General features: G+C 40.6%; 1 non-coding gene across 1 annotated transcript; it reads right to left on the bottom strand.

Annotated features, from left to right (window-relative positions):
• Positions 1 to 123,701: 123,701 nt before the first annotated feature.
• Positions 123,702 to 123,778, bottom strand: Trnas-cga (transfer RNA serine (anticodon CGA)). Its single transcript has one exon. It is a non-coding gene; the product is annotated as a tRNA-Ser (tRNA).
• Between the last annotated feature and the right edge of the window lie 164,580 nt (positions 123,779 to 288,358).

Genomic DNA, 288,358 nt, shown 5'->3' with positions numbered 1-288,358 from the left:
TAGCTGCTGGCCTGCCGCCTGCTGCCATCTGTGTTTGTTTCCTGGCATCAATGCCTGGGGCACGTACTTTCAGCACTGTGCAGCCACCCGCCCCACCGCCCACGCCACAGCTACTCAAGTACCGCGTGCATACTGCCCTCAGCCGCCGCACTGCCACTGCCACCATCTCTTCATTACTGAGAGTGTTGATATGCTTTGATACCTTGTAGCCATTTATCCAGAGAAGAACCTAGAGAAAATGCTCTTCCATTGAACACGTGTACTGTCATAAATTTCTTAACTTTTTTTTATCTCTGTGGTCGTCTGGTACGTCATGCCTAGTTACCGTGATGAGAAGTTTTGTAACGTACATTTTTAAGAGATTGAAAGGATCCTGTAGCCACCTTTCATTACTCCGGTAGCCCATTTTCACTAGCATCTCTCTTTCTTTTCCTTGTTTCTGTTTTCTCATAACTCTCGTAGTGGTGTGATTGAATGAACGTGGTTGTGTGTCACGTTGCTAGACGGTGGCGTAGTCATCTGCAGAAAATCTGCGATAGTCATACAGATTCAGCAGCAGTTGTACAGAATAGCCAACTCTCGTAGTGGTCAAATAGGCAAAGAGGTTTGCGCTACTTGTGAGAAATCCACCTGCGTTAGGTTGGTGGCGGAAATGGCATCTTTGAGTTTTCCGAGCCACGCAGAGCGTGGCAGAGGCTGGAGAAGAAAAAGGGAGGCAGTCTGCCGCCGGTACGGAAAGCGTCCACAGCTGTGCTCCAGTCGAAGATGGGTGAGTTAGACTGACCGCGTGGAGCGTCGTTACTTGGCGAGAGGAGAGCTGTTACCTTTTGGTCTCGCTTATCAGCTCTGAAAGATTCCTTTGCCTTGTCGCAGCAAGGAATGCAAAACGTTGGCAGATTTTTCTTTTAGAAAATTTCTACAGAAGACTTGGATCCGCCGGAAGAGCGCCTCACAAGGCTGTCGATAAGAAGTGAGCAGTCGCTCCTGTATGAATGTGTGTTTGCCTTCAGCTGTGCCTGTATAAGCTTTTATTTTCCTAAAAATCTATAGCTTTGCCTTCTGGTAAATTCTCCTTGCTTTATGTATCTTTCGTCCGTGGGGAGCCAACCACGTGATTGAACATTAAAGTATGTTGGGCTACCGTCATCACCAACTGTCCGATCTCATGTTTGCTTTAAGGAGTGTTAACTGTTCATGATTTTGTGATGTGATATTGTTGCAACTTGGCCACAGTACCTAGAAATTGCGTCTCCACAAACCACGTGGTCACGCGGGTGTACTGCGAAACGTGTACCGTTTCACGAGTTATTGCGATCAGTTATCAGGCAACAGCAGTTGAATGAATGATTCACTGAAATGATTTTAGGTGTAGATTATAACGGTGAATGTATCGATGCTTTTCTTTAATGTTTTAGGAATTAATGTAATCAGGAAGTGTGTACATGCCTCACATCCATCTCTTAGGAATAAATGATTGTATGTACAATTTTCTCTTGTGTTCCGAGGTTACGTTTTTGCACCTAAGCCACTCACCTCGTAGCTTTCCCGTTAGCACATCCAACGCGTTTCCTTCCGCACAGGTCCAGTGATTAGTTTCCCCTTCTATTTTAAAACAAATGCTTTAGATTAAAGCTTATTTTCAGGTGTTTTGCTGGGACCTGATCTTATGCACAGAGTTCATGCATTTTCTATTTTATTTTAAATGTTTGATTCTCGTGAAGAGTGCACTGCCAGTACTATTAATTACATCGCATCCCCTATGAGCGACATCACAACGTACGTATTTTTACGAGTTTTTGGTCTGTGATCAGATTCATTTCTTTTCCGACTTGGCCAAACCTTTGATTAGTTGTATGGCTAGAGTCGGTGGCGACCAAAATCTTCACCTAATAACCCATAGAAACAGGTTAGTTACAAACTTTCAGTTAATCTCCAGGGATGTGCAGCTTGCACATTGTGTATGGAAACCACTGAGTCTCCCAGCCGTTCATGGCTGTTTCTTCCGTTTCGTTTTCTAGTCATAATCAACTCTTTTTTCTTTCATCTTTCCAACAAGCATTATTTCTCCACCCTATAATTAAAGTAGGATCCTTCTCCTTTCTCCACAGACGTGAGTGCTTTAAGGGCTCTTTAACGCCCTGTGCTGTCATGTCGCGTCTCCAATGGTTCCGAAATCGTTGGTGCATTAAATCTTTTTACCTTGATGGCCGGCCGCTGTGGCCGAGCGGTTCTAGGAGCTTCAGTACGGAACCGCGCTGCTGCTACGGTCGCATGTTCGAATCCTGCCTCGGGCATGGATTGTGTGTGATGCCCTTAGGTTAGTTAGGTTTAAGTAATTCTATGTCTAGGGGCTGATGACCTCAGATGTTAATTTCCATAGTGCTTAGAGCCATTTGAACCATTTTACCTTCATGGCAGTTTGTTTTTATTGCAAGACCAGGCACAGACTCGTAATGTGCTTTTAGGCCTTGTAATAAAAGCTACAAACCATTAGATTCTGACGTTCCTGGTGATGTCTGTTGTTTACTGCTGGTACTAGGCGACTTTAGGCCCAAAGCGCATACACAGTCGTAATGACACGATTAGCACTTGTGTTGCCAAAATCGATAGCACGTTGTGTGTCATGCCGGATTGCGGAAGGAAAAGAATGAACTTTTTCTTCCTTCTCCTTCTTTACTTTCTCGTCTCTCTTCATCGCCTTCAACGACCATTTATTCTTTTACTGTCCCTGCCTTCTGTCCTTCGTAAGTGGTAGTTTCTTGATTGGTTAACTCAATGCACCAAGTTACGCTGAAATAGAATTGATCTGTTCTACCCCTGTAAGTTTGCAAGAGAGGATATGACGACTTCCGGATGTTATCTCCCAGAGGCAGAGAAGTTTTATTGATATGAAGTAATGTATGATGTTGTTTTATTGAGGTTACTGGTGAGAAGGCGAAAGGTCCTGTGTGTGTTGTTTTAAGTGATGTTAAATGGTATGTTTTTTGCTGCCACCCCAGAAATCAGCGCAGAACTGTTAACCATGATTCACTTTACCATGCAGCGAGTTTCCAGTTGGGACAATGTTTTTTTAGCCGTCTAAATTGCGGCTTAAGCTCCCAGTGAATGCTTACTATAAGCAGAGACCGCATGGCGCAAGCACGTGGACAGGTATAGCTGTCGCGTTGCGATATGCCAGTCACGCCTCCGAACACTACCACTTCTCTCCCTCTTCTTTGTCTGGTCTATCATAAATTAAATATAATTTTCATTTGATTTATAAGTCATTTATTTAAAGTTTTGAGTGACAATGTACTGAGTGTTTTAAGTGTTTAAAGGTATCTCTCCCGACTACTGAATATGTATTTGTTATCTGATGATATTAAGCTGTCAGTACTATTCAGCTTTGTTGCCGAATTTCTGTATTGTACTGTATATCACTTTTAGATCTCCTCTATTGACCATGATTTTGTTTTGCCTGTCGAAAGAATGCATTATGTTTACCTTACAAAACTTTTTCTATAATGCTACTCCTTACAAGCGTACGTCGTTGAACGTTTCGTTTTGTTGTCATACCCAGAATGAAGAGCCCCTCCTTGCGGTGTCTATTCTATTTATCTTTCATTGTTCAATAGATGGTGATACTTCGTATTTTCATCTAACTTTAGTAACTTATGCTCCACAGTTACGCTGCTTTGCAGATGAGCTACGTCCATTTTCGGTTTAGAAGCCGCTATTTCCCCGCTTTCTTTCAAGCTGTCACTAAGATTAAAAATGATTGCGAGCTTTTCATTCTCATGCCCGCTACGATATGCGTTTTCGTGGAAATACTTCCTAAGTGAGAGACCCTCGCTTGTTTATTCAAACACATAGACCCATGACGTAATGAAGCACCCACTGAAATAACCACTAGATTGATGATGATTAGCAACCATGACGTACCGTCATCTCCGAGGCGCAGTAACGGGTTATATTGTTGAAAACTTAGTTCGCAAGAGAGCTCCACCCTAATGAATAAAATATTTTATTGTACAGTGACGCAGTAGTTCCCACCCCCTTTTTTTCGTAGCGCACCCTGTTACTTCATGGATTTTGGGAATTTTGTAGTAGTTAACCCCCACATGACGTAATCGCCATATGGAGACAGAACACAATTCCTATCTCGACCATGCATTACACTGGGTTACTACCATTGCTCTGAGTCGCTCGTCTGTTTGTTCCAACCTCAACCATTACTTTGTACCTCCCTCCTCCAGGGCCGTGTGCCTTACACGTTGCGGTGAGCGCCCGCAGAGTGCCCAACAGACCTGTTTATTCTTGCAGTTTTCACTTTCGTAAACTGATCGCCTACCTATCTCTTTCATCTATGCATCATCGCCTCCCTCCAGAGGGAGGTGGAAGGGAACCTTTTATATTCCAGTACGCCTACTACAATCGGAAACTCTCTGTTGTCGTCACATTCAGCCTGTGGCTGTGGTCCTCCAGCAGCATTCGTACTGCACCCTCCCTGCCCTTAGGCTATCCACCAATTCCTATCTGAGGTCGAATCAGTATCATGATACAACTGCAGCAACACGGCTCCCCCCCCCCCCCATTTTTCCTTGACGTGAGGGCTAAGCAAAACTGTTTTACAGCACTGCTTCCCTCTACTTTTCCCTGGCATAGGAGTTAAGCAGAGCTGTTTCTCAACAAACAACGCAAACATACATTCGCACACTAGTAAACCCGGGTATTTGACACTGTCCTCCCACTTCCCACTGTCGAGGCTATGCGACTTTCATAGTCCGGGCAACGAGATGCCCCACCTCCGAAACAGCTAGCACGTGGTTTGTGACAGATTTTACTGTATGGCTCACACGCCGCTCGAGAAGTTACCTGAACTTTTTCCCGATTACACCCAATTCCTTTTCCTTTAACGCGAGCACCCTTCCGGTTTGCCGCAGGTGGGCCGCTCGGCATAACTGGCCAGAATGTCGGGCTACCCTGACGTTGCGATTGCGGACGCCTGTCCACGATTATGCCCTGAAAAACTCTGCGTTAAACGCAACATGGTTTTTTCCCATTAGTCAAATCCCTTTTCCTCCTAAGCCACAACATCCATTACTAAAGCTTCAGATTCCGCAAATGACTTACAAAACCACTAAATCTCGCTGGTACATGCCACCAGCTGTGCTTCAAAAAACGTTTGCTTCGAGATTGCCTTAGCAATCACACGCCACCTCCACCCCCCCCCCCCCCCCCCCACTCACGAATTCCTCATCCCTTGTGCTTACTGGGAGGTAAGACGTGCGTTACACCACAGATGCTCCCCCCTCCATCACCCACTAGAGAGAAGCGGCATCAAGGCTTGTCGACGTCACACTTCCCCGCCGAACAAGCAACGTTCTCTTCCCCATGAGTCGAAACTTCTGTTGCACAGAACAGTATTCTAGCTGTGAATCTTTTCGTATTTTGTGAACTGATAATAAACTCACTGCATTCTTTCCCTTCCTTTATACGAAGTTTTATGAATAGGACGGGAATACTGTTAGCTGTTTCGTCACTGTGGCAACATATTTTAATTATCTTTTGTAGAGTTTTGCCTGTGTGGTCTCCATTCCTATAACTTTATTTTACAAGCTTAGTTTATGCCATATGACAGTCCCCTGATTTCAACCTTAATTCCAGTGTTTTGCTAGTATAAGAAAAGGTTTTGTACTTTGTATTTTAATATGGATTAATATAGATAAGGTTGGTATTACGTGTGTTTTATGGTACTCCATTTCTTCGACTTTGGACGTGAATACTCCACTTCACTGAATTGTGTTAATATTTGATAGCCTGAGCAACTTTGTGCAATTACTACCCTCAGAAACAGTCAAATGACATAGTAAGGTTTACTAAGGTTGAAATGTACTTAATTCAACTGTAACCAAGCCAGGTGTTAATGTTCTGCAGTAAGTCAATTTATTATGTTTTTTACCCAAATATTTTGATTGCCATAGAATTAAGTATTTTGTATAACAGCAGATTTTTCCCTCAAACTAACAGAAACAATGATAGTTCATTCCTATATTGTGAAGCATCATTTTAGCTTCTTTTGTCTTAAGGCTTGATTATATGGACAGTGATGATTTCAACTGTTACAGGAAATATTGTATTGTAATTTGAACAATTAAACTTTAATTATTTTCTTAATTCATAAAATTTGATTACCTTAAGGGCATTCAAGTCTCCTCCCACTTATATGCATTAAATGAAATGTTGTAATGATCCCTCCCATAGTATTAACGCCCCTACTAGAGCAAACGGTCTTTCCGTGTAGTGACTGACACCGTTTTGCAAACAATGTTTGTCACCACTCTTCTGGAAGGAGGAAGGAATATACATGGTGGCAGACAGTCAAGGAATATTTTAGGGAATTGGTTTAAAATATTTATTTCAAAGGCCTAGTCAAATCTTTACAAGTGTTCTCCCCGAGTACCTTACGCTGTGCCTGCGTGACACAAGTCACTAGCCTTTCAAAATGGTTCAAGTGGCACTAAGCACTACAAGACTTAACAACTGAGGCCATCAGTCCCCTTGACGTAGAACTACTTATACCTAAACCTAAGGACATCACACGCATCCATGCCTGAGGCAGGATTCCAACCTGAGACCGTAGCAGCAGCGCGGTTCCAGACTGAAGAGCCTAGAGCCGCTAGGCCACAACAACCGACTTGTCTTTCAAAACCGAGACACTTCTGTCCAGTTAAAGCTGCAGACGAGAGACTCGTAGAGCTCTCTGCTGAAACTGCTAGCGAATTCCCGCCATTGGTTTCAGCCAACAGCGTGGGCTGGATACTGATAACGTGCGTGAACACTGGAGTGTTATGCGATGCAGAGCACAGTTGCTTCTCTCTCTTGTAATCCAGAGCTTGAGCGGAACGGACGTTTTTCTGGAAGGCTGAGCCTCTGGCTCTGCTTTTCACGACTGCCCACCAACATAAGTTAACATGAACCGCTTCCCCTTCCGCTGCCCATTTCAATTACATGTTCAATCTCCTAGACTGGCATAAACCTGGTAACGTCGGACCCTAGGCGCGATCTTAAAATACATCCTCTTTACAGTACCTAATTTCCTGTTGTGTCATTTAACGGTAGCCCTGGATGCTTACCCTCTAATCCTGACCTCTTGACCTCCTGCACCCTGTCGTCATGAGGCACTGCAACAACCACCTTCCCCCTCGCCCTAACCCTGTATACATTTACAATTGGTGACCAGAAGTGGGATCATAGACGTTTACAGCAAGCAAGCGCTGCGCCACTATCTGCTCCCCTCAATGCATAGCCCGGAACGATCGTTGTCCCTATCGCCGGGGGTCACCAACCCCATTTAGAAGCGTTCCATTGTACTCGGACCGTGACGGCGCAACTCGCGTCTGCCCCTAAACTAATACGTTTCTACCCTCAGCTTTTATCACCTTTTGCTCATCGACATGGAGGATTTCCTTTTGGTGTGTTAATATTGTCGAATCTACTGTCATCCCTTTGCAGTGCATACTGTACATGTTGATAGGCAAATCGGCTCACTATCGCCAAAGTATGTCAGGTGATATATTCATCTACTTGTTACGACGTACAAAATCTCATGTAAGGTGCGAAATTGACATTCATTCAAGCTGCCACCTTACACGTTGTTCAAGCCGGGACCTTAAAACTATCAGCTTCTTCTTGCCACCCCCTTCCCAACATCATGTTTGGTTCCCCCACTGTCGTTGTGTGGAGCATCGCATTGAAATCGGTCATCAAGGCACTGTTCCGGGTCTAGCAGAAGCAGACGAACTGCTGGTCTTGGTAATAAACCCCAGATAAATAACGCACCTGCACTGAACTGCTCTGCAGTTTTTGTGCTTTTGGGGACAGTAACTTCCAATTCCAATTGACAACACCGATCTAAGGCCTCAGGACTTGGAAACGTTTCGCATTTGTCGAGCAGTGTTGAAAGCGAGGTTCACAGTGGACGTTAACACACAACAGTATCGTACCATCAGGTGCGAGGCTGTTATGAACTGTGAACTGTCACACCTCCACAAAGAAGGCAGTAATTCTGTAGAGAAAACATTTATAAAATATGGGGAATGCTGGCGAGCTAGCGAAAGGTACAGTAATTTCCAGGTGTCACATTGTTATACTTGGTAGTTTTGAGTGCCTAACTATGAAGATATATAGTATCAGTCTGCCCCTTTCTGGTTTATCATGTTATATTTCGAAATTTTTTGTGGATTTGCGTGAGCTAATTTCCAAATAAGAGGTTTTAAATGTTTTGGAGTTTTAAAGGTTTCTGGCTACCATCTGAAATAGTTTTATAGAAAAATTTGTAAAAATTGTGGAAAAGCCCTTCTAATTGTACATTTGTTGCAGCTACAAACACTACTGAACGTGATATACTTGGGATCTGCTTTTACACTCAGCACAGTGGTTGCTACAATCCAAAGAAGTCGGTTGTGATTTGGTCAGTTTCCATGAAAGAAGTGGTCTTAGGTATAGATGTGGATATCTGCTCTGTCAGGTCTTACTTTATTTACATCATACACGCTATGCTGAGAAAATTAAAGTGTACTGTTCTAACATATAATGTGTATTTTGGCTATTCATACTAGAACTGTCAGTATTTACCATGAGTCAGTACCTATGTACTATGTACCCACGCATTACATAATTTGGGTCCCATGTTTTAATGATCCTCTAATGTCGTTTATGTAAGAATGTCAATGGTTCTCCACTGTACGTCTGTTAGATGTTAAGTATAAATATGTGCACTCACGAATCACATGTAGGCCATTAATGAAACGACCCGCTCTGCTGTAGGCTGTGTGCCCATTTAGTTCTTCATCTTCCTTTGGCCACATGTGCACACTGTATTTTTTACACCCAGTCAAGGGAGATGTGAGGTTGTGAGATAATCGATGAAAGAAGGAAGTACAAAGATATTTAGCGAAATCTACTGGAATGCTGAAAATCAAGTCGCAACAAATAGGGAGTGCAAGGAAGCTAAGACGAAAGTGTTGCACGAAAAATGTGAGGAAATGGAAAAAGAAATGGTTCTCGGAAGAACAGGCTGAGCATATAGGAAAGTCAAAACAACCTTAGGAAAAATTAAAAAACCAAGGGTGGTAACATTAAGGGTGCAACGGGAATTCCACTATTAAATGCAGAGAACAAATTGGATAGGTGGCAAGAGTACATTGAAAGTCTTTATGACAGGTAATCTTTGTCTGATGTGACAGAAGATGAAATATGAGTCGATTTAGAAGCGATAGGGGATTCAGTATTAGAATCAGAATTTAAGAGAACATCACAGAGGATCAAACGAGGCAGAAAGGATAGATAACATTCCGTTAGAATTTCTAAAATGATTGGGGAAGTGGCAAAAAAACATCTATTCACGTTGCTGAGTAGAATGCATGAGTCTGGCGACATACCATCTAACTTTCGGAAAAGTATGATGCACACAATTCCGAAGACTGCAAGAGCTGACAAGCGAATTCTCGCACAATCAACTGCACACGCATACAAGTTGCTAACAAGTATGATTCATAGATGAATGGAAAAGGAAATTGAGGATGTGTTAGATGACGATCAGTTTGGCTTTAGGTAAGGTGAAGGCACCAGAAGCGCATTTTTGCCGGTGCTGCTGAAAATGGGAGCAAGACTAAAGAAAAATCAAGACACGTTTATAGGATTTTTCGACTTGGCAAAAGCGTTCGACAATGTCAAATGGTGCAAAATGTTTGATATTCTGAGATAAATAGGGTAAGCTATAGGGAGAGACGGGTAATACACAATATGTATAAAAGTCAAGAGGGAGTAATATTATAAGAGTAAATGACCGAGAACGAATTGCCCAGATTTAAAAGTGTGTAAATACAGATGTATTTCACCCCTACTGTTCAATCTGTATATCGAAGAGGCAATGATGGAAATAAGAGGAATGTGAAGGAGTAGAACTAAAATTCAAGGTGAAAAGATATCAATGATACCATTCGCTGATGATATTGCTGCCGTGAGTGAAAGTGGAGAAGAATTAGAAGATCTGCTGAATGAAATGAAAAGTCGGTAATCCTTCCGAAAATACAGTGGAAGAACAATGTCAAAGAAAGCACAGGTTTTGAACTGTGAACTGAGATTTCCGTTTACTGGCGGTACTATAGTGTGAGTAAATAGAAGAATGACGAAATAAATGAGAAGTGGAGGAAATAAGGGCAGCGGAAAATTTAACATCAGGACTGATGTTCACGAAGCGTATGAAGTTAAGGAATCCTCCTACATAGGTACCAAAATAACCAATGACGGAGCAAGGAGAACATCAAAAGCAGACTAGCACTGGCAAAAATGGCGTTCCTGGCCAAGAGAAGTTTATGAGTAACAAACATAGGCCTTAATTTGAGTAAGAAGATTCTAAGAAAGTACGTTTTTAACGTAGAATTGCGCGGTAGTGAAACATTGGACTGTGGGTTGGTTCAAATGACTCTGAGCATTATGGGACTCAACTGCTGTGGTCATAAGTCCCCTAGAACTTAGAACCACTTAAACCTAACTAACCTAAGGACATCACACACATCCATGCCCGAGGCAGGATTCGAACCTGCGACCGTAGCGGTCGGGCGGTTCCTGACTGTAGCGCGTTTAACCGCTCGGCCACTCCGGCCGGCTGGACTGTGGGAAAACCAGGACAGAATAGAATAGAGGCATTTGAGATGGGGTGCTACGGACGAATGTTGGAAATTAGGAGGACTGATAAGGAATGAGGAGGTTCTGCATGGAATCTGAGAGAAATGGAATATGTGGAAAAGGCTGACAGGGGTGGAAGGGACCGGATGATAGGACATTTGTTAAGACATCAGGGAATGACTTCCATGGTATTAGAGGGAGCTGTAGAGGGTAAGAACTGAAGAGGAAGACAGAGACTGGAATATATCCCGCAAATAATTGAGGACGTTTGTTGCAAGGGCTACTCTGAGATGAAGAGGTTGGCACAGGAGAGGAATTGGTGGCGGGCCACATCAAACCAGTTAGTAGGCTGGTGACTCAAAACCAAAACAAAAGGATGGAAATTTACCGGAGGGCTTAATTCTGTATGACGTTTCTGGCTTCGAGACACAATCCAACACATATTTTCATGTGTCATCGGTATTCCCCAACTATGAATACACTTCTAAAATTTAGTACAGCTGCCAGCTCACCGCCAATGTTTATTGTTTCAGACATTGTGAAAAATAAGTAAACAGAAACAATCGAATAGCAGGTACAAGAAATGTATTCACAGTATATTCACATTATAAACATTTCTGGAGGGAAACTATTCCCTCATACGGATCACTAGGTGGGGAGTGCTCTGGAGGTTTCATATTATCAGTATCAAAGAATAATCCAACAGGGGTTGGAATCGTTATGAGTAGACTGGTAAGTAACACAGCAGATATCTGTGATCCAACACAGCTCCAGATTTATTCATCCTCTTATCACATTTTTTTCTATTGCCTGAAACTAGGATATCAATACAACACTGGTGTGCGTTCTAAGTGAGTTACACTAGAATGATGTATTGAACGAAGAGTACAGAATTTTGAGAAAAGATTTATGAATAAAGAATGCAAGGACATATGTGATCTGTGATGATGACTATTGGAAAGGAGAATAATGACTTGTTTAACATAGGGACTGAAAATGGCAAAATGGTGAAGAAAGTAAAGAATTCTTGCTGGGAAGTATGATGAAGTGTGGAGATAACAGAAGTAAAATGCACAGGTGAAGAATGCTTTCCTCAGTGGCAATATTCCACTGTTATCTGATATGAGAAATATATCCAATCATGTTTCTTAGATAACAATCTCCTGCCTAGCACGATTTTAGTCCTGGTCATTAGCCACATACCACACTAATAACAGGAAGTTGTCACCACTGTTCTAAGGAGCTTCTTTACATCTTCTTTCTCCTTTGTGACTGCATATTCCGTATATCAGTCCTGACAGCCTCACAAGATGTTTCACTACCTTGGCATTTACTTACTGGTTGTAAGCTTTTACTAGCTTTGCACAGAATTTTCTAACATATTTCCTGATTCTTGCTTCTTCTTCTATAGGGTGCTTTTTAATCACTTCCATTTCATTCTTTCTGAAGATGAGTAACACAAGCACGTCTTGGCATTTTAGATCAGTTTGTAAAACGCCCGGGAGTACCGATGGGTGGGGGGAACTCTTATGCTGGTTGTCGGTTCGACCGTGCGCCCTGTCCACATCACGTACCGGATAATCCCGTGGCGGTCGTACTGTTCTGCTCCACACTGCTGCTGGCTTGCCTGAAATTGTGTCTCTAAATATGCAAGCGGGTTTAGGGGAGCCACTCAACATCAAGCACAACACTGTCCTACGTCTGGTATGAACATCTGTATTCTGATACAATAAGAAATCACAGGCTGCACTACTTACATTCTAATTCATAAGTGTTTATCCCAATTAATGGATGATTAACAGTCCACAATATCACTCAGACGAGCGTACGCGTAACCGACAAGACGCGGGTGATTGTTGATGAAGCAGAAGCCGAATGATCGCACGAAAGTTCTTACGCTCGTCACGCATACACAGATATTAGGTACCAGTGCTCCTTGACACTGGGAATGATATAGCACTGTTAGTAAAGTTTTTTTCCGTTCTCAGTTCTCACTTGTACGAGCATGCGCTTAACCGTCGTGGCGCGGCTGATTGTTGATAATGCGGAAACGCGATTATCGAACGCACGTTCTCACGCTCGCTACAAGACACTGGACTTGACTGCACTCTTTTATGATAACTAATTTTTTACTGATTCACGTCAGTTCATTCTGGGAGACCGAACACGGCGCGGATGATTAATACTGAACGGTACGACACGCAACGAGAGGATACACAAATACGTTATCAGCAGCACTGCTCATTTTTAAATTACTTCTTGACGCACTTTCCTCTGAATCATTTGCATATTTTATCACTTTACTGTAATGACACTTGTAGCAACACTTCAACTTCCATACTGACAATGCCTCTCACATACAGAGCTACACACAACGCAATATAACAGTTCCGTGTCCCGTGCTTGACTTTGCAGACGCGGCTGCCTGCAAAGATACTCCGCAAGCAATCCAGTGATATGGCAGTACGCTTACTAGTTTTTTTCACAGTTCTGATCGGTTCTTGTCAGGAAACATTATCGAATGCATTTTAGAAATCTAGAAATTCCACGTAGGTGAACTTATTTGCTGTATTTGTATTCAGATTTGAAGCTTTAGTGCCACAATGGTTTTCTGTGTTCCTGATCAGCTCCCGAATACCAGCTTATCTGCGTTCACCAAATCTTCCATCATGTGTCTCCTCGCCTTAGTGTGATCATAATGACAGTCTTAGATGCAAGTAATATGGGGTATAAGTTCTATATTGCTCTCATTATCTAACCTTCGCATGCTCAGGTATGGAACCAACCAAGGGAATGGTCCAATAATACATGTCGAAGCCTACCCTGAAAATTCTTACACAGCAAGAAGGCAACGAAAGAAATGGACTGTAAAAATTTTAGCTGCTAAGAAGCACTTCAAGAATTCTGCAAAAAATGTAGAAGTTACAAATTTTTGCCGGCCCAAGAACAGCTTTTAACAGCGATTCGTGGAACCCTGTCCGCCTAGCGCGCGACCCGGTGATTGATTCACTCACGCAGCGCCACGGACCGGAATTGTCCCGGATTTCACACACATCAATTTTAAGCACTTAAAGCCTGGTTTAGAATGGAGTGAACGCAAGCGAACACGTGCGAATTTGCAGAAAATTCACTGCCATTCACTTGTTTGTGGGTTGAATCATCAATAATAGAGGGAACAGAGGGGAACACGAGGCAGCGAACATTGCCTATGGAGGCTGTGTTATTAGTTTGTAGTTTTTGGAGCTAATATTCGGCATACAGATTACAACTCTGGCTTGTTAGAGCCACAATGTGAAACTTTTCTGTTCAGTGATGATTACTTTGCATGGCGAGCGCACTGTTCATGAGAGGGTATGCAAAATGGCACAGGGAAGGAACAATTTAAGTGTCTCAATTTCTATGGAGATCGTGCACTCTAGGTGGAATTGCATCTCTATCTCTCCTTAGCACTGGTCCAGAATTTTCGTTGTTTGTTGGCTGCTGTTTTTCCCTGGCTTCTCATTACCACCGAGAGGAAATTAATGACCAGAACACTACCAACGTCGAGCATCATCTCAAGCGGTGACAAAGCAAGCGTTTCCTCTAGGCGTGTAATGTCTAATGGTCACGTTCAATTTTTTTTTAAAAAAAGAAAAATGGTGTAATGGCAAAGCACGTGCTTCGTGATAGAGTGCGGGATCAAATCCTGTTCAGAACACAAATATTTCACTATGATTTTTAACCGAGTATTCACTTCTCACAGATGTTGGAATGGCCACGAAAGGTATGTGGTTCGGATTTCACTTTAAACTGCAGGTCCCCATTTTCCGAATAAGTTACAGGGGAAGGCTAGGGACACGAATGTAGCTGCAGTGGCGTCTATCTGAAAGACCTGCGAGGTGCCTACCGGTTACAACAGACCGAATTCTTTCGTGCTCGTGTTTGTTATCATGTCTGGTCCTGTGAAAACCTGGCTTAAACTATACAAACATTATATCGAATAACAACATATTGTCAGTTCAATTCCTGTACATGTAATTCTGATAAAAGTGGCTAGAAGACGAAGTAAAATCACGGTAGTATTTGATATCACAGACGACTTTCATCAATGAGAACTTACAATTTGTTGAAATGTGTTCTGCAGTACTGCACTTTATATCATTTCCTGTAGTTCATTGCTTATAATAACGTTTGAATGTTGTACATTTGACTATCAGCGAAACAGTTCCTTGTTTAATACCGTAGGCGTCATTAAAATGCGAAGTGTCAACTGATTGAAAAAATAAACTATTTCTAGCATCAGGCACACCAAAAAAAGAAAAAATTGACGCAGTCAGACACTTCGCAGTAACCATTACATGATTGGTTGTATTTAGACAGAAGTGGAATGGAGTCTGAAATGGCCCCGGTCATTGTTCTGCATACTGCGCTGCATACCAGACATACTTGATAAAATTCGTAAAGCTTGGCGAAGAAAACTAGTAATACACAAATTACTGGAGCTGACAAACCGGAAATGCGGGAGCCCTATCGGAAATTATGTTGTCTGACAATTTCCTGACAAATGCTCTCCACTGTCGAAAAAATTCTTTATCGAAGAATGAATGGCACTAGTTTTTAAAGGCGGAATCCACATTATATGTACAAATTGTTCGTCTTCCAACACAAAAAAGGAGGCGTCATTATGTCCAGGCCATGAATCTCACAAAAGTAATGAGTTAGTTTCTGCAATCAATTAGTTTCTGCAACTGGTAAAAATACGTTTCGAACGAAATGTTAAAAATTAACTTTCCCAATTTTCCAGATTTTGAAACGTCGATAACAAGATTTTAGCAGCTACAAAGTCCATTTTTTATTTTTGGCCCTGATTTGCCTTATGATTCTTGAAGCCAGATACACGGCTGTGAGCACAGTAAAGCACTCATACTTATCACTGGCATTATGGCATAATGTCATTGCAGTCATTGACTCGGCAACAGGCTCTGTCTTCTTTTCATCCCGAAATGATAAAGTGCGATGTGCACACAGTTCTTTCACGAAACCTAACTGATCAGCGTTATGAATAGCAGTTGTGGGGATAACAGCAAGTTTCACCTTCACGTCAGCTAAGAATTTCTATAACTGGCAGCCGCTCTACATGTTTACGTATGATTTCTTTAAACTGCGTAGCCAGGTCGACGAAGCCTGAAAATTAGCAATGTTCATGTCAAATGCAATTCGGAGGACCCAGTCTTGTAGATCTCCATCGGTAACGGTGCATTGCTTCTCACGAGCTGCTCTAAATCTTTCGAACAGTTTTTGATTCAGATGGTTTCGGGTTTCCCTTTCGCGCATATTCCCTACTTCAAGTAAATTCATTCTTCCATTAGCACAATTCAGGCTCCTATTTTACAGAGCGAAAACGCCTTTGCACACTACGTAACTTCAAGCGTTTTTTCCCTCCTTCCTTTAACCAATTTTTCACTGCCTTTTCTTAGTCGCTGAAAGCTGTAGCAGTACGTGTTTTTTTAGGCTTAGAAGGTAATCTTCTTCAGAACTGTTACTGCCACAACTGACGTGGTCCGAACCACAATTCATGTAATCGTAACAGTTATTTCCTATTTCTTCTAATGTATCCACAATTGCAAAATAAATGTCGAGAACATTCGAATGAATGTCAAGGAAAACAACTAACAAATGACGCATATGTACGTCCTCATTAGAAGTAAGTGATTTCGACTGGAAACAACTTTCTTCATATATCATCGTTGCTAAATTGAGAACGTTAATAGGATTCCACCCTAGTGCGAAACTAGAAGAAAAGAAATGGTAATACTAGCTGGCATGCCTTACGAAAACACAATAAATAATTCAGCTTTACATATATTGTCAATACTTACCAATACTGCAAAACGCTAATCATAATTTATAATAGATGTTACTTTACAGGCTAATTCGAGAGAATAGTTGATGCGTACTGTAGTGTCAGAGAAACTATCAACGAACGGTAACCTGAACCTTCCTTTACTAATTACAAATCTATCTTTTTAATACTTCCCGAGCCTCTTAGCAGCTAAAATTTTGACGGTCCATTCCTTTCTTTGGCTTCTTCTTGCGTAAAAAAATTCGGGGTAGGTTTCGATATGTCTCATTGGACCATTCCCCTGGTAATTTCCATACCTGAGAATGCGGAGGTTAGATAATGTGAGCAATATAGAACTTACGCATCGTATCACTTGCATCTAAGAATGTCATTATGACCACACTAAGGCGAGGAGACAAATGATGGAAGATTTGGTGAACGAAGAGAGGTGGTATTCGGGAGTTGGTCAGGAACACACAAAACCATTCTGTCACTAAAGCTTCAAATGAGAATACAAATACAGCAAATAAGTCTCGATATGCGGGTGGTATATCTGCAGTCACGAAGGAGAAAGATACTGTAAAGAAGCTCCTCAGTGCAGCGGTGACAACTTCATATTTTAGCGTGGTATATGGGTCTGAACGATGACTAAAGTCGTGCTAGGCGGGAGAATGTTATCTAAGAAACACAATCGGAAGAGAAGTATTAAATTATGTAGGAGAATAGAATTATTAGGAAGCAATGATAGCCATGATCTTAATATTTTTCATCTCCACTGCCTCCCATGAACTATGGACCTTGCCGTTGGTGGGGCGGCTTGCCTGCCAACGACACAGATAGCCGTACCGTAGGTGCAACCACAACGGAGGGGTGTCTGTTGAGAGTCCAGACAAACGTGTGGTTGCTGAAGAGGGGCAGCAGCCTTTTCAATAGTTGCAGGGGCAACAGTCTGGATTATTGACTGATCTGGCCTTGTAACACTAACCAAAACGGCCTTGCTCTGCTGGTACTGCGAACGGCTGAAAGCAAGGGGAAACTACAGCCGTAATTTTTCCCGAGGGCATGCAGCTTTACTGTATGATTAAATGACAATGGCGTCCTCTTGGGTAAAATATTCCGGAGGTAAAACAGTCCCCCATTCGGACCTCCGGGCAGCGACTACCCAGGAGGACGTCGTTATCAGGAGAAAGAAAACTGGCGTTCTACGGATCGAAGAGTGGAATGGCTAATCCCTTAATCGGGCAGGTAAGTTAGAAAATTTAAAAAAGGAATTGGATAGGTTAAAGTTAGATATAGTGGGAATTAGTGAAGATCGGTGGCAGGAGGAACAAGACTTTTGGTCAGGTGAATAAAGGGCTATAAATACAAAATCAAATAGGGGTAATGCAGGAGTAGGTTTAATAATAAATTTAAAAAAAAAATTGGAATGCGGGTAAGCTACTACAAACAGCATAGTGAACGCATTATTGTGGCCAAGATAAACACGAAGCCCACGCCTACTACAGTACTACAAGTTTATATGCCAACTAGCTCTGCAGATGATGAAGAAATTGATGAAATGTGTGATGAGATAAAAGAAATTATTCAGGTAGTGAAGGGAGACGAAAATTTAACAGTCATGGGTGACAGGAATTAGACAGTAGGAAAAGGAAGAGATGGAAACGTAGTAGGTGGAGAAGGTTGTATACCTGGAAGAACCCTGGAGATACTGTAAGGTTTCAGATAGATTATATAATGGTAAGACGGAGATTCCAGAACCAGGTTTTAAATTGTAAGACATTTCCAGTAGCAGATGTGGACTCTGACCACAATCTGTTGGTTATGAACTGTAGATTAAAACTGAAGAAACTGCAAAAAGTTGAGAATTTAAGGAGATGGGGCCTGGATAAGCTGAAAGAACCAGAGGTTGTACAGAGTTTCAGAGAGAGCATAAGGGAACAATTAACAGGAATGGGGGAAAGAAATACAGTGGAAGAAGAATGGGTAGCTCTGAGGAATGAAATAGGGATGGCAGCAGAGGATACAAATACGTAAAACGACCAGGGCTGGTAGAATTCCTTGGGTAGCAGAAGAGATACGGAATTTAATTGATGAAAGGAGAAAATACAGAAATGCAGTAAGTGAAGCAGGCAAAAAGGAATACAAACGTCTCAAAATGAGATCGACAGGAAGTGCAAAATGGCTAAGCAGGGGTGGCTAGAGGACCAATGTAACGATGTAGAGGCTTATCTCACAAGGGGAAGATAGATACTGCCTAAAGGAAAATTAAAGAGACTTTTGGATAAAAGAGAACCACTTGCATGAATATCAAGAGCTCAGATGGAAACCCATTTCTAAGCAAAGAAGGGAAAGCAGAAATGTGGAAGGAGTATATAGAGAGTCTATACAGAGGCGTTGTTCTTCAGGACAATGTCATGGAGGAGGATTTAGATGAAAATGAAATGGGAGATAAGATACTGCGTGAAGAGTTTGACAGAGCTCTGAAAGACCTGAGTCGATACAAGGTCCCAGGAGTAGACAACAATCTATTAGAACTACTGACGGCCTTGGGAGAGCCAGTCCTGAGAAAACTCTACCATCTGGTGAGCAAGATGTATGAGACAGGCGAAATACCCTCAGACTTCAAGAAGAATATATGAAGTCCAATCCCAAGGAAAGCGGGTGTTGACTGATGTGAAAATTACCGAACTATCAGTTTAATAAGTCACAGCTGGAAAATCCTAACGCGAATTCCTTACAGACGAATGGAAAAACTGGTAGAAGCCGACCTCGGAGAAGATCAGTTTGGATTCCGTAGAAATGTGGGAACACGTGAGGCAATACTGACTAGAGATGGGGGATCCGCTCCTGAACTAATTCATAGAGTTGAATCTTTCAAAGGAGTGAACAATCAGTGATTCAGAAAAAAAGAACGGTAGCTCCAAACGTTTCCCACAGCAGAGAGAGAGAGAGAGAGAGAGAGAGAGAGAGAGAGAGAGAGAGAGAGAGTGAGTCGGAGCAGGTCAGCGGGGCCTCTGCCGGTCAGAGCATACAGCACGCCACACAACACAGCAAGCCGGCGTCGGCCTCTGCCCTGCTTCTGCCTTGGCTGCCTGCATTGTGCAGTGCCCCATTGGATTTTGTGTTTCACATATGCCGTGCCCCCTCTGTGCTTCCTCTGCCGCGTGCGGTGTCTGGCGCACCTTAACTTCGCATAGCACTCCGTCGGCGATCGTTTCAGTCGCACGTCCTGCCCTCTGGGCGGTTGATGCGAGCAACAGGACAGAGAGCCTCCTAGCGGAGAACATAAGAACTACTTGCAACAACCTGCTCGCAAGAGAGCGGACGATTTGGCTCGGAGCGGGTGACTGGTGGCCGCTCACCGCTCCCCCCACCCTCGGAACTCGCCCGCTCAACGCTCACCCCACCATTCTCGACTCTAGCCAGAGCGTTGAGCAAAGCAACTCAGGTGTCACTCTGCTCTCTGCGGTCTTAGCTCACGCAGTAATACAGCTCGCGGCTCCACCTGCTTGACTCAGCGCCTCTGCATCGGAGTTCGTCTCTACTGGATATTGTTCTTCGTACTAATACCGCTATGTATATTACATAATTATGTTATGTATACATCATTTGTTTTTATTTTATTTTTATTTGTTTAAACTGATCAGATTAGGTTCCTGACGGCTCCTCTTACTATAGGATTTTTTATTATGGTCACTCGAATTTACACTTTAATTACGAGCGAACCGATAAACATATAGCAAAAGTGATACACCAATATTTTCCTTGTTTTATTCTGCGGAAGGCTATATGCAGCACTTTGGTCTTACAGTCAAATTTATATATTTTTTTCTTATTGTAGTACGGATTTTGCGATTTTAGGCGTCTTCGGAAGGAAACGTTCACTTTAAAAATATATGGCTTGCGATGTATTTGTACGAGGTTAATGAAATTTTAATACATTATAGCCAAATATATTGTTAATGTAAATCTCAAGTTACAACATTTTCTGATCACCCAAAAAACCACGATAGTGCAAAATAAATCAATAATCAAAAACTTTGTTATATCGTGGAAATTTCAATAAACAATACAAAATTCTTACTCATTATCTGTGTTACTTCAAAATAGGATCAAATAAGATCAAAATACAGGTATAGTACTGGAATAAACCAAGTTTAAAGGGCAAAGTGCCTTCCATTTATTTTCTGTTGTGAATGAGTGGTGAGTCATGAAAAAGAGCTAGTTCATTTCAGGGAGTGAACAGTTCTGATCCAATCTCTGAAAAGAACAGTTTTGCCCATCTCTAATACTGACCCTACGACTTATCTTAGAAGAAAGATTAAGGAAAGGCAAACCTACGTTTCTAGCATTTGTAGACTCAGAGAAAGCTTTTGACAATGTTGACTCGAATACTCTCTTTCAAATTCTGAAGGTGGCAGGGATACAATACAGGGAGCGAAAGGCTATTTACAATTTGTACAGAAACCAGATGGCAGTTATAAGAGTCGAGGGGCATGAAAGGGAAGCAGTGGTTGGGAAGGGAGTGAGACAGGGTTGTAGCCTCTCCCCGATCCTATTCAATCTGTATATTGACCAAGCAGTAAAGGAAACAAAATAAAAGTTCGGAGTAGGTATTAAAATCCATGGAGAAGAAATAAAAACTTTTAGGGTCGCTGATGACATTGTAATTCTGTCAAACACAGCAAAGGACTTGGAAGAGCAGTTGAACGGAATGGACAGTGTCTTGAAAAGAGGGTATAAGATGAATATCAACAAAAGCAAAACAAGGATAATGGAATGTGTTTGAATTAAGTCGGGTGATGCTGAGGGAATTAGATTAGGAAATGAGACACTTCAAGTAGTAAAGGAGTTTTGCTATTTGGGGAGCAAAATAAGTGATGATGGCCGAATTAGAGAGAATATAAAATGTAGACTGGCAATGGCAAGCAAAGCGTTTCTGAAGAAGAGACATTTGTTAACATCGAGTATTGATTTAAGTGTTAGGAAGTCGTTTCTGAAAGTATTTGTATGGAGTGTAGCCAAGTATGGAAGTCAAACGTGGACGATAAATAGTTTAAGCAAAGAGAGAATAGAAGCTGTCGAAATGTGGTGCTACAGAAGAATACTGAAGATTAGATTGGTAGTTCACATAACTAATGAAGAGGTATTGAATACAATTGGGGAGAAGAGGAGTCTGTCGCACAACTTGACTAGAAGAAGGGATCGGTTGGTAGGGCATGTTCTGAGGCATCAAAGGATCACCAATTTAGTACTGGAGGGCAGCGTGGAGGGTAAAAACTCCTAGAGGGAGACCAAGAGATGAGTACACTAAGCAGATTCAGAAGGATGTCGGCTGCAATTGCTACTGGAAGAAGAAGAAGCTTGCACAGGATAGATTAGCATGCAGAGCAGCATCAAACCAGTCTCAGGACTGAAGACCGCAACAAAAACAACAACAACAACACTGCCTACTACACTCAACAAACTTCACAAGCTGGTTTATATAATCTGCTCCACTTTACCTCTTAATTTTCTTCCATACAGCCTCTTCCCAAGCCAATAGCTTGCTTTTGTTTCTGCTAGAGGGCTTTTGCCACGTATTCCTCTTATTTTTTCACTTTGTATCATAACTAGCCACTTGATTTTTAATATTCTGTGATGTTGATAAATGACAAACGCTCCCTATGTCATCTCGTCTGTATTTCACAGTATTGTTCTTCATATGTGTACTTTAATTATTCTGTAAACCCGTAACAGGTAACAGTAGAATATGGCTACTGAAGAAAGCATTCTTCACCTTTGCGTTTAACCTCTGTTATTTCCGCGATTCAGCATACTTTCTAGCAATAATTCTTTCACTTTCTTCTCCATTTTGACTTGGAAGATGTATTCCTGGAAATTAGTTATAGTAGGGGTTTTTCATACTAGTCAGTTCACTTATTAAGGGTACGAAAATTAATAGACAGTGTGCCCATGAACCCACATTAGTTTCTTTTGTTTTATTCTAACGATCCCTGAGGGAGAATTTCACACAGTCTTCCAGTCTCAAAATTTAACAACCGGTTTTCAGTAGAACAACATCGCCTTCTTCCGAAAATTTCTAATGACATAACCCAGTATCTCTATTAAGCTTTCGTATCTCACTGTTGCGTCACTCAATTGATTTGTTGTCTGTCATAACTACGTAATGAACTCTCCAAACACTGAAGCAGTACTCCAGCATTATCCCCCACTTTGATATCGAGTGTGATTTACTTAGAAAATGCAATGTACTTTCCCATAAATTTTCAAAAGAATCGAAGACTTCCATTCCACTTCCTGAAACTGATTTAGGTGTTAGCCCCGCATTCATACTTGACTCCTAAGTCGCAAGTTCAGTCTTGAGAAAGGCTCATCTGAAAGTCAAGGATTTACATTACGAGAGGAAAAATATTAGCCGTTAATGACTCATGATGCGGACCAGTGGACGATAGAAATTAAGTGTCCGAGATGTGCAGGATCCAGCTTCTATAAGTTGTATGTAATACACTTCACAAAATGAACATCGTCGACAATCAAGAGATATTCAAAACCAATCATTAGCTTCCACCATGAACACCAAATGAGAAATGGCGCGCCACAGTGATCACAAAGGTACGCACCATAAAGATCGAAGGGAACGCTTTGGGAGTTACAAACCATACATGTTGTTCAGCCAGGTATTCACTCTTAAAGAATGCTTATAGAATCACATTGGTGTGACTGAGTGATGAAAAGTGATCAATCGTGATCGCATGCAATCAAATGTGAAACAGTCTGTCGTGGAGCTCATCGTGAAACTGGCCATCCTTGAAAGCGTAGCTGCAGATAGTGTGATAATATGTTTTATAGGCACGGAAAAAACGAACATCTAGAGGATGAATTTGTCCAGTAGTTCCAGGTCGTATTAATTGCAATGTCACATACTTTTCAGGACGGATAATTTGCCGTAAAAGAGTATGATTTTTATACACACGCCAGGTATCATACAAAAGCAAGTCATTTTGACCAGCTATAGGCCAAAAGCAGTGCTCATACCGAATTTGTAGTTATCTTACTCCAAATGTCCCACTCTTGCTTGCTGTGGTGTAAATATTTCCTGCTGCCCATGCAAGATCTCGCACACAAGGAATCCTGGTAGGTGGCAGAGCTCCCCCAACTACTCACAGCGCAATATATAAATTTCCAGCCAGTTTACTACCCAGTTTAATAATTGAGACAATCGTATACGAATACATTGAGGCATTGAGGTTAGTTTATCTTGATACAACTCTCTTCGTAACCCTAATTTCCAGAGTACCTTTCATACTCATTTCCTCTTCAGATCGATTCATCGGTGTTTAAACCAAATACATTACTAAACGATGGGATATGTTTGTTTATCATATCTGTAAACTTTCGGGACGATTCTGCAGTTTGCTATGTATCGTCAAGCTGAAGCTTTGTTTGAAATTTCGTTATCTTGCGTCTTACAATTTTGTGGCACTCTTTGAAGTTATGTGACCATTCACTGCTTCCCTGTCTCGCGCGCAATTTCATCTGCATAACGTAGTAGGTAATGATTATGCGCATTCTGTAAAATGTATCGAGCATCCCTGAATGGCGCAAACACTAGTTTTTGTAACAAGTGCGCCTTGTCCTACATTGAATAAATGTAGCTTTTCTCATGTGTTACACGGTCATATTGCTGCAGACTTATTCGAGATTCTCTTCCGAAATTTTTTCTTTTACTATGCTGAGGACTGTCTGCCATCTACGTAATTATTTTTAATACCCACTTCCTGGGAAACGATTATTCATTTCTACGTTTCACTGGAGACGGAATTTGTGGCTCCCTGCCGGCAATGAAGATGAAGTACATGACACGACATCTGTTCAATACCACTTTCAATTGCTAAGGACGTATCATCATCATCATTGTACTCTTGACGTACACTGTCCACACTGTCGAGCGTATTCGACGCCACACATTTCACCGACTGTCTTGAAGAAACGTTAATATTTCATCGATCACTTCCTTCTCATTCTTCTAAATTGCATGGATTCTTTTCTCACGCAATGTCAATATAGGCCACTGTTGTTGCAGATATAATGCCATGTTTTACTTGTTTGTAGTTACCATTGCTCTGCTTTGAATCAACACCACTAGCACTGTATCACTGTTGTGAGTTACTCATCGACTAAATATTTCAAATACGCTCCATAGTCTCACGCTGTGCTTACCATCAGATAGCTCTATTCCCGCTGCCGTGTTGTCTTTAGCAACCTATGTTGGGATTCAGTGACAGACAATAAATGGGGCGTCGAAGGCCTTAAATATCATCGGTCTTTTGCAATCTCGCTCTAAGACGATTCTTTTTCAGTATTATTCTTAAATGTTTCAACGATGAGATGTGCTCCAGATGTTCACTATTACACTTGTAATCGTATACTACTGTGCTTTTCTCTTTGTTGTAGGCGTTACACTGCATATATTTATGTTTAATGTACGTTGCTCCTTATTACACATATTTTGTCACAGAGTTCCTTCACATTTTCTTTTTCTTTTTAAGTGGGAAAACTGGGGGATCTTCTGACTGATTTGACAGGACCCATCATGAATTCGTCTACTGCGCCAAACTCTTCATATCATGACTGCCTCTCCGGTGCGTTTACCTTCATTAAAGCCAAACTAAACGTCATCTAACAACGCCTCAAATTTCTTCTTCCTGTTCTGGATATTATTCTCAGTTATTTCCTTATAATCGTCCAATGACAATACTTCCTTATAAACAATATCTAATATGTTCATCCACCTGATAGTGCGGCTGACAATATCTGATGAATTCTTTATATGTTGAGAACTATAGAGCTCCTATTACACTCTCGTCAGACCCGTCTGCTTTTAAGAAAGAAAGATGAGACAGTTTAAGTTTTCGTCGGTGACAGAGAGGCGAGAGCAGTCGCGGAGTGAGAATGAATGGGAAAAGAAATGGGTCGTGGCCCTTCAGGGAAGCCAACCTCGTACTTGCCTTAAGCGGTTTAGAGAAAGCACTGAAAATCTAAATCAGGTTGGCAAAACGGGTCCGAATTTTGTCTTACCACTGCCCAACCTCACTCAGTCTACACTCTGCATTACTTTTGTGTCATCTGAACATGCACTATTCTGGAACCTATTAGTCAAATTTCCATCGAGCGAAGCACACGTCGCGGAAGATAATCCATATGATAGTTTCTTGGTTATTTTTTGACAGTGAGCTACTACATCAGGAAATTCAAAGATAATCCACTAGTTACACATTTCGTTTTCAACCTTGTACGGATTATAATAGTGAATTATCCAAACCCTATTTCAGTTAGGAGAATTATTGAATGTAAATTAAATGTGCTGTGGGTGACCACCTTATATAGTAATAATTTTCTTGTTTCTGAGAAATGTCATGTGTTCAGTGGATTTTTTGCTACAGGTATGTAGTGAGGTGAAGTTTATATGGACAAACTATATTAAACTTTTAATCTCGGTTTACAGAGTGTACATACATCAACGAAAGGAAAACTGGGATGTAATTAAAAACGGACAACCAGCCTGTGGGTCTCGTCAAAGGGAAGTTAATCCTCCTAGTGTCACGAGAGTTAACACGTGTACGTAAGCACATTGAAACTATAAGAAAGTATATGACTTTATCGCTGACAGTCAGTTGTTTCCTTTGATGTTTTTTAACATTAGAATTCATTCATGAGTTTTGTGATTAGTACCATTAAGGGTAAATTTGACCCTAATTTAAATTCTTTCCTAAATATAACATTTATGAACATAGAATGCTGACTTACGCCTAACAGCCGTTATTCGATAATGGAAACATTATTTCTCACCTATATTTGCGCCCATTGTTAGGTTTTTTTGCCTGCGATGTTGTATCCTACTTAGTATCACTAGGGTCAATATGAACCCATAATCACATTGAGAACTTGGGATATATATTATATAATCAAAAAATTTGATTTCCTCTGCCAGAGACAATTGCATCCAATAATGTTATGTTCGGCTTGTGACGTCGGTGGCATTCGTTACGTCATATACAAAGAAATTACATATATATTTTATATATTTTTATCTTTAATTTATCAGCGTGATTCTTTCTCTCAGGGATATTGTCTTCTCTTATCACTTTTACTTACGTGCATAAGTAAGTATGAAACAGGTTCTTGAAGGGCCTCAGTTATTCATGTACCAACTTTAGATTTTGAACGTGATGACTAAAATATAGTTGCCGTTAACTGAATTGAATGTAATTTGGTTAATTTCTATTTATTGATTGCAAAGCAAGGCTTGAGAGAATTTCGATTGCCGTGCAACGGCCAAGATAAATCTTACTGAACTCATGGAATCAGTATAGTTTAAAAACATGAACTTTAACGTTAATTAATTATCTGTTGCAATTTAAAAAGGTTCTTATAACGAAATCTCTCGTATTTACATATACTGTTAACACTTTGAAAAATAAATTAATACTTCGGCGCGTAATGGCCGACCAGAGGTTGCATCGGAAGATGAGCTTCTCGCAGCGCAAATTACTGAAAAAAATGCTTATTAAAAATAGTTAGCCACTGCGAGCATTTGAAGTGACAACTATTAAAAAGAAAATAATATTTGTGATCATAATAATTTATTTATTTTAGTAGTATACAGAATAACTTACATGAAATATGTATAGCCGCTCAATGGCTGCCTTTCGTATAGCGAAACAAAACAAAACCATAAAATACGTCCTTCCTCCTCGGCCGTACAATCGCGTCTCTTTCGATCCTTTTTTATTTTCATAGACACTGAATAAAGATGCTACTCTTAAATTATCGCTGCATATCAGTTGTTTCAAGAACATTAACTATATCTTTTACACTAATTATATTCATAAAATACTTTTAACTGCGATTTACAAACGATAAAAATGTCAATATTTATGTGACGTACCGTCGCAGGTTTCATACTTGAAGCACAATAAAATTGCTTCATTGTTTCTTTGCACTCACTACTACTGTGGTCGACATCACCCCAACCTAGTTATCTTTTTGTTACTTGAATGTAACATTTATATATATGTAACAGTGACTGTTCCATTGAACAAGTGTAATTCCTTTTTATTTTAATTCATTAAAACAGACTCAGTATATCCCATGTCGATTACATGGGGTCTTTATAAGCCCAACAGTAACCCGTAAAACAAAGAAAGGGTTAAATATTTAGCATATGGCAAGCAAGGGACGCATTTTCAATTTTATTATGATTTCTGGGCTGACGTTTCTTTACGTGTACTCGACAAAGGACGCCAGTATCTCTTTCGTTGGTTCCCTCGATGGTGTCCCATTCCATGCAGGCAGTGTGCAACATGTTTATGACTCCCGAATAGCAAGCGTAGGCGTTCACTTCCCTGGTCCCTGGTGTTGCAGTGGATTCAGTCAATATTGGATTTATTCATGTGGTACAGTTCCACGTCACTAGTAGTACAGCTCTTTAATCTGTTCACATTTTTACCTCAATAGGTATGTATCTAAAATCCACTTCGAAAAAGTTGATGTGGCTGTAATTATCATGTTTTAATATTGCATGTTTCAATCGATTCCAGATAAATAATTTCGTAATGTTGTACTCAAAACTGGAAACAACCAAATTTATACAAGAAAATATGAAAGAAACATAATGTAATAGTAATATCCCATAAAAAGAATGAGTTTTTTCAGTTATTTTCAAATGGTTCTCTTCCACAAGTGCATATTACTTGCATGGCACTCAGCTCTGCAGTACTTGTATTGACGAAATGGGATGCATATAGATTTTCAGTCAGGACAGTGCACCTTCAAAATTGCAAGATCTGTATTTTCACATCGTACAACAGTCGAAAAAGGATATACCGTACTGTGCTTTTAGTTCACTGCAAGCCACTTCTAGTAGTGTGGATGTTACCGTACATGGCTGAATGCAGTTATTGTTAATAAAATCAATTTCAAATGGTTCAAAATGGCTCTGAGCACTATGGGACTTAACATCTATGGTCATCAGTCCCCTAGAACTTAGAACTACTTAAACCTAACTAACCTAAGGACATCACACACATCCATGCCCGAGGCAGGATTCGAACCTGCGACCGTAGCAGTTGCGCGGCTCCGGACTGAGCGCCTAGAACCGCTAGACCACCGCGGCCGGCAAAATCAATTTCAATTAAAATGATTTCAGTGATTTGCATTTGTGAAAATTATATTTAAAGCTGTGCTATTATTTCACCCTTCTCCTAAGCATATACTTTTACATTTGAAACTTTCTGTGAACTTAGTTTCGGTTACTATTCCCATGTCAGAGAAGCTATGACTGCAAGTAATAACTTTTTTGTGAATATATCTACATAAATTTGTTGCGTGTGTGACTACTTTCAGAACTTCGCAATCGGAAAAATCTTTTGATCGTTCGGTAACTCACTTCAGTTTTACGTTTGTTTATAAATGTCAATCGACTTCCTGTGGTGACTGTTGCACCATTATAGAAAATGACCGAATCTGTGTCTTAAGGATACATCTATCAACCCATAGTAGTAGATGAAGCTCTGACATTGCTCCTGTAAATGGTAATGCTAGTATAATTACAAAAGGTGCTTACTCACCGTGCAATTTATCGAGGTATCTACATCGAATCTCGCATTCCGATGAAACTAGTTACACCGTCGAGGTATTGCGAGGATAATTTTTAAATTTTTATTTTTGCTTCCCCCGCTTTCCACTTAATTCTTGCACAATTGGTTTAAAAGTTATCAAACAATTTCCAGATCAATATGCAGCATTCTGTCCTTAGTCTCACTTCGGACCATACATTGTACAGTGCATGTTACGGTGTAGCGTCTTAGTCATGTAGAGCTAATGTGGAAAAAGGGGAGCTGTTACATATATAAATACAAAACACGAGTTCAAAACCCTTGAGATAGTGTGTACTTGTGAATAACTACTGAAACATAGTTCACTTTCAATAGTAAGTTTATATAAATTTCTGCTCGTAAATTATGAACCGTTTATGAGGCGTATGGATTCCCTACTGTGCGATCTGCAAAACAGCACTAAGTAGTTAACGGTCTGTGGTGACCGTAGTGTACATTTTCTAAAAGAATCTGATAGAAAAAAATGATCTGGAAACCTTATTTGGACCCCAGAACTTGATGTCAGTAATTAATATTCCTTCAGAGATGGATAAAGGCAGTAGGATCATAGTTGATAATGTTTTCTTTGTTGAAGTTCATACAAGAAAGTAAATGTTTATACAGCAGTAAATGCTCTCTCTGATCGTGATGCCCAGTTAGTTTTATAAATAACATAGTGCCTTAGAGTATGGATACTACCCTCCGAGACAAATGTTTTGAAGAATAGTTCACAAGAATCTATAACGAACCAGATGCTAACACAACATTTAATATATTCCATGGCAAATTCTCATAATTATTTGAAAACAGCTTTCGGCAAAAGCTAGTCAGAAAGTACATTAAAAAACCATGAAAAAGGCAGTGGGTCACTAGAGAGATTACAGGATCTTGTGAAAGGGAAAGCTAAATATATCTATAGGCGGGAAAGAGTTCCTGCAGTAGTTGCACTCTAGAAAAACTACTGAAATTACTAAGAAATGTTATTAAAAATCAAGGAACATGCACATAATTTCAGAAATCATTAATTCTGACAAAAGACTTAAGGCTATATGGAACGAGAGACACGCAACCCGTCACAGAACAGGTTAACATTACCATTCTACTGAAGGGAAGAGCTGTAAATGATGAGCCGAAGGGAACGAACACATTTCATAATAATTTAGGGTCAACGGAAGCGTCCGATTCCACGAGTCTACTTTGCCCCATGACGTAAGGGTGTTGTGGTGTGGACGTCATTACGGCGATGAGTTTCAGTTGGTTGTGTTTCTAGATGTCGTCTTGTTGTGTTTGATGGCGCCCTGTGTGTGTGTGTGTGTGTGTGTGTGTGTGTGTGTGTGTGTGCTTTTAGGATAGCCGACCTGCTTTGCAGCGCGACGAAATTTGTTGGTGGTAAGTAACTGTTCTTTTTATCTTTTTTTCTCGAGTTCTAATGTTTTGTGTTCTTATTGTGTATTGAATGTGTTTTAATTTATGTACAGACGTTTGAGTTTTGAATTTTTGAGGTGTTGTCATTTTGGTTTTGGGTTTCGTCGTTTTAGGTGTTTTTTTTCGTATCAATTGTTATAGTTGACACTCATAGATCAAGGCAAACGACCGATTCCAATTCTCGTAGTTTTATAGGTAGGTATTGGTATTTCAGTTTTTGTCAGTTATGGTCAAGGGAAATGTCTAATTCCAGTTTACGTAGTTTTTCCTGTTGGCGCTCTTTTGTTATCGTCGGCTGCGGTTGACCTACGTAGGTCAAGGGAAGTGCTCGATTCCTGTCCATTTTGTAATTACTCTTTTCGTTCTTCATGTTGTGTGTTTTGGGCTCGTGGTGTGTTTTTTTAACTGTTTTATTTAGCTTGACCCCTCCCTAAAACTCCCAGTTTCCCGCGGTTGTCCCTTTACTTTGATTGTATTTTTGGAGGGAGATGTTATTGCCTTATTTATACGTATTTTCGTGTTTGTTGTCGTGTGTATGTAGTGATATCATAGGCGCTATATTGGAGACGCTTAGACTAGCTATTTCCGCCAAATTGATGATGTCATGGGTCAAAGCAGACGGGTGGAATCGGACACTTCCGTAATCCCATAATTTCTTAACAGAAATAGAAAGCACAGGGATAAACGATTCAAGAGTGAAATCATAGTAGTGTATCGAAAACGTAACTCTGATAAAATTCAATCATGTAGATGTACCACCAATTTCTCCTTCTGAAACTAAGACAATCATACATTCTCTCAAATATAAAGTCTCACCTGGTTTTGATGATATTTCAGAAAGGGTACTAAAGATTTGTTACCATATAATAAGAAAAGTCTTTTCTGAAAAATGTACTGCATCAGCAACTCAAAGCATTTTTCCAGAGAGACCGAAATACGCCGTCGAGAAACCGATCTTTAAGAAAACTGATAAATGTCAGTAACTATCGACCTGTTGCACTAATGACAACGTTTCCCGAAATTTTACAGAAGATGGTGTATTGAAGAATTGTTTGTCACCTTAGCAAATAAAGTGTCCGTTGCAAATAGCAGTTTGTGTTTCAGTCGCTCTACTGAGAATAGCACTGACAAGTCCGCTCACGAAATCTTACAAACATTAAATAGTAACATAGGGCCGGACTCTATTTTCTGAGGCCATCTAAGGCATTTGACAGTGTGAATAACAGTATTCTCTTAGATAAGTAGAAGCTTTATGCGGCTCATTGTATTGCCAACCAATGGATTTAGTCATATCCCACCAAAAGAATGCAGATGAATGTATTTAATAATTCAGCCAATACAGTCCAAGAATATAATTGTGACTGGGAAGAAGTCACGTATGAAGTTCTGCAAGATTCGCTCTTAGGTCTACTATTGTTCCTCATAAATGTTAACCTTCCTCAGATCGTTGTTTCATAATGTTGAAACTACAGATTACAATATATAAAAAAGCTTATGTGGCGAAGTACACTAACGAAAACTGTGAGTGTTACAATATGAAACACCATTCGGACAGTTAATAAACTTGGGGGAATCTTCACCATAGAAAATGGGTTTACATAATTTAACATTCATCGGCTTCGGAAACGATGTCCAAAGTCAATAGGGCGTGTGGTGGCTCGGACGGGCACAAATACCTGTTCATTGCTGCTTAGAACCAAACACGCTAGGACTTGAGAAATTTCTTGCCATGTCTCAAACATATTCTGTGCCTGTTTATGTAAACTGACAGCTTAAATCTTGTGATGGCTATACATCTACCCACTGTACACCAAAAATGCTTCATAGGTGGCAAGACAGGAGACCAGGTAAACCACTCAAAAATCGTCACACACTTCAAGCAGTGAGTGGTGTCATCTGCATTGTACCGACTTCATTGCACAAATGGAATAACATTTGATGCTCAGCAGCGTCCTCTGATCTCTCAGCAGGTGGGCTATGGACACTCTGGAGGTGATGTGAGTACCACAAAAATAAACGAGACACATGGCACAACTTTGTACAATGCGAATCAGTTGCTATGTCGACACTGGATAAACAACGTGCCTGCTGTCTTTGTTGTCTGTGTTGCACTCCCTATTTAACGTCCCTCTTATTCCCATACTGTTGTTTTCAGTCTAGTTTGACACAACTAGTTCTCCAGACATTGCACGACAATCTGCTGTCTATGGTCTGTCGTTAGAATGCTCCCATCTCCCTAACGACTCAACCATTCTCAAAGATTTCGATAAGCAGCACGTGTGCATCTTGTAAGCAGTCTGTGTTATTATCTCCACCTGATTAGCTAGACACGACCAAACAACCAATGTTACCACTCAACACGTTCAGCTGGTTCTGCCTTTACTAGGCACAGTAAACGAAGTGGAACACTGTACTTGTGTTGCTGCATTATGTAGGGGAGACCATGGCACATTTAACAGTAATTCCTCTCGGAAGTTTTAAGCATTTTTGTTAAATTTACCTTGTTTAACTGTATTTAGTCTCATAACGTGGCTACTAAAATATAATTTGTTTTAGATACTTCTAACACGCTCTTATATATAACAGTGCTAAATGATTTTCCTCAGGCTCAAGTCAAGTGCGCAACCGTGCCACGGATATAGTGCAAACTGAAGCACCTTTTGACGGACGTTCATACATATCATAAAGTACAACATCGAACGAGCAATATACTTTACTAATGTTTTATTGGCAGTAAACTAAATTACAGGCTTACTTACAGCAATTAAAACGGGAAAGTACACAAATGTTTCTAGCTGTATACAAATTTACTGGCGTTAATCCACCTACTAGCATAATATGGCCTACACAGAAGTCTGAATTTCAATTAAAAACATTTTCGTCACCAATATCCGACTTGCAGTTTACGCACATAAAAAATAATGCGTTTCCTGTGGCACAATCGTGGGCCCATCTTTTGCATCTAAGGCACTCGAGTCATCCTTCATTTTTTACTGACTGGTTGCATCGTTTCAAGCAGTAATTATACGGAGACAATTTCCGTCCTGTTCATCAGACTACTACTTGTTATATAAAAATGAAGGAGTGGACTAGACATTCGTTTAGACGTGAGCGCTTGTTACCTGACGCTCTGGAAGAACTAGTTTGTGAGAGGGGACTGAGAGGAAGGAGGAAGTGCAAGATTATAGACCACCTGAAAGGGACGGCAGAAGACAAGAGAGCGTAGAGAGTTACCATGTGAAAACCTTCCTTTGGACCGAACACCGGACGTGACACCAAACGAAAGTTAGACCAAAGCACATTTTCCATGAAACTTCCTAGCAGATAAAAATCGTGTGCCGGACCGAGACTCGAACTCAGGACCTTTGCCTTTTGCGGGCAAGTGCACTACCACTGAGCTACCCAAGCACGACTCACGAACCGTCTTCACAGCTTAACTTCTGCCAGTATCTCGCCTCCTACCTTCTAAACTTTACAGAAGCTCTCCTATCAGCGCACAATCCGCTGCAGGGTGAAAATCTCAGTCTGGAAACATCCCCCAGGCTGTGGCTAAGCCATGTCTCCGCAATATCCTTTCTTTCAGGAGTGATAGTTCTGCTAAAGTTTGGAAGGTAGGAGATGAGATACTGGCAGAAGTATGGCTGTGAGGATAGGGTTGCTCAGTTGGTAGAGCACTTGCCCGCGAAAAGTAAAGGTCCCGAGTTCGAGTCTCGGTCCAGCACACAGTTTTAATCTGCCAGGAAGTTTCATATCAGCGCACACTCCGCTGCAGAGTGAAAATCTCATTCTGGCACATTTTCCATAGTTTTTGCTTTTGGCAATTTATTGCCGTTATCAATCTCTGCACTCAATAATTTATTTTTTCTCGTTAACATTCACAAGGCACAAATAACTTTGTTAGCCATTTCTACCCTCCATTCTCCTGTGTTTTACTTCTTTATATCCCGATTCCGACTGCTGTTGCTGAAAGTTTCCTTGACTGGGATAACAGCTAGAATGGCAATGAAAATGATGAGCAAACTTTCCTCATCGCCATGTTTGATTTAATTTCAAAATTATATTACACTACTGGCCATTAAAATTGCTACACCACGAAACTGACGTGCTACAGACGCGAAATTTAACCGACAGGAAGAAGATACTGTGATATGCAAATGATTAGCTTTACAGAGCATTCACACAAGGGTGGCGCCGGTGGCGACACCTACAGCATGCTGACATGAGGAAAGTTTCCAATCGATTTCTCATACACAAACAGCAGTTGACCGGCGTTGCCTGATGAAACGTTGTTGTGATATCTCGTGTAAGGAGGAGAAATTCGTACCATCACGTTTCCGACTTTGATAAAGGTCAGATTGTAGCCTACCACGATTGCGGTTTATCGTATCGCGACATTGTTGCTCGCTTTGGTCGAGATCCAATGACTGTTACCAGTATATTGAATCGGTGGATTCAGGAGGGTAATACGGAACGCCATGCTGGATCCTATAGGCCTCGTATCACTAGAAGTCGAGATGTCGGGCACCTTATCCGCATGGCTGTAACGGATCGTGCAGCCACGTCTCGATCCCTGAGTCAAAAGATGGGGTCGTTTGCAAGACAAGAACCATCTGCACGAACAGTTCGACGACGTTTGCAGCAGCATGGACTATCAGCTCGGAGACCATGGCTGCGGTTACCCTTGACGCTGCATCACAGACAGGAGCGCTTGCGATGGTGTACTCAACGACGAACCTGGGTGTACGAATGGCAAAACGTCATTTTTTCGGATGAATCTAGGTTCTGTTTACAGCATCATGATGGACACATCCGTGTTTGGCGGCATTGCGGTGAACGCGCATTGGAAGCGTGTATTCGTCATCGCCATACTGGCGTATGACCCGGCGTGATGGTATGGGGTGCCATTGGTAACACGTCTCGGTCACCTCTTTTTCGCATTGACGGCACTTTGAACAGTGGACGTTACATTTCAGATGTGTTACGACCCGTAGCTCTACCCTTCATTCGATCCCTGCGAAACCCTACGTTTCAGCAGGATAATGCACGACCGCATGTTGCGGGTCCTGTACGGGCCTCTCTGGATATAGAAAATGTTCGACTGCTGCCCTGGCCAGCACATGCTCCAGATCTCTTACTAATTGAAAACGTCTGGTCAATGGTGACCGAGAAACTAGCTCGTCACAATACGCCAGTCGCTACTCTTGATGAACTGTGGTATCGTGTCCAAGCTGCTTGGGCAGCTGTACCTCTACACGCAATCCAAGCTCCGTTTGACTCAATGCCCAGGCGTATCAAGGCCGTTATTACGGCCAGAGGTGGTTGTTTTGGGTACTGATTTCTCAGGATCTATGCATCCAAATTGCATGAGAATGTAATCACATGTCAGTTCTGGTATAATAAATTTGTCCAATGAATACCCGATTATAATCTGCACTTCATCTTGGTGCAGCAATTTTAATGGCCAGTAGTGTGGTAACTTTGGGGCTTTCAGGTTATACGAATGTACCTTGTAAAGCGGAATAATCTCCTATAAACAAATATACATTTATTTAGTCTGTATTCAGAAAGGCATGCTTACTAGGACCTTCGATATCTGAATAACGAAACTCTTACCATGCACAAAAATACAAATACGCTCTTCATGACGTTCAGTGATTTAATGCCCTGAAGTTTGTGAGTGCCCTATGTAGATAGCGGGACTAATCTTCCACTGTTGGTAGTGCTCTAGGAGGAACTGTTCCCGAGCAAAGTACTCTTCGTAATCGTGCCCCTGTTTTCCCAAGGGTTTCAGCGTTTCGTAGGGTGGTTTCCAAGCACATTTGTGCCACCTTTTTTAGTATATTTACAAAGAATGTTGACGAATATTCCATGTGACAATGACGTATCATATATAAGTGCATGTTTGATGATTTTTTTTTTTTTTACTGATTTCTATACTGTTAAGCACAGATCACTTCACGATTCTTTAGCCGGTCTTGGTGTACTAAATGCACTTAAAGTGAAAGCTGTGGTGGTATTCTTAGCATTCATGTTAATCAGCTATGGGAGCATAATATGATCATGATTTGATACTACAGACATTGATACTTGGTTGTACCAGTTTGGATTCAGGCGTGATGATGATGTATGGTTTGTGGGGCCCTCAACTACGCCTGTCATCCGCGCCCGTACAAAGTCCCAATAGTTCACAGTCAGTTCTGGCCACTGTCACTAATGATGAGGATGATGATGAAATGATGAGGACAACACAAACATCCAGTCCCCGGGCAGAGAAAAATTCCCAACCCGACCGGGAATAGAATCCGGGACCGCGTGAGCCAGAGGTAGTAACGGTAGCCACTAGACCACGAGCTGCGGACTGATTCAGGCGTGGATTCAGGATGTCGATGGTGTAATATTTTTAATTTCTCTCAAAAGCAATGAGAAAAATAAAATTTGTAGCCACAAATACTGTCGTCCTATAGTTTTAAAGTTGCTTATAATAAACCTGTCACATTATTTGAAATAACAAGATTCAGCTAAATCAGTAAATATAGCCATTAAATATCACTCATTTGTAGAAAGATGCTTTTACGCACTCATATTCGCAGTTTTAATGCAGTCAGCTTTCCAGGTGGTCATTGTACACAATGGCCAAGTTTTCTCATTCGAGTACCTCAGATTCAGTCACAATAATAATCATTATATAATGAAGCTAACACTCCATTTGTTTTTAAGTGAGCGCTAGGAAATTATAGGCAAGGATATAAAATTGACGTATGGCCCAAATATTCGGTCTCCTTGCTCTGTCCACCGTGAAAAGAAGAAAGGGAAGTAAGGGAAGAGGCTGTGCTGAGGTATGGAGGATAGCGAGCAGTTTCCTTCCTAAGGGCCGCACAACTTGTTGTTAAAGGAGTTTGCGTGGGAGGTGAAGATTTCCAGGTCACGGCAAACTCACTTTCCGGCTTCTGCTTGAGGTAGTAGTCGGTGGAGCGTGGAAAATCGTTAACGGTCCACCGAGGTCACCGCTGATTATCTAACGTGGTTGTGTCTGAGTTCGTATGTTGCGTTACGTTGAAAGAGGGAAGGTGAGAACACAAGACCACATCATGGCTTTCTTCACATATTAAGCTGACATAAATGTTCTTTTCTGTTTTGGGTAGATACATTTATTATTCTGCAACATAGTTTCACGAATCTCCTATATATCATTGAGAAATTTTGTCAACACGTAACATATCATTTGACGTACCATTTGAATTTTTCCTATAATTTGGAAGAGTTACTTACAACTGACAAAAGAAGATCTGAAGAAAGTTCATGTGGAACCGAAACCTGTCATTTAAAACAATAAAAGCAATCTAAATCAATAAACCTCATTCCTAATTGTGGCACCCACCTGCGCACCACCGAATTTGAAGTATTAAATTTATATTTCCTTATTTTCCACTTCTCATTCCATGTCAGCGTGGGAAATCATAATCGATGTAGAACTCTGATTTATATCCAACCATATTCCTTAGTGAAGAAGGTTTTCTACTAGACAAATTTGGAAGGTATGAGGCCACTTCGAAGTGCCACAAGACTACAGAGGGATAATTAGTTTTAGTATCATACTTAAAATATTCACACGACGATTAAATCAACAAATACTTCATTGCAATTTTCAAAAGAATCATTTGAACGTTCCACACACATAACATCTTGTAATGTACTTATCAATAGCTGGTGCGAATGTTATCGAGATCTTGGCTGTAATACTTCGGTTAATACCAAAAATATGCGTATAGAATTCAAAATATATGTGGATCAAAAGGAACTGAAATGTGAGTAGTTTAAATTTAACTACCTATAAACAGCAAGATCATGATAACCGCAGTACACGTCTATCTGGACAAAATGGGAATTGAGTAGCTACTTCTAATGGGGAATCGCGCGCTAAAAGAATAAGCTGTTTGAGGAAACAGTGTAAAATCCGAATCATTACAGTCAATACAAAAACTGTTTGATTCAAACTGTTACTCAATTTGAGCCTGTGTCTAAACCACTTTTAAACAAGCTGTCAAAAATGATTGAAAATAATTTAATTTTTCTTTTTGAATATTTCATCTATGTCTCGTTTCCAGACATCGATAAATCTCTAGAGGTTCTACATGAATGGGAACCTACGATTTAGAAAAGAAATAAACCATTAAGTGTGTAATGCTTTAAAGATTAATAGTATTTATAACACGGCAGTTGTACTTTAAGTTCACACTGTTGATCACTACATTCAGCCACATGAGCATATATACATTTACTACCGTCTGCTTTCTAACAAATCCAAGCGACGTGTGTGTACAAAAAGTATGTCGGAAAACACTTCACTCGTTTCGGTTGGGCTGCAAGAAAAAAAAAGTGAACTGGGATTTTATAATTCGTATGCATGACTAATTAGAACTAACAGTTTCTGAGAATTTTTACACGGGAAACATGCCTTACACCATTCCACTAACTCATAGGAACATCCTTGTTTTTGTTCGTTTGGCAGTGGTAAGCAGTACAATTAATTCTTAAGCGCAAATTACACACATGGAAAAGTAATTGTGAATAACCACAGTTTACATTTCTACAATGAAGCCTTGTAACATAAAAATATTTCAGCTTTTGATATTTTTCGTACGTCGTTATGTTACATTTCATGTTGAACGTTTAAGCAACTGAATGTTACAAATACATTTTCATTCTTTGAATACATTATTTGATACATTGCTTTTCAGGTATTTTACGTTTAATTGCGTTAGGTATATTAATGATTTTTTATTCAAGTTTCTTTCTTTTTTCATAGGCTGTGTTAAGATAGGAAAATAGTGTTATCTGGATTGTATTTTATTCTCTTAGACTTTTATTTGAAGTTGGCTTATGAAAAGAAAGAAAAGATAGAAAGAAAAAGGAAAAGAATCGCAATCAGTCTTTGACCTCAACAGCATTTCATTGACAAAGATGTATTAAACTTCCTGGCAGATTGAAACTGTGTGCCGGACGGACATTAGAACTCGGGACATTATCCATTCGCAGGCAGAGTGAAAATTTCATTCTCGGAACATCCTCTAGGCTGCGGCTAACACGCAGTATCGTTGCTAGTTCTGCAAGGTCTGCAGGAGAGCGTCTCTGAACCGTGGAAGGTAGGACACGAGTTACTGGTGGAATTAAAGCTGTGGGGACGGGTTGGGAGTCGTGCTTTGGTAGCTGAGACGGTAGAGCACTTGCCCGCGAAAGGAAAAATCCCGAGCTAGAGTCTCGGTCAGTCACACAGTTTTAATCCCCCAGGAAGTGTGATATCAGCGCGCACTGCACTGCAGAGTGAAAATTTCATTCTAAAGATGTATAAGTATTCGCCATATTCCTCTTCTCGCGTCTATGTCATGGTAATAAATTAGTAAAAGTGTTACAACAGCGGTATATTTAGGCTACATAGTTCTTATTTGTCGGAGAATGTTTGTCTTCACAATTCAGTTAGATGTTCCATTGCTTCATGCATTTATATATTGCTTCCTCCAACTTATACTTCCCGAGGAGATCACGAATGTAAAATTAGAGAGATTAGAGAGCGCACGGAGGCTTTCAGACAGTCGTTATTCCCGCGAACCATACGCGACTGGAACAGGAAAGGGAGGTAATGACAGTGGCACGTAAAGTGCCCTCCGCCACACACCGTTGGGTGGCTTGCGGAGTATAAATGTAGATGTAGATGTATAATTTTAATGTAGTCGTTGAATAAGAGAGACACAGCTCAGTCCACAGAAAACACTCAGCACCCAACAACAAGTTAAATTATCGCGAAAGCTGTTACGATTAAGAAAATCAAGAATGATGGGTGTTGCAAAAAGTCATGTAGCAGTATGAAGGTTCTTTATTCTTAAATGCCGGTTTCACGTCAATATAGACAAATCTTCCAGTTTACCTGCAAGAACACAAATCACTGTGTGAAATTTTATGATATGGTAGAAATAAAATACAGAACCATATACATGTTGGCACAAAAGAAATACAGATACTCACGATGGTTTTATTTTAATAACGTTGATGGATAATTACGGAGTGCCAGCATTCGGGAAGTTATCCCAGTGAAAAGTCAAATCACCATGTTGTAACAATAAAGTTGAGTACATACAAAAAAATTTGTCAGAAGTGTACTAAGCGTGACTGCTGAATGCGACAAGCACAGAAAAAATCCGAAAAAAGGTAACAGCTGGGTCATAAATGTGAACGGGGGTAAAATGCCGTAAAATTAATATCTAGGAAAAGTACTACATATATGTGGGAAAATATCTTCCAGAAGTTAATACTATAATGTGGAAAAAATACGAAAAGCAGCTTACCGAATAGACCTCCTAAGATATATTGCAGGGTTTGGTAGACACCAGCTGTAAAAGAACGATATAAGTAAAACTGAAACTCCCGTATGATGTGTGTATAACCGATGTATTGCTAACAGGCCGATTTGGTATATCTAGGAAAAGTACTACATATATGTGGGAAAACATCTTCCAGAAATTAATACTATAATGTGGAAGTCAAGGAGGCTAGAAATGTACTGAGAGGGGAAGGCCACGGTGCCAAAAAGGAAAACAAAATAAACACCTGAACAGCTGGGAAAGAGAAAGTGGGAACTCATGTTGAGTAGTGATACAGACGCACTAGCGACTCAGATTTTGGGTGGCATTGGTAAAAGCGTACATTGCTACAAATTACATGGTGTATCTTGATAAATGAGGTTGCTGTAGACAAAGGAACGGAATAAGAGCTGTGGTAGTACGTGTCATTTAAGTGAAACCTCTAACCTTAAATTGCACTCCTCCTAAACGTTACAATATTTTCGCAATATATTAGTCAGATCATATCGCTGTTGTAAGGTTAAATATACGGGGTGATTCAAAAAGAATACCACAACTTTAAAAATGTGTATTTAATGAAAGAAACATAATATAACCTTCTGTTGTACATCATTACAAAGAGTATTTAAAAAACTTTGTTTTCACTCAAAAACAAGTTCAGAGATGTTCAATATGGCCCCCTCCAGACACTCGAGCAATATCAACCTGATACTCCAACTCGTTGCACACTCTCTGTAGCATATCAGGCGTAACAGTTTGGATTGCTGCTGTTATTTCTCGTTTCAAATCATCAATGGTGGCTGGGAGAGGTGGCCGAAACACCATATCCTTAACATACCCCCATAAGAAAAAATCGCGGGGGGTAAGATCAGGGCTTCTTGGAGGTCAGTGATGAAGTGCTCTGTCACGGGCTGCCTGGCGGCCGATCCATCGCCTCGGGTAGTTGACGTTCAGGTAGTTACGGACAGATAAGTGCCAATGTGGTGGCGCTCCATCCTGCTGAAATATGAATTGTTGTGCTTCTTCTTCGAGCTGAGGGAACAGCCAATTCTCTAACATCTCCAGATACTGTAGTCCAGTTACAGTAGCACCTTCGAAGAAAAAGGGACCAAAAACTTTATTGACTGAAATGGCACAGAAAACGTTCGCCTTAGGCGAGTCACGTTCATACTGAGTTATTTCCCGCGGATGCTCAATGCCCCATATACAGATATTGTGACGGTTGACTTTCCCGTTAGTGTGGAAAGTTGCTTCATCACTAAACACAATCTTTGAAACGAAAGATTCATCTGTTTCCATTTGAGCAAGGATAAAATCACAGAAATCGATTCGTTTAATCTTATCAGCTGCAGACAGTGCTTGAACCAATTTCAGACGATAAGGTTTCATAACTAACCTTTTTCGTAGGACTCTCCATACAGTTGATTGTGAAATTTGCAGCTCTCTGCTAGCTCTGCGAGTCGATTTTCCTGGGCTGCGAACAAATACTTGCTGGATGCGTGCTACGTTTTCATCACTCGTTCTCGGCCGTCCAGAACTTTTCTCTTTGCACAGACACCCATTCTCTGTAAACTGTTTATACCAACGTTTAATACACCACCTATCAGGAGGTTTAACACCATACTTCGTTCGAAATGCACGCTGAACAACTGTCGTCGATTCACTTCTGCCGTACTCAATAACACAAAAAGCTTTCTGTTGAGCGGTCGCCATCTTATAAGGGAACCTCCCCATCGCACCCCCCTCAGATTTAGTTATATGTTGGCACAGTGGATAGGCCTTGAAACACTGAACACAGATCAATCGAGAAAACAGGAAGAAGTTGTGTAGAACTATGAAAAAAATAAGCAAAATATACAAACTGAGTAGTCCATGCACAAGATAGGCGTTATCAGGAAGAGGGTGAGCTCAGAAGCTCCGCGGTCCCGTGGATAGCGTGAGCAACTGTGGTACGAGAGGTCTTTGGTTCAAATCTCCTCTCGAGTGAAATATTTTTCTTTCTTTATTTTCGCAAAGTTATGATTTGTCCGTTCGTTCATTGACGTCTCTGTTCACTGTAATGAGCTTAGTGCCTGTGTTTTGCGACCGCAACGCAAAACCGTGCGATTAGTAGACGAAAGGACGTGCCTCTCCAATGGGAACCGAAAACATTTGATCGCAAGGTCATAGGTCAACGATTCCTCCACAGGAAAACACGTCTGATATATTCTATACGACACTGGTGACGGCATGTGCGTCACATGACAGGATTATGTTGTCGACCCATCTAACTTGTACTCTTGGCGAATGGGTAAAAGATTCTTCTACCTTGCCCGATTTAGGTTTTCTTGTGGATGTGATAGTCACTCCCAAAAAAGTGATGAAAACATAAGAGTTTGTCACATAAACTGGAACAAATGAATGCAACAGTTTCACTGTCGCACAGTTTTCCCTGTGCTCTGTCAAAACATATGTTTTTAACGTTTTCAAATTTTTCCGCGCATAGACCGTAAAATCCTGCATATGTCCAAGCAAATCTGAACACGTCCTGGAATTTGGAGTGCGAAGTTGATTATGTGCGAGTGTCTGAACTTTGATGATTGTATGAAAATAAAAAAATTTCACTCGACGGAAGACTTGAACCAAGGACCTCTCCAACCGCAGTTGCTCACGCTAACCACGGGACCACGGCGCTCCAGCGCTCAGAATAGGCTGTTCTGTTGCCTATCTTGCACATGGACTACTCAGTTTGTATATTTTGCTTAGTTTTTTCATAGTTCTACAGAACTTCTTCCTGTTTTCTCGATTGATCTGTGTTCAGTTTTTCAAGGCCTATCCACTGTGCCAACTTAGATCTAAAACTGAGGGGGGTGCGATGGGGAGGTTCCCTTGTTAGCATCAACTGACGCTGACGCCTAGTCAACAGCGCCTCAAGCGAACAAATGTACAACTAAATGAAACTTTATAGCTCCCTTAATTCGCCGAGAGATAGTGCTTTGCTCTGCCTTTTGTCGTTGCAGAGTTTTAAATTCCTAAAGTTGTGGTATTCTTTTTGAATCACCCTGTATACTCTTAGCTATAGTTTGTTCAATCTGCTCATAAACACAGGGATAGAGAGCTAATTAAGTTTTCTGCAGACTTGTTCTGTTATTCTCACTGTTAATTATTTGTATTTGAAAAATGTCATAGCACTGCAGTCAGCTCCTGGTAAAATTCTTTACTTACATAACACGTTTCAGTCCTCTGACCATCATCAATTTCATAAAAGTATTCACAGCCCCTAGTTATGTAAAATATAAAACCATTATCTCCGGATGATAAAACCGTGAATTATACGCTGCTGTCACATCGTAATATGAATTACATCATCAAACCGTAAAAAGGATTAATTTACGAACCTGAGAATGGTCAGAGAACTGAAACTGTTTACACAAATAAATAATTTTACCAGCAGCTCAAGAAGGTAATACAAAAGTTCTCAAAAATGTAAGAGCTGTAAGGCACCATCTCCTGAATATTAGTTTAATTTTTAACTCATGGCGGTATCTGGCATGGTGAGTGTCACGTCTCAAGAAGTACAAGGACATCGGAAACAGCATTTCCAGCGGAAAGTTTGATCCTCGCATCGTTTCGAATGCAAAATCCATGCTTTGGAATACAGACAACCTGCAGACATCCGTCTACTCTTAGGGCATTCTATAGCAACACGTCCTAGATTTATTAGTAGGCAGCCCTGTGACATTACATTCTTGGATGTGGTGCCTATAGATCCCACATTATTGCAATTACTGGCACATAAACTGGATACCTGTAGACTTGTAATCAAAATGCCTTCGGAACCGGGTTTGAACGTACCCACTGATTATATTTTGCATAAGAGTCGGCAGCAATCCTGGCCAATGACCTTCGGCATAAGAACTCACACTCGTCTTGTCAAAGGGGCCGGAGGTCCAGTTGTTCAGGGCACACTCTTGCCATTGGGGTCGAAAAATTCCCGTAAAAGATGGAAGAACCAGCAGTGATAAATAGTATGTGGATGGAGAAGGCAAACGAAACAACCGCATCAATGAAAGATAATGTGTATCCATAGGATATGTGGCCTGTAATTAAAATATGTGTCACGACAGTTTCTCCATTGTAAAAGATTCCGGACTAGCCACCCATTCGCATCTACGGGAGGGGACTGCCACGTGGGACATGACAATGAGAAAAAGATTGAATAACCAACAAAAGGGTAGGAGTGGAATGGCAGAAGTCTGAACGTGATAGGGAAGCAGGAAAGTCTGAAAAGGGAAATGCAGGATCCCTGTCTAGATATAGTGGGGTTCAGTGACGTGAAATGGAAAAAAGACAAGGATTTTTGCTCAGATGAGTATAGGGTAATGTGAGCAGTAGCAGCAGGAAACGTTATAACGGGAATGGGATTCCTCATGAACAGGATGGTAGGGCAGAGAGTTCAGTGGTAGGATGCTTTTTCATTGGAACTATTAATGCACTATGGAAGGAAACATGAAAATCTAAATGCCATTAGGGATTTGAATGTGGTTGAAAGGGAGGGAATAGAAGAAAGAGCTACAGGAGAATATAGGCTTGGTATTAGTAACAAGTTGCTGGAAAAGTGGAACAGAAGAGAATAGAGTTCCCTAAGAGGTGATGCTACAGATGAATGTTGAAAACTAAGTGGACTGATAAGGTAGTTCATGCAGATTTTCTCCACAGAGTCAGCGAGGGAAGGAACTTATGGAATACAATGACAGTAGTAAGAAATAGGATGGTAAGATATTTGTTGACATCAGGGAATAGCGTCTGTGGTACTAGCGGGAGCTGTAGAGTATAAATATCTGTAAACGAAGACAGAGAGCCGGTAGCTGTGGCCGAGCGGTTCTAGGCGCTTCAGTCTGGAACCGCGCGACCGCTACGGTCGCAGGTTCGAATCCTGCCTCGGGCATGGATGTGTGTGATGTCCTTAGGTTAGGTAGGTTTCAGTAGTTCTAAGTTATATGGGACTGATGACCTTAGATGTCTGGTCTATTGTTCGTCTGTATGTGCCCCTTATTAGTTGGGTCTGATTCAAGACTTGAGAAGGTCCAAAGAAGAGCGGCAAGATTTGTGACTTGTACATTTAGCCACGGCGACAGCGTTACAAATCTCATAAAAAGTTTGAAGTGGGACACACTTGCCGATAGACGACGCACTAAACGAAAAGGGCTGCTCACTAAATTCCAAAATTCAATCTTCGCCGAGGATGTAGAGCATACAAGGTGTTACAAAAAGGTACGGCCAAAGTTTCAGGAAACATTCCTCACACACAAAGAAAGAAAATATGTTATGTGGACATGTGTCCGGAAACGCTTACTTTCCATGTTATTTTATTACTTCTCTTCAATTCACATTAATCATGGAATGGAAACACACAGCAACAGAACGTACCAGCGTGACTTCAAACACTTTGTTACAGGAAATGCTCAAAATGTCCTCCGTTAGCGAGGATACATGCATCCACCCCCCGTCACATGGAATCCCTGATGCGCTGATGCAGCCCAGGAGAATGACGTATTGTATCACAGCCGTCCACAATACGAGCACGAAGAGTCTCTACATTTGGTACCGGGGTTGCGTAGACAAGAGCTTTCAAATGTCCCCATAAATGAAAGTCAAGAGGGTTGAGGTCAGGAGAGCGCGGAGGCCATGGAATTGGTCCGCCTCTACCAATCCATCGGTCACCGAATCTGTTGTTGAGAAGCGTACGATCACTTCGACTGAAATGTGCAGGAGCTCCATCGTGCATGAACCACATGTTGTGTCGTACTTGTAAAGGCACATGTTCTAGCATCACAGGTAGAGTATCCCGTATGAAATCTTCGTAACGTGCTCCATTGAGCGTAGGAGGAAGAACATGGGGCTCAATCAAGACATCACCATCAATACCTGCCCAAACGTTCACAGAAAATCTGTGTTGATGACGTGATGGCACAATTGCGTGCGGATTCTCGTCAGCCCACACATGTTGATTGTGAAAATTTACAATTTGATCACGTTGGAATGAAGCCTCACCCGTAAAGAGAACTTTTGCACTGGAATGGGGATTGACACATTGTTGGATGAACCATTCGCAGTAGTGTACCCGTGGAGGCCAATCAGCTGCTGATAGTGCCTGCACACGCTATACATGGTACGGAAACAACTGGTTCTCCCGTAGCACTCTCCATACAGTGACGTGGTCGACGTTGCCTTGTGCAGCAGCAACTTCTCGGACACTGACATTAGGGTTATCGTCAACTGCACGAAGAATTGCCTCGTCCATTGGTGGTGTCCTCGTCGTTCTAGGTCTTCCCCAGTCGCGAGTCATAGGCTGGAATGTTCCGTGCTCCCTAAGACGCCGATCAATTGCTTCTAACGCCTTCCTGTCGGGACACCTTCGCTCTGGAAATCTGTCTCGATACAAACGTACCGCGCCACGGCTATTACCCGTGCTAATTCGTACATCAAATGGGCATCTGCCAACTCCGCATTTGTAAACATTGCACTGACTGCAAAACCTCGTTCGTGATGAACACTAACCTGTTGATGCTACGTACTGATGTGCCTGATGCTAGTACTGTAGAGCAATGAGTCGCATGTCAACACAAGCAACTAAGTCAACATTAACGTCCTTCAATTGGGCCAACTGGCGGTGAATCGAGGATGTACAGTACATACTGACGAAACTAAAATGAGCTCTAACATGGAAATTAAGCGTTTCCGGACACATGTCCACATAACATCTTTTATTTATTTGTGTGTGAGGAATGTTTCCTGAAAGTTCGGCCGTACCTTTTTGTAACACCCTGTATATCGGGGCAGAATGAGTTCGTGTTCAGTTTTCTGACTTCATTGTGGATGTTCTATTAAGTTCAGCCTCCTCATTTAAATTAAATTTGCTTCACTAGTTGGGGTGTGTCTTCCCCCTCAGGTAATCAGATCTCCCGTGGTTTTTGTTGACATTTCAGTAGCCAGCGCTGTAAATGTTGTTTTGGGGCTCCTGTTTACGATTAGCAGCCGAAATGTTGTTATTATACATGTACTGCAATAGCTGAATATTTTCTGTTGACCCTGTGCCTGAACAGTGGGCGGAGCTATTATGACTTCTGTTAGCTCTGATACGCTATTTCCGTTTGTGGTTGATTGATTTCCGTAATGATTTGCACTGGCTTTATCACCTCAGGCAAATCGAGAACTGCAATAAGTCCCTCCAGATTATTTCCCAACCTCTTATTAATATTTCACTGATTCTTAAAGGCAATTTATCCTTTTCTTTCCGAATAAGATACTGGTTCATCCCATCATCTCGTCTTGTGTATATATCTCTCAAAGTATTTTTTCAAATGTCCCCTCGGTCACAAATGTCATCCTGTGGCAGCATCTGTATACCGGCAAACAGACACTAGGGAAGGAAAGATGTTTCAAATTTATCCTATGAGTGGCACATTTCAGCTGGTTTAGATGCATCCTTTCAAAAAATTACTTTTTTGCACGGGAGACAAAAAGTGTCGTGGTATACAGTGGCAGGAATTTACAAACTCATTGGATGAATATATTTTTTGTCAAGCGTGAGTGTTCTAAATTGTCGATGTCTTATGCCTTGACTGTTTTCTTCTAGGAGTGCCATGGCAAAGTTCACCATGGCCCTGTGTCATTCAGCTACACATTTTGTGTGCGAGAACTAACAGTTAATTGAGAGAGGTGAAACAAGGTTCAGAATTCACCACAGATTCCGAATTGCAGTTGCCTACTGACGTATGTTAGCTGGTTTTGGAAATTTCTCTTTTTTATAATTATAACATCCTCAGTGTCATTTTTTCGTGGTAATCTTTTTCTGGAACTTACACTCCTGGAAATGGAAAAAAGAACACATTGACACCGGTGTGTCAGACCCACCATACTTGCTCCGGACACTGCGAGAGGGCTGTACAAGCAATGATCACACGCACGGCACAGCGGACACACCAGGAACCGCGGTGTTGGCCGTCGAATGGCGCTAGCTGCGCAGCATTTGTGCACCGCCGCCGTCAGTGTCAGCCAGTTTGCCGTGGCATACGGAGCTCCATCGCAGTCTTTAACACTGGTAGCATGCCGCGACAGCGTGGACGTGAACCGTATGTGCAGTTGACGGACTTTGAGCGAGGGCGTATAGTGGGCATGCGGGAGGCCGGGTGGACGTACCACCGAATTGCTCAACACGTGGGGCGTGAGGTCTCCACAGTACATCGATGTTGTCGCCAGTGGTCTGCGGAAGGTGCACGTGCCCGTCGACCTGGGACCGGACCGCAGCGACGCACGGATGCACGCCAAGACCGTAGGATCCTACGCAGTGCCGTAGGGGACCGCACCGCCACTTCCCAGCAAATTAGGGACACTGTTGCTCCTGGGGTATCGGCGAGGACCATTCGCAACCGTCTCCATGAAGCTGGGCTACGGTCCCGCACACCGTTAGGCCGTCTTCCGCTCACGCCCCAACATCGTGCAGCCCGCCTCCAGTGGTGTCGCGACAGGCGTGAATGGAGGGACGAATGGAGACGTGTCGTCTTCAGCGATGAGAGTCGCTTCTGCCTTGGTGCCAATGATGGTCGTATGCGTGTTTGGCGCCGTGCAGGTGAGCGCCACAATCAGGACTGCATACGACCGAGGCACACAGGGCCAACACCCGGCATCATGGTGTGGGGAGCGATCTCCTACACTGGCCATACACCACTGGTGATCGTCGAGGGGACACTGAATAGTGCACGGTACATCCAAACCGTCATCGAACCAATCGTTCTACCATTCCTAGACCGGCAAGGGAACTTGCTGTTCCAACAGGACAATGCACGTCCGCATGTATCCCGTGCCACCCAACGTGCTCTAGAAGGTGTAAGTCAACTACCCTGGCCAGCAAGATCTCCGGATCTGTCCCCCATTGAGCATGTTTGGGACTGGATGAAGCGTCGTCTCACGCGGTCTGCACGTCCAGCACGAACGCTGGTCCATCTGAGGCGCCAGGTGGAAATGGCATGGCAAGCCGTTCCACAGGACTACATCCAGCATCTCTACGATCGTCTCCATGGAAGAATAGCAGCCTGCATTGCTGCGAAAGGTGGATATACACTGTACTAGTGCCGAAATTGTGCATGCTCTGTTGCCTGTGTCTATGTGCCTGTGGTTCTGTCAGTGTGATCATGTGATGTATCTGACCCCAGGAATGTGTCAATAAAGTATCCCCTTCCTGGGACAATGAATTCACGGTGTTCTTATTTCAATTTCCAGGAGTGTATTTTATATTGCTGTAGTTATGTCTGAACATAGTTGGTAGAGAAACGTAAAACTTTCGCAATTATACTCACCTCTGAGCAAACTGATGACTTGGTATAAGAAGCAGTATTAAACGATTGCTCGTTACGGAAGCCGATGTTTAACTGAATATAGTATACACGAAAAAATTTCAGTCCAAGATGGATGAAACGATTTGGAAACACGAGACATAGACTACCTGAACTGAAAGTTCGCGTCTTGCGGGGGTTTGTGATATTAATTCAGTATCTACCAAATCAAGAGAAATTTGAAATGAACTTGTCAGCATGACGTTACACATCCTATAACCTGGAACCTCATCACATGCCCTAATTCGTTTTGAAAGGGTATCGCAAATCGGACGTATCATTTCATGAGGGAAACTGTCTCACAATTGTAACTGGTCCTTGATATCGTGGATACTGTCACTATAAAGCGTTGACAGCCGAGTTGATTCCACCTATGTTCTATCTGGTGCCGATTAGGAGATCTTCCTGGAGATAGGATTATCTCAATTCCACGCCGATAGTTTATAGAAACAAGTGCCACGTGTGGATGAGTATTGTCCCTTTAAAATATGGTTCCACGAAAGAGGTAATACGTAAGAACACGGATTGTCTGATGTATCGGTGTTCGAACCGAGTTCCCTCAATCACTATTAACATTAAGTCATACCCGAAGACTGCCCAAAGCATATAACCATAGCTGTGTGTCTCCAAAACCTTGCCGAAACAGTACCTTTTCCCACGGCACTGCTATACTGGCCGACCACGATTATCCGGGTGAGTGCAGAAACTCGACTCAACTTTGAACAGAATGCGACGTCTCTCATCTCTAGTTCCGGTCACTCAACCTCTCCTAATGCAGTCGTTTTATTGTGTAATTAACAGTATTCTACTCATGAGAAATTAACTATCATCTCTGGTTGCTGCTAGTTTTCAAACAACGGTGCACAATAACACATTATGGTGCAGACAGTCCACTGATGGTTCTCAGACGGTTGTCGCTGATGTGTAGGCGCTGCAGCGTGCTTGATGCGTAGCATCGTAAGTGGTGCTCAGACGTGGTCGGCCGCAGCCTTGACGACGAACGTGGCTGCCATCACATTCGCTGAGAGGACCACTTCTGTCAGTCATCACATCTGAGTGCCCCATAAATCTGGATACAGTCTGATTCGACAAGCTGGCTAAATGGAAATTCTGTCAGGCGCTGGTAACGCTGTCTTAAAGGTATGCGCCTAATCTTCGTGTCCTTCACAGTGATCGCTCAACATGAGACGTAGTTCACGCCCCCTACATACACTAACAGGCCTGATAACAACACTAAAGACGAGTAACGGTACAGCATTCTGCTGTGTTTTGTACATGTCACAGAGGGTTTCATCTATAGTCATGTAGGTACCCTCCAATGGTGTGTCCCCCTACGAAGTTACTTTGACATTCGACCAAATCTTAGCGTGCTTCAGTTTCTCGTCAAGTAGTATATAAAGTTTTCGATAATTCATACCAGCATAGTTGTCGTCTATTGGTTCCTTAAGTTATTGATGAACGGGCAAAAAAAAAAAAAATTAAAAACATAATACGATAAACACATTCCAGCTATAATGAAATTGATAAAGAGGACAGGAATCAGAATAGAAAACATGACGCTAAAGGTAAAGTCGGTCTTGAACTTTCCATAGATGAACATGCATTGGTGAATTCATCCTGGTGGGAACATGTGTCAACTTTTATGGAATACTGGAATGGCAACAGTCACGTCGTCCCGTAATTGAATATTGCTTTGGAAACAGTAATGTCGCCCTTAAATTCGCTCGTTATTCCGCAAACTGCCATTACTTTACGAACAAACAACGAATAACAACTGTTATAGTTTCCATTCAGACCATTTATGCACTCATAAATTATTCTCATTTTTAGCCGAGCGAAAGAAATATTAATTTTACATATTAATTTATTCAATGTTAATTCAAACGTCCATCGCTGAAATATAAATTCTCATACAACGGACACTAAATGCATTGATTAATAGCACACTGAAGTCCAACTAATAACAGCGTCCCGACCTATGAGCACGTTAACGTAGTACATAGCTAATCACATCAAATTGTATTAAAATAACCGAAGCATGTGACAGAACACTGCTAGTCCCTGTTTTTTCTTTTTTTCTTTTAAAATGTTCACTTGCATCTGACTACCAACAACGAAGTTGTAGGCTGAAATTTAGAAAAAAAAAATATCTGAAATATATAGGACCCTATCTTCTCGCGCTTAATTTCAGCAATGATATAGCCTCTACCTTGAGAAAAACTTTATTGCAAGCTCAAACAAAAAGCATGGAACACTTCGGCCAGCAAAGGGACTTAAATCGAATAATGGCAGAGACATGGAAAAGAAGTTACCGAAACTTCACATCAAGAGCACATTAATTCGTAGCCGTGGGATGTGGAGAATGGGGAGAGCGTGAAGAAATAACTTGAGCTATCTGAAAAGTGGAGAGTTACTATATAAGAGTTACTATATAAAGAGTTACTATATAAAATATACGGAAGAATCGTTTTACCACTGGTAAGAACATATATGACTGCTGTCAGGTGAAGAATTAAGCATGGATATGAACGACAAGGGAAAAAGAAATCGAAACTAAGAGAAAGATTAGAACAAAAAGACGAACAATATGACGCCGGGAAATGCTGAGGGTATGTTAAGATTGGCTGAAGTGCCGACAATTACAAAAACAAACGAACACTGGTGAATAAACAGTGGTGTCCAAAATTAATGCAACAGACCGCTATTTTCCCGTCCTTTGACGATATAATCATACAGATTGTCAACGAGGTATCACTACGATCCTGCTCTGCTCGGAAGATGGCAATCCGGTCAAAGGGCTACCAGCCAACGATGACGTCAGAGAACTTATGAAACGAGGTAATGTTCACCGGGCAGCCCAGCATTCACAATCACTGTGTACACAATCATAGACGGTGCAACGTGGCACAGAGAACCAGCCTCTCTGTGTTGGAGGGCCACGGAAAGAGAGGAAAGAGGACAGTAGCAAAATGATGTGGCCCGCTGGCTTCACGTGATTGGGTCTGTCGTTTCTCCGATGTTGTGGCAGTTTATACAAACAGAAACTGTTTACCGAAGTCAAGGGCGGGGCTGATCACTTGTGACACCACATGTGATTTGTCTGTAAGGGCACGACACGACCGCCTTAGTACTGGATGACAACTGGCATGTGAACTCACAGCATCCAGGGGACGTGTTGTAACGAGGCAAATAGTGTGGCCTTTACTGTCGGAGATCTGCTGTATGTCTAGCTCCGACGCGTGGTTCAAATAGTTCAAATGGCTCTAAGCACTATGGGACTTAACTTCTGAGGTCATCAGTCCCCTAGAACTTAGAACAACTTAAACCTAACTAACCGAAGGACATCACACAAATCCATGACCGAGGTAGGATTCGAACCTGCGACAGCAGCGGTCACGCGGTTCCAGACTGTAGCGCCTACAACCGCTCGGCCACCTCGGCCGGCCTCCGACTCGTCTTCACAGAACAGAACGTTAGGGTTGAGTCAACATGCCAGCTGGAAAGTCGAACAAAGGGTCAATATTGTTTTATTAAATGAGTACCGATTTAGTCTGGAAAGTGATTCTACATGGGTTCGCATCTGGAGGAAACGTGAAACCTGATTTCGGAATCCAAACATTGTTGAAAGAGACCGATGTGGAGGAGGATCCCTAATGGTGTGGGCAGGGATTATGTTTACCACTCGAAACCCTCTTCATGAAATTGTACAAGTGAATCGGCAAGATGTAACTGCGGTCTGGTACGGTGACGAGATCTTGGATCTCATCTACAGTTATTGCGAGGTGCTGTGGGACCAGACTTCGTACTGAAGGACGATAATGCTTGATCTAATAGAGCACGTGTTGTTGATTTTCTGTAGGAAACGGAAGATATTGCACACATGGCGTGGCCTGCTCGCTTCCCGATTTGAATCTCATAGAACATGTCTGAGATGCACTAGGGAGATGGATTGCGTCACGTCAGCATCTACCAACCACTCTCCAAGACTCCGAGCGGCTCTGCAGGAAGAATGAGCGTTACTGCCTCAACGTGAGGCTGATGACAGCATTAACAGAATGCCCCGTCTCTGTCGGTACTGTGTTTCTGCCAGAAGTCGCCACACCCCATACTGAGCACATTAATCAGTTGTGAGAATGTGTGTGTGCAAATTCGTTACTTTGGAAAAAACGAAGAACTTCTTGTCTACCGTTATGCATGTTACAGTAGTTTACGTTGTGTTTTCTTCACATTGTTTCTACTTTACTGTCAAATGTTTATAATGTTTTGTGGCAAAATAAACGCAATATTTCAAATTTCAATATATTGCTTTAATTTTGGACACGAGTGTATGTCTACTATTTTCACTGCTTCATGAAATTGCCATCAACACTTATTACTCGTATGCGCTTCGAATACAACGCGTAAGCGCTTGAAGAAACGGAATCTCAAACTAAAAACTGAAGGGGCTATAGAAGTCACATAAACTTCTAACGGGTTAACTGGGATGTCACAATTTGTTCACCACCTTCGAAGTTTAATGCGAGCATTGGGTGGTCTTTTTTAGAGTGAGTGCTACTAGGCTTATCGTTCGTGTTGAACACCATAGCTCTAAAGCTCTACTGATTTATTTTACCTTGTTGTTTTATTTAATGTTACATGGTTGAGTTTCTGTAAATGTTGTTGGATTGAATCGATACCATGAGAATGGTTATTCTTTTCTGCGTAAAAAAAAAAAAAAAGACTTTGATGTCATGGTTTGATTCAATGCAATGTAGTGTATCTAACATTTAAATTCTATGTCTCATTTGGAGGGAACAACACTTACTGTATATAATTGTAATTTCTGTATGAATAATTTTTGTATAGAAATATCAATATGTGCAAATGTTCTATTTTAATTAATATGTTTGGCTGTTGTTATGTAATTCCTGATCCTCACCTAGGGTTCTTAGTTATTTTGTACGTAGAAGGTGTTGTGGTTCCCCTCGGGATCGGAAGCATGCAGCGCGCGCAAATTGTGGTTGGCCTAGGTAGATAAGGTGGATTTCAGAGGCAGTCGGGGACGAGCTACCAAACTATCAACTGGTCATGTAAAATTTGTGTATTGTGCTGGTTCCGAGAGAGGCTTTTCCTGACGCTTTCCAAGGCCTTGGATGGATGGATAAACAGCTGGAGCTATTCTGGAATTGGTATCTATTATCACCACCAAGAAATGACAGGGTCCAGCATCTCCGCCTGCTAATCCACCCACCGACATGCACTCGCCACCACGTTGCGCAATCACTGAAAAAGGAAACAAGGAATTGTAAATATGTAATGTGAAGGATCAGCTCATTGGATGTTTTAGTGTGCGCAAATATAAGGTAACCTATACTCGAACTCTTATAAGTACCTTGATTTTTTATCCCTAGTCACACAACCACTTAGGGTCCTTCCTATGCCAAAAATGCTTACCGTGTGTCCATATTGTGAAAATAGGAAAGCCCATTGTTTTACTAATTAATACTACTTCAACATAGCATAAAGAAAGTTAAAGTTTGTGAAGCGGAACTGAGTAATAGAGTAAATGATACTTGTTGAAAATAATCTTTCTGTTAAAACTGTTTATCAGTATTTTGTTGCCAACTTCTAAAGTGAATGTTCTCAAAACTGTGGCTTATAGAATTTTGCAAATTAAGTTATCACAGTGCAGCCTGTTGAAAATCACCCATAGATGAGCCATTGTCTTATAACCACATCAAGTTGTGTTCTACTGCAGTAAAAGTTGAGAACGATTATTGTTCAAAGTTACATGTTCATGCTTGATAAGAGCTAGTTTCTCTAGGTATTGAAAGTGTGTTTATTTTGCTCTGCTACAGTGGTCAAGATTAAGGGGCCCCCTCCATTGAAAGTAGTTCAAATACACAAAGTTACTTAATTATAGAAAGTTTTAATTACTCTTGCTAATCAAGCGAAATTCCGTTCAATATTGTGCTCCTCTTGTGTATTAAAAGTGCATATTAATGGTGTAACAGATCAACAGTTTATCTATTGTGCTCATGCTAGATAACGGTTAATAGAAAGACCACTATCTATGAAAACAATAATTTTTTTATTCCAGAAGCTGTGAGAAGTAATCTGTTAGTGAATTCCATTTAATTTTCATTCTAAGTAGACAGGTGTTTAGTATTGAGTAACTTCATCTATGCACAATAACTAATTTTCCTGTGTACCATGTCCATAATTCATGTCAGATAGGAATATGTTTGAAAAGTAATATTGAACCTATATCTGCAGTGAATATTAATAGTAACATTATTGAGACCATTCAGTTTGACTAAGTCCTCAATGTAATAGTGTGTATCGTTATCTGTTATACTTATGCAAATAGTTTGTTCTGATCTGTTAGCTCCAACCTTATCGTGAACATACTGTATGCAGGTGCCAGAGTTCATTGCATTGGCATGTGGCGATGTATAGGTTGTGTTTGTCCGGTAAAGTTACTCATCCTTATTTTCTTGAACAAGAATGTCAATCATTATCATTCCTAATTAGGCTGGCGACCATTTTCTTTATTATCTGAACTGTGTAGATACGTAAAATATTGTTTATTACTGTTTAAATATTTACGTAATTCTGACTTTCACTTCCGATAAGCCACCTCCGTTATGTACAACACGGTCAACATAACAAAATTCCTATCCGAGGGTACCACTGCTCAGTTGCTTTATACCATAATTACTTTAACAAGATAGTTTTATTTCACGACCTGCCTCCAACTTTAAGGTTACGGTATAGCATTTGCACGCAGTAGTGTTATAGTGTGACATGTTGAATAAAATAGTCAAGCGTTCTTAACGTTGGCCATCCCATCCGTGCCTTCGAAATTTATACACCATTGTAACAGTAATATTTTATCAGTATAAACGTATTCGATATTCTGCAGGATAGCACCAAATAGTGTGTGAACAGACATAATATAACTAGCAAACATTTCGTGTCTCCTACATCAGTGAACTGGAAGGTATCACGAACGACAGGTATCAAAATGATCGATAAGAGACCTTCCAACAATCGTTACACCATTTTCAAGCTTTGAGAACAGATCAAACGATTATATTTCAAGGACTGCGGGAAAAAAAATCAACTTTTCCTCTGAGAGAAAGAGGAAGTGGTGCCCTATACCTTGACCCAATTGTTCAGTACTCACAGGCGGATTTTCACAGAAATACCTCTGATGCACGTTTTCCACACAAGATTCCAGATCGCAAGAGAAACGCAATTTCATCTACAATGAAACTAATTGTATTCAATAGCTCTGACTGAACTCGGGTAATGTGTCTCTCGTAATTCGAAAAGTCTCGTTGTTTGGCTCGTCTATCACTTCTTGATTGCCATCTGATCTGCAGTTCGCAGTCTATTCTGTGGAAATGCGGAAACTGAGGGGTGCCGCTCACCGCGTGGTAGCAGACAGAAGCAATTGTAAAACTCCGTTTATCATAAAACGTTGAAATACGTGGAAAATTCGATTCATCGTAAAATGTAAATGAGCAGGGCTACCCAACTCTTACAAACCGAAGGACTAATGGGTGTAACACGTTTATGGGCAGGCTTTATCAAAACACTCCATAATAAGTATCTAGAGGAAGAAGAGCTTAATTCGTAAGCTCGCCTCGCCACTAAGAGGACTTTGATATAATTTTTATTTTTAAAGCATAAATTTATAGCATAAATTTATAGCATAATCTGAGTAAAGTGAATGAAAATGTAAGCAATAATTCTTATATCTCCGAGTTACATAATGTAATGTAAAGTGAAGCTAAGGTTGAAAACGACTGCACGGGTTTTATAGAACCAAATATTTGTTCCGAAACATTTAGAGTGGCTGGTTACAGAGCTCTTCTTTATGATACAAGGGTTATATCACAAATATAGCGAGAAATCTCTACACATTATGTGTGAACCAACGTCTGAATCAATCATGTACCTGTACCTTGATTTCGACGAGCTGTGAAATCATCGGTAGCACGAAGAATATAGTGTCTGAGCCACAAAGTAGAATTTTACGACAGCATACGTGACCAGCAAGGAAGATTAATATCAGGTATATTCAGAAAGAAAAGAACTGGATAAATGGAAACTGCTGCAAGTGGCGTAATGCCATTGGTTGCAGAACAAGATGCGGTTTCTATAAGGGGACTGAGGTCCGAAATTCTTCGCCAGAGGGACGCGGGCGCCCACCTACGTAAACAAAGAGTGAGTATGTGCACCGTTCGTTAGTTCAATGCATTCAGTCTTGCTGACAACAGTGAAATAGAGGCTTGAAAAGAAGAGGAAATGGATTCAGTGTGTTTTTTTGTGACAGTGGATGGAGTATGACGAAAGAACATCCATCGAAGAGAAAGAGGTGCAAAGAGTATTTCATGTCAGTTGCTGGTACAAGAGATTCGGTAAAGGACAGATGTCGTTGGCCCAAGGTGCATGGACCGGAATGGAGATCTGCATGCCATTGTACAGCTGGAGGATGCTCTGATTATTGAAAACCATTGAGTTGTGGAAGCAGAAACAACCGCCGAAGTCGGATTGAGCGTCAGCAGTGTTCACGCCATCGTTACGGACAAATTGAAATTTCTCAAAGTGCGCAGCCATAGGAAGCCTCAAAGCCGTCAGTCAGCACGGGAAACATATCGAATTGTACTCTCTCGTGAACAACTGCAGTACTGTGCCAGGAAGGGAATGAGTTCCTGCAGTAATTGCCCACTGGAGACGAGACATGGTGTCCTCTTTTCGAAACCAAGCAATAACGACGATGTCTGCAGTCGAAGCATGCAGAATCACCACTACCTCTACATTCCAAGCCTATCCGCACAACTGCAGAAACGGTTGTGTTCCCCTCCATCTTTGAGCAAAATGACCGTCTTCCTATCGACTTTCCGCAGAGTGGGACAACGGTGAAATCGCAGTGATAGTAACAAACCTGGACTAAAATTCGCCATGCGATTAAATCGAAACGATCATGGCAGCTGACCAGCGGGGTCACTTTGCTCCACGACAGTACAAGGACCCATACAGCAAACGCAGTCATGGAGCTCTTGCAGACGTTCAGGTCTCAGGTACTCATTCACCCTCCGCACAGTCTGGACCTGTCTTCCTGCTATAATGCGATGTCCTTTTCGGTGAGCTAAAGAATGCTCTAAAAGGCAAAGATTCATTTCGGACGAGGACTTCAAGCAGTAAGTAGGGAACTGATTCACAATGCAGCACCAGGCAATTTACAAGACCTTCATTCACTGCTTTATGTCGCAGTGGAACAAACGGGCAAGTGCTTCTACGGTGCTGGTTCATACTTTTGAAATAATGGTACAAGTTTCTGTTTACAGGCCTCCGTCTTTGTTTTTTTATTATGCCCTTCACATTAAATAGTCAGATGGAATATTGAACACTTGAATGATGTATAAAATTAAAGAAAAGAAAGCCTTACTTTTGAAATAATGGTACAAGTTTCTGTTTACAGGCCTCCGTCTTTGTTTTTTTATTATGCCCCTCACATTAAATAGTCAGATGGAATATTGAACACTTGAATGATGTATAAAATTAAAGAAAAGAAAGCCTTATCAGTTATTCCTCAATTTATTCAGTGTGGTTTGGAGCATAATGATTCGTGCTCAGAAGATAAATAAAGGGGGGGGGGGAGGGATGTGTGCTTAAGGTTTTTCTATATTATATTACCTGAATTTCTGGAAAAAAACGAGATAAGTAAAACTACTTTCAATCCGAGTATTTAAAATTGAAGAATCCCTTCGAACAGACATAATTCATACAACGCTTCTAAGTATTTCTACGTACTCCATTGTTTTATTGTAGTTTTAGTATTCACGCAGACTCTTTATTACCAAGAAGTACGCTAGTGTGCGAGACCTAAGGAGGAGCATGTCAGTGTCAAGTGACATTGCTCTACTAAACTTGGGCCATACGTAGAAAGAAACGGTGCAGTAAACACATAAGGTAAATGAAAGAAATAGGCACTAAGAAGTACAGAAGTGACACTGTTATTCGAAGACAATAATTGCAAAGAAGTCACCGCGATTCCTGATCTTCCCCCAGATAGTACAAAGGCCAGGAAATGATTGTTGATATAGTGTGTGATCACCAAGGGTAGCAAATCAGTGTCGGAAACGTGCTCCCATACTGGCCACAAAGTTGGAAAGCAGTCCTAGTCGCAGGGCGCTGCATTCCTCCTCCAAGGAGGAATTTGATATTGATTTTCCTACTCGGGTGGTAAAGGATAGCAGCTCACTGATAGATAACTTCTTTATAGACCAAGATAAGTTTAACCAGATAAATGCTCAGCCTGTTGAGAATGGTCTTTCTGATCATGGTGCACAGCTAGTTACAATATATGACATAGCTCCATTCAGCAATACTAAACAGTCCTCCAAAGTAGTACGTTCAGTCAACAATTTAACAATTACAAATTTCAGGGAAAGCCTACAGCAGTTAGACTGGGATGAGGTGTACCGTGAACCTGATGCCAATTTAAAATATAATTTATTTCATGACATTTTTGTAAATGCATTTGAAAACTGCTTCCCCAAGAAAATAGTTAAATATACTCGTAAGAAACCTTGTAACAAACCATGGCTTACTAAGGGTATAAAAATATCTTGTAACCGGAAAAGGGAAATGTATCTGACAGCAAGAAAGAGTAGTGACCCAGAAACTATCCAAAATTATAAAAACTACTGTGTTATATTAAGAAAAGTTATTAAAAAATCCAGGAGTATGTGTATCATGTCTGAAATCAGCAACTCTAATAATAGAATTAAAACAATTTGGAATATTATTAAAAGAGAAACAGGTCAACCAAGAGCAGAGGAAGACAGTATTACCATCAAATTGAATGAAAACTTAACGAACAAAAAGTCAGAAGTTGAAAATATTTTTAATAATCATTTTCTAAATGTTGTGGATATAGTAGGATCCAGGTGTTCATTAGAAGATGCTAGGCTGTTAATGGAAGAGGCCATACCTATGCAATTTGATACAATTGAAATCTCACCCACTTCTCCCTCTGAAATTAGGAAAATAATAAACTTGCTTAAAAGTAAAAACTCACATGGAATTGATGGCATTTCCAGCAAAATACTAAAAGCTTGTTCTCAACAGATAAGTAAGATTCTCAGCCACCTGTGTAATAGCTCTCTGGAACAGGGCATTTTCCCTGATAGACTGAAATATGCTATTGTTATACCTTTGCATAAAAAGGGGGATAGATCTGATGTCAACAATTACCGTCCAATCTCCCTTCTAACAACTTTATCCAAAATTTTTGAGAAAGTAATGTATTCAAGAGTAGCTTCACATATCTGTAAAAATGAAGTACTAACAAAATGTCAGTTTGGTTTCCAGAAAGGTTTTTCAACAGAAAATGCCCTATATGCTTTCACCAGTCAAATTTTGAATGATCTGAATAACCGAACACCACCCATTGGGATTTTTTGTGATCTCTCAAAGGCTTTTGATTGTGTAAATCATGAAATTCTGCTAGAGAAGCTCAAGTATTGTGGCATGAGTGGGACAGTGCACAAATGGTTTAATTCGTACCTAACTGGAAGAGTGCAGAAAGTTAAAATAAGTAGTTCTCGTAACATGCAAAGATCAGCACATTCCTCAAACTGGGGAACTATCAAGAATGGGGTTCCACAAGGGTCAGTCTTGGGTCCTTTGTTGTTCTTATTATATATTAATGACTTGCCATTCTATATTCATGAAGAGGCAAAGTTAGTTCTCTTTGCTGATGATACAAGTATAGTAATCACACCTGAGAAACAAGAATTAACTGATGAAATTGTCAATACTGTCTTTCAGAAAATTACTAAGTGGTTCCTTGTAAACGGACTCTCACTGAATTTTGATAAGACACAGTACATACAGTTCCATACAGGGAATGGTATGACGCCATTAATAAATATAGACCTTAATCAGAAGCATATAGCTAAGGTAGAATATTCCAAATTTTTAGGTATGTCCATTGATGAGAGATTAAATTGGAAGAAACACATTGATGATCTGCTGAAACGTTTGAGTTCAGCTACTTATGCAATAAGGGTCATTGCAAATTTTGGTGATAAACATCTTAGTAAATTAGCTTACTACGCCTATTTTCACTCATTGCTTTCATATGGCATCATATTTTGGGGTAATTCATCACTGAGGAATAAAGTATTTATTGCACAAAAGCGTGTAATCAGAATAATAGCTGGAGTCCACCCAAGATCATCCTGCAGACATTTATTTAAGGATCTAGGGATATTCACAGTAGCTTCTCAGTATATATACTCTCTTATGAAATTTGTTATTAACAACCAAACCCAATTCAAAAGTAATAGCAGTGTGCATAACTACAATACTAGGAGAAAGGACGATCTTCACTATTCAAGATTAAATCTAACTTTGGCACAGAAAGGGGTGAATTATACTGGCACTAAAGTCTTTGGTCACTTACCAAATAGTATCAAAAGTCTGACAGATAACCAACAAGTATTTAAGAAGAAATTAAAAGAATTTCTGAATGACAACTCCTTCTACTCCATAGAGGAATTTTTAGATATAAATTAAGAAAAAAAGAAAAAAAACAAAAATATTAAAAAAATAAAAAAAATTAAAATAAAGAAAAACAAAGAAACACAAAAAAATAAAGTTGTTATATTAACTTAAGTATGTTGTTAAATTAACCTAATTATGTCATGTATTGGAAAATTCGACTCGTTCCACATCATTACGAAATATCGTATTCATGATCCATGGAACTAGTATTAATCTAATCTAATCTAACAAATGCCGTTGGCCGTTGGCGCAAGTGGACGTGTTGTAATGCGTCTCCTCAACACATCACAGTCCATTCCTTAATATCCACTCGTTCGACGAGCTGTTCTACTTGCACAGCTCGAAACGGTGGCGCATTGTCATCGATAAAACTGTTGTGAGCGCTGACTGCTTCCTGAACAGATGCCCATGTGCAAGGGTACAGTGTCACAATAACTTGGAACAGTGTTCAACGATGTGGAGGTAGATATGCATGTGCAACATTATGCCTCCCAACACTGTAATACCAAAACCACGATGTTCAACGATAATAGACGTACACAGTGAGAAGTGCAATCACATAATGACGTTAGGAGCATTGCCGAACAGGATAGTTTCGGTGGTCCAGCTATTGTGGAGTGTGAAGGCATAATATTTCATAGGGGTACTAACTTCCAAATCTTCAAATACGTTTCACTTGGTGGTTAACGTAGTTGTGACGTTGTAGGCCTTCCCCAAGTGCCTTATTTCAGCGGTGCGCTCAGCCCTGACTTCATTTTTATGGCGACCGTGCGCGACCGCATCATACTGCGGTGCTGTATGAGCTCTTGTATGTAAAGGATAATCGGCGAACGGACTGGCCTGCCTTTTCCATCGAGCACATGTAGGATGCGTTGTGGAGAGAGATAGCGGCCCTTCCACATGTACCAACGAACATTTGTCAACCATGCTGTTGCAGGAATGGAACACCCTACGAATATAACGCTTTCCCAAAGCAGTGTTAAGCGTAGGAGGACTTTACAGAGCCTGCAGTGCAGTCCGTGATGATTACTCAGCCTATTAACAACAATTACTTGCTTCCTGGAATGTGCTGGGACCGTGATAGAATTCGGTGACTTCAGTGTAATTATTGATTTTGAATAAAAGTGGCACTTCTGCTCGTCTCACTGCGTAATTATTTCAGTTAACTTCTGTACTGTTCTGTACTGTGCTGTAGTATTTCTTTCTACGTATGTTCAAAATTTTATAGAACTATATTATCTAACGACGACACACTATGGAAAAGTTATAGTCGTTCTTATATTTTGCACACCAGTGTAGATTCAAACGTTGAATGACTATAGGACCTGCAATAATGCTGGTTGCATGCTAAGAGCAGCCTCAGAGTTTTCTAAGTTCTATATTAGAGGCGCACACGCCACACAATGTTTTTGTACCTGTAGTTAACATATACATAATTGAAGATTAGAAGAGGAAAACGTTGTGAGTGACATACCTCACATTTGTCAAAGGAGTAAAAGCAAAACCGCATCATTTACGTTTTGCCTATATCTTATTTGTTTCCAAAAATTTTGGAAGATATTCTAAAACCAAAGAATTACATTGCCCACCCCATCACAGCAAAAAAACTGTGAGAAGAGTTAGAACATAAATACTTAAGTAGATCTGTTCGGAATGTAATGGACAACAGGACACCGCAAATAAAATCAAAATGCATTTTTGCAACCGTTTGCTACATATTCCCACTACTCTGCACAGTCGCCGCTCCGACTTAGACATCTGTCGTAGCGTTTGTCAACCTTCCAATACCATCGTCGTAGAAGGCAGCCGCCTGTGCTTTTCGCCACTTTCTTTGTTGGTCTTCAGTTAATGTTCTGCGCCAATATGCTGTCTTCATAGTTGGCACATCGCATGAGCAGAGATGAACATCACAGGGAGCCAGTTTGGGCTGTATGGTGGGTGGTCAAATACTTCTCATAAAACACGCTGCAGGCGAGTCCTCAGGGGCTGAGAATTGTCATGAAGAATGAAATACATGACAGGTACATTATGTGGGATTGCGTGAAATGGGGAGCTTCCTTTCACCGGGCATCCATACGTGGCGGGAGACAGTATTGTTGTAGGCGTCTATGCACTCAGAAATACAAATGACGTGATGTGATCAACAGGAGTTCAAGAGACACTGCCCAACACATCTGTGCAAAGCTTCATCGGATTTTCACCGTCGATTCCATTTTGCGGCCTATCGGACCGTATTAATAACGTTGACCGTATTAAGAACGTTGTAAGTGCGATACCATAACCCTGACAGGTTCTAAGCGTCAATAAGAATGTTTTTCTTCCAAGTGCCACTGATACAGAGTTATTACGTTTTGTTTATGGTAATTACTTTACAAAATGTGGCAGAATTATTTGAAATAGTGATCTGTAGTCGGAAAATATCGTAGCCCATTCCTTTAAACTTCTTCCTTACAAGAGGTAAACCAATTAAATTCAAGATGAGATCTCAGAGTATTATCTTCTGTTTCTTAAAAAATGGTTCAAATGGCTCTAAGCACTATGGGACTCAACTGCTGAGGTCATTAGTCCCCTAGAACTTAGAACTAGTTAAACCTAACTAACCTAAGGACATCACAAACATCCATGCCCGAGGCAGGATTCGAACCTGCGACCATAGCGGTCTTGCGGTTCCAGACTGCAGCGCCTTTAACCGCACGGCCACTTCGGCCGGCCTCTGTTTCTTACACAAACCAATTCTTTGGATAAGACGTAGCGAACTTGACTATAAAGCTCCTTGTGCTCCTGAGGATGATGTGGCATAAACATCAACAAATCAGTCTGTTTCGCAAGTGATTAACCTGGTTGAACTTGTAGATGAAGTACGGCATGGCATATATCTTCTACGATCTAACCTCTCTTCAATACATGAATGCTATTTATAGGTCTCAGAGTAAGAATTTTTAATAGATACTTGTGATGGATGAATATGAGGCACTTCAACATACTACATTTGATGATTTTAGACGCCTGCACCAAAAACAATATTTCAACAGCATCTTTAATGTCGGAAAAGTCAGTTGCTTGCTTTGAAATTACTTTAACTGACGAAAACTCTGAGAAATACACTGCTTGAAGAAGGACCATGTACCATTTTGGTAATGAATGATTGAAAAAATTCTCCATGATTCGACACTTGGGCCAAGTCAAATTTCATGCAACACAAGAACCAAATCAGATTGACATTGAAAACGTGTCTTCCATTACCATTTTCCACTCTCCATTTCAAGATGTATAGTGCTTACAGTTACGCAATCGCGTCTCATGTGGTCATCCTTCAACGAACAGGTTTTCTGGACTAGCGTCAGGAATCACTATTGCCTGCTTTCAGTGCAGCTGCTCGTGTACGATGACCTACGTCTCCTCAAACCCTGGAACACTGTCCCTGTTTGACCAGTAACACGAAGCGATATTTCCATCTACTGTGACGTGCTACAGACGCTAAGAATACGGGATACAAAGGAAACATTTTACTAGCAATTTTCCGCTAAGGTGTAGTGTGAGAGTGCACTCTCCAATTCCTTTCTGCACACGTTTAAGTTATATTTGAAATTGCCATAGTTAAGTCTCTATACAAACAAAGTACACTAAACAGCAAAAAAAAGAAAGAAATAAAAACCTGGCCCACTGGCCCATTGTGGGAAAAACGGCAGAAAATTCGAACCGCCGGGCATTAAGAGCAGAAAAACCGGACCAGAGCATGATGTCAGAGAGAGAAGGCTCGTCGCTGGTTAAAGACATGCGCGATATCCGACGCTCGATCTTTATTCCCATACGCTTCATGTGCTAAGGATTTCTTACGTTTCGACACAGGTTATGGACCTCATTGAATGTCCAAATCGCAGCGATAGCACCAGAATACCTACAGATATGAGGCCCAGAGACTACCAAACTTTTAATAATGTAATGATAAAGGCTCATTATCCACCGTTCAGGCTTAACTGAGGAAGTAAGACCTATTTCACTAAATTTTTCAAAAAAACTTATCTTCATATTTTGCGACTTGAAATTATAAATATGAGTACTTTAGAATGAAATTAAAGACTTAAATTTAGTTTAGAAATATGGGCTCATGTTTTCAAAAAGATAATTATTGATTTTGTTTCACGTGGCGTTATGATTACAAAAGTGAAGATGTAGTCTGGAGGAAAAGGAGTTTAAAGTATCATTTTATATTGCTTGTGCGAATTCGCTAGAAGGAGAAAGACGGTGATATTTCGGACAACCTTCCTGCAAACTATGAAATCTTATGTCAGAGTAATGAGACAGCTAACTGACCTTAATGCGTATCGGATTTACTGTAATTAAGAACAGCACCAGTTCAGAGCAAGAAATGATATAGATTTGTATAGCTACACCTTCTCCATCCTTAGATATTTTAGAGTAGTGATCGCATTTTCCCAATAGATTATGACAGAATACATTGACCAACAGCGTACTAATTAGCCGGTAACGCCGGCCGCTGTGACCGAGCGGTTCTACGCCCTTCAGTCTGGAACCGCGCGACTGCTACGGTCGCAGAATAGAATATTGTCACGGGCATGGATGTGTGTGATGTCCTTAGGTTAGTTAGGTTTAAGTAGTTCTACGTTCTATGGGACTGATGATCTCTGATATTAAGTCCCATAGTGCTCAGAGCAAATTGAACAATGTTGATAGCAGGTAACGAGTAATTTTGTGGCTACAAACAGCCATTCAAAATCATGAGTCATTAGTACCATCAAATTAATATCTTAACGTTGCTGGGTCACCTACCCATCAGAAAATATCACCCGTAATATACGAAGTCTCTTACAGACTTGTGACATTACAGCCTTTATCACTGCGATTTTTAATATGTAAAAGTTTTATTTTCTGTATTCGCGTCAGTATGTGCGAACTTTTAACATATACCAATGAATGTTGTAACCAGATATCTTTGCCGCGCTCCTGAAAAGCGCAGAATATCACGATAGCTATAAACTGTTATACGCTGCTATCGATCAGTAAAAAAAAAAAAAACGATGCACCTATGTTTCAAAATAACAATTGCCAGTTTTTACTTCTGCAGGGAGCCGCGCCGCTGTCTAGCTGTTCTGTGAATGTGTTGCGAGTCGGACGTAAAAGTATTGTGCTCCATACTGATATAATCATTTTATTGTAAAGTTAAGAGTTTAAGTGATTAAAAATATATGTAGCCACAAACAAGCGAGAATGTATATCGTGAAAAATTCGCTCCACCGCCACATTGGGTGGCCATGTTAATGTAAGTTTCCGTTTCATAATATAATACTTGAAGCCTTGAAGTTTATTTAATTTCAAAGAAAATCTCTCAACCTTATTTTCATTAATTATACTTGTGAGAATCTTTCCTGTTTAAAAGATTTATGCAGCTTATGATCCATCGTGTGTTCTGTCGGAACAGGAGGCTGTCGTGACGACATCGTTATAGTATTTATTCCAAGTTCTTTCAGTTCCGTTTGTATGTTCGTACAAATCCAATTAGTTGGTCCCTTAGGTTTCTTTCATGTAACTTCTGTCTGTTTTCTCCGCGCGATCTTCCTCCGAAAAAAAATTTCTGTTCATTTTTTAGTAATTTTCGATATCACGAATGAGAAAAGACAGCCGCCTCCTGATCCGAACGGAACACCACGATTTTTCTAACGTCGGAGAGTATCGCACGAATTTTCCGCTAAAAGGTAATAGAATTTCTTAAAGCTGGATCAATTACACATGTTGCTGCTGTTCTCCGACAAATCTAGTGTGATTAATAGTAATTTATTCTGTCACGACAAAAAGAACAATTTTATTTTTACCAAAGCAACAAAGCTTTCAATTAAATTACTAAAAATAATCGTACCAGATCTGGCGCCCGAACAGGGACTTGACTAAAATATTGAAAGTGTCACGGTACTAATATATGATTGTCTTATTTCATGTATCGCTCTTTGGAACCCAATGCTGCATAAAATTACGAATGAGCAATAAATATACGCAATATTGAAGGACGCGGTATTTACACAAATATCTTGGGATTTAATAAGACGCAGATTTGCAGTTTTGAAGACAACGTCGAGTGAGTACCAAATTTTCGTTTGCCATAGTTCTGTCTAAAGAGTAGCGCATTTGACCTTCAAATTCGACCTCACTCTATCCTTTCTGTAGCTTAACGTAAAAAAAAAAACACCTTTTTTTACGTAAATATTTGAACATTTTCTGTAACCTTTTGCTTGACTGTTTTATACTGTAGTTAGTATTCTCGTGTAAGTTCAAGATCGATGCCATTTCAGTCTTTTATGTGTAACAGCGTTGGCAATCAATTGTTTCAACGGCGTTGACTCCATCTTGTCTTTTTGCTACAGACGTGTGTCAGTTATTACCCACGTAACATTAGACATTTGACGAACGCGCCGCGACTTTAACTTGCGCGGCAAGAATAATTGACAGTCACAATTTCAGTTGGCAGTACCCATTTTAAGTTGGCAATAGTTGAATTTCATTATGGCGGACGGACAATCGAGCGCGAACTCTGCAGACGAAAGCGACGGCACTGTTAACAAACATTACCGACTCGGCTCACGCGGAACGACGGCCAGGACAGACGACAGACAAGAGGTAGTTAACGTGGACGGCAATCAGCAGGAAACACCCACCTCCCCGATAACGGTATCAATTGACATTGTCAAAATGTTACAGGAATTGATACTAGACAGACAGGAGAGGGAACAACGTGAGAAAGACAGAGACAAGTTTTTATCAGAGTTGAAAACGGATATGACAACACAGATTGACTCAGTTAGGAATGACGTAAATACCACCATTGATGCGAAAGTAGGCTCTCTCACAGCGAAAGTAGGCACCCTCACTATGCAAGTAGGCTCTCTCACAGCACAGATAGATTCGGTTAAGGGTGACGTCACGGCGCAAGTAACCACTTTGACAACAAAGATAAGCACTCTGTATAACAAAATTGATAACATTGGTCAGAATCTCACAACTCAAATCGAAGCGTGTCGCAAAGAAACCGATTCGGTAAAACTTGCGTATAAAACAGTTGCACGACAGGTAGACGAGTTAGCGACAGCGGTAGCCACTGTAGAATCAAAAGTAAGTGCAATGGCGAATGACATTTCGGACCGAACTATTGAGGAAAGAGTTAACAGTAGTGTTGCTTCGCACACTAAAGCATTTACCGAACATTACAAAGAATGGATTGATGTACAAGAGAAGCTTGTTGAGGAGAAGGTTACACGTGACTTGAAAGATGTTGTTAAATCCGCAACCTTAGGCATATTATCTGCACCCGGCAGTTCAGGAGACACTGTTTGTACTGAACTAGGCCAAATTAGACGAGTGTTTACCCGGGATTTGCTGGAATGGCGGAAGCAAGTAACAGATGAGATATCCGACCTGAAACAGCAAATTCAGACACTACAGTATGATAACCAGAGTGACGGGAAACACTCACTACTTTCTGAGCCAGATGAACATCAATACCAGACAACACAACAACACAACACACCACAGTACATTCCGCTACCGAAAAATGAATTTAACGATCCACACAACAACAACACTGAACAATTGACACTCACAACCCTCATGAAAGAGGAGAGTGTATTGAAAAACAGAGTTTTTCAACCATTCCAACCGGAAAAGCGAAATATTCATTCAGTCGTTTTCCTAAAGAACTTTTCAGGAGTCTTTCCAGCTGCCTGGAATGACAAACAGAGAATACAATTCATTACCGGATATATACAAGGAGAAAGTGCTATATGGGGAACCGAGATGGTTGATAAGTGCAAAACATTTAGCGAGTTTGAGAAGAACTTTTTAAGCAAATTTTGGAGCGCAGGTGTTCAGCAACGCCTACGCAAAGAGGTCTACAACGCCGAACCTTTCCATTCGAACAGTGGCGGACTTCGCCGGTACTTTGAAAAGTATTTGAGAAATATACAATATTGGGACACTCCCATAACAACAAAAGATGTTATTATGATTCTTAAGTCAAAACTACCCATTTTCATACGCGAAAAATTAGTGAACGTATCAGAGGAATATCAGGACGCATTTTTATCCGTCCTTGATTCGCTCGATCTTATACACGAAGACGCGCGTGCGAATGCTAACCGTAAGAACAACAACGCAGGCACGTATTCGAATGGAAACGGTAGTAATGGAAATGGTTCACACGAAACACAATACGGAAACAAACAGTACAATAACCGCAATAGAGGCCGAAACAATGGTTACCGTAATGGTAAACACCAAAACAAGCATTACGGCAACCAACGGTACAATTCAATATACAACACGCTACAACAGTATTACGGGAATGCCCCATACCAAACAAACAATAACGGTAGTAACTTCTACCAGAATGGGAACAAATACAAGGATAAACGTTGCAACAATCAAAATTGCGGAGGTCAGCTACCTCCACCACAACCCTATGGGCAGCCAAATCACCAGCAACAACAGCAATACACGCCTCAGCAACAACCATTCATGCAACAACAACAGTACACGCCACCACAACAGGACTTTAGATACAATAACAATAAACCAAGAAAACAATACAATCCACCGGTATATTTTACGCAGGCAAGTAATGTACCGATTTTTCAGCCTGGTAACCAAGTGCAGTACCAACAAGGGTTTGATACAAATCAACACACACAATGGGTAAAAAACCAGCGAGAATGGTCAAGTGATGTGACAGAAGAATCAAATCAGTCGCATCACAAGAAAGCGGAAAACTAAAGGCAACACCTTTTCGCCTCCTTGGGGATGCTGCGGGACATAATGGGGGCAAACTCGACCTTGAACGACTTAACGTAATACGTTATGATCGCGACACTGACTTGGGAGACGATTTGTTGCAGGAAAATATTGAGACAGACTTGAATGACGAGTCATCGGGAAAGAAATGAATGGTTAGATCCCATACCTAAAATTGTAGAACCAGAATTAGATTTAGATGCAAAACTTAGGCAAGCATTGGTATCCTTAGCTGTACAGGCGAATCTACGCAAGAAGGCTTATGACAAGAAAGTATCTAAGGCTCTTACATATGATATTAATGAAAAGGTGCTTTTACGGACACATTTTAAGCCATCGAAGTTGTTGAACAGAAATACGGAAATGGAGGCTATTGTACGACGGACCATTTGTAGTAATTAGAAAACCACATACAGGATGTTATCCAATAGCGGATCCAGCATCTGGCAGAATTAAAGGATTGTATCACCACCAGGATCTCAAGAAGTATAACGAGGCAAAGTAACAAGCAAAGGAACATTAGCCTAAGGTTTAACCTGTGAAACACTTCGGTATTCAAACACACCAATACGAGTACTCACACTTTGGCGAAAAACTATAGAGGTAATTGAAGATTTGATTTATTATGGCGTACGAAAAGGAAAGCACATTCCATTTGAGAGGACAGATTCTCAGTTAGTTTTAAGTTAGTCATAGGTGTAAGCAGTCGAAGTTGGCTGTCGGCATTGAGAAATGCTGTTATTGGTGAAAGGAGATACGGAAGGAAGTAGCAGATTGCCACCTTCCAACTCCAATGAATATATATGCATGTGAAATATTAGGTTAAGCAATTTCTTTTTCAGTCCTCAAGATGGAATGTTAGTCTTTAAGTGTACAGAGTACAGCCTATTGCGTGTAAACTGTGCGTTATTGTAACACCGCCATGAACTATACATTTTGTTAGCGCGATCTTCAGAATTAAACAATTTGTGTAGCCAAGTGTTTGAACTGTCAAAAGCAGTAAATAACAGAGAGAGAGAGAGAGAGAGTATCACGTAATATTTGATAGTTTTCAGGAGATTCAATCTCAGATTCAAAGTATCATCTACGAACAGTAAGCCTCAAAGATTTAATAGCTAAGCAACAAAGCATTTCCTTTACTCTGTTTTGCAACAGCTGTTAGGTCATGTAGTCGAGAGTGCCACTACATGGAAACATATACGTCGTACTGACAAGTCTGAAGTATTCCTGATGGTAAACGTTTTTTCTTTAAACATGTAAGATGCACTAAAGTAATTCTATTTCACAGCCAAGCCCGACAATAGCCCAGAAGGAAGCGTGAGAAACTAGAAAGCTGTCACCAGATATGACTCACATTATAATAATAAAACTAAGATCTGATATTAGATTAAAGAATAGCCACTTGAAGGCACACGTGACGCATGTCATGCATCTAAGGTCACAAAAATATCCTAGTGTAGTTGTGCTAGAATTTGTATATGTATACAGTGTATTTATGTTCATATTTGATCCTCTCCTCTTCCACTTCCCCATCCTATCCCATTAAAAAAAATGAGGATTAGAATTTGACAGGCTCATCTGAGTGCTCTTTAGACGGTTGAAGTGGAAACGAAATTTGTGGGAGAGATCCGTTAGCGAAAGTTTTGTTCTAATCGCGTATCGCGAGTAGCAATGTTGAAAGATTACAATACATTCCGCGAGTAGTACTTGCAGCCAGTAACTTTACGAAGCATGAATCTTCCGGAGAGAAATGCATGAGTATGCTCGACCAGTAGAGACAGAATTTGTTCAATCTGTGCTCTACATAAACAGTGACACTAAATTTTGAAGAGAAACGAAATAACAAGCTGCTTAAAAGATTTGTTTAAAAAAAAAATTTTACCTTTGTAAAAGGGAGAGAGAATAACCGAAATAATCGTGCCTTGATGCACAAGTAGTGGTATTCAATACGCTAATCCGGCGTGGCGTGACTGAAAAGGTTAACAGAATTTTGTGACTGTAAGCAAACTTAAGAAATGTATGTATGTAATTTATAGACATTGTTTAATCTTGTAATGTATTTACCTGTGAGTAACTTGAACTGTGAACTTTCAAATCACAATGTGAGATGGGAGATGTGAATGTGCAGACACTAAGACGTTCTAAACAAAATGCGAGTGATAAAGTGTACAAAATACGTGTGCAGTGACATGTGTACACGCAAGTGCAGGTAGTGACAGCGATCACAGCAAAATTATTTTGCAAACTATATGTAAAACGTAGGCTTCACTTACCTGTGTGTAAGCAGCATGGCAGGTCGCAGGGACTGTCGTGTGAAATCATCGAAACAGATGGTGGTATTTTCTACCCAAGTTTTCGATACGCCGATCGACGATGGAGAAAGGACACTAGACGTGTGGTTTCCGCGTGTTCTCATTTTAGCAGAGCGCGAGTGACACACGTTAAACTTCATACGAGCATACACGAGCGCGTGTTGCACTGGACTAGTAACCGGCAACAGCGCGGAGCTGCTTGCAGTTGGACTCAACAATTAACATTTGAAACACAACCGACGCGCGCGCTGTGGAGGCGTGTCATTGACCTTAGAATGTTTTCCGTCTCACAACTACGCAAGAGACAATGCTAAAGCTATCACAGTGAAACTTAATTATGAACTTTATTTATTCTGTAAAAAGAGAAGTCTTAGCTTCAAATTAATTTCCATTTAATCAGTCACGTCGGATATTTTGCGATAGATAGTTAAATAAAGACAAGGCATTACTGAGCACTGAAACGTTAACTGGAGGGGAAGGTTATCAATCCTGTCCAGAGTCCTATAAAACCTTTACCTGTAAGTCTACATTATAGCACGAACCTAACACAGGTTGCTTTCTGTTTATTTGCATGTAAACGACATGACGCTTGAAGCGAAACACTAGAGAGGCAACACGAGCGAACACAAAAAAGACGCTACCAAGGGTCGTGACCTCTCCGACGACGCCGCTCACCGAACGAGAATAGACGTTGCAGACTCCGGTTAAGTGAGCGCGTGACAAATAAAAGTGTACAGTGTAGTGTCAAGTGAACCGTCCTGATTAACAACGACATTCTAAAAAAATCTAATGAAACGGATAAAAAAAAACATTACGAGACCAAACAGGTCACAGACAATTTTAGAGGACTGTTTAAGTAATTATTTCAATGTATCTGTGTATGTTTGTCTACTGACATGTTTTGTTTCCTATATAGAGTATTATTCATTTATCTGTGTGTGTGTTAGACTTAAGATTGTTTTTTGTCATATTTTGTTTCGCAGTAACAGCAATTAAGATAACAGTGCAAGGACACCTTACAATGAACTGAGAGAAGTGCCAAAGTGCACAAAAGACACTGAAAGACTTCATTTGTTTTCATAACTGTACTGGAAGCATAAAATAACTAGATGACAAACTCATTCCAATTTTATGTTAGAACGAAAGTAAACAGATGATAAAACACTGTAATGTCTTGAAACTACATGTGAGTCCTGATGATCCTTCCGGAATCATCATGCCTCACATGGGAGGCATTGTGACATTACAGCCTTTAACACTGCGATTTTTAATATGTAAAAGTTTTTTTTTCTGTATTCGCGTCAGTATGTGCGAACTTTTAACATATACCAATGAATGTTGTAACCAGATATCTTTGCCGCGCTCCTGAAAAGCGCAGAATATCACGATAGCTATAAACTGTTATACGCTGCTATCGATCAGTAAAAAAAAAAAAACGATGCACCTATGTTTCGAAATAACAATTGCCAGTTTTTACTTCTGCAGGAAGCCGCGCCGCTGTCTAGCAGTTCTGTGAATGTGTTGCGAGTCGGACGCAAAAGTATTGTGCTCCATACTGATATAATCATTTTATTGTAAAGTTAAGAGTTTAAGTGATTAAAAATATATGTAGCCACAAACAAGCGAGAATGTATATCGTGAAAAATTCGCTCCACCGCCACATTGGGTGGCCATGTTAATGTAAGTTTCCGTTTCATAATATAATACTTGAAGCCTTGAAGTTTATTTAATTTCAAAGAAAATCTCTCAACCTTATTTTCATTAATTATACTTGTGAGAATCTTTCCTGTTTAAAAGATTTATGCAGCTTATGATCCAGCGTGTGTTCTGTCGGAACAGGAGGCTGTCGTGACGACATCGTTATAGTATTTATTCCAAGTTCTTTCAGTTCCGTTTATATGTTCGTACAAATCCAATTAGTTGGTCCCTTAGGTTTCTTTCATGTAACTTCTGTCTGTTTTCTCCGCGCGATCTTCCTCCGAAAAAAAATTTCTGTTCATTTTTTAGTAATTTTCGATATCGCGAATGAGAAAAGACAGCCGCCTCCTGATCCGAACGGAACACCACGACTTTTCTAACGTCGGAGAGTACCGCACGAATTTTCCGCTAAAAGGTAATGGAATTTCTTAAAGCTGGATCAATTACACATGTTGCTGCTGTTCTCCGACAAATCTAGTGTGATTAATAGTAATTTATTCTGTCACGACAAAAAGAACAATTTTATTTTTACCAAAGCAACAAAGCTTTCAATTAAATTACTAAAATAAAAATCATACCAGAGACTTTAATTAATAAAGTATGCCAAGAATTCATTGCTTCGCATAAGAGTCTTAATTCAGACGTTGAAATTTTCAGTAAGTGGATAAGTGCGACGCGCAACTGTTTTTAAGTTTATGATGAGTCTTGATTTCACATCGGGCGCTATGAGAATAAATAACAAAGCTGTCAAAGTAAATACCGAAGCCTCACCGGTCCCTGAGTATTTTTAGATTGTAAGCTCTCGTTTAATACATTTCACTCTGGTGCTGTTGGACATGGTAATGGTTGGCTTACTGTTGCTGTGGTGTGTTGTGTATCTTCATCACTGGCTGGACTTGAGACGTTCAATGAGAAGGAGATGGACTGCGTACAGGACTTCTCACACATCTGATTTTGCTAACAACGGGTATGGGCAGTCTACTTATCAACTTGACGCTCCTCTGCTGATTTTTACCGTGAAAGAAAGACAGAGGGTTCCTGCAGAATTAATGTCTTTCTGGGGGAAGGTGCATGGTACGACAGTTTAGTATAGTTCGTTAAACCCAAAAAAAATAGTTAACAGTAAACATCGAGCTTCGTTGTATCTTCCTACCACCAACCTTTCACTGTCATATGCCAAAACCTTGTTCATTATATATGCCTTACTGTTATGTTACTGCATCTGTTCCCGTGACCAAAATGCTTGCCTAGGATTCAGTGCTATGTTGAGGCCGCGAAATGCAGCTTCAAACACGCAAACAGCGAAAAAGTGTCCATTTTCTTTATGCTGTTTGTATATTATTTCGGTTGTGTACAAATTCTGGGACACCAAATAACGGCCGGCCGGCGTGGCCGAGCGGTTCTAGGCGCTACAGTCTGGAACCGCGCGACCGTTATGGTCGCAGGTTCGAATCCTGCCTCGGGCATGGATATGTGTGATGTCCTAGGTTAGTTAGGTTTAACTAGTTCTACGTTCTAGGGGACTGATGACCTCAGCAGTTAAGTCCCATAGTGCCCAGAGCCATTTGAACCATTTTTGAACCAAATAACGTTGTCATTTGGCTACGATTATTTACAAAAGAAATTAACAATAGATTGTCCCTGAGAGGAAATACACAGAACGAGATTATAAGGGAGAAGATGGCAAATACGCTGCAATCATTGAGGTGGGCCGTTATGACATTAACAGGCCAGGACACAGCGCTGTGCGAGAAGATTCTAAGGGCCTCCAAACAACAGTAAGACACAAGAGAAATTACTCTTGGCATAAGAACTTCGTTGAGACAGGTTGTCGCCCGCGTGTTGATAACAACCTCTCTCCCCAGTCTCGACACCACTGGATTTCCTTCTGTGGGGTTACATTAAAGACAGTGTGTATGTTCCTCGTGTGTATGTTCCTCCCCTACCAAAAACTTTAGCCGACCTGAAAAATAAAATCTACGCTGCAGTCGCAAAAGTTATGTCCTATTTGCAACAGTGAGTGTGGGAGGAAACTGATAAACGGTGAGATGTTCACTGCACCACAAATGGTTGACACATGGAAAAAAATGACGCCTTTATATGAAACTTGAGGTTGTTTCGTACAGAAAGGCCAAATCCACCGATTCTTTAAGTTATCTCAAAACACTTCTATTCCATTCCAAAGTTGTAAAGTGCTCCTTGTCTCAGAGTATATACGTCTGCAGTAGATATTCGCAGTACACATGACTTTTGTTTTCCCTTGTTTAAGAACTGCATGTTAGAAAGATATGTCGTACATGTCACAATGGATCAAATTGTGGAAACTGGGATCTACGGGCGCTGATGACTTCTATGTTAAGCACCCTAACGATGCAACAACTACAACAACTGGTTAAAACATCCAATCACTGTATTTTATCCTCATAACTATAACACAATGAGCACTCCAAATGTCAATCACCATGCCGTGCATATCACTGGCCACGACCTCTTGAAAAGCGTCTTAATATCTTGGCACATTAGGTCTCCTTAAGTCGGATCTACTAAGGCTTATGGACAGACTTACGGTGGCCAGAACTCTGTTCCTCCTACCTGCCACTACTGCCGGTCCTTTCAGCAGAAATATATGTACTTAATCCTAAGGCAACAGTACAAGAACAGCAATCAGAAATCACATAGCAGGAAGTCAGCTCCAGTGGCTCACTAGGAGATTTAAGTTCGAGACAAAATCGTCGCTCTCAATGAAGAAGATAACTTGATTTATCAGAGCTCCTACCAGAAGATATGGCGTAGCACCTACTACTGCAAGAAACGGCACAGGAATTTTGTTGAATTAGGCACTAACAACAGATCTCCTGGGTCAGAGAGGAAGAGACTCAGCACAAAGCAGCAACATCCACAAATAACATGTAGAATCTGACAGCTTTCATTCCTACAAGTGAAGCAGTTTCAACGAGTGAACAATTTCGTCAGTACTAATGACAAACTTCGTTGTAGGCTGAGAGAACCTGGACTACGGGCTCGAAGATTCGCTGTGTAAAAGGAGCTCAGAGAGAAAAATGTTTCATACCGACTGGCATTCACAGAGCTCCAACTGAATGCGGCTGTTTTAATGGTGAATGCTATACAGTGAAGGAGAATTCACCTAACCGACTACATATGACGCCCTATGGGTTTGTGTTCTTTAAGTCTAGGATTAAGTTGCTTCCACCGGCAATTACGCCTGACTCCAGATTAGAAGTAACGAGGAATTTTGGACAAAATATTAGAGTCCTCGACACATTTTTATTTTTTTTATTTGTTTTGTTCAATTATCTCTCAGTAAGAGCCACTGCGGTGTCACCTGGCTATAGCTAAGTATCGAATCGAAGGTAGTAGAAAATGATTTTACTTTCCTGTGAGTTACATTTGAATTGAAATAAGTTTATTTTAAATATGATTGTAAAATATTAGCTTTCTCTTTTATTTGCACTCTGTCTAGATATATTAAGAGGAACATTTTTAAGACAATTTCAAAATAATCTCTCTCTTTCCCTCTATTGCTAACCCTTGCATCCTCCCTAAAATCTGTAAAAGATTTCTTCTAATACTGATTGACCTTTAATTTCCCCTTCCACCTCTCTTTCTATCTCTCTCTTTCTCATACACTTACGTCTCACTTGACTGTCACTCCATCCTCCCAAAAATTAATAAACAAGTCAAGCAGTTTTCGTTAAAATTATACTTTTGTTCAGAAAGTCTCGCCTACCGCACCCGTTTTTCACTTTCACCCTCTATTATTCCCAAAAAGTATGAAACAGTTCCGTTACCCAATCTTTTCTCTGAAAACATCCTTGCCTTATTCCTTTACCTCTCTCTTCTACGAGAAAGCGAGCTGTGACAGTTTTTGTATAAGATCTATCTTTGTTAATTTTCAGTCTTTTATTTTGCAGTTCTAACATCCTCATTGTTCCATTCTCCCTCCCTCACCTCTCTTCTCTATTTGCTTCTCTCTCTCTCTCTCTCTCTCTCTCTCTCTCTTTCTCCTATTCTTTTTCTCTAACAGATTCAAGCACAGGCCCTTACTGACTCACTCACACACACACACACACACACGAGTGGGCGTGCGCACCCGCAGGGGGAGACAGTTTGGAGGGAGGAGAGGTGGCGAGGGGGTGGCGGGGGGGGGGGGGGAGAGAGAGAGAGAGAGAGAGAGAGAGGAGAGAGAGAGAGAGAGAGAGAAAGGGAGGGGTGTAGTGAGAGAGGTCATATCATTCATAGAGTCGCAGATCGCAGTGAATACGGCCGTGGGCGGTCAACAGCAGTTTTGGAAATTTCATGTCGTGTTGTGATGAAGTACAGACGTACGAGAAAATATTTCTTGTCGGCAGTTTTGTAGTTCGAAGATGAGACGTAGTAAGTAGGTATATACGTAGAAGAAGCTGGTATTGCTAATAGAAGGCAGCCTTGGATAAAATAGGAGTCGGAGGCTCCTCAAAAGGAGAATGAACTGTACTGTTTCCATGATAACTGATATGCTCGATATCCTGTGACTCTGGATATTCTTACTTTGAACACTGGTTTTGAGAATTTTTCATTGCTCACATATTTCATAACATAGCGGTGTTCTAGATGTGAGCTAACTGTAGACTGGTAGCGTTGTATGTTGCGGTTCTTAGGTAGGAATGCGGAACTGAACATACGTTAATCAGGGCTTATGGGCTAAAACTTAGATACTGACACTCAGATGCACGAATGCAAGATGAAAATAAAAAATCAGTAGCCGTCACAATTAATAACGTTTTCCTCTATTAAACATATCGCGAACTGATAAGCTCATTCACCTGATGTGATTGATTTCATAGGAGCTTCTAGGGTGGTTATGAGTATTTACTCATTTTTTGGGCTTCTTAGATTTAAAAATATTTCTTGAGAAGACTGTTACTGACATTACCCCCAAAATAAAATACAGGTTAGAAGGCAACAGCGGAGCTTTGAAACACAAACCCTCTCATCATTGAATTGTTCTGAGAAACAACGCGTCACTGCAGAAAATGCGCTGCGAAGGAATGAAAACATTAAAAGGAAAATATCAGAACAGAAACAATACGCTAACAGTACAGGGTTAAACGTTTCTTTTTAAACATCCATTCAGTCTGTAATAACCAGAAGGACGAAAAGTAAATTCTGCCCTCAATATTTTACAAAACAATCGTTGCTAATGCTTTGCTCGTAAAAGCGGAAAGCTTCAGATGAATAATCTGTGCAGTTTGCGGTACGTTTACGACAGAGACAGATGGAAACAGTAGCATGAGGTTTCCTGTAGTGGAGCGTTGGCCACATTGCAGTGCAATGCCTCCAAATCAAGGCAGTTCCTTGTCACTTTAATGCCTCATGACTGCTTATGAACGACTGATCTAGGCCATCACCATATTTATATGAGAATCAACGAGAAGCAGCTACTAGAACACACTGCTTCGTTGTATGGCAATTAGGAAAATAAGTTAACGCTCATTCTTTGATTTTGGAACTTGAAGCGTTCAAGATGTCACGGAAACAGTCACACAGCCTGCACACTACTATATTTGTTTAATAACGCCGTCAGAAAATCTGCTTAGCACATTTACTTGTCTGCTAATATTATTTTTCAGCAACTGTTTCTTAAATGAATGTGGGTAGGAGATTAGTGAAAAACAACGCCGAAAGTCGTGGTAACAAGCGATCCCGCAACGCACACACATGAAAAGCGGGTAATCAAAAAGTTAAACGGGGGATATACATCGTTGAACCCCCAACTAGCATCCTGCAATCTCATCGCAAAGAACCAAGTCAAACAAAGTAAAATTGCTCATTCACGGTTTAATGAGCCTCATAAAGACTATTAACTAACATTGCTAGTAATTTGTTCTGTAAGGCAATCTTTGTTTAGATACACAATCTACTTCTATCTCCATAAATTATTCTTTGAAGAATAGAACTGCTGATCACCAGCCAGCAGAGGCTCCCACCACCAAGTCAAGCGTTTGTGGGTTAAATAACAACAATTGCTTTCAGACGTCGAGTACTCGTAATGAAACTCAACCCCTACACATAGAAACAGAACTTATTCTTGTAGTCTTTCCGTACTCGAAGTGACTCTGGCCAATTCCTACCGATCCTAATTGCCAGTTTTGCTAAATTGATACGCTATCGAAATAAATTTCTGCCCTTTTGGGTGCTAGACTTCTGTCCCCGACGAGATATAGCAACCGGCTGGACGATTCCTCGACTTCCTAGCAGCCCCTGAAATAAATCAAGATCCATGGATTTTCTCTGACTGTGCACTGCAGCTACAGTTTGTCGAATCTCTGCGCTTAATCATAACGTGACTTCAGAAGTCGGAAAATGCTGATGAATGTCGACGACCAGGTATAAAAACAGAACTTTCAATTCTGTCATTACGTCCGTACTCGAAATGTAGCTTGTCTAGTTTCCATAAATCCCAAATATCTTTATGGAGAAACCTTATACACCTGAATTAGTCAAGCCGCTCTTGATATTAAGACCTCTCTCTCGCTCTTTCTCTCTCTCTCTCTGTGTGCGTGTGTGTGTGTGTGTGTGTGTGTGTGTGTGTGTGTGACCAAGCCTGTATATTCTGCCCGTCTGTGTATAAGAAAGAGAGAGACAGAGATAAAGATCGAGAAAGAGAAAGAGAGACAGGGACAGAGGGAGACAGAACGGGGGCATGGAGGGAGAGAGCATGGAACAGGTAGCAGTGTAGAAGTGCAGAGTAAAAGAAAAAGATGGTAAAGCAAGAAAAGTAGACCTTATGCAAAAATATGTCACGGTTCCTTATAGCGTAGTGAGGAGAGCAAACAGGTAAGGCAATGTGCGTAATCAAATAGGAAACTTTTTCATAGGGTTTGGGAGGAAGAACAACATATATAAAGGGTGCGGTAGTTTAGACATTACAAAAAATACGAGTACTACATGTTCAACGAAAACTGCTTGCATTGTTTATTAATAAGGGGGAAGACTGAGCGATGGGCAAGTGAGACGTCGGTATTAAAGAACCAGGGAGATAGAAAGAGCGGTGGGAGGGAAAATTTCAGGTCAGTAACTGTTAGAAATTTCTTTTACACATTTGAGGGATGATGAGAAAGGTAGCAATAGACGGAACGATAGATATGAGTTGAAACATCCTAAAGAAAAAATCCTTCTTAATATGTTACTTTTCAAGTACTTTGAAACAGAGTAAATGAAGGAGAAATGTGATACTGACATAATACATTCAAAATAAATATATTTGAATTAAATATGCAATTTAAGGGAACAGAACAGTACTACAGACGAATGTTGAAAATTAGGGGGACTGATAAGGTAAGGAATGTGGAGGTTTTGCGCAGAATCGGAAGGGAAAGGAATGTGAGGAAAACACTGATAAGGAGAAGGGACTGGACGATAGGACATCTGTTAAGACATGAGGGAATGACTTCCATGATACTAGAGGGAACTGTAGAGGGCAAAAACTGCAGAGGAAGGCAGAGACCGGGATACATCCAGCAAATAATTGAGGACGTAGGTTGCAATTGCTAATCTGAGAGGAAGAGGTTGGCACAGCATCAAACAGTCAGAAGACTGATGAAAACAAAAAAAAGAGTAAAGCTAACTCAGTCTATTATCTCGAGTTCGGTACTAGCCAAGTGAAATTCAGTAGATGAACAAGCCAGTCATATAGTATATGTTCCCTTTTCTCATATCTTGATCGGAATAACTCCCTATATTTAATGTTAATGAAGCTTTCTGACGTGGAAAGTACGAGGTGTTCCACATGACTGCCAAATAACTTCGTCCCAAGGTTCGAGAACACGGCCCTAAACGGGGGACAGCTCTAGCTGTTTGATTTCGCCTCCAAATGTCTGACAATGTTCATAATACCTCAGCCCTTTTGTCCTTCACTCGATGCATATCAACAGCGCGTGGAACGCAGTCCACGATGTTAACTGACGACCTCGATCAGCTGCAGTTGAAGGGATTCGGAATTACGCAGAGAAAAATCGACTTCCTGTAAATAGAATTGTCTTCAGTGCATTCTGTTCGCACAGAAAGCAGTATCACATTCTTCGTTATATGGATATCCTATCAAGAGTTGCCTCATTTCAGTGAAATCCTGCTCCTGTAGCAGAAATCCAAGCCCGCTAAGAAACTCCTCACTAATTCTTGTCGTCGCCACATGTTCTTGACGATTTCATGTCCCTCGCTGTCTGTAAACCGAGATCTGACAGTCTTTGTACGTGGAAAACACCTTTCAAAATGGTTCAAATGGCTCTGAGCACTATGCGACTTATCTTCTGAGGTCATCAGTCGCCTAAAACTTGGAACTAAATAAACCTAACTAACCTAAGGACATCACACACATCAATGCCCGAGGCAGGATTCGAACCTGCGACCGTAGCGGTAGCCCAGTTCCAGACTGTAGCGCCTAGAACCGCACGGTCACTCCGACCGGCGAAAACACCTTTCAGATTAAAAAAGTATTTCCTCTCTGGGTTCCTGTTTCGCAACGGATCTTCGTGCACGCAGCCACGTTTTCCTTAACCTTCAGTGAACTATCTCGATGGAATCGAGGAAGCTGGTCTCCCGCCACAACGGTTTCGTGTTTAGGAAGAGCATCCGGGTTCCACTATGTCTGTGTGCTACTGCTGTGTGTTCAGTGTCTTTCTGCCAGGAACTCTGTAGGTAGTGCCTCTTAGAAAATCACTTTCCTCATCTCTTTGTGGTAGCAGTGGCCCACGATTACTCCTGGCCACATTTCTATTTGAAAACCTGTTTAATTCACTTAGTGCGGCGACTATGTCTCGAACTGAATGCTCACGGTGAGCCATCGCAACTGACTTCCCACAATGTGAATTCTGTTTTCTGCTCTCGTACAGATGCCTGGAGACGATAAAAGATATTTTATTTAAAAATTATGGCATTTGTGGTAGCCCAGCGGAAGACACGTTCAAACCATCTTGCATATTTAATTTTGCCCGTGAGCACATTTGGTTCCATGCTGAGGAGACCGGATGCTCCAAAACCATAAGACGCTTTTCCAGAAATCGGATCGAATCCCGCCCATGACATGGACGATTTTTCTAGAGTTTCTGTTCGACTTTGCCCTGAATAAATTTCTGGAACTATTTCTTAAGACACTTATTAGGACATGAAAAAATTATTGTTAGCTGTACTATACAATGATCAGCCAGAATATTATGGCCACCTACCTAATAGGCGGTATTTCCACCTTGGTACGGATAACAAAGGCGACTCGTCATTGTATGGAAGCAATGAGGCCTTGCTAGGTCGCTGGATTGACTTGGAACCACATCTGCACACACAAGTCACATAACTCCCCTAAACTCCGGTGAGGGGGACAAGGAGGTCTGACGCCATGTTCAGTCACATCCTACATATGTTCGATCGGGTTCAGATCTATCAAGTTTGGGGACCAGTACTATAATTGGATATGGCCTGTGTGTTTCTCGAACCACTCCACCACACTCCTGGCCGTGTGACATGGCGCATTACCTTGTTGAAAAATGCCACTGCCGTCGTGAAAGATGTTCGTCATGCAACCAGTGTACGGTACTCCTTGACCGTCATGATGCCTTGCACGAGCTCCAATGGATCTATGTATACCCACGTGTATGTTCCCCATAACATAATGTATTCACCGCCAGCTTGTCTCTGTCCCCCAGAACAGGTATCAAGAAGCTGTTCCCCTGGAAGACAACGGATTCGCGCCCTCCCGTCGGCACAATGAAGAAGGTATCGCGATCTGGCAGACCATGCAGCGCTCTTCAATGCACAAACATCCAGTGCTTACCGTCAAGTACCCATTTCAATCGTGGTTGTCAATGTCGTGGTGTTTTTTTTAACATTGACACATGCATCAGTCGTCGTCTGCGGAGGCCTGTAGTTCTGAGTGTTCGGTGCACCATGTGTTCCGACACACTTGCCCTGCCCAGCATTAACGCTTCATGTTATTCTCGCCACAGCTCGACATCTGCCGTTTATTACGAGTCTGCAAACCTCTATGCCGTCTGACATCTGTAATGAGGAGTCGCCGCCCAACCCCACGACGTCTAAACGTGGTTCTTGGTTTCGCTACGTGTTGAAGCCACTTGCCACAGCGCTCCTAACACCCCAAAAGTTGCTCGGCTTCCGAAATGCTCGTCAGGAGCCTCCGGGCTATCACAGTCTGCCCTCGGTCAAACTCGGATAGACCGCGTGACACGCTCATTGATACTACATGCACCGTGTATGTTTCTGTCTAGCAGTAATTCCTGGACGGTCTTACATCAGTAATAGGTTGATGATCAGTGTACAGTTGGTAAATGTCAAGAGGCTGCTTGGGTAGCTGGTTGGTTCCTTTGAAATAATGTGTGTTTGATAAATCCTCTGCTGTAGATGGAACTAAGGCGGTAAGAAAGAGGTACCAAATTCGACATGGTTCAAGGGAACGGTGAAATTAATAGTACCAAGTTTGATAAAACACAGAATACGGCTGTTTGTACTAATTGCCGAATGCCAAGTTTGAGATTATGGTGCGCTGTGACATATATGTCTCTAAAGTCGAAAACAAATCATGTGTAATGCACATAGTTACAGCGAACACATCACATGCCGGTAAGATAAGTGACATAAGTCGAAAATACTTTTACCGTAACATGCACGAGAAATATAATGGAACTGCTGCCGAAAACTCAAACATAAGATGTAAAGGAAGCTTATAGTATATCAATATATATTTCATAGAATTAAATCTTTGAGTCAAGTTTTCTCAATTGTAGATTTTTAAGTTGGTTAACCGCTCTTGCCCTGGTGCGGTATGTACAAGGCTGTTCTTGGTTTGTCCAGAATATCTTGCATTAGTTGAGTCCAGAGCCCGAGTCTAGGAACAAACCTTTGATATTCTGAGGTTCCAACAACGGGGATCCCCAAGCTAGTGTTACAGGTCCTCTGATGTTCCTTATCCGTGTAAACTACTTAGGAGACAATCTGAGCACTGTCTTAGGTTGTTTGTAGATGACACTGTCGTTTATCGTCTAGTAAATTCATCAGAAGATCAAAACCAAATGCAGAACGATTTACGTAATATATCTGTATGGCGACAAAATTGACAGCTGATGTTAAATAATGAAAAGTGCGAGGTCACGCACATGAGTGCTAAAAGGAATTCATTAAACTTATATTAAACGGTAAATCATTTAAATATAAAGGCCGTAAATTCTACTAAATACCTAGGAATTACAATTACGAACAATTTAAACTGAAAAGAACACACAGAAAATGTTGTAGGTAAGACGGAGCAAAAAGTGCATTTTATTGGCAGAACTCTTAGAAGTTGCAACACATCTACTAAACACACTGCTTACCGTAAGCTTTTCCGTCCCCTTTTGGAGTATTGATTCGCGGTATGGGATCCTTACCAGATAGGATTAACAGAATACATCGAGAAAGTTCAAAGAAGGGAAGCACGTTTTGTATTATCGATAAAGAGGGGAGAGAGTGTCGCGGACATAATACACGATGTTGGATGGACATCATTAATACCAAGACGTTTTTCGTTCCAGCGGTATCTTCTCATGAAATTGGAGTGATTGACTTTCTCCTCCGAGTGCGAAAATATTTCGTTGACCCAAATCTACAAGGGCATGAAACAATCATCACATTAATATAATAGAAGTCACTGTTCGCTCTGAAAGATATCGGTGTTGTTTTTTTCCACTTGCTGTTCGAGAGTGGAGTTATAGAGAATCAGTTTGATGGTGGTTTGATGAACTCTCTGCCAGGCACTTATATGTGACTTTCAGAGTAGCCATATTGATGTATCTGTAGATCAAACGAAATTTCCACTACCATAATCATCTGTGATGTGAACATCTGCTACCTTTGGCAATAAATGCTACTGTTGATTAATCACAGTCGTATTGACGCAGGTGACCGAAAGACTCACAAATGTACCAAATACGTATCGTGTGTCGATAGCAAGTCACCTTATCTACGTACTGCAGATGTTCGCTGAATCCTGTGCAACTGCAGGTACGCTCACATTGCACCTTCGGATCATCACCTGAACTTGAGACATAGATCAATATCAGGTTAGTACGCAAGGCCTGACGTAAGTCAAATATTCCTTTGACAACGCCTCAGTTACTGTCATCCAACTATAATCAGCGCCTCGAGTGTATTGCAGTTAACCGTACGTTAACGGTTTGAGTTCAACCCACGGCACGAGAAATTATGTTTAGTGACGTGTTCGTTTGTTTATCCGCGTTTATTTTCCATGTCTGTCACTAGCCATTAGTGACGTCTCATTGTTCAGAGGCCTCTCCAGACTTCTTCCAAAGTTCTGTGTCCTGTACCAATGATGTCTTAATGGAATACCACTGGATTGCAGCTGATCTCGCCACCTGTTACCATGCTCTCCACTTCTTGTTTTTCTTTTAGATACTATATGTTGTCAATTTGTTTGTAAATTATTTTAGAAGCATCCGCACTTTATACAGTGTCCCAAAACTGGCGTTCAAAGCGAAACTGTGTAAGATGCAAGCCTGAATAATATTAACTCCATGAAGAAATTGGAGACTTGCTTTGTGGAATAGACCGTTTTGTGGAACTTAATTTCGTAGCGTGAACACAGCTCTGGGTCCTACACAGACGTGGGAATGGAAAATGAAATAAGAGTTCGGCGCTTGTGGCGGACGAGACTTGATTATGATATATGATAGAATACTGGGTTACAATATTAGTCCAGCTAGTTCAGTGACAGGAAGTTACAGCATTTGACGTTTATTACTGTTGTCATCCTTTTACCATTATGTTTGGTTTGTACTTAACAAACCATACCGAACTAAAAATCCATTAGTAGAGTTATTTTCAGGAAGAAGGATCCATATGTCTATGTGCTCTTTTTCGGTAAATCGTAGAAAAGTAATCACAGGGTAATGTGGAATATTCCACCAAAGTTTGTTTCAGTATCTCAATGCTGAAGTCAGAAAGCGGGTTCTTGATACGTGTGCGGTCAGCAGTTCTCATTGTTTAAAACAGCGAGTGCTTGCTTACGTGCAGGTTAGTTTTCTTGGAACATCGGCAGTTAGTGTCGTGTTTACATTACGAAATAATCTGTTTCGAGGTTTTGAACAATAAATAGTAGTTGTTGCTAGAAAACAACGACAGTCTTACGAAAGTACAAATACGAGAAAAGAAGATAGGAAAATTAAACGGCAGAGGATTGACTACTACATTTCCGCCACTGGCGTCGGCATTACAGAAAACACATTTCCAGATGTGTTATCGTATCGTCAAAAAAGTGTTCTTTGCAAGTAGGTGTTAGTCAGCAAGAACGCCCGTTTTGACATTTTCTATGCAGATCAAGGTAAAGCACTATAATGCTGTGTCTTAAGTGAATGTACAGAGAAAACATCTGGTATGCCCAACAAAAAGCTCACGTTAAATCCAAAGCGTTTCAGAGAAAATACCTGGGAATATTTTTTTTGTATTTCTGGCACCTTAGCCTAGGTATAGCGTGATTAGTAATCAAAACGTCCTGGGTCCCGGGCCGAACCCTACCTCTGCTTAAATTTTGAATATAAATCGTTCCAATGATAGCGGTAGACTTGCTGTATAAGAAGTCACGTTCGTCCTGCGAACGGCCTTGCCAAATATGGCGGAGGGGAGGATTGACGTTCACCCACTCTCATGCCCTTGGGGAGGGAAACTGGCCTAAAGGCGGCAAAACCAAAATTCATTGATGGCATGAGGGTGCAGAAGGCTGTAGAAACGGCTGCGTTAAAGACTCATAACGGGTATCCACAGGAGGTAAGACCGGTTACTGAAAAAGTGTCGATTTCTCCATTGGCAAAAGATGAAAGATTCCGGATAACTCCCCCCCCCCCCCTCCCCGTTGGAGGGAGTCTGCTGCTAAGGGAGAGATGAAGATGGAATAACCAAGGACGAAGGACGCATTATATTCCATGAATTAAAGTTAGACTAAATAAGCCTTCGGTTACAAATTTTACTCTTTTGACCAGGTCTCAACAATTCTATGAGTGCCTTCCTCAGAAAATAAATATTCAAATTGGCCTATAACGTAAGTACAAATTTATGGGAATTTTTTTTACATAAAAGTGTAAGTACTGACTAACAGTACAAGATAGAAACTGTTCTTACATGTCACGTATAAGATAAATATCAAGCCAGAAAGGCTTTAGTCACAAAAATATTAAGAACACCACATGAAAGGCGAGCCACTATGGGCTGCTCACACATATAAAGCCACAGGTAGCAACAAACAGAGCTGCCCGCGTTAGCAAGTGTGGGTAGGTGAACATTGCACCAAGACTACCATCTAGTTGCTGTTAATATAAGTAGGCTACTTAACATTTAAAATATAGACCGCTGAATGTTAAAATGAACAGTATTTAGTACATGAAGTAACAGGCAAAGTTTTATTTGACAACTGAAGACATGGTAGCTTTTTGCTTATGTAAAAGCATAGAAATACAGTTTGAAGACTGAAAACTGATTAACAGTACAAAAAGAAGCATTACTTACATGTAACGTATAAAATAAATACTAAGCGAAAAAGTTTTAGTGACAATTTTAAAGTAGAATGCGAGGAAAGCAAGCCACTATGGGCTGCTCGCATATGTCGAGCTACAGGTAGAATCAGACTGAGGCGCCCGCGTTAACAACTGCGGGCAGGTGAACATTGCACGGAGATTGCCATCTAGAATCTCCAAGTACAAATTGTCTACTTAACATTCAAACAAAGACAGACAAATATTATAATGAACATTATTCAGTACAGGACGTAAAAGGCAATATTTTGTTTAGCAGCAACAGATAATATAATATTTTGTCTACATCAGAGCTTAGAAGTACAGTTTAAAGCACGAAAACAGCATTATAGGACATACAAAAAGGGCTGAATGACGCAGCCTGAAGAAAACGATATAACATGAAATACAGCCAATATAAACCATTTAATAAAGAAGAAATTATGAGTTGACTTAGATGGAAAAATATTTCGGTAACTGCACGAGGGCCGGCGGAGGTTCGAGTCCTCCCTCGGGCATGGGTGTGTGTGTGTTTGTCCTTAGGATAATTTAGATTAACTAGTGTGTGAGCTTACGGACTGATGACCTTAAGTCCCATAAGATTTCACACACATTTGAACATTTTTTGAACTGCACGAGGACTCCCGAAGTTAAGTAACAAGTAACGGCTTTATACCGTTTAAGAAGTTTTTATTACACAACTGCAGCTGCTCATTGAGAATGAGGCTATCATTTCGAGAAAGATGCTTAAAAATTTCTAATTGTTGAAGCATATCTAATCTACGCCCCTTCTTTTCAGTGAGCAAAATTTTGATACAGTGAATAGCTTTAGGCGCGGGACTGTAAACAGAAGGTGGTCGGCAAAAGATGAATTACGGGTGCTAGTGCAGGATGTATGAGACTGGTGAGACTTTCGGAAAAATATCAGCAACGCCATTCTGAAGATACTCTGGCGACGGAACGCGTACCACTCATGGTACACAAGAACATTTCAGGTGGTACGACAACTAAGAAACTAAACAGTTACTTATATAAGTCCAGTAATTGTCTTGGGTTACTTTATTTTTAAAATAAAACATTTTTGAAAAAACTGATTTATGAAAGTAGAAACTCTGTAACGTTAAAAGAAATGGGTCAACTGCAGAATATTTATATCGCAATATAGGCAAGACATAAGGTCAGATTGTACCCTCGCCGACCCTACCTTCATAAGTCGTCGCTGCTGTGGGTGGGAATTATCATCGTTTTTTTTTTTTTTTTTTTTTTGACATTGGCGATAATTTGAACTGATCTTGTCTGTGGTTATTAGAAAGATTTCGTGCTACTTTGGGACTGCTACTACCTCATGTGATGCACTAATTTGTGCAGTGGCCATTACGCCGTGAACGATTGCTTGTTGTTATTGTCACTTCTCTTGGCGTTAAGTTAAAGGGCATCGTGATATGGAAAAAGCTTGCGTCTAGAACCGAAATCTGAGTCTTAAAACGAGCTGATTCTTAACTACCGTAATTGTGATGTAAGTTTAATTCGATTGTGCGACTTTTACGTTATTGTGTTTTAAGTTAAACAAAAAGCGATTTTAAAGCCAGAAAGCTCTTTCTGCTGCAGAAATGCATTTAGGAAACCTAAACCAACATGGAATCGCAAGTTCTGTGGAAACTACTTTGACTCTCCAGTAACGGCCGGAAAAGAAACCATCGATAACCCAATTGCCCAATGCCCCTTGTATACTTACAGACGCTTTAAGATTAAAACAGGAAGTCTTCTTTATTAAAATGTTATCAAATAAGCGCTCTGAGTTAGTTGGTAAACGCTTTGAATTTTTTTCATTGGAAATTTGTGTTTTGTAAAAAAGAATCCAAATACATGGCAAAATTTATTAACTCTGCCACCGTCTTGAAAAAGCCTCTTACCTGGGTAGTTTTAGGAAAAAACAGCCTAAGAAATACACACAGTTCCTTTATCCAACCATAACAAAACAGGAGAACTGAAGATATGTCTTCCAGTTACGCAGAAACGTAGTTACTCGTTTTGTACGTTTTGACGATAAGAGATATAAGAAAGACGTATCTATTTTGCAGGCCTCATGAGTCGAATGCTACATCATAAAACATTTGTATGATTGACTTTTATTCGTTAAAATAGGTATTATTTGACAAAACTGTGTTGGTATTTGCACAGACGGGGCAAAGGAAATGTATGGTCGCTTAACAGGGCTGGCGGCAATACTGAAGAAAGATGCACCTGACTGTCGAAGTACACACTGTATAACGATCTCTTAATTCATTTTGTCGTGTTTACATTTTTGGAAATTGTAACTTTCACACGTATGGTGTATAGCTTCTTTAAAATTTCGCGGATAAGCAAGTACCGAACGACCATTCGGCAGTGAGACCTGGTTGGTAGGTAACCAGAGAGCGCACAGGATAAGGTTAAGGTTGTGGATGGGGCCGTAAACAGTTACTGTGGGTTGCACAATAAAACACACAACTTTATTTTCTAAGAACCACTTATTTACACATTGGCTTAAAAGATCTCAGTTAAACAATACTGCAGAAGGCCTAGTTAAAGAAAACGTGATATGCTTTCTCGACTGAAGGCCCAAAACCACACAGCAAACACAAGAACGGCTGAAGGCCTGGCTTAGAAATCAAAACCAATTAAAATAGAAGGAAAATTTTTTCTTTAATAAATGAAAACAGTTAACGGCTGAAGACCTACACTAAATGTCCGAAGGACAACTATAATTAAGGCACATTAATAAACAATTTTTAAGCAAGAGTATTTCTTTTTGAACTTACAACAGAACGTCCGAAGCCTGATTAACTTATTGCACGGCTGAAGGTAACAAACAAAATTTGAACAACGGCTGAAGACCTGAATAATAAGTCAGATAAATAATTTAGGATAAACCTCTTGCTTCTTATAAAAAAGAATATCCTTTAGAGACTACACACGACTGAGGTTTTATTAAGGGTTTCACGCAAATCCTCAGCTGAAGGGCACACATAACACATGGAACAACTAACGGCTTAGGACCTGGATTACAAATAGCGATAGAACAATTTCTAAGAATAAAATAATTTTCTAAAACAATCAATGCTCAAAATTCTAATTTAACACGGCTGAACGCCTTCATGTAAAAGTTACCAAAAACCTGAACAAATACACGGTTAAAGGCCTCGCACGATACTTTAACGAAAATGAAAATCACAATCACAAATAAACGGAACAAGTGGTGCTGAGAAGTGTCCCAAGGGTAGACATGGGAAGGTAGCTCAAACGTAAGGTGAGATGAGACAGGCAGCCAATTCCCTTCCATCCGGCCAACGGCACAATGTTGGAGAATATCGGCCGAGGACGAGAATACGAACAGCACTACGCCCCCAGAAATTAGCGTCTAGAAGCAGCCAGGGGAACAATAACCACTCTAAGCAAATATGAATCAAACAACTTAAAAGTCTGTCCAACTACATGCCATGATGGACAGCAACAACTCGACGAGGAAAAGGCACACTGCTTACAAACTACGCTAATGACCAGGACAGGTAACTGGAGCGTTAACGGCCACAGGATAGAAAATACCGCAAGTGCACTTCACTGACAAGTAACAGTCAAATTAATAATTAATCACTACATAGAAAGACAGCTGCAAGATTTCACCGACTCCAACACGTCATACGATACTGCTAGCCCGAACGGTCAAGGGGGCAACAACCCGCAACTGAACAAAGAGATGTCATAATAGTTGAGGTTTCATATTAACTGATCACTCAACTTCAGCGTCCAGGTTCGGTGTGCAACGAAGATTTCCTTGCTGCTCCGTCCCAATCGACTCACTGCCTGCAGAAAGCAGACAGCATTAAAATAGCTGTTAAGTCAAAACCACAGAATCTACACACGTTCCATGAAACATTTCCACAAACAACTCGAAAAATACTGAAAACAGTGACTATGGAACATCAAGGACGGATCACAAGTAGACACACACGGAGAACCTAGAAGTGATCGGCGACCGAATACACGTCGTCCGATGAGACGACCGACCGAACGACCAACCAACGGTCTTCCCTGCTCAAGTCTGCTTCCGTCGGACAGTGCATCTGTGTCGCCAACGGTCGGGCGAGTACTGGCTGTGCAGACCTCTCTGGAGCTCCATCCCGACTCCTCTGATGTCCTTTCGGACACACGGCGACCTGGAAATCCTAGCGGTCGCTCCAAAGATAATACGACAGTGCTCTGATCGATAAGAGCTGCTGCTGCCACTCACGGCAGGCAAGCCAGCAACTTAGTGACCCCAGTGAATCGAATAAGAAACGAGGTGGCAGTAACGTAAAGACAAGACGACAAGCAATAAACGGCACGAACACGAGCCGCGCACGGTTCAGGCAGATACATTGTTGATCAAACATTTGGTTTATATGAGTACGAGGAAACTACAAATGTCCGTCAGGTATCTCATCGAAACAAATTATCGGTATTATTCTGGGCATTATTCTGATCAGACAAAACATGTAGAAGTCTTCACCTCGTGGCTACAAGGAACTACTGTTGACTTATTGCCTCATTATGCAACTGGACTTCTGAGAAATAATTCTAAGTCATCAGAACATTAATAAAGGTTGAGACATGGCTTTTGTTCGATATTCATGTTGTAGATTATAAGCTATGAACGTGGACTAGTTATTTATTCCCACTAAGTTGGAGTATCCCCATATAACAGTCGAAAGCGTGCTAATCCTACTTACGGCAATCGTTTTGAGCGTCGCCGCAGCACAGTCATCTATGCCTCATTAATGGACAACAAGATACATACCAAACCTAGCAGAGACCTTAGTGCAATGAAATTCGTAATAGGTATACTAATGGCAAGGCAGTGATCGCGAAACTGCAAGTATTCCTACACTGAGAGAGCGTCAAACGAATGGCTTGCACCAATAGGTAGACAAATGACAATCTTTAACGCTATGTGCATGATTCATTTCCCATTATCACTGGCACCGAAACTACGACATATCCAGTCAGACAGAGTTACGAGGTTTTCCACATTTCAAAATGAATGGAATATATACCGAAGAGACCAACAGAGGACAAAAATTCAAATCGTTGTCTATCGACAATAATGTACTGGAGAGACATTAATACTTTGTACTGTAAAATTTTCATTGTTATTTTATTTTATGACCATAGTGAAAGGGAGGGATCTAAAATGATTTATGAAATTACCATAGGAGATTCAGTTTCCAACATCAGATTGGACTTCCTGCGCTGTTCTGCTCCCATTTATCCGACATACAGTCATTTCTGTGCAAGAGTTTGAAGCTGCCTTGGGAGCCAGGTGGACATTTATACTCCAATTAAAACCAAAGGATGTCTAGTGAATAGTTGTCACTGCAGATAGAAATAATTTATTATGTAGTAGCCCAGCACTGCTCGAGAGCGCGAACTGTCATACTAGACGAAACAGGATAAGAGACAGCCATGCGCAACTGCCCCGACCATACGTAATCACACCAAGACGCTGAATAATGCTGACAACATTATAACTTAAGCCGACACGTGATCTATAGGAAAGCAAATATTTCTTGGTCAGAGAGACAGCCGTCGGAGTCCGTACTCTGAGGAGGCGAAGCCTTCCGCAAGAATTTTGTCAGTCAGCCTATGGGCGAGTCTGTCTGAGCGGCTTACTTTCTTTCTCTGCCCAATAACGGCGCAGTACACGGCTTAGTTCTGATGCTGCGACGTGCAGCTATCGTTATACTTGACCCGCCGCTGTTTGAACCAGTCACCGCCTGTCTGGTGAATTTTGGATGGAATTCTTAACCACACTTTAGAGCTAATTCGCTCTTCTGAAGCTGTCGACACGCACAATGCGGGAGCATGGGCATGGGCAGGAGCACGCATCTATGCATCGTCCTGTTGGAGTAGCTATACATAAAACAGCGTAGACATTATGTAAGAGAATTAATAATTTTTAACGAAGTTCATACGTCTGCTCACGGAAGAAGAAAAGTTATCCGCCGCATAGGTAGATGCTACAGAAGAATGCTGAAGATTAGATGGGTAGATCACGTAACTAATGAGGAAGTATTGAATACGATTGGGGAGCAGAGAAATTTGTGGCACAACTTGACCAGAAGAAGGGATCGGTTGGTAGGACATGTTCTGAGGCATCAAGGGATCACCAATTTAGTTTTGGAGGGCAGCGTGGAGGGTAAAAATCGTAGATGGAGACCAAGAGATGAATACACTAAGCAGATTCAGAAGGATGTAGGTTGCAGTAGGTACTGGGAGATGAAGAAGCTTGCACAGGATAGAGTAGCATGGAGAGCTGCCTTAAACCAGTCTCAGGACTAAATACCACCACAACAACAACAGCAACAACAACAGGTCTGTAGACGCCGATGGTTGCAGACACAGCGCCCAGTAGCTGCCGTAAGACAGAGGTTGGTGCCAGACATTACCACTACGTCAGTTCTGGCCGAGAGATCTCGTAGTCGTAGTAATAACGAGCCGGTCGCTGCGGCCGAGCGGTTCTAGGCGCTTCAGTCCGGAACTGCGCTGCTGCTACGGTCGCAGCTTCGAATCCTCCTCCTACATTCACAGAAGAGTGGTGATACGGTAGAGAGGTCGAGGAACGATCGTGGCCACCACATCACCAACGGAAGAGAGGCACGTCTCTGTCTAACACAACGCCGGACTATATCCACAGACGTGGTACCTAAATCTACACAATACGTGTGTATATACCCTCCACTTAGTAGCTGTCACAAAAAGACGCTCAATCATCGGGCTGTAAGCGTATTGTCATATCGCTGGCCTAGTTGTGGAGTATCTTTGCGGGCAGCCGCGTCTGTAGTGAGTCGAGCGTGGGACCGGTACTGTTATGTTGTGTAGTGTGTAGCTCTGCGTGTAAGAAGCATTTTTAGTATTCAGGTTGAAGTGTTGCTACAAGTGCTGTTACAGTAAAGTGATGAAATATGGAAGTGATTCAGAGGAAAGTGTGTCAAGAAGTAACGAAAAAATGATCAGTGCTGTCGATAACGTATTTATGTTTCCTCTTGTTGCGTGTCGCACAGTATCGAACATCCGCGCCGTGTTCGGTCTCCCAGAATGAACCAATGTGAATCAGTAAAAATTAGTTACCATAAAAGAGTGCAGTCAAGTGCCAGTGTCTTGTAGCCAGCGTGAGGACGTGCGTTCGATCATCGCGTTTCCGCATTATCAACAATCAGCCGCGCCTCGACGGTTACGCGCACGCTCGTACAAGTGAGAACTGAGAACGGAAAAATTAACTCTACGAACATTGTTATATCATTACTAGTGACTAGGAGGACTATTACCAGGTATCTGTATGTGTGACGAGCGTAAGAACTTTCATTCGATCATTCGGCTTCCGCATCATCAACAATCACCCGCGTCGTATCGGTTACGCGTACGCTCTTCTAAGTGATATTTTGTGGACTGTTAATCATCCATTAATTGGGATAACACTTCTGAATTGGAATGTAAACAGTGCAACCTGCGATTTCCCTTTAATCGTCTCAGAATATAGTTGTTCATACCAGACGTCGAACATTGTTGTGTTTTAACGTTGAGTGGCTCCCTTATTCGCTTGCATATTTCGATAGATAATTTCAGGCAAGCCATCAGCAGTGTGGAGCAGAACAGTACAACCGCCGCGGGATCACCAGGTACGTGGTGTGGACAGGGCACATGGCCAAGAAAAGCAGGAACGACGACCTGTTTAAGGTACCCCCCTCCCCCCGCCCATTTGTACCCCCGTGTGTGTTACAGGGCGTCCCGCTACAGTAAAATATGTCGTATATTGTCGACGGTTTTGCAGATTAAACACTGCAGACAGTTTAAGCGCCAAGCACTCTCCCTCCCCGCTCCTTTATAATTTCTCTATGGAACACCTAGACAAACCAGTCTTAAATTTTCTTAGCAAATATAACAGTTTGCTGATTGTGCAGACTGTGTCTTGGAATTTTATGGATCAGCCGAAATCACATGCCATACTCAGATTCTCGCGTGATTAGTGTATGAGACTTCTAGTCGCGTCGCATGTATTTGCAGGGTTTACTTCGTAACAAGTCATGATCCCAATGGGAAGCCGCCTGGCTGATAAAGATTCATCCACACTAGTTTTATAAATATGACGTTTCTAGGGAGGATGTGGAAGGAAGTATATTTCTGGTTAGTTCATAAAGAAAGATTGTTATTAGCTACGGCTATTCGCAAAGGAGTCTAGAGGTTTCCTCTGGTGAGCGTGTTGGTGTCGACGAGTTAAGGCTGTTTTGTCTAGGTGTTCCATAGAGAAGTTATAAAGGTGTGGGGAGAGGGAGTAACTGGCGCCTAAACTGTTACCAGTTTTTGTCTGCAAAAGCCTCTACCATACTGTCGTTGTGACTTGTATGCCAGTGGAAATTGCAAGAAAACTAAAGAAAAAGGGTAGAGTTTTCTTGTTTGTGAAAGCAAATAAAAGTGTCATTAATGAAATCTTCATAGTCAGCTCCTACCATTCACTGTGGGACACAAAGATATTGAGCATCTTTGGTCGGAATTTAAAGGTATTGTAGACCACGTCCGAGAGAAATATGTGCCTAGCAAAAATGTAGGGGAGGTAAAGGATTCACCTTGGTCAACAACCATACGAGGAAGTTGCTGAGAAAGCAGAGAATTTTGCTCAGTCGTTTTAAACATTGTCACTGCCCCGCTGACAAACAGAAATAATGCGAAATGAAAGCAGCTGTCCGAAATTCAATAAGAACTTCTTTTAACTAATTTGAAAGCAATATTTTATCTGCAGATCTAACCCAAAAAATTTTGGTCTTACGTAAAATCAATGGACGCTACACTCCATCTTCATGCAGTGAGTGGCCTACCGGCACCATCCGACCGCCGTGTCAACCTCAGAGAAGGGTGCGGATAGGAGGGGCGTGAGGTCGGGAAACCACTCTCCCGGCCGTTTAGATGGTGTTCTTGACCGAAGCCTCTACTATTCGGTCGAGTAGCTCCTCAATCGTCATCACGACGCTGAGTGCACCCTGAAAAATGGCAACGGCGCATGGCGGCCTGGATGGTCACCCATCCAAGTGCGACTACGCCCAACACCACTTAACTTCGGTGATCTCACGGGAACCGATGTATCCACTGCGGCAAGGGCGTTGCCCAATGAACGCTACAAATAATTCAATACCTTGATTTGCTGACAATATGGGTAGTGCAACGGATGATGATAAACAGAAAGCCAAAATTCTAAACCTAGCTTTCAAAATCTCGTTTATGGTAGAGGACTGCAGCACCATTCCTCCTTTCAATTATCGAACAAACGAAAGGTTGGCCGACATAGTGTTTCGGTATATGGGATTGGAAACAGTGAAGGTCCTTAGACGGTAGGAAGGCATCTGGCCCAAACAGTATCCCCGTAAGATTATATGTTGACTACGCTACAAATATAGCACCAATTCTTATCCCTCATCTATCAGAGATAATTGGAACAGCGGAAAGTTGCACGGGACTGGAAGAAGGCCCAGGTCATAGCAATCTATAAAAAGGGTAGAAAATCGGATGCACATAATTACTGGCCAATTTTATTGACATCGATTTGTTGTAGAATCATGGAACGTATTTTGTGTTCAGACATAATGACCTTTCTAGACACTGAGATGCTCATCTACAGAATCGAGCATGGTTTTAGGAAACAGTGGTCATGCGAGACACAGCTGGCCCTCTTTATGCATGATATACAACAGGCTCGAGATACCGGCTTCCTTGACTTCAAAAGCCATTAGACCCAGTTCCACACTGTTGCTTGCTTCAAAAAGTGCACGCTTACGCTCTATCCGATGACATATGCGGTTGAATAGAAGGTTTTCTAAGGGACAGAGAACAGTATGTCTTCCTGAATTGGGACACTTCAACAGAAACAAGCGTAACATCAGGTGTGCCCCAGGGCAGCATAATAGATCTGCTCCTTTTTACTATTTGCATAGACGATGTGGATGAGTATATTGACAGCGGAATTTAGACTGTTTGCCGATGATGCTGTAGTCTACAGCAAAGTTGTGAATAAATCAGTGAGGATTTGCAGAAAATAAACGCGTGGTGTAGTGACTGCCAGTTATCTCTCAATATTAGTAAGTGTAACCTACTGCGTATAACATAGCAAAAATTCCCATTGATGTACGAGTACAAAATAAATGCCCAGTCTTTGTAAGCGATATCATCCGTCAATTATCTGGGTGTGACTATTCGAAATGATCTCAAATGTAACGATCAGATTACACAAGTAATGGGTAAGGTGAAATCTAGATTGCGGTTTATTGATAGAATCCTGAAGCGATGCAGTCCTTCAACAAAGGAAATTGCTTACAATACTTTAGTTTGTCTGGTCTAGAGTATTGTTCGTCTGAATGTGCCCCTTACTAGCTGGATCTGATTCAAGAGTTGAGAAGGTCAAAATAAGAGCGGCAAGATTTGTGACTTGTACATTTAGCCACGGCGAGAGCGTTAAAAATCTCATAAAAAGTTTGAAGTGGGACAGACTTGCAGATAGACGACGCACTAAACGAAAAGGGCTGCTCACTAAATTCCAAAATTCAATCTTCGCCGACGATGTAGAGCATACAGGGTGTTACAAAAAGGTACGGCCAAACTTTCGGGAAACATTCCTCACACACAAAGAAAGAAAATATGTTATGTGGACATGTGTCCGGAAACACTTACTTTCCATGTTAGGGTTCATTTTATTACTTCTCTTCAAATCACATTAATCATGGAACGGAAACACACAGCAACAGAACGTACCAGCGTGACTTCAAACACTTTGTTGTAGGAAATGTTCAAAATGTCCTCCGTTAGCGAGGATACATGCATCCACCCTCCGTCACATGGAATCCCTGATGCGCTGATGCAGCCCAGGAGAATGACGTATCGTATCACAGACGTCCACAATACGAGCACGAAGAGTCTCTACATTTGGTACCGGGGTTGCGCAGACAAGAGCATTCAAATGCCCCCATAAATGAAAGTCAAGAGGGTTGAGGTCAGGAGAGCGTGGAGACCATGGAATTGGTCCGCCTCTACCGATCCATCGGTCACCGTATCTGTTGTTGAGAAGCGTACGAACACTTCGACAGAAATGTGCAGGAGCTCCATCGTGCATGAACCACATGTTGTGTCGTACTTGTAAAGGCACATGTTCTAGCAGTCCAGGTAGAGTATCCCGTATGAAATCATGGCGATGAATCGAGGAAGTACAGTACATACTGACGAAACTAAAATGCGCTCTAACATGGAAATTAAGCGTTTCCGGACACATGTCCACATAACATCTTTTCTTTATTTGTGTGTGAGGAATGTTTCCGGAAAGTTTGGCCGTACCTTTTTGTGACACCCTGTATATTATTACCGCCAACTTTCATATCGCGCAATGAGCACCATTCAAAGTTAGGGGAAGTTTGATCTCGTAATGAACGCGTTCAGACAGTCGTTTCTCCCTCGTGCGGTCCGCGAGTGGAACAGATGGGGGGGGGGGGGGGGAGGGGGGAATATGACTTTGGCGCGAATAGTGCCCTCCGCCACGCACCGCGAGGTGGCTAGCGGAGTATATATGTAGATAGTTTGCTGTGGAGGGACGTCATATCCCTGGCATATTGAGCACTTTTTTGTGACAGCTACTAGGTCGGAGGAGATTACTGGTACATTGTCCAAAATTCTCTACGACGTCTGGGAAGATGATCTAACGAAGTGTTACACACAGATGTGACCTTATGGCCACGAACGGACATGAAGCTCCATACTGTATTCTTCGGGGAATACGGGTGGAAAGTTCTTCTTAATCTATTTCCACCTGCGACATGGGATCCGTTTGCCGTTATGACTGCCCGTGCGAGATAACTCGCCAGAATTGATCTAGTGGTGTCTTCTCGGCAACTCCTAGGCACCGCGTTCATGATCATCGGAGTTCGCGTCTACACACCCATACATCTGAGGCAGAGGTTGTTATCTACCATGCAGCAGGCGACATGACTTTCACTGTGGTTGTCACAGATAGTGGATGAATCTCCGTAGGTGTATGTTTCACATAGAGTGTCTTTGGTTGGAAAAGTCAAATTTGCTATGCCGTTACATAACCTAGTAAAGTAGTGTGGTGCGTCTTATATAGTATGTTTCTCTTATAGCATTCTCTATGACGTCAGTGTTTCTATCAACGTGTTCGTTTCTAACACTATGGCGTCACATACCATTAAAGGAGCGGTAGCTTAGATATGATACACAGAACTGGACCAAACGTGGCAACATCATAAGTCGACGTGACGCGATGCGGCGTCGTGACGCGAAGCAACTAGAAGCGGTAGTGTGACGTGCGGTCGTGACACAACACTACGCGATGTTGACACATCATTCCTGTAATTGGGAGCAATGTGCTAAATTTTGGAGAATACGTGGAACCGGGGCTGCTTACATATTATCTTTCTTGGTGTGGAGTCTTCTGGTGCCTCCAAATATTAAAGAAATAGTGAGAGATCAACATAATTTGATATAAACAAATAGACATCCTATCCCTATGCTCCCGAGTGCCTCCTGTTATAAAAGTTCGAGTTAAAATGTGTGCCTCAGTATCTGTGATAATGAGCATCATGATATTGCAACATCGGGAAGAGTCTTGTGTAATTGAACAAAAAACGTAAAATTATGGAAAAACTGAAAAAAACGTTACTTAACTGAGGGTACGAAACACACGTAAAACTGAGACTGCTTATATATCTGCCTAGGTGACGACTCTTCTGGTGCCAATAATATTGTTATTGACAGGTGGAACTCAAATGGCGCAATTTGATTTGTTACAAATAAATCGGCACCTCCAGAATGAAGTTTTCACTCTACAGTGGAGTGTGCGCTGGTAAGAAACTTCCTGGACGATTAAAGCTGTGTGGCAGACCGAGACACGAACTCGGGTCACGAGTTCGAGTCTCGATCCGGCGCACGGTTTAAACTACCAGGAAGTTTCAAATAGATACGTCCCGTCCAGGTGCTGTCCAGCTGCGGAGTAATCTCTGCCACACACTTGCCCCAGTTATATAATATGAAATGGTGGAGGGGTTGCATGATACTCACTGGTCCATAGGGGAGCAGGTCGGCTCCTGCTATTTCTGTGGCACATGACACAACTGCCCAGGTGATTCCCCTACAGCGCTTCAGGGAAAAGGGATGGTGGAACCAATGATTCCAAGTGTGTATCCCGATAACGGACGTCCTTAGAAGTAATCTTGAGATAAGATCGTTATCTCCAGCAGAGTACCTAATGTATTCCACTTTTTACTTTCACTCCGTTATCCAATTATGATGAAATAAACCCAATACAAAGCTATGGTAAAGTTGCCTGTGAAAACCACATTAAACTTGGTCTAGTGGTTCTGGACATTAGCATGTTCAAACAGACATACATTAGGGTTCTATACAGAACCTTGAATAACGATATCTTTTTTTTTCGGTCACCCGATTTGAATGAACTTAGAAGTATTCCTTGCCTCAAGCTACGCTCAAGTTACCTCTGAAAACCACCTGAAAATTGATATAGTGATTATTGAGATTATCGTTTTGAGACAGACAGACAAATAGGAACGTTTAAATATTTTTAATAGCATGTATCTTTAGCATATGAGGCAATATATTCCATCTTTGTTCTTACGTTGTGACGAGGGAAGAAATAAGTCAACGACCAATTCAGTTAGTAAATTATATGTTACTGTCTCAATGAGTAAGATTTCAGTCAAATGTGAACTATGAGCGGTACTCAAGAATCAGCTCGACCATGCTTGACTGAGTTAGGTAACCTGTCTGTAAGACACCATTGTGTAGTACACGATAACACTATATCGATATGACGCCTAGACGAAGTTACCGTGTAAATCACCACGTACGCAATAGATGGATGTATAAATTTTGTATCACAAGTCGGCAACACGATTTCTCTTTCATACATGTGTTTATACTTTGTTCAGATAATCTGATAGACGGTAGCTTGTGGTTATTAATTAATGAGGTACTCAGATTTATTTAATGTGAACTTTCCAAATTGTTCTTCCAGTGCATTAAAAGAAATCATTCAGGTTGTCCGATTTATCTTGACAACCCCATGTAACTCTTTGTGGAGAAGCGAAACATAAAAAGGAATTTATCAAATGTTTCTTGGCTACCACAGAATATCAGCTAGCACGATTGCTTTTCTTGTAATTTTATTCGCTACGTAGAGGTGAACAGCAATACCTCTTTTTTAAAATACCATCCTACATTATTTTTTCGGTAATCAAATTCCTCTCCTCAAGACCTATTTAAAAACGTACCACATTGAAATAGCGACATAAATAGGACACTGTTGAAAAATTAACAAGTATTTCACGTTGTCGCTGCTGTAACAGCACATATTTCGTGCACCTGTGTTAAGGCAAGTCATCCACATGCTCTATCTGACAGCAAAATGCAAAACAACGAAAATTCACACTATTAATTCAGTCAACCTTCTTAAGTTCAACGCTTCTTTCAGTGGAATATACACCAACGAGTGAAGATAGAAATGTACTGATCTGCTGAAAAAGACTTACTGCTTTTCGCGTGTTTTTTACTTTTTTATTTCGTTTTTTATTATTCATCAGTCTTCTGACTAATTTGGTGCGACCTGCCACGAATTTCCCTCTTGTGCCAACCTTTTAATCTCATAGTACTTGTAACCTACGTCCTCAATTAGCTGCTGGATGAATCCCAATCTCTGTCTGCCTCTACAGTTTATTCGCTCCCAGCTCCGTCTAGTACCGTGGAAGTTATTCCGTGATGTCTTAACAGAAGTCCTATCGTACTGTCCGTTATTCTTGTCAGTGTTTTCCATATGTTCGTTTCCTCGACGATTCGACGAAGAACGTATTCATTACTTAACTTTATCACCTAATTTTCATGTTGTTTTTTAACATAACATATCAGATTTTTCTATTCTTTTCCGCTCCCGTTTTCCCAAAGTTTATTTCTCACTACTACACAATGCTGCGCTCCAAATGTACATTCTCTGAAAGTTCTTCCTCAAATTAAGATCTTTGTTTGATACTAATAAAACGCCTCTTGGCCAGGATGGCCTTTTTGCCAGTCATAGATTGCCTTTCGTTCCCTCCCTGCTCCTTCCGTCTTGGTTTATTTTGCTGTTTAGGTATCAGAATTCGTTGACTTTAAGTGCTTCGTGATCACCGTTTACGATGTCAGAATTCTTGCTGTTCTTACTTCTGCTGCTTTTCATTTCTTTCGTCTGTATCCGATTTACTCTCAATCCATATTTTGTACTCATTAGACCGTTCATCCTATTCTACAGGCCCTGTAACTCCTCTTCGCTATCACTGAGAAAAGCAATGTCATCAGCGAATCCTAGCATTGATAAACCTTTCATCTTGAATTTAAGTCCCACTCTGGAATGTCTCTTTTATATCCACCATTTTGGTGAATGCGTCAAGCGCACGGGAGACATATAAATAATCTTAATTTTAGATTTGAATGAGGACTGTAATGCATTCGTAAATGCTATTATGTGGGAAAACTGCTAATGATATACATTGTAATGTAGTATGTGCTGCACAGTGACAATTACTTACATATCGTGAAATTCCTTGATATTCTAATTTGTCTTTCATAAATAGCATAGATGCTCCTAGAGCGTTCACGTCAAAATTAATAGCACGTAAGTTAAAATTTTCGACGCCGGGGTTTGATCAATACAGTACTGTACCGTCTTTTTATAAATTAGTTACAAGAAATGAAAGCTTTAATTGTGGGAAAGGTAAATAATTTACAGACATGTTTGATTCTTCACTGAATGAAGTAAACTTTCAAGTTTCACTTTGAAATGTTAATTGTTGCTGCATTATATCCCATCTGTGAGCAGTTTCCTGCCAAATCTATGACGATAGTTTTGATGTAGGCCTTTAGTGGCAACCACATGTGTTATCCGTTGCTGCATTTCGTCGACATTTCCGTGAACTGGAGGAACAAACATTCTGCCTTTAATGTAACCGCGTAAAGAGAAGAACATTGAGGCTAATCAGTTGATTGTGGTGGCCAAAGAAATGTACTCATCCACCACCTCTAATCCAAATCGGCATATTCCTACAGAAATACGCGACAACTTCACGATTGTAGTGTGGTGGCGTGGCATCTTTCTGGAAAATAGATCCTTTGACTGTATCCTGTTGTAATTGATGCTTTAGATAATTTTCAGGATGTTCAGGTACTATATACAAGTTACAGTCGATTCGGCAAAAAAAAAAAAAAAAAAAAAAAAAAAGCTTACTACAGCTTACAGTTTTAGGCGTGAATATAACTTGAAGCTATGCTGCATTCAGTGTTGAATGAAACATTTCTGTAATTTGCTTACGATTTTCACAATAAAAGGTTCCTTTCGCATGACAATCCTTTATATTTCTTCGTACACATGTAAATCTCACCCATTACCTTTTTATTATTTTTTTTTCATACAGGCCGTTATAAGAAAGTGCCTGACTCGGCATGTTCTGCGTTAAGGGGAGGTACTTTCGATTAATCATAAATGTGATGTAATTAGAACTAAATGATGCATCTACCGAGTTTGATCTCTAAACAATGTCGTTGTGTTACATTAATTCGAACTTTTTTCAAGACAGTTTGTAACTCAGTAATAATAAGTTGACCCGGTCGTAATTAAGGAGAAAGCTGTGCGTCCATCTGATCGTCAGAAACTAGTATGCAATGGAACGAAAAATTGGTTTGGGAAGAATGTGCCCTTTAGAAACGAAAAATAAAAACCACCGAAAATACTAAAGTATTGTCTACATTACTATATGTGTATTTATGAATTCTATCAGTGTTCTACTGTCAATGTGTAACATGTAAGGCAAACCATATATTACTTTCAGCATTATGGATAACTTCCGATTGTCTTCGTAAAATAAAATACAGCGAAACTCTGAGGATGTCGTTAAGTCGACAGTATGGATACAATATCGTAGCGAAAGGACATTCAAATAATGAGATGAACATGCGCAGGATAAGCTGTATGTAGTTCCACAATGCGAGTAGTATTTTTTTTACGTGCTTCATGTGAATACTATGTTGCCCTGAACCACCTACTTTGGTATATCCATAATTGTTTCGTGTAACAAAAAATAAATATCGCACGTCAAAAATGTTTCTTCCGCAGTTCGTAGAAAGAATTTTTATTGTTTTATTTCCATATAAGTTTTTTCATATGTGCTTTAACCACGTTTGCACGATTTCATTAAAAATGCAGTGAAGCTGTTTTTGTTCGCTGCGAGAGGTATTTAATATGAAATTCGGTCCTAATATTACCTGCAAAGTTACAGTGAATCATTTAGAGTGGCATTGTCAGGAATTATGAGTACCTTCTCAAAATCAGTAACTAGCGGAGCCGATGCCCATTGTGTTAACTTTCCTATACTGAATGAAATCAAAAGCCTATGGATATGTTACCAATGAATTCAGCTGTAGACATCGTCTTGCTAGCATTAGAAGCGTTCAGGACATCGCGAAGTATTCGCTTAATATCGAATTATAGAAATATTCGTGAGATAATAATCGTAGGAATAAGCAAGCTAGCGAGGGATGGGGATCCCCATTACTGAGAGGAAGCCTGGAACAGTCCTTGATTTACATCACTGTTGGTGGTGTCAGCAGAATACGTTTACGGGAACTTGTTAACGGAAGTATGACAACGCTACGGGACTCTGTTTTCAGAGAATGTTTCAGGTTGGAATTCCCATCTACTAAATTATTTGATATTGGAATGAATGACACGACGATAACTAAAATAAAAGAAATACTCCTCAGTAACCGTAAGTTAGTAAGTAAATACTGCTGTAGTTTAGTAATTCAATGAAACAGTAACCCCTCTCAAATATATAACTATGATTGAGTTAATGAAATACGAAAAGTTGTAGTCTTCATGGAGGTCATGGAACACGTAAGTAATCATAAGAAATAACAAGATTTAAACGTCTGAACTAGGAACTAGGATCACTGGTTTGATTTCGATGTCCAATCTAATGTGCCATCTGCCTAACTGTTCTTTTTTAACTTGTCCCTTTACAGACATTTCATCTAATAGCAACAAAACTAAATTATGGAACAAGTTTTATGCTCAAGAATTATGACGCTTTTGGGAAATGAACATATCTCTATAAAAATCAAACGGTATTCTGCAAACAGAGATCCTGTGAAACTCAGCTCGCTTTGTTCCTCCATGAGATCCACAGCGCAGAGGACAACGGTACTCAGGTTGATGCCGTGTACCTTGATTTCAGTACGGCGTTTGACACCGTCGCGCATTTCCGTTTAATGAAAAAAATTACGAGCTTACGGAGTATCGGAGCAGACCTAAGATTGTATTCAAGACTTTCTTGCAAACCGAACTCAGCTCGTTGCTCTTAACGTAACTAAATCGACAGATGAAAAGTTAATGTCTGGAGTATCACAGAGAAGTGTGATAGACCGTTGCTGTTCAGAATATATAGAAATGATCTAGTAGAAAGCGTTGGATGCTCTTTAAGTATATTCGCAGGTGATGCGGTTGTCTGTAACAAAGTAGTAAGGCCAGAAGATTGTAAGAATTTGCAGAACGACTGCAGAGAATTGATGAATGGTGCAGGCTCTGGCAGCTGACCCTGAACTTAAAAACAAAATAACATATTGCGCATTCATAGGAAAAGAAATACACTACCATACAGCTACACTATTGATGACGAACAGCTGGAGTCAGCGTCTGCCGTAAAATATCTAGGCGTAACTATCCAGAGCAACCTTAAGTGGAATAACCTCATAAAACAGATAGTGGGAAAAGCAGACAACACATTCAGATTCGTCGGAGGAATTTAAAGAAAATGTTACTCGTCAACGAGAGAAATGTCTTATAAGGCGCTTCTTCGCCCGATTCATGAATACTGCCGGCCGTTGTGGCCGAGCGGTTCTGGGCGCTTTAGTCTCGAACCGCGCAACCGCTACGGTCACAGGTTCGAATCCTGCCTCGGGCATGGATGTGTGTGATGTCCTTAGGTTAGGTAGGTTTAAGTAGTTCTAAGTTCTAGGGGACTCATGACCTCAGAAATTAAGTCCCACAGTGCTCAGAGCCATTTCAACCATCATGAATACTGTCCACCTATTTGGGATCCGTATCAGGTAGGACTGATAGAGGAGAGAGAGAAAATCCAACAAAGAACGGCGCGTTTCGTCACGGGTACGTTCAGTTGGCGAGAGAGCGTTACAGAAATGATAAACAAACTCCACTGGCAGACGTTACAAGAGAGGTGGTTTGCATCACGGAGAGGTTTACTAGTGAAATTTCGGAACAGCACTTTTCAGGGGGAGTTGGACAACATATTACATCGCCCCACATTCATCTCGCGTATTGACCACGAGGAGAAATTTCGAGAAATCAGACCCAATACAGAAGCTTACCGACAATCATGCTTCACACTCACTATTCGCGGGTGGAACGACGTTGGAGGCATCAGATAGTGGTACCGAAAGTGCCATCCGCCACACACCATTAGGTGCCTTTCGGAGTATGACATATATGTAGAAGAAGAACTATACGTCCCACAGTATATTGCCATCTTTCAATTTTCTCATCGTGTTTGTAGGTTATATCATAGCCAAAGAGCATATATTTACTGTTTTTACACACTGGGCAGTCAGTCTAAAAGGAGCAAAAATTTTTTCTAGCATTTATTCAAAATCACAAGTACATACTTAATCGGCTTTGTGCCCACTCCTTCAAAGAGTTGATTCTACAAGCTGTAAGGGGTCCGTAGGCCCTTACTATAAATTTGCACTCGGTACAGGTCGATAGGGCAAACAATCGATTGTGTCGTGTTGCGAGAGCGAGTGGGGAGTTGAACCAGTTGCCATGCTGTGGGTAAAGGTGTGCGGAGGCCTGTTGTTGTAATGCGAGGTTTTATCGACAAAGGGAGTTGCCATCGCCGTGGTTTAACCCCTTTGTGCTAGAATAATACCGGGAAAGTGAAGAAGTATTGTTACGAAAGTGATTAGTGATATTCTAGTGCCGATATTTTGGTTTCGCGTCTACCGCGCCGGCATCTCTTTGGATTGTAGTGTTGGATTGCAGTGATGGATTAACGTGTGACGATAATGAAAAATGAAGAAGCCTGTGCTGAGATTAGCCGTAATTAGATATTTATGACGAAGGCAGTGGCTGTCTCCTCCTTTTTTGTGTTTTTGAGACGAATATAGGTTCGTAATTAGTGAAACTGTGTTGGTGTTTTTCTTGTTACCAGACATTTCATTATTACAGCATTTGAGAAGGACGAACTGGAAAGTACGAACTTCCGTAGCGGTCAATTCCGATTGCCAGCCCCATTAGGTACACGGTCACATTAATAATAATTATTGGGCTGCTATTCGATCAGATCAGGTCGGTCGAAATAAATCGGAGGTGTTACAAAGCTCTGCAATAAACTGCAATAAAATTTCTGTGGCATGCATTTCTTTTCATTTTACTGATTGCACATGAATAAATTAAAACAGTTTTCATAAACATGACAAACCATGACCCTTTATTCTTGTAAAGGAAACAGGAGACCCACTGAAAACAATTCTAGAATGATAGGTAAGGTATCAGTGAATTATATTTCCTTTTGATACAATGTTTCAAAGTAAAGTTTCCAACTACGTAAGCAGTCCGAAGACTGCTTTCATGTATTTCTCCATGCTACTCTGTTCTGTGCAATTAATGGAACTACATATTTAACACACATAATAAAATGAGCCTACATTGTGTGTCAGGGAAGACTGCAAGGTAATAAGTAGCAGTAACGAATTTAATGTGTTGTGGGGATGAAAGTAAGGTATCCTACGCACTACAGTCTTCATAACACTAAGATAGATCGTACTATAACTTGTTGTTGTTGTTGTTGTTGTGGTCTTCAGTCCGAAGACTGCTTTCATGTATTTCTCCATGCTACTCTGTTCTGTTCAAGTCTCTTCGTCTCCAAATACATTTAAACATACAGCTACATGATTGTTCTGCAATTGATAAATAAGCGCAAGGAAAAGGAATCATGGAAACTCCTGCGAATTCGTGCTCTACCGCTCTACAACGAAAGACGCGGGGAAATAAAAAGAGCACTTAATTCTTTCTGAACTAGCTCAGAGGTTTAGCTACCCTCTCTTATAAAAAAAGCTGAGTTAATGAGTCTAAGATTAACGTGATACAAGTGTCATGGGACGTCCGCCACGAACAAATAGAACGAACAGTCATTAAACAAACAAAAAAAAAGAACGGTAGCGTTTGTGATTGGTAATCAAATCGTCATCGGTCACTGGATCAAACCTGTCACCGCTTAAATTTTGACTCATAATCAGCACTGGCTGTCGAACACTTCCGCTGTAAGAAATTATCCACATTCTGGCAACGACCTTGTGAAAGAGGACACTCTCTTGTCCTTGGGACGGGAAAATGCCACTAAAGGCGGAAGATTCAGCAATAATCAACGGCAGGAGGATGCAGAAGGCAATGAAAACCACTGAGTTAAAGACACATAGGGTATATCCACAGGACATGTGGCATGTAACTGAACCAGTTTCCTGATGATCCCTCCATTGCCAAAAGATTTCAATATAGTCCTCCATTAGGATCTCCGGAGGGGACTGCTAAGGGGGAGATGACCTTGAGAAAAAGATTCAATAACTAACGAAAGGATAACGTTCTGCGAGTCGGATGTGGAATATTAGAAGCTTGAACGTGGTAGGGAAGGTAGGAAATCTCAAAAGGCGTATACATGAGTTCAGTCTAGATATAGTGGGAATCAGTGAAGTGAAGTGGAAAAAAAGATTAGGATTTCTGGTCAGAAGAGTACAGGAAGATGTCAATAGCAGCAGAAAACGCTATTTGTTATGAAGGTAAGGCAGAGAGTGTTTTTCTGTTAACAGTTGAATGACAGGGTTGTTCTTGTCAAAACAGACAGCAAACCTACACCGACAACAGTAGTCCAGGTGTACATTCCGATGTTGCAAGTTGAAAATGAGGAAATACAGAAAGCATGTGAGAATACTGAAAGGATAATACTGTTTGTAAACAGAGGTGAAAATCTAATAGACATAGGGGAGCGGGATGAATTAAAAAGACATGGGGGATCCAGGATTAGATTTTAAAAGATCTTTGGAGGGCTTGAGGGCAATTAAAGCAGAAGGGGTAGATTACATTCCATCAGAATTTCTAACATCATTGGGGAAACGCAACAAACCGACTCTTCAAGGTGGCGTGTCGAATGTATGGTCTGGCGACATGCCATGTCTTTGGAAAAAATATAATCCACAATTCCGAAGACGGTAAGAGTTGTCAAATGCGAGAATTATCGCACGATGAGCTTAACAGGTCATGCACTCAAGTTTCTGGTAAGAATAATATACAGAGGAATGGAAAAGAAGATTGAGGTTGTGTTAGACGACGATCAGTTTGGCTTTAAGAATGGTATAGGCACCACAGAGGCAAATTCTGTCCTGGCGGTTGATAATGGAAGCAAGGTTAAAGAAATATCAAGACACGTCCATAGGATTTGTTGACCTAGAAAAGGCGATCGACTATGTCAAATGGTGCAAGATGTTTGAAATTCTGAGAAAAATGTGGGTAACCTATGAAGAGAGAGAAGTGTAAGATACAATATGTACAAGACCCAAGACTAAATAATAATAAGAGTGGATAAACAAGAACGAAGTTCTCGGATAAAAAAGTGTTTAGTCTTTCTCTCCTACTGTTCAACCCGCACAGCGACGAAGCAAAGATCGAAATAAAGGAAGGTTTGAGGATTAGAATTAAAATTCTAGGTGCAAGGATATCAATGATATGATTCGTTGATTACATTGCTATCCTCGGTGAAAGTAAGGAATAGTTACATGATTTTGCTGAATGGAATGAACAGAGTAATGTGTACAGAACGCAAACTGATTGTAAATCGAAGAAAGATGAATGTAATGAGAAGTAATATAAATTAGAAAAGCGAGGAACATAGCATCAGGCTTGATGGCCACCAAGTAGATAAAGTTCTGCTACCTAGGCAACAAAATAACCACACACGAACAGAGGAAGGAGGACATAAAAAACAGACTAGCACTGGAAAGAAGGGCATTCCTAGCGAATTGAAGTCTACTAGTATCAAACAAAGTCCGTAATCTGAGAAAGAAATTTCTGAGAATAAACGTTTTTAACTCAGAATTGTATTGTAGTGAAATATTAACTGTGGGAAAACCGGAATGAAAGAGAATCGAAGTATTTGAGATGTGGTGCTACAGTTTAATGTTGAAAATTAGGTGGACCGACAAGGAACGAGGAAGTTCTGCTCAGAATCGGAGAGGAAAGGAACATGTAGAATAACACTCACAGGGGGAAGGGACTGGATGGTAGGACATCTTTTAATACATCAGGGAATGACTCCCATGGTATTAGAGGGAGAAGCAGACGGTAAAAACTGTAGAGGAAGACCGATTTTGGAACACATCCAACAAATAATTGAGGACGTAGGTTGCATGTGCTACTCTGAGATGAAGTGGTTGACACGGGAGAGGAATTCTTGGTGGGCTGCATCAAACCAGTCCGAAGACTAATGACTGAAAAAAAATTATGATTATCATTTTTCCATGCCAACAGAATATGTTCGTAATCGGATGAGAAAGTTGGTGTTTGAATATTCACGGGAAGATCCTGCCACAACGAAATCAGCATTTATCTTAATGATTGCAACTACAGTCCGTGTTTAATGTCCGTGGCACTCTCACCCCTGTGTCCCTATAGCATAAAACGAGCTGCCCTTCTGTGAATTTTTTCGATGTCCTTCGCTAGTCCCATCTGATGCGGATCCCACACCGCACAGGCATATTCCAGAGGAAGGCGGCCGAGCATGGTGTGAGAAGTCTCTGTAGTGGACCTGTTGCGCTTTCTAAGTGTTCTGCCAGTAAATCGCACTATTTCGCTGGTTTGCCCACAACATTATCTATGTGATAGTTCCAATTACAGTTAATTGGAAATGTAACCCCTAAATATTTCATTTGAACCTTCGGCCGTTAGTTTTCTTTGATTTGTCTTGTAACTGAAATCAAGCAATTTTCTTTTAGTACTCCTGTGGATGGCCTCACACTTTTCATAATTGACTGTCATTTGCCGTTTTCCACGCCTAACAGATATCCTGTCTGAATCATTTTTCAATTTCCTTTCTTCAGATGACTTTATAGGACGGGAAATGACTGCACCATCTGTAAACTATCCAAGAGAGCTGCTCAGATGTCTCGTATGTCGTTTATGTAGATCAGTAACAGCAGAGGTCCTGAAAAATTTCCTTTGGAACAGCCAGACATTATTTCTGGTTTACGCGATGGCTTTCGGGCAGTTACTAGGAACTTCGTCCTGTCTGTCGGTCAATAAATCGTTTTCTTGGAGCTGATGCATAATGTGCGACCACAATAAATGTTCCAGAATAAAATTGTAAATCGTCGTCACTGATATGGGCCTGTGTATCATCAGATCAATCCTATCTCCTTGACTGAGTACTATTGTGACGTATTCCACTTACCAGTCTTTAGGTACAGAACCTATGAGTGAGCAGTTGTCTTTGTTAGCTAAGCACGGAGCTATTACGTTAGCATACTCTCAAAGGAACCGGACGGTCATACAACCTGGAACGGAGGCCTTGCCTTTATTAACTGATTTAAGCTGCTTCCCTACACCGAGGATCTTACTGCTTAGTTACTCACATTAGCAGTTGTTCCAGATTCGAACCGTGTAATATGTACTTCGTCTTCTCTTGTGAAACAGTTTCGGAGAACCGTGTATAGTAACATTGCTTTAGTGCACTGTCATCAGTAACATCATCGTGCAAAGAAGGTCTCGCCACTGGTACACCTTACATAAAATGAGATTTTCTGTGGGTTTTCTGCCAGATTTGTATACAGTGTTTCATTGCACAAATTATTAACAGCATCTCCCTTTGAAGTTCACACGAAATTCTGAGATTATGTAACACTTCACCAATTTTGGGAATTTCGTATTCCTTTAAATTTTTCGTGCTGTTTTGGTTGCTTCTACAATTGTCTCCTCCTCAGTTTTGTGTACCATTCAGATCAGTACCATATCCTATTGATTTATTTGGTATACATCTTTTAACTGGCGTCGATACTATTCCTTTGAATCTAAACTACAGCTAGTCTACGCTTACACAGTCAGATGAAAGAAGTGGAAATTGTCTCTCAGGAAGGTGTCAAACGAATTTCTATCTGCTTTTCTTAACAAATGTATCTTTCGTTTTTTTTGGTGGGTCTGGATGTTACTGTATTCTTTCTAGCTACAAGAACCCTGCGGTCAATAAGCCATGTATCTATCGTGATTCTCCCTGTGTGGTCAGTATTATTTGTTGGCCATTAGTAGTCAAAATGTCCTCAGTCCCGGGTTCGTACCCCGACATGGCTTAAATTTTAATAAAAATAATCAGCTGTGGTGGCCGAAGGTTTATGGCACAAGAAGTCACCCGCGATCTTCGAACGGACTTGTCAAAGAGGGTGGAGGAGTGATCAGTATTTCAGGCCATTCTCTTACCCTTGTGGTGGAAACTGCCACAGCAAGGCGGAAGAATCAGCAATGGTCAACGGCATGAGGATTTAGAAGGCAATGGAAACCTCTACGTTAAAGAAAGATAATGTGTATCCACAGGACATGTGGCCCCTAACTGAAAAAGTTTCGTAATGATCTCTTCATTGCCAAAGGATTTCGGACTAGTCCTACATTCGGATCTCCGAGAGAGGACTACACGATACTGTGTCGCGTGCAAGTCTCTTCATCGCCAAGCAACTAACACAACCATCATCCTTCTGAATTTGCTTACTGCCTTCATTTTCTCAGCCACAATTTTATTTATCCAAAAACACTTTCTTCTATTAAATGTAACCTTATTAAAAGAACAGAAAATGGAGCAATTGTTTCTTTGTCTCCATCTACGATTTTTAAGGTCCCACCCCCTCAAGCAAGCACACACACACACACACACACACACACACACACACACACACACACATACACACACACTTCCTTCCAATGCTGTGCTGGTGACCCCTTGAAGTTCAGTAACTACAAGTCCTTTGTTAATTTCGGTGAACTGAAATAGAACAGATATAACCCAAGAGACACCGAAATTAAGGAAAGAAAATGAAGAAATCAGAGAGAAAACATACAGAAGATATCAAAACAAAAAAAATTGAAGAAAGAGTTACAGGATCTGAAAGAGGTGCAACAGAATCTGAACAAACTTCGAGAAGGTGTGAACAGGAAAAGCCAAGAAAGACGTTATAGAAACTAAAAATGTACTCCAATTGATAATACAAGAAGTTGATAAACTTCAGGACAAAAAGATTAATAATATAACAGAAATGCAAGAAGTTCTAAAAACTAAACCAATTGAACTGACTGTAAGTTCAAAAGATGAATTTGAAGTATGGTGTCTAGAGGGCAGTCATAGAGCCATGGCACAGATTTACCTTTGGCAAGGAAAGATACAACAGCTGGAGAAAAATGCCTAAGACTTCGATAGGACAATTATAATGCAACCTTGACAGTGAGGGAAGGTAAGTTATTATATTGATATTGTATATACCCAGGCCAACAAAAGGCGTAAACATAATCTTAAAGAGGGAGAACACCAAACGAAATTTACCAAGTGGTTAAACGGAATTATCCCAGTGCCCTTCAAGATGCAGTTCATATCCAATTCACAGTAGGCGCACTGGAAGGCGGAGCTTTGATCTGGTGGTGGAGAAATGGGGGGGAGGGGAGGGTTAAGAAGAAAGAGTGATCTAATAATTATAGTCAATCTGAAGGTTTGTTGCTGAAAAGATGCTGGTCCATGGTCCAGGGGTCGTCGAAGTGTTATACTTGAAGGCTTGCTACAACACGAATCTCTTAGCACGTGGAAGAGTGTCTCAACAGAATTTTCTGAGCATTTATGGAACCTGAATGAAACGACAGAGCAATACAGAGAAGATAGGTTTGGAGACAGCAGGAAAAATTATCTGGGACCCTAATTAGTACCCGAGGAACCTAACAGAAAGAAAGTAGCAAAACAAACGAGGAAAAGTTAAGGATTCAGTAACTGTCATCAAAATCAACTTAATAACCCTTTGTCTAACTGAGGAAGGGGTGGTGGTCATCTGTGTATGAAGTGTGGAAGGGACCATCAACGATCAGAACAGATAAGATGATTCAAGAAATGATGTGAGAGGGGAAGACTTAGATGAATAATGAAATTAGAAATTAGAAGACGTAGGAAACACGCAATGCTTTACGGTATATTGGTAATTTTTACTTATGGACCGTCTGACAGCAACTGAATAAAACACAATTTTAGTGCCATGCGCGTTTCGCCGTTATTTTCTGCAACGCATCATCAGTGGCAGGTTGCGTAGACAGTTTCTTACATACTACGCTCCTGTTGCATTTTTGGTGTTGTTCTTCTTCCTATGAACGCAAATTTGCTGTTTTTTCCACATTCCACAGCACTATGCACTGAACGCTTGTTTTAATGCAATGTTTTGGTTTGTGTTGCATTAAAACAAGCGTTCAGTGCATAGTGCTGTGGAATGAGGAAAAAACAGCAAATTGGCGTTCATAGGAAGAAGAACAACACCAAAAATGCAACAGGAGCGTAGTATGTAAGAAACTGTCTACGCAACCTGCCACTGATGATGCCTTACAGAAAATAAAGGCGAAACGCATATGGCCCTAAAATTGTGTTTTACTCAGTTGCTGTCAGACGGTCCATAAGTAAAAATTATCAATATACCGTAATATTACACGCAACTGTGGAAGACAGGACTACAAAAGTTGAAGACGCAATGCTTTCGTTAATATACCAGTTGTCAATTTGTAAGCTTGCAGGCACATGGGAGTTTCCTTCTTCCTTTTAGTTTCACTCTTCTGCCATATTTCCTGTCAAGAGATTAAAATGTTCTAGAAGTTATTAATGTTGATAAGTTGATTACGCCTTGGTAGTCCGTATCCCAGTAGCGTGCTGTTAATGTTCATGTAGTATTTGGAATAACTAAGACACCATGATTTTGTAATTCTGCAATACAAGATGTTATAGATAAAGCAGTGCCAAATGAATTAAGTTAAGTGCCATAACTGAAAGGAATCAAGTCCTAAAATACTACTTGAGAGTACTTCGCGTTACTGAAGAATTCTGTATAATCTTGTAGATTTATTTCATAAGTCACGAAAGAACAGAGAAACTACGTGATCAGCCAGAACATTATGACCACCTACCTAAAGCCGGTTTGTCCAGTTTTGTTACAGATAAGAGTGGTGACGCGTCATGGCATGGAAGCAATGAGGCCTAGGTAGGTCTCTGGAGGGAGCTGGTAACACCTCTGCACACATAAGTCACCCGATTCTCGAAAAGTCGGGGGAGGAGAGAGATGAGTTTTGACACCACGTTCTGTCACATACCAAATATGTTTGATCGGGTTCAGATATGGCGACCAGGGAGTCCAGCTCATCAAACGGGATTCGGTACCATATTCCTCGAACCACTCCACCACACTCCAGTACTTGTCACATGAAACAGTACCTTGCCGAAAAATGCCCCTACTGTCAGGAAACATGATCTTCATGAAGAGGTGTATATGGACTGCAACCAGCGTACGATACCCCTTAGCGGTCGTGGTGCCTTGCACAAGCTGCACTGGACCCACAGATGCCCACGTGAATGTACCTCAGAACTGCCGCCAGCTTGTCTCCGCCTCCCGGTACAGGTGTCAGGGAGCTGTTCCCCTGGAAAACGACGGATTTGCGCCCTACCATTGGCACGATGAAGAAGGTATCGGGATCGTCAGACCATGCAACGCCCTGCCACTGCGGCAATCAGTAGTGCCGAAGGTCACGTGCCCATTTTCAGTTGTAGTTGCCGATGTCGTGATGTTAATATGCGGAGGCCCAATGTTAGCAGTGTTCGTTGCACTGTATCTTCAGACACATGTGTACCCTTCCCAGCACTAAACTCTGATGTTAGTCACACCACAGTACTCCGCCTGTCCTTTTCTACCAGTCAGCAGGGCCTACGACGTCCGACGTCTGTGACGAGGAGTGGCCGCCCGACCACACGACGTCTGGACATGTTTTCAAACTGTTTCGCCAAGTGTTGAGGAGACTCACCACAGCACTCTTCGAACACCCGACATGTCGTGCAGTTGCCTCTGGGCCAAGCCTCTGGGCCATCACAGTCAGACCTCGGTCAACTCCGATTTATTTTGCACCTTTCTCACTCTACAGACGTACGGAAAGCCCACTGATTCTACATGAAGCGTGCTCGTGTCTGACTAGTAGTCATTCGTCGCCAGATAACGTTGCTATCGCTTCGGTGGGTTTACATCGACAGTACGCCGGTGGTTATACCGTTCTCGCTGATCAGTGGGGAAGGAATTGGAGCTGTATACCTGATTAGGGTGTGGTAAATCAGAAAAATTGTGTAACGATGTATCTGTACGCCGGTTGCACGTTTGGTTAAGTAATGTGAATTATAAGCAGGTCGCAGGTGTGTGCAGAAGTAAAGACAGCATGGAGGAATATTTCTGTGTTTCGTGAGGTGGAAAAGGGTGATAAACATACTTTAGAGGATTAAATAATTGAGAAAATGGTGATATCCGGTTGAAATAGATATAAGTTAAAGAGATTTACGTGAAGTGGAAGGTATAAAGGAGAATGAACATGGAACAAACTCATTCATTACTACAAAAGTCATCGTGTTTGTTACTGTATGTACTTACATGTAGGTGACGATGAAAACGTTATGTTAATAAGAGGAAAAGAATGGTGAAGACATAATGATTTAATGATCTGGTAAGCTGCCGTGGTGGTAAGAGATATACTTTTATTGGGCTCCAAAATCACAGTTCTGGCACTGTTATATAAATAACAAATATTGGAACATGTCGATAATATCCAGTACGCAATACACGGAGTGGAAGGAGCTTTGACTTGGGGAGTTAAGAAGAAACAAGAAGTTAATAATTATAATCAGTTTGAAACTGAATTTCTCAAGGACAATCGGTCTACGAGTCGTCAGTGTGCTACACCTGAAGATTTCCTACATTGCAATCATCTTAAAGCGTGGAGGAATGCTTTGGTAGAATTTGTTGTGCGGTTGTGGTAACTGAATGAAACGATAGAACAGCCATTAGGTACCGACGTAATGACTTCTCCAATAAAGACTAGACTGAGTCAGAGACGGCAGGGCAGTTTATCTGGGAGCTTGATTAAGTACAGAGAAACCTTATTTGATATGCCGGAACAGAATCAGTTTGCTCACAGGATATGAGCCTACAGATGAGCAAATTTGACGAAGCAATAAGATTCTGCTAGGAACTTTAACAATGACATTCGTTCCTATACAAGTCATCCAATTTGAATCTGTACGTATTTATAGGGCTTGTATGTGATGATGGAAAATATATGGTGTGAAAAGTGATACTCTTGAAGTGTGAAGTTAGCTACCGAGGGCGATAATGGAATAATTTGTAATAGGCTTCAAAAATAAATTCCCAGCGCAGTTAAGTTAATAATAAATACCAAAATTTAAAATTTTGTATCGTAAGTCAATAAAGTAAGAAAATATTTTACTGTTCCTATTGGCAATGAGAATAGCTGTTTGACCAATGTAAGAACCCTATGGCATGGTAAAATAGCTATGTCTTCTGAATTTTCTCTCTCTAAAATCACATTATTTGTAGATATAGCCATAGATTTATAAGATATGTTTAGATCATTAAGTTACCATCTTCATTTCTGACAGACATAATGAAAAGTATGGAACTGTCAATTAGCTATATAATTTGGTTGATAAATTATGTTTTACTTAATATGTTTAGGATCTATAATTTGGTAAAAATGGGAATGAAATAGTTACCAAGTTACTGAATTTCTTCTCTTCCTTTCATGAGTGATGTCTGGTATGAGCTAGGATAAGTAATATTCATAATGGTAGTAGCATGGACAGTAAAGTCATGTTGAAGTAAGGAAATGATTTGGTGCTGATCTGTAATAAAAGTACTCATGGAATCGTATTTGACAGCACGCATGAGTTTCTAAAAGGAAAAATCATTTTAATTAACTCATTATAGCCTAAATTAATGGTGTGTTAATGTTTTACATTTCATGCCTTTATCCTATTCGTTGCACAAAAAAGAAGCAGATAAGTGACGAATCTGTTCTTGTACTTCTATTTTTGGTGTAACATAACATACCACGTATGGGTAACGCCAGCTGTTGAGAGCAAGCTATAAGTTTATGGCAAGGCTAGAGATTTTTGTACTGAATGAAGTAAATTAAACATGAGTAAAAAATACACATCAATGTGAAAGTGAACGCTGACAACATTTTTTTTTTGTTACGAACTGTAGATTATGACTGAATAAATTCTAAAAAGGTAGGAAATTAATAGTTGGAACATGGGTACATCGAAAGCACCAGAGATAGTTTCAGTTGGCGCATTGAGCAACGATTGAGTGCCACGAGGAAACAGAATACAGTAGATCTTGAATAAGTAGATTTGAGATCTGAAATAGTTAGGCAGTAATTAAGAAAATAGACAAGGCCTATAATAAATTCTGTATATCACAGGGGATACTGGATTTTGTTGACGAAAGCAGAAAATATAACAAAGCAACAAGTACAGCGGAAGAAAACGAATACAAACGATTAAGAAATGAGTTTGACAGTAAGTAAAAGTGTCTAATCAGGAACTGGTAGAGGATAAATATAGAGATACAGACTCATAGATCACTAGAGAAAAGATAGATATCGCCTATTGAAAAATGAAATAGGCGTTTGCACAAAAGAGATGCGGGTATACGAATATTAACTACTTATATGGGAAATCAATGCTAAACAAAAAAAGAAAGCTGAAAAGTGGAAGGAGCATACAGACCGGCTGTACAAAGGAAATGAAACTTGAGGCCAATAGTATGAAAAGGAAAGAGGAAGTAGACGATGATGAAGTAGTAAATGTAATGTCGTGTCACTAGGGCCTCCCATAGGGTAGACAGATGGTCGGGTGCAAGTCTATCGATTTGACGCCACTTCGGCGACTTGCACGTCGATGAAGACAAGATGACGATCATTAGGTCAACACAACACCCAGTCCCGACCCAGACGGGAATCGAACCTGGGCCCTTATGATTGATATTCTATCTCTCTGGCCACTCATTAACCGGGGGCAGACATGAGATAGTAGATACTGCGAGAAGAATTTGATAGGAAATTGAAAGACCTATGTCGAAGCAAGGCCCCAGGAGTAGACGACGTTCCATCAGAACTACTAATGCCCTTAGGAGAGCCAGCCATGATGAATTTATTCCCTCTCGTGTGCAGTGTGTACCAGACAGCGAAATACTCTCAGACTTCAAAAAGAATGTAATACTTCAAATTCAAAAGAATATAGGTGCTGACAGGTGTGAATATTACTGAAATATTAGGCTAGTAAGTAACGATTCTAAGATAGTAACACTAATTCTTCACTGAAGAAAGGAAAAACTGTTTTAAGCCGACCTCGAGGGAGATCAGTCGGGTTCCAGAGTTATGTTTTAACACAAGAGGTAATACAGACGTAAGACTTGCCGTAATAGAAAGGTTAAGGAAAGGCTAGCACTCATTTACTGCATTTGTTGACTTCTGGAGCTTTTGGCAATGTTTATTGTATTACACTCGAATATATACGTAACAGGGGTGAAACAGAGGGAGTGGAAGGCCATTTATAAATCCTACAGAAAGCAGACGCCAGTTACAATAACAGATGAACATGAAAGGGAAGCAGTCCTGAGACTGGTTTGATGCAGCTCTCCATGCTACTCTATCCTGTGCAAGCTCCTTCATCTCCCAGTACCTACTGAAACCTACATCCTTCTGAATCTGCTTGGTGTATTTATCTCTTGGTCTCCCTCTGCGATTTTTACCCTCCACGCTTCCCTACAATGCTAAATTTGTGATCCCTTGATGCGTCAGGACATGTCCTATGAACCGATCCCTTCTTCTAGTCAAGTTGTGCCACAAACTTCTCTTCTCCCCAATCCTATTCAATACCTCCTCATTAGTTACGTGATCTACCCACCTAATATTCAACAGTGTTCTTTAGCACCACATTTCGAAAGCTTCTATTCTCTTCTTGTCCAAACTATTTATTGTCCATGTTTCACTTCCATACATGGCTACACCCCATACAAATACTTTCAGAAACGACTTCCTGACACTTAAATCTATACTCGATGTTAACAAATTTCTCTTCCTCAGAAACGCTTTCCTTGCCATTGCCAGTCTACATTTTATATCCTCTCTACTTCGACCATCATCAGTTATTTTAAAACTTCCTGGCAGATTAAAACTGCGTGCCCGACCGAGACTCGAACTCGGGACCTTTGCCTTTCGCGGGCAAGTGCTCTACCAACTGAGCTACCGAAGCACGACTCACGCCCGTTCTCACAGCTTTACTTCTGCCAGTATCTCGTCTCCTACCTTCCAAACTTTACACAAGCTCTCCTGCGAACCTTATTTTTCTCCCCAAATAGCAAAACTCCTTTACTACTTTAGGTGTCTCATTTCCTAATCTAGTTCCCTCAACATCACCCGACTTAATTCGACTACATTCCATTATCCTTGTTTTGCTTTTGTTGATGTTCATCTTATATCCTCTTTTCAAGACACTGTCCATTCCATTCAACTGGTCTTCCAAGTCCTTTGCTGTCTCTGACAGATTTATTTTTGATAAGGAATTAAAATGCAGGAAAAGAAATAAAATCCTAGAGTTTAGCTGATGGCATGGTAATTCTGCCTGAGAAAGCAAAAAATTTGAAGAGCAGCTGAATAGTGTGGACAGTATCTTGAAAGGAGAATGTAAGATCATCACCCGCAAAAGCAAAATAATGATAATGAAATGGAATTCAGTTAAATCAGGTGACTTTGAGAGAATTAGATATGGAAAAGTCGTTAAAAAAATTTGGCAGTAAAATAACTGATGAAGCCCAAAACAGAGAGGATACAATATGTTCTTGCAATGGCTAGAAGCTTTTGCAACGTGGTGTGATAAAGAATATGGAAGATGGGTAGGTCATGTAACTCATGAGGAGGTAGTGAGTGGATCTGGGAAGGAAATAAATTTCTGGCACAACTTGACTAAAAGAAGAACCATCTGTTAGGACATGTTAAGAGATGTCAAGAAATTTCAAAGTTAATATTTAAGGGAAGTGTGTGAGGCAGGAAGGGGGGACTAGAGAATTTTAGTGGGAGACTAGGGGATGAATGCAATAGTCGCAATAGTTATTCAGAGATGAGGAGGCTTGCACAGGATCTACTAGCGTGGAGACCTGCAACAAACCAGTCTTCCGACTGAAGACGCAACAAGAGCAACATATTACTTTTTATTGCTTATTCTAAAATTTAACGCTCTTTTTCTTCTTTTTTGTAACTCTTAACATCTGTCTCTGAGCTATTTCTCGGCCGTGGATCTAAAGGGTAGGGATGTAACGGATTCACTACTCCAATATAAGCATTATGCACCCACCCAGATCGACCATCGAACCCCAGCTGCACAGGGACGGTAACATTGTTTGTGCCCTTTATAGTTTGGACTGTGAGTCGACTCGTTGTTATGAAAGAGTAGCAGCTGCTGAGAGGGTGCCCTGCCCCTCCACCACGGGCTGAACGTTCAACAAACGTATGTGACTATGGCAACAGGGAAGAAAATGCGTTTAACAGAATGGAAGTGATTATTATCACAGTGTGCCGATTGTCAGAATTCGTGTAAACCACGCCATGTTATGGTTTCCATTATGAATTACCTTCAACCTGCAAGTCCAGTGGTAGGGTTTCAGGCCCTGGATAACAATTCTTAGGCCACTGTCCTAAATCTTTTAGTATAATCATCTGTTTTATAGATAATACAGAAACTTTTAATACAAATGTATAAACAACGCCTTTTTTAAGGAAATGATTTCAGTTTACATATTCGACACCTTACAACATTATACTTTCATTACAGCTCTTGACACTTCAAGAGACAGTTTGGTATAGGAAAAGAATCACATGGAAGGCTTGGTCCCGAATTCTTGCATCGTTTGTCTACTGAATCACCACATTTTATGTACAAAGCAAGTGATAGCACAAAACGAAACACAGAATCACTAAATATCTCTGAACATAAGAGATTGTTAAACGAAGGTAAGCTTTTAAATCTTAACCACTGATCGACATGACTAAACTTTCAATAATTGCTGCCATAAGGAATCAGCGCCAGCAAGAAATAAATAATAATGCAAACACTCTCTAACAATAAGTGAGTGCAATGTAACTCTTGTGCAATCTTCTTAAATGTCAGTTATTAAGTTAAGAATTGGGAATTTAGAATAACTGAATCCTGGAGATACTAGAGGTTATGAGATAGATTACACAATGGAAAGACAGAGATTTAGGAACCACGTTTTAAACTGTAAGACCTTACGACTTATCTTAGAAAATATATTAAGGAGAGACAAACCTACGTTTCTAGCATTTGTAGACACAGAGAAAGCTTTTGACAGTGTTGACTGGATTACTCTCTTTCAAATTCTGGAGTTGGCAGGGGTAAAATACAGGCAGCGAAAGGCTAATTACAATTTGTACAGAAACCAAATGCCAGTTATGAGAGTCGAGGGGTATTAAAGGGAAGCAGTGGTTGGGAAGGGAGTGAGAAGACAGGTTTGTAGCCTATCCCCAATGATATTCAATCTGAACATTGAGCAAGCAGTAAAGGAAACAAAAGAAAAATTAGGAGTAGGAATTAAAATCCTTGGAGAGAAAACATAAACTTTGAGGCTCGCCGATCACATTGTAATTCAGTCAAAGACAGTAAAGTACCTGGAAGAGCAGCTGAATGGAATGGACAGTGTCTTGAAAGGAGGATATAAGATGAACATTAATAAATCCAAAACGAAGATAATAGAATGTAGTCGAATTAAATCTGGTGATGCTGAGGGAATTACATTAGGAAATGAGACACTTAAAGTAGTAAAGGAGTTTTGCTATTTGGGGAGCAAAATAACTGATGATGGTCGAAGTAGAGAGGATATAAAATGTAGACTGGCAATAGCAAGGAAAGTGTTTCTGAAGAAGAGAAATTTGTTAACATCGAGTATAGATTTAGATGTCAGGAAGTCTTTTCTCATAATATTCCTATGGAGTGTAGCCATGTATGGAAGTGAAACATAGTTTGGACAAGAAGAGAGTCGAAGCTTTCTAAATGTGGTGCTACAGAAGAAAGCTGAAGATTAGTGGGTACATCACGTAACTAATGACGAGGTATTGAATAGAATTGGGGAGAAGAGTAATTTGTGGCACAACTTGACTAGAAGAAGGGATCGATTGGTAGGACATGTTGTGAGGCATCAAGGAATCACCAATTTAGTATTGGAGGGCAGTGTGGAGGGTAAAAGTCGTGAAGGGAGACCAAGAGATGAATACACTAAGCAGATTCAGAAGGATGTAGGTTGCAGTAGGTACTGGGAGATGAAGGAGCTTGCACTGGATAGAGTAGCATGGAGAGCTGCTCCAACCAGTCTCTGGACTGAAGACCACAACAACAACAAGAAACTGCTTTACCTGCTTGAGAAAATCACGTTGTAGTGCTTACTGCCTATAACACCAGTTGCACGTATCAAAGTTCTCAAAGTGACATATTCTGATGTTAACTCTAAAGCTACAAAGATAAACTTGTTCCCACTCCTTGTCCTTGGTAACCATCCCATCAAATCTGTTGATGCTAGATGTTTTAACAATGGTGCTCTAGTCTGAATAGTAATATGCTTGGTACATTGGCAATCTATACATTTTTTGAGTACTTGCCAGGTACGCCTTTCCCTGTGGGGAAACGTCGACCATCATCGGTTATTTTGCTCCTTAAATAGCAAAACTCCTTTACTGCATTAAGTGTCTCACTTCCTAATCGACACTCCAGGAAATTGAAATAAGAACACCGTGAATTCATTGTCCCAGGAAGGGGAAACTTTATTGACACATTCCTGGGGTCAGATACATCACATGATCACACTGACAGAACCACAGGCACATACACACAGGCAACAGAGCATGCACAATGTCGGCACTAGTACAGTGTATATCCACCTTTCGCAGCAATGCAGGCTGCTATTCTCCCATGGAGACGATCGTAGAGATGCTGGATGTAGTCCTGTGGAACGGCTTGCCATGCCATTTCCACCTGGCGCCTCAGTTGGACCAGCGTTCGTGCTGGACGTGCAGACCGCGTGAGACGACGCTTCATCCAGTCCCAAACATGCTCAATGGGGGACAGATCCGGAGATCTTGCTGGCCAGGGTAGTTGACTTACACCTTCTAGAGCACGTTGGGTGGCACGGGATACATGCGGACGTGCATTGTCCTGTTGGAACAGCAAGTTCCCTTGCCGGTCTAGGAATGGTAGAACGATGGGTTCGATGACGGTTTGGATGTACCGTGCACTATTCAGTGTCCCCTCGACGATCACCAGTGGTGTACGGCCAGTGTAGGAGATTGCTCCCCACACCATGATGCTGGGTGTTGGCCCTGTGTGCCTCGGTTGTTTGCAGTCCTGATTGTGGCGCTCACCTGCACGGCGCCAAACACGCATACGACCATCATTGGCACCAAGGCAGAAGCGACTCTCATCGCTGAAGACGACACGTCTACATTCGTCCCTCCATTCACGGCTGTCGCGACACCACTGGAGGCGGGCTGCACGATGTTGGGGCGTGAGCTGAAGACGGTCTAACGGTGTGTGGGACCGTAGCCCAGCTTCATGGAGACGGTTGCGAATGGTCCTCGCCGATACCCCAGGAGCAACAGTGTCCCTAATTTGCTGGTAAGTGGCGGTGCGGTCCCCTACGGCACTGCGTAGGATCCTACGGTCTTGGCGTGCATCCGTGCGTCGCTGCGGTCCGGTCCCAGGTCGACGGGCACGTGCACCTTCCGCCGACCACTGGCGACAACATCGATGTACTGTGGAGACCTCACGCCTCACGTATTGAGCAATCCGGCGGTACGTCCACCCGGCCTCCCGCATGCCCACTGTACGCCCTCGCTCAAAGTCCGTCAACTGCACATACGGTTCACGTCCACGCTGTCGCGGCATGCTACCAGTGTTAAAGACTGCGATGGAGCTCCGTATGCCACGGCAAACTGGCTGACACTGACGGCAGCGGTGCACAAATGCTGCGCAGCTAGCGCCATTCGACGGCCAACACCGCGGTTCCTGGTGTGTCCGCTGTGCCGTGCGTGTGATCATTGCTTGTACAGCCCTCTCGCAGTGTCCAGAGCAAGTATGGTGGGTCTGACACACCGGTGTCAATGTGTTCTTTTTTCCATTTCCAGGAGTGTAGTTCCCTCAGCATCACCCGACTTAATTCGACTACATTCCATTATCCTCGTTTTGCTTTTGTTGATGTTCATGTCATACCCTCCGTTCAAGACACTGTCCATTCCGTTCAACTGCTCTTCCAAGTCCTTTGCTGTCTCTGACAGAATTACAATGCCATCGCCGATCCTCACATTTTTATTTCATCTCCATGGATTTTAATACCTACTCGGAAATTGTCTTTGGTTGCTTTACTGCTTGCTCAATAGACAGATTGATTAAACATTGGGGATAGGCTACAACCCTGTCTCACACCCTTCCCAACCACTGCTTCCCTTTCATACCCCACGACTCTTATAACTGCCATCTGCTTTCTGTTGAAATTGTAAATAGCCTTTCGCTCCCTCTGTTTTACCCCTGCCACCTACAGAATTTGAAAGAGAGTATTCCACTCATCATTGTCAAAAGCTTTCTCTAAGTCTACAAATGCTAGAAACATAGGTTTGCCTTTCCTTAATCTATGTTATAAGGTAAGTCGTAGGGTCAGTATTGCCTCACGTGTTCCAACATTTCTACGGAATCCAAACTGATCTTCGCCGAGGGCGGCTTCTATCAATTTTTCCATTCGTCTGTAAAGAGTTCGCGTTAGTATTTTGCAGCTGTGACTTTCTAAACTGATAGTTCGGTAATTTTCACATCTGTCAGCACCTGCTTTCTTTGGGATGGAAATTATTATATTTTTCCTGAAGTCTGAGGGTATTTCACCTGTCTCATAGATCTTGCTCACCCGATGGTAGAGTTTTGTCAGGACTGGCTCTCCCAAGGCTGTCAGTCGTTCTAATGAAATGTTGTCTACCTGGAGGCCTTGTTTTGGGTCAGGTCTTTGAGTGCTGTGTCAAACTCTTCACGCAGTATCGTATCTCCCATTCATCTTGATCTACATGCACTTCCATTTCCATAATATTGTCCTAAATTACATCACCCTTGTATAGACCCTCTACATACTCCTTCCACATTTCTGATTTCCCTTCTTTGCTTAGAACTGGGTCTCCATCTAAGCTCTTGATATTCATGCAAGTGGTTCTCTTTTAGCCAAAGCTCTCTTCAATTTTCCTGTAGGCTGTATCTATCTTACCCCTAGTGAGATAAGCCTCTACATCCTTACATTTGTCCTCTAGCCATCCCTGCTTAACCATTTTGCACTTCCTGTCGATCTCATTTTGAGACATGTTTATTCCTTTTTGCCTGCTGCATTGACTGCATTTTTGTATTACCTCCTTTCATCAAATAAATACAATATTTCTTCTGTTACCCAAGGGTTTCTACTAGCCCTCGTCGTTTTACCTATTTGATCTTCTGCTGCCTTCACTATTTCATCTCTCAAAGCTACCCATTCTTCTTCTACTGTATTTCTTTCCCCCATTACTGTCAATTGTTCCCTTATGCTCTCCCTGAAACCCTGTGAAACGTCCGGTTCTTTCAGTTTATCCAGGTCCCATCTCCTTAAATTCCCACCTTTTTGCTATTTCTTCAGTTTTAATCTACAGTTCACAACCAATAGATTGTGGGCAGAGTCCACATCTGCCCCTGGAAATGTATTACAATGTAATACTGGTTCCTAAATCTCTGTCTTACCATTATATAATCTATCTGATATCTTCTAGTACCTCCAGGGTTATTCCATGTATACAACCTCCTATCATGATTCTTGAACCAAGTGTTAGCTCTGATTAAGTTATGCTCTGCGCATAATTCTACCAGGCGGCTTCCTCTTTCATTTCTTAGCCCCAATCCATATTCACCTACTATGTTTCCTTCTCTCCCTTTTCCTACTCTCGAGTTCCAGTCACCCATGACTATTGAATTTTCGTCTCCCTTCACTTCCTGAATAATTTCTTTTATCTCATCATACATTTCATCAATTTCTTCATCATCTGCAGAGCTAGTTGTACTACTGTAGTAGGCGTGGGATTCGTGTCTATCTCGGCCACAATGATGTGTTAACTATGCTGTTTGTAGTAGCTTACCCGTACTCATATTTTTTTATTCATGTATTCACCTGACCAAAAATCTTGTTGCTCCTGCCACCGAACTTCACTAATTCCCACTATATCTAACTTAAACCTATTCATTTCCCTTTTTAAATGTCTTAACCTACCTGCGCGATTGAGGGATCTGACATTCCACGCTCCGATCCGTAGAACGCCAGTTTTATTTCTCCTGATAACGACGTCCTCCTGAGTAGTCCCCGCCCGGAGATTCGAAAGGGGACCTCCGGAATATTTAACCCAATAGGGCGCCATCATAAATTAATCATACAGTAAAACTTCATGCCCTCGGGAAAAGTTTCGGCTGTAGTTTCTCCTTGCTTTCAGGTGTTCGCAGTACCAGAACAGCAAGGCCATTTTGGTTAGTGTTACAAGGCCAGATCAGTTAATCATCCAGACTGTTGCCCCTGTAACTACTGAAAAGGCTGCTGCTCCTCTTCAGCAACCACACGTTTGTCTGGCCTCTCAACAGGTACCCCTCCGTTGTGGTTGCACCTACGGTACGGCCATCTGTATCGTTGAGGCATGCAAGCCTCCCCACCAACGGCAAGGTCCATGGTTCAGGGGGGGGGGGGGGGTGCTTACTAGCTTACCATGTGTCAGCTTCACTGGTTGCTAGCTTACCATGTGTCAACTTACTGTGAGTAAAAACTGAAGAGCTTGATGACCTGTGTATACGACAGTTTTCGTTCCAAATAGCAAATATGTAATCTTTCCGACTCCCCAGACTACAGCTAGAGCTTCCAGCTCTGTAATGAAATATCTCCTCTTACTTTTTGATAACATACGACTCGCAAATGCAATGGCCTTATGCATTGTCTGCCCATCTTGTTCGTAGCATTGAAATTATACTATACCTAACTCAGTCTTGGACCTGTCTATTACCATACAAAAATCTTGCTTAAGATCTGGATATGACAGAATCGGTGCTTCGACTAACGCCTTTTTCAACTTTTGCAGTTCTTTTTCTCCAGTTCATCCCATATCCATGGAGTGTTTTTACCAGTTGAACTTCATAATCAGGGTGTACCCAGAGTGTCTATACATATGAACCTTTAGAAAAACGTTACGAGTCCCAGAAAGCCTCTAAATGTCTTCCAATTATATGTGGTTACAAAATTTCGTATTGCCTCTAGTTTTCTGGGTTTGGTTTTATTTCCTCTGCAGATATGACATGTCTTAGGAAGTCTATGTGTTGTGTTCAGAATTTAGATTTTTCCAAGTTTACTGCCACCCCATGTTCTTTAAGTGTTTACAGTAAGGTACCCAGAATTTCATTATCTTTCTCCCATGATGACCCTGCTGTGAGGACGTCATCCACTTAACATGTTAAACGCTCCTGTAACTTCTTAGGTAGAATACTCTCTAGGCCTCGAATAAAAGCTGCAGATGAAACGTTCAATCTGAAGAGAAGCCTTTTTTCAAACCAATAACACCATCCAAAAGCAGTAAATGCAGTAAATTTCCTACATTTAGGAGCTAATTCAATTTACCCAAAGCTAAATCGTAAATCTAGTGAATATTACGAAATTTTTGGAGCAAGTCTTCTTTTCTCGTGGGACGATCTGTTTCTGGAACTATGATTGTGTTAATTCGTCTGGAATCTAACACCAACGTATCGTTGCATCATTCTTTTCCACAACATGTAAAGGACAGTTACAAGTTGATGGCACTTGTTCAATGACACCGCCTTGTTCCATCTCATTTAACTCCAAGAATACAGCATGTCGGTAACTCAGTGGGTTGATATATGGAGCTGCTCTAAGAGGCTTATGGTTCTTAACCTCGAATCTGTATTGTAGATCTTTAATCGCTCCAGATTTCGATTCAAGTAAAATCACATACTTGTGTAATATTCCATCTGATTCCGACCCTTGTTGATCTGTTAACCCCTCAAGACTTAGTATTTTTTATTTGAACTCTTTTCGAACCAAGAACAACTCCCAATATTAGTAACTTATAAGTAGATATTCTCAGTAGGAAATCAGCTTAAATCACGTAATAAGGGCTAGGCTTCCGGTCCTAACTGTATATTCAGGTCCTGACTGTATACCAGTCAGAGTATGCTGATACAATAGCTCCATATTTAGTAATCGTACACAACCGATGGCTCCTTGAGAGGTTCATAACTAAAGACTGGAAGGCTGGAAAACAAACAGTCAGAGCAGTACCCAAGAAAGGAAATAGGAATTATCCGCTAAATTGCAGACCCACTTCATTAACGTTGATTTTCAGTGTTCGAACTCTATGAATTATCTCGTAGAAAATTATTTATTGAGAAACAGCAAACACGAATTCAGAAAATGTCGTTTTTATGAGGCTCAAATAACTGTTTATTCTCACAAAGCAATGAATGCTATTGGCGGGTGACGTGAAATTGATTTCATATTTTTAGATTCTCCGAACGTTTTTGACACCCTCTCTCGCAAGAGATTTCTAATCAAATTTCGTGCGTATCGACTACTGTCTCAGTTGTGCGACTGGATTCGTGATTTCTCATCAGAGAGGTCACAGTCGTAGTCATCGAGTAAAACAGAAATAGTACCCTGTGTTCTCCAAGGAATTGCTACAGTCCCCCTGCTGTTCCTGATGGACATAACGATTTAGGAGACAATATGAGTAGCACCCTTAGGCTGTTTGCAGATGTATCTGAATAATAATGTTGTGGGTAAAGCGAACCAAAAACTACGATGTATTGACAGAACGCTTGAGAAAAGCAACAGAGCTACTAAAGAAACTGCCTCGTTTACGCTTGTACGTCCTATTCTGGTGTACTGTTGCGCGGTGAAGGATCTGCATTGTCAAAAATATTCAGAGTAGGGCAGCTCGATTTGTACTATAAAAAAACAGGTGAGAGAGAGCCACGGATATGATTCTTGAACTTACTGCGGTGATAACACCTAAAAGAAATTCGTTTTCTCTTGCGCCAGGCTCACCTCCGGAAATTTCATTCAGGTACTTTTTCTCGGGGAGTGAAATCTTTTGTGGGTGCCCATCTACATAGGGAGGAACGATCGTCATAAAAAGATAAGATAAATCAGAACTCGCAAGGAAAGCCTTAAGTTTTCGGTTTTCCTGTGCGCTGTTTGAGAGTGGGAAGGTGGGTAAGCAGCTTGAAGGTCGTTCGATGAACCCTCTCCCATGTACTTAATCGTGAATTGCAGAGTAATCACGCAGATGCAGATGTAGATAACGACGAGTACGATTCAACTGTGGATCTGTGGAGACGTGTCGCGCGGTCAGACTTATTGTGTTCCTTTTAACGCTACGTAGATGGTCGTGTTCGCATACACCGTCATCCTGGCCAACAGCTTCATTAACGTGCACTGCGCTGCGGACACAGGCCTGTGCCACGGGTGTAGTATTCTGCTCTACCAAAAGTACTCTACAGTAGTTTTGGTATGCTACATAAGTGATGTAGCATTGTCGGTAGTACTGGTAGCATTGGCAGGGAAAGGAACATTAATGAATATGTGAGATAAGGCTGGGAACCGAGAAGTTCTTTTTGTTTTTTGTTTGTTTCTTTATTTCCTGGGAAAATATATACATTATTGGAACCGCTCATCTTTCGTTGATAGTCCATTGTGCATTTTGTTCCAATACAAAATATAAAAGTAATAAAAGTTCGTTGATGCATTTTTATGTAATCAAAGGAATTGCTTTTGAAGCAAATAAAGTTTACGCACGAGGAAGTACTCTAGCGATTTTTTATACATTTTTTGTATTGCGCTGTGGAGTTTTACGATAGATGTGTATTGCATTAACTTTTTTTCTGTAACATCACTCTGTTTCACTTTACAAATCAACAATTGTCGGATATAACATGAATAAAAGATTGACAGTTTCCATTTTGCGCAAAATACCGTCCACTTTTAAGTAAAAAACAGAAGGACAACTATGCCGAACTGAAATGTTCCGTAGGATATGTGGCCCATATATATCCTCACTCGGTTTCTAGACGGTTCACCGCTTCCGATTGTAGCGTAATCTAGTAAGACCCTGATCGCATACGCAAACAGAGGGACTGAAATGAGGTAACGCCGATTAGGTATAGAACACACCTAAAAGACAGGTAACATGTTTACAATATTAACTGACTAAGGCTACTAGGAGGACTGCCGTAGTATACGCTTACTTATGATAGTCCACCGTGGCTTAGGTTAGTTTTACAGCTCTTTAAGGGGGGAGGTTAGCTTGGGCTACCATGGGACCTGTGGTAGTGAACGAAGTCACCACGATGTGTGTGAATTACTTCAACGTAATTCCGAGCCATCTACATTCCTTTGTGCTTGATGTCTTCCCCGACAGCGATGACATCATCAGGAAGGGTAGCTGCCTATATCAGAAGGCCAGAATAGTACAACTTCGGTTTGAGGAGCATGATAGTGAACTCTTGGTCAACAAATTTGCCTTAAGAGAACCCAAAGAAATACATGTTAGGTGCTACCTGGCACCTATGTCTAGCTAACAATATCTCTGGCTCGTACTTTACGGATTGGGAAAGCTGTCGGTAGACATCTGTTGCCACATACCACAGGAAACCTACCAATAACTTTCAGAATCCATGCCACCCTGCCCTGAGTTCCTAAGGTGGACTAACACGCTACGGAGCAAGTGGTATAAGAATTTTGCCTCATCATGGTACTTAGGTGACTATTGTAAAGGACTTGTCCGGAAATGGCAGCTTTTGATTCGCTACGGAGGTAATTATCCCATGAAGGTTCTCCATTGGAGACCGTCTAATAAACAACGATAATACAAGACAAACGGCTGGAACATCTAACGATATTTGACGAAAATTCTCAGCGAAAATTTGCGTGTGTTTAGCATGTAATGGGAAACATGATCCCAGACGACCAAGAAAGAGGTCGACTGTTGAACTATAATAGGCAGGTAGACCAGCCTGCCACCTGTCTGCAGTGAATAAATGAAACCTCAGTCTCCAACATTAGTTCTAATGTATGGATAATATCCTAAATCAAGATCGCAAAAATTCCTTCGCTGATAATTAGTTTCAGCTCACTGGCGAGTCATCTTCAGATTTCAAATATTAAAAATTGTATACAAGAGGTTAACAACAGAGGGCGTCATCTGATTTTCTACAGATAAGAAGAAAGGGAAATATAAATCCCTAGAGATATGGTCTTATCACGTTAAAAGGCGAAACGCGTCATTAAGCAACAGTTTCTCTAAACCATAACCCAAGACGGTTTTTATTCAAAATAACCTTTATGCGGTTGCTGTACCATCCAACCTGATTGAGTGGGAAAAGTTTTAATAGGAAAACACAAACAAAATTACTAATTAAATCGGTGTACATCGGCCACCATCCATTACACATCGTAATAATGTGCTGAAATACTGGTAAATAGCTCTCGTTATGATGAACATACTCTAAAATACGATAGAGCATGACAAAAATAAAGACATAAAAATTTTTTCATGCGTGGTATTAAGTTATGATCTTACCTACAGCATACTGTCGGTATCGTTACATAATTTGCAACGTTGGCCGTGTGCCGTATATGCAGGGTATTTCTTTTAACTTTAGACAAAACATCTCGAAAAGGTCTCATCGTACGAAAAACGTTCTAAGTGAAACCTTAAAGGTTTGTAAAGAGGACATTCGTCTGTGCTATAACTTGACACCTGCTAACCACTCTTCCTGCGTGGGCAAGGCTAACTTTTTTTTTTTCAAATGCAGAACCCCCCATTTTATTGAATATTCGGACTGAACGCCAAAAGATAGGGTTTACTAAAACCACTGTTTCCCATTCGTTCTAGATGGCGGTGTATTCGACGAATACCAAGTGTACCTGTTTTTGCAATTAAAAACCGATATAGTTGATTCTACATTTTTTCATTTCATTTGCGACGTAAATGTAAACCTTTGCGTTCTGTCGAATGATATGGATATTCAAACGTTACTTGAGTTTTGCAGACGTGATTCTAGGGCATAATAATATGGCTAGATACTGTCTTTACTCGCATATGTGAAACTTATAAGGTAACGTAATTTTCTGTTCCCTACTGGACTGAAACAAACAGCGAGAAACTTAACATCAAAATTGGTGACGACGATGTAGATGAATTTAAGGAATTCCGCTACCCATGCAGCAAAATAACCCTTGATGGACAGAGCAAGGAGTGTATAAGAAACAGACTAGCACAGGCAAAAAGGGTAATCCTGGTCAAGAGAAGTGTAACACTATCAAACATAGACCTAAAGTTGAGCAAGAAATTTCTGAGATTGTATGGCTGGAGCACAGCGATGTCTTGTAGTGAAACGTGGACTATGGGAAAAATGGAACGGAAAAGAATCGAAGCATTTGAGATGTGGTGGGCAAAAAATATTGAAAGTTGGTGGGATTGTTAAGGTAAGAAATGAGGTGGTTGTCCGTGGTATCTGTGACGAAAGGAGTATATGGAAAACACTGACAAGAAGAAAGGACAGGATGATAGGACATGTGTTAACATACCAGGCACTAACTTGCATGGTACTAGAGGGAGCTGTAGTAGGTAAAACTGTAGAAGAAGGAAGAGATTGGGATACATCCAGCAAATAATTGAGGAGACACGTTGCAACTGCTACTCTGAGATGAAAAGGTTGGTACAGGAGAGGAATTCGTAGTGAGTGCCACAGAACGAGCGAGTGCCGTGATGGAGTGATGACTCAAAGAAAAAAGGGAGCGTTCATAGATGTGAGTCCCCAAGTGCTTGATTTCGGAGGCTGCCTTCTAACCCCGCCATCAAGCTCACTGATTTCTGTTATGTTTCTATCCAACGGCTGCAACACTCATGCTGGCCGCTACACTGCTACCGCCAGAATACACACCACAAATGGTTTAATAGGGTAAAATGCGCTTGAAGTGATAGTGGCAGGAGTACCTGACATGGACACTCAACAAAATCAATCACCCCACTAGTGAGACGTAATTACCAGGCATCCCAATGGGAATAAAAAACTGTTACATCCGCATCATTGTTCCCGTATGATGCTACACATAGTTTCTAACCAGATATTGCTACGGCTAACGATATTCTGCTGTACAGTCAAATATGCGACGCTAATGTAAATTTCGAACCTCCATACGTACCATTAGAAAACAGAGACTTACATTTACGTCCTAAATGAAATGTAGAATCTAATGAAGCGGTTCGTAGTTGAAGAAACAGACAGAATTGATAATTGTCCTTTAGAGCATGGAAAGCAATGGTTTGAATGAACCGTACCTATTGTTAGGCGTAGAAGCCGAATGTGCAATAAAAATGGAAGGTTCTCATTTGAAAATACAAAGTCGACCCTGCCCAAGCAGGACGGGTGGGTAGCAGGTGGCCATTTGTAACAGAGACTGATGTCCCCTTTACTAATATTAACTTTACACCTATAACATTTTTTTCCTACTATGCGTCGCTTTTGCGATATTTTATTCTCTCCAGTTAAAACAAACCTCTTGTAAGTCCAGCGCTCATACTCCCAAGCTTGCATCTTAATACAAGACGAGTGATAATGGCAACATTTACACAATCCATGTGCGCATGAAAATAAGACGTGTTACTCGCAACGCCAGCTACAGAAACAAGGAAGTACGCTAGCAGACAACTGGCCACTATGTAGAGCTATAGCTGCACGAAAACACGAACTCCATGACAGCGCTACCAAAGAACAAATGTTCATGAAGTTGTGGCTTTATAGTAAAATTAAGAATTGTAACGTTGCGAACTTTCTACTGTAGTTACTTTACATCAAATAGAAAGATTAATGTTCAGTTCCTATATATTTTTTAGTAACAATATATCAGTTCATGCAATTCTTTAAGTAATAGAAAGCAGGGAAAACTAAAAGAGAGTGAAATTAATACGGCCACAACTAAAATCAGTAACATGTTTTTTTTAAATACCTAAACCAAAGATTATAACAATAAGTAATTTGAGGTATTTTCTTCTATTATATGAGGCACTAAAACTGTGAGTTACGTTACTCAGTACGTCATTGTACACCATGAAATTTCATTTGGAGTATATGCGTGTCTACTTCTTCTGGTTGTTGATTTTCGACTATGTCTGATTTCACGAAAATATATTGCAAAATAAACAAAACCCATGCTTAGTCTTCGTCTGTTAACTTGTATTTTGACAAGTATCGTACGTGTTATTGGTTGGTAATATATTCTGTACTAAATATCGAGGCATAATGTACCATGTGTACATTAATTAAGTTCCATCTTTAGGATCGTCCTTGATGTAACTTCGAATGGCTCAATCGTACCAACTTAGATCTTATGAGTGCATATGCTGGTTTGTAATTAAAGCGACCCATAATCCTGATTGTAAAGGCCACAGAGACCTTGGGTTATAGTATTACTTAGTACCATTATTCAGTATTACCGATTTATAATTTTTTCATCTGCGGCACAGCGCATTCTTTCCGATGTTTCTAAATTTTGTACTGCTTTCAATTGCGATCAGATATTAATTTCGTTCTCTTCTAGTATACGCTGGTTTTTTATTACTTTGCGAATACCTAGTGTTCGATATATGGTTACTAAATATTTGTAGAACCGTAGTATAGTTCTTCGCATTTGACACAATGATAGTCTAGTCGAAAGTTCTTTACGTTTCAGTTCTTTATTTCCTTGTATAATCCGTCCGATGGATCATCAATAATATGAAACCGTTTATGATTAAAGAAACGTTTGCATTTTAACATAACAAATCGCCTGTCTTCGTATCTGACAAGGTCAAATAACGATTTGAGTTATAATAGTTTAATTCCACAGGTTACGCAAAAGCACACACAACTTACTATAGTCCTCGTTATGTTTTAATTTAGTTCATAGGTACGACATACTGCTGAGGAGAAAAAGGTTTTGTTGGAATTCAATGAGTACCGAAACTTCTGCGAGGGCTGCTATGTCTGCAGTTCACTACCAGATTTCCCCACTCTCACAATACAATTTGTAGCGGAGAGCAACAAGAATTCACGAGAGCGAAATAAATAGGTTTTGCATAAACTTTCCTGTTCGAGGACACAATCCAGTGCCAAAAAGTCTAGGCTTCGTAGCTGGTCGGAGCGTTATTTCAAAAGACTCCCGGGATTGCAGGGAGACTGTGTCGTCAGGACTAGCCAACGTTCCGGAGCACAAACTTTCTGCAATTCTCAGTTTAAATGGCGAGTTGTTTTTCCAGCGGACAATGGTCTGTTTCCCGTAACGGTAGCCATATGCGCTTCTGCAAACTCTTCGAAATGTTTTTACACCTGGGAAAGCTGAAATTTCTAGCGAATGTGTTGCTAGTTTGGTTTTCACTTTTTTGTAGTCAATATCCCTTGTTCTGTGCACAATCGTTCTCTACGACGACTGTAACAACTTACGAAAAATTACAATTAACAGGATTATATCAAAACTGGTGGATCTAACGTATCATGTAACAAATAATGCGGTTTTATGAATGAACTACACACAACACTTCTGTAACATTCTACAAATGATTAATATCAAACAAGTTTAGTGTGTTATACTTCCTTACTGTATGACATATTCAAGGTAGATCCAAAGCAGAGGCATTTAATTCACAAGGAGAATTTTAGCATGTTTTTCATGAATGTCTTTCCTGTAAAGAGAATAAGACATGTTGCATGATGAGTAGTTGTGATACGATATTTTCTTGAAGTATCTGTTAAGCCACTTCTGAATGTTAAATGTTTCCTTCTCTGACACAACTACCTCAATAAATTCGCCAGTTCATGTCATTATTCACTGGTGCCAAGAAAAGGTTGTAAAATGTCTTATTTTCGGATTGTTTTAAGACTTTTTATAATTTTTGAGAGAACTATAACATCTCTGCTGTTGGTGAAAAATGCAGTTTCATTTTGGAACATATTTGTCATTCGTTTCTCTCGTGGTCTAAGGGTAGTGGCTTTGATTCTTATTCAAAACGTCTTCCCTCCCGAGTTCGAATCCGGCTGCTACTTATTTTTTGATTAATAATCAGCATTGGCGGTCGAAGACTTCTGCCACAAGAATTCAACCTTCTTTCTGCCAACGGCCTTGGCAAAGAGGACGGAGGAGCGGAGACAGGTTCAGGGCACTCACTTGTCCTAGGGGTGGGAAACTGTCAATAAAGCCAGAAAAATCAGCAATGATCAACGGCATGAGGATGCAGAAAGCAATGGAAACCACTGCGTTAAGGGGGGTAGGACGTCAAACGGGCCAACTTGGAGCAGGAGAGGCACCACAGGATATTTTATTTTCCACAGTATATACTTTTACAAATAAATTCATTAAACTTTGTCAGCATGACCACATTCATAGCAGTGAAAGTTCTAAAACATAACAAAGTAATTTTTTTACGTGTGAAATTTCATTTTTTTTCACTTACTAATGACAGCATTTGTTGCTATAGGTATACATTTCTTCATAAGTTAGAGAGTGCACAGCATACAAACCATACTTAAAGGTGTATGAAACTCTAGAATTTTCCAAATCTATTAAAAACTGTGGTAAAAAACTGAGGTAATTATTTATAAAATTTGTGTTCTTTCTAAACATGAAGTTTACAATATAACAGTTCATTCGTTTTTTTTTCATAAATTAAATAAATTCTTGAGTTTCATACATCTGTGAGTATGGTATGTATGCTGCGCAAAATTCATCGAAGAATCTCTCTAACTTCTGAAGGAAAATGTACCTATAGCAACAAATGCAGCGATTAGTAAGTGAAAAAAATGAAGAAATTTCGCACGCAAAGAAAATTTATTTTGTTATATTTTCGAACTTCCACTGCAACGAGTATGAATCCTGAATTCTTCCTGGTGATGCTGACAAAGTCTTATGAATTTATTTGTAAAAGTATAGACATTGGAAATTAAAATGTCCTGAGATGCCTCTGCTGCTCCAAGTCGGCCCGTTTGAAGTCCTACCCCTCTTAAAGACACGTAACGTGTGTCCACAAGACATGTGGCCTGTTATTGAAGAAGGTCATTATCAACTCTCCATTGTCCAAAGATTCCGGAATAGTCGCCCATTCCGATCTCCAGGAGGGGACTGCCCTGGGCGAGGTTACTATGAGAAAAAGATTGAATAATCAACGAAAGGATAACGTTCTACGAGTCGGGGCGTGGAATGGCAGAAGCTTGAACGTGGTAGGGAAACTAAAAGCTCTGAAAAGGGAAACGCAAAGCTCAATCGACATATGGTAGGGGTCAATGAAGTGATGTGGGAGGAATACAAGAATTTCTGGTCGGATGAATGTAGGGTAATATCAACAGCAGCAGAAAATGTTATAACGGAAATAGAATTCATTATGAGTAGGAAAGTAGGGCTCAGAGTGTGTTACATTTCAGCATAGGGTTGTTCTTACCAGAATCAACAGCAAACCAACACCGGCAACGATAGTTCAGGTATACTTGCCGACGTCGCAAGCTCAAGATGAAGAGACAGAGAAAATGTATGAGGATATTGAGAAGGTAATACAGCACACAAAGGGAGATGAAAATCTAATAGTCATGGGAGACTGGAATGCACTTGTAGGGGAAGAAGTAGAAAGGAGGATATGGGCTTGGGATAAGAAGTGAGAGAGGAGAAAGTGTAATTGGGTTCTGTAACACGTTTCAGATAGTAGTAGCGAATACTCTGTTCAGGAAACACAAGAGGAGGGGGTATACTTGGAAAACGCCAAGTGATACAGGAAGATTTCAGTGAGATTACATTATGGTCAGCAAGGTTTCCGAAATCAGATACTGGATTGTAAGGCATACCCACGAATAGATACAGCCTTAGACAACAATATAGTAGTGATGGCGAGTAAGCTGATGTTTAAGATAACAGTCAGGAAGAATCAATACCCAAAGGAGTGGGATACGGAAGTACTAAGGAATGACGAGATACGGTTGAGCTTCTCTAAGGCTGTAGATGCAACAATAAGAAATAGCTCAGTAGGCAGTAGAGTTGAAGAGGAATGGACGTCTCTAAAGAGGACCATCATAGAAGTTGGAATGGAAAACATAGGTACAAATAAGATAACTGCGAAGAAACCACGGGTAACAGTAGAAATACTTCAGTTACTGGACGAAAGAAGAAAGTTATAAGTGCTTAGGAAAATTCAGGGAAACAGAAACACAATTTGCGGAGAAATGAAAAAAATAGGGATTGCCCAGAAGCTTAGGCGTAATGGATGCATGAAAAACGTGAAGAAATCGAAAAAGAAGTTATTGTCAGGAGGACTGACTCACCATATAGGGAAGTCAAATCAATCTTCGGTGAAATTAAAACTTTAGGAGTGCAACGGGAATTCCGCTATTAAATGCAGAGGAGAGAGCGGATAGGTGGAAGGAATACACTGAAAGCCTCTGCGAGGGGGAAGATTTGTCGGATGTGATAGAAGAAGAAACAGGAGTCGATATAGAAGAGACAGGCGATTCACCATTAGAATCCGAATTTAAAAGACCTTTGGAAGACTTGAGATCAATTAAGTCAGACGGGTTGTATGTAATGTCTGCGTATAAACCAACTGAAGAGCGGTGCTTTAAGGTTTTACAATACTGGCAGACATGGCAAAGACGGATCCTAACAATTTCCGCTATTTACAGTTTGCTCCCAGTAATCTGGGTTCGTCTTTGGAACTCGTTTTGTAGTGTAGTTGCGTCTTCAGAGACGCGTCTCGAATCCTGACATCGACCTTATTCAAAAGAAAGTAACAAAATAATTGTACTTTTACACAGTTTTACTTAAGTATTTTCCATTCTTTGGATGCTGAGTACAGCTTTCAAGAACAAAATACCGAACGCGGCTATGCATAATATAAAAAATTAAGATGATATGTGACGAAGACCACGTTCATTATCGAATAGTACTATCCTTTGTCAGGTAGACTACGTTGTACAGATACTATAACATAACAAGATTCACAATAATTTTTTTACAGCATAGGAACACTACATTCATATGTAATTAACACAGGTAGTATCACGCTTACTGCTACGGTCGCAGGTTCGAATCCTACTTCCGGCATGGATGTGTGTGATGTCCTTAGGTTTGTTAGGTTTAAGTAGTTCTCAGTTCTAGGGGACTGATGACCACAGATGTTAAGTCCGATAGTGCTCAGAGCCATTTTTGAGCCATCACGCTTAATTTTACTGTGCAGTACCATAAACAAAATGTTTACGTAGAGTATTATTAACAGAAAGAGACATTGTCGTAAATAAGACATGCAACAAGTGAATGATCTCAAGAAACAGTGGTTTTATAACCAACAACACTGCTATGTCCACTGTGCTATTTATTTATTACAAAAATTATTCACAGGCGATTACTTCTGGTATTTCATTCTCACAAGAGCAGTCATATGGTGCCTTTACTTCAGTCAAGAGCCGATATCTATTCTTTTCAATAGTCTGCCACATAGTTACAGGCAGCTGAATAAATATTTCTCTTTCTGAATGACAACTACCTATGTTACAGTTGAGAGTATGCACACGTATTCTTTCATTGCATAGTTGCTTTACCTAGCTAGTATCCGCTGATCATTCATCAGTTATTGGTATAAATTCATGTTCTGATACTGTTGTCCCTGTTGCATTCCACTAAGATTTTGTGCAATCTGCAAACATTGATGTATTTGTGATCTTTGAATTGATCAATACATACTCTATCAACTGAAATGTTCAATATGCCAAAATTAAATGTGTTATTTGACTCCATTTTAGGAACAATAGTTTCGATATTTCACTTATCATAGGCTTCATCCTCATATTCTTCTTTCAGTGTAAGTGACAGCCTTAACTGAACTCTAAATTTAAGTCGATATTGAAACTGCTCTCTGCATTAATATGTTGCATCCCGCTACATTCGCACTGCACTTCTTGTTTCGTATCAAGTTCGTCATCTGCATTTGTTCACTTCATTCCCTCGCACGAAATCTGCAAATTACGGCACAATGCAAGTATTTGTAGCATCTGTCACTCGCTTTTTACAGCAAATTTCCTCCACATTTTATAACCCTCTTGATCACGGCAGTTGGTTTCTTCAGTCTTGTGAGGCGTCTACAAAGACTGAATAATGCCCACAGTCTTGTGATTCGTTCCATCACAACTAAAATAAATAGCACTCTGAATTATAAAGTGTTTCCTCAGAGCGATATTCAATACTATTAGTTTAGCATTTACTAATCAATGTGCTGTAGTCATTCATAATTGCAAGAAAGTGTATGGTACGGGTGACCTTTCATGTGAGTGTAGCTTTACGTCAGTATCCAGTGGTATTTCCTGCTTTTTCCCATTATTCCGACTAAGAGAGTGCCTGCTACTGCTTTGCATGTTGATATCTTGTCAACTGCTGAAACATTAAAAATGTATTGGTTCTTATACATAAAAAAAAAGAATTTCGCAAGAACTGTATCATAAAACGTCATGTTAATAATTTTACCAATTAATACAAACAGGCTTTCTGAATGCAGATAATCAAAATTACAGGGTCCATATTAACTGTTCTGCTATGATTCTTTTTTACTTATCCTATCTCCAACTCTATTAAGAGAAATACTATATCCGAACGATTTGATTCCTACATCTCCAACTTTTTAGACCACTACATTGTAACCTCTTTGCTTGAGGTAGGAACCGATTCGAATTTAACACTTAATGAAAAATGACACTTTACGGTAACGGTAGGGTAGGTTTCTATAGCTAACGTAACGTAGAGTGTAGTGTCTCATATCTAATTCATTCCCCTAGTTCACTCTGCAGAACTGGAAACGTTGTCAATTTTCTTCGCAATTAATCCATAATACGTACATTAGACAATATTTAGACCTTTCAAAACTGAAACGCGTGAACGAAATATTCTACTAGCTTTATAAGAAAGGGCAACATAATTTTAACTGTTACTTATTTATTAATGTCATCCACTAGTTGTCTAAGCAAAACCTGCAACATTTACCACTTTCCTTAAAACTGAACAACTCACTGAACAACTCTTTAGCGTAGCGTTTATACTTCTCTTTGTAGATCGTCGAGTAGAAAAACGACAACTCACAATACCAGAGTTGTATTTCATTCACACCTCGAAAACATATTAAATTACAATAGTTATTAAACTACTGGGGCACCTAACCGGCCCATTGCCACTTCCCTTTTCTGTTGCCAAGTAAACGTAGCCAAGCAACTGTCCAGCATCTGCTGGTTCTACCTCATTTCGGCAACTTTCCTTCCTTTTCTATTTATTCAACACCCCCCCCCCCCCCCCAGTCAGATCTTAGGATTCTCGGCAAGCTGCTATGATAATTACCGCGCTGGATTCTGTACAGAGTAAGGAGGACCTAGATGAGTCTTGCAGGAAGCTTCACAAACTGTGAAAAGCTACTGCGCAGGCGAGCGTCCCAACCTTGACTTTACCATCCACGTTAGAGCTACGGCATCCACTTCACAACATAACCGGACCACACTTGCCCTGACTGACCTTCTACAAGCAACTTTATTTTCCGCCGCCGAGCAGACATCTCAGAGACAAGACACTACTTGTCTACACTGCTGCTATAGACAAAGGAATTCACGAACTTCGTAGTGTCATGTTCTGATAATAGTGCTATAATCATCACAGTATATACGCCTTATTTACTTTAGTAACTCATTATCATTTCTAAACAACTGGAAATGAATAATTTTGACTGCTGCAAAACGAAACTTCCCTGTGTTGCAGACCAGAGTGTTGAGCATAAATAACTGGTCGCTTTGCAGCATCACAAGGGGCTCTTCTGGGTTTACTTGTGGAGGTACTTTATCTCGCTCCTTATCACACATACCCGTTCTCTGTATCAAATTCGTTCAGTCGTTCTCTCCTAGAAATTTCTGTAAATTACCCTGTTGTTCTAATGTATGATGTTGTCTGTGGTTAGATTTCTCCTCGAATCTTTTTACCACACTGCTTATCATGATTCAATATTATCGTATGTACATCCTGCTAATGTTAACTGGATATCCCCAGCCTCAAACTGGTTTGTTTTTTGTCCCAGTGAGGTATACTAAGATACTGCTTAAGCCACTAAGCAGTCCATCACGTAACGATCCACCAATACTCCACTTCTTGGGAACCCTCACAACCTTGTTTTATCTTTGTTTTCAATTTTTAGCAAATCGCTTGTTCAGTTAATCCTGTGCACCTTATAGCATCCCAGTTCTTGCATTTAAAAAGAAATATTATTGACCAAAAGTGTTTATTATGATGATGAGTGAAATTTGTGTATTATTTATATGTGTGAAATCGCTATTGAATGCTTTGTGCACCTGCATAGTAGTTGAAAAAGCTTTTCTTGAATAACAAATAGTATGCTCATTTACTTTTTGTCATTAGAAATGTTTTCTAATCTATTGTTATTACATCTGTTATAGATATATATATATATATATATACGCTCTGCTTTATACATATATATATATGCTTTATACATATATATATATATATATATATATGTGTGTGTGTGTTAGGGTGTGTGTGTGTGTGTGTGTGTGTGTGTGTGGATGGGAGGGTGGGTGGGTTGGTGTGTGGTTGGGTGGGTGGGTGTGTATATGTGTGTAGATCTGGGATCTTCCCTGAAATCCCTGGACTGACTTCAAACAAATTTGGCTCAGAAACAGCAGGCCTCTTGAGTATCAACACTGTGTATCTCATAACCTCCTAGCTCCAACAGGTGGGCTGCTAAACCAACCTGCCTTGCAAGGCAGTCTACATGTGAGTGGCAAGAGAAGATGTTAGCGCACTGGCATGTTGGCTAATCCACATGACACGCATGTTGTATTGGAGTAGTATTAGCCTGCTTTATCTACCTGCTATGCATAGTGGCCTGTATCTTAGGGACCAATAAATGATTTTTCAGGCCCTCTGACACGTAACCTGCCCTAATCCATAGGTGTACGGTGGGAGTAGTATCAGGCCACTTTGTTAAGCTGTATTGCCAGCGCTACATGTGCCGATGAGCTTGGCTGGGCACAGGTTGCAACGGACACAGGATGGAATGCTCATAGCAATTGAACGAAGAAACTGATACGGAGATGGTAGGAGGGGGAGGTGCATCAGACATGTGGAAGGTGTAGAGGGGTATTTGGCAAGTGGATATGAAGAGCTGATGCAGAGAAGGAATGACATAGGAGGCGATGATGTGAGAGGGAGAGGGAGGAAGATATGGTCGAAACGTGTTGGAAAAAATAGACATAGAGGTAGGAAAAGGAGATGAAGAGACAGAGAGAGTGGGAAAGAGGAGATACATAAAGGCAGGAGTATGAGGTGGAAAAACAGATGGAGGTGGAGATGGACACAGTGAGTGGAGGATGAGGTTTGTTCTATATGTGTGATGGACTCATACCTGGACAAAGCCACAGGGAATAGGCTACTCAGTTATAAAGCTCAATCACATATTACCCACTGCATTTGTGGATCTTAAATTTTGGGCTATACATTTTGAACGAATTTCGACTATATACTCTACACAGCTTCTAGATGCTTTAGTGGGCATCTTTTTTCAGAAGTTCAAACAATTCATTTCTTGAAACTCCCCTCAGTGTAATTTGTATTTTCCCTAGACATTCATGCTTCTCCAGTCCGCACTTGTCCACTACCCTTACCCACTTTCCCATTAAGCACTTACTGACAACGAAGCTTTTGCATGCTAGTATTTCCTTTTCATTCATGTTGAATTTATATATGTTATTTTTTCGTCAATTCGAATCAATGACTCCTGTTTCTTTAAAGGTCTACAAGGTCTTGCCATTTTGCACCAGTTTCCGAATTATTATGTACGCATTTCGTCAATTAAATTCAATATTTCGTCTTTTAGCACAGGTTTAAAACTGAACCTTGCATATTTCCATATTTGATCCTCTGCTGGATTCCTTATTTCGTCCATCAAAGCTAATACTTCGTCTTGTAACGATTTCGTTCCCCTGTTTCTGTCAGTTATAGCTTACTTTTTGCCTATGAAACTCGTGAAAATCTCTGGTTCATTTTATCCAGGTCCTGTCTACTTAACTTTGTACCATTCTTGAATTTCTTCCGTTATAATCAGCAGCTTCTAACCACTAAATCACAGTAAAGTGCTCTTATTCCTTTAGAAATGTTCTGCAGCTTATAATCTGGTTTCTAAACCTTTTTGTTAAAATTGTCTAATAATCTGTACACATTATAAAACACAGATGTATCTATATATGTATGCCCTTATGCATACATGCATGTAATGTATGCTCCATATCCTCTTCTACGCCGTCAAACCGACTTCAACCAAAAGTGCCACAAGTATCACTTATCGTAAGGAGAGAATTACTATGTGGTTACGAAACTCTTACCTATGCGCAGGTGAAAGGGCTGTGTAACTCACGATGTGTGAAATCACACGCTTCGTAAGTCCAATATTTGAGCAGTTAGTGACTGGGAACAAACTTTACACGTAACTTCAAACCTTTACAGGACCTTTTTTAGCTTAGAGCCCTCACAAAATGATGAAAGGGAAAAGGTTTATCGCTTACTATACAGCCACTGTTTAAGCAGTAAAACTGCCTCATTAGGCATGATGTTTCAAATTATAGCTTCCTTAGTACTTAGCGAATTCACAATACATACTGCAGACAGTATTTACCTATAGCACTAAATGTACCTGCCAAATTACATCATTGTATGACACATTGCTCATGCAATATGAAATCATAGAAACTGAGCTCCGTGAAAATGTAGCTACAGGACTAAATTCGCTAGAGATACAGGTGAAATAAACGTACAAATTTGTATGACATACGTTATATACATTTAAAATATATGTGGTATGTGTGTACAATGTCAGAGACACCCAATTCCCGAGATCGATTTCAACAGGAACTTGGTACACATATTACTCTCTGGAAAAATACACATTGGACATAAGAACAAGCTGGCTCCTATTTCCACAACGAATTTCTGTCTCCAAAACTGACAGAAAACCCAGAGAGATTCTTGCTATACATAAAGCACAACAGTGGCAAGACACAATACCTTCACTGCGCGATAACAACGGTGAAGTCACTGATAACAGTGCCAATAATGCAGAGTTATTAAACACGGTTTTCCGAAACTCCTTCACCAAAGAAGACGAAGTAAATACTCCTGAATTCCAATCAAGAACAACTGCCAAGATGAGAAACACAGAAGTAGATATCCTCAGTGTAACGAAGCATCTTAAATCACTTAATAAAGGCAAGGCCTCCAGTCCAGATTGTATACCAGTCAGGTTCCTCTCAGAGTATGCTGATAAAATAGCTGTATACTCAGCAGTTATATACAACCACTCCCTCGCAGAAAGATACGTACCTAAAGACTGGAAAATTGCTCAACTCACACCAATACCTAAAAATGGAAGTAGGAGTAATCCGCTGAATTACAGGCCTACATCACTATCGTCGATTTGCAGTAGGGTTTTGGAACATATACTGTATTCGAACATTATGAAGTACCTCGAAGAAAAAATTTTTTGACATATTGTCAGCACGGATCCAGAAAATATCGTTTTTGTGAAACACAATTAGCTCTTTATAGTCATGAAGTAATAAGTGCTATCGACAAGGGATGTCAAATGGATTCCATATTTTTAGAATTCCAGAAGGCTTTCAACATCGTCCTCACAATCGTCTTCTAATCAAACTGCGTGCCTACGGAGTATCGCCTCAGTTGTGCAACTGGATTCGTGACTTCATGTCAGAAAGGTCACAGTTCGTAGTAATAGTCGGGAAGTCATCGAGTAAAAGAGAAGTAATATCCGGTGTTCCCCAAGGAACTGGTATAGGCCCTCTATTGTTCCTGATCTATATTAACTACATAGGAGAAAATCTGAGTAGCGTCTTAGATTGTTGGCAGATGATGCTGTCACTTACAGTCTTGTAAAGTCATCAGATGATCAAAACGACTTTCAAAATGATTTAGGTAATATATCTGTATGGTGCGAATATTGGCTGTTGACCCTGAATAAAGAAAAGTGCGAAGTTATTCACATGAGTACTAAAAGAAATCAGCTAAATTTCGAATACGCAGTAAGTTACACAAATCTGAGGGCTGTAAATTCAACTAAATACTTACCGATTACAATAACAAATAACCTAAATTGGAACGATCACATGGATAATATTGTGGGTAGAGCAAACCAAAGACTGTGATTCATTGGCAGAACACTTAGAAGGTGAAACAGGTCTACCAAAGAGACTGCTTACACTACGCTTGTCCGCCCTATTCTGGAGTACTGCTGTGCAGTGTGGGGTCCGCATTAGGTGGGACAGACGGATGACATCGGAAAAGCGCAAAGACGGGCAGCTTGTTTTGTATTGTCGCCAAATAGTGGAGATAGTGTGACAGACATGATAAGTAAATTGGTGTGCCAATCATTAAAACAAAGGCGTTTTTAGCTGTGCCGGTACCTTCTCATGAAACTATAATTGCCAGGTTTCTCCTCCGATTGTAAAGACATTCTGTTGGCATCCACCAGCATAGGGAGTAATGATCATCACAATTAAATAAGAAAAATCAGGGCTCGAACACAAAAATTTTAATGCTCGTTTTTCCACGTGCCGTTCGAGAATGGAACGGTAGAGAGACAGCATGAGGGTGGTTAATTGAACCCTCTGCCGGGCTCTTTATTGTGAATAGCAGAGTGATCACGTAGATGTAATGTAGATGTAGAGGAGTGATAACGTGGTAATAATAAGGCAGAGGAAGACATGTATGTACAGAGAGCATGAAGGGGGACATGGAAATAGATATGAGGGTGGAGGAGATGGACACAGTGATATCGAGGGAGAAATGAGCAGAGAGAAGGAAGAGAAGGAATTGACCAGAGGGGAGCAAGCAGGTGATGGACTGAGGAGGGACAGAGGAGATGGGCAGAGACAGCGGTCGAAGGAGGTAGACAGGATGGAGAAGTAGCTAAATTTAGTGGGGAGATATGTGGGCAAGAGAGGATGGAGTCAGAAAGGAGTGGACGATATGGACACAGAGGAAGGAGCAGATAGAAAGAGGAAGCAGGAGGCAGAGTAGTATACGAACGAAAGAAATGTGAGTAGCAGTTGAACATAATGAAGGACAGGAGTTAGTCAGATACTGAGGTATGGAGTAGGTTGAGAGAAGGGAGAAAGAGAAGGACAGAGAGAAGGGCGGATGATATGGAGAAAGGGGGATGGACGATATGTGCTAATGCAATAAATACATACCAAGACAACCATGGATATTCAACTACTACTACACTTAAACCAAGGGTGTGCACTGAGTAAACTGTGCCTTGTGCAAAATTCTAGTAGGCAACTTGTTGTTTCCTTCATATCTCCCAGTTACTGTGCTCCTATTCTTTCCTTCACTTCATTTTCATGCTCTCGAATTCAAGTCTGCCGTCAACAGCACATTTTCATCTCCCATGAATTTGTGAATAATTTTTTTATTCCATCATAAGTGTATCAATCTCATCATCAAATATGGAGCTATTAGTTATGTAAACTTGTACTGCTTTGGTAAATGTTGTCTTTTTCTCTATATTTGTCACTATAATGCCTTCACTACATTGTGGCTAACCCATGTTACTGCACACTCATTCACTAGTAGACATACTCCTGCATCCCATGTATTTTATTCTGAACTTATATGGCCAAAATTCCTGTTCTTTCTGAGTAGGAATACTGTGGGAATTCTGGGCCACAATGACCTACCTTTGGACTGCCTACACGCCAGAGGTCATATGAACAAACTTCGACTTCAATCTTATGACAACATCACGCTCATCAATGATGTCATCACCGTTAAATTATAGCTACACTTTATCTTCCTCTCACAACTCCTCACCCTTTCACCCTTCCTCACCACCCTCTGTTAACCTCATTGTAGAGTTATAATGAGGCAAGCAATCACATCGTAAACTCTTAATGGATATTATGCAGACGATCTACAGGACCTGTGAAGTTACGCAAAATTCACATTAATTGCATTAAAATGGCGTCAAGTTCTAATATATGCCAATGCAATGGAAAAATAGCGCGAATTGAGAATTTCACCTTTATTTACTTGATGAGTTTTGGGTTGGGACCTATTTTAAAATCTTGCACCAGTAACAATGGTATCTCCCAAAATATAAGAAACATTTCAAGATAACAAACATACATGTATAACAAAGTGAAAACAAACGGTTAAAAAGTATACAGCAGGATTATCAGCTTTTCAGTCTGTGTGTCAAAGTATCCTTTGCCTCCCAAAGATATGATGAATTGTTAGCAATTACACGCGGTAAGACAGAGATATAGGAACCAGGTTTTAAATTGTAAGACATTTCCGGGGGCAGATGTGGACTCTGACCACAATCTATTGGTTATGACCTGTAGATTAAAACTGAAGAAACTGCAAAAAGGTGGGAATTTAAGGAGATGGGACCTGGATAAACTAAAAGAACCAGAGGTTGTACAAAGATTCAGGGAGAGCATAAGGGAGCAATTGACAGGAATGGGGGAAATAAATACAGTAGAAGAAGAATGGGTAGCTTTGAGGGATGAAGTAGTGAAGGCAGCAGAGGATCAAGTAGGTAAAAAGACGAGGGCTAGTAGAAATCCTTGGGTAACTGAAGAAATATTGAATTTAATTGATGAAAGGAGAAAATATAAAAATGCAGTAAGTGAAACAGGCAAAAAGGAATACAAACGTCTCAAAAATGAGATCGACGGGAAGTGCAAAATGGCTAAGCAGGGATGGCTAGAGGACAAATGTAAGGATGTAGAGGCCTATCTCACTAGGGGTAAGATAGATACCACCTACAGGAAAATTAAAGAGACCTTTGGAGATAAGAGAACGACTTGTATGAATATCAAGAGCTCAGATGGAAACCCAGTTCTAAGCAAAGAAGGGAAAGCAGAAAGGTGGAAGGAGTATATAGAGGGTCTATACAAGGGCGATGTACTTGAGGACAATATTATGGAAATGGAAGAGGATGTAGATGAAGATGAAATGGGAGATACGATACTGCGTGAAGAGTTTGACAGAGCACTGAAAGACCTGAGTCGAAACAAGGCCCCCGGAGTAGACAATATTCCATTGGAACTACTGACGGCCGTGGGAGAGCCAGTCCTGACAAAACTCTACCACCTGGTGAGCAAGATGTATGAAACAGGTGAAATACCCTCAGACTTCAAGAAGAATATAATAATTCCAATCCCAAAGAAAGCCGGTGTTGACAGATGTGAAAATTACCGAACTATCAGCTTAATAAGTCACAGCTGCAAAATACTAACACGAATTCTTTACAGACGAATGGAAAAACTAGTAGTAGCCAACCTCGGGGAAGATCAGTTTGGATTCCGTAGAAACACTGGAACACGTGAGGCAATACTCACCTTACGACTTATCTTAGAAGAAAGATTAAGGAAAGGCAAACCTACGTTTCTAGCATTTGTAGACTTAGAGAAAGCTTTTGACAATGTTGACTGGAATACTCTCTTTCAAATTCTAAAGGTGGCAGGGGTAAATTACAGGGAGCGAAAGGCTATTTACAATTTGTACAGAAACCAGATGGCAGTTATAAGAGTCGAGGGACATGAAAGGGAAGCAGTGGTTGGGAAGGGAGTAAAACAGGGTTGTAGCCTCTCCCCGATGTTGTTCAATCTGTATATTGAGCAAGCAGTAAAGGAAACAAAAGAAAAATTTGGAGTGGGTATTAAAATTCATGGAGAAGAAATAAAAACTTTGAGGTTCGCCGATGACATTGTAATTCTGTCAGAGACAGCAAAGGACTTGGAAGAGCAGTTGAACGGAATAGACAGTGTCTTGAAGGAAGGATGTAAGATGAACGTCAACAAAAGCAAAACGAGGATAATGGAATTTAGTCGAATTATGTCGGGTGATGCTGAGGGAATTAGATTAGGAAATGAGACACTTAAAGTAGTAAAGGAGTTTCCTATTTAGGGAGTAAAGTAACTGATGATGGTCGAAGTAGAGAGGATATAAAATGTAGGCTCGCAATGGCAAGGAAAGCGTTTCTGAAGAAGAGAAATTTGTTAACATCCAGTATTGATTTAAGTGTCAGGAAGTCATTTCTGAAAGTATTCGTATGGAGTGTAGCCATGTATGGAAGTGAAACATGGACGATAAATAGTTTGGACAAGAAGAGAATAGAAGCTTTCGAAATGTGGTGCTACAGAAGAATGCTGAAGATTAGATGGGTAGATCACATAACTAATGAGGAAGTATTGAATAGGATTCGGGAGAAGAGAAGTTTGTGGCACAACTTGACCAGAAGAAGGGATCGGTTGGTAGGACATGTTCTGAGGCATCAAGGGATCACCAATAGAGTATTGGAGGGCAGCGTGGAGGGTAAAAATCGTAGAGGGAGACCAAGAGATGAATACACTAAGCAGATTCAGAAGGATGTAGGTTGCAGTTGGTACTGGGAGATGAAAAAGCTTGCACAGGATAGAGTAGCATGGAGAGCTGCATCAAACCAGTCTCAGGACTGAAGACCACAACAACAACAACAATACGCGGTTTGCCTTCCACGTTAAACAATAGGTTCCCTCTCCCCAGCTGAAAAACTGGGTAGGTAAGGGGCACCCAACTCACGAAGTTGCGTCCAATAGAAGGAATTGTAAGGCACTAAGCCACACGAAATTAATATTATTAATCTTTTATTAATATTATTATTATTATTTCTTTCTTGTCTCAGACGTTATGTCTGGTTAAAAATGGAAGGTGACGCGGACCTTGATCAAGCGTGACTTCCTTTTTACTGTACGGTATATTTTACATTGCATTTAGGAAATTTCGGGTAATTGAACAAGTGTCAATAATTACAGATTTCTGTAGTTGTATATATAAGTTTGGATGTAGCTGTATTGCATTGATGTACTGGTGGATATTGTGTGGTATGACTCCTGTAGTTGATAGTATAATTGGTATAATGTCAACTTTATCCTGATGACACATGTCCTTAACTTCCTCAGCCAGTTGGATGTATATTTCAATTTTTTCTCCTGTTCTTTTTGTATATTTGTTGTATTGGGTGAGGATATTTCGATTAGTTGTGTTAATTTCTTCTTTTTATTGGTGAGTATGGTGTCAGGTTTGTTATGTGGTGTTGTTTTATCTGTTACAATGGTTCTGTTCCAGTATAATTTGTATTCATCGTTCTCCAGTACATTTTGTGGTGCATACTTGTATGTGGAAACATGTTGTTTTATAAGTTTATGTTGTAAGGCAAGCTGTTAATGTATTGTTTTTGCTACATTGTCATGTCTTCTGGGGTATTCTGTATTTGCTAGTATTGTACATCCACTTGTGATGTTATCCGCTGTTCCTATTTGTTGTTTGCAAAGTCTGCATTTATCTGTTGTGATATTGGGATCTTTAATAATATGCTTGCTGTAATATCTGGTGTTTATTGTTTGATCCTGTATTGCAATCATGAATCCTTCCGTCTCACTGTATATATTGCCTTTTCTTAGCCATGTGTTGGATGCGTCTTAATCGATGTGTGGCTGTGTTAGATGATACGGGTGCTTCCCATGTAGTGTTTTCTTTTTCCAATTTACTTTCTTCATATCTGTTGATGTTATGTGATCTAAAGGGTTGTAGAAGTGGTTATGAAATTGCAGTGGTGTAGCCGATGTATTTATATGAGTGATTGCTTTATGTATTTTGCTAGTTTCTGCTCGTTCTATAAAGTAGGTTTTTTATGTCGATAAATCCCCTTCCTCCTTCCTTTCTGTTTAATGTGAATCTTTCAGTTGCTGAATGTATGTGATGTATTCTATATTTGTGGCATTGTGATCGTGTAAGTGTATTGAGTGCTTCTAGGTCTGTGTTACTCCACTTCATTACTCCAAATGAGTAGGTCAATATTGGTATAGCATAAATATTTATAGCTTTTGTCTTGTTTCTTGCTGTCAATTCTGTTTTCAGTATTTTTGTCAGTCTTTGTCTATATTTTTCTTTTAGTTCTTCTTTAATATTAATATTATTATTATTATTATTACTGTTATCTATATGCATAACAGTGTTTTTAATAAACCCTCAGAGCACGGCTTCTACAAACACCTGTCTTCTGTTTTCCTCAACTAATGTAGGTGTTGACATAACAATTAGTCACAAATTAAGATGTATTATTTGTTATGAAATTCATTAACTAATGTATGTGTTGTGAAGGTGCTGTTAAAATTCCCAACTCCTGGAAGAGGTACCGGCATTACCACCACAGGTGAACACCAAATAGTAGTCTTAATGCTAGCATTTATGAAGTCTATACTTTCTTTCTACGAGATGAGTTTAACCAAAAAACAATAATATGAAACATTATTGAATGGATACACGCAAAATATATCACTCGCTGATTGGTTTGTTCCCAAGCTGATTAGTTTGTTCCCCAGGATTTCATCAGTATGTACACCCCAACAATTTGGAACATTCTATCCTATTTCCCGAGCGTTGTTGATGTGCTACATCAATATTTGTATGGCTGTTTCATACACAGAACTGAATATAGCGTCTTGATTGAAAATTAAGGAAGAGTCGATTTTCACAGTAATACTAATCAAGAGTTAGTTCTCTTGTTTTCTCTCTGATGGGATTCTTTATAACAGCAGCATCGTCTGCAAAATATACCAAATCTGCTTTTGAATGTTAAGTGGAAGGTTACTGAGGGATAATAGCTAAATACAACTTGTTATAACCTCTTTGGTGTAGAGGCGAGGTAATTGTTTGAAAAGATATTCGAAAAAAAGCCATATAACTGTGTCTAAAATTAGTTAAAGTAAGATATAATGAGAAATATTAGTGTTGAGAAAGAGGCGGTAACAGTTCTCAACATGCGAACAAATGAAACAAACCGAAAGCCTTATAAAGTGGCAACTTAGGAGAAATCTCTGTGGTGGGGATTCTGAAAACTGCTGACAGAATATTAGTAAACAGATATAGTACCTTGCAGCTAAATCTAGTCTCGTCACGCAGGCACATAAACTACATCTTCAAATGGAAGACACACCTCCAGATGACAAAAAGTTCCAGTGAAGTTCTCTACCTTAACCTTCATGGTAAGAATGAAGAAAAAATTACGCTTGAAATATACGACCTCTGTGATTAAGTAGCAACCTCGTATTGCAAACGTGCTCACCTAGCACGTAGCCAAAATCCATCGTAGGACATTTCAGACTTGCAAACAGCCAACCACCAGATTGCCAAAACAGGACTAATGTTGCTAGTAAACACGCCAGAAGAACAAGTGACTTCCTATCCGCTACTCAGAGTTCGCCACCAAGAGGACGATGATCTGGCCGGTCGGCTAATCCGAAACTCTAAGTAATCTTCCTAGTAACCTTACTGACTGTTCCAAAGTGTAATTATGTTAGGAGTAACCGATAACTCGGTACATAATTGTACCTTTGCCGTGTACCTGCTTACACCGATACGGAAGTTATTTTATAGTGAAAGTTGCTTATGGAACACCACGTTCCAGCATAATTCCGTTAGTAGCCTGCCGCAAGGCGCTCACTGCACAACTTTCCTAATTAAGTTTTTAACAAATTACGAGAAAGTTTGCTGCTTCGGTGAATCAGGTTATCTCTCGCTGTTGATGTTATGCCCTCTACTACACGGTATTTAGCCGAGAAAAAATGGCGTTCATTAATAAGCGTTAATATGTATTATTATGTCCATTCTCCTTTAATTTTGTATTATTTCATCTATGTTCTACGTTATTAACTTCCTTACAGTGTCAAACTATCGTAAGTAGTCCATAGTATTTCTGAGCAAGGTTGATCCTATTTCCTCGTAGGAATCATCTAGTAGAGGACTACATTCTTGTGATCCGTTGTTCTCTTGTATTGTTAGGGCGAATATTCATTCCTGTGATTTTCTATTCACCATATTTCTGAGTATCCAAGACAGTATTCGCATATAAACATTTATCTTGTTACTCTGGTCATCGTTTAATGATTAAATTTTCCTGTCATTCATCCATCGAAATAAGAAGCAATGCGACATTCGTAGATATCCCTTGTAGATTGCCCATGAGAGGCACTTAGTTGGTCATAAATAATCGAAAAACCCAACAATGTTGTGTGAAATTTTCCTGATGGTCTCATCAGCTACATGACATCAAATTATTGTCCGTGGATCCCTCATTACAGAACACAAAATACGAAGTCTTCGACCTATTTCTGTTTTTCCACGAAGTGTTATTCCCTTGAAGCAATTGTAACCAGTCGGAAAACATGAAATAGTAACGTAGACCATACAATAAAAATAGCCAGTAACGACAGCTATTCAGTGACATTATCCCAGGATCGAACAACTGGTGTTATCCTGCAGCTAATATTTTAGGTAAAATTCCAATAGTTTTACGATAACTTGCTCAAATGGCTCTGATCACTATGCGACTTAAGTTCTGAGGTCATCAGTCGCCTAGAACGTAGAACTAATTAAACCTAACTAACCAAAGGACATCACACACATCCATGCCCGAGGCAGGATTCGAACCTGTGACCGTAGCGGTCGCTCGGCTCCAGACTGTAGCGCATAGAACCGCACGACCACTCCGGCCGGCCGATAACTTGTATATTCTTCCATAACTAGCATATGATATTATGCGTCAATTGTCTCCCCTTTGCCTAACAAACACACAATTCGCTGGCTTGAGTCATCATGATGTTGCGGTTAATCTACGAAAGATTAAGCCAAATAATACCTGAAATCTCTTCCACACGAATGGTGGGACGTCACCGGTAACGAGGAAAACGTCAGTAGATTTGTCTCTTCGATACTGGCTGGTCATAATACACTAATCGTATTTCCTTTAAGTACCATTGACATTCATAATGTTTCCAGCCAAGCAGCCTGAATTATGCGGTATGCCGCATAGAGAAACTGGAGTATTCGTTGGTGGACAAGCAAAATTTTATCGTACAACTTTAGAACACGTTACACTGTTGATACGTCAAGTTCAAAACGACTTATTTGCAGATGTGGTGTGCCCTAACATTCAATAATAAATGCGTGTTGGAAGCGAGATGCAAGATCGGCATAGCAGCCCGACAGCATTTGCAGTTTCTTTGTCGTCTCCGTCGTGCCATAGTGACAACGAATGTCAGACAGTATGACGTTACTATCTGAAATAAAAGGAGGGGACAATCGAAATTTTAGCAGACTTCTACATATTACTTATTATGACGGCTGTGGCAGATTAGTAGCCAATTTTGAAGCTGTAGCAGTGTGTACAACTATACAGGCTGAGTCACCTAACATTACCGCTGAATATATTTCGTAAACCACATCAAACACTGAAGAATCGATTCCACAGACCGAACGTGAGGAGAGGGGCTAGTGTAATTGGTTAATACAAACCATATAAAAATGCACGGAAGTATGTTTTTTAGGACAAACCTCCGTTTTTTTAAATGGAACCACGTTAGTTTTGTTAGCACATCTGAACATATAAACAAATACGTAATCAGTGGCGTTTGTTGCATTGTAAAATGTTAATTACATCCGCAGATATTGTAACCTAAAGTTGACGCTTGAGTACCACTCCTCCGCTGTTCGATCGTGTTTATCGGAGAGCACCGAATTACGTAGGGATCCAAAGGGAACGGTGATGGACCTTAGGTACAGAAGAGACTGGAACAGCACGTATGATTTCACAACCATTTACCCTTCGAGTGGGCACATGCACTAATTGCTTAAAATAATTTACAGAGAAAAAATTCAGCCCAATTTTCGATGACGTTTTGTCTTGCCGCCGGCTTTAGACGTATAGTTGAAGTCCCCGCCGACTATACATGTATCATTGGGGTACCTATTTGAAATGGTAATCAAGTTTTCCCTGAACAGCAACTATAACTTCTGAGTTGGGGGATCGGCAAAACGATAGAATTAAGTGTTTAGTCCGATTGTCAAGTATAACCTCTACACCTACTTTTATTTCGCAGGATCTATCTACTTCAATTTCACTACAAGGTAGACTACATCTGATAGCAATAAATACTCCACCACCAATTGTGTTTAATCCATCCTTTAAGAACATAGATCGTTCGAAAAAGCTTAGGCTGAACTTATTTTCAACTTTAGCTAGCTTTTCGTACCTATAACTATTTGAGCTTCAGAGCTTTCTATTACGGCTTGGAGCTCTGGTTCCTTCCCAAAACAACAATGACAATTTACAAATACAATACTGATCGTTTCTGCAAGTACCTTACTGTGTTTTACCTGCTCTCTTTTCGACGGACACACTTTCTGTGGTTTCCTGGGACACTCTAACGTAAAAAACCGCACCGGTCTTTCCCACACAGATCCGCTACCCGTGTAGCCGCTTCCTGTGTGTAGTGGACTCCTGACCTACTAAGCGGAACCTGAAAACCCACCACCCAATAGCTCAAGTCAAGGAATCTGCAGCCCACGCGGTCACAAAACCACCTGAGCTTTTGATTCAGGCCCTCCATTGAGCTCTGCACCAAAAGACCACAGTCGGTTCTAACGACGATGCTGCAGATGGTGACCACCTTAGTCTTGCAAGCAAGATTTGCGGCTTTTAACATTTCTGCTAGCTGCTCGAAACCAGAGAGAATCTCCTCCAACCCAAAGCGACGCACATCATTGGTACCTACATGAGCCACCACCTACAGTTGGCTGCACCCTGTACTCTTCATGGCATCCGGAATCATCCTTTCCACATTCGGAATGACTCCCCCAGCACGCATAAGGAGTGCACACTGGCTTCCTTGCCATCTTTGACCGCCATGTTCCTAAGGAGCCCCATTACACGCCTAACGTTGGAGCTCCCAACTGTCAGGAGACCCACCCTCAGTGAATGCCGAGATCTTGAGGACCTAGAAACATCTTCTGGAAAGGTGGACGACTGCATCCGGCTCAGAGACTTCGTCAGTCACAGATAACGCCCGAAACCTGTTCGTCAAACAAACTGGGGAGGACCTACAATCGGCCACTCCGAAAGTCTTTCTATGCTTGCCTGACTATGGAATGATTTCCCACTCATGGGTGAGGGGTCAACCTCAGTGGAGACAGCTCCTGGGGTAGCCACAGCAGTGCACCGATAAGAGGACATGGGGGATGTGCTCGACGTCCCTCGCATCCGACGTCATACGCCCTCCCCCCCCCCCCCCCCCACTGTGATGCCCTTGGCAGCAGCCTCAAACTGTGAAACTGTGTGACGGAAGCCAATACCGCCTGGACCTATCAGTGAAGGGTCACCACATCAGCTCGCATCTGCACACACCAATCACAGTACCTATCCATTAGTGAGGTCGCTCCTGTTTGAAGCTCGTAAAAATATGTAACAAAAGAACAGTTTACATGCCCTATTAGCAGCAGGAACTTCAGGTGCTCTCTCACTGACGGTCTAACTCACTCTAATATGCTTAAATATATTATAACATATTGTCCATTGATGAAATGTATGATACGTCAAAAGAAATCGTTCAGATACTGAAGGGCTACGAAAATTACTAGTCATAGGTGACTGGAATTCGTTAGTAGGAAAAGAAAGAGTAGAAAAAGTAGTAGGTGAATTTGGAATGGTGGTAAGGAATGAAAGAGGAAGACGCCTGGTAGAGTTTCACACAGAGTATAACTTAATCACAAATAACACTTGGTTCAAGAATCATGAAGGAAGGCTGTATACTTGCAAGAGGCCTGGAGACAATGGAAGGTTTCAGATACATTATATAATGGTAAGACAGAGAATTAGAAACCAGATTTGAAACTGTAAGACATTTCCAGGGGCAGATGTGGACCCTGACCACAATATTTTTTGTTATGAACTGTAGACTAAAACTGAAGAAACTGCAAAAAGGTGTGAATTTAAGGAGATGGGACCTGGATAAACTGAAAAAAGCGGTTGTAGAGAGTTTCAGAGAGAGCATTAGGGAACGACTGACAAGACTGGGGGAAAGAAATGCAGTAGAAGAATAATGGGTAGCTTTGAGAGATGAAATAGTGAAGGCAGCAGAGGATCAAGTAAGTAAAAAGACGAGGGCTAGTAGAAAGCGTTGGGTAACAGAAGATAAATTGAATTTGATTAATGAAAGGAGAAAATATAAAAGTGCAGTAAATGAAACTCGCAAAAGGGAATACAAAAGTCTCAAAAATGAGATCGACAGGAAGTGCAAAATGGCACAACAGGGATGGTTACAGGACATATGTAGGGATGTAGAGGCATATAACACTAGGGGTAAGATAGATACTGCCTACAGCAAAATTAAACAGACCTTTGGCAAAAAGAGAACCATTTGCATGAATATCAAGCGCTCATACGGAAACCCAGTTCTAAGCAAAGAAGGAAAAGCAGAATGGTGGAAGGAGTATATAGAGGGTCTATACAAGGGCGATGTACTCGAGGACAATATTATGGAAATAGAAGAGGACGTAGATGAAGATGAAATGGGAGATATGATAGTGCGCGAAGAGTTTGACAGATCACTGGATGATCTAAGTCAAAACAAGGCTCCAGGAGTAGACAACATTCCATTAGAACTACTGATAGCCTTCAGATGGCCAGCGCTGACAAAACTCTACCTTCTGGTTAGCAAGACGTATGAGACAGGCGAAATACCCTCATACTTCAAGAAGAATATAATAATTCCAATCCCAAAGAAAGCAGCTTTTGACAGATGTGAAATTTACCGAACTATCAGTTTAGTAAGTCACGGCTGCAAAATACAAACACGAATTCTTTACAGAGGAATGGAAAAACTGGTAGAAGCTGATCTCGGGGATGATCAGTTTGGATTTCGTAGAAATATGGGGACAACTGAGGCAATACATAGCCTACGACTTATCTTAGAAGACGGATTAAGGAAAGGCAAACCTACAGTTCTAGCATTTGTAGACTTAGAGAAAGCTTTCGACAATGTTGACCAGAATACTCTCTTTCAAATTCTGAAGGTGGCAGGGGTCAAACACAGGGAGCGGAAGGCTATTTACAATGTGTACAGAAACTAGATGGCACTTATAAGAGTCGAGGGGTATAAAAGGGAACCAATGGTTGGGAAGGGAGTGGGACAGGGTTGTAGCCTATCCCCGATGTTACTCAATCTGTATATTGAGCAAGCAGTAAAGGAAACAAAAGAAAATTTCGGAGCATGAATTAAAGTACATGGAGAAGAGGTAGAAAGTTTGAGTTTTGCCAATGACATTGTAATTCTGTCAAAGACAGCAAAGGGCCTGGAAGAGCTGTTGAACGGAATGGACAGTGTCTTGAAAGGAGGATATAAGATGAACATCATTAAAAGCAAAGCGAAGGTAATGGAATGTAGTCGAATAAAATCAGGTGTTGCTGGGGGAATTAGATCAGGAAATGAGACACTTCATGTAGTTGACGAGTTTTACTATTTGGGGAGCAAAATAACTGATGATGGTTGAAGTAGAGAGGAAATAAAATGTAGACTGGCAATGGGAAGAGCAGCGTTTCTAAAGAAGAGAAATTTGTAACATCGAGTATAGATTTAAGTGTCACAAAGTCGTTTATGAAAGTATTTGTATGGAGAGTAACCATGTGTGGAAGTGAAACATGGACGATAAATAGTTTAGACAAGAAGACAATTGAAGCTTTCGAAATGTGGTGCTACAGAAGAACGGTGAAGATTAGATGGGTAGATCACATAACTAATGAGAATGTACTGAATAGAATTGGGGAGTAGAGAAATTTGTGGCACCACTGGACTAAAAGAAGGGATTAGTTGGTAGGACATATTCTGAGGCATCAAGGAATCATCAGTTTGGTGTTGGAGGTCAGCGTGGTAGGTAATATTCGTAGAGGGAGACCAAGAGATGAATACGCTAGCAGATTCAGAAGGATGTAGGTTGCAGTAGATACTGGGAAATGAAGAAGCTTGCACAGGGTAGAGTAGCATGGAGAGCTGCATCAAACCAGTCTCTGGACTGAAGACCATCATAACAACATTGCCGTCAGTGTTGTAAGTCGTTTCACGTTTCATATACACTTCCCTTTTATCATGAAAATCATTTCACATTGGTATGTGAAATGTAAAATTACTGAGTACAACATAAATGTGAAACATGGTGCACATAGTAATTTCACATGCGATATGCGTGAGACCCGGTTCCACTCCTGGTCCTGCACAAGTTTTCGTTGCCGTCATTGCATTATACAGCGGATGGTTGTCCATATTCGCAGCTGCGAATACATTTGACGTATATATTGTTTTTGTAGAATTGTTTCCGATGGTGTCAAATGCTACTGCTACTCAGCTTAGATGATTCTTCAATAGAGATCAGGTATCACCTCCAGGAGCTCATTATTCTATGCACTTTGTCTTGTTTCTCCATCTTACGTAACTGCACGTTCAGTTCTCGGTGACAAACTGGTTGGGAGTATCCTTACAGACAGGTAATAAAAGGATGCTTAAGTAATGGAAAATTATGGATAATATGGTGGTTCTGTTCACGTATCAGGAATTCGAGATAATAATACAGCCTTTAGTAATACGTCTGATGTCACTTGGGGACTGTACGTCTCACCTTTGCAAAACAGACGTCATACAAGGTCTTGCTTTGATAAAACACAAACATTCTGTAGACTAGGGTAATTTATGGGTTACGTGAGTAACGTAGGTCAAAAACTAACTCGTTCATGATTTTAGTACTATTTCTCCGAGCCCCGTAGCTAGGTGGTAGGCTTATTCCCTCAAAGCACAAATGCATTACAAACGTGACATGTTTCAGGATTTTTCCACCCCGTTTTACGCTCACTACTCAGCGTTTCACACCAATACCGCTACCAACAGCGTGGCGTAAAATAGCCCTAATTGCGTGTACCTTGTTGGAATCGAATTTATATTTCAAAACTAGGGACGACTGGAATTATACGGTATTGAAATACATCTCAGCCGTCAGTGCAAATGCATGAGATGCTTTAATAACTCTACTAGTTGTGATAGGATATGCTCATTATGATACTGTGATGTTTCCAGAGTTTTACGACGCTGATGATGATGGCACAGAAAATGTGTATTAAAAGTCTAAGTAGCCCCTCAGGACCCAGGAGCCTTCTGTGATGACCGAAACGCAGTGTTGGGTCAAATCCTAACCTGAGCTGCGTCAGAGTTTAATGCTGACACCCCAAAACCAAACACAGCTCTGAATACCAGGTAACAGTAAACGCCGATCAGAGGCCCAAGATGACCCATCGGCACTGACCGGCCGCCCTGACATCTTCTGCCAGTGGCATCACTGCATGCAATATGAAGGACATGTAGTCATCACACCACTCTTCTGGCCAGTGTCAGTTGAACACAGAAGCAGATGTTTAGCTGAAAAACGGCATTTGCCATGAGTAAAGCTTCAGTATCATTTTGCCAGTTACCATGATTTACGCGTATCAATGGTTTTATTGTGGTTTTATGATGTAAGATCTTTGCGAAAGCTTAATGTGTTTATTGTGTTTCTATGATGACAATGTAAGGGCGAAATTCGCACTGAAACCTCAAGAAGCCAGCCAGTGAATTTTACACCTCAGCTGAGTTTCTGTAAAACAACTAAACTAGATGTACCACCACATGCAAACATATTATTATTCTCTTTGAGTAAAGAGGTATTTCAAGCGTGTAGTCTCTTGCTTTGAGGGTATAATTATTATTGCGCACATTTAATTCTGTGGTTATTCCACTTGCTGTGAAAGTAGATAACTACGTTTACTGTGTTGTAAGTTTCTTTTATGAAGTGTGATGATTGTTTGATTCTAATTGACCAAAGCCAAATGCACACAGAAGCCATTATTGTACTGCATCATACTGTGTTCGATTAGTAAATACCTTATTTTAATTACATTTCACCTGTTTTTAGATCCGAGGTGGTCTCCTATTTTTATTTCTTCTTTCTGTCGTTATGGCGAGATCATTGTGAAATATATTTTGCGTGATTTAAGTGCCAGAAGCCCAAAGTTTTTATTCCTAGTGTTGCAATGTTGATTAGCTGCTTTAGCTTTGTCTGTTTTGGACTATCAAGAACGCCCTTCAGATTGTTATATTTTATTTAAGTGTTCCCTGCCACTAAAAAGTGTGTATCAGATTTGTCTTGTAAAGTATGCCTGCTTGAGCTCCTCTACTTATGTGTGGTCGGTCTCAAAGGTTAAAAATTGTTTGACGCGTAGCTATGTCTCGCGGAGAACAGCCTTGCTTTTCCCGAGCTGTCTCCCCGAATTCTTGAGTTTCGAGTCTTGTGCTGAGTACAGGACAGGCAAATCACTTTCCTGTAAAATCTGTTCTATTTATTTAAATATTCAATATTTCACTCGGGTAATTACACCTGACATTCTCTATAATCGTTAAAATCAAGTATGGTTCTTGTTTAGTGAACTGTGTTTCTGTTCTTCTTTCATGGCGTTAAATCAAAGATAATGCGCGATGCCCGTGTTTATCACATGCGCTGTGTCTTTCGATTTCCGATTATTTGAGTAACATTCGCAATGTACTAGTGCTGATGCTGTCTGCAGTTCTGAGTAACGCAGTTTTCTAGATCGTTTTGGTAGCAAGTATACGCACTCCCAACTGTGAGACTCGCTAGGATGTGCGCCCATGTCCTCTGCTTTATACACTTTGTCCTGTAGCAGCACCCACCTTCCCCTCAATCTACTTCTATTAGCATCCTGACGGCTGTCTTCGTGTGTCGGTGTATAAGACCCCTCTGCCTCTTATCTCTACGTGGTCTTTGTTAACATGTGAGATTTGACAGTTCCTGCCCACCACGGGATATCCAAACGTTACCTCGTCATGCTCTGAAGAGGATGTAGCCGTATAATATTTTGAGTGCAGCTGGTAAACTGCTTCTATACGATATTCATACTGCTATTTGTCATTTGTCTTCGTAATTTAATTAATAAATGTGTTTTTGTATGATTCAGCTTTCACTGTTTTGGAAGTTGACACTTAAGCTTAGTTCACCAGTTTTTTCTTGCATTCTTGATTTCTTTCGAGGGATAAAAATACAATTACAGGGTTCTGAAGCTAGGCGTTACTATTTAGTATTCATCCAATACTGTTGAGTCTGATCCGTACATAATTATGATTTCTAATGTGACCAGCGATTTAGTTCATACTATCCATTTTACTTCGTTAATGAGTACTATCATTTGTACTTGTGTAAATTTGATTATGGGGTTGCAGCATTTTGATCACAGAGTTCCATGACGACTCTTACGCTAATCTTCCTTCCATTTCTGAAACATATGGTTATATGTTTCTGCCACTCCTGTTCTACTTTGTGGCGCTCTTATTTTTATAGGATCTATTGCAAAGGATTTGCGACAGTGGTAGCTTTTCTGTACTTGTGCGCAAGAAGAATATGAAGTTGCACAAGTAAGCCCCTGGCTTCTTTGTATTGTGATGACTGCTGCTTTATTACGAGTTCTGGTGCAGAGAGGTTTCAATTCCTTTTATATTTACCGATTTGTAATTTTCTTGATCGGTGATGACGAATGCTGTATATTCTGGGACAACGTAACGACATTTATGTGGATGATTTATGAAACCATATAACTGATGATCGCCTATAAACGATTTTGCACCATTCAGCAAACGGCTTAAATATTGAGCAGCTAAATTGTATACGATATAAAGAGATAAGACGAGAAGCTTTTCAAGGCCATGACAAAGGCTTCGTAGCTTGCCATTCCGATAAACACAAGAATGACACTCATAAAGAACAACGAAGAGGGTGTGAACTCAACAGTGCATACGAATTGTAACTGTAACTGCTGTTCCTATCCATCGACTATCCAGACTAGAGCAGAGACTTACGAGCGACAATGGTGACACCGAAAAAGCATCCGTGCACGTTGCGGTGATGACAAAGCGTCAGTAATTGAAATCAAGGCTAGCTGAAGCCAGCGACATCACCACGCGAAACGCTACGTCAGCGGAAAGACTCACACGAAGTGTACTGGTCTCATAAACATTTTGTCCTAGACGCTACAGAATGCATTCACCATGCGTTTACCAGCATGGCAAAGTTGTCTACATTAACAGTGCAGTGTCTACAATTCTGTTGACAGTAACCACCACTGCCCACATATTCTACCATGTCGAAAAGACTAGCCACGCGGTCTGAGGCGCCTTTGCCACGGTTCGAGGCCTCCCTCGGGCATGGGTGCGTATATGTTGTCCTTAGCGTAAGTTAGTTTAAGTTAGATTTGATCAATTATACACGACTGTGCTTAAACAGACACACAATATTTTTTAGCGCAACACAATCTGACTTTTAATAATGCCTACAAAAGAATGCGCCTGACTAACATTAATCTATACCTTTCACAAATCACTTACCTCACAAAAATCTTCGTTACTCAAACTACTGCACTACGGCGAGCGCCACTGCTGCCAGTTAAATAAAAGATTCTAACTACTGAAGGCACTAACTACTGATAGGCATAGTTAGCAAATGAAAGATTTTGATAGAGAACAAACAATGTATTTACCTTAATAGTCATAATATATATATATCAGTTACATCCAGTCTTACAAATTTCAAAACTCCGCCATCTCTCTCCCCACATCCATCACTGCCGGCGGCTCACCTCCAACTGCACAACGCTACGCGCTGTTGACATCCAGCTGCCGCTGCCCAACACTACAATGGCAGACAACAATGCAAACTACCCACTGACTGCACACAGCACAGCCAGTGATTTTTCATATAGAGCGCTACGTGACGTTACCAATAAGAAAACATAAACAGCCTACTTACATAGCCCCCATGCTCCCCACAAAAAATTTTACAAATTGTTTTGGGCAGTGGCCAATAATGATTTGATAAAATTTTTCATAATTACAATAACAAAGATATCAAATGCACACACTTATTGATACACTGTTGGTCAAAAGCTAAAATTATCTCACAGTCCATTAAGACAGTCCTGATCGTTCATCACAGCAAAATACCAGTGTTTTTCTCAAAGTCTGAGCAGTAAAAGAAAATGCACACAGAAGTAGTGGATTTCCATGCAGTCTTGAAGAAGTAGTGTTGTCCTTCCAACAGAAAGACAGTGCTGACTCTTGACATGCAGGCAGGTAATGGTCCACAACAGAGCAAACCCACAGCAGAGTCAGTCGAAGTTTTGAAGAATATTGGTAGGTAGGTCATCACAGAAGAGACCACTGCAGTCTTGTTAGAGATTACGGTATTGGTGGGCCACCAGAGGTGCAGACCCACTGTAGTCCTTGTAGAGAAAGCAAGCAGCCATCTGTTGCGACTGTGCAGGTGCACAATCATCATCGAAGAGTCTTGCAGAGAATATAGCAAGTCCATAAACCACAACTTGTGCACTCACAAAGTTTATGGAATTGTCCTTAGAACCAGCAATACTGTTATCCAGTCTCTTGCTGAATTATTAACACACGTGCAAACACTAACAGTCTCTGCTTCTCACATATTGTCCATATACTATGACCAACAGAAACGTGTGCAGTGAAATGGAACTTGCAAGTTAATAATATGATGAACTGGTGTCAATTACAATTTTATAACATAAGAATACAATTACAAAGGTACAAAATACATCATTAAAGAACATAATAGTACAGATAACATTTGTAGATATGGGCTTTACAAAAGAATCGAAATAACATATACATCAGTGCACAGGAATTATGACATAAGTACATACATAAAAGATCACAATAATTATTGAAACATCGACTTCACACATGAGCATTAAAACAGAACAGAATTAATAATGCCTAACATCTTTACAAGGTAAATAACATATTATTAATGCAAATTATATTTGAGGATAACAGTATTCCTCATCATAGTTCATGTAGCAGAGTATTAGAAACATTCTACAACATAAGTCTTATCAGATAAACATGTTAAGACAGGAAGAACATAAATACACAAGGGTACACAAAGACTTTCTTTACTTCTCGGAGATCTCCCTTCGTTCTTCATTATTCCCAGAAGGTCCTATCTATACCTGCTATCTGTACTTTTTTCGTATAACTTCTCAATGCGTTTCTTCAAATTGATTGCAACTCATTCTCTTATATAGTCTACCCCCTCTTAAGCTAACTTAAATCTACTGAGCTCAGATGCTAAACTAAGGGCGAGGCAATGCAGCAGCACAAAACAATTAACACAAACAGCAATGACAAAATATTCAAATTGACCAAGGAAGCAGCAATATTACGACTAATATTACGCAATGAGCAGCAAACAAGAAAAATAAATCAGTAGTAAAACTGGCTTAACAGTGTAATGTAGAGTGAAATTTAGTAGTAAAATGCCTGGCAAACTGCAGAAGCAAAAGCAATAAAATATATCTAAACATGACAACGCTCAAGCAGAAAAATATTACAGTAAAGACATCAATGCAGATAAGGGAAATGTATAATCACATCTTAATGTCTATCTAATTAAAGTGGTGCACCACAACTTATTCTACGAGAAATATTACCAAGTAGTTGAAAAGAAAATTATGAATGCAGTTCCTGTGAAGGTAAATGTCTTTTTGTGCTCCCTCATTTTTTTGAAAACTTTATTATTTACTCGATCTGTAGACAGAAAATATTTATATTAGTACATGTATAAAATTTTATGTTAACCAATGCTGCAGTACCGCTAGAAACTAGATATTAAACAAAATAAGCAATCCCTCAACTAGAAAGACAAGGGATGTAAGATGTTTCTCATCATTTCATTAGGCATTTTAGTAAATATCATAAATTAAGAGCTCCACAGCGTAATCACATGTTTTCAAGTTCGAGCATGTCGTATTTGCGAAGGTTTCTACAAAGGAATGTCAATAGCGAGGATAATGGCCTCCTTTTTTTTTTTTTTTTTGCACCTAATGGCTTTCTTATGTCAGACGTCTACCTTTCAGCTGGCAACCAAAACGCATTACACCAAGGTCACTTACCTTTCTAGCTGAAATATTTATGACGACAGTCTCATATAAAAATATTTCACAGGTCAAGAATTTGGGTTACACATCTGTAGAAACTAAATCCTATAAATATAACAGAGTCCAAAAAATTTTCGCCAGCATTGTGATACATTCACGCATATACACATGTTTCATAACTCTTAAAGTACGATTCTTGGTTTCCAACAACCTTTTTCACAAACCAGAGTCCCTAACCACTACTCATTATGCCTGAGCTTATTCGTCGAAACTTCTTCAATATTTCATCATTACAGATATGTAGCATAATCAAGTAACTCATATAGCATCAGCTTACTGATCATAAACATACCACAACAGCATAATACACATAGTCATCGTAATAATAACATCATAACACCTCAGTCAACTCTCAAAATCGTCGTAGCTTCCTCCAATAATTTCAAAACCTAAAAAATTCACTGCTCATGTCAAAAGTGTCATCTGCCTCAAACGTACTTTAAAAATCATGATCCCATACCAAATACATCATTCAAAGCTCTCATAATATCACAATGGGTCCGAAAAAATATGAACAGTTCACAAAGTACAGACAAAATACAATTTCGTAAGTGTGAAGTTATCCAACGGTGTAATTACGTGAACATGTGTCACTGATGTAATAAAAAAATGTTTGTTTCTCTGTTAAATAATAGATAGCTGTGTAATTTTGTGTTGGAGAAATATGGTACTGATGTGTAAAGTTGTATAAGCAAATACCATATTAGCTAGGGCTCCTTGTGCTTGCCACACACAAGGTACACAAAGTAAGCGTGTACCCCCCTGAGGATTAATGTAATTATACCCTCAGCTGTTACAGATTACAGCAATGGAATGAAATGTATCACAGAAAATCTTTGTATCATTGTACTTCAAATACCTTTAAGAATAAATGATTTAAGTACAAAATTAATCACTCAAATACGTGTACTGTAGCGCTAAATGTGCGTCTTGTTGTAAGATAATCACTGTGGAAGTTCTGCAAAAGCCAATGTACTTACCTCATGATAAACAAAAGTGAAATGCTTTGCGTATAGATATCTTAGTTATTACGCTTATTATTGTGATGAAGAAATTACTGTGCTGTAACGTATTGTTGTGCTACGGAAAAGGCTGTCTCATTGTAGCTATACCACGAAAGTTACTATTAAAACATGTTTTACTTTCCAGAATAATACAGAAAAACTGTGCAGATATGAATCAGAAACACTGCAAAAGCAACATTGTAAATTGTCACTCATTAGTAGTGTCGTGATAAAATCGTGTAGCTGTCACATAAACTAACCACTGTCTCATCTGGTATCTCACAGAAAGTACCTTAAATCCAGAATGTATTTTCAAGTAAACCAAAATGTTGCATTACAATCTCATTAGCAGTACCAGCATATGTTCTAAGTATGTGAGCCTTATAGTCATTACGTAAGTGTGCAACTAACAAGCAAGAATGTACACACAGAATGACACTATGTCGTCTGTTCGCAATAACAATGCATTCGTAATTTCTGTTTAAATAAGTTCTCTTGGTTCTTGACTGGATATTTAACTTCAAACATTGTTGCATGTTAACAGTTTCTTAAGTCAGACAAAGCATACTAGAAATGTGAAGTGAAAAGTTTTATGACAAAGACAAAGTTAAAATGCAGATTATCTTTCAATAAGCGGTTTTACATGTGAAGTGTGGTGCAATCCTTTACTCTTCATAGTACTCAGAGTTTGAACTTGAATGCAATTGTCAGGCGGTATACGTCGGTAAAGAATACTGGAATTTTTCTCAAGGTTAGCGTCTATGTTATTTTTCTCTGAGTCAGCCGGCGCACGCGGCTGCCTGCGGTGTGAGTCATTGTCTGTTCCTTTATTGGCGCGCGTCGTTATTGGGATTAGGAGACCTAACTTCTACAAATTCACCTTGTCGAGAGTGCCCTGCACTATTTGAATCCCGCCAGTTCTAATGGAATTCAGGTCTGTCGTTTTGTCGGTTGTTTACATAGTTTCATGTTTGTCGGTCATGTGGTGGAGAATTTCTAGCGGAATCGTAACTGCGCGCTGAAGTGTTGCTTCTGAAGTTATTCTGGCTCCCTTGATAATAATTATTTTGGTTCCCGTATTGTCTGTTTCTATGGTAATCTCTGTCATATTCATTACTACGGAAATACGATCTTTCTCTGTAACTGTTATTACTCTGCCAGTGGTTGTCATATGGGTGGCGTCTGTTTAGGTCACGATTTGTGTTGTGAGAATAGCCTTGTCGTGTCCAGTTAATATTTCTTTCATCGCGGAATGGTGACAGATGTGACCTATAATTGTTGTGTTCCTGTTTTCGCGTTCCGCGATTGTCAGTGTCAATTTCCAGTTCTTGTAACAGTCCCTGAAAAGCTTCAATGTCGTCTTTGCAACGTCCTGCTAAAATAATATGTCGTAAATGTTCAGGCAATTTGAGTAAGCAAATGCAGATGAGTTCTGAGGGGCTGTATGGGTTTCAAAGATACTGATTCTTATGCAACATGTCTTCAAAATATTTGACAAGACTGGAAAATTCAGATTGTTCAAAGTGTTTCATCATCATGATGCTATGTTTTACTCGGTCTTGTGTAGCTTGAGACCAATATGCTGAGAGGAAGGCATGGTAAAATTCTCCTTCACTGTGACAATCGTGAATGACCGATCGCATTCTTACAGCTGGTTCATTGTCTAAGTAGCCACACATAAATTCTAATCTGTGTTCTAACGACCAGTTGGGAGGAAAACAATGAGAGAATTGATGGAGCCATGCTTGTGGATGAATGTCGTTGCCAGAATTCTTGAATGTTTTGAATTTACGTGTAGTAATGAACAGCTTATAGTCAAAATCATCATGTCGGCGAGTCGCATATCGGTCATTGTTAGGTCGTGTCGGCCATTCCATCTCAAAATTCGGTGCACATTGCCAATTTCTTTCATAACTTCCGAAATGCCCTGTGTTATTATTTTGCGGCTTTTCCATATTTCTAAGTCCCTCTTCCCGTGTTGGAGCGCGAGTGTCCTCTGAAATTTGTACTTTTTGTATTACTTGTGCCAACTGATCTTGTACTTTCCGGATTTCTCTTTTGTACTGTATATTGATTTGATTTTGATTGAAATTCCTAATTTGTTCGCACTCTTCTGTGTCATTAAAGACTACCGGTTTTTTGTCATTCAGATTATCATCTACCTTCGTAGATAAATTAGTGAACTGATCCGAATGTTCGGGTACTTTCTCCGATAGTGTACTTATTTCCTCAGTGTGTTTTTCTGAACCAAGTTTCAGAGTATCTACTGTGTCCTTTAAGTTTTCCTGAGTTTTTGCAAGTTGCATAACCGAATCGGTAGATGCAACTGAGTCAAATTTAGCTTGCAAGGTCTCATGATTTTCATGAACAATAGTTTGCAATTCTTTTATGGCTGCTTCGTGATTCTGTAATGCATTTTCATGCCGCGAAAAAATAGGTTGAAAATGCTCACAAATTTGTGTTTTTACGTCATTACAGACTTTTAGACATTTCGATTCAATGTTATGTAATTCAGTAGTTAAATCTTCACGTGTTTGTTCAAGAGTTTGTTGCAATGAGTCTAACTTTTGAAGCTGTTGCTGTGTTTGTCTCTGATTTTGTTCCATCGTGTCTAACTTTTGAAGCTTTAGCTGTGTTTGTCCCATTTGTTGTATGAATTGTAATAACAATGCATTGGTGTCTGAAACATGTTCCTCAGTGCTTTTCGGCAGTGAATTTGCACCGGCAACATTCACATTCTGACAAGCGGAAAATGTGTCTTGACTCATTTGAGAAAACGGTGAGAACACAAAACCTGAGTCTACAGTATTTGCAATATTGTGTTCTGTCATTCCCGATTCCTGAGGCGAGCTGTTGGCGACTGATCGATCGATAATGCTTCCCTGTTCACTACCTATTTCACTGCCTACACCATTATTTGACGCCCGCATCATTTCCCTATGCACAGTTACCAAATTACTACTTTGAACATTAGTAAATTCATTACTCGGCGGCGCTGATAAGCTACGCTCGTCGTCACTATTATTTCTCAGTTTACTTTGGAGCCTAGTGTTACGTTTTTCACACGCCGTTATTGTCACAATATTTCACACGATAACACAGAAAAGCACGATTTGAAGAGCAAAATAAGATAACACATTAACACAGAAATGGAAATAATGTCTACTTAAATACTTGGTTCAAATCTACATGCATGTCACAACTGTTTTACTGTACAACAATGAAAGACTGCAACTACAAAGGAGATTCTCTCTACAATTATGCGCTAGCAATAAACAAAATCCACGCTAATTACACAAACTACAAGGAAAAAATCGGAAGATTCCAGTGAGGTATCCTCGGCTAAGGGTCGACGTATGAAACGTCCCCTTTTTGAAGACCGTGCTTTAACTGACACACAATATTTTTTAGCGCAACACAATCTGACTTTTAATAATGCCTACAAAAGAATGCGCCTGACTAACATTAATCTATACCTTTCACAAATCACTTACCTCACAAAAATCTTCGTTACTCAAACTACTGCACTACGGCGAGCGCCACTGCTGCCAGTTAAATAAAAGATTCTAACTACTGAAGGCACTAACTACTGATAGGCATAGTTAGCAAATGAAAGATTTTGATAGAGAACAAACAATGTATTTACCTTAATAGTCATAATATATATATATCAGTTACATCCAGTCTTACAAATTTCAAAACTCCGCCATCTCTCTCCCCACATCCATCACTGCCGGCGGCTCACCTCCAACTGCACAACGCTACGCGCTGTTGACATCCAGCTGCCGCTGCCCAACACTACAATGGCAGACAACAATGCAAACTACCCACTGACTGCACACAGCACAGCCAGTGATTTTTCATATAGAGCGCTACGTGGCGTTACCAATAAGAAAACATAAACAGCCTACTTACAAAGTGGTGTGGGAGACTAGGCACAGAACTTAACACAAATTTCCAAAAAAAAAAAATTAATAAATAAATAAATTTGGAAAGACTCTGGGTGTTACACAAACGTATCGGCAGTAATTTCATGGTCGTCACCGGCTCCGATATTAGCACGCTCCATGTCAGTTACGAAGTTCTTAGAAAACACGATCTGCAACCAAGATTGAAAATAGTTATTAATTCATCTGGCAGCACTTACGGACGAAATCTGCACACCGTCGATGTGGGTATCTGCATTTCAGTTCATGTGGACTTCAGTTATCGCTGACGACCGAGAACCTATTTTAGGTGCCGACTTCTTAGCTTATTTTTCACTAACAGCTGATGTACAGCGAGAGCGATTGTAAGCCTTAGTGGACTACAGTACAGTGTCAGAGCTAAAGGTCATTAGACATAAACAGTATTCAGAGAAATGACAATATGTTCCCATCAAAGGAACGTAGCAGAGCTGGAATATGGAAGCTTCCGAATGACTGCAGTGGAGAATCAGTAAGCATGTTGCAAGTGTATGTTCCCTACAACGAATCAGACACGATACGGCACACTACATCTGTAAAACACCAGACTTCAACTGCACACTGGGCAGCACTAAAGTGCTTCGGATCTCATCTTTAAGAAAGCGTGGAACCAGATACTAGCAGCCATTTTTCGTCAGAAATGTAGCATAAACGTGGCAACTTTTCAATTTTGACAAACTGGAAAGATTTCCCTTTATACCGCTTATTTCTATGATTTTTTTAGTATTCTCTCCTAAAGCTCAACTGCATGAAGAATACCAGTGCCAGGTACGCGGACAATTCTTTGACTATGCGGTGGTGTTAAATGGGTACGACTCGAGTCACCTTTCTGGTCTGTACTGTTTCATCTCGTGGTATATGCCCTATTGGCAGAGAAATTTTGACACTCCAGTCTCATCCAAAACCTGAACATTACTGAAAAGTGGGCATATTCTTGGATCGATTAGTTTTCACTGATGTCATCATCCCACTGAAGTGCAGATACTGCTCACAGATTCACTCGTGGGACATGTCATCATGTCATAGAGACCTGTCAAGTGGACGCCAAAGACGGACGTGGCATTCAGTGATCCCATCTGAGGTTCATTCATGCATTGTCACTTACTCACCCAGTTCCATATGTGCTGCTCGCTATGACAGTGGATACAAGTCAGTCACCAAACAGCACAGCACTCCTCCAACAAATGGATGAACACAGGCAACCGCTGAAGTATTTCTCTGAGAAATTACATCTGGCCAAACACAAGTGGGATGCGTATGATAGGGTATTGTTGGCAATATATATTAATCAGCCAAATTCTTCTAACTCTAAACTGAAGCTCATACGGTGTTCATTTCTACGGATCTCTGTGTCGAAAATTGGCAGCAACAAACGCTCCCCAAAACAGTTCTAATACACTGATGTTTGTGATCTAAAAGGGGCAGACAGTTGATTGGTTATTGATTATTTTCGACACATTTATGGAGTTTCGAAGATTACACGCTGCAGAGAACTCGCTGTTGAGCAGTCTAAGGACACCTAGTTACAACAAATGTTAAATGACTTATCTTCAGGAGAAAATTCCTGTACTCAGTTATAAGCTGAAGCTGTGTCGTGATGTTTCTCAAGACAAACTACAACCGTACCTTTTAGAGAAGTTCTAAAATGCAGCCATTGATAACGAACACATCATACCACATCATGGAGCCAGCACCACAATGGTATCACTTATGGACTCCTTCATGTACATTGATATGAAGAAAGAAGCGAGTTTCACATGTCTTTGCGTTCCATGGTAATAAAGTAAAGTGTATTATCACATACATGCTGCAGTCGGTAACCTCTGAGGTGTACCGGCTAGATTCGCTCATGTTCACATCGACCTCTTCCACCGTCAGATAGATAGAAATACTTATTCACAGCCACGGACAGATGTAAAATGTAGGAGGAGACAACAATGTAAACTGGTATGTTAGCTGAAATTACGGCTTAAACGTTTGTGTGTATGTGGACTGAACACTTTTGGTGCCTCTCTATCTTACAACTGATCAAAGACGCGAGAATGAGTCCATACTGTCTATGGAGGTAGCTAGAGTGTGTGCGTTCGAACAGCAGACCACAAACAGTTACTACGCTACCAGTAATAGTATGGAAGAACTTTGGCTCAGAAAGTTGAAAGCATCAATGATGTCACACCTTGACACAAGACAGATACACAACCCATACATCTGTTAGGCCTCCACATGGCAGACAAACCCAGCATTAGGGAGTCTGTCCCAAAAATGATCTATGCTCAACCACTATGGATCCTGTATTAGTACCAGTATTAGTGGTAGATACAGAGCATTATCCACAATTGATGAAACAGTTTAGGCATCACTGCAGCAATATATGCTCCCAGCTCCATTCTAATCACAGTGAGCACCAGCTATTTGTGCATAAAGGTTTGAAAAGCTTGCCACATGTGATGATGCGAATGGACACAATCAACTCGGACCTACAACCAATGTACACTGGTTGTTTCTAGAGCAGAAGTGCCACACAGTAGACTTATTATGTAATGAAACGCCATTGAAACTATCAGTTGCATATGACAAAATGGTAGGATCTTACCCACAACATCAGATACCTCGTTGAGATGGCAAGACACAATAAGTCCAGGGGAGTGGAGTCATTCTTCGCAAACAACAACTGATCCCTCTCCACAGCTGATGAACATACCGGTGTTACAGTTAAAAGTGTCACCACCATTGCAACACTCAACCCACACAAAAACTGGTTGGACGAACATGTTCAGATAACGAGATATCCCCAGAGCTCCACATTCCAGGGAGTTGGTATCTGTCTAATGGTCAAGGATATGCAAACCAGTTCAATAATAGAGTTTAAACTAAAAATGCAATCACTTGACTGTTTTTTCTATTGAAAATTTAATTACAAAATGGTTTTAAGTAAAGGAGTTTAATTTGTTTTTCGAGTTCTCAGTCTCCTGACTAGTTTGACGCGGCTCGCCACGAATTCCTCCCCTGTGCCAACCTCTTCAGGTCGGAGTACCAGTTACAAACTTTGTCCTCAATTATTTGCTGGATATGTTCCAATCTCTGTCTTCCTCTTCAGTTTTTGCCCTCTACAACTCCCTCTAGTACCATGGAGGTCATTCCTTGATGTCTTAACAGATGTCCTATCATCCTGTCCCTTTTCTTTGTCAGTTTTCTCCACATATTGCTTTCCTCCCCACATACTGTTTTCCTCTCCGGTTCTGTGCAGAACCGCCTCATTCCTTAACTTACCAGTCCTCCTAATTTTCAACAATCTCCTGTAACACCACAGCACAAATACTTCGTTTCTCTTCTGTTCCGGTTTTCTCACAGCCATGTCTCGTTACCATACAATGCTGTGCTCCAAAAGTACATTCTCAAAAATTTCTTCCTCAAATTAAGGCATGTGTTTGATATTAGAAGACTTCTGGCCAGTGCCAGTCTGCTTTTGATGCTCTCCTCGCGCCCTCCGTCATTGGCTATTTTGCTGATTAGGTAGTGGAAATCATTAGTTTCATCTACATAGTGACCATTAATCCAGATATTAAGTTTCTCGCTGTTCTTATTTCTGATACTACTCATTACTTTCGTCTTTCTTCAATTTACTTTGAAGTCATATTCTGTACCGATTAGACTGTTCATTCCATTGAGCATATTCTGTAATTCATCTTCACTTTCACTCAGGATAGCAATTTCATCAGCGAATCGTGTCATTGGTATCATTTCACATTCAATTTTAATTCCACTCCAGAACCTGCCTTTTATTTGCATCATTTCTTCTTCTATGACAGATTGAACAGTGTCTTACACCCTTTTTGATACTAGCATTTCTTTCCTGGTCGTCCACTGTTATTATTCCTTCTTGGCCCTTGTACATGTTGGAATTCCACATCTCACGCTATAGCTTACCCAAATTTTCTCAGAATTTCGAACATCTTGCACCATTTTGCATTGCCGAAGGCTTTTCAAGGTCAACAAATCCTGTGAAAATGTCCCGATTTTTCTTTCGTCTTGCTTCCATTATCAACCGCAGCCTCAGAATTGCCTCTTCGTGCTGTTACCTTTTTCTACAGCCAAATCAATTTTCTTTTCCATTTTTCTGTATATTAGCCTTGTCAACAACTTAGATGCTTGAGCTGTTAAGCTGAGTGTGCGATAATTCTTCCACTTGTCAGCTTTGAGTCTTCGGAATTGTGTGGATGATATTTTTTCGAAATTCAGATGGTATGTCGTCAGACTCAAACATTCTACGCACCAGGGTAAGTAGTCGTTTTGCTGCCACTTGCCCCAATGATTTTAGAAATTATGATGGCATGTTACCTATCACTTCAGTCTTAATTGGTCTTACGTTCTCTTGAATTCTGATTCTCTTACTGGGAACTCTTCCAAATCAATTCCTGTTTCTTCCTCTATCACACCAGACAAATCTTTCCATTGACAGAATCTTTCAGTGTACTCTTTCCACCTATCAGTTCTCTCCTCTGCATTTAACAGCGACACTTGCTTTTAATTTCACCGAAGGTTCCTTTGGCTTTCCCACATGCTGAGTCAATCCTTCCAGGATCATCTATTTTTCGGTAGTTCACATTCTTCATGCAGGCATTTCGTCTTAGCTCAATTGCATTTCTACATCTACATCCATACTCTGCAAGCCACCTGACGGTGTGTGGCGGAGGGTACCTTGAGTACCTCTATTGGTTCTCCCTTCTATTCCAGTCTCGTATTGTTCGTGGAAAGAAGGATTGTCACTATGCCTCTGTGTGGGCTCTAATCTCTCTGATTTTATCCTCATGGTCTCTTCGCGTGATATACGTAGGAGGGAGCAATATACTGCTTGACTCTTCGGTGAAGGTAAGTTCTCGAAACATCATCAAAAGCCCGTACCGAGCTACTGAGCGTCTCTCCCGCAGAGTCTTCCACTGGAATTTATCTATCATCTTCGTAACGCTTTTGCGAATACTAAATGATCCTGTAACGAAGCGCGCTGCTCTCCGTTGGATCTTCTCTATCTCTTCTATCAACCCTATCTGGTACGGATCCCACACTGCTGAGCAGTATTCAAGCAGTGGGCGAACAAGCGCACTGTACCCTACCTCCTTTGTTTTCGGATTGCATTTCCTTAGGATTCTTCCAATGAATCTCAGTGTGGGATCTGCTTTACTGACGATCAACTTTATATGATCATTCCATTTTAAATCACTCCTAATGCGTACTCCCAGATAATTTATGGAATGAACTGCTTCCAGTTGCTGACCTACTATATTGTAGCTAAATGATAAGGTATCTTTCTTTCTATGTATTCGCAGCACATTACACTTGTCTACATTGAGATCCAATTGCCATTAACTGCACCATGCGTCAATTCGCTGCAGATCCTCCTGCATTTCAGTACAATTTTCAATTGTTACAACCTCTCCAAATACCACAGCATCATCCGCAAAAAGCCTCAGTGAACTTCCGATGTTATCCACAAGGTCATTTATGTATATTGTGAGTAGCAACGGTCCTACGACACTCCCCAGCGGCTCACCTGAAATCTCTCTTACTTCGGAAGACTTCTCTCCATTTCATTCCTCACGGACTTGTATTTCGGTATTCGTGAATTTCCCTGACAATTTTCGTATTTCCTTCTTTCATCGATCAACTTAAGTATTTCTTCCGTTACCCGTAGTTTCTTGGCAATCACCCTCTTTTTAAATTTATTTTTCTTTACAACTTCTGTAATTGCCCTTTTTAGACATTCCATTCCTCTTCAACTGTACTGCATACTGAGTTTTTCCTTATTGCCGTATCTGTAACCTTAGAGAACGTCAAGCGTATCTTCTGTATCTCACTCCTTCGCATATTGAGTATTCCTGGCTAATATCTTAAACTTCAGGCTAATCTTCATCACTGCTATATTGTGATCTGAATCTATATTGGCTCCTGGGTACTCCTTACAATCCAGTATCTGATTTCGGAATCTCCGTCTGACTATGATGTAATCTAACTGAAATCTTCCCGTATCACCTGGCCTTTTAGAAATATACTTCCTCCTCTTGTGATTCCTGAACAGAGTATCACAGAACTCAATTTGCCTTTCTTCTCTCTCATTCCTTGTCCCAAGTCCATATTCTCCTCTAACATTTTCTTCTGCTCCTTGTCCTACAACTGCATTCCAGTCCCCCTGATTATTAGATTTTCATCTACCTTTACGTATTGTATTACCCTTTCAATATCCTCATACACTTTCTCTATCTCTACATGTTCAGCTGCTCGGCAAGCATAACTGAACAATCGTTGTCAGTGTTGGTTTCCAGTCGATTCTGACAAGAACAACAACCCTATCACTGAACTGTTCACAACAACGTACTCTCTTACCTATCTTCCTATTGAAAACGGATCCTACTGCCGTTATACCATTTTCGGCTGCTGCTGATTTACCATATACTCATCTGACCAGAAATTATTGTCCTCTTACCATTTCACTTCACTGACAACCCACTATATCTAGGTTATGCCTTTGCATTTCCCTTTTCAGATTTTCCAGCTTCCCTAGGACGTTGAAGTTTCTGACATTACATGTCCCGATTCATATAATGTCATCCTTTCTTTGGATATTCAATCCTTTTCTCAAGGTTACCTCCATCTTGGCTGTCCCATTCCGGAGATCCCAATGGGGACTATTCCGGAATCCCTTGCCAGCGGAGAGCTCATCATGACACCTCTCCAATTACAGGTCACGTGTCCTGAAGTTCTGTCCGCTTCTCCGCCCTCTTTGACAAGGCCATTGACTGAATGAGTGCGATTTCTTAAGCTAGAAGTCTTCGGCCGCTACTGTTGATAGTTAATCAAAATTGAAGCAGTGGGAGGTTTCAAGCCCTGGACCAACTGGTTCATGATTCCTAATCAGAGACGATTCACCTACGTTTACTATTGTGCTCGTGGAAAATACATGACAGAAAAGGTGCATATGCAATATTTTTCACCGATCTTAAAACCAAAAATTTTTCATATCTTGCACTTTTCTTATTTCGCCTGTGTGGTCCCATTATCTTTACACGAAAAGCCAATAGTAGTTAAACATGAACAGAACTATAGTATTGAAGGAAAAGTCTTTTCTTTAGAGTTGGATATGTGACTAAGTAATATAAACCGTTGTCGTTATCTTGGATATATAACAATCAGAGCCCTCAACAAAAATTTAAGAAGATTCAATCTTCTGTTCTTTTTATCTGGATTTTGCACACCCTCTTTTTCCTGTTTCACTGTCCTCACTTCTAAAATAAACCATACTTGAAGCTATTGTCTGCTAGCTTTTGGTAGCCATTTCATTTTTTAAAAAAGGAATAAGATATAGATGTTAACTGACATCCTCAGCTTTGGGTTCCACTAATTTATAGAATCTCTCAAAACGCCCATAAAGGCTTCCTTTAATTACTTCTATCGTCACAAAATTGTATGTAAGGTTGTCTATTTGCAGGATGCTTACCATTATTCGCATTTAATGAATTCTGGCAGAAGATAACAATAGCGGGCGCTATTATGCCATTCTAAACTTCTGATACTGCCAATATTATTTGAACAACTTATATATTCTCTAAGACACTGTATTTCAATTTCTTTGAAAGCTGACAATCTGAGTTACCCGAATGTTTAATTTAGAATTTCCTTGAATGTGAGTAAGTCTTGAATAGAATTATAATATTAATTCCATCGATTGGACATCCAAATAATTTCTGTATATTTTCAAAGCTTTGGTCATAGTTTTCACGACATTTGTCAGCCTTGAATCAAATTCAGAATGATTGCCAGCAAGCTGTTAAGCTACTTATCGTAACTCTGTTCCCTTAAACATCCTGCAGGCCAGAGTTAACTTTTCGTTCAGAGTTTCACAACCAATTCATGAGCTGCCAAAGGCACATAGCTTCCCTTGGATGATGACAAGATATCAGCACTGGTGCATAAAAAATCAACAATTTTTGAAAGTTCCTTTCGTATTTTGTACATAATTCTATGTATTTATCTGCAATTTTATATTACATGTTTCTTGGCACAGATTTTCTGGTGGGACTAGTAATTGCTGTGTGCCTTCAATGAGTTCGTGAATGGATTCACTTTCTACAGCTGACACGTGTTACTTGGTATCTCTTAGGAAACAATCACCATTGTCAAATCGCTCTCTGCACTTACAATGTAGTGCTTGATAAACATCGCTAGTAAAACAAAATCAGAATTATTGATGGCTAAGGAAAAGCTATGGATACTAACATTACTGACTAAAAGCAAAATCAGTTTTCAATTGCTCAATGGATGGAGTCATTCTTTACAAATGTATAGTTGTTACTGTCACAGTGAACGAACTGTCTTACAAGGGAACCTCCCCATCGCACCCTCCTCAGATTTAGTTATTAGTTGGCACAGTGGATATGCCTTGATAAACTGAACACAGATCAATTGAGAAAACGGGAAGAAGTTGTGTGGAACTGTGAAAAAATAAGCAAAATATACAAACTGAGTAGTCCACGGACCGGATAGGCCACATCATGGAGATAGTGAGCTCCTGAGCGTCGTGGTCCCGTGGTAGCGTGAGCCGCTGCTGAACGAGAGGTCCTTGGTTCAAAGCTCCCCTCGAGTGAAAATTTTATTTTCTTTATTTTTGCGTAGTTATTATCTGTCCGTTCGTTCATTGACGTCTTTGTTCACTGTAATAAGTTTAGTGTCTGTGTTTTGCGACCGCATCGCAAAACCTTGCGATTAGTAGACGAAAGGACGTGCCTCTCCAATTGGAACCGAAAACATTTGATCGCAAGGTCATAGGTCAACCGATTCCTCCACAGGAAAACACATCTGATATATTCTATACGACACTGTTGACTGCATGTGCGTCACATGACAGGAATATGTTGTCGACCCACCTAACTTGTATATTTGGCGAAGGGGTAAAAAGACTCTTCTACCTTGCCCGATTTAGGTTTTCTTGTGGATGTGATAATCACTCACAAAAAAGTGATGAAAACATAAGAGTTTGTCACATAAACTGAAAATAAAAAAGTAAATTTTTCACTCGATGGAATATTTGAACCAAGGACCTTTCATTCCACAGCTGCTCACGATACCACGGGACCACGGCGCTCCTGTCTTCGGAGTGTCCTTGACGTTGCGTATCTTGCCATGAACTACTCAGTTTGTATATTTTGCTTATTTTTTCACAGTTCCACACAACTTCTTCCTGTTTTCTCAATTGATCTGTTTTCAGTTTTTCAAGGCCTATCCACTGTGCCAACTTATAAGTAAATCTGAGGGGGGTGCGATTGGGAGGTTCCCTTGTTAGTACTGTGCGTGAATTCGTCATCACACAAAAATGTTATACTGGTCTCGATCCCTCCATCTTCACTTCCATTTGAGATCACTGGGCATTATCAGTTAACTTGGGTGCGTTTTATAATAGTCAGACAAAACACAGTAAGCACGTAATGTGTACTCAACTCCTAGTGCCTTTAACCGAGTGAGGTGGCACAGCAGTTAGCACACTTGACCCGCATTCAGGAGGACGATAGTTCAAATCCACGTCCAGTCATCCCGATTTAGGTTTTCTGCGATTTCTCTAATCGCTTCAGGCAAATGCCGCGATGGATCCCTTGAAAGGGCACTGCCTGTCTAATTCCCCATCTTTCCCTAATACAGGCTTCTCCTCCATCGCTAATGATCTCGTTGTCGACTGGACATTAAATCTCCTCCTCCCCTCCTCCTCTGCCGCTTCCTCGTAATGCCTTTTCTGATAACTGGGGTCGTGTTTATATTCACTTGACATGAATACCTTTTGGCGCTCATTGCACATATCGCTAACTAATTGAATGAAAACTGCGGGGTATGAAATAAAATAATTAAAGACAATCATTTTGCATTTTACACATACAAATAAAGTATATTTTTAGTATCTAAAATAAAAAAGGAAATGCTTTTAAAAAGTGTTTCAAGTTCCAAAAAAAGAAAAGAGGTATTTCGTATTTGTATTCAACGTCATTCACTTCTTTCGTGGCACTGAAAACATTTTGTGTACCTGAGCGACATAGGAATAGAAAGTTGCACAAGTGAAGTCTTTGGCATATTTATGCTTCTATCTCTGCTGCTTTATTTAGAGTTCTGTTGTTGATAGTCTTAGTTCATTTTATTTCTACCGGTATTCAACTTTCGTGATTGGTCAAGAAGAATTCCATAGGTCCTCAGACTATGTGCTTTAATGTATGTTGATTTATGAAGCTACTGCTTTTGAAACTGGTCTCAATTGTTGTTAGTACTTATTGCCAAACACTATGAGGGAATAGATTATTTTCGGTTTCTTTTCACATCTCTTAGGAAATGTTTATTTAATGTTTGTGTTATAGGGCCTGGGACGTTAATGAAGCAAACATTTGAAATCCAATGGTAGCAAATTTCCATTGCACATTTTCATTTTATTGTGGATTTAGTATTAGATAATTAATTTTTGAATTTCCTCCCATTCGTCAACCCGTTGAGATTGTAAACATAAAAATGTACAGACATTAGCTGTAAGTGGGCAGTAATGGAAACCAGTGGGGTAAGCTGAAAATTTGTGCTGGACTGCGATTTGAATCCATGGTTCCTGTTTACAAGGCAGATGTTCTGATCACGAAGCCATCTGGACCCAGATAGCACAAGACCACAGTTGGGGTACCAGTACAGGACAAATTTTCACCGTACCACATTGATTTAAATTAATTTCCACTCTCATCCAGTATCTGTAATTATTTGGTGTCTTAATTCATCATGGATGTTGGATCAAAATGGTGTCCATTCTTTCAGGTCTGAGGTGAAGTGTGCTGGGATAGTCCGTGCAGTTTAATGACCATTGTGGGCACATGGCTTAGTGGTCAGTACATCTGCCTAGTAAGCAGGAGATCTGGCTTCGAAACCAAACTTTCTACTTTCCCCATTAAATCAGTGCCCACTTCCAGACAATGTCTGTAATTCCCTTGTGTTCAGTTCATAGTGACCGCTGGATCTAAATTCTGTGACTGTATTTGTTAATGCTGAATAATAATAATTTGACATTCATATTTGGACTCTTTTCTGTGTTCCCCTTGCTGTTCAGCCATTTGAGTAACCTTAAGTAAATAATTAATTAAAACTCTATATTAAATTGTGACTTTTCCTCTAGAAGCTTCAGCAGAGTCTCTGTGTAGGTGGATGCAGCAAGCAGTCAAATGACTAGTCTCCCACAGTTAATGATAGCATGTTGACAGTGTGCTGATCTATGCTGCATCTTGCACTTCAATCTTTCAGTTCATTACTCATGTAGCGGTGTGTGTAGCTCGCTGAAATGTCCGAGTGCTCAATAGGACAGAGCTGTACAAAAATTTAAAATATCTTTCAGTCCCTAGTGCGAGTGACAGCTGACGTTATCCATACAATTACTTATCTATACACATGATACCGCACAGCTACTTGCGTAAAGTATTGGAAAATACCTGTATTACTGCCAAATAGTATGAAATTTTCACATACCTCGGCGTGTCACAGCTTAACACTACGAATTTTGCTCCATACATCACGACAACTGCACCAAATTGTAAGAAACTGCCCTATACGCCGACATGTTAAAGCAAAATTGTAACCTATATGGGCTTACAAGGCAATATTATGAACAAAAATTTCAACAAATTACTCAATGCACAGTTATATTACATCAAAATGCTCTACACGTGTATTTTACCCCATGCATTGTCGTATTACAGCAAAAGTGTATCAAACTGCATTATACATCGCTTTGTTACGGTTAAATATAACGATGTGCAATATGTACTGACATGTGACAGGAACATTGTACAAAATAACACTACACAGATATTTTATAGGAAAATCATATAATTTGCCCTACCAGTTGTTACGTTATTTCAAAACTGTGTAATATCCATGACTATGTTTTACTCAGAATAATTTTCAAGACATAACTGTATGTGGAATTTGATCGAACATTATCGTGTTATCAACCAAAAGGACTTCATCGACAGTAAAAATTAATGATAAATAATTATTATATGTGTAATAATTTTATTTTCTGTGTTAATAATATCTCAGAGAATCTTCGTGGAAAATAGACAATGAAAATCATCTTTGGTTGTCTGTGACAACTGTAGATCAACGACGCTCTTCTTCGAACCATTTAACTGACTGGACGCGATTCATGTAACACTGAGATCTGTAGGAAACTGTTATGTGTTGTTAATTAATATTTGGAAAATAGAGTTACTTTGCATGTGAAATGGTTTTTATCTCTTTCAAAGTTTAATCCATTGTAATTCTCATCCTATATAAGTGTTAATTTTTCCGCTCAGCTACTAAGGAGCGTTAGTGATTTACAGCGCAGTTTATGAGTAAATGGTAGAAAAGTAATAAGCAATTTTCAAAGAGAATATTCTCAAAAGTTAATGCATAATGAGACTAAAGCAAAGTGATTTACTATATATTATTTGTTTGTGGTAAAACAGGATCTGAAGCGACAATCGATACGACGTAGTCTGATGTCGGCCCCCATTTTAGTAAAATATGGCAGCTGCTGTTTTGAATAGAAATAATATGAGGCACAAATGTTGTTGGTTATAAATAATTACTATAATAATTGTGGATTGGTGGCCCAGAACCTACTTTGAAAAGACAAATTCAACTTAGATTGATTCTTTAAACATAGTGCAGATAGCATGTTACGTTATATAAATTCTTATCTGCTGGTGTATAATGCCTGATTATTTCGCACTACTTTCATGAAATATTTTAACAGGAAAAATAAGCCAGTGTCGTGCGCGTGTTGTATTCTGTGACAAACTGTACATTTTGCCAAAGAGAAGAGCTTCCACCTCATTCAACAATAGTATTAAATTTTATATACGATCTGCAATTTAGTGCCATTTACACTACTTTACAGACAACATTGCTACACAAATCTCAGGTGGAGTTTTGTTTAGCAAAGTGACAATTATTAGCCTGGAAAAGCAATGTCGAGATCAAACGACTTCTTGCGTTGATGACAAGTAACTGGTTTTATTGGTGATCTTGCTGAAATACCACAACACATTATCAAGCCACGAATACTGCTTACGCCTCAACTGTAAAAAGTTAACTGTATAATCACGATACAACAAATAGTAATAAAATACTCCAGTCAACACTGTGTTGGTGCATAATTGTTAAAAATTCCCCTTTGACAAAGAGAATGTCATCTATTGCTATCACACAGTGGAGACTGTGTGACCTTACGCTCCAAACCTATGTTTGGTTTAGAGTTGCCCCTATAAAGGTAAAATCGTAAGAAGCTGTCCTACAGTTGTATGTATTTATGTGTCTATGTTTGATAAACATTGACTGCCATTACCTCTGGAACCTCGTGACAACAATTGCCCAAACACTGAAAATATATGTACCATGACAATCGTCTAAGACTAGTGTCTTCAACTAGTATTCACAATGTAGTTGGCCTCCGGTTCGAACTCCACCATTGCATAATTGTGAATAAAAGTCATCATCAATTGTGGCCCAAAAAAATAATTATCAGTAGGACTGACTCAACATATAGAAAAATCAAAGCAGTCTTCGGTGAAGTTAAAAGCAAGGTAAGTAATATTAAGAATTCAATGGCAATTCCATTGTTAAATGCAGTGGAAAGGGTGGATAGATAAAAAAATCACATGATGGCGTGTGTGAGGGGGACGAATGCCTGATGATAGAAGAAGAAAAGGAGTCGATAGCTAAGAGAGAGACGATCAAGTAATCAGAATTTAAAAGCGCGTAGGATTACTCAGATAAGACAGAAGGCATAGATAAAATTCCATTGTAATCATTAGGGTAAATGGCAATAAAACGATTCTTCACGTTCCTGTGTAAATGTATGAGACTGGCGCCATCAAACTTTCGAAGCAAACATTATCCACACAATCCAGAACACTGCGAGAGCTGACAAATGCGAGAAATACCACACAATCAGCGTCACGTCTCATACATCCATGTTTGACATTCTGAAACTAAAGGAGTAGTAGGCAAAGCCGGGTATGTGCGTAAGTACAAGAACCAAGAAGGAACAATAATACTGGAAGACTAATCACTAAATGCTCAGATTAAAAGAATGTAAGGCAGGGATATAGTTAAACGTATACATCAAAAAACACTAACAGATATAAAAAAAATGGTCCAAGAGTCAAAGAGTCAAACGAGGTGAAAGGATGGGCAATGAATAATAACATTCGCTGATGACAATGCTATCCTCAGTAAGAGTGAAGAAGAATAACAGGATCTATTGAATGGAAAGGACAAACTGATGACCATAGATTGTGGATGGAGAGTAAATTGGAGAAAGAAGAAAGTAATGAGACTAGGCAGAAGTGATAATACCGATAAACTCAACATCAGAATTCGTGATAACGAAGTAGATGAAGTTACGAAATGCTGCTACCTAGGCAGCAAATTAACTCCTGATAGGCGGTGAAGGAGGACATAAAAAGTAAAATAGCACTGGCAAAGAATGGATTCCCGGCCAAGAGAAGTGTACTAGTATCAAAAGTAAGCTTTAATATGAGGAAGAAATTTCCGAGACTGCGTGTTCGGAGCACAACAGTTTATGATAGTGAAACATTGACGGTTGGAAAACTTGAATGGAAGGGAATCGAAATATTAGTGATTTGTGGCTACAGAAGAACGCAGAATGTTACGTATAATAGTAAGGTAACGAATAAGGAGATTCTCGGCAGAATCGGCGTGGTAATCAATATTTGGAAAACTCAGAAGATTAAGGGACAGAATGAAAGGGCCCCTGGGAATAACTTCCATGGTACTACAACTACATCTACAACCATACTCCGCAAGCCACCTGACTGTGTGTGGCGGAGAGTACCCTGAGTACCTCTATCGGTTCTCCCTTCTATTCCAGTCTCGTATTGTTCGTGGAAAGAAGGAATGTCGGTATGCTTCTGTGTGGGCTCTAATCTCTCTGATTTTATCCTCTTGGTCTCTTCGCGAGATATACGTAGGAGGGAGCAATATACTCTTGACTCTTCGGTGAAGAGTGCCGGTACATGCGTACATTAATCCTTGTTCCATAGATCATGAATACGACATTTCGTAATGATGTGGAACAGGTCACCTTTCTTTACAATGAATAATAATAATGAATAATACTGACTAACTAGCTGAAACCATCTGTTTCAGCAGATCATCGATGTGTTCCTTCCATTCAATTTCTCATCAATACCCAAACCCAGAAACTTTGTTTATTATGCCATAGCAACAGACTTCTGTTCATAGTCTATATTTATCAATGGTGTTATGTCATTTACGTACAGAATTGTATAAACTGTGTTTTCTCAAAACTTAGTGACAGACCATTTGCAGAGAACCGCTTCATAATTTTCTGATAGACATTATTTGCAATTTCCTCAACTGATTCTTGCTTCTTGGAAGTGATTAATATACTTGTATGAACAGCAAAAAGAAGTAGCTCTGCATCTTCATGACTATAGAGTGGCATGTCGTTGATATATATTAACAACAATTATTGATCCCAGACTAAACCTCGTGGGACACTATTTTTGATACCTCCCCAGTTCGAGGACTCTGCTAGCTTTTGCAGACTATCTGTACACCTAATTTCAACATCCTGCATTCTTCCAGTTAAGTATGAATTAAACCATTTTTGCACTGTCCCACTGAAAACACAATACTTAATCTTATCTAGAAGAATTTCATGATTCACACAGTGAAAAGCCTTTGAGAGATCACAAAATATCCCAGTGGGTGATATTCGGTTATTCAATGCATTTAATATTTGATCAGCGAAAGCATATATACCATTTTCTGTTGAAAAGCCTTTCTGAAAACCAAATTGACGTTTTGTTAGTACTTCATTTCTACAAATTTATTATGCTAATCTTGAATACATTACTTTTTCAAGAATTTTTGATAAAGCGGTCAGAAGTGAGATTGGGCGGTAATTGTTAGCATCAGATCCATCCCCTTTTTTATGCAATGGTTCAATAATAGCGGATTTCAGTCTATCTGGAAAAATGCCTTATTTCAGCGAGCTGCTACATATTTTACATATGTGGCTGAGATTCCTACTTAGTTGTTGGGAACAAGCTTTTCGTACACTGTTGGAAATGTCATCAATTCCATTTGAGCCTATACTTTTGAGTGAATATATAATTTTCCTAATTTCATTAAGAGAGGTAGGTTGAATTTCAATTTTATCAAATTGCATAGGTACTGCCTTTTCCATATACTGCCTTGCATTTTCTAATGAGTAGCTCGATCCTATTTTCTCTGCAACACTTAAAAATCTCTACATCTGACTTCTTGTTAACAAACTTTTCATTGTGTTTGATTGAAATACAGTCTTCCTGTGATCTCGGTTGCACTGTTTCACTTCTCACAATATTCCACGCTGTTTTAATTTAGTTATCAGATACACATACTTCTGGAATTTTTAACAACATTTGCTGATGGAGTGGAAGCAGTTTTTATAATGTTTCACAGTTTTGGGGTCATTACTCCTCCTAATTATAAGACACATTTCCCTTTCCTGCTTTCAAGATATTTTTATCCCTTTAGTAAGCCATGGTTCTTTGCATGGTTTCTCACAATTATATTTCTCTTTTTTCTTAGGGAAACTGTTTTAAAATATACATACAAAGGTGTCATGAAACAGGTTAAATTTTAAATTGGCCTCATGTTCCCTCTACAGCTCATCCAAATCTGTTCCAAGCTTTCCCTAAAATTTTGAATTGTTAAATCGTTAATGGAACACACTATTTTGGGGGACTGTTTTGCATTACCACATGGAGCTATATCATATACTGTAACTAGCTGTGCATCATGATCAGACAGACCATTCTTAACAGGAAAAGTTTTTATTTGATGACATTTACCTTGGTCTATGAAAAAGTTATCTGTCAGTGTGCTGCTTTCCTGTAACACCTGAGTAGGAAAATCAATGACTGATAATTGATCGAACAAAGTAATACTTCAAGGTCAAGGTTTCTATTGGACTCTTTCAGAAAATCTACATTGAAATTCCCACAAAAAATTATTTGCTTTCCTTTGTCTGACAGGTAGAATCCAAGTTTCTAAAAAATAGTTGAAAATTTCCCAATGAGGACCTATACACGGCTACAATGATAAAAGTGTCATTATGTAGTTTAAGCTGACATGCACATGCTTCTATATGTTGCTCTACAATATATATTTTAGTTTCACAATTTTGAACACTATGACTGATTTTAATATATATGGCAAATCCTCCTCTGCCCATAGTGTCTCTACATAGATGTGCTGAAAGCATATATACACATACATTAATTATTTCCACACCTGTGACTACATGATGTTCAGACAGGCATAGTACATCAATTTCACCCTGAGTTTCTAAACAAACAAGCAGCTCATCTACCCTCCCGAATGAGATTTTCACTCTGCAGCGGAGTGTGCGCTGATGTGAAACTTTCTGGCAGATTAAAACTGTGTGCTGGACAGAGACTCGAACTCGGGACCTTTGCCTGTGGCACGCAGGTGCTCTACTGCTGAGCTACCCAAGCACTACTCGCGCCCAGTCCTCACAACTTTACTTCCGCCAGTACCTCGTCTACTACCTTCCAAACTTTACCGAAGCTCTCCTGCGAACCTGGCAGAACTAGCACTCCTGAAAGAAAGGACATTGCAGAGACTTGGCTCAGCCACAGCCTGGGGGATGTTTCCAGAATCAGATTTTCACTCTGCAGCGGAGTGTGCACTGAAGTGAAACTTCGTGGCAGATTAAAACTGTGTGACGGACCGAGCCTCGAACTCAGGACCTTTGCCTGCAAGGTTCGCAGGAGAGCTTCTGTAAAGTTTAGAAGATAGGAGACTAGGTACTGGCAGAAGTAAGGTTGTGAGAACGGGGCGTGAGTCGTGCTTGGGTAGCTCAGATCGTAGAGCACTTGACCACAAAAGGCAAAGGTCCCGAGTTCAAGTTTCGGTCTGGCACACAGTTTTAATCCGCCAGAAAGTTTCGGCTCATCTACTTTGTTTTTTAATCTCCTAATGTTCTCATGCAATATATTAACATTATTTTCCACAGTGCTTTTATGTGAATGTTGTGACATACTAAAATTATTTTTCACTGTACTGTTACGAGAATCTTGTGATATTTTCGCATCTCTAGTACGTGCATGTCTGAACTTCTCATGAAGCTTATTTTAATCAAGGTAGGATGATTGGACACTGATCTTAGCCTAAAAAAGTACTCCCATGAGTTTCAGTGCCCCCCCCCCCCTTTTAAAGATTTGGCTTCCTATTGAGATGCAGGCCATGTCTTGTGAAGTCCCACCTACCAAATACCATCAACAGGAACCAAACCTATGTCTGTCAAAGTAACCGCCCAAAGTAGCTGATCTAGGTCCATATTGACCCTCCTGACAGAGCTTTTCAATTGGGGCCAGTCATACCGCATGATAGCAGGAACCAAGCCAACATCTGTATGGTTCGTTGAAGATTATTCTTACCCGGTCACACACAATATTGTAGCGCTGATCCCTATCAATACTGTTTCCCGCTCCACCCACTACCACAACATGATCCCACTTTTATAAGACCCTTGTACAATGATCCTACATTCTCTCTCACATGGCTAAGACATGCACTGGGCTTGAAAATATTTGTGACCTGGTACCTGTCACCTAATTTTTCCTGCGAGTCTGGCCCACACCTCTTCCATGGCTAGTACCTAACAACAGAACTTTCCTCCAACTTTCTACTTTTTGCAACAGTTGGTTTCCTAGTGAAGGTCTGTTTAGTGCTGACTACACTTACATCTGCTTGAGCATCTCCTTTATCTTACTGAGGTAGCGAGGAAAATCTGTTGTTTGTGCCAATGAAGAAACTGTCTGATAATGTTCTCTTTCTGTGGCCCGAGTTCCTTGCTACCACTTCCCACCTGTCTTCACTCTATTCCACCCTTAACTTCATAGGTTCCTCCCAAGCACTATCCAGTTCAGCCTGGGTAGCTCTAATGTTCCATTCCAGTTCCGCTTCTTTCCTATCCCTTGAACATAATCTGCTATACCATGGAAGAGAGCCGATTACTTCCCCGATCCCAATGCCATTAAATTCACCCCAATGTAACTATGTGCCACAATAGCTGCACAGAACCTCAAAACTGACTTCCGTACGGCAGCCCAAACACTTGTGGCTCATGGTTGTTTACGGTATTTTTTACAAAATTGATCTAGGCAATAACAGTAATATCCTATTAACGACGCATCACTTAAGTCACTAAAGTTATGTGGAACACTAATATACGTGTATACCATTAATATAGTAACGCAATGCTGTTAAACTAATGTTAAAAATCAAAACATGTATACCCGAAAATTGATTCTAAGATCGTGTAGGCGCGATACGTACTTGACACGTGTTCAAAGGAAATAAAAGATAGAACTTAAAACCTTTAATTCCCCGAGTAGATACGGCACTACTAAATATATGTGTAATGAAAGCAACCTAAAGTCTTCACTTAATAATTAAGGAAATGTCTTAAATTTCTATGTAAACCTACGTCTTAAGTTCGTGGAAACCGGCTCTTGTGTTTCATTTCTTTTTCGAGAAATACTTTGAAACGAGTGAAATCTTCATTAGATAATAGAAAACAGACTCTAATTAACTTCGTTACTGTGTAATATTAACTTAATTGGCAGTTATTACAGAATTAATTACTTATCTTCACGAGCGTAATATTCAAGCGTGAGCGATCTGCGCCAATGCTGGAAACCATGGTGGCAACACTGAATGGATCAATAAGGAGTAAATACTATGGGGGAGAACAGAAATGGTTCAAATGGCTCTGAGCACTATGGGACTCAACTGCTGAGGTCATTAGTCCCCTAGAACTTAGAACTAGTTAAACCTAACTAACCTAAGGACATCCTGCCCGAGGCAGGATTCGAACCTGCGACCGTAGCGGTCTTGCGGTTCCAGACTGCAGCGCCTTTAACCGCACGGCCACTTCGGCCGGCGGAGAACAGAAACTGAGGATGCAGATTGCAGTTGCTGCTCTGAGATGATTAGTTTGGTACAGGAGAGGAAATTATGCTGAGCCACATCAATCCAGCCAGAGGACGGATGACTCAAAAACAAGTGACAGTGAGTGTCAGCTACTACATCTGCAAAACTGTTTTAAACGAGAAAGTGACAGCATATTTACCATTTTACGATAGTTAGTGTCAGTCACTTGCGGTCGTAGATATTTTCGTAAAACTAGAAGCGGTCAGTGTCTTTTAATGGCATACTCTGCAGTGATTGTGAGCTACTGGATCTCCATTATTTTACATTCGATGAACGTAAGCATCAAAGTTAATTGTGAAAAATTGCTCTGTACATTGCCGGGATGTAGGAAACATGTAATAAAATGCCAATACGTGGCCATGTTACAGTGAAATTTTAACAAACTGCCCTATACATTGTCATGTTACAACAAAACTGCTTTAAAGTTCTCCATACACTACTACGTCACAGCAAAATTGTTACCATGTGTCTCACACATCATAAAAAATTGCCCTGTATGTTATGACAGTATAGCTAAGCCGCAACAGGTGGCTCTCTGCATCTCTATGCTACAAGAAAATGGTAAAAAAAGAACCTCATCTATCACCATGTTAAAGAAAAATTGCATCACGTCACGCTATACATTGTGTATTACAGCAAGTTGGTAACAAAATCTCTCATACATAGCTCTGTTATTGTAAAATTATAGCTGATTCCCTATTAATCGATGTGATATAACTAAACGGAAATATTTTACCTAACAACAAAATAGTATCAAATTACTCCATACACCACTATATAACAGCAACATCTTAGAAAAGTGCTACACTCGAAGTGATGTTACTGGGATACTGTATGAAAGTCTTCATGTGATACTGTATTACAGCAATACTGCGTGATGGACATATTGTTTGTTATGGAGTGGAGACTACACGACACTTCACCCCAACGCTGCTGAGCTACAGCATTGCCTGCATTATAACAAACATTTAACAAATAGTCTCTGTGATACAGAAGGGCATCATCTGTTATTACCCCTCAGTCTTTGGGCCTATGAGTACCATCATTGTAAGATGATTTGACCATAGCCTGACAGTGTGAGTAAGCTTCTGGATCTCAAATCGAAAGTTAACAGAGTGGGTACCACAATCTGACAGTGTGTGAAGTATTGTAGTAATACCAAAGGCTAGTAAGGTGCGTACCTTGCAGTAATTTAGAAGGAGGGATCAGCTATGTCAAGCTATGTCATACTCTCTTTCTGAGAATCATCAATTGAAGGTGTAAGAAATTGTTTATATTGTAACACTTTGTTATGCTCCGCAAGCCACCCAAAGGTATGTGGCGGAGGGCACTTTACGTGCCACTGTCATTACCTCCCTTCGCTGTTCCAGTCGCGTATGGTTCGCGGGAAGAACGACTGCCGGAAAGCCTCCGTGCAGCTCGAATCTCTCTAATTTTACATTCGTGATCTCCTCGGGAGATATAATTAGGGGGAAGCAATATATTCGATACCTCATCCAGAATCGCACCCTGTCGAAACCTGGACAGCAAGCTACACCGCGATACAGAGCACCTGTCTTGCAGAGTCTGCCACTTGAGTTTGCTAAACATCTCCGTAACGCTATCACGCTTACCAAATAACCCTGTGACGAAACGCGCCGCTCTTCTTTTGGTCTTCTCTATCTCCTCCGTCAACCTGATCTGGTACGGATCCCACACTGATGAGCAATACTCAAGTAATGGTCGAATGAGTGTTTTGTTAGCCACCTCCTTTGTTGATGGACTACATTTTCTAAGGACTCTCCCAATGAATCTCAACCTGGTACCCGCCTTACCAACAATTAATTTTATATGATCATTCCACTTCAAATCGTTCCGCACGCATACTCCCAGATATTTTACAGAAGTAACTGCTACCAGTGTTTGTACTGCTATCATATAATCATACAATAAAGGTTCCTTCTTTCTATGTATTCGCAATACATTACATTTGTCTATGTTAAGGGTCAGTAGCCACTCCCTACACCAAGTGCCTATCCGCTGCAGATCTTCCTGCATTTCGCTACAATTTTCTAATGCTGCAACTTCTCTGTATACTACAGCATCATCCGCGAAAAGTCGCATGGAACTTTCGACACTATCTACTAGGCCATTTATATATATTGTGAAAAGCAATGGTCCCATAACACTCCCCTGTGGCACGCAAGAGGTTACTTAAACGTCTGTAGACATCCCTCCATTGAGAAAAACAAGCTGTGTTCTGTTTGCTAAAAATTATTCAATCCAGCCATACAGCTGGTCTGATATTCCATAGGCTGTTACTTTGTTTATCAGGCGACAGTGCGGAACTGTATCGAGCGCCTTCCGGAAGTCAAGGAAAACAGCATCTACCTGGGAGCCTGTATCTAATATTTTCTGGGTGTCATAAACCAATACAGCGAGTTGGGTCTCACACGATCACTGTTTCCGGAATCCATGTTGATTCCTACAGAGTGGATTCTGGGTTTCCTGAATCGACATGATACGCGAGCAAAAAACATGTTCTAAAATTCTACAACAGATCGACGTCAGAAATATAGGTCTATAGTTTTTGCGTATCTGCTCGACGACCCTTCTTGATGACGGGGACTACCTGTACTCTTTTCCAATCATTTGGAACCTTCCGCTCCTCTAGAGACTTGCGGTACACAACTGTTAGAAGGGGGGCAAGTTCTTTTGCGTACTCTGAGTAGAATCGAACTGGTATCCCGTCAGGTCCAGTGGACGTTCCTCTGTTGAGTGATTCCAGTTGCTTTTCTGTTCCTTGGACACTTATTTCGATGTCAGCCATTTTTTCGTTTGTGCGAGGATTTAGAGAAGGAACTGCAGTGCGGTCTTCCTGTGTGAAACAGCTTTGGAAAAAGGTGTTTAGTATTTCACCTTTACGTGTGTCATCCTCTGTTTCAATGCCATCATCCCGGAGTGTCTGGATATGCTGTTTCGTGCCACTTATTGATTTAACGTAAGACCAGAACTTCCTAGGATTTTCTGTCAAGTCGGTACATAGAATTGTACTTTCGAATTCACCGAACGCTTCACGCATAGCCCTCCTGACGCCAGCTTTGACATCGTTTAGCTTCTGTTTGTCTGAGAGGTTTTGGCTGCGTTTAAACTTGCAGTGAAACTCTCTTTGCTTTCGCAGTAGTTTCCTAACTTTGTTGTTGAACCACGGTGGGTGTTTCCCGTCCCTCACAGTTTTACTCGGAACGTATCTGCTTAAAACGCATTTTACGATTGCCTTGAACTTTTTCCATAAACACTCAACATTGTCAGTGACGGAACAGAAATTTTCGTTTTGATCTGTTAGGTAGTCTGACATCTGCCTTCTATTACTCTTGCTAAACAGATAAATCTTCCTTTTTTTTTATTCCTATGTACTTCCACATTCAGGGATGCTACAACGGCCTTATGATCACTGATTCCCTGTTCTACGCTTACAGAGTCGAAAAGTTCTGGTCTGTTTGTTATCAGTAGATTGAAGATGTTATCTCCACGAGTCGGTTCTCTGTTTAATCGCTCGAGATAAGTTTCGGATAGTGCACTAAGTATAATGTCACTCGATGCTCTGTCCCTACCACCCGTCCTAAACATCTGAGTGTACCAGTCTATATCTGGTAAATTGAAATCTCCACCTAAGACTGTAACAAGCTGAGAAAATTTATGTGAAATGTATTCCAGATTTTCTCTCAGTTGTTTTGCCGCTAATGCTGCTGAGTCGAGAGGTCGGTAAAAGGAGCCAATTATTAACCTAGCTCGGTTGTTGAGTGTAACCTCCACCCATAATAATTTACAGGAACTATCCACTTGTAATTCACTACAAGATAAACTACTACTAACAGCGACAAACACGCCACCACCGGTTGCATGCAGTCTATCCTTTCTAAACACCGTATGTGCCTTTGTAAAAATTTCGGCAGAATTTATCTCTGGCTTCAGCCAGCTTTCCGTACCTATAACGATTTCAGCTTCGGTGCTTTCTATCAGCGCTTGAAGTTCCGGTACTTTACCAATGCAGCTTCGACAGTTTACAATTACAATACCGATTGAATATTAATTATTTCCATCATACTTTGTCATCGTTACATCACAAAGGAAGTGTGGGAAACGATGGTGATTTTTGCTTTTTAAAAGTCTACACCATATACATTGCTTCGCATTTGGAGGCCAGATGAAATATCTGGCTGAAGATGTTTTTCATGCTGTTTGGGCAGAAAAATTGTGTAAAAGTTGTCACCATGAACTGGTGCCCATTTTACAATAAAATGGTTCTGCGAAGCACTTCGATGGGTACATTGTGAACGAGCAGTTTATAGTGGCGTCTGTTCTGGTTGACACGATGCTCATCCGTGAGTAATTCGTTTAAGTGGGGGTCAGCGTTTTTGATACATAGGCAACTGGAGAAGTACCAGCGTTGTTCCTATTTGCTATCGTTGCCCCAGTGACGTATAGGAAGGAATCCACAGCCAGAACCAGTGGCCGTAGTGGGGAAAATGGTGTGAAGCAGGGAGTCGAGTGCAGAATTCTCTTTAGTTATGTGAAAGCGGATGGATGAATTTGCCTTTTCCAAAAATGCATTCAACTTCTGTAAGTTTGGCGGTCGTGACAGAGATTCAGTATGTTTGGTATTGTGGTCAGCGGGCTACATCTCATCTTTTTTGAGCTTTTATTCGACATGCTCCTGGAAAATGGGGCCTTTTTCCTATACAGCACTATGTCCCTGCGTCATGTAATGGAGTTAAAAGGGTGCAAAGGAGTTGCAGGTATGTTCCAGGTAACTAAGGAAGACTGTCAAAGCAGAACGGATTCCAAACGGGCGCTCTTGTACTTCTTTAATCCAAAAGGAAAGTTGGTAGTTATGATGATCTGCTGCTCCTCACCCAGCAATATCTGCTGTTGGGAATCGCAAGGTCTAACTAACAAAAATATTTCACCCTGAAAAGGTTGATGGGTTTTCTCCTGGACACAGAATGAAATAGGTTTCCACCTGTGCCTAGGGATTGATCGTCGATTCAAAATCTCTTCATAGCAGGAGGGAATTATTTGCTTAGTTGCCTGTTTTCAAGGACGTGCCCATAGCGCTGGTTTTTATATCTTAGATAACCCATACCCCCTGCAGACGATCAAGTCCCGCTTAATGGCAGTCCATAAAGGGAGATGATTAGTTCGTGCCCAACAGAAAAAGGGTACAGAATAAGGACACAAGCAGCTATCAACCTAGAAATCTGTGGCGCACCTGGGCTATATTCGCTTATCAACGCGAAAGTGACACAAACGCCGTGAGTTCCTGGATGGCAACCTCGTGTTAAACGACCAGAACCCTGTAGCTGACTGAGAATCCAAACAACGAGCATCCAAACTGAAATTGAAGACCGGTCAATGACTATCGACAGCAAATAGTGTGAACTGTCATGTAATTCTGAGGTAGGCGATGGGAATTGTGAATTTACCCCTGCCAAAAACTGAACTGTCACCATACGTGACGAAAGCATGGGGATGTGGCGCTGATTCTGTGGAACATACATTTGAAGATCCACCAAGTGAACCGTAGCTCCTGCGTCCACCAGGATAACGTAGTTTTCCCTTACAGGTCCGACGTTGATAAACAAGATAGTAGCGAACGGGTAAGCCTGGCGTACAGTTCCCGGAAGTTCGTGAACCAGCGCTAAACGCATGCGTTAATTGTTCTGATGCTTTACAGCAGACAGTTTGGCTATGCCCATGTTTTTCACGATGGGTTCAGTCCGCCCAGTGATCGAGACACTTTGCATATGTGTTAGCTGTGACGCAGCCTGGAAATGACGAAAAATACTGCATCCGACGCCAATACGGAGTGGCCGGCTGTTCTGGGGTCATCGACAGATGTGAAATTGATAATAATGGCACAGCTGTTTTAGATATTGTTTACGAGTATTTGCCACCGCCCTTTTCCCCTCCCGTCCCCCTGCCCCTTTCGGGAGTGTGGTGTGGATTTTGAACCACAGATGCTTGTTGTCGACCGTGAGGCTCTCATTCACAGCTGCATGATACTGAAACAGGGAACGATTTTCCAAATTTCCTCTTAGGCTAGGTTGTCAGACTTAAGGGCTGCTGTGCATACATCCGGATTGGGGGCCACTTGGACCTTAATTTAAGAAAACTGAACAAACGCCTTTTCAAAATAACGTTTTAACAAATGGTTCAAATGGCTCTGACCACTATTCGACTTAACTTCTGAGGTCATCAGTCGCCTAGAACTAAGAACTAATTAAACCTAACTAAGCTAAGGACAACACACACATCCATGCCCGAGGCAGGATTTGAACCTGCGACCGTAGCGACTTTTTAACAGATTCTGGTATTGCACACAGGTGTATTTTGCTAGGTTGCATTTATTTTGCCACAAAACAGTAAAAACAGGTGATAGTAAAGTAGGAATAATGTGAAGAAAACAGAACGTGAACATCTGCAACATGCATAACGGTACACAAGAACGTTCTTTTTTCCAATTGTAACGGATTTGCGCACACATTCCGACAACTGGTTAATGTGCTCAGTACGGGGTGTGACCGTCTCTAGAAGCAATAGAGGCCTGAAAACGACGGGGCATACTGTGAATGATGTCATCGGTCTAATGTTGAGGCAATAACGCCCATTAATCCTCCAGAGGTGTTCGCGGTCTTAGAGAGTTGTTGATGGATGCTGATGAGGTGCAAACCGTCTCCATAGTGCATCCCAGATATGTTCTACGGGATCCAAATTGTCAGTGCTCAATGACATCGAGCGTTATCGTCCCTCAATAAGAAGTCTGGACTCACAGCACCTCGTAACTACCGTAAATGACGTCCCAAGAGCCGGCCGCGGTGGTCTAGCGGTTCTAGGCTCTCAGTCCGGAACAGCGCGACTGCTACGGTCGCAGGTTCGAATCCTGCCTCGGGCACGGATGTGTGTGATGTCCTTAGGTTAGTTAGGTCCAAGTAGTTCTAAGTTCTAGGCTACTGATGACCACAGATGTTAAGTCCCATAGTGCTCAGAGCCATTTGAACCATTTGAACCACGTCCCAAGACCTCGCCACGATACAAGAGAGCAATTAAACCTTGCCGATGCACCCATTCAATTTTATGAAGAGGGTTTCGATTGGTAAAAGTAATCCCTGCCCACACCATTAGGGGTCCTCCTCGATATCGGTCTCTTTTAACAATGTTTGAGTTCCGGAACCGTGTTCCACGTTCCCTGCATATGATAATTCATCGAGAGTCACTCACTAGGCTAAATCGAGACTCATATGTGGAAACGACATTAGACAACTGTTCACCGCACTGGGTAGCCGTACGGTTAAGTCACCTTCCGAAGGATCGCACGGCTACCCCCGTCGGAGGTTCGAGTCCTCCCTCGGGCAACGATGTGTGTGTTGTCCTTATCATAAGTTTGTTTAAGTTAGATTAAGTAGTGTGTAAGCCTAGGGACCTATGACCTTAGCAGTTTGGTCCCATAGGAACTTATCACAAATTTCAGTTTCAATTTGCCCACTGTTCGACTTCCCAGGTCGCATGTCGATGACTCCACTCAAGACAGTCCATTCGGTGCAGACGTTTCAGAGTTAGACATACAGCATATCTCCGATGATAAAGGCCACTCCACTTGACTCGATACAACACGTCCATTGGATGCAGCAAGCTCACATGCGAGATGCGGTACAATATGAAGGCGGTATTGTCGTACACTTACAGCCAGATTATGGTCCTCTGCTCTGAAGTCGCACGTGATGTGCCCTGCCCTGGTCTTCGGGAGATAGTTTTGGTCTCTATCAATTGCTGCAACATCCGAGAAACAACAGAACGATTCACATTAATCCATCGACCCACGTCAGCTTGCCACTATCCTTTCTTTCCATGGACCTCCAGCGCAGAGAGTCTGGTAGACATCTGCTCTGTGCCATACTGCAACGTCTGTGAGTGTGTACACCGCGATTGTGGATGTGGGGCTACCCAACAAACATACCTTGCTTCACAGGTGTCCTGACGTCATCGATCTCAAGGTTGGCCGTTGACCAGAATGCCACCTTCAGTGCAGAACACGATCGTACGGACATCTGGTTGACAGTCTGTATGATTACATTGTGAACTAAACACAGATCGGCAAACAGGGGTTTCTTGCTTTAATTTTGGAAACCAGTGTAATTATGAAACGGTTAGGGAAAAAATGTTTTGGAAGCTGAGTTCACGAAAATAAAATTGCGTCTGCGATTCAATCCTTGCAAATTACTATCCCATGAGTCATACAAATGAACAGGTTGTTTGTGATACTGATGAAATTAGAGTTGCTGTGCTACCACATGGAATCGGTGCGACTAATAATTCGAAAGTAACGTGCAAATCTTCTCGAATGGGAGTGCGAGATGTTTGGAGATTCATGCCATACATCACCAGTAAGAGAAACATCTCGGGGTAGCCAAACAAATAAAGAATAACTTAATTTTATCCATTGTTTTTCAGTGTTTCGTCCGCGATTGTTTTACTTTCGTAAAATGAAGAACAAACTTGTGACCGAAGGCGGTTTGTTCTTCATTTTACTAAAGAATGAGAGCATCAACACAGACCTGGGAGGTGTTGAAGTGCTATTTCAGCTGCTAAAATATGTTTCCCCGTCGTCTTTGGCATCATTAGTATATACAAATACGAGTGGGCGATTCTTCACCTTCGAAGTGAACACGACCTGTATTGGAAGTTGAATTTCCTGACAGAGTAAGCCAATTTCTTTTGGAACTGCTGTTGCAACTGATGCCGAAGGAGCAGCTGTTGCTATTGATATTCCGCACGTTGCAATATTTTTGTATCAGTGGGAGGTAGCTAAACTTTTACCTAGTTGACTGCTATTGTGACCGATATCTTTGGCAGAATGTTCGGAACAACGGAAGAGACGCGGATGTGGCCGGACGAACTGGCCAGAGGTCATCAGCGGTGGTTCGCACAGCTTGACCGAGGAAGACCGCAACAAGAGGAAAACAGACAACAGAAACAGAGTCCAAATGAGTAACCTAAAGGTATAAATCTGAGACCAAAGCTGCGGTGTGCAATGAGAAACTAGAACAACATTCGAGCGCAGCAAATTCACCACCGAAGGGAGAGTAGCAGAGTGGCTAGCTTAATAACAGGATAGCGCCCTGTAACTGCCCGACAAATTAAGCGTGGCTCTACGGTAACGTGAGACCAACGCTCGCCATCGCAGATACAGCAGTGCCATCTAGCGGCTACGGTCGAGTTCCTTCCCTACGGCGGGCTCTCGTGATCGTCACGCTGAGGTTTACAGTAGGCTCATGATTCTCAGTAACTAGACCTACTAACAGAAACGACCACAATCCCTATTCCCTCTGATAACAAACTATCAATTTGTATGGGTCCTTGCCTGAGATTCGTTCGGTTTACTTCTGAGAAATAAGCGGTCTATTCGTTGTGCACAAATCTGGAATCATGAAGGAAGATTAATTGCTAGCGAGAAGTTCTTATTTACCCACATTCTTGTAGATCTTAGCCGCAGACATGTCCACCCTGATAGCTGAGTGGTCAGCTTGACGGATTGCCGTCCTACGGGCCCGGGTTGGATTCCTGGCTGGATCGGAGATTTTCTCCGCTCAGGAACTGGGTGTTGTGTTGTCTTCACCATCATTTCACCCCCATCCGGCGCGCAGGTCGCCGTATGTGATGTCGAATGTAATAAGACCTGCACCAAGGCGGCCGGACCAGCCCCGCAGGGGAACCTCCCGGCCAATGACGCCAAACGCTCTTTTCCATTTGACTTCAGACATATTATGTTTTGTATTCTGCAGCTTTTGTTAACTGCTACCGTTGAGGTTGTTTATAAATTAGTTATACAAAAGTAATCTTTAATTGTGAAAATGGTAGATAACTTACAAAAATATTTTTATACAGCATTCGTTGTAGTATGTCTTCAAGTTTTATTCCCGCCTAATTCCGTACGTTACCACTAGTTAGTATGCACAAATGTGTTATTGCAACAGTCATCGTGGAGTCTTAGAGCGATGCAGAGGGTACGCAGTGTAATTTATAATTTCATGAATCCAAATCTGCTGCCGGCCGCGGTGGTCTAGCGGTTGTAGGCGCTCAGTCTGGAACCGCGCGATTGCTACAGTCGCAGGTTCGAATCCTGCCTCGGGCATGGATATGTGTGATGTCCTTAGGTTAGTTAGGTTTAAGTAGTTCTAAGTTCTATGGGACTGATGACCACAGATGTTAAATCCCATAGTGCTCAGAGCCATTCGAACCATTTTGAACCAAATCTGCTTCTACAGTTCAGAGACGTTAAATGACTAAATGTCCCACACCACCACTTCAAAAACAAACTGTTATTAATCAGTACAATCGTTTCACCGAAACTGGCTGTGGTCAGGGTCTGCTAGCAGTTTCTGATGCAGTAAGTTCGCCAAATGCATGTTTGTACTCCGGGTAAATCTACGAAACGTGCCAGCTTAGAAATGAATATTCCTAACATTACAGTGTGAAACGTATTATGAAAAGTCCGTCATACAAATGTTACAAACTGGAACTGTTAAAAACATAGGGAAAGTGAAAAAGAAAAACGATCTCTGTTTTGTGTAGAAGTTTTTAACAAAATGCAAAGTGAAGATGATTTTGTTAATAAAATTGTTTTCAGGAGCGAATCCACCTTCTATGTCTTCGGTTAAGTAAGCGCCTCTGTCTGGTGTTGGAAATTAGACAGATAATGAGACACAAGACAAGTATATTGGATTTATGCAAACCACGTGATGATTTCTTATAACGACTTACTATTATCGGAAACTTTATAATGAAATTAATCGTCCATAATTCATTTTAACAGCTCAAAATACTCTCGCAAATTTAGACACAGGAGCGACAGTAAATCGTGTTTTTTACTTCGATTGTACTATTTCTTACAGTGTTCTTCCAGCGCGGGGCTACTGCACAATACTATCGCCAGAGGGGTTGTAAGTGACGTTCACTTAAGTGGTGTTTATGAAGTGAGTGGAGCCCTGAGCCATATCCTGATGGCTAAGAAAGGCAAACGCAAATGGAATGCTATCTGACGTTAAAATCAAAGTAAAAGATTGGGTCACCACCAACTCTTGTCACACGACAAACAAGAGATTCGACTGAATTGGAAAACTGATTAATCTACTCGGAAGAAAAAAACTCATAAAGGAACATCCGTTGTAATGTCACTCATAAAATATGAGACGCCATTATTAATATGATCCAGGGATTGTTCACATACGTCAACTATTAAAATAAAGTAAAAAGTGAGTGAACACTGTGAATAAGGGCAGCTTGCTGCAACATTCCTGAAAACAAGATTACTGTAAAGAACTTATTTTAAACAAAAAGGAACGCTAATTATTGGACCTGTGCGCATGGAAACGCTATGGATGGGCTAATAAGGAAAGTACAAGGCGAATGGCGTCGGTAAAGGAGACGGAACATCGGTACACTGTATAAGACTTGAAACAAAATCGTTTATTTCGTAAAACATTGATATAAAGCATCTACATAACTGCTGTTGCCTGGTAACTACGTACAATTGCTTGTGAAACTCTTTACGATTCACAACAGAATCTTTTAGTTTAGAATCGCTGTCCTAATTAGAGGGGGACGCGAAAGTTTTAATACTCGAATTCAGATACACATTCACTCAAAGAACAGCAAGGACGGCCCCAACACCAACATGCAACGAAGCTAGGAGGTTTGTCCCTGTGTGCTGAGAAATGATGAAATAAAAGAGCAAATCTGAATATACGGTTGCATTTAAAGTTGAACATCGGTTTGTAGAAACAGCATCAACGAGGGCCACACATACACGCTTACGCGATTAACACGAAGTCACAGACCACAAATAGTAATTTAATATTCCAAAAATAAGTAAACTCTAGGACAGATGCCGGGGGACGCATAAACGTTAGGTTCGCAGTTAACTCGTGTGGCCACGTGGTTAGTGGAGAGCAATTGATACATATCGTGGCCAAATTTGGCAGAGGGCGAACGAACTCAAATATTAGCCCACGTGGATGGTTTACAACGGACATAGAGTAATGAAACAAAGAAAATTCACAAAGAGGCCAAAATTATCAGTATTTGGAAAAGATTAGAATGTATACTCACGCAGTCGCAGGCACACAAAAATTCACACTCAACCGACGGCGCACTTCCTCGTGAGATAGCATCAACATAGGCAACACATTTGTGCTACGTTTTTCTAATGAACCAAAGTCTGCATTAGGAATCAAACTGAAAGTTTGCAAAAGCATGCCATTCTTTGCTGCGACCCAGCAAAACAGTCTTTATAAGACAAAAAGCGAGGCCCAAAACTAAATGCTCCCCTCTCGCTGTGAAACAATGAGCCACGCTGTTAAATCAACTCACGCTTCTTCGAAGGGACCTCGTCTGCAGGCCCTCGGAGAGCCGGAAGCAGACCGCCCATCTCACACTAAAGCTTCTCCCATTTAGCTCCGCGGCCTGGAATGCTAGAGACGAGGCTTAGTCCACCAACACCGGTAACTTTCACACAATGGGAACAAACCTCTTTGCCTACCTGAAAACTAAAAGGGTTGGCCATTCTGTAAGACTACCGCCGATTCTCTGAAGCAGGCTAAACTACCGTAGAGCAAAATGAAACTCTCCCACATTCATTCACTCACTCACGTGTTCTGTAGGATGTAAAGTGCACTGGAAAGCAAATAAAATGAAAGGGGACTATAGGACCCTTTCAGGGTCAAAGTAGTAACTCTGAGAAATTCGCTGTGTAGCATGAATTTATAGCTGAGTGAGACGCGTGGGATTATATCAGCAACAATGAATAGGCTACAAACTTTAAATATTTCCTCTGTTGTGCTATGCCAGACGTGGCGAAATAAATAAAAAAATTAAATTTATTGGTTTTTTGAAAAGAGGAAAAATTACGGACATGGAACTGTAACTTCAGAAATTTTGAAGGGCTTTTATACGGACGGTATTAACCGACTTGAATACGGACAAATTCAGTGCTGCGTGAAATATGGCTGTAATATAATTTACCATTCCGATTAATTACATTTTTGAATTCTACGACATTGTTGATTTATTCAGAGTTCTCACTTTAGACGTAAAATTCGTCCTTCTGCCACAGTATTAATTCATTAGTTGCCATCGGTGTTCTTCTCTTTGTTGACCGTGTGTATCTTCCTGAGTCGGTATCGGTTCACTTCACGAAGACGGTGGAAACCAAGGAAATACAATGCTACGTCACTTTAAATAATTCTCGTAAAACATAGATACTTCTCACTAATTTTTATTCACAACACAATAAAACTTGCTGTGCTCGTCGCACAAACCACAATTATTAACTATATGGCCGCCTTTCCGCACACTCCAAAAATTACGTCCATCCTCCACAAGGCAACAATCGAAAGTGTCCCTTAGCTCCTTCTTGGAGTATGAAACAAAAGAGAATCCAATGTGAACATTACAAAGATTATAATCTACATGCCAATCAATTTAATCTTTGGCGCCGCCTTTAAGGTATTGTATGTCTTTGCGTCAGAATATGTCATTACAACTGCCCCCCTACTGTACACTGTCACTAGAAAATTTTATTTGGTTGACAGGATACAGTAGTCGACCTTGCAACTGATAGGTTTGGGGGTCTTTTATTTACAAACTTCATTTTTATTGTCTCGTTTTCATGGCCCTGTGAATTCTTTGATATTACTGAGTGTGTGTCAGTTTGTTGGTATAATTATGCTAATATGTACAAACCTTCATCCTAATATACAAAGTTCTGGTTAATACTGGGAAAACGACATCATGTAGTAGAGTTTTTACAATAAAATATACATTGAATACAACGTTATTTACAAATGTTTCCTTCGTCATCAGAGGTGAAAATTAAGTCCTTGTATTGCTCTCTGTATTTTTTCTGGGGCGACGAGCTTTGTTCGCTAGCCCAAAATTTGAATATGGTCGGGTGATACGCGCGCCTGATTGTTTGGTCGTCCGTTAGCGGGTGACGTTGGTTGAATGCGCGCCCCAGTGCAGTGAATATATACCGACGTGCGGGTGCCGTCTAGGCTTCTGAACCTCAGTATGCGTGTGCTTTTTGTAGTTCCTTCCAGTACTTAGACTGGATACGACGAGGTACATTGGAATATGTTCCCCGAAGAACACACCACACTATGTGCGAGGCGGAGGACGATCCCGTCGATGCAACTCCAGGTAAGAAGCGTACCATGTCAAACTTGTTTGGCATTGTCCTTTCCTATTGTGACGCCATGGGTTGTTTGACGATACAAGCTTCAATTTTCGATGTCACTTGTTTAGGCTCGCTGACACTTGTAACGTAGCACTGCTTTGCACAATTTTAATTTCTACCCACACCACTCTTACAGCGAGTACTGCGATCGAAACTTTCTTTTTCACTACACTTTTTTTCCGCATTAACCCCTTTTACCTATTGTACCGTGATTCATTTTCCTCAATACTTCTGGTCAATGTACATAATTATTCACAAATTTGTAAGTCACGGGACTTGGCATGAAGTACAACGTACATTACATACAATGGAATAACGTATAATACATACAATACATTGTGCATTTTCAACTTCTCGCGGCGTAATGAATAATCCATTAAATTTCGGGCATGCAGCTGCGCAAATAAAATTTCTTCTACTGATATTTCGGCCGCGTATCGTCCGGCCATCTTCAGAGCGAGTCACAAGACTGACGACAAGGAAATAAAATAGAGGTGGAGCCCCTCCACGCCCACACCGGCATGATGGCCAACACAAAAGGTCTACTGCCATCTCTGCATAGGGGTTAGTATTCACTAAAGTGAGGTGTCGCAGGATGTGGGTACTGCGATGTTTGCGTACGTCTGGTTAGGATTAACCATTATTACGCGCTCATCTGGAGATAGATTGGTCGAAATCTGACGAAGGGTAGCGGTTTGAAGGTCAGAGGAAAAAAAGTGCCAAAGCAAGAGCCAAGGGAAAAAAACCTCTGCGATAGTTAGGTCGGGCGGCAAGAGCAATAGCGGTTGTCTTGCTGCCTGCGATAGGTTGTGCAAGGATAGGCTTTGTTAGTACTGGGTATCATGCATGTCGATACCTTGACGTTGTGCGTTTGAGCTGCTCGGCGGCTGGCGCTGGGTGCTGGTACAGAGTCCTCGTTCAGCGTCCTGCAACCTGCAACAGTTAGGTTTGTTATCGGTCTTGTGTCCGATAGGTCATATACCGGAGGCACAGTGTGAGGGAGTGTTGGCAGATTGTTCGTGCGTCTGTGGGCGAGCTCGTCGATGTCCCTGCTGTGGCCTGTTGGTCGGCTCTAATAGCAGCTGGTAGTTACCAGTCAGTGTTGCTGATATGCAGGGGCTTACCAGCGTTTGTCGCTGTTTGCGTATGTTAGTTTACCATAGGTGGTTATGCCCTAGCTAGCAGTGTCTTTGGCCGCTTGTGTTTCCACCTGTGGTTGTGATCGTAGTTTCCCAGAGTGAGGATGAAAGGATTGTTCGAGTGTCTCGAGTTCCTGTATAGTCGTGTGGCGTGTTTCTTGAATACTTCCTTGAGGGTATCAAGGCGGTATTCATGGTGAAGATCCACGGTGCGTGTGTAGCGTGGAGCATTGCTGATGATTCGTAGCACCTTGTTCTGTATGATCTGCAGGCGGCGCAGTCGTGTGGGAGCTGCATATCCCCAGACGGGAGCTGTGTACGTCATTAGAGGTCTAATCAGTGTCATGTATAAGGACCTCGACACCCTCCTATTCAGTGTGCTTTCCCTGTTGAGCATTGGGTAGAGCTGTCTGAGCCGCGCGTGCGCTCGGTTGGCAACGTATTCGATGTGGTCCCCCATGTAAGTTTCCGGTCCAGCCAGACACCAAGGTATCTGACTTTCTCTCGGAAACGTATTGGGCGTGTATGTAGTGTTATCGGTCTACAGTGTTGGTGTTTGCGCAGTAGTCTCGGTCTGCGTGTGAACAAAACTGCTTCGCACTTGTCGACGTTTACTTTAATACGCCATCGCTCCAGCCAAGGCTCAGCTGTTCTGAGTGCCGTCTGTATTCGTGAGTTGATGTTCGACGGTTTCCAGTCTTGCGCGAGGATGGCTGTGTCATCCGCGTAGACGGCTAACGTCGTGTTTCGTGTCGCTGGGAAGTCAATAATGTACAGATTAAACAAGATGGGCCCTAGGATGCTTCCTTGGGGTACTCCAGTTTGGATACCGTGTTGTGTTGATTGTTTATCCTGCACGGTCGTGTTGAAACATCTGTTCGTGAGATATTAGTGTATGAGACATACGAGTCCGTCCGGGAAACCAGCATCGCTTAGTTTGCGTATGAGTCCGTTGTGCCAGAGACGATCGAAAGCCTTTTCGATGTCTAGGAACTTGGCCCCTGTGGCTTTGTTCATGTTGTAGCAGTGTGTTATATGTTCTACTACGCGGAGGAGTTGTTGTGTTGTCGAGTGGTGATTCCTAAAGCCGAATTGCTCCGGTCTTAGGGTGTCGTTGGCGATGCAATGCCTAGTGATACGTTTTAGTATTACCTTCTCAACAATCTTTCTGAGCGAGCACAGCAGACTGATAGGTCGGTAATTTTGTGGGAGGGAGTGGTCTTTCCCTGGCTTCCTGAACATCAGGACCTTGGCCGCCTTCCAAAAGTCAGGGAAGTGTTGATGTGTCAGGATGGCATTCGTTAAGTGTGTGAGGTATTCTACGGCTTTATCCGTGAACTCCTGGAGGACACGGTTTTGAATGCCATCAGGCCCAGGGGCTTTTCTAGCGTTGGTGTGCTTGATAGCCCATGTGACTTCATTTGTGCTAGTACGTCTTATTTCGTTGCGCGAGGGCTGGGCTACAAGTCGTGTAACCTCCTGGTCCGTTTCAAGTGTGAATGCTGGGTCTAAAGGAACCAGATTCGGCATGAAAGACGCTGCAAGTGTTGTGGCCATAAGCTCTGCCTTCTCCGTCGTGGAGTAGGCTGGGCCGTCTGGTCCTTGTAGCGTGGGAATGTAATGTTTCTCCCTGGTGAAGTGTCTGGCCAGCTGCCACACGCCAGGACGTGTGGTATCCAGCCCAGCGAGTTTCTGTCCCCATTGTTCGTTTCTGAATGTTTGAATTTTATTTCGTATTATGCCCTGGAGTCTGTTGACGTGCAGTTTATTGAACGGGCGCCTGGTACGCTGCCAGTATCTCCTGAGGCGGTTCCTCATTGAAATAAGGCCCAGGATTTCCTGGGGCAGGGCCGTCGAGTGTTGTCTTGGTGTTGTAAATGGAATGGCGTCAGTCATTGCGTCTTGGACGGCAGTTGTGAGAGCCTCCACAGCCTCATCGATTTGCTGTGTGTTATTAATTTCGTGGGTGTCAGGAATGCGACTATCAAGCGTTTCCTTGAACAGTGTCCAATTCGCACGCTTGTAGTTAAGCATCCTGCGTGGTTCGATGTCCTGCAGTGTCTCTTCCATGTGCAGTATTACAGGCATGTGGTCTGAGTCCAGATCGTTTTCAACCGTTAGGTTGAGTGTACATGTGATGCCCTTTATGAGGGCTATGTCTAACACGTCTGGCCTATGTCGGGCCTGTGTAGGCACGAACGTGGGAACGTCCGGTCCAAGTATAATGTAGTTTCGGCCTAGCGCGTGTTCGTACAGTTTCTTGCCGTTGGAGGTTCGTATTCCTGAGTTCCAATCAGGGTGTTTTGCGTTGAGGTCTCCAGTGGCTATTACCCGCAGTGCTATGTTGAGTACTGTGCTGATATCGCGTGTTACTATGTTTTTAGGAGGATTGTATAGCGATACCAGTGTGGTGTTGGCTCCGTTGAACTTGACCCTGACGGCCGTAGCCTCTAGTCTTTCAAGTGCTGGGAGCCCGATATTCGTGTGGTCAATGTCTCTGTGTATGATGATTGCCGTGCCGCCTCCCCTCCTGCCATCCGCTCGGTCGGTACGATGGACGCAATAACCTGGGAAGTTTAGTTGTTTGCGAGGCGTAAGCAGTGTTTCGTTCACAAGAGCGATTCGGATACCCTTTCGTCCATGAACGCGGCCATCTCGGCTTTTTTGCTTGCGATCCCGTTGGCATTCCAAAACAGGATCTGTGTGATTGTGTTTAAGTCTGCGTTTCGGGGCTATTGTGGTGTATTATCCATGTAGTAGTGTGAAAAGCGGTGTGATAGTGGCTTGGAAGCTAGTCCAGTTGAGCGTACCCGACATGAACTGCATGAAGAGTTGTGAGACACACCCCATAATCTTCGTGACTATTTCGGTGGTCGTGCGTCCGGGGAATAATGTTTCCATTATTCTCTGGAATGTTGTCGTAATGTTGGTCATGTCGGCCTGCGAGTTATTGGTCGTGTTAGCGGCCGCTTGTTCCAGTGTTGGCGTTTGGTGAGGGCTGGCCTGCGAGTCGGTTGTTCGTGTGGCAGTTGTGGTCGCCTGTGTATTCTCTGTGGTGAGTGGGTGTGTAATGTTGGTTGTTGAGTTGGTGTCCGGGATGTATTCGTGGGTGTTGGTGTTCTGTTGCCTGTGTGGTTGTTGTGGTGTGGTCGTGTTCCTCGTGCTGCGGCTGTTTCTCCTTCTCCTCCTCCTCTGGTACTGTGGTTGTCCCTGTGTAGGTGCGTTTTCTGTAGCCTGTGATGGGCTGCAGTTCGCGATCTCAGGGGGTAGGGTGGTGGTGCTGCTTGTTTCGTGTGGTGTGCCCGGTGCGGGTGTGGTGTCAGGTGTTGTGCTTGTCTGTTGTGTGTCTGTTGCTGGGGGTGTTTGCTGAGCGTGTTCTGAGCTCTGGGGCTCCTCTGACCGTCCCGCGCTGCTGGGGCTGCTAGCGACCACTCCAGCGAAGGATATTCCACTTCTTACTGGGCGCGGGGGCGGTTTTGGAACTGTGATGGCGGTAGGTTTCGCATGTTTCGCGATTTTGCGCCTCAGAGCTGCTTTGTAAGCAATGCACCCTCTGTAGCTTGCCGGATGGGCAGCACCACAGTTGGCGCACTTGCGAGGTGCTGTATGGGGGAGTTTGTAGCGTTGGGTTGTGTGACCGCCAGCGCAAATGCGGCAGCGGGGTGCGAGACCGCATCTGATACCCGCGTGCGCATAGCGCTGGCAGTTGTGGCATTGTTGGGGGGTGCGCGGCGTGTTGTCAATTTCTACATTTACGACCGTGTGAAGAAATAGCTTTAACTTCATTAGGTCGCGGGATTTGGCCGTGTCGACCAACTCCGCCATGTGGTTATGAGACGGTCTCGCTGTGACGAACTCTGACAATCGATTTACCCGAATGCACTCCCACCCGAGAGCAGAGAGTTCATTGTGTACTGTGTCGGTCGGGGTTCGTGAGTCTATCCCCTTTATCACGTACTGCTGTGTTTTTTCCAGGACAGTCCTGTACGTGAAGTGTTCTACCTTCCTTTCTTTGAGAAAGTCCAGTAGATTTGTGTAGTCTGCCTTGTTCGCCACGTACAGTGCGGCGTGTTCCCCGGTGAGCTTAGAGTAGTATGTTGTGGGGCTGTGCTGATTGTTAAATTCCTTGTTTAGGAGACTTAGGTCTCCGTAGTTGTGGATGATGACTGGTGGGAAGCCAGTCGCGGTGTTGTTTGTGTTCTGCGTAGCTGCTTGTATATTTGTGGTTGCTGCAGTCGCAGGGTTGTTTGTGTTGGTCCCTGTGTTGTTATTGTTGTTTGTTCGCGATGTAGATGGTGTTGGCAGCAGCGCTCGGCCGTTGCCTCGTGAGTTTGTGGGCTCACTTGTTTGCGTATTTGGCTGCTGTTTGCACCTTGGGCCGACCTGCTGCCACGGCCCGTCTTCATCTGTGTTTGTTGTGTCCTCTGTCGGCTCTGGATCCGGTTCCGTCGGTGCCTGGGCCGCCAGAGGTGAAATAGGGGGCATGTCCTTCTGTTGTTCAGCAGGTGCCTGTGTGTGTGGTGTGGGTGTTTCTGTTTGTGTGTTTTCACTGCCCATCAGCTCTGCGATCAGCTCCAGCTGTTCCGCGATCTGTTTGTCCTTCAAGGCAACTTGCTCTTGGAAGGTGGACAGTGGGACGGAAATGATGGCGGGAATAGCCGGCATTACCGCCTCTTGTGCTGCAGCTTTGCTGCGGGTGAGTGGTGGGGAAGCACAGGAAAGATCTGACATCTTTGCTGTTTCGGGAGTATTTATTTATTTGGATAGGGAATGATGGATGCACGACAATTTTGCTCCTTTTCAAGAAGCGACAATATTTGCTTTTTAGCGAAAGCGCTGTGTATCGTGTTCCTACAGAAGAGGGGTGTCCCTACGACCTATCTGCGCCGAGCGCAATGCGCGGCGCAATAGAGCGCGGGTTGAAGAGAGCGGCCTACAGTGCGCTGGGTTATCCGACGTCAACGGGCCCCTGACACTGTTGACGACAAGGTGCCAAGCGCGGCCTTATATGCTCCACCGCGGCGGTACTGCGCATGCGGGTCACAGATGCTGCGCCGCCTGTGGCGAAGGCGTACGGACATTCGATGTGCTTATCGATGTTTGATCGGCGGCGGTGACACGGTGACGACTTCTCTGCAATTTAATTACTCCAAGAGCCGGATTCCATGCTTTGTCCAAATTAAAACCATTATCTCTGTTTATTAAATTGTTGGCTAATCGAATTTCTATGGCTTCCTTGAATACAGATTCCCAAAAAGAAGAGGTGGATGTTAAAATCTTCACATCACTGTAATTCATGGAATGACCCGTATCAATACAATGTTCGGTCACAGCTGACTTGTCTGTTTGTAATAAGCGTGGGTATCTTCGGTGCTCCACACATCTCTCATGAACGGTGCGTGTTGTTTGACCTATGTATGACTGCTCACAATTTCCGGAAGGAATCTGGTACACACCCGCCTTACGAAGCAGTAAATCGTCCTTCACAGAGCCGAGTAAAGCCGCAACCTTCGTGGAGGGCCGGAAGATCACCTTAACACAGTGTTTCTCAAGAATGCGGCCTATCTTTGAAGAAAGAGCACCCACCTAAGGCAGAAACGCCCTAGATCTGAAGGAATTACGATCTTCTTCCCCATCGCATACATTCTTTTTAGGTTTTGCATCGAGTGCTCTACGAATTTGTTGCGGAGAATATCCATTCGATTTAAAAATACTCTTGAGGTATGTTAGCTCTCCTTGTAAATTGTCTTCATCGGATATGCAGTGCGCCCGATGCACTAAAGTCTTAAGGACACCCATGCTCTGAAAAGGGTGATGGCAGCTACTGGCATGAAGGTATAGATTTGTGTGCGTTGGTTTCCGATGTACGGCATGTCCTAATGTGCCATCACTTTTACGGCGAACGACAACTTCCAGAAAGGGGAGGCAGCCGTCTTTTTCTATTTCCATAGTAAATTTAATGCTAGCATGGATGGAATTCAAATGCTCAAGAAATCGATGTAATTCATCCATACCATGGGGCCGTACCACGAATGTGTCGTCCACGTACCTCCAGAAGACCGTAGGTTTAAAACATGCTGAGTCCAGTGCCTTGTCCTCGCGGCTGCATGCCCGAAATTTAATGGATTATACAATACATTGTTTACATTAACTACACGAAAAAACTATCTACGAAAATTTTAAAACTTTTGACCACTCATAGTGGCTTCTTCGTCTTGGATTTTACTGACACACACATACGCCTTTTCCCATTAATCTGTTAGAAGGAACAAGTCCTTTGTTTTCCTTCTTGAACTCAAGTTAAGGTTTACCTCCGTTACGTATTCTTCATACGCAACGACATGCATCAGCATGCAGAGAATACACCTGTAACCGCTCCATTGAAGCTTGGGAAGGGAATTTTCTACCTTCTACTTAGGGTAGTGGCAACGACTACGTGTATGCTACGGTTTTTTACGTATAAAATCTGAAAATGCACGAAATAATCATTTATATGCAGCATAAGCCTAATATGTAGTGTTTTGTGCGTAAGCACATTCTGGTGTGCTCGTAAATCATTAACCCTAATAAAACTTCCTACATTAACATGGACATATAAACATAAAATTTTGAAGTTCAGTGTGTAACTACTATTACTATGTACAGTGTTTCATAATAGCGGCACGCCCTTGTGTGCGTGTATCATCTTCAATTAAAGTGCGCTTATAGGCGTCTTGTGTTATCATGGGAGAAAAAATACAGACATTTATACAGACATTTTGATACATCGGTTGTCATGAAAATCTATGTACACGAATAATCCGACTTTCATAGCTTCAAAGCAGCATGAAATTCTGTATAAGGTTTTTTTTTCCATAGTTTATTTTACAGACGATTCCTTTGCTTACAGGTCGTCCATCACACTACTTACCTGTTTCTCGTACAGCGGTGATATCATTTTCATTCTTTGTGACTGTAAATCGTGGTACGTATGAAAGATATAATTTTGACATGATTTATCATTTCATGTTTCAAGTGTGTAAAGAAATTCATATCTTCCTTCCGCATACATGAGTGAAGAATCGCTAATGTTGCACTGGGTATCAGGTATTTCGTATTTTCTCGTAAACTCGTAGAGTCTTACGGTTTTAATTAAGTTATTTCTTGATGTTAGGTATACCTGTTTATAAGAGGTTTTCTTAGAGTTTAATTTTCCTTAAACACTTCTATGTTGTTTAGGTACCGTACATGTACAGAGCTTCTTTCGCCTTCCACACATTCATACATACGTTTATACACACAAAAAATATCTACCACTTAATATACACATTGCTGGTGGGGCCCCTTTTCTAGTTTAATGCATGTTTTTCACTAAGTGACTGTCTTTTGGTTTCGTGTTCGCAAGTTTCTTAGGTTAATGACAGCAATTTTACTATGTGATCCAAGGTTGTATAATTTCAATTATGCTAAAATAGCATAACCTTTAATGAAAAAATTCCTTGATATCCTTGTGGGGGTATAACCCTTTCACCTTGCCCATTCGTGTGTTACCTAACAGATATCATCCTGGGTGAGGTTTGTGTATTATAATGAAAGGGCCATCATACAACAACTGCCCTTTTTTGTTTAGTGCCTTAATTTTAGAGGATTTTGGGTGGGTACATAATAGTACTTCCTGTCCAATGTTAAATTAACCTTTCTTATCTTTTTGTTGAACTGTTTTCTCCTTATTTCTGCTTGTTCTTCCATCTGTAGTAATGCTTGACGTACCTTTTCGTCTAGTGTTATTTCCTTTGTGGCTAATTTAGGTAAAGGTTTAGCCCATATGTCAAGTTCTGTGCCTTGAAACATTAACTCTGTAGGTGTAAAGCCTGTTGAAGTATGAATTAAATTATTTACAATATGCTGAAATGGGGCTATGTATTCCACCCACTTTGTTTATTTCGTATATAACTTCTTATAAAGCGATGAAATTCTTTAAAATTTCTGTCAATCGGGCCCGATTCTGGGTGAAATTAGGATACCAATAAATGTTTAATGTTTTGAGATTCGAGAAATGTTTTCCATTTATTACTAGTGAAGTTTGTTGCATTATCAGTTAATATAATTTTCGGTTTTCCCACTAGTGGTATGTAGTCTTCTATCATGCGTTTGATTATTGATCCCGACAGTACTGCTTTTAAAGCATACATTTTTAAATATTTGGTGAAGACATCATAAAATGCGATCACATATCTAACTCCTCCCCTAGCTCGTGGATATGGTCCTGCTGCGTCCACGGAAACTGGTTCTCTTGGTGTAGTTGGAATTATAGGGTGTAATACGTCCAAACAAGATCTGTTAAGATGTTTAACCTTCTGACTTATTGTACACTTTTTTATTATTTGTTCAATCCTGCGTCTGAGATTCGGGAAGTAACAATACATTGATATTTTTGCTGTACATATTGATACCCCATAGTGTCCCCATACTCTATGTGTGTGTCTTATCAAATTGTCTATGTATTCTTCTGGGATGCATACACACCAAGTGTTGGATTGTGGATTGCGCCTGTAGAAAAGAACATCGTTTGACAGTGTGTAATATTGTTTCAATGTACTATTGTCATCTGCCTGCAGTTTTTGTGTATCTTGTTTCCATCTATTGTCTTCCTTTTGTAGTTTACTCATATCTTTACACATCTTTCTGTAATATGGCTGATATGTGCCATCATGTGTCAGAAAAACTCTAAAATCGGAAGTCTGTTCGATCAATTCATTGAACTCGCTCAAGCCTTGTGGCAAACGCGATAACGCGTCGGCCATTACATTCTGTTCACCATAGATATAAACTATCTCGAAATCAAATTCCTGGAGGAATAAACACCAACGTGCAATCCGTTTGTGCAACAATTTACATGTGAGTAAAAACGATAATGCTTGATGGTCACAAAACACTCTTGTATGCCTTCCCCAGAGATAGTACTGGAACTTGCGGAAAGCCCACACTACAGCTAACGCTTCAAGTTCAGTTGCCGAATAGGCTCTTTCACATTCCGTTAACGTTCTACTGGCAAAACTAATTATGTTTATTTTCTGTTTTCCATTATCATCTACTAATTGGAACAGACAAGAGCCTAATCCCTGAAATGAGGCGTCCGTGCTCAAACAAAAGTTGTAGTTCATGTTAGGATGCTTCAGAATGGGTGCGTTTACGAATGCCTGTTTGATTTTTACGAAATGTTCCTCACATTTTTCTGTCCACAACCATGTGTGGTTTTCCTTAAAAGGTTGAGTAGGGAATCACTATTCAGTTACTGTTTGGGCACTAATTTTCGAAAAAATGACGTGACTCCCAGAAAAGCTTTCAATTGTTTACGTGTTTGTGGTGAGGGGAAATATTTTATGGCATCAAGCTTTTTTGGATCTGGTAAAATTCCGCCTGGTGAATTAATGTGGCCTAAAAAATTTATTCGATCCCTTCCGAATTCGGACTTCTTAAAATTTGCTGTGACGTCATATTCTCGGAACTTTTGGAACACTTTGTGTACCAATTCTACATGCTCTTTCCAGGTCTCCGTGACTATCAAGAGATCGTCTACATACAACGTCACTTTCCTAATCAGTTCTGGACCCAATACTCTGTCTAAATCCTCTATAAACGCCCCAGCACTCACGTTGAGTCCAAATGGCAGTACTTGGAATTGATAGCTTCTGCCAGCATGAATGAACGCAGTATATTTTCTGCTATCACTATGTAGGGCTGTTTGCCAATACGAAGCCTTCATGTCAACGGATGTTAAATACTTCACTCCATGAAATTTAAGCAATTGCTCATCTAAGTTCTCCGGCCTAGTGCGTATTGGTACGATGATCTTATTAATTTCCCGCGCATCAAGTACTAATCTGACTGACCCGTCAGGTTTGCTGACAGCTAGGATGGGACTGCAGTACGGTGAATGCGAAGGTTCTATCACCTTCCACAGAACCATTCTATCTATTTCTTTGCGAACCGCTTCCTTCTTTGCCCATGGTATCGCATATGATTTATGGCAGTACGTTTTATGTGGGTGGACTTCCATTTTGTATTCATAATTTTTGATTATTGTCGGCTGTTTTCTAAAAATGTCTCGGTATTCATAAATAAGATCTGCTAGTTCATTTTATTGCGTTTCTGAAAGACAAGTGGATTTTCCTACCTTCTCGTGGGCGGCCTGTTCGTTAATTATTTCCGTGTCTAATTGTTCGGGGAAAGGAATATCTATCAATAAAACTTGTGGGTGAACTAATTTTACTTCAGCTTGTTTCTGTAATTGGCCATTACGAACTATTGTTGACATTACAAGATTAACCTTCACACTACGACTGCCCACTCGGAAATAGCAAAGTCCACTGCCTAAGTCGATGTTTACTTTATACTGCCGGAAAACTTCCATACCTAAAATACAATTGACGATTACCTTGTCAACGATTAAGAATGTACAGTTTATCGTGACATCGGTAATGGTAACTGGTATTTGCGTCTGCCACTTAATAATTTTTGACTTGTTACCTACAGCTGTCAAGATTTTACAATTTTCCGTTGGCAAAACTGGTACTTTTAATGCTTTCGAAACTTCTTTAAATAAAGTGTTAGAAATAATATTCGTAGATGCGCCTGTATCTAAAATTACGTTGGTGATTATAGTTCCTATCTTTGCTGTTATTACAGCCTGCACGAGGTCACTTACCTTGTCCGGTGCTTTCATCTCTTCTTCACATAGATCATCTTCTACGGTCGCATCCTGATCATATCTTAAAAATAATTGTCTAAGATGTAATGTGTGCTTGTTTGTGCCCCCTGTTGTCAAATCGGTCGGCCGGTGGGGGCTCATTACGACCGATTGTTGTTTACCGGGGGAGACAACGACGTTGCTTCAGTACTGTCCGTTACCTCTACAAAGTGTACTGAGTGGCTATTCTGTCGCCAATTAGTTTCTGGACCGCTGCGTGCAACATTTTCTTGCGACCGGCCGTCGCTATTCCTCCTTGGTCTGTCATTCCTATTACTGTAACTATTATAATTTTCATTTCTGTGCCGCCTTTCATCACGCGGGCCTGAGCAATCATTCACGTGACCTCTATCATTTGCATACCGGCGTGGAGCGTAATCTGTACTATACCTTCGGTCTTCACGTCTCTGTGACGCCGAATTCCTCCGATTTCCGTAATTCCAGGTACCATTATTTGGCCTTGTCGCATACGGATGCCAACTGTGTGGGTTTTGTCCACTGCCATTAAAATGATATCCGTTACCGTTGTTTTGATTGTTTCCGGACACACACATACACACACCTTTTTCCATTAATCTGTTAGAAGGAGCTAGTTCTTTGTTTTCCTTCTTGAACTCGAGTGTAAGTTAAGGTTTACCCTCGTTACGTAGTCTTCATACGCAACAACATGCATCAGCATGTAGAGAATACACCTGTACCCGCTCCTCTGAAGCTTGGGAAGGGAATTTTCTACCTTCTACTTATGGTAATGGCTACGACTACGTGTATGCTACAGTTTTTACGTATAAAATCTGAAAATGCACTAAATAAGCATTTATATGCAGCATAACCCAAATGTACAGTGTTTTGTGCGTAAGCACATTCTGGTGTGCTTGTAAATCATTAACCCTAATAAAACTTCCTACGTCAACATGGATATAAGAACATAAAACCTTGAAGTTCAGGGTGTAACTACTATTACCATGTACAGTGTTTCATAATAGCGGCACGCCCTTGTATGCGTGTATCATCTTCAATTAAAGTGAGCTTATAAGCGTCTTGTGTTGTCATGGGAGAAAAAATACAGACATTTTAATGCATCGGTTGTCATGAAACTCTATGTACACGAATAATCCGACTTTAATAGCTTCAGTGCAGCATAAAATTCTGTATGACGTTTTTGTTCATAAATTCATTTTATAGACGATTCCTTTGTTTACAGGTCGTCGATCACATTACTTACCTGTTTCTCGTATAGCGGCGATATCATTTTCATTCTTTGTGACTGTAAATCGTGATACGTATGAAAGATATAATTTTAACATGATTTATCCTTTCCTGTTTCAAGTGGGTAAAGTAATTCATACCTTCATTCTGCATAAATGAGTGAAGAATCGCTAATGTTGCACTGTGTATCAGGTTTTTCGTATTTTCTCGTAAACTCGCAAAGTCTTACGGGTTTTATTAAGTTGTTTCTTGACGTCAGGTATACCTGTTTATATGAGGTTGTCTTAGAGTTTAATTTTCCTTATACACTTCTATGTTGTTTAGGTTCCGTACGTGTACAGAGCTTCTTTCGCCTTTCACACATTCATACATACGTTTATGCACACAAAAAATATCTACCACTATAATATACACTTTGCTGGTGGGGCCCTTTTTCGGTACCCTGCACCATTCCCTCAATATTCCAAAATAATTCAGGGTGTGCTAAGCATCGTCCCCTCATACTAATAATACTTACAACTAAATATTTCTTCTTACATACATAACTGCCTTACGGTCGATTAATGCGCAATCATTCCATATTTTCCTCCTTTACACTTTAGCTTTCGTACATGTACCCTCGTGTATAGCTTAGATATTCTACAAAGTTGTTTGCTGAGTGCTTTAGGTGTTTCCTAACGTTAATGTGTTTCTCCGTCTAAAAAGCCTAGGTATTTGTTTTGAGGACGATTCAGTTCATTACTCACGCTGTATAGATCTGTTTATTATTTTCCCATTTTAAAGCTTGAGTCATTCTCTTCCTTAGTCACAAAAATTAACCCGTTTTCCTTGTTATTCATTCCGAAAATCGCCCGCTACTGTGTAATGTAGATGTATGCGTTATCTCTTTGCTTTCCTCTTTGCTGCTAGCTTTTACGTATATGTAATTGTGTGTTGTTCTCGTGTACATAGTCTTCCTTCCGGTAATATATCTGCATTATCTATTTTTTTCTATTGTGCTATTTTCTTTCTCCTTCCATACAAGCTAAGATTTTACTCAATATAATATAATATTACAATACCGTCCATGATCAGTATGTACTTGTATGTTCACTTTTACTACGTAGTAGCAGCTTATAATTAGATTTTCTAAGCTACTATTTACAAGACTTGTGTACCCTTTTCCTTCTTGTTTTTGAGTGACTTTCGTCACTGTGTCTCACAGTAAGCGTGGTTTCAAAACTTTTAAACGTTCCGCGCATGCTCGCTTATGTACCATAACTAGACTGCACGCGCGGAGAAAACTCTGCATTGTTGGTGACCATTATTCGTGACAGCCGCCATCGTGTAATATGAGTCACGTATCGTCTGGATTTGACCGCGCATGTGCCTTCTCACTTTGTGTACACTCAGCTGATCGGACATGGAAGGGGGAAGATTTCTCCCCGGCTCGCTGCCTATAGCGCGGCCAATGACCTCGTCTTGACATGAAGCTATCACGTGCTCATCAACTGAGCGTTGGATTGCAACTTCGACGCGTGGATTGTTGCTCGTCTCAAGAGAACTAACTCTGACCTTCGCGCTAATTTCTCTTTGTTCCTCTCTCTTACATAACTGAGTTAGACTACAAAAGTACCGTATGGTTTATTTTATAGTGTTAAGACTCACGGTAACACCTGTTTCATTAGGTGTGGTTAAATATGAGTTTTTTAGCTGGCATATGTCCCCAGTTCATTGCTGGTTTCGATGTTTAACTGAAATTTCGGTTATGTTTTCTAGTTTAATGCATGGTTTTCACTAAGTGACTATCTTTTTGTTTCGTGTTCGCAAGTTTCTTAGGATAATGACAGCAATTTTACTATGTGATCCAAGGTTGTATAATTTCAATTTTGCTAAAATAACATAACATTTAATGAAAAAATTCCTTGATATCATTGTGGGGGTATAACCCTTTCACCTTGCCCGTTCGTGTGTTACCTAACAGATAACATCCTGGGTGAGGTTTGTGTATTATAATGAAAGGGCCATCATACAACAACTGTCATTTTTTGTTTAGTGCCTTAATTTTAGAGGATTTTGGGTGGTTACATAATAATACTTCCTGTCCAAAGTTAAATTAACCTTTCTTATCTTTTTGTTGAACTGTTTTCTCCTTATTTCTGCTTGTTCTTCCATCTGTAGTAATGCTTGACGTACCTTTTCGTCTAGTGTTATTTCCTTTGTGGCTAATTTAGGTAAAGGTTTAGCCCATATGTCAAGTTCTGTGCCTTGAAACATTTACTCTGTAGGTGTAAAGCCTGTTGAAGTATGAATTAAATTATTTACAATATGCTGAAATGGGGCTATGTATTCCACCCACTTTGTTTATTTGGTATATAAGTTCTTATAAAGCGGTTAAATTCTTTAAAATTTCTCTCAATCGGGCTCGATTCTGGGTGAAATTAGGATACCAATAAATGTTTAATGTTTTGAGATTCGAGAAATGTTTCCCATTTATTACTAGTGAAGTCTGTTGCATCACCAGTTAATATAAATTTCGGTTTTCCCACTAGTGGTATGTAGTCTTCTATCATGCATTTGATTATTGATCCCGACGGTACTGCTTTTATAGCACACATTTTTAAATATTTGGTGAAGACATCATAAAATGCGATCACATATCTAACTCCTCCCCTAGCTCGTGGATATGGTCCTGCTGCGTCCACGGAAACTAGTTCTCTTGGTCTAGTTGGAATTATAGGGTGTAATACGTCCAAACAAGATCTGTTAAGATGTTTAACCTTCTGACTTATTGTACACTTTTTTATTATTTGTTCAATCCTGCGTCTGAGATTCGGGAAGTAACAATACATTGATATTTTTGCTGTACATATTAATACCCCATAGTGTCCCCATACTCTATGTGTGTGTCTTATCAAATTGTCTATGTATTCTTCTGGGATGCATACACACCAAGTGTTGGATTGTGGATTGCGCCTGTAGAAAAGAACATCGTTTGACAGTGTGTAATATTGTTTCAGTTTACTATTGTCATCTGTCTGCAGTTTTTGTATATCTTGTTTCCATCTATTGTCTTCCTTTTGTGGTTTACTCATGTCTTTACACATCTTTCTGTAATATGGCTGAAATGTGCCATCATGTGTCAGAAAAACTCTAAAATCGGAAGTCTGTTCGATCAATTCATTGAACTCGCTCAAGACTTGTGGCAAACGCGATAACGCGTCGGCCATTACATTCTGTTCACCATAGATATAAACTATCTCGACATCAAATTCCTGGAGGAATAAACACAAACGTGCAATCCGTTTGTGCAACAATTTACATGTGAGTAAAAACGATAATGCTTGATGGTCACAAAACACTCGTGTATGCCTTCCCCGGAGATAGTATTGGAAGTTGCGGAAACCCCACACTACAGCTAACGTTTCAAGTTCAGTTGCCGAATAGGTTCTTTCAGATTCCGTTAACGTTCTACTGGCAAAACTAATTATGTTTACTTTCTGTTCTCCCTTATCATTTACTAATTGGAACAGACAAGAGCGTAATCCCTGACATGAGGCGTCCGTGCTCAAACAAAAGTTGTAGTTGATGTTAGGATGCTTCAAAATGTTGCGTTTATGAGTGCCTGTTTGATTTTTACGAAATCTTCCTCACATTTTGCTGTCCACAACCAAGTGTGGTTTTTCCTTAAAAGGTTGAGTAGGGAATCACTATTCAGTAACTGTTTGGGCACTATTTTTCGAAAAAATGACGTGACTCCCAGAAAAGCTTTCAATTGTTTACGTGTTTGTGGTGAGGGGAAATATTTTATGGCATCAAGCGTTTTTGGAACTGGTAAAATTCCGCCTGGTGAAATAATGTGGCCTAAAACTTTTATTCGATCCCTTCCGAATTCGGACTTCTTAAAATTTGCTGTGACGTCATATTCTCGGAACTTTTGGAACACTTTGTGTACCAATTCTGCATACTCTTGCCAGGTGTCCGTGGCTATCAAGAGATCGTCTACATACAACGTCACTTTCCTAATCAGGTTTGGACCCAATACTCTGTCTAAATCCTCTATAAACGCCCCAGCACTCACGTTGAGTCCAAATGGCAGTACTTGGAATTGATAGCTTCTGCCAGCTTGAATGAACGCAGTATATTTTCTGCTATCGCTATGTAGGGCTATTTACCAATACGAAGCCTTCATGTCGACGGATGTTAAATACTTCACTCCATGAGATTGAAGCAATTGCTCATCTAAGTTATCTGGCCTAGTGCGTATTGGTACGATGATCTTATTAATTTCCCGCGCATCAAGTACTAATCTAACTGAACCATCAGGTTTGCTGACAGCTAGGATGGGACTGCAGTGCGGTGAATGCGAAGGTTCTATCACCTTCCACAGAACCATTCTATCTATTTCTTTGCGAACTGCTTCCTTCTTTGCCCATGGTATCGCATATGATTTATGGCAGTACGTTTTATGTGGGTAGACTTCCATTTTGTATTCATAATTTTTGATTATTGTCGGCTATTTTCTAAAAATGTCTCGGTATTCATAAATAAGATTTGCTAGTTCACTTTGTTGAGTTTCTGAAAGACAAGTGGATTTTCCTACCTTCTCATGGGCGGCCTGTTCGTTAATTATTTCCGTGTGTAATTGTTCAGGGTAAGAAATATCTATCAATAAAACTTGTGGGTAAACTAATTTTACTTCAGCTTGTTTCTGTAATTGGCCATTACGCTCTATTGTTGACTTTACAAGAATGACCTTCACACTACGACTGCCCACTCGGAAATTGCAAAATCCACTGCCTATGTCGATGTTTACTTTATACTGCCGGAAAACTTCCGTACCTAAAGTAGAATTGACGATTAATTTGTCAACGATTAAGAATGTACAGTTTATCGTGACATCGCTGATGGTAACAGGTATTTGCGTCTGCCACTTAATACTTTTTGATTTATTGCCTGCAGCTGTCAAGATTTTACAATTTTCCGTTGGCAAAACTGGTACTTTTAATGCTTTCGAAACTTCTTCGAATAAACTGTTAGAAATAATATTAGTAGACTCGCGTGTATCTAAAATTACGTTGGTAATTATAGTTCCTATCTTTGCTGTTATTATAGCCTGCACGAGGTCACTTACCTTGTGCTTTCATCTCTTCTTCACATGGATCATCCTCTACGGTAGCATCCTGATCATATCTAAAAATAATTGCTTAAGATGTAATGTTTGCTTGTTTGTGCCACCTGTTGTCAAATCGGTCGGCCGGTGGGGGTTCATTGCGACCAATTGTTGTTTACCGGGGGAGACAATGGCGTTACTTCATTACTGTCCGTTACCTCTACGAAGTGTACTGAGTGTTTATTCTGTCGCCAATTAGTTTCCGGACCGCTGCGTGCAACATTTTCTTGCGGCCGGTCGTCGCTGTTTCTCCTTGGTAGGTCATTCTTATTACCGTAACTATTGTAATTTCCATTTGTGTGCCGCCTTTCATAATGCGGACCTGACCAAACATTCACGTGGTTTCTATCATTTACATACCGGCGTGGACCGTAACCTGTACTATATCTTCGGTCTTCACGTCTCTGTGGCGCCGAATTCCTCCGATTTCCGTAATTCCAGTTTCCATTATTTGGCCTTGTCACATACGGATGCCAACTGTGTTGGTTTTGTCCATTGCCATTAAAATGATTCCCGTTACCGTTGTTTTGATTGGTTACGGATTGTTCATTCCGATTACTTGTGCTCGGCTCTTCTTCATATATTAGATCAATTGAGTGAAGCACGGAAAGAAACTATTCAAGGTCGTACTCCGGTATGGTTACCAATTTTTCGCGTAAATTCGCGGGTAGTCTGTTTTTCAGAATTTTGAGAACATCTACGTGCTGTATTGGATTGTTCCAAAAGCGCGTCTTATTCAAATACCTTTCGAAATACTTTCTGAACCCGCCGTTTTTGAGGTTGAACGGTTGTGGGTTGAATACCGCACGTCGCAGTCTTTCTTGGACCCCAGTAGACCAATATTTCTCCAAGAAAGCCCCTTCAAATTGTTCGTAGGTGACGAACTGTTCAGCCATGTCTGTGGCCCACAAAAGTGCGTCGCCTTGTGTGAAGCCTACTATGTATCTAATCTTCTGTGCCTCAGTCCGGTATCCTGGTAAGACATTTTTAAATGCTCTTAAGAATACGACTGGATGAGTTTTTCTGGATTCTGTGGAGAAAACTGGAAACTGTCTATGTTTCAACAGGCTCTTATCGACTAGAATCGTCAAGATGCAAGGCGACACGCCTACTGCCTGTTGCAGCACCGCGTTTGGCGAATAGCCATTGTTTGCCTGCGCCGGTGCGTGCACATACGCCGGACTGGGTGCGTGATGTTCTGCGTTATTGACATCGTAATCTGTCGCGGGCGAATAAGTGTCGCGCTGCCTGTTGCTTGACGTAGGCAAGTCATTTGAAACATTCAGTCTACCAGCAATTTCCTAGCGTATTCTGTCTTCGGCTACTTTGATTTCATTACCTAATTTTACAAAAAGTTTTGTTTCCCGGTCAGTTATTGATTCATTTACATTACCGGTTTCTAAAGTTTCATTTATTTTGATAATGTCCGCCTTGATACGTCCAGTCTCCTGTTTCAGAAGACCGACTTCTTAACTTTATTAACTTGGTTAAGTATTTCTTCACATGCGGACTGTAATCTGGTTAAATTTAATTGAATAGCATGTACGTTTTCATGTATTTCTTTTTGTACGGTTTGTGTTTGATTGTGTGTTTCTACGATTTCTGACAGTTCCTGTTCCTGTTAGTTTGTAAGATCTGAAAATTTCTTTTCTAAACCATTTGTCAATACATCATATACACTATTGACGGTTTCGATGACTTGTCTTCGATCTTTTGATCGATTTCATTGGTGAGTGTATTTAAGCGTTGATCAAAATGTTTGTGCATATTTTCAAATTGTGTGTTTACATTTGAAAACTGCTGTTGGAACCCAATTTCCATGTTTGACAATTTTGTGTTTGTCATGTTGTGGCTGATTTCTAGATTTGCTAGTTTTGTGTTCATTGTGTTGTGGCTAATTTCTAGATTCGCCAGTTTTGTGTTCGTTGTGCTGTGGCTGATTTCTAGATTCGACAGTTTTGTGTTCGTTCTGTTGTGAGTGATTTCTAGATTCGACAGTTTTGTGTTTGTTGTATTGTGACTGATCCTTAAATCAGATAATTGCTCGCTCACGTTTGACATCAGACTATATAATGCCTTAAGCGTAATTAACGAAGCTTGTGTGTTTGTATTTACGCCATTGTTTGTAGCCATTGTTTCTCTACCACGGTCTGATTGAATCGAAACCGGGCTATGTTCACTGATTTCACGTGAAATATTTTCATCTGATCTGGTAATCGATGCTTCATCGACTGCGTACAAGGTTTCATTTGCAAGTGGTTCGTTATTGTTAATCCGTGTCGAGTGCAATTGAACTGTATTTACTTCTACATTATGTTGTGCTGAAAAACTAATTGCGTCATCATTTACGTCACTATTGTCAGAATCGGTGACGTGTCCATGAAAATATGTCAAAATTCTCCGGTTCCATTGTCAAGATATTATTTTTATCTGTACTTTATTGTTAATCTAAATCTTTAATTTCTCTTGCTGTTGAATTAATAAAAGCATCTGGCGATTGTTATTTGTTGTGCGTCGGAAATTTACAAGATGGCGCACTACGTCTTCTAATTCTGTGATTGTTGAACATAAAAAAGTAATTATCAAAGTGTAATTGTGTGTTGCCACCAACACTGCCAGGATTTTAATATGGAAAGGAAATGGTTCTGCTGTAAGTGGAACCAAGCCAAGGTTAAGCAGCTGCATACGTTTGCGGTTTCCTACCTTAATTCCGGCTGAGCTGCGTCACTCACGATTACGTCAGTTTTGTAAATCCTTTTCCTTGTTCCTTCTGGTTATTGTGCCATCATTTTATACAGTTAATATTGTTTCACCTTATTCGTCATTTTCCATGTGCATCATGTAACAGAGAAACAGTAATCAGTAGAAGTACATTTGTAGTACAACAATCAAGTACTTACTCTTTGTTCCACCAGTACTGTCCCTGTCAGCAGTCGCCAGTGTGTCGAAATAAAAAAAAATATATAATTAATTGGTTTTTTGAAAAGAGGAAAAATTGCGGACATGGAACTGTAACTTCAGAAATTTTGAAGGGCTTTTTTACGGACGGTAATGACCGACTTGAATGCGGACAAATTCAGTGCTGCGTGAAATATGGCTGTAATATAATTTACCATTCCGATTAATTACATTTTTGAATTCTACGACATTGTTGATTTATTCAGAGTTCTCACCTTAGACGTAAAATTCGTCCTTCTGCCACAGTATTAATTCATTAGTCGCCATCGGTGTTCTACTCTTTGTTGACCGTGTGTATCTTCCTGAGTCGGCATCGGTTCACTTCACGAAGACGGTGGAAACCAAGGAAATACAATGCTACGTCACTTTAAATAATTCTCGTAAAACATAGATACTTCTCACTATTTTTTATTCACAACACAATAAGACTTGCTGTGCTCGTCGCAAAAACCACAATTATTAACTATATGGCTGCCTTTCCGCACACTCCAAAAATTACGTCCATCCTCCACAAGGCAACAATCGAAGGTGTCCCTTAGCTCCTTCTTGGAGTATGAAACAAAAGAGAATACAATGTGAACATTACAAAGATTATAATCTACATGCCTCTCAATTTAATCTGTGGCGTCGCCTTTAAGGTATTGTATGTCTCTGCGTCCGAATGTGTCATTACACAGAGCAAGCTTTTTTGCTGCTGCAGTTGAAGATAATTGAACACTGGTAACATGCCGTATATAACGTAAGTTTTAAAAATCTTGTAACATCATTCTGCTTTCGTCAAACAGTACATGAATAAATAAATACATAAAGCTGTACCGCCTCAAGGAAGTAAATAGTTTAAATACGGCTGTAAAATCTTGACTAAAGCTTTTAAATAAAATGAAAAATTATCTTCCCTGTTCTGTGATTGGTAATCACTAGGCACACTGTTATATTGAACTGAAATGTCTACTTTTCTGTCATCTCTACGCAGTGTAACTTATCTCTGCACTTTCTTGCTGTCCCAAAATATCTGTGCCTTGTAACAACGAAAGTCTGCACGTGCTTTATGTTGTGCCTTTATTCGTGAAGTTTCTGTGGTGCGTTATGGGCTTAGACCACTGTTAGAAAAAGAAATTTGGTACTGCAATTTAGCATTTCATAATGCGAGAAACGCCTAAGCATGTGCTGTGCAAAATGCGCGGTCCTTACTGTGCCGCACGTTCTCCTGTGGAATTTTTTTCAGTTGTACATCAGAACTGTTTTACGGATCGGTAGTGGATTTCCATGGTATTTACAAACTTTGTGGGGCTGAAAATTGGCCAATATGGAAGTTTGCAGTACGAAATTTATTACACGCGTCAGACGATACACACGAAATTTGCATTGGTGACGTACAAAAACTGGCGACTCCGTCAGCGGATGCTTTGTTGTAGTTGTTGTTTTTGTTGTTGTGGTCTTCAGTCCAGGAACTGGTTTGATGCATCTCCATGCTACTCTATCCTTTGCAAGCTTCTTCATCTCTCAGTACCTACTGCAACCTACATTCTTCTGAATCAGCTTAGTGTATTCATCTCTTGGTCTCCCTCTACGATTTTTACCCCCCTCGCTGCCCTCCAACACCAAATTGGTAAACTCTTGATGCCTCAGAACATGTCCTACCAACCGATCCCTTCCTATAGTCAAGTTGTGCCACAAATTTCTCTTATCCCCGATTCTATTCAGTACCGCCTCATGAGTTCGTGATCTACCCATCTAATCTTCGACATTCCTCTACATCACCACAAGCAGATGTATTTAATGCTGCGCTAAAAACACAGGCCAAGCTAATCACGCAGCGAGTCAGATAGCTATCGGAACTGTTGAAGTAAAAGTCATGGCATTAATGGTTGTGTGTGAGAGTGAGCGAGGTAGGTGGGACAAGCCGAATTTGAACAGAAAACAATGTAAGCTGCACCTTCCGTTCAGTCAGGGCTCTTCAATTTTCCAGTGATTTAAGGCGATGACATGGTGACACACGTAGCTCGTGTTGAAAACATGGTTCTCTGAATGCAAAAACTTAATGTGAAACCTGATTGAGTATGATTAATGGTGCGACTACTTGACACACTGTCTGAGAGTTAAGAAAGTATACAATAGTTTCGGTAGGCTATATTTCAGAACTAATAGACACTAAAACATTTAATGGACGTGTTAACATCTGATGAAAATCGATGTGCTTATCGTAGGAAGAAACGAACTGATTTAATTGCACTATTCGCTGCCAACGCAAACATTAAAGAACGAAAATTTTAGACGGCATAGTAGGCAGAAATATTAATGCGTCAGATAAACAGGAAAATTGTCAAACGCAAAGAAGCTGAAATGTTTTGGCTGTGGTGGATTTGGTCATATTAAAAAGAAATTTATCATACTGCCAAACGCAACAAAAACGGTCCATGACGAAAATAAAAGTGAATTGCCTTACCAGGCTCTTATCGGTGAAGAAATTAATTGCAGAACTGGACGAGGACTCTTAAATCACAGATTGTGGAGCAACGAATCGCATGGCCAAGAAAACTGAGTGGTATACAGCGTTTACTAATTTTGCAAACGCACTGAAGATGTACAACAGCATTGATTTGACTATGAACGCGTTCGAAAAAGAGAAAATATTTTTATCATTTTTTGGATGGAGATAGGATATTACGCCATACGGACAATATTTTGTGTGCTCCGGAAGGAGAAGAGATCTTTGTTTTTATCAATTGCTATGTACAAGTGCGTGGACTTTCATTCATTGAACAACATGTGTGAGTTTCGAAACAATGGAGTTGTAAAAGCGTGTGGCGCATGAAGTAGCCACTTGAAAATTATGATTCCAGTGAAAAAACAAATTAATTATTGTAATATTGAGGTAAATATTCCCTCAAAAATATCTGTACAAATATGGTATGAACGCTTGAGTTATCAGAAAAATCGTCTTTTCCAATATTTCTTGAAGCAACGTGATGCTGAAAAGTTACACGGGGAATTTTGTGAAGCATGCATTAAGGAGAAACAGAATCACGACAGTTTTCAGTCACGATCGCAGCGCGCCGCACAACAGGAATAACTGGTTCATGCTGATCTCAGATGGAGTGCAAAACACTGGGAGAAGTTTTCCTGCCTTACTTGTGAATTACGAGATTACGCCTGGAATATTTTATCAAGGCGAAGTTTGACATTTCAGAAAACTTTGCAGAAATGGTGAGCATTCTGAAGGATTTTTATGGTCAACTACCAAAAGTAATTCAATGTAATGGCGGACGAGATTTTGATAATGTCGGAATTGATGATTTGATGTGATTAAATGGTTACAACTCATCGTGACTAATCCTTACACTCCTGAGCACACCGGTCGTGCTGAGCGTACCAACAGAACGTTTGCAGAGCTACCTCGAAGCATGTTGCTAGCTCAGAGTGTAATGCCAACTGTCAATGACTGCCAACTGACATATTCCAAATTCTCAGATTTGCGAAAAGCGTTTGGCACGGTTCTGCACTGAAGAGTGTTAACGAAGGTAAGAGCATACGGAATAGATACCCAGCCTTGTGAGTGGCTCGAGGGCGTCTTAAGTAATAAAGCCCAAAATGCAGTCGTCGACGGCGAGTGTTCGTACAGACAACGGCATCGTCAGGAGTGCCGCAGGTACAGCTATTATTTTCTATTTACATAAATAAAATGACGGGTAGAGTGAGCAACACTCTGCAGTTCTTCGATGATGATGCTGTAATATGCGGCTAGGTGTGGAAGACGAGTGACAGCAGCAAAATACGAGGTGAGTTAGAAAAAAATTCTATTTGTAGCGATAAATGACAGCTGGCTCCAAAAGTAGAACAATGTAAGTTAATGCTGATGAGTATGAAAAAAAAAACGAAATGTTGTGTATACAGCATTGGTATCGTCCTGTTACGTAATTCATGTCGTTTAAATAGGAGGTGCTCCAGGAACTCAGTGGCAATCCTTAGAGGGAAGGCGACATTCCTTTCGAGGAACACTGAGACAATTTAGAGAACCGGCGTTAGAAGCTGACAGCAGAACGATCCCGTTGCCGCTATCATACATTTCCCATCAAGACCACGACTGAAAGACACAAGAAATTAGGGCTAATACGGAGGGATATAGACAGTCCCTTTTTCCTCGCTGTGTCTGCATTTGGAACATGAAGGAAAAGGTCCAGTAGTGGTGCAGGATACCCTCTGCCACCACGTAACATATGGTGGCTTCCGGCGAATGTATGTAGATGAAAATGTAGATCAATAAGTTACTGTGGGCAGAAGCTGTAAACACGGCTGTTTATGGGCTAAAAAGAACTGGTATAAGTCGTGTGAACGGCAGAAAACCCAAGAGGTACTCAGTGGAAAGGTGATACGGCTAAATAAACTTAATTTTTTGGAGCAAAGTGTTTTGTTCTTATTCCGAAGGAAAAGCGAGAGAAATTGTGTCTAAAAGAAAAGAAGCAATCTTTGTTCATACTATGTTCGCGATGGCACTAACGGCTTTCGTCTGTGAAATGAATCAGAAAAATGCACTATTCAGAGAAAGAATGCTGTTTATGATCTCGTGAAATGGGTCAGGACGAATCGAAGAATCATCAGATGATGCAAGTGTGTTTCAAGAACCTGCTGGAGCAAGCTATAATGAAAATGAACTGAGGATTAAGCAACAACTGAAGGAATCGGAGCGTTTCTTTGAAATGATGGTGGCTGAAATAAATGAGCCTAAGAATTACACAGAGACTGCATATTCTGTAGACCATGAACAACGGAGAAGAGCAATTGAGAAAGATATGAAAGATGCAGTTCTACTGTAAAAAAATACAATGTGGACTTTGGAAACTCTGCCACTATATGGTAAACCTATCACACATCGCTGGATTTATTCAGTTAAGCGTAAAGTTGATGGTAAAATTGGTATCTAGAAAGCAACACTAGCTGTTCCGATTTAAATCAACAACAAGGTATTGATTAAAATGAATTGTTTGTTTCTGTTCTACACGCGATATAATTAGAACAATCTTGAATGTGCTGCTAGCGAGCATCGTCAATGGGCACAGTTAGATGTAAAATCTCCATTTTTCGATTGGCTTCTTAAAAGATAGACGAGGAGCAGCCTGAGAGATTTAGTGATGTGACAAATGGGGATGCGAGCATCTTAAGACTTTAGATCGACTAAAACCATCTCAAGGGTGCTGGAACCAAAGCTTGTAGGACTTCCTAATGAATCTTGAGCTAGTGGGATGTAGAGAGATCCGTGCCTGTTCTATCGAGAAGACCGCAACGACGCGTTGGTGGTAGTTATGTAAGTAGATGCTCGATTAAGATCTGCAAGTCAGAAGAGGGGCATTGATATTTCTCTAAGGGAAATTCAAGACGGAGTTCGAAATATCAGTTAAGCCAGTAGTATAGTTCTTAGATATTAGTTGTGTATGTCATGAGAGAGGATCAATAGAGATTAATCAAGAAAGGTATATTAAAGTCTTTCAGTGACGGTTTAACATGCCAAAGGCAAATCATGTGTGAGTTCCTATCGAGTCATAGCTACAGCTAGATCAATTAAACAGTGCTAAACCATATCGAGAAGCAGTTAACTGTCTTACATATTTAGCTGTCGGTACAAAGTCCGATATAGCATTCCAAGTGAGCTATGTGTCAAAAATTGTAGAGAACTTGCAAGAAAATCACTGGTCTTTTGTACACTGGATACTAAAGTATATAAAAATATCAGTGCCATTGGCTACAAAGTAGGTAGCTAACCAGGGAAAGGGAAGACTTTAGATATAACACCGATGCTGATTATGCCTGTGGTGCAGGAACTCGATGTCAAGTTTGTGGATTGATTTTAGAATTTGTGGAGGGGCGATTTTCTGTGTTAGCAAGCGGCCTCTGAGTCACAATATGTGGAAACCAGTAAAGGAGCAAGAGAAGGAATATGGCTACAAATGCCCTATGAAAGAATTTTATCACGGGACAGTGTTCCTGTTAATCTTGTTGACAAATTAAGTACCATTAAACTGGCCATAAATCAATTTCACAAAAGCTCAAAACATATTATAGTTCACATACACTACACCCGTGAGAAATTTCAAGAAGGCCAGCTAGCAATCGAGCAAGTATCGGGCAATGATCTAGCTCCAGATATTGTCAGATAACTAGTGCTACGTATTCAGCTTTAATACGAGGCGTGTTTTTTAAGTAAGTACTGTTCTGTCAGACCGCGGCCGCAGCGCTGCGGTCGGCGTTCTGCGCATGCGTACTGTGTATCTACATCCATTGTCTACGCACAGACGCCATTACAGTCTGATTCTTCCTTATTTACGTTGTGCGCTGAGTGTTTAAGATGCCTCCGATAATCGTGAGTCCCACCGACTGTGAAGTTCTGGCTGTTATAAGATTTCTTAGTGCTAAAGGCCTAAAAGCGATCGATACTCATCGTGAGATCTGTGCAGTTTACGGAGAAAACATTATAAGTGCTGGAATGGTAAGAAAGTCGGTGAGATCATTTAAAGCTGGCCGCACAAATGTGCATGATGAACAATGGAGTGGGCGTCCTTCGGTCGTTAATGAAAGTTTGGTGCAGGAAGTGAACAATAAGGTGAGAGGAAACACACTTTACTATTTCCTCCTTGTGGGATGACTTTCCTAACGTTTCTCATAGTGTTTTGTATTGCATTTTGACCGATCTCTTGAATTACCGAAAATTGTGCGCATGTTGGGTACCGAAAAAGTTGATGGATGTGCACATAACGAAACGTTTAGAGGGTACATTGGCTTTCATTGAGGGGTACCACAACGACTGTGATGATTTCTTACGCTAAATTGTTACGGGAAATGAAACATGGGTGCTTATGTCACACCAGAATCAAAGCAACAGTCCATGGAATGGCGGCATTTAGATTCACCCAGAAAAGAGAAGTTTAAGCAAACAATTTCTGCCCAGAAAATCATGTGCACAGTTTTTTGGGACAGAAAAGGAGTTTTGCTTGTGGAATTTCTGCCTCTTAATGAGACACTAAATGGAGCAGCTTACTGTAAGACATTGCAGAATGTACGTCGTTCAATTCAGAACAAAAGACGTGGCAAGTTGAACAAGGGAATCGTTTTGCTGCAAGACAATGCCCGTCCGCATGTGGCGAATCAGACCAAAGATCTCGTCACATATTTTCGATGGGAAACTCTAGATCATCCTCCGTACAGCCCCGATTTTGCGCCCAGTGACTACCACCTGTTCCAGCACTTGAAGAAACACCTGGGTGGTCAGCGTCTTCAAGACGATGATGAAGTCGAAACAGTTGTGATGCAGTGGTTAACAAGTGAGATGGCAGACTTCTATGAGAGGGGGGGGGGTATTCAAAATCCGGTACAACGTTATGACAAGTGCCTCAGTATTGACGGAAAGTATGTAGAAAAGTAGATTAAGGAACAGGCTTTCATGTAAAAATAAAATTATTGGGATATCTTAGCATGTCTTTTCTTTTTAATTTCAAAACGGTAGTTACTTAAAAAACACGCCTCATTTTAAAATACTGTCGCAGGAAAAGCTGAGTAGCACTGTGGTATAGTGGTTATGATACTAACCTGATGCATGGTGGGTCGTGCATTCAACATTCCTCTGGAGTGTAGGATTTTCATTTCCATATTCGTTACGAGTACATTCCAGAAGTATTCACAAATCTCAAGAATCGTTGTACGGGAATGTTCTGTAACTTATATATACTGTATGTGTTTGGGCTGGAGGCAGTTCACTCTGCGCTCTTGTATGTGGATGTTCTGAATAAACTTTCGTCAAGTGAAGTTAGTGTTCGTCATTCATCTAGTTACACCTTCTTCTACATGACAATATTAACAGTAATGTACTGCATTTAGCAGTATAAACACTAGGTGGGTATTTTGAAATGAAATATATTCGTTTATAACCTCCCCACAAAAAAATTACACCGCAACCTCTCAAAAGAAAATGCTAAAATAAATAATATTCACGCCAAGTGTAACCTCCCCACAAAAAATTTGTGATTATATTAAATATGAATAATGAATGTGATTCTAATTTAGTGTAACCTCACCACAAAAAAATTATTAAATTGAAACTAGAATATAATTATTATGGATAGTGATTCTAATTTTTGTGTAACCTCACACCAAACTGGTTCACATTTAATGTAACCACAAAATTCTTTTCTCATTTAATGTAAGCACGAAACAGAAAAATTCCTAAGTCTCATAATAAAAAAATAAAAATTGAAATTAGAATATAATTATTATGGATAGTGATTCTAATTTTTGTGTAACCTCACACCAAACTGGTTCACATTTAATGTAACCACAAAATTCTTTTCTCATTTAATGTAAGCACGAAACAGAAAAATTCCTAAGTCTCATAATAAAAAAATAAATTCAGTAACCCGGTAAAATTTGGACGACAGCAGTTCTGCGTCATGGCCTTGTAAGATCATTCTGAATAAAAATAAAACATTGTTACCTCATTAAAAACGGCGAATATATCTGCTCTTACTTAACATTTTTCTGGGACAGCTCTGTGCAATGCCGCCCTATACATTTGTGATTTGTGAAAGGAAGCAACTGATTTTTTTTAAATGAATGCTTTCTGTTAAAAAAAATTACTTTATAATACCAAAATTATTATTAGGACATTTTTTAAAACTGTTGGATGACAGTTCAGATACATTACTAGATACGCGTGATGCTGCTTCTTTGCCTTATACAAAATTACTCCATCTCCAGATTCCCGACCAGAGCAGACTGCAGACAAGTGCAGACAACCTCAGACTAGCGACTAGCAACAACTAACTGCTACAGTTACATAGTTCGCACTGCAGTCAACACTGCTTTCTGGTCAGCGATTCTCATATCGCAGACACCGCATACCTCTGACATAACCCTCCACTGGGGGGGCAAAAATTTGGCAGTGATGGTGAGTCAACTGGACTTCCCATGAGCAACAAATTTTTCTTAATTAACTAAGTTTACACTCACAGAATATATACATACATGTAAGTGCAGAACATGATATAAAATATAGTGCACATGCACTGAGTGCAGAACATATCAAGCAATGACAAATGTATATGCAATGAGTACAAAACATATTAGCAAATGACATAAAGTGCACATGCACTGTAGTACAGAACATATCAGGTAAAGACAAAATGTATACACAATGAGGACAAAACATATTAACAAATGACATAAATTGCACACGCACTGTATTATTTTTTTTTTTACCATTTTACAAGGACTAGTGTAAGTAGGCTCTTTAGGTTTTCTTATTGGTAACGCCACGTAGCGCTCTGTATGAGAATCACTGGCTAAGCTGTGTGCAGTCTGTGGCTAGTTTGCATTGTTGTCTGCCATTGTAGTGTTGGGCAGCTGGATGTTAACAGCGCATAGTGTTCGGCAGTTGGAGGTGAGCCGCCCGCAGTGGTGGATGTGGGGAGAGAAATGGCGGAGTTCTGAAATTTATAAGACTGGATGTCATGAACTGCTATATATATTATGTCTTTTCAACACTGTTAAGGTAAATACATTGTTTGTTCTCTATTAAAATCTTTCATTTGTTAACTATGCCTATCAGTAGTTAGTGCCTTTCGTAGTTTGAATCTTTTATTCAGCTGGCAGTAGTGGCGCTCGCTGTATTGCAATAGCTTAAATAACGAAGATTTTTGTGAGGTAAGTGATTTGTGAAGGGTATAGTTTAATGTTAGTCAGGGCCATTTTTTTGTAGGGGTTATTGAAAATCAGATTGCGTTGCGCTAATAGTATTGTGTGTCAGTATAAGCACAGCCGTATATAATTTTTCAAAAGGGGACGTTTCATATGTCGACCCTTAGCCGAGGATACCTCATTGGAATTTTCTGATTTTTTGCTTGTAGGTTGTGTAATTAGTGTAGCTTTTGTTTATTGCTAGCGCGTAATTGTAGAGAGAGTTTCCTTTGTAGTTGTAATTTTTTATTGTTGTACAGTAAAACAGTTGTGGCAGGCATGTAGATTTGCAGCAAGTATTTCGCAGCTGCGCTTGCAATTAACTAGATATTATTTTCTGAGCTATGTTAATGTGTTCTCTTATTTTTGCTCTTCAAATTGTGTTTTTCTGTATTGTCGTGTGAAATATTGTGACAATAATGGCGTGTGAAAAACGTAATACTAGGCTCCAAAGTAAACTGAGAAATGACAGTGAAGAAGAAAGCAGTGTGTTAGCGCCACCGAGTAATGAATTAACTAATGTTCAAAGTAGTAATTTGGTAATTGTGCATACGGAAATGGAGCGGGCGGCAAACAATGGCGTAGGCAGTGAAACAATTAGTGAAGAGGGAAGCATTATCTATCGATCGATCGCTCGGCAACAACTCGCCTCAGGAATCCGAAATGACAGGACACAATTTTGCAAATACTGTAGATTCAGGTTTTGCGTCCTCACCGTTTTCTCAAATAAGTCAAGACACTTTTTCTGCTTGTCGAAATGTGAATGTTGCCGGTGCAAATGCACTGCCGAAAAGCATAGAGGAACAGATTCCAGACACTAATGCATTGTTATTACAGCTAATGCAACAAATGGAACAAAATCAGAGACAAACACAGCAAAAGCTTCAAAAGTTAGACACAATGGAACAACACCAGAGACAAACACAGCAACAGTTAGACGCAATGGAAAAAAATCTTCCAAAGTTAGAGACCACACTTGAACAAACACGTGAAGATTTAACTACTGAGTTACATAACATCGAATCGAAATGTCAAAAAGTCCGTAATGACGTAAAAACACAAATTTGTGAGCATTTCCAACCTATTTTTTCGCGTCATGAAAATGCATTACAGAATCACGAAGCAGCCATAAAAGAACTGCAAACTATTGTTCATGAAAATCATGAGACATTGCAAGCTAAAATTGACTCAGTTGCATCTACCGAATCGGTTACGCAACTTGCAAAAACTCAGGAAAACTTAAAGGACACAGTAGAAAGACACATGGAGGAAATTAGTTCATTATCAGAGAAAGTAGTTGGACTTTCGGATCAGCTAAATAATTTATCTACGAAGGTAGATGGTAATCTGAATGACACAAAACCGGTAGTCTTTAATGACACAGAAGAGTGCGAACAAATTAGGAAATTCAAACAAAATCAGAATCAAATTAACACGCAACACCAAAGGGAAATCCGGGAAGTACAAGATCAGCTGACACAGGTAATAGAAGAATTATGTATTTCAGAGGCAACTCGCGCTCCAATACGGGAAGAGGAACATAGAAATACGGAACAGCCACAAAATAATAACACAGCGCATTTCGGAAATTATGAGAGAAACTGGCAAGGTGCACCGAATTTTGGAATGCAACCGCCGAAACGACGTAACAATGACCGATATGTGACTCGCCAACATGATGATTTTGACTATAAGCTGTTCATTACTACACGTAAATTTAAAACATTTAAGAATTCTGGCAACTACATTCATCCACAAGCATGACTCCATCAATTCTCTCATTGTTTTCCTCCCAACTGGTCATTAGAGCACAGATTAGAATTTATGTGTGGCTATTTAGAGAATGAACCACCTGTAAGAATGTGATCGGTCATTCTCGATTGTCACAGTGAAGGAGAATTTTACCATGCCTTCCTCTCAGCATATTGGTCTCAAGCTACACAAGACCGAGTAAAACATAGCATCATAATGATGAAGCATTTCGAACAATCTGAATTTTCCAGTCTTGTGAAATGTTTTGAAGACATGTTGCACAAGAATCAGTACCTGTCAAACCCATGCATCCCCTCAGAACTCATCCACATTTGCTTAATCAAATTACCTGAACATTTACGACATATTACTTTGGCAGGACGTTGCAAAGACGACATTGAAGCTTTTCAGGGACTATTACAAGAATTAGAAATTGACACTGAGAATCGCAGAACACAAAAACAGGAGCACAACAATTACAGGTCACATCCGTCGCAATTCCACGATGAAATAAATAATAACTGGACACGACGAGGCTATTCTCACAACACAAATCGTGACCAAAACAGACACCACCCGTATGACAACCACTGGCAGAGTAATAGTTACAGAGAAAGTTCGCATTTCCGTAGTAATAAATATGACAGAGATAATCATAGAAACAGACAATATGATAACCAGAACTATTATTATCAAGGGTGATAAATAATTTCAGACGCAACAGTTCAGCGCGCAGTTACGATTCAGGAACAAATTATCCACCACATGACCGACAAACAAGAAACTATGTAAACTAGTTACAAAACGACGGACCTGAATTCCATCAGAACTGGCGAGCTTCAAACAGGGCAGGGTCTTCTCGTCAAGGTGAATTTGTAGAAGTTAGGTCTCTAAACCCCAATAACGACGCACGCCAACAAAGAGATAATAGGCAATGACTCATACCGCTGGCAGCCACAAAACGTATGTATGAAACTAACGACGCAGCTGCTGTAGCTAGTAATTACGTAAAAATGGAAGACATTAGGGACATCTTACTCCAAGAACACGATGTAAAACATAACAACATTGCATATCCTGTGATTCACATTACAGTAAATGACGTAAAATTTACAGCAGTACTTGACTCTGGCAGTCCCGTTTCAGTAATTAGTGAAACAGCCTCTAGCAAACGCAACAAATCGAACGATTGCCCCACACTTCCGTTACGTAAGATTAAATTACAAGGTGCAATCTTTGGAAAAAGTGTAGATGCACGCCAACAAACCAACTTAGAATTCTTTTGTCAAAGCCACAGCTTCTCTATGAACTTTCTTATTGTTCCGTTATTGTCGACGGAAATTATACTGGGAGTAGACTTTTTGAATGAATACAAAGCAATGCTGAAATAAGTTTCGAAAAAGAAGGTAAGTCAGTAGCTTTGGAATTTGAAGATTGGCTCTCAAACCATGACGAAGAAATTAATCGGCTTTACCTCCTGTTAGACAATAGTTCGGAATTTTCGACGGAACTTGACACTAACAATCACTCTGCTAGTACTGACAGGGATGATATCGACGGCGCATTTGATACTAATGAGTTAATTCAGAATAAAATTCAAACAATTGAGAATTGTAATGACACTGATAGGGAGGACCTTTTTGAGATTTTACAAGCACATTCCACAGTTTTTACTCACAGAACAGGAACAATCAAGGGATTTCAATACCAATTTCGTGTTCGTGAGCATACTAAATTTTGTGTTAGACCATATGTAATTCCGGCGCATTATAGGGACCGTGTTAGAACAGAAGTAAAATCTATGCTTGACGAGGGCATTATTGAGCCTGCAGTAAGCTCATACAACAATCCATTACATGTTGTTGAGAGGAAAAATGGATCGATCAGGCTTGTCTTAGATTCGAGACAATTCAATACTATCATCATTCCTGAAACAGACAGGCCGCAAATGATGGAAGAACTTCTTCTAAATTTTAATGGCGTAAAAGTGTTGTCTTCCATTGATCTCAGCTTTTATCAGATCGAACTTCATCCAGAACGTAGAAAATACACAGCTTTCCTTTGTTTCGGCGTTTGTTATCAGTTTCGGAAACTTCCTTTTGGTTTGAACGTTTCTTCGGCAACATTCATTCGCGGGCTAAATTCCATATTACCTGAGTTCTTAAAACGTCACATCACCTTATATGTGGACGATATTCTAATAGCAGAAGCTTCATGGGAACAACGTAATCGCATCCTCAACAGTTTGTTACGTATTTTTGCAGAATCTGGAATTACAGTTAACTTGAAAAAGTCTGAATTCGGTAGGTCAAAGGTGAGGTTTTTGGGAAATATTATTTCTTCTGAAGGCATTCAGCCGGATCCTGAAAAGTTAGAAGAAATCAAAGCCATTCCAGTTCCATCCACAAAAAGACAAGTCCGCAGTTTTCTAGGTCTCGTAAATTTTTACCGTCGTTTTCTGAGTATGCAAATTCTAGTTACACCAAAACTTTGTTCTCTCACTGAAAAAAATACTATTTGGAACTGGGGCGAACAAGCACAGTTGGAATTCAGTTCTTTGAAAGAATCGCTACTTAACGCGCCAATACTAGCTCATCCAGATCTGTTACAAGATTTCTGCCTTAGCACAGATTCTTTTAAAGTCGGTCTTGTTTGCCCATTTATTTCAAGAAGCCACAGAAAATGACACTACTGTTCAGAAAACCATTGCTTTTGCTAGCCGAGTGCTAAAAAATCTGAAAAAAATTATTCCATTACTGAATTAGAAGCTTTAGCTATCGTTTGGGCATTTAACCATTTTCGTTTCTTTCTTTCTGGTAATCACGTAAAAGTATACAGTGATCATCATGCATTACAATTTCTTATGTCTTCAAAATTAAATCATGACAGGTTAAAACGTTGGGCATTGTTTCTGCAAGAATTCCACTTCACAATAGTCTACATTACCGGCAAGGAGAACATTGTATCGGACGCACCGTCATGCGCACCGGCTGGGCTTGAGAAAAGTAACACAGAAGGCAACCTCGAGAAAAATTTCATTATTCTTTACATTCAGAAAGTCGCCTTTGAAAACTTCATCACCACATCTTTAAAGGACATTGCTCATGAACAAGATAAAGATCCGATTGGGAAAGACATCAAAAGTAAATGGCATGAAAAGCCACACACTCAGATTCGGCATTATCATCTGGTTAGAAACAACATACTGTTCAAACACTGCACTGTTGATGACAAGCTATGGGTACTTTGCATTCCTGACGATTTTGTTAATAAGCTCATTTGGTACATTCATATCAGCTTGTAACGCTACCGCCCTGCTCGGACGTACGTTAGCTCTATAAAGCCTGTACTGCAATAAGTTCACGGGCTTCACCTTATAAACAAGGATTTTAGTACATTAGTTGACCGCGTGTACCTAATAGAAGCAAGATCGGACTTATACTCAGTCAATAACTACAGTGATGCATCAAGCAAATGTAAAGTATAATTACTCTTTCGCATGGACAAGAAGTACACACAGTAGATGCTACCTATAATTAGTAATTCGGTCGCCAGCCTACTTAGGCAATGAGTGAGTTTTTCCTTGTACAAGTGGGCGCATGTACAAGCATAACTACACGTAGTAACGTTGCGTTATATGGCAAAGTTTGGAACCAAAAAAAAAATCCACTGAACTAAAGTTTTCTCCTTTTGTATTAATTTGGACGAGCTAAAATTACACAACACCACACAGTAATGATTACTACGAACTGCATTTTGTATGTTGAGCAGACTGAAATCGGGCATAGATTGCCCTAGCATCGACAATCTTGAAAGTACACACACAATATCACTATTAATGATGGAAAAACACTAATACACTTAGGATTAATATAGACTTAGCTTTACTGGTCAAATCTGATCAACACATTTCAAGGTTTGAAAGAATGGACAAGAGAAGGGGGGGGGGGGGACCCTGAAACTGTTATGGTCGTTAAACTGAAACTATTAAGTACTGAAGGCAAATTAACACTCAAAATTATCAATCTATGGATAACTACTCTTTTGTCTTACTTCTGAATAATTTAACTGTCATTATTTCTGTCTCAAATTAATTAAATAACATCCTTAACTCAATTCAAAAAACTCTCTTCCCATTTAGTCATGCTTTTGTTCTTTACCAACATTTGCAATAACACACAGAACTTTAGACTCCTTTATGGCATAGATGAATCTGCCGATAATTTTCATTAACACTAACATTAAACTTTCAGTTCAGGATACTCGGGTTGCACAATACGAGGTAAGGACCCTGTCTAGGTCAGTGAACAGGATAAGTCACGCCTAAGGCAATTCTGGTAAAAGTCACGTTATTATTGAACAGTTAGAAACATTTTCGACACTGGTCCACACAGATACACTTCTAAAGATGAAATAAATGTTTGACCTGTGCAAGTCGGTGCGGCGGATGGCGGGCAGCGAGATAGCGGGCAGCACAGCACACATACAAGCACGGCTAAGGCTCACACTACATCGACACTTTCCGTCTTCTTAGCGTCGTAATCTTTCCAATTTTGTGCCTCAGAAATAACCATGCCAAGTAGTCGTCGGAATCGGTTCATCCGAGGCTCAATGGAATCCACTTTTCCAGGGTAACCTCCTCGGTACAGTACGTGTTCCTCTGACCGATTCCCAACTCCGACTGTTGCTCGCCTCCGACTGTAATACAGAGCCCGTTGTGCCGAACCGCGCCCACTGTACGTTTTCCCACCTCGCCTGCTTCCATCTTTTCCCGCTCCCCTACAGGTAGGGTATTCACCACAGGTTTTCTACTACACATATCCTACTGCATTATCTACATATGGACCAAGTGTATAAATTACAATTTTCACATCTTACAATAGTTTTAACATAAAATACACTTCCCTTTGATTATCACATTATTTGAAATCTAACATAAATAATAATATTCATTTCAAAAGTTGCTCACAGTCTCTTAAACATAACGATACGAACCGAAAAAGAAGTTCAAAACATTGCTTACATTAATTTATCTAAATTCATAAAGAAAAAATTATTATATGTACAGTTGTCGTTACAAGCTATGCACATTTTGTTCCACGAACATCTTATCATATTCTTCGGACGACTTGTTATTTTAACAATATGGAAAAAAGAATTCGAAGAGTCTTCTCTATTTGTAAACTTTGTCAAAAGGCGAAACCATCTACTATCTCACATCGTGCTCTGTTGTTTCCTATTATTCCTCCTAAATTAAAAGAATTTGCTGCTGTTGATCTCTTGGGACCCCTTGTCAGATCATCGAATGGATTTTCATACGTTCTAGTCGCTGTTGAACTTACTTCAAAATTTGTTTCTTTCACTCCGTTACGTAAAGCCACTGGACAGTTTGTATCCAACGCCTTATTAAAAATTTCTTACGTGAAGTTGGCCACGTTGCTAAAGTCATTTCAGATAATGGACCGCAATTCAGATCTGCTGTTTGTTCATGCATGCTTCGGAATCATAAAATCAAACCGGTTTTTATTTCATTGTACTCACCACATTGTAACCCATCTGAAAGGATTATGAAAGAAATCAATAAGCTTTGCTGACTTTATTGTCACAGAAAGCATCAGCACTCGGACAGATATTTACACTTATTTCAAAATGTGCTGAATGAAATTCCTTATGATTCCACTGCTTTACCACCTACTCTTGTACTGAAGAATGAAGAACCAGCGAACAGAATCAGAGAGCTTGTACCTTTCCCAAATACACGTAAACTTCGACACAAAGACATAATTGATTTGGCTCTTAAAAATATAAAATCTGCAGCAGACAAAAGGAGAAAACTACACAGTAAAGCAAATGCAAAGAAATTATACATTGGTCAGAAAGTTCTCATTGAAGCTCATTTATTATGACATAACAAGAAAAATTTGAGTCACAAATTCTTTCTACTTTACAATGGACCTTTCAGAATCCGACGTATACCACATGATAATTGCGTTGAAGTTGAAACTCTGCGTACTAGGAGGAGTAAAGGCTTACACCACATTTCACATGTAAAACTGTTTATTGAAAGATAACCTGCTTTTTAACTTTGTCTTTGCCATAAAACTTTTCACTTCACATTTCTAGTATGCTTTGTCAGACTTAAGAAACTGTAAACATGCAACAATGTTTGAAGTTAAATATCCAGTCTAGACCCAATGGAACATTTTTAAACAGAAATTACGAATGCGTTGTTATTGTGAACAGACGACACAGTATTATTGTGTGTGTACATTCTTGCTTGTTAGTTGCACGATTATGTAACGACTATAAGGCTTACATACTTAGAACATATACTGGTACTGCTATTGAGATTTTAATGCAACATTTTGTTTTACTTGAAAATACATTCTGGATTTAAAGTACTTTCTGTGAGATACCAGATAACACAGTGGTTAGTTTATGTGACAGCTACACGATTGTATCACGACACTACTAATGAGTGACAATTTACAATGTTGCTTTTGCGGTGTTTCTGTTTCATATCTGCACAGTTTTTCTGAATGATTCTGGAAAGTAAAACATGTTTTAGTAGTAACTTTTGTGGTATAGCAATAATGAGACAGCCTTTTTCGTGGCACAACAAATGTTACTGTGCAGTACTTTCTCCATCATGCCAATAAGCATAACTATGATATCTATACGCAAAGCATTTCACTTTTGTTTATCATGAGGTAAGTACATAGACTTCTGCAGAACTTAGCTTTCGGAGGACAATAAATACGACACTTCCAAAGAGATTATGTTGCAACAAGACACACAGTTTAGCGCTACAGTACACGTATTTGAGTGATTAATTTTGTACTTAAAACATTTATTTTTAAAGATTTTTGATTTACAAAGAAAGTTTTCCATGATACATTTCATTCCATTGCTGTAATCTGTAACACCTGAGGGTATAATTACATTAATCCTCAGTGGGGTACACACTTACTTTGTGTACCATGTGTGTGGCAAGCACAAGGAGCCCTAGCTAATATGGTATTTGCTTATACAACTTTACACATCGGTACCATATATCTCCAACACAGAATTACACAGCTATCTGATCATTTAACTGAGAGATAAACATTTTTTTACTACATCAGTGACACATGTTTACGCAGTTACACAGTTGGTTAACTTCACACTTATGAAATTGTATTTTGTCTGTACTTTGTGAACTGTTCATATTTTTTCGGAACCATTCTGATATTATGAGAGCTTTGAATGATATATTTGGTAAGGGATCATTATTTTAGAGTACGTTTGAGGTAGATGACACTATTGAAATGAGCAGAGAATTTTTTTTAGGTTTTGAAATTATTGGACGAAGCTACGATGATTTTGAGAGTTGACTGAGGTGTTATGATATTACTATGATGACTGTGTATTATGCTGTTGCGGTATATTTATGATCAATAAGCTGATGCTATATGAGTTATTTGAGTATGCTATGTATCTTATGATGAATTGTTGAAGAAGTGTCGACGAATAAGGTAAGGAATTATGAGTAGTGGTTAGGGACTCTGGTTTGTGAAAAAGGTTGTTGGAAACCAAGAATCGTACTTTAAGAGTTATGAAATGTATGTAAATGCGTGAATGTATTACAATGCCGACGAAAATTTTTCGTACTCTGATATATCAATAGGATTTTGTTTCTACAGATTTGTAACGCAAATTCTTAACCTGTGAAATATTTTTATACGAGACTGTCACTGTAGCGGAAACTGCTGTTGTAAATATTTCCGTAACAAAGTTAAGTGACCACCTGCATGTAATGCGTCGTGGGCAGCTGCACGACAGTCGCCTGGAAAAAAGCCATTAGTGTGTGCTTTTCTGAGGCACAGGTGAAAAAAAAAAGAGGCCATGACCCTCGCTATTGACATTTCTTTGTAGAAAGTATCGCAAATACGGCATGCTCAAACTTGAAAACATATGATGATACTGTGGAGCTTTTAATTTATGATATTTACTAAAATGTCTAATGACATGATGAGAAACATTTTACATCTATTGTCTTTCTAGTTGAGAGTTTGCTCATTTTGTTTAATATCTAGTTTCTAGCTGCACTGCAGCATTGGTTAAAATAAAATTTAATAGATGTACTAATATAAATATTTTATGCCTACAGATCCAGTAAATAATTTTATGATCTATTCAAAAAAAACCAAGGAGCATAAAAAGACATTTCCCTTCAGAGGAATTGCATACGGAAATTTCTTTTCAACTATGTGGTAATTTTTTTGGTAGAATAACTTCTTGTTGTGCACCACTTTAATTACATAGACATTATGATGTGAATATACATTTCCCTTGTCTGCATTGTTGTCTTTAGCGTAATATTTTTTCTGCTTGAGCTATGTCATGTTCAGATATAAGTTATTGCATTTGCTGCTGCTGTTTGCCAGGCATAGTGCTACTAAATTTCACTTTGTATTACTCTGTTAAGTTAGTTTTAGTACTGATTTACTTTTCTTGTTGGAGCACATTGGCTCATATTAGTTGTAATGTTGCATTGCTTGGTAATTTAGATTTACTGTAGCTTGCTTTGCAACTTTCCATTTTTTTCGTCATTGCTGTTTGTGTTAATTGTTTTGAGCTGCTGCATTGCCTCGTCCCTTAGTTTAGCATCTGAGCTCAGTAGATATAAGTTAGCTTAAGAGGGGGGTAGCCTCTGAGAGAATGAGTTGCGATGAATTTGAAGAAATGCGCTGAGAGGCTACACGAGAAAAGTACAGAAGGCAGGTATAGAAAGGACTTTTGGAAATAATGAAGAATGAAGGGAGATCTCCGAGAAGTAAAGAAAGTTTTGTTTGCAAAATACTGCAGTAAAAGAAACCCTGTCCTTTCCTGGTGTTATTCCACTATGTGTTTGTGTACCCTTCTATATTTATGTTCTTCTTGTCTTTATATGTTTATCTGATAAGACTTATGTTGTAGAATTTTTCTAATACTCATCTAAATGAACTATAATGAGGAATACTGTTATCCTCAAATATAATTTGCATTAATATTATGTTATTTACTTTGTAAAGATTTTAGATATTATTAATTCTGTTCTGTTTTCATGCTCATGTGTGAAGTTGATGTTTCAATTATTATTCTGATCTTTTGTGTATTTACTTATGTCATAAATCCTGTAACACTGATGTATATGTTTATTTCTATTCTTTTGTAAAGCCCCTATTACTACAAATGTTATCTGTACTATTATGTTTTTAATGATGTATTTTGTACCGCTGTTATTGTAATCTTATGTTATAAATTGTAATTGATATTAGTTCATCATATTATTAACTTGTAAGTTACATTTCACAGCACATGTTTCTGTTGGTCGTAGTATAGGGACAATATGTGAGAAGTAGGGACAGTTAGTGTTTGCATGTGTGTTAATAATTCAGCAAGGGACTGGATAACAGCATTGCTGGTTCTAAGGACAATTCGAAAAACTTTGTGAGTGCACAAGTGGTGGTTATGGACTTGCTATATTATCCGCAAGACTCTTCAATGGTGATTGTGCACCTGCACAGTCACAACAGATGGCTGCTGGCCATCTCTACAAGGACTACAGTGGGTCTGCATCTTTGATGACCCACCAATACTATTATTTCCACAAGGACTGCCGTGGGTCTGCACCTCTGGTGGCCCACCAATACCGTGATCTCTACCAGGACTACAGTGGGTCTGCTCTGTAATGACCTGCCTACCAATACTCTTCAAAATTTCTACTGACTCTGCTGTGGGTTTGCTCTGTTGTGGACCAATACCTGTCTGCATGTCAAGAGTCAGCACTGTCTTTCCGTTGGAAGGACAACACTACTTCTTCAAGATTGCATGGAAATCCACTGCTTCCGTGTGCATTTCCTTTTACTGCTCAGACTTTGAGAAAAAAAAACACTGTAATTTTACTGTGATCGATGATCAGGACTGTCTTTATGGACAGTGAGGAAATTTTAGCTTTTGACCAACATTGTATCAATAAGTGTGTGCATTTGATTTCTTCGTTATTGTAATTGTGAAAAAAATTTTAACAAATATGTATTGGCCAGTGCGCAAAAAAATTTGTAAATTTTTTGTGGGAAGCATGGGGGCTATGTAAGTAGGCTCTTTAGGTTTTCTTATTGGTAACACCACATAGCGCTCTGTATAAAAATCACTGGCTGTGCTGTGTGCGGTCTGTGGCTAGTTTGCATTGTTGTCTGACATTGTACTGTTGGGCAGCTGGATGTTAACAGCGCATAGCGTTCGGCAGTTGGAGGTGAGCCGTCAGCAGTGGTGGATGTGGAGAGAGAAATGGCGGAGTTTTGAAATTTGTAAGACTGGATGTCATGAACTGCAATGTATATTATGATTTTTCAACACTATTAAGGTAAATACATTGTTTGTTCTCTATTAAAATCTTTCGTTTGCTAACTATGCCTATCAGTAGTTAGTGCCTCCCGTAGTTTGAATCTTTTATTTAGCTGGCAGTAGTGGCGCTCGCTGTATTGCAGTAGCTTAAGTAACAAAGATTTTTGTGAGGTAAGTGATTTGTGAAAGGTATAGTTTAATGTTAGTCAGGACCATTCTTTTGTAGGGATTATTGAAAGTCAGATTGCATGCGCTAATAATATTGTGTGTCAGTATAAGCACAGTCATGTATAATTTTGCAAAATGGGACGTTTCACTAGGATAGGAAAGGGAAGGATTGCATCATGGTTGTAGCACAGTAGGTTGCACGTAGCTGCACTGAAAGTCCGTATCTTTGTACAGAAGCACAACACCACGTGAGACAATCTGAAGTTCTCTTCCCTGAACAATTAATCAGTGTAGCCAAGACACTGAAATGTATTAATATTCAATGTTATCATTTTGGTAGTACATTAGGTACACCAATCAGTGGGACCATAATAACATCTCCATCGCTCAAGGTGGTGGACAGCATGTCGTGTCAACACCACGTTCTTGTAAGGTACACCAACGTAGAATTAGTGCAAAAACCAAATATAGTGCTCCATGATCATGAGGATAGACAGGAGAAACGGATATTGCAGTAATTCCTGGTAATTAGGTCAGAAGGTGAAGGACATTAAGTCTTACACTAGTCATCATTGAGAATTACACTAGTCTATCAACTGATTTGAGTAATTGGTGGCACTCATCGCCTAGTTACTGAACTTTTCTATACTATGTATGAAGTATTACAGAATAATGTTCATAAGTCATGTGATTATAATGAACATTGGCTCTCATTGCCCAGTTACAAACCATTTTCTGCATTACTCAAAAGTGATCATTCAACAAGAGTTAATTAATGGCATACTATTTGCATAACTCAGCTAGTTATAGTAATCATTGGCTCTCATTGGCCAGTTACAAACCATCACAAGTCATCCTTCAAAACAGGAGCTAATGAGTGTAGCATCAAGCTACTAGTATTCATATATATAGCATGTAAGTGACATAATACAAATATAAGAAACAGTGGCATTCACTGGCCAGTTACTAAACATATAGCAAGTATTGAATATTGCAAAACATTTTTCATCATTCAAGTGACATACGACATATTTAAAAATAATTATTGGCACTCATTGGCCAGTTACAAAACATCAGAAGTCATCCTCCAAAACAGGAGTTAAAGAGTGTAGAGCATGTATGCATTATTACAAAATATCGTTCACTATTACTCAGAACTCATCATTCAAGTGACATACGATATATTTAAAATGTAACACACTGTAACTATTACTCAAGGGCTGTGATTAGAAAAACATCATTCAGTATTACTCAGAACTCTCTTAAACTGGTAGCATTATTTGGGACTGTTAATACATTTTTTTATACTAGCAATGCATTGCCTTGGGATCGATAATTAATTGCTGGGGCATAACAATATTTACTTTTGACTTGTTGACACACAAATGGGTAAAAAAAATGCAAGTACTAGAACAGGTTTAATGACCAACTGCTTATAGCACATTAATTTCATGAAGAGCTTCTCCTAAAAAAATACAAAATGGACTATTAAGCTGAAAGAAGAAACGAATATTATGCTGAAAAGTAGTGAACTTCGAATTAACAGGTAATCAAATGCATATTAAATATATATGTTCTCTAGCTGTCCTTTCCAACACCTTCAGTCATCATACCATGCGACATAAGACATACTGTCAAAACGAACTGCAACAAATACTTAAATAACTACATAGCATAAATACATAAACTTCATCATTATCCTCACCTGCAAAGAAAAACTTAAAAGTGGTGCGTTTAGTGGCCATATAAAGTTTATCACTATCAACACCTGTAAACAAAAACTTGGTTATTCATATCACCATAACTCCATTATTATCATCACCTGGAAAGAAAAACTTCATTATTCATATTACTATATTCTTCATCACTATTCATGACCATTCATTATCATCTGCAAAAAGACACTTCATCATACAACTATTCATAGTATAGAGTTCCTTATTTCTAGCATATTTCATCACTAAAACTAAGATGTGTAGTTCTGTCTGACAACCTGCATCAATCGCTTCGTATTGTGAAAGAAAAAATTAGTTAAGACCGCTATCATACGATGTGTATAGTATATTCTTGTTAATGCTTGTTAATTCTGATCCGTTTACTCTTCGTGACGAGGTATTGCATCTTGTTTCGTTCATTCCGAAGGTGAAATTCCCATTTCATAGTAATGCACTGCGGTTTGTTTAATTTATTTCTTTGACACGTTATTGCTTTCTGAAAATGATGAACAATGATTAATGTCTTGCATTTAAATCATATACCCATTAAATAAAAACTGGTTTCTAGTGAAATGATTAGGCATACAGCATAGCATGACAGAAAACGTAATATGTCAGAAACATAGACAGTGTGCAGGTGCAAAAATGTACACAGAGTATCACAATGTAGCAGCAAAAAAATGTAAAATAGTCACGATGTTGAGATATCATAAGGCAAAATGTCAATGTCATCTGTTGTTTGTTACATCTTAAACATTTCATAGTGCATACAAACAAAACAGGAAAACAATCATACATACATGAAGAATGGAAAATGTGCACGGTCTGATGTGTAACGACAAGAAATGTCTTTCTTTCCTCAGCTTGTATGTTGTGTAGTTGATCGAGGAGAGAGTTGAAGACTTTAATGGAAAAAGAATTTGATAAAATTAATATGTCACTAGATAGAATTGCATAACTGGTCATAAAATATGTAAGCTTATCTGGAAAAATATGCACAGTCTGATGTGAACCGACAAGAAAAGCGACCTGCTAACCTTACCCTGCCGGGCACTTGCCAAGAAAAACTACGATAATCATCAGTAAGTGTTCATACAAATATAATTGCATCATTGGTCATATAAAAAATCAGGAAATGGCATTACAGTGTGATAAATCATAAAGTACATTCATTTAATAAAGGGTTCAATATTGGAGACATGGTGATTGCCTTTACTTTTTCTGGTTCTCAAAGTTTCGACGTGTACTACACTGGGGTGAGGAATGCTGCGAATTCGATATGGACCTGCGTATAGAAGCTCAAATTTACTACACCTATTCTTTCTTCTGTTGGATAAATAATGTGTGCGTGCTAATATCTTCTGTCCAATGTGAAAGTCTCGGCGTGTACAAACCTGTTTTTGCTGTCTTCTCCGGCGCTCTGCGGCACGTTTGATGTTGTTCAGCGAAATGTCAATTATTTCATGGTGTCGTAGTCGACGAGATGTAGGAAAGGTTACTAATTCTTTAATTTTGTTAGGTGGTTTAACATTTTTCAGTATAACAGTCGGAGATAGCATAGTAGATTCATTTGGTATGGAATTAATTACATCTTGGAATAAGAGTATGTGTGTGTCCCAATTAATATGTTTTTTATGGCAGTATATTCTACACAGTTTACCAATTTCTTTCCTTAGTCGTTCACAAGGGTTCGAAGAAGCATGGTACCTGGATATATAGATCGGAGAAATGTTTCTAACTCGTAACATACGTGTCCATATAGCAGATCGAAATTGTGATCCATCGTCGGAAATTACTTTCAATACATGCCCTACATGGAATAGAAAACGTTTTACAAATGTCTACGAAACAGTTTTAGCAGTAGCTTTGCGTAACGGAGTAAAGGTAACAAATTTTGAAGTGAGCTAAACAGCGACAAAGATGTAGCAAAAACCTCTATTAGTTCTGGGACTCGGACCAAAAATATCTACAGCAACCATGTGTCTCAATTTAACAGGTACAATGGGATGTAACGGAGGAATATGTGAAGTCGTATCTGACTTAGCTTTCTGGAAGATTCTACATGACGCTAAAATTCGTCGAATATGTTTCTCCATGTTGGTAAAATAACAGTTCTGTCTGAGTATAAGAAAAAATTTTCTGGCTCCGTAAAGTGCGTAACTTAAATGAGTGTACCAAATTAATTTGTTAACAAGCTCGTCAGGAATACATAATAACCAATTGTTGCTGTCAGGGTGAGAGCGGCGAAACCGAATATTATTCTGTACAATGTAACGGTTTCTAACGGTAACATTATTCCTATCTAGCCAAAGGTGTTTAATTTATTTCCATTCTTTGTCTTTACTCTGCTCTTGTGCTATGTCTTGTAATGATGACGAAATGAAATTTTCAAATGCAACTCGTTGAATGTACATGAGGCTGACATTTGCTTTGAAGAAGTTGGTGGCGATGTCTTGCTCATTGTTGCTGAGAGAACGGGATAGTGCGTCTGCTGCAATATTTTGTGTGCCGGGAATGTGAACAATTGTAAAATGAAATTCCTGTAAATAAAGTTTCCATCTGCTTAATCTGTCGTGTGTAAATTTAGCGGAAATTAAAAACTGTATAGCCCTTTTATCTATGTAAACGGTAGTGTGTCTTCCATAAAGAAAATGCCGAAATCTCGTAAATGCCGAAACAACACACAATGTTTCAAGTTCTGTAACAGAATAATTGCGTTCAGCAGGTGACAGAATGCGACTTGCAAAGGCGATGTTTTTAATTACTGTAGTGCCATCTTCTTTAATTTCATGAAAAATGTGTACGCCTAAAGCGGTGTTAGAGCTGTCAGTGGCAATGGAAAAATTTCTAGCAAGATCTGGATGTGATAAAGGTGGTGCATTCAACAAAGCTTCTTTCAGGTTCATATATTCAGAATGTACTTGCCTATCACAGCACCAAATAGTGTTTTTACCTGTCAGTTGACATAATCTAGGGGTGTCTAAAGCAGAGTAATGAATAAATTTACGAAGAAAGTTAATTAAACCCAAAAGGCTGCGTAGTTGTTTCTTCGTCGTAAGAACAGTAATGTCACGTAAAGCTTGAAGTTTTTCCGGGTCAGGCGCAATGCCTTCTGCTGAGATTACATGTATAAGAAATTTTATAGAAGTTTTGCCAAAGTGCGATTTACTGAGATGAACTGTGAGTCCTTTTGCACGAGAAGTTTGCAACAGTTGTTGAAGAATCAGATTGTGTTCAGACCAGTTAGCTTCTGCAATAAGAATGTCGTCTACGTACGTTGTGATTCTGTCTTTCATGCAAAAGTGTGTCTCGGATGTCGCCAAAAGTAATAACATTTTCGTGAACAAGATTCTACTTGTCCAAAGCATTGCTTGCATTGCTGGAAGATGCAACCTGTACTGTATCTAGTCAAATTCTACCTGACGTGCTATTATTTTCGGGAGGATGCTGTGGCATTTCCACTATTTATACCGTTCTGTTATTTCTTCCTGACGTATTACGTTCGGGATGATATCTACCGTCTGGTTCATTCATGATAATTTGTTGTTGTGGATGATTTTGCTGCTGATAAGACCGACTGTTATTAAACGTACGCTGAAAATTGTGCTCATTACTTTTACGTCTGTCATGATAGTCACTGCTATACGGTGCATTGGGATATGAGCTGAAATAGTGAGTTTTCTGTACGTACTGATTTCCTTGTTGCTGTGCGTTACTATTTGTTGGAGCTGACACTATACGTGTAGGCGGCGAAACATTAAAGCTTGGTTGACTTTGTACATTATATTGTTGGTTAGGTATGCTAACCGGCTGGCTTTGATGCTGTTGCGGTGAAAAGCGTGTATTGTTACCAAAACGTGGTTCCTGTTGCTGATAATTTTGACGATACTGATAATTAAAATTTTGTTATTATAATTACGGCGGTAGTTGTCATTTCGGGAGTGTCTAAAGAAAACTGTCACTTTCGGTAAAACTCGTCATATGAGGTTTTCTTTACTCATCCTTAATCGTAGATAGATCGATAGTTGAAGAGCTGTTTTGACAGATATAAAGGATAGTAGAAGAGAAGGCAGCAGTGCAGAAAACTAAAGATGAAACAGCACTACTACAGCTCGGGGCCCTGTGCACGCCACAGCACATATTCATCAAAGCGTATTGAATCCCCTGAGGTCTATTATGCGCTACAAATTTTAGTTTGTGCGTTACAGGCAATGGCGGTGAAAATTCAAAAGCAAGTTGTTGTGTCCAACCCAGTGCTAGTTTCTGCATTATAGGCCAAGCTGATGAAAATACAAAAGCAAATTGTCGTATCCAGTCCAAAGCGTGTACCTGTGCTCTTTCGTTTTTAAATCCTTTAAATTTTCTCATGTATAGAAAGTGCTTGTACTCAAAATTATCGTCTCTGTACATCTGAACAGGTTCAGGATTGTGTGAGAATCTATTTGTCTGTGACTGTTCGGAATCTAACTCACGTACTCTCTGTAAATTACCTAAATTATACTGGCTGTGTGAGTCTGACAAATATTCGGGAAGTGGCGTATGCTGTGCCTATTAGTGACTGAAACATTTTTCATCTCTGTCACTTTAAAACGTTCGTCAATTTGGCTGTTCTGTTGTTCAAATTTCTTATCGACTTCCGTATCCCGAGTGCATGAAACTTCTGCTGACATTAATTTAAACTCGTCGCGTATCTGTGTTGCGTTTCTTGAACATTGTTCAGTGACTGCATTAATTTCATCTCTAAGTGGTTCTGTTGTGGCTTCATGTGTATTACTCAATTCTTGTGCAACAGATCTAATTTCTTCACTACTGTTACTAACACAAGCCTTAATTTCCTCACGTAATTGTTCTTTAGTATCATGACGTTGTACGGTAACGGCTGTAACGTGTTCACTAAGTTGTTTGTTCTGTTCATTAAGGTTGTTGTGTTTTTCGTTCGACTGTTTGCAACTTTCATTAAAATGTTTGCACGATTCATTAAGGTGTTTAAAATTGTCGTCTTGTTCTTTCTAAAACTGTAGCAATACTGGCATAATTTGAGCCAAGCCAAAATTAGCGACTCTATTCTCTGTGCCGTGTGATGGTGTATCTGTATGTGTCACGTTTTGTATAACCATTTGGTCATTGTGTGATTAACAAAAAGCTTTGTCAATCGGATGTGCACTGTGGGTCACTACACCGGAATCAAATAAATCTGACGTATTCTGATTACACTGTTCATTTCCGTTAGAAAAATTTATCTGTTCGTTACGTAAATTTTGCAAACCGAGTGTGTCAAATGGGGCACCGTTCATTATAATGGACTGTGCCGCGTCATCAATTGTCGTTAATTTAACAGAGGACACAATTGAATTTGTTTGTTCATCATTAGCATTAAAATCATTACTAGTGGTCAGTATGCACTGATTCTCTGTATTTGAAGGATTATCATCGTATTTTTCATTGAGTTGTTTGCGTAACTCATTAAGTTGTTTAAAATGGTTGTCGTGTTTTTCATTCAACTGTTTGGAATTTTCATTAAGGTTGTCTTGTTTTTCATTAAGTTGTTTGAAATTTTTTAGTTTTTCATTCCACTGTCTGAGATTTTCATTACGTTGTTTGTACGATTCATTAATTCGTTTGAGATTTTCATCAAGTTGTTTGTGCTCATTGTCTAGTTTTTGTCTAGTAGTTGTAATAATGCCATAACTTGATCCCAGCCAAAATTATCGGCTCTATTCTCTGTACTGTTTGATGGTGTATCTCTATGTGTCACGTTTTGTGTAACCATTTGGTTATTCTGTGATTCTTGAAAATATTTGCTAATCGGATGTGCACTGTTGGTCACTACACCAGAAATAAATAAATCTGATGTATTCTGATTACGCTGTTCATTTTCGTTAGAAAAATTTGTCTGTTCATTACGTAAATTTTGCAAACCAGGTGTGTCAAACTGCGCAGCGTTCATTGTATCGGAACATGCCATGTCATCAATTGTTACATTTACAGTGGACATAGTTGAATGTGTTTGCTCATCATTAGCATTAAAATCATTATCAGTGATCGCTACGCACTGGTTGTCAGTAAATGGAGGATTATCGCTATTACACTGAGTGTCGCTAGTATTACCGGTCAAATTATTCGAGTTGGCTGTTTCACTCATTGCACATTGCGATGTACTGTTAACAGTTTTTTGCGGCATTTTTCACAAATCAAAAAATAAGCACAAAAATGAAACAAAGACAAAGCAAAAGTGGAACAAACACAATTACAACAAAGAGCAATATATTGCCAATGATCTGTGAAAGCAAGAGTGACAAATTAGTAAATGTGTTACGCCAGATGCAAACTACATTTAAGTAAATAAGAGCACATATATAACTACTTCTCAGAGATTCACAAAGAAATACGATCCTGGCAGGGTCGCCAAGTGTAACCTCCCCACAAAAAAATTACACTGCAACATCTCAACAGAAAACGCTAACATAAATAATATTCATGCCAAGTGTAACCTCCCCACAAAAAAATTAATGATTAAATTAAATATGAATGATGAATGTGATTCTAATTTAGTGTAACCTCACAACAAAAAAATTATTAAATTGAAATTAGAATATAATTATTATGGATAGCGATTCTAATTTTTGTGTAACTTCACAACAAAACTGGTTCACATTTAATGTACCCACAAAATTCTTTTCTCATTTAATGTAAGCACGAAACAGAGAAATTCCTAAGCCTCATAATAAAAAAATTAATTCAGTAACCCGGTAAAATTTGGACGACACCAGTGCTGCGTCTTGGCCCTGTAAGATCATTCTGAATAAAAAGCAAAAATTCTTACCGCAATACAAACGGCGAATATATCTGCTCTTACTTAACATTTTTCCGGCACAGCTCCATGCAATGCTGCCCTATACATTTGTGAATTGTGAAAGGAAGCAACTGATTTTTTTTAAATGAATGCTTTTTCTTTAAAAAAATTACTTTACATTACCAAAATTATTATATGGACATTTTTTAAAACATTTGGATGACAGTTCAGATACATTACTAGATATGCACGATGCTGCTTCTTTACCTTATACAAAAATACTCCATCTCCAGATTCCCGACCAGAGCAGACTGCAGACAAGCGCAGCCAACCTCAGACTAGCGACTAGCAACAACTAACTGCTACAGTTACACAGTTCGTACAGCAGTCAACACTGCTCTCTGGTCTGCGATTTCCATATCGCAGACACCGCATACCTCTTATACGTTACTGAAATCTCTATGTAGTTTAGCATGCCTTCGACTTTTGTTGTTACCCTGAAATATATGCCTCTCAGAGCAACCAAGTTGAGCGAGTGCTTTATATTGTGCCCTTTTTTTCTTTGAAGTTTCTGCAACATATTACATAGTTCCTTCATCATGATATAACAGTCTCCTCCCGCGTATGGTCAATAAGTGCATCTTAAGTTTCTTCTACGTACATTTCCATTCAGTAATATACATCTTTTCTAGTACCCCTCAACAATTTTCTGCCACGAATAGGAGCACTCCCTTGACAGTCCTTAGTTTTCCGGTTTCCTTTCGTAGTCTCGTAACTCTATTTTTGAGAGGAGCCCGATTTTTCCAATACGGATTCTTATCAAGTGGTTCACAATCAACACTATTAAGGGCACATTTCTAGTGATTGTACAACCCACTTACGTCTCTGTTCCTGTGTTGATTTTCCCCACCCGTCTTTAGATACTATTCGCTCCTACCTTTTTAGTCTTCATATTATACTTCCGTTAACACGCTTTTTTATAAACTATGTAATTGATCTAAATAATTTAACAAACCTTGCACATCACTGAGTTTTGTAACACTAACGTTACTCTCGGGGACTCCCTACGTTTTGCACTACGTTGGACATAAACCGCAGCAGCGCCTTCAAACGGAAGCTTTTTGTTCGTCTCTTACAACACATTAGTCACCTCGCATGTTACTGATGGCTGGTACTGGATTCTCACAGACGAATTACTGTGTGGTGGCGTCTTCTTTTTTACAAAATCATTTTTCACCAACAATAGTGCAAAATGTACTCCACACTTGTTTCTTAATTCTGGTGCACAGCACTATTCCTCTTCACATTTCCCTGGCCTTATAACTCAGTGGAGGAAATAAGGCATAAGGACTACAAATTATATGGACCGCAAAGAATGGACACTACTTAACAGTTTTCTTCCAATATTGTTTCATTACTTTCTTTATATTGGTCTTCAGTTTATTTTAAGGATGGGCTAGATTGAACGATTATTCACAGCGTACAGATTATTGTCTATTCATCAGTGAGCCTCTCAGATGGCGTAAATCAGTTTTTAATAGCTTGAAACATTAAACTGATGTTGATTACCTGATATACAAACATATGAAATATTTCTACTGAAAACTCTGTGCAGCTTTATTATACGTCATTTACTAGTTCAAGTTTTCCCCCAGTTCCAAAGGATATTTACTTTTAAACTAGTTTATTTATCTCTTCGTTGATTATAATCCCATGTCTGCAAAATGATAATGGAGCATTATAGTTTAAGTCATCAATTATGTAACAATTTGCCGATACCTTTGTACTTTAACGCCAGTGGTTCTCCGCGTAATCTTTAATTTACTGTAGGTTCCTTGCTTCAACAACTACCACTCTATGTATTCTTGACAATCGACACGCTAATCTAGATGCAGTTTTCTATTCCATACCTTTCTGTTCTCAGTCGAGTGTACTTCCCTTGTCACAGAAATAGACTCGTAGTCTATATTCGATAAAGTTTCGTTAACTTCTACTCACGTGGTTACTACGAGAATAACGACTGCTGAAATTATCATTGAAAATCAGGTAAGACTCATCAAACCCTGTAATTTACTACGTCAACATACACTACAGAAGCGTAGGATACGAGGACCACGCCCCATACTGTCTGTGGTAGGAGCGCAACCTTTTACAGTTTGAGGTGTATGAATAATTGCTGTAAACGTATACTGCTGTAGCTGTGACCTCATGTAATGTTTTGTCATTCCTGTCTGGATGAGGAGAGGGTGATATATAGGTGGGAGACCGGTTTCCCCTAACCAAAACACGAAAAGTACACATGGTTAAAATACACTTTATCACATGAACCAGTTGAGTAATTTCAGCTCAGTTCAATCTGAAGTTCTGTGGCTGACAGCAATCCAATACATACACTAATTCTTAAATCTTGTCCGTGTCCATTCACAACTATATACAAAGACTAACGTTCCCTCACAGTTAACTAAGGTACGAGGCGACGACTTATACTGTGGAAGACTAGAGCAAAGTGCGACGTATTGAGGCGCAATGAGAATCGGAACCCGATGCGACATACTGAGGTACATAGACAGAGACTGACAGCTCGGTCGGCGGCGGCGGCCTGTACGCGCGCTGCCCAGGTTTTGGGTTCGGCTGTTTTGGGGGAGGAGACCAAAAAGCGAAGTCATCTGTCTCATCGGATTAGGGAAAGATGATAAGGAGGTCGGCCGTGCCATTTTCCAAGGAACCATCCCGGCATTTGCCTGAAGCGATTTAGGAAAATCACGGAAAACGTAAATCAGGATGGCCGGACGCGGGATTGAACCGTCCCCCCCCCCCCCCCCCAAATGCAAGTCCAGTGTTCTAACCACTACGCCACCTCGATCTGTCGCGCTGCCCAGGAGGCGTTATCGGCGAGTAGTCCGGGGGCGTGTCTTTGTCTTCTCTTGTCACAGGCGCCCCTTGGTCAGCAGTTGCTATAAAATGTTTCCTAGTGCCGAACGTTGTGCTGGTGAAGGCGTATGCCGGCACATATACATTTTGATATCTCCTGATCTAATGGCGATGGATCCGACCACATCACTCGACTTGTCACATCCAACACATTACGACAGCTGTCCATCGCGAGACTTAATCCAGTCTGATGCATTTGTAGGCGTTTGGCAGTATAAGGAAAGTATTTTTTTTTTCAATTTATTGGCCTTTGGTTTGAGCCCATTCAACCATCTCCATAACAGAATGAAATGTTCACTCTACAGCGGAGTGTGCGCTGATATGAAACTTCCTGGCAGATTAAAACTGTGTGCCGGACCGAGACTCGAACTCGGGACCTGTGCCTTTCGCGGGCAAGTGCTCTACCGACTGAGCTACCCAAGCACGACTCACGCCCCGTCTTCACAGCTTTAATTCCTCCAGTACCTCGTCTCCTACCTTCCAAACTTCATAGAAGCACCCCTGCGAAACTTGCGGATATTGCGGAGACCTGGCTTAGCCACAGATTGGGGGATGTTTCTTCCAGGAGTGCTAGTTCTGCAAGTTTCGCAGGAGAGCTTCTGTGACGTTTGCAAGGTAGGAGACGAGGTACTGGCGGAATTAAAGCCGTGAAGACGAGGCGTGAGTCGTGCTTTGGTAGCTCAGTTGGTAGAGTACTTGCCCGCGAAAGGCACAGGTCCCGAGTTCGAGTCTCTGTCCGGCACAGTTTTAATCTGCCAGGAAGTTTCATCTTCATAATGTTAAGACGATACGACAGAAAAAAGAGACGATGTTTACACTTATGACTATACGAGCATAAGGACAACACAGCACACAGTCCTCGAGAGGAAAGTCTCCGACTCGGCCGGGACCCGACCCGCGCCTGTTCTGTAAGCAACCTGTGCCGCTTAACCCATAGCTACTAAGACGAACTGTGAGGAAAGTGTAGAAGTAGAGCACAAAGAATACTGTATCACACATTTCGAACTCGCACTACCAAGAGAGACGTAGTATCGTGCATATGTGGCCTCATTGTCGGGCGATCGGTGTCCTGCGTTTGCTTCGCTAGCGGCTGCAAATACATTCCGTATAGAATCATCTTCTGTGAAGGTAAGCGAGAGGACCGCACTGAAGCTCACAGTCAACTACTTCGAGAGATGTCACCCGCCACTTACTCAACTGACGAAACGTCACGAGAAAAATTACACACGCTCCACACAACAGATGCTCCAGGAACGACGGAGGCCACGCGTCATAGCATGTCAGCAGACCGACAAGAGCAAATTCCGCTGACAGAGGTCGGAGTCTGCTCACAACTTCAGCAGACATCTTATACACCACAGAGCCGATGCAATGTGAGACCGTATCCCGCTAAAGTTGTAACAAAGTCATACAGGATTGAGAGCCAAAATACTGCTCCCTTAAGGAATGATACTTCAGAGCTCACCCACGTGGCACCCACATGAGACCACTAAAACCTAACACCGACAGTTACAGCTTCACAATACCAGCAGGAAAACATCCCTCTTGCTACACAGTTATCTTGCTCTCCGACAGCACGTACGAGGACTAACCAAACGTGTTCCACTCGCAAGGGCTGCAATTGAATATTTTAACATGGTAATGGCACCCAGCGGAGAACCTGCTTCACCATCCCTTGTGACAGAGTACAGAGTACAGAGGGTATTTTATAACATTGAACCGAATGTTCAGCCATTTGTGCTGTTCTCGACAGGTCTATTAATATTTATCGAGTCCCATCCCTTAGCCCTCCGTCTATAAAAATGTACTCTTCTGTTTTTCTTAAAATATTTATAAGAGTGATAAAGATATAAAAGATCCAATAGGGGACATAGAGAACGAAACATGCTGTGGAGGTCTATCATGGATAGCACCTCCAACTGTTAAAAAAGTTGGCAATGATGGAGCAGCTAAGCGTAAAGTAAGAGCCATCATGTGATCAAGAAGGTCAGCGATGCAGGTAATAAGTCAAATCCTGCTATCAGCTTTATATTTCCCTCTTGCGGAAAACTGTCTGTAAGCATGTCTAGAGTATTGCTAAATTGCGCGTGATGCTGGCTGGATGTGTTAAAGGCCTGACGGCTTTCAGTTGTATGTTGCAATGTTTGAGATTTTCGAAGGTATGTCAGATCAGTGGAGATGCTGAAAAATGCTGACCAGTTCGAGATGTTAGCCACCAAAGAATCCTGTGTTGTAGTTACAAAAAGCTGTACACTGTTCAACAAAGGTCAGGAGACGATTTTGTTTCTCTCGCAGACCGCATCCGCACAATTTCATGTCTTGCTTGTATCTTATGATCAAACCAGTCCAGGAATGCTGTCCTGCTTGAAGATGCAGAGGGCCGAGTAGCTGATGAATTTATTAGGAAAATAAAGCGATGTCACTCCAGTCTCTACTCGAAGCAGTACGCATTGTTCTACCGAGAGATGAGGTTGCTCGTTTTGTTTCCTTTGCTCTCTGAAGCGATCCGCAAAGTTTACATCACCGAGAGTTACTGCGAGCATTTTGAGCAGTCTGGTCGTACTGATGATAAGTCTTACGCTCCCTGTTTCAACTTCCTCAGGGAGGTCAGCCACAGAAGTACTGATTGAAACCACCAATAGAAACCAGACTGGGGAAGACTTCGAGGTATTGTAAGTATTAGAAAGTCTGGTCAGCAAAATACACTGGTGTCCTAAATTGAAGCAAAAAACGGAAATTTGGCAAGGTTGCTTTTACTTTGCCACAAAACAGTATAAACATCTGATAGTAAAGTAAATGTAAAGAATAAAGAACGTGAACAACTGTAACATACATAATGGTAAACAAAAATGTTCTTAGTTTTTTCCAACTTAACGTATTTACGCACACATTTCGGTAACAGGTTAATTTGCTCAGTATGGAGTGTGACCACCTCTGGCAGCAATAGAGGCCCGACAACGACGTGGCAGTTGTGAATGATGTCATAGGTCTCATGTTGAGGCAATAACGCCCATTCTTCAACCAGAATTGTTCACAGTCTTGGAAAGCCGCTGGTGGATTTCGAAGTGACGCAAGCCGGCTCCAAGAGACGCTCTATCGAATTCGAATCGGGAGAGCGAGAAGGGCACGCCAGGTGTATAATATCTTCCGTTTCCATGAAAACATCAGCCACTCGTTCAGTATGACGTCGAGCTTTATCGTCCATGAACGCGACGTCTGGGCCCACAGCACCTAGCAACAACCGGAAATGACGTCCTAAGGCCACGCCAGACGGAGCTGCGCTCGCTGTGAAACTCTTAAGAGTCAAACATATGAGAAATCGATATCGATACAGTACGACAATTCGTCACAGCTCATCTACTGTACTCAGAGTTAGAGGAATTCACATGATTGTTTGAAGCAAGGCAACATTTGCCAGCTACAGATTTGCACGCCATGAAATTCCGGCAGGGAATGTGAGGTTGGTAGTGCAAAATCACTGTGAAATTCCCTGTAACTTGCAGCTAGTTGCGGGAGAAACCATCCAGTAGTAATTACTAGACGCTGAAATTATTCAGGCTCCTCCATCCGTTGGGCCACTCCTATTGTTGGTGTTCCTTGGGTAATCGTTAATGGTGAGGCCACCTGTTGTTATTTTGTTGACATGTGAGCACTCCTGGTACTTGCGTTCTACTTTACATAGATGAGACACATAACTGATTAGGAAATTACATGTACTTCACTACTTTAGAGTTGAAACAAGGTTCCAACAAATTCCCGGGACTAACCGAAAGTAGCAATTGTTGTGCCTTCAGCATTCTGTGAGTTCGTTAGAATGATACTTTCTTTTTGAGAAATTGCACCCACTATTTTACAGTGGTTTGTTGAGTATTAAACTGACTATGTGTCTATTATGTGTTGATGACAACATTGTCTTTTCGTTCACAATGGAGGATGGTCTTGAATATCAAAGAAGTGTACTTTCTTGGTTACAAGAGTAGAACATATGCTTAAATAAGGAAAAATGTTCGTTTTGCAGACCTCAGGTACAGTACCTAGACCACATTAGCAGTTCTGCTGGAATGAAACCAGATCGGTACCTTGCAGATGTAGTCGATAATTTCTCTGCAACTACAAACATGAATTACAGGAAATTCCCAAGAATATCAATTACCATCATACATTCGTTCAGGATTATGCTACTGTTACCAAGCTTCTGAACATTGGTTTTTGAGTTACCCGTCCCCTAACTGGTTTTATGTGGACCGCTATGAATTCCTTTCCTGTACCGACCCCTTCATCACAGATTAACAGCTGGAATCCATGTCCTCGGTTGCTTCCTCGATGTATCCTAACCTCTGTCTTTATCTACAGTTTCTACCCTGTAGAACCCCCACTAGTGCCTTGGAAGTTTTTCCGTTATGTCTTACTAGATGTCTTACCATTCTGTCCCTTTTCCTTGCCTGTGTGTTCCATATATTCCTTTCCGACCATTCCTCTGAGAACTTCCTCATTGCACACCTTTTCAGTACACAAAATGTTCAGCTTTCTGTTTTGTTCCCTTATCCCACAGCCAATTTTTCACTAGCATAGAATGATGTGATCAAAACGTAGATATTAGTACACTTTTCTTGGGCAGGAATGCATTCGTTGCTAGTGCTACTCTGCATTTTATGCCCTCCTTACTCCACCTGTCATCGGAAGTAGAATTTCTTAGCTTCGTCTACAACGTGATCACCAATCCTGACGTACTTGTTCTTGTTGTTCTCATTTCTGCTACTTTTCATTATTTTCGTCATTGTTCGATTTACTCTCCATCCACACTCTTACTCATTACACTGTTCATTCCATTCAGCAGATCTTGTTATTCTTCTTACCTTTCACTGAGGATAGCAATGTCATCAGGGAATCGTATCATTGTTATCGTTTCACCTTGAATTTGAATTCCTCTCTTTCATCTTCCTTTTATTTCCGTCATTGCTTCCTCGATGTACAGATTGAACATTTGGGGTGAGATACTACATTCTTCTCTTACACCCTTTTTAAAAGGAGCACTTCGTTCTTGGTCGCCAACTCTTATTATTCTCTCTTGCCTGTTGTACATATTGTAAATGACCCATATTGTAAATGTCTTTCCCTACAGCTGGCACCATTTGATACTGCCGACGCTTTTTCTAAGTCGACAAGTCCTATGAAAGTGCCTTGATTTTTCTTTAGTCTTGCTTGCATTATCAACCGCAACATCATAAGTGCATCTCTGGTGTCTTTACCTCTCCCAAATCCTAGTTGATCGTCATCCAGCATATCCTCAATTTTCTCTTCCATTCTTCTATGTATTACTCTTGATAGCAACTTGGATACATGAGCTTTTAAGACGATTGTGTGATAATTCTTGCATTTTCCGGCACTTTCTTTCTTCGTAATTTTGTAGATCACGTTCTTCCGAAAGTCTGATAGTATATCGTCAGGCTCATACATTCTACACACCAACGTGAATAATCGTTTTCCGGCCACTTCTTCCTATGATTTTACAAATTCGCTGCAATGTTCTATCCCGTCGGCTTATTTGACTTTAAGTCTTCCAAAGCACTTCTACATTCTGATTCTAATATTGGATCCTCTATCTGTTTCCTATGGACTCCTGATTCTCCTGCTACCACGTCATCAGATAAATCCTCCCACTCGTAGACGCCTTCAATGTACTCTTCTCACCTATCCGCTCTATCCTCTGCATTTAACAGTAGATCTCCCGTTAAACTCGTAATGTTAACGCCGATGCTTCCATTTTCACCGAAATTTGTTTTCATTTTCATACATGCTGGGCCAGGCCTTCTGACAATCACTTGTTTTTTGATTTCTTCACATTTTTCATGTAGCCAGTTTGCCCTAGGTTTCATGCATTTCCTATTTGCTTAGCTCCTAAGTGACTTGTATTTCTGTATGCTTAAATTTACCTGAACATTTTTGAACGACCCCTTTTCTCAGATCAACTGAAGTATTTCATCTGTTACTCATGATTTCTTTGCAGTCACCTTCTTTTACCCATGTTTCTCTCCGAAACTTCTGTGATCGCCCTACTTACAGATGCCCATTCTTTTTCAAGGATGGATACACAATGACTGTCTGCAACGACTGCGTGGAATATTAGTTCCAACGTCCCGTTTACAAGTGCTCCATTGTCTGTATCGCCTACTGAGCTATTCCCAGTATTCACGGCCTCAGAGAATTTCAATCGCATCTCTTCATTCCTTAGTACTTCCGTATCCTACCTTTTTGCACACTGATTATTCCTAACTGGTCTCTTAAACTTCGGGCTACCCCTCATCATTACCTAATCGCGATCTGAATCTATATTTGCCCTGGCTAAGTCTTACAACCCAAGATTTGATTTGGGAATCTCTGCTTGTCCATGTTGTAATGTAACTAAAATTTTCTGTATCTCCAGGCGTTTTTGTAGAATATCTCGTGTAGTATACTTCTTTCTCTTGTAGGTCTTGAACAGAATACTCTGTTTTGGCGTGTAAAGTTTATCGCAGAACTCAGTTTTTCTCCTCTCTCATATTTTCCTGGTAGCCCTTCTTCTACTCCTTCCCCTACAACCAAATTCCTATCCCCTACGACACCTAGATTCTCATCTCCCTTTGCATACTGAATTATCGGTCCAGTATCCTCATATACTTTCTCTATCTCTTTATCCTAAGCTTGCGACGTCGGCATGTATACCTGAACTATTGTTGTCGGTGTTGGTTTGCTGTCAACTCTGAAGAGAACAACCCTGTCACTAAACTGTTCGCAGTAACTCTAGTCTACTCTAGTGAGGAGTCTTACTCTAGTTATACTACACTCTGCAGTTGTTATTACCCTTTACTTGACCGACCACACATCCTTGACATTTCGAAATCTATATCTACAATTAGTCATATCACTCCACTTTTCATATTTTCTTGCTTCCCTAACAAGATCTAACTTCTGACATTCCACGCCTCAACTCGTAGAACGTTACCCTTTCCCAAAAATTTTCTCTTTATACACGCAATCATATTCTTATGACACAGTCATAACCGGTTTCGGCCATACTATGACCACCTTCAGACTCTACAACAATAAAAAGAAAATTTATGTTAACACCTAAAAATAAGTGCAATATTTAACCAGGCTTATTAGTAATCTAACTGAATCCATGCGAAATACATGTAGTTCATACCTAAAGGCATCATAAACTGAACACAGGCTCATGCTATCAAATGTCAAACACCGCTCTTATATATATATATATATATATATATATATATATATATATATATATATATATATATATATATATATATGTGTGTGTGTGTGTCTTAGATTTTGTTCCCCCTCTTTGCGCTAGATGCGCGCGTCCTCTCTAAGATAGTCTTTATTTTTCAAAAGCCGTACTAATGGACAACGGCATAAACAGGCAATAGCCGGAAATACAGCGCCATCTACAAGTGCTACTACTATTTTCATCTATAACAATTTTTCTCCTTGTTCTGAAATGTTATTTCACTAATTGAACGACTTGTTCGTAATTTGAAATTTTGTATACATTTGACCTAAATATTAATAGTACATTAGTCATATTTTAGGCTTTTGAAAAATAAAGACTTTCTTAGAGGGGACCCGCGCATCTGGCGCAAAGAGGGAGAACAAAATCTAACACATTTTTATATCTATATAAGACCGGTGTTTGACATTTTATAGCTAGTTTGACAACGCATGAAACAGTGTATGCCGCATTTCAGTATGAACTATACGTATTTCGCAACAATTCAGTTAGATTACTAATATGCCTGGTTAAATATTGCACTTATTTTTACGTTTTAATATAAATTTTCTTTTGTATCGTTATAGAATCTGAAGATGGTCATTGTATGGCCGAAACCGATTATGACTGTGTCATAAGAATGTGATTGCGTCTATAAATAAACAAAAAATTTCACAACATAATCAATCATGAACTCCGATAACAAAATGTTTTTTCCGTTACCCTTTCGTTCATTATTCAACGTTTTTCTCATGGTCGTCTCTCCCTTGGCAGTCTACTTCTGTATACCAGAATGGGGTTTAGTCCAGTATATTTTTCCAATGGAGAGATCCTCATGACACATTTTCAAGCAAGCCACGAGTCCTATGAGCACACATCTGTGTTTAATGTAATGGTTTCCATTGCCTTCTTCATGCTCTAGCTGTTGCTAATTCTTCCACATTTACTGCTGATTCGGTTCTTAGAACATCTTCAGGATGGAGGTTCGAGTCCTCCCTCGGGCTTGGGTGTTTGTGTTGTCATTAGTGTAAGTTAGTTTAAGTAGTGTGTAAGCTTAGGCACTGAGACCTCAGCAGTTTGGTCCCACAGAACGTACCACAAATTTTCCAATATTTTTCTGTATTTTTCCTCAAGGGCAAGAGAGTGCCCAGAACCCCTGTCCGCCTCTCCACCCTGTTTTACCAGGCCATTGGCAGAATGAGGATGACCTCTTATGCCAGAAGTCTTCTGCCACCACTGCCGATAATTTTTTTGAAAACAGATATTTAGGCGGGGTTCGAACACGGGACAGAGGGTGTTTTCATTACTAACCAAAGACTCTACCCCAAGTCCACAGGTACACTTTCCTTTAAATTGCTTGCAGGGAAATCTTTCAAGTCGACTACCTTATGTGGAACAGCAGTTAAACAGATTAAGAACAGTTTGACAAAAGTACCACTGCTTATCCGTCCAGAGTTTTAATACCCTTTTAATCCTTCTTGTGACGCGTCCGATTATGCCCTTGTATATATCCTAAATAGGCCTTAAGGCCATTCTGACGAAATTTCATTTGCTTATCAGTCTCAATTTGGGTAACTCTTGATTCTTTCTTGTGGCGCTAGTAGTTACTCCACACACTATGTCATAATCGAAGGTTCTTCTAACAAAATCACCAATGCATTTTCACACGTATTTCAAGAAGTCCTTAATTCTGCTCTAAGTCATGAGCAGGGAGGCGAAGAAAAGCCATCTCAATAAAGCAGACATTAATTACAGCACAAATGAGAAGTGTTGTCCCTACTATTTGAAGTATATTGTGTGCTACATATATGGAAGGCTTTCATAATAGTGACCAATCATGCTGCCTTACTTTGGTTTTCAAACCTAAAGGATCCAAGTAGTCGACTGACCCTACACAGCTGACTCATTACGATTATGAAGCACATCATACACTGGGCAAGATGCACAGTATGCCAGTATACTGTGCAGAAGGGATCACGTGTTGCAAACAGACGAGTTACGCATTGCTTTGTTGCAAGAGGCACGAGCAACACAATGGAGAACACCAGCAGTTTGCTACTCTAGCCCTTTTTTGTTTGAAGATGGTATTGTGTAGCATAAATGTCCACACGAGAATTGGTTAGTGGTACCAAAGTGTTCCAGTGTCATATTATTGCACAATGTTTGGGAAATGTGAAACGACTCTGATTCATGTGGAAAGACTGTGAACGTCACATTCACAATTACATTCACGCAAATGTTCCATGTGCCCAGAGAATGGAAAGGAATTCGATCTTTAGTCCGTTTTACACTCCATCGGAGGGCTCCAGATCTTTTGGCATTGAAGTCTTAGAGCTTTAGGTATCCTGTCCACAGTTACGAAAACAACTACATATTGACTGTTATTAACACCTTTTACATTATCTAGTCTTGGTTCCAATGGCTGTTATGATAACCCTGAAGGTAGTTAAAACCTTTATTAGGCATTTAGTTTTGGCTTAAAACCTTCATCGAACATTTAGTTTTGACTTTCCGAATCCATGACTCAATTATAGCAGAACAAGGACAAACTTTATCTGTTTCTTATTTATGCAAGCCTTCACGATTTTGAGAAACACCACTTTCACCCTAAAACCAGTGGCTGGTTCACAAGATAATCACGAAAATGTTATCTGATTATGTTAACAATTCGTACTCGTAATATGAATGGGACAAATATTTACCATACATTTTATTCACCTACAGCAGTCACAGCCATTGATGCACGTGCGTTTACTTTATATGGTTGTTTAAAGGTTAACATTAAGTCCAGCTTTGGAGCCAGATGAACTGCCACGAGGCTCTGATTCAAGTGAGGTCGAAAGCCTAGCCCAGTGACAAAATGTCTGTCGAAAGGTGCAACAAAGGAATTTTAAAGCCGCTGAGATGCGGAAACAGAAGGAAAACGAAGGGTGGCACCATGCTACCATCCTCTGACCTGGACCTTCCTAAGAAACCTGGCAAGCAATAAGGGAAAGACGAAGACATTCTCCACACACACACTCTGAAGGATTATACCACGTTACACATCTGACATTGTCAACGGCGAGATGTAATTAACAGACAGTCGTGCTTCTCGATACGCTCAATCCATCTCCAAGTCGCATCATTGTCATTTGACACTACCATCACCTTTGGCACCTGTGGATCTGATTCGAGTCAAACTCACTAGTTTTAGGTGCTAGGTGGCAAAACATTGTCATACCATATTGGTATGCACTATGCCCCATGCTCCTCTATGCTTTACGGCTGAGGGACTGAGTGCGGCCCTCACTAATTGTTCTCACTAAAATTCTAGTACTTTTATTTTGTTTGCTAAATAACCACTTAACACTCCTGATGTCAGTTACACATGAGATACCAAGTGGACCAAGAGTAACTTGCAACATTTTTTGTTCGATGAAGCAATGCCAAAAATTCAACAGGCATTTGTTTCCTTTCAGCTTCTTCCCTTCCCCAGAGCGCATGCACCGGGGTCCACACTTCGAGAGATCGTGCGTGGCCACGATCAGTCTTCTCTTGCTCTCCCTGCATGCTGCTTTCGACCGAGTGGAAATGCCACTTGTATGACGTAGGCACGACCGCTTATACCATGATTAAAATTACATTGATACTGTCGTTTAAGGGAATCAGAGAGGCTAGTTGTAGCTTTTGCTACAGCGCCACATGTTCGCAGTATTCTCTTGTGTAGGGACATGTAGCGCGGTGGGAAGCAAGACAAGCTGTGTGCTGACAACAATGCCCCCACTCGCCGCCTCCACAGTAGTGTGTCCGTCACAAAGCAATTTTAATTGGAGGACACCAGCATGCGTCAGTTCATTGACACCCGTTTACATTTCACCACAGCCCAACGAGTGAGGGTGTGATGGGTACCTTTGACCCTTTTTGATGTACGTGCCAGAGACGAATCATCATGATAACTGGTCACCACTACCAACAGTCATCGATATCCATCAACTAAAGTCGACAGAACAGAAAACGGTCAATGAGTGTGGATAAAACAGTTCGGATCGTACTGCCTCTCATACCGCAGTCAACAATATAAATACACTCCTGGAAATGGAAAAAAGAACACATTGACACCGGTGTGTCAGACCCACCATACTTGCTCCGGACACTGAGAGAGGGCTGTACAAGCAATGATCACACGCACGGCACAGCGGACACACCAGGAACCGCGGTGTTGGCCGTCGAATGGCGCTAGCTGCGCAGCATTTGTGCACCGCCGCCGTCAGTGTCAGCCAGTTTGCCGTGGCATACGGAGCTCCATCGCAGTCTTTAACACTGGTAGCATGCCGCGACAGCGTGGACGTGAACCGTATGTGCAGTTGACGGACGTTGAGCGAGGGCGTATAGTGGGCATGCGGGAGGCCGGGTGGACGTACCGCCGAATTGCTCAACACGTGGGGCGTGAGGTCTCCACAGTACATCGATGTTGTCGCCAGTGGTCGGCGGAAGGTGCACGTGCCCGTCGACCTGGGACAGGACCGCAGCGACGCACGGATGCACGCCAAGACCGTAGGATCCAACGCAGTGCCGTAGGGGACCGCACCGCCACTTCCCAGCAAATTAGGGACACTGTTGCTCCTGGGGTATCGGCGAGGACCATTCGCAACCGTCTCCATGAAGCTGGGCTACGGTCCCGCACACCGTTAGGCCGTCTTCCGCTCACGCCCCAACATCGTGCAGCCCGCCTCCAGTGGTGTCGCGACAGGCGTGAATGGAGGGACGAATGGAGACGTGTCGTCTTCAGCGATGAGAGTCGCTTCTGCCTTGGTGCCAATGATGGTCGTATGCGTGTTTGGCGCCGTGCAGGTGAGCGCCACAATCAGGACTGCATACGACCGAGGCACACAGGGCCAACACCCGGCATCATGGTGTGGGGAGCGATCTCCTACACTGGCCGTACACCACTGGTAATCGTCGACGGGACACTGAATAGTGCACGGTAAATCCAAACCGTCATCGAACCCATCGTTCTACCATTCCTAGACCGGCAAGGGAACTTGCTGTTCCAACAGGACAATGCACGTCCGCATGTATCCCGTGCCACCCAACGTGCTCTAGAAGGTGTAAGTCAACTACCCTGGCCAGCAAGATCTCCGGATCTGTCCCCCATTGAGCATGTTTGGGACTGGATGAAGCGTCGTCTCACGCGGTCTGCACGTCCAGCACGAACGCTGGTCCAACTGAGGCGCCAGGTGGAAATGGCATGGCAAGCCGTTCCACAGGACTACATCCAGCACCTCTACGATCGTCTCCATGGGAGAATAGCAGCCTGCATTGCTGCGAAAGGTGGATATACACTGTACTAGTGCCGACATTATGCATGCTCTGTTGCCTGTGTCTATGTGCCTGTGGTTCTGTCAGTGTGATCATGTGATGTATCTGACCCCAGGAATGTGTCAATAAAGTTTCCCCTTCCTGGGACAATGAATTCACGGTGTTCTTATTTCAATTTCCAGGAGTGTACATTATTACAGTAATGTTCTGCATCTCTGTTTCGACATTTCTATTCCTGCTTCTGTTGGGAGCTACTGCAGCAATCCTGCACAAACAGGGCTAGTCAGTCAACAGCAGCTGACCGAGACACAAGAAGTCGCATTAAATGAGCCTGTTTTTTGACATTTCACGTGTTCCAAACCAGGAGAGATATGTATAATTTATCGTGTCATTTGGTTTTTTAGTTTCTTGAGTTACTTCGTGTTATTTTAATAGTTCTTCTTCTGCTTCGTTAGGACCCTTCAGGATCACTTGTGGCTTGTTTTGAACGTCTTCTTTCTTCCAAATACATCCTCATTCTCTCGCTTCTTCTGTTTCTTTTTTCTTCTATTAAGACAACTTCGATTTTAGTGTCCGGCCGCCTTTGACCATTCACCAACCTTTCATACTTCTCTGTCCTGTACAATTGCCTGCAGATTCCTTTCTTTTATGAAACTTCCTGGCAGATTAAAACTGTGTGTCGGACCGAGACTCGAACTCGGGACCTTTGCCTTTCGCGAGTAAGTGCTACCCAAGCACAACTCACGCCCCGTCCTCACAGTTTTACTTTCACCAGTACCTCGTATTGAGGTTTTTAATTACCTTTATTACTTCTGCCGTGATGGGTGGATTGTCTAGATTATCCTGACTTTCGTTGCTAGAGCGGTTTTGTGTCTACTCCACTGTCGGTGCTTCTGCAGTCAGCAAGTCCCTAAAATACCTACCGATTTCCTGCACTTCTTTCTTGCCATTTTTTATTGTGCCATCTTGTCCTATTACGAAGTTTTTTTTTTTTTGCCTCCAAGCCGAAAATTCTGCTCTTCATTTCTCTGAAAAAGACTCGTGCTTTGTGTTTCTTAAAGGCTGTGTTTGCTTCTTCAAGTTTCCCATTCCATCTGCTTCTCTTGGCACTTCTGATCGTTTTGCTAGCAATTTTTCTCGCATTCTGGAAGTTCGACCAGTCGTCTTGCATTTTGCAATATAAACATTTCATCCATTCTTTCCTCTTGGTCTCGACTGCATTCTCACACTCATTCGTCCACTACTCATGCTTCCTTTTCTTGTTGTTAGTTAACAGTCGCAGTGGCACTTCTTCCTTAATATCTGTCACTCTCTTCCAGTCATCCTGAACTACCCTTCTCTTTGCATACTCTGCTCTGTGTTTTTTCAGAAGATCTAGGTCGATTCTGTGTTTATGGTCCTACGTTTCCTTGCTCTGTTGGGTATCCATCAGCATTTTATTTCGGCATAGTAGTGATCTGATTCCATCCTGCTATTTTTTTTCACTTTAGTGTTCATAATGTCTCTGTGATTCTTGTCACGGATAGCTACATAGTCTAGCTGTTTCTCCCTAATATTTTTCCAGGGCTGGTCCACGTTGTTTTCTTACTTGTCTTAGCTTTGTAGTGGGTGGTCATTATTCTCATCTTGTGTCTCGTACGCAGGCCCATGTATCTCTCACCATTCTTGTTTGTGCTCTTGGGAACTGGATAATCTCTCTCAGGTCCTCTGAACTTCCTTTCCGTTCCTATTTACTCGTTAAAATCTACTAGCAAAATAGTTGCACCTCTTTTGTCCACATCTGTCACTGCCTTATCCGAAGTGGACAAAAAATGTTCAGTTCCTGCTTTGTCGTTTTTGTTCTTACCATTTGTAGGTGCATTTGCATTTACTGTTGTATAGGTTTTGTTTCCTATTCTCACAGACGGATATGACAGCCTCTCGTTTATGCCCTTCCACGCTGTGATACTATTCAGGATTCTACTATGTACTACAAAGGTTGTGCCAAACATAATAGGTTGCTTTGGTTCCCAACATCGGGTTTCCGTTTCAGAATTACATATCCCTCTGATTCCATCGTGCTTTCGTTCCTGAATCTTGTTTCCTGTAGTGCCGGTACGCCAATCCCAAGTTCTCTCCTACTCTCAAGAACTTGATTCAGCCTGCCCACCTTAATCATTGTCTGTATGTTTATAGTTCCCGTTTCAAAAGTGTTTCGGTCAGATATTGTGTCTGATTTAATTCGCATTTTTATATTTTTAATACTTAAGAGACACAGTTCGGGCGTTTTCGTTTCCGTCGCGAAGTAAACCCATTTTGTGTCATATTACAAGTTCCTAATCAGGATCGAATTATTTCGTCTCACCTGTTTGCTTTGGTAGCTCAGTGCGATTGTCTAATTTACTGAACACATTTCTTGCATTGTACTTCGTGATTACAGTAGAGTTCCTGAGCTTGAGTCAATTGTCCTTGAGTGCGCGCGCGTACACGTGTGTGTGTGTGTGTGCTTTTGTGTGTACTATAGTTTTCCAAGGTCTTTAGTATGGACAGGTACTGTGATGACTGTGTGTGGAAGTGAGCTGAGTTCATGACACTTCGCTCCGCAAAAATTGTTCAAATGTCTCTGAGCACTATGGGACTTTACATCTGAGGTCATCAGTCACCTAGAACTACTTAAACCTAACTAACATAAGGGCATCACACACATCCATGCCCGAGGCCGGATTCGAACCTGCGACCGTAGCGGTCACGCGGTTCCAGACTCTAGTGCCTAGAACCGCTCGGCCACCTTCGGCCGACCACTTCGCTCTTCACTCCCGGCTGTGATGGCTTCGGTTACGCTGCTTCAAGCTGCAGTGGATGGGCAGCATTGTTGTAGGCCGTTCGTGCAGATCCAAAGGGCGTCCAGCACAGAGGTCACGCACACCAGTGACCAGCCTAGTTACTGCCTGCACTGAGGTTGGCCATTCAGCCGTGGTCGAATGAGAGGTCGTCGCAGTGCGTGGCAGGTAGCGAAAGACGCCCCTGGGGTTGCCCCTGGCTACTCTGTCAAACACTTTCCAGGTGCTGGCTGTGGCTGACACTGTCTCTCAGCCAGACGCAGTCTCTTGTGTTTCAGAGGGAACCTCTCAGCCTGCAAGATTCAGACAATCACAGAGGGTGAGATTTTCGGTAGTTAGGAGCTCCGGCCTTAGGCACGTTACTGTGCCCCTTAGAAACATGGCTGCCAAGGAGGAAAGGGAGCCAATAGAAACTCAGTGTGCATACGGGTTGGAGTCATTCCTGACGTGGAAAGGGTCCTTCTGGATGCATGAGGAGCACAGGGTGCAGCCAACTGCCGGTGGTGTTCCACGTCTGTACCATTGATGTGTGTCACTTAGCTTGGAATGGATTCTCTGCGGTTTCAATCGGCTACCAGAAGTGGTAAAGGCTGCCAGTCTTACGTGCGAGATGAAAGCAGAACTCACCATTTGCAGCATAGTCGACAAGAACGACTACCGACGTTTCATAAAGAGGCAAGTGGAGAGTCAGAATCAGAGGCTCAAACGGTTCTGCGACCGTGTAGGCTGCCGATTAGTCGACTTGCGACATTGGGTGGTAGGGTTTCGGGTTCCGCTGAGAAGGTCAGGAGGCGGCTACACGCGTTGCAGGGACGTTGTGGCGTAGACTGGGCGTTTTCTTTTAGGTTAAATAGCCTCGGGGAAATACAAAACGCTTCAGTCTTAAAGCATGCAGATCGAAAATAGGAAGAACTTAGATACAGGGATCATTGGTATAACTGTTGTGAATTGTCGTAGCTGTGTTGGGAAAATACAATTAGTTCCAAGTTCCAATAGAAAGCACTTATGCTGAAATCCTTATGGGCATTGAAAGATGGCTAAAGCGGGAGATAAGTTCAGCCGGACGGTTCTTGTAAGGTGGTATGAGCAGAGGTTATTCTTGGCAACCGGAATAAAATAATAATTGGAGCTTCCTACCGACCTCCCAAATGAGATGTTAGAAGTGCCGAAGGATTCAAACACGTTTAATTTCAGACACGTACCCGGCTCATACAATTATAGTTGGTGGTGACTTTAATTTACTCTCGATATGTTGGCTAAAATATATCAATAAATCCGGAGATACGCACAAAACATCATCCAAAACAAGAAATTTTCGCTCTACAGCGGGGTGTGCGCTAATATGAAAGTTCCTGGCAGATCAAAACTGTGTGCCGGACCGAGACTCGAACTCGGACCTTTGCCTTTCGCGGGCCAGTGCTCTACCGACTGAGCTACCCAAGCACGAAGCACGCCCCGTCCTCACAGCTCTACTTCCGCCAGTACCTCGTCTCCTACCTTCCAAACTTCACAGAAGCTCTCCTGCGAACCTTGCAGAATTAGCACTCCTGGAAGAAAGGATATTACGGAGACATGGCTTAGCCACATCCTGGGGCTCAGTCGATAGAGCACTTGTTCGCGAAAGTAAAAGGTCCCAAGTTCGAGTCTCGGTCCGGCACACAGTTCTAATCTGCCAGGAAGTTTCATCATCCAAAATTGTGCTAAACGCATTCTCTGAAAATTATTTCGAGCAGTTAGTTCGTGAGCCCACACTAATAGTAAACGGTTGTGAAAACACACTTGATCTCCTTGCAACGAATAATCCTGAGCTAATAACGAATATCAGAAACGGATACTGGAATTGGTGTACATAGGGCTGTCGTAGCAAGACTGGATAACGTAACCCCCAAACAGAAAACGGGTCAGAACACTGCTGCGGAAACAACGAAATAAGCGTGCCAAATTGAAACGAACGCAAATTCTCCAAGTTTGGCGATCTTCAAGAGAAGCTCCTAATTTGGAGCGGACATCAATGCGAGATTCTTGTAATAGTTTCCATAACGGAACTTCATCTCAAAACCTAGCAGAAAATCCAACGAAATTCCAGTCGTACGTAAAGTATGCTAGGGGCAAAACAATCAATGCCTTCTCTTCGCGATAGCAATGGAAATGCTATCGACGACAGATCTGTCAAAGCAGAATTACTTAACCCAGCCTTCCAAAGTAGACGACGTAAACATTCCATAATTAGAACCAAGAACAGCTGACAACATGAGTAACTTAGAAACAGATATTATAGGAGTAGTAAAGCAATTTAAATCACATAATAAAAGCAAGTCTTCTGGTGTAGGCTGTTTACCAATCAGGTACCTTTCAGAGTGTGCTGATGCAATAGGTACATACTTCACAATCATATACAACCGCTCGCTCAACTAAAGATCCGGACCCAAAGACTGTAAACTTGCACATGTCACACCAATATTGGAGAAACGTACTAGGAGTATCCCTCTAAAGCACAGGCCCATATCATTAACATCGGTGTGGAGAAAGATTTTGGAACAAATATTGTGTTCGAACATTATGAATTGCCTCTAAGAGAACAGGCTATTGACACGCAGTCAGCACGGACTTAGAAAACACCGTTCTTGTTAAACACAACTAGCTTTTTACACGCACGAAGTGTTGAGTGAAAATGAAAAAAAGATTTCAAATTGATCCCGTATTTCTAGATTTCCAAAAGGCATTTAACACTGTACCACACAAGCAGCTTGTAATGAAATGTCGTGCTTATGGAATACCGTCTCAGTTAAGTGACTGGGTTTGTAATTTCCTGTCAGAGGTCACATTTCGTAGTAATTGATGGAAACTTATAGAGTAAAAGAGAAATCGTGTCTGACGTTCCGCAAGTTAGTGTGATAGGCCCTTTGCTGTTCCTTACCTACACAAACTATTTGGGAGACAATGTGGGCAGCCGTCTTAGGTTGCTTGCAGATAAGGACGTCATTTATCGTCTAGGAAACTCATTAGGAGATAAAGAAACTGCAAAACGATTTAGAAAAGTTATATTGATGGTGTGAAAATTTTAAATTTACCCTAAATGAAGAAAAGTTTGTGGCAATCCACGTGAGTGGTAAAAGGAACGCGTTAAACGTCGGTTACACGAAAAACCAGTCAAATTCCAAAGGCCCTAAATTCTACTAACTACCTAGAAATTACGATAACGAACAATTGGAAAGGACGCATAGAAAATGTCGTGGGGATGGCTAATGAAAGACGGCGTGTTATCGGCAGAACACTTATAAATGTAGAACATCTACTAAAGAGACTCGCTACACTACGGTTGTCCGTCCTCTTTTGGAGTACTGCTGCGCGGTCTGGTAGATTTACTACATAGGATTACCGGAATATACCGAAAAACCTCAAAGAAGGGCTACATGTTTGGTATTATCGCCAAATAGGGCAGAGAGTGTCACGGACATGGTGCAGGATTGGGGATGCACACCATTCAGACGAAGTTTTTCATTGCGTCGGGATCTTCTCACGAATTTTCTATCACCAACTTTCTCCTCCGAACGCGAAAACATTTTGGTGACGCTTAGCTACATATGGATTAACGATCATCATAGTGAAATAAGGGAAATCAGAGCTCGGACGGGAACATATATGAGTTCGCTTTCTCCGCGCACTATTCGAAAGTGGAATAATAGATAATTATTGTGAAGGTGGTTAGATGAACACTCCGCCAGGTACTTCAGTGTGACTTGCAAAGTGTTCGTGTAGATGTAGATGCAGGTATTGCAGATGATTTTGTAAGTCACACTGTTAAGTTCTCCCTGGGCTGCAACCAGTCAGCTACTGTCATAAACAGAAAATATAGAACTTGAGACTTTGTATTTAGTATTTAAGCCCTAATTTCTATCTAGCTTTTGTTTTTACATTAACTCATGACTGACATCCACATTTAAATGATATGGAGCTTGAGTACATGAAAGGATATCCTCGGTACAATAATTTTTAGAAGGTTGTTTGAATGCAAACCTATTAGTGATAAGTACGTTGCTATTTGTAAGTAGAAGATAAGTATCCTGTGAGACAGCCACAGATATAACCATTATGGCTTACGATGTTTTGAATAGCATGGAAAGTTACTGTTTGAAAATGTTCTAGTATGAGCATTTCGGCATTATCCGTCTGTCTTGATCATAAACACTGGGACTTAGTTTCTGATTGGACCAGAAAGAGTTTTGTAACGACTTCAAGCTGGGTGTAAACTTGCATTTCAATTGCTGCAACGTATAAAATATCAGAGCTTACTGTCCTGCAAGATGTTAGCAGTTCAGTTTTAAAAACAAAAGAGAGCATTTTGGCACAGGTATTAATTAACAGGTACAGCATTTTGTACGGTGTGTGTTATTTACTGACACAGTGTAATCTTAATTTAATTTATTCTTTGTAATTTGAGTATCATCTGTTCTGCTGTCCTCTAACTTTAGTTGGCGTAAATCGATAATTGGTGACTGTGAGAGAAGAGTCCATTGGCGTGGACACATATGTCTGAGGTGCAGGGTGGTTTCGTATTTTATGAGCTCACTGCTAGTGGATTCTACCTGTGCACAACAAGTACTTGTGTAAATATTGAAGAAATTAGGGTAAGTATTCCTATGTTAATATCAGTGATGCATCATTTTTCTGTAAATACTTCAAGAAATAAGATACCTTCGTAATTAACAATTGTTTGAAACTTTTGGTGGATACCTCACCAATTTTCAAAAGTGCATGTGTGCACTAGTAATGTAGAGCCCAAAAGGGCCTTGTGAGTAAAACCAGCAATAAAATTTTTGACGCGTGCTAAAAGACTGTGTCTTCCTCAATCTGTAAACACTGTTAGTCTGATCTGGCACCTCTTAATTAAAGAGGAAGGAGATCATTACTTGAGAAAGTAGACAACGTTCTGTAAGGAGATAGTGATCCATGATAATGTAAATATTATGTTCACAAGGAGACTCTGTTAATGGGTAAGATACTATTAGACACTGAAGAGCTTAGAATCTGTGACGCAACTTCTAAGTGTAAGACAACAGTGTTACTGGATTACACCGTTAACTGTTACTGGATTACACTGTTAACTCGGTGAAATGCTCTGGATGGAAGTAACTTCATTTACTAAATGACGTAGTTAAATTAGGACTTCAAAGTAAGGAGATGTAGGAGGCAGAGTGGTACATCTATCTCCTTCCATGGACCTTCAGCTTCAATATGAGTGTGATGTTTACATCATTAGTTTCTGTTACTGAAAATAGTAGGACACACAAAGGTGCCTTGGTCGTTATAATGCTCTTACAAATGTTAGAGAGCCACAAATGGCTACAGCAGTTTGGTGCGTCTACATATACAAGATATATCACTTTGATTAGTATCAGAGAATAAATATATAGCCAACATGCTTAGTAGGTAAGTCCAAAATAATTTGGAAAAATGACTATAGCTCCAGTTTCGAGAAGAAACATCATAATATGGAAAAATGTGCACAGTTTCACTCTTAAAAACTGTCTGAAATTATCGAATGGCATTTCCAGAACCTCAAAATGCGTATGTGCACTTGAGTACTGTAGGAATTATCCGTGTCTTGGGAAGTGAAATGAAATACTTTATTTTTAATAAATTTGGACGGTAGGAAAAGATATTCTATCCCTCTCTAACTTTATGCACTGTTGAGTCACTCTGGTACAGACTAGTGTCACGCAGATCGTAATTTCAGCTTCTCTCCTCTGTTTTGCCTTTGATTGAAGGGTTTTGTAAGCCAACACTAGCTTTTTAGACACCGCCATTGTGAAATACCTTATGAGGCCCTAAGTTCGAACCAGTCGGCAAAGTGTTGTGCCCATCACGACCACAGTCCAACTTAAGCCTCCTTACGCCAACTCATTCTAACAATACTGACTTGCGGCATATAAGAGCCTCCATGAAGGCCTGTATTATTCTGCTGCCCTTGTCTACAGATTAAAACAATAAAAGAGGCCACAATGAAAAGTATTACTAACAAACATGTGAACATTTTAAGTTATATGACAGGCATTCTTGTTTTAAAAACATGTCCTCATGTAATGGAGCTATAGTGGAATCGTCAAAGATAAATACAGAATCAGCTCATCATCGTGACACGTAAATGCAACATTGTGTGTACTAGAGTCATTTTGTTTACAGCGCTATTGTTCAAACCAAACTGCTGTACTGCAGGCTGAAACTATTTGTGTCGCAACCGTAGGCGTACACATATTCACCAATCATATAATTGTACAATATGGAATAACACGAGTGCGTTATTGCTCTTACATTCGTTCGTCAGTTACTGGATATGAGTACAGTCCTTTTATAAACCTGCTCGGAATAAAGACTGTTTCTTTTAGTTTTCCCCATGTTGATGATTATTTATAAATAAATTTAAGTTACCCGGAATTTTCCGATGAAGACACCCATAGTCGGTGTGGAAACCTGGTAAAAGTAGAATTTTTTTGCAATATGTTAGCCATCTGATACATGTCATGTCTTAGAGCATTATGGGTTTAGAGTCGATATGCTGCAGCGTACGTAAGTAAATCCAACTGTAGATTTTCGAGAGGGCTTGGTACAGGCTGATGGGACGTAGGTATTTGCCCACTTCAAGGGCACCCACTAATTTGACTTACTCCCAGCAGGCACGATAGCTAGTAGGCCCTAAAATGTGGGTAAAGTAAGCTGCCAGATGTGCGGAGGCCACCCACAGGAACTGCTTCTGCAGAAAGTTTGTGACTAGTGACTGCGTCAGGTCCATCCAGCTTTTTCGGGGTCGTAGGTGGCAAAAGCATATTTGACATAGTTGGGATTTACAAGCTGGAGTTTGGCTCAGTCTCTGTCCGCTAGATGTGGCAACCTTTTTCCCACTGTGTGGATGAATTTGGGGCCCTTTAGATCTTCACGTGTGATGAAATTACCGGGGATGGTATCTGTCAACACCTTCCCTCTCCTGAATATTCTACTTGTTGTATGTGTGTTTTTCCCATGTTTTGCTGCAGATCTGAAGGTGCTCATTGCTGAACGAAATTGGGAGCATGACGACCTAACATGTTGTGATCGCTAACGAAAATAAAGAAATTTATTCTACATCTCAGGACCTTTTTGATTCGTGACCATGTTGCAGCTTCCAAACTAGTTCATCAAGTAGTTACACAAAGAAAGTTGCTTTAAATGAAGAAGCTTAACATCTGCATGTAGGACCCTAAAGAACAATTAACGTAAAATACAATTTTCATATTGACAAATTTTGAAGTTACATATACGACGGATTGGA

Source organism: Schistocerca serialis, chromosome 4 (genome assembly GCF_023864345.2).
Source record: "Schistocerca serialis cubense isolate TAMUIC-IGC-003099 chromosome 4, iqSchSeri2.2, whole genome shotgun sequence".
Classification (NCBI taxonomy): Eukaryota; Metazoa; Arthropoda; class Insecta; order Orthoptera; family Acrididae; genus Schistocerca; species Schistocerca serialis.
The sequence above is the reverse complement of the archived record's forward strand: the minus strand, read 5'-3'. Positions and strand labels throughout refer to the sequence as shown.